This window comes from Hyperolius riggenbachi, chromosome 1, assembly GCF_040937935.1.
Source record: "Hyperolius riggenbachi isolate aHypRig1 chromosome 1, aHypRig1.pri, whole genome shotgun sequence".
Lineage (NCBI taxonomy): Eukaryota > Metazoa > Chordata > Amphibia > Anura > Hyperoliidae > Hyperolius > Hyperolius riggenbachi.
The window spans coordinates 592,906,959-593,156,215 of record NC_090646.1 but is presented as its reverse complement, the minus strand read 5'-3'; the positions used below and the strand labels follow the sequence as shown (position 1 = coordinate 593,156,215).

General features: G+C 45.2%; 4 protein-coding genes and 1 pseudogene across 6 annotated transcripts; 4 read left to right on the top strand and 1 right to left on the bottom strand.

Annotated features, from left to right (window-relative positions):
- Window positions 1-7,163: 7,163 nt before the first annotated feature.
- Window positions 7,164-27,415, top strand: LOC137558445 (granzyme A-like). Its single transcript, XM_068271742.1, has 5 exons — window positions 7,164-7,242; window positions 16,121-16,259; window positions 20,210-20,354; window positions 23,281-23,547; window positions 27,081-27,415. The coding sequence occupies exons 1-5, from the start codon at window positions 7,188-7,190 to the stop codon at window positions 27,237-27,239; spliced, it is 765 nt and encodes a 254-aa protein (XP_068127843.1). The 5' UTR covers window positions 7,164-7,187; the 3' UTR covers window positions 27,240-27,415.
- A 33,688-nt stretch (window positions 27,416-61,103) lies between these two features.
- LOC137541121 (granzyme A-like) lies at window positions 61,104-83,482 on the top strand (annotated as a pseudogene).
- A 3,810-nt stretch (window positions 83,483-87,292) lies between these two features.
- LOC137541035 (mast cell protease 1A-like) lies at window positions 87,293-142,067 on the top strand. The gene is made up of 8 exons (XM_068262208.1): window positions 87,293-87,338; window positions 98,233-98,324; window positions 98,669-98,721; window positions 104,412-104,556; window positions 107,810-108,079; window positions 118,194-118,266; window positions 139,341-139,431; window positions 142,004-142,067. Exons 1-8 carry the CDS (start codon window positions 87,293-87,295, stop codon window positions 142,065-142,067), a joined length of 834 nt encoding a protein of 277 aa, XP_068118309.1.
- On the top strand, window positions 138,096-232,487 carry LOC137558409 (granzyme A-like). Of its 3 annotated transcripts, none has more exons than XM_068271741.1 (7): window positions 138,096-138,168; window positions 139,341-139,431; window positions 142,007-142,086; window positions 211,412-211,565; window positions 215,023-215,167; window positions 223,056-223,316; window positions 232,230-232,487. In XM_068271741.1, exons 4-7 carry the CDS (start codon window positions 211,468-211,470, stop codon window positions 232,413-232,415), a joined length of 690 nt encoding a protein of 229 aa, XP_068127842.1. In that variant the 5' UTR covers window positions 138,096-138,168; window positions 139,341-139,431; window positions 142,007-142,086; window positions 211,412-211,467; the 3' UTR covers window positions 232,416-232,487. The 3 variants fall into 3 exon arrangements, with proteins under 3 accessions (XP_068127842.1, XP_068127841.1, XP_068127840.1); XM_068271740.1 differs by having other exon boundaries at window positions 142,004-142,086; XM_068271739.1 differs by lacking the exons at window positions 138,096-138,168; window positions 139,341-139,431; window positions 142,007-142,086 and adding an exon at window positions 208,982-209,269.
- On the bottom strand, window positions 166,814-189,972 carry LOC137540977 (granzyme A-like). Its single transcript, XM_068262146.1, has 8 exons — window positions 189,923-189,972; window positions 180,585-180,726; window positions 178,265-178,331; window positions 176,531-176,583; window positions 174,019-174,051; window positions 171,925-172,069; window positions 167,472-167,732; window positions 166,814-167,045 (listed from the first exon to the last, which is right to left on the bottom strand). The coding sequence occupies exons 2-8, from the start codon at window positions 180,668-180,670 to the stop codon at window positions 166,887-166,889; spliced, it is 804 nt and encodes a 267-aa protein (XP_068118247.1). The 5' UTR covers window positions 180,671-180,726; window positions 189,923-189,972; the 3' UTR covers window positions 166,814-166,886.
- Window positions 232,488-249,257: the final 16,770 nt, after the last annotated feature.

Sequence of the window (249,257 nt, the reverse complement as noted above, 5' to 3'; positions counted from 1 at the left end):
GGTCAGAGCCCCATTCCCCTCTAAAAACAGCATCCTTTCTCACATACATGTGTTATATTTGCCAGTGTTTTTTGGCTCAGGATATTGCTGAGTAGCCATGTTCCCCAGGTAACCAAATTAATCTGATCTGAGTGACTGGGAGGCATGGGGGCAGGTATGGCGCCCATGGTGCTGTGGCGCCCAGGGCATGATCCATTCCTGCACCCCTCTAGATACGCCTCTACATTCCAGGCCTCTGCACATTAAAATTTACAATTTAGGTGGTCATACCTAGCAAAAGAACCCACTCCAGTAGGTCCACACAATAGCAAAGCACTGGGTTGTGGGCCTACATGCTTCAAGACGGGAAATGTCATGGGGTGGTGTGTAGGGGGCTGTGTTGTTAAATGGGTGAATGTACAGTACAGACCAAAAGTTTGGACACACCTTCTCATTCAAAGAGTTTTCTTTATTTTCATGACTATGAACATTGTAGATTCACACTGAAGCCATCTAAACTACGAATTAACATATGTGGAAGTATAGTACATATACATACCCAAAAAGTGTGAAACAACTGAAAATATGTCATATTCTAGGTTCTTCAAAGTAGCCACCTTTTGCTTTGATTACTGCTTTGCACACTCTTGGCATTCTCTTGATGAGCTTCAAGAGGTAGTCATCTGAAATGGTTTTCACTTCACAGGTGTGCCCTGTCAGGTTTAATAAGTGGGATTTCTTGCCTTAGAAATGGGGTTGACACCATCAGTTGCGTTGTAGAGAAGTCAGGTGGATACACAGCTGATAGTCCTACTGAATAGTCTTTTAGAATTTGTATTATGGCAAGAAAAAAGCAGCTAAGTAAAGAAAAACGAGTGGCCATAATTACTTTAAGAGATGTAGGTCAGTCAGTCCGAAAAATTGGGAAAACTTTAAAAGTGTCCAAAAACCAACAAACGCTACAAAGAAACTGGCTCACATGCGGACCGCCCCAGGAAAGGAAGACCAAGAGTCACCTCTGCTGCGGAGGATAAGTTCATCCGAGTAATCAGCCTCAGAAATCGCAGGTTAACAGCAGCTCAGATTAGAGACCAGGTCAATGCCACACAGAGTTCTAGCAGCAGACACATATCTAGAACAACTGTTAAGAGGCGACTGTGTGAATCAGGCCTTCATGGTAGAATATCTGCTAGGAAACCACTGCTAAGGACAGACAACAAGCAGAAGAGACTTGTTTGAGCTAAAGAACACAAAGAATGGACATTAGACCAGTAGAAATCTGTGCTTTGGTTTGATGAGTCCAAATTTGAGATTTTTGGTTCCAACCACTGTGTCTTTGTGCGATGCAGAAAAGGTGAACGGATGGTCTCTACATGCCTGGTTCCCACTGTGAAGCATGGAGGAGGAGGTGTGATGGTGTGGGGGTGCTTTGCTGGTGACACTGTTGGGGATTTATTCAAAATTGAAGGCATACTGAACCAGCATGGCTACCACAGCATCTTGCAGCGGCATGCTATTCCATCTGGTTTGCATTTAGTTGGACCATCATTTATTTTTCAACAGGACAATGACCCCAAACACATCTCCAGGCTGTGTAAAGGCTATTTGACCAGGAAGGAGAGTGATGGGGTGCTGCACCAGATGACCTGGCCTCCACAGTCACCAGACCTGAAGCCAATCGAGGTGGTTTAGGGTGAGCTGGACCGCAGAGTGAAGGCAAAAGGGCCAACAAGTGCTAAGCATCTCTGGGAACTCCTTCAAGACTGTTGGAAGACCATTTCAGGTGACTACCTCTTGAAGCTCATCAAGAGAATGCCAAGAGTGTGCAAAGCAGTAATCAAAGCAAAAGGTGGCTACTTTGAAGAACCTAGAATATGACATATTTTCAGTTGTTTCACACTTTTTGGTTATGTATATGTACTATACTTCCACATATGTTAATTCGTAGTTTAGATGGCTTCAGTGTGAATCTACAATGTTCATAGTCATGAAAATAAAGAAAACTCTTTGACTGTCCAAACTTTTGGTCTGTACTGTAATGGTGACATTTATACATAAAAATAGTGATGTTCAATAACAGAATTTGCATAATCCTGCATCAAGCCATCACCAGGGAAAGCCAAAATGAAAAGGGGACCACTAGACCACAATGCAAAATAAGGGTGCACAGCACAACGCTACCACAGGGGACTCATAACACAGAGGCCACTGTAAGGGAACACAGAATATATTTATTGTAAAATTCAATATCACCACCATATATTCTAGCAGCAAAACATTTTTTTTCTACAGTAGTACCTTTTCTTTTAAAACAGTGATGGCTGAGAAAAAAATATTTTTTCTCATTTTTTTATTCTTTTTCCTTTTAAAATGCATAGGTAATGAAATAATTCCTGGGGGGAAATAGCACCCAAAGAATGTCTGTTTTGTCCTGAGAAAAAAGAAGGAGCGCTCACAGGTTCTGTATAAATGGGACTAGGCTCCTCGACAATGGGACTGCTTCAGCTCTCCACGGTGGACCCACCCTTCAGTGCTTGCGGTTGCAGGATCAGCTGATGGACGTCCAGTACACTAGCCTGGCGTGCAGACTGGGAGACACTGCTTTGTGGTGTTATAGTGATAGAAGCTGCTTGCTGTCACTGTGCTGTATGTATGGATGTTATGCTGGGAACACACGATACGTTTTTCGCATTTAATTCTCCACTTGATTGTTTTTTCCGCTTGATTCTCCACTCGATTCTCTTATCTTTTTCCATTAACTTCTATGAGGAATCGAGCGGTAAAACGATCGAGAGGAATATCGGACATGACAGAATTTATCAATCGAACGCATCTAGCGGGCGGGAAAACGAAACGTGTGTTCCCAGCATTAGGCTGTGTCTTCATGCAGGGGAGAGAACTGCTCCAAGGCTCAGCAGTGCTAGGAACAGCTGAAGGCTGCTGCTGCACTGCGTGTGTTAGTGAAAGAGGAGAGGCTCTATAGCTGCACTAGCCAATGGGCTGGGTCAATTGCTGTATGGCTGGGCTGCAAGTAATGAGAGTGTGAATGTGGGTTCGGAAAGTAATAAAAGTGTATATTTCACAACACGTTTCACAAGAGAACTATCCCTTACTTCATCAGGAAAAACAAAAGTCTGCCTAGGATGCATCGTGGGAGATATCATTTGCTCACTCTAACCTGAATTACCAAAAATACCTTCTGTTTTAATAAGGCACAACTCTGTTTTACATGGCATTTTTAGTAAGAAGGCTTTTTGGTCCTTTGTAGCCCCTTACACACTCCAAGGAGTTCTGGTTCACCATGAGCTCACTGGGTACTATGCTACTTCATCAGATGAAGTAAAACATACAGAGAGCACCTTTATGTAGACATAACAATGGATTAATTAGCATGAATTAACTTCGGGGGCAGACAAAAAGTGGGGGAAAGGTTCAGAGTTTTGGGTTATGCCAATTAGTAATGGGGTTTGGTCTATGCAAATAAGCACTACAAAACAATCTCTGGTGCAAATGAAAAAAAAATAACGGTATAAAATTAATAAATGGCTAAAGTTGGAATTAAAATATAGCCAGAAAAAAATATATAAAAAGTGAATGATAAGAGATAAGGCGTTGTCTTAAATTGGATATTTCGGTATATACAAAAGTCACTCTAATGACTCTGTGATGTTATAAACTAAAAAGGGTGGTACATATAATGTTCCATGGGAAAATCAGATGAGATAGATAGAAGTTTAGGGTAAAACCTATCTGCATACGCCTGCAACAATTATTGCTATTATTTGTATAAAATCATGTAAAAATATAATTTCACAAATTTCACGTTAATTCCCATATCCTCCAGACAGGCATTAAAATCACTGGGAAACAGTGTGCCCAACTGGAGATTCCAGGAGGTTTCTCTGTGGTACAGAACTCCAGATCTTTCATAGATGTTCCAATGAGTCGCTTGTTCAATCATTGTGATTTTTATTAAACCCAAACTAATTTTTTATCACTAAAGGGCCCTAAAGAATCCCGTCAGTAGACCCTTATCTCGGGCATCGACTCCATAACCAGCAGAGCTGGGACAAGGTCCTCCAGCACCCAAGGCTGAGACACCAAAGTGTGCCCCTCCATCCCTCCCACCCCATCCGTCACACGCTGATTGCTATTAGACTAAGAGGCCCCAGGGCCTTCAAACCGCCCCCCCCCCCACACACACACACACACACACACACACACACACACACCTTAATCTCTAGTTATCTGGCTTGCATTTACTGCCCCGGGTTCCCCTTTCTTATTTCTCTGTGCTTCAAAAACAAGAAGAATAATAGATGGGTTAGTTGTGCGCCCGCTCCTACACTGCACCCTGAGGCTGGAGCCTCTCTCACCTCTGCCTCGGCCCAGCCCTGATAACCAGTAATCTGTCCCACTACATAGATATCCAGCTACAAAAGTTAGTATGTAGTCTTCCTGCCTATTAGTGTTGATCGAACACCCAGATATTCGGGCTCGGGTCGGCTCGGCCGAACATGGTCCAGATGTTCGGGATATTCGGCTGAATACCAAGCCTAATGGAAGCCAATAGGGACCCGAGCATGCCTGCTTTGCAGGCCTGAAAAAACTTGCAAAATGAGGGAAACTTCTGCAAAATGGGTTGGAAATAGTGGTGGGGCATTTACACATAGATGTTAGGCTCAGAATAAAAGGAGGGACTCATGTTTGCAGAGCAGTGCACCAATTATACTTGACTGCCAATAAAACAAATAAAACGCCCCCAAAAAAGGTATACGTGTATGGGGAAAAACTGCACACTTAAAGAGAATCTGTATTGTTAAAATCGCACAAAAGTAAACATACCAGTGTGTTAGGGGACATCTCCTATTCCCCTCTGTCACAATTTTGCCGCTCCTCGCCGCATTAAAAGTAGTCAAAAACAGTTTTTAAAAGTTTGTTTATAAACAAACAAAATGGCCACCAAAACAGGAAGTAGGTTGATGTACAGTATGTCCACAGATAGAAAATACATCCATACACAAGCAGGCTGTATACAGCCTTCCTTTTGAATCGCAAGAAATCATTTGTGTGTTTACCTTTCCCCCTGTAGTTCTCACCCACTGAAGAGTTACAGGCTGATTGTTTCTTCCTGCAGACAGCTCTGCTCCTTTCACAACAGAGGAGGATTTATCCAGCTTGTAAAAGATAAGAGAGCAGAGATAAGCTGCCCTAATCTAATTAACACACAAGGGAGTGTGCATAGAGGGGGCCTGGAGGGGGGGCGCTAGCATAACAGATCCACAACACTGAAAGTTGGCAGCCTTCCAGACACAGGGTGACAAGTCTGACAGGGGAAAGATAAGCTGAATTATTACAGAGACGGTGATAGTACAAAGTGTTGCAGTAAGCCAGAGCACATTAGAATAGGTTTAGGAACTTGTAGGATGGTAGAAAACAGGATGAAATTTTTGTTACAGAGTCTCTTTAAGGCCAATGCAATTTATCGCCATGCATTCATAAATATAATAGAAATGAGATATTCCTGAAAAGCAATCCTACCAATGGGACCGGCAATGCTAACCCAGCACACAGGATGGAAGAGGAGGTACAAGAGGAGAACAATGCCACGCTTTGTGACACAACCCAGGCCTTGCATGAGGACAAAATGCATGCTTAAAGTGAACCCGAGGTGAGGGTGACATGGAGGCTGCCTGCCATATTTATTTCCTTTTAAGCAACACCAGTTGCCTGGCTGTCCTGCAGATCCTCTGCCTCTAATACGTTCAGGCATAGACCCTGAACAAGCATGCATCAGATCTTGTCCGACCTGGCTGCCTCAAAGGCGCCAATAAGCGAGGGAAGGATACCGAACACCATGCGGTGCTCGGCTGGGCTCAACCCGAACACCGAGTTATTCGGGGAATAACGAACAGCGTCGAGCACTGATCGATCAACACTACTGCCTATCTCAAAGACACTTGATAAAATTAATAATATTATTAAAAATATTATTAATAATAAATATGAACAATAATTATCAAAAATAAATATTACTAACATTATTAAAATAGCTTTATAATCAGTGATATTATGGATAAAATCAATAAAATCAAAGACCCAGATATTTGTGTGGGTTTCCTGCCACCCCAAAAACATACTAGAAAGTTAGGTGATTCCCCCAAGTTGGCTTTAACCCCCATACACACCTGTAACCCAGCAGGGATTGGTACACAATCCCTTGGTCAACTTTGCAGTAGCGAAAAAGTACAGATATGTTGCTAGTTTCCAAGCTGGCGACTTTCTAGCTGTTTCTATGGAGGGGATGCACAACAGAGGGCATTCCCACGGGCGGGAGAGAGGGGAAAACAATGCGATTGTTGCTCATTCGTCATTGGGGATCGCAAAAGATCTGGCATATCAGATGTTAAGCGAACAACGGGCGGCCACCAGCCGTTGTACATGCACTGGATTGACTCATGATTCTCAGTCGAGGCGCTCTTTATCTGCCGCCACAGCTGAGTTTAATCCAGCATGGTTATGTATCTTTAGATTACAGTAAGGATTAGCTTGTTTACTCCTCTGAGGAATGCAAGGGTCCCACGCACTGAGATACCCTCCACAGTTACTTCCCTATTTTCTGAGGAAGCAGGTTCGACCCATGAAACGTATCTCAACAAAGAGGAGTACATTTCAATAAAATTCTATTCTACATTGAAATAGACCAACTGTGTCATCTATTTTGAGGTAAATCCACCACTACCTCCCATTTTTAAACAATTTTTAGTGTATTTTATCCTGTTTTTGGTGCTTCTGTATTCTATTCTAGACCTCTGAGGAACAGTTCGTGACATGACTTGTTTGTTGAAAATGCCACACGCGTTATGTAAATGCATAATAATCTGAAGAAATCCACCTGATGAGACAAAATTCCAGAGGCACAAATTTCACATTTTACTCAACACGTTCTCCCTGATCTTTACACCGATGTATTTTATAACCCCAAAAGTCTTCTCTTTTTCTCTAATATATGAAACTGAAAGTTTAGACTACAGTAGGTTTTAATTTACACCTATGCAAAGTATTAAACCAAATGTGAAATTGAGAAAAGTACCCTATAAAAGCCCACAACCACATCAGAGATGACAGTTGCAATTGAAACACCTATAATATCCAGCAATATCCGGTGCTTGCAAATCATTGCAGGTTGTGAGGGAGGCTAAGCAGACATGAAGATCTTCTGGCTTTCATTTATTGCTGTAGTTGTTCTAAAATCTGGAAACTGTAAGTATTTTAATAATGCCTGTTCTGCATTCATCATTCATTGTGAATGTAACATTTATTATCAGTATAGACTATAGACAACCTTCCCACCCACATTGCTTGTTTACAAAGAATCCTGGTTTTTGGCCGACAGCATATTTGCATCATATCTATAACAATAGACAAAGCCACACTTCTTACCAGTTCAGGTCCATAGCTTGAGACCTGGATGCTGGTGCCAGACTCCTGCAGGTACACCAGCCCTGCACAATGCAATGAACTTCGACAAAATGGAGACAGAAAATCTGTATTAGCAGCACAGTGTGCCCCTGTATGCTCTGTATGCTGCTAATACAGATTTTCTGTTGATCATATCTATAAAACCTGTAGGAAAAAGCAGACAACTTGGAAGACTGAGAGCTGGTTTTCCAGGTGATAGCTGAGTTGAGAATGGTGCTAGTACCCATGAACCGGAGACGAAAAAAAAAATGAATGAAGCCTATGGTGGGCTACATTAACTTTTCCAAAGTGTCCTGGTGCTGCTGCTTATTTTTTCGAGTCCACTGGTTCCACATCCCCAGTAGTGTTGGGCGAACATCTAGATGTTCGGGTTCGGGCCGAACAGGCCGAACATGGCCGCGATGTTCGGGTGTTCGACCCGAACTCCGAACATAATGGAAGTCAATGGGGACCCGAACTTTTGTGGTTTGTAAAGCCTCCTTACATGCTACATACCCCAAATTTACAGGGTATGTGCACCTTGGGAGTGGGTACAAGAGGAAAAAAAAATTAGCAAAAAGAGCTTATAGTTTTTGAGAAAATCGATTTTAAAGTTTCAAAGGGAAAACTGTCTTTTAAATGCGGGAAATGTCTGTTTTCTTTGCACAGGTAACATGTTTTTTGTCGGCATGCAGTCATAAATGTAATACATATAAGAGGTTCCAGGAAAAGGGACCGGTAACGCTAACCCAGCAGCAGCACACGTGATGGAACAGGAGGAGGCGCAGGAGGAGAAGGCCACGCTTTGTGAGACACAACAACCCAAGCCTTGCATGAGGGCAAGAAGCGTGCGGATAGCATGCTTTGTACCGCCATGCAGTCATAAATGTAATAAAGATAAGTGGTTCAATAAACAGGGACCACGCGGCAACGCTAACCCAGCAGCAGCAGACGTGATGGAACAGGAGCAGGCGCAGGAGGAGAAGGCCACGCTTTGTGAGACACAACAACCCAGGCCTTGCATGAGGGCAAGAAGCGTGCGGATAGCATGCTTTGTACCGCCATGCAGTCATAAATGTAATAAAGATAAGTGGTTCAATAAACAGGGACCACGCGGCAACGCTAACCCAGCAGCAGCAGACGTGATGGAACAGGAGCAGGCGCAGGAGGAGAAGGCCACGGTTTTTGAGACACAACAACCTAGGCCTTGCATGAGGACAAAAAGCGTGCGGATATAGCAGCAATGCTTTTTGCCGCCATGCAGTCATAAATGTAATACAGATGAGAGGTTCAATAAACAGGGACCGGAAATGCTACACCATCCCAGATGTTCATTGGTCATGTTACTTGGTTGGGGTCCTGGAGTGTTGCGTAGTCATTTCCAATCCAGGATTGATTCATTTTAATTTGAGTCAGACGGTCTGCATTTTCTGTGGAGAGGCGGATACGCCGATCTGTGATGATGCCTCCGGCAGCACTGAAACAACGTTCCGACATAACGCTGGCTGCCGGGCAAGCCAGCACCTCTATTGCGTACATTGCCAGTTCGTGCCAGGTGTCTAGCTTCGATACCCAATAGTTGAAGGGTGCAGATGGATTGTTCGACACAGCTACGTCATCTGACATGTAGTCCTTGACCATCTTCTCCAGGCGATCGGTGTTGGAGGTGGATCTGCACGCTTGCTGTTCAGTGGGCTGCTGCTGCATGGGTGTCAGAAAATTTTCCCACTCCAAGGACACTGCCGATACCGTTCCCTTTTGGGCACTAGCTGCGGCTTGCGTTGTTTGCTGCCCTCCTGGTCGTCCTGGGTTTGCGGAAGTCAGTCTGTCTGCGTACAACTGGCTAGAGGAGGGGGAGGATGTCAATCTCCTCTCTAAAGTCTCCACAAGGGCCTGCTGGTATTCTTCCATTTTGACCTGTCTGACTCTTTCTTCAAGCAGTTTTGGAACATTGTGTTTGTACCGTGGATCCAGAAGGGTATAAACCCAGTAATTGGTGTTGTCCAGAATGCGCACAATGCGTGGGTCACGTTCAATGCAGTCTAGCATGAATTGAGCCATGTGTGCCAGAGTCCTACCAGAATCCTCATCATCCTCTTGTGAGCGTTGTGATAGTTGTTGTGATGCATCATAGTCGTCACCTTCCTCCTGGTCTGCTTCTGCTGACCATTCGCGTTGAATTGTGGAAGTCCAACGTGCACCGCTCTGGCCCTCGTCAGTGGTGGCATGAAATTCCTGCTCCAACTCCAGCTGTTCCTCCTCCTCTTCTTCGTCATAGCTGCTGGGGCCAGCGTTCCCTGAGGCGGATGGCCTGATGTTGGTACCATCACGCTGATCGTTTTCTCCTTCAGATTCCCCCAGTTGCATCATGACAGCTGTTTCCTTGATTTTCAACATTGACCTCTTCAGTAAACACAGCAGTGGTATGGTAATGCTGACTGAAGAGTTGTCACTGCTCACAAGCAACGTGGATTGCTCAAAATTTTGGAGGACTTGGCAGAAGTCCAACATGTTGGCCCAATCGGATCCACAGAAGCTTGGCAGCTGTCCGGATGCGCCTCGGTACTGCGCCGTCATGTACTGGACCACTGCACTCTTCTGCTCACAAAAGCGTGCTAGCATGTGCAGCGTAGAATTCCAGCGCGTAGGGACATCACACAGCAAGCGATGGTGGGGGAGATTGAAGCGCTCCTGCATCTTGGCGAGTGCCCCCGAAGCAGTACTGGAATTTCTACAATGTTTGGCCACTCGACGCACCTTCAACAGAAGATCGGCCACGCCTGGGTATGTCCTCAGGAACCGCTGAACTACTAGGTTCATCACGTGCGCCAGGCAAGGGATGTGTGTCAGCTTAGCCAACCTTAAAGCGCAAATGAGATTACTCCCATTATCACACACAACCATGCCCGGTTTCAAGTCCAGCGGTGCCAGCCACAAATCCGTCTGTTCCTTTATTCCCTTCCAAATTTCCTCCCCTCTGTGCTGCTTATCCCCAAGGCAGATCAGCTTCAGCAACGCTTGCTGACGCATGCCAACAGCTGTGCTGCACTGCTTCCACGATCCTACTGCTGCTGGGTTAGCGTTTCCGGATGAGGTACAGCTTTGAGATGCGTTGGAGGAGAAGGAGTCAGAGAGGTAGGTGCTGCTGTTGTTATCCAGTGGGAGGGACGGCGGTGCAGCTGTTTGCGGCGTGGGCAACACCCGCGCCGTAGCAGGTGAGGAATCGCTGCCAGGCTCCACAAGGTTCACCCAGTGCGCGGTAAGGGAGATGTATCGACCCTGGCCGAACGCACTCGTCCAAGTGTCAGTGGTGAGGTGAACCTTGCAGGCAACGGCATTCTTCAAGCTTCGGGTTATTTTGCTGACCACGTGCTCATGCAACTCAGGCACTGCAGAGCGCGCAAAGTGGTAGCGGCTGGGAACCACGTAACGTGGGATGGCCACTGACATCATGCCCTTGAAGCTGTTTGTCTCCACCACTCGATATGGCAGCATTTCGCAGGCCAGAAGCTTGGCTATGCTGGCTGTTACTGCCACGGCCCGGGGGTCATTTGCTGGCAATTTCCTCTTGCGCTCAAACATCTCCGACACAGACAACTGAACCGTAGCGCTGCACACGGAAGGGCTGTTGGTTGTTGTGTTTGATGAACACTGGGAGACCTCAAGAGCACTACTCCGGAAAGTGACAGTGTCAGCGTCGTCTGATGTTTGTGAATGTTGTGAACCACGCAATGGCTGGGCTACTGCTGCTGCTGAGGCGGGTCTGGTGGTGAGTCTGGTGAACCCAAGGGAGGCAGTGTTGCTGGTACCCTGTCCTGCCGCGTTTGCCCACAGAGTGGGATGTTTGGATAGCATGTGGCGGCTCATGCTGGTGGTGGAGAGGTTGTTAATACTTTTCCCCCTGCTCAGGCGAGTCTTGCACACCTTGCAAATCGCCATGGTAACATCCTCAGTGCAGTCTTCAAAGAAAGCCCAGACTTTGGAGCACCTGCCTCCTTGCTGGCGATTTCTGTTTCCTCCTCTTTTGCCTCTCACTCTAACTTCCACGCTTGTGGTGCCTGAAATTGCGCTCCGCCTACCTTGTGGCACAAGGCGAACTCGTGCAGCAGTGGGTTCTTCAACAGACTCATCTGTGCTGCTGCTACGACGGCGATGTTCTCGTTCACAAATAAAATCTGGGTCTCTGTCCACATTGTCCATACCCTCCTCTTCCATCTCCTCAAACTCGTCATATGTCATTGTGGGGGGCCGCCGCCGTGGACTAGAGCTCCCCAGAACAACCTCTGCGCAGCTCACTCCAACGTCGTCTTCCAGATCTTGTCGGCCGACCTCCTGCAATTGCAACCCCTCCTGCCCAACTTGCTCTGGGATTTGGGTTTCCGAGTCCTCCTCGGACTCGCCTTGTATTTCAGTGCGCGGTGCATTTCCCACAGTTAATGGTTGTGAATCCGGGCACAACATTTCTGGCTGTTCCTCCATTGACCTTTCATAGGTGGAAGTTTGTTGGGCTGGGAATAGCTCCTGCGAATACCCCATTGTGTCCTGAGGTAATTCATAGGACTGGTTATCTGGCAGTTGTGTGCGTGGTGTCGCTGCCGGTTGTGTCAGCTTTGTGCCCACTGGCTCCTTGTAACTGGCTGAGGACTCGGACCTCGTGCGTGATGTGCTGGTGCTGCTTAACCCACTGCTGGACGCTTGAGAGGTCATCCAAGTAATTATCTGGTCCTGTTCTTTTGGATTTGTGAGGGTTGTTGTCCTGGACAACATGGGCGGTATTGAGTTAGTTTTCTTGGGTGCTCCCCTGTGGCCTGTACGTGAACCGTCAGGGGAAACACCTCTTCCCTTGCCCCTTCCTCTTTCACCGGATTTCTTCCTCATTTCACTTATCCTTACAGTACACGCTGACTGGCAGCAGTACAGTGGCAGTACAGAAATGCTATACAGTACCACTATTCCCAGCAGCGACACAGAGCACAATGCTATACAGTGGCGGGTGAGCGGTGTACTACTGTTCCCAGGCCCAGCAGACACAGAGTGGAAGTAAACACAATGCTATATAGTCTGGCTGAGCGGTGTACACAGAGTGGCAGTACACACAATGCTATATAGTCTGGCTAAGCCGTGTACACAGAGTGTCAGAAAACACAATGCTATATATAGCGTGGCTGAGCGAGGTGCACAGTGGCAGTACACACAATGCTATATTAGTCAGGCTAAGCCGTGTACACAGAGTGTCAGTAAACAATGGTATATAGTCTGGCTGAGCGGTGTACACAGAGTGTCAGTAAACAACGGTATATAGTCTGGCTGAGCGGTGTACACAGAGTGGCAGTAAACACAATGCTATATATAGCGTGGCTGAGCGAGGTGCACAGTGGCAGTACACACAATGCTATATAGTCAGGCTAAGCCGTGTACACAGAGTGTCAGAAAACACAATGCTATATATAGCGTGGCTGAGCGAGGTGCACAGTGGCAGTACACACAATGCTTTATAGTCAGGCTGAGCCGTGTACACAGAGTGTCAGTAAACAATGGTATATAGTCTGGCTGAGCGGTGTACACAGAGTGTCAGTAAACAACGGTATATAGTCTGGCTGAGCGGTGTACACAGAGTGGCAGTAAACACAATGCTATATATAGCGTGGCTGAGCGAGGTGCACAGTGGCAGTACACACAATGCTATAGAGCCAGGCTAAGCCGTGTACACAGAGTGTCAGAAAACACAATGCTATATATAGCGTGGCTGAGCGAGGTGCACAGTGGCAGTACACACAATGCTATATTAGTCAGGCTAAGCCGTGTACACAGAGTGTCAGAAAACACAATGCTATATATAGCGTGGCTGAGCGAGGTGCACAGTGGCAGTACACACAATGCTATATATAGCGTGGCTGAGCGAGGTGCACAGTGGCAGTACACACAATGCTATATATAGCGTGGCTGAGCGAGGTGCACAGTGGCAGTACACACAATGCTATATTAGTCAGGCTAAGCCGTGTACACAGAGTGTCAGAAAACACAATGCTATATATATAGCGTGGCTGAGCGAGGTGCACAGTGGCAGTACACACAATGCTATATATAGCGTGGCTGAGCGAGGTGCACAGTGGCAGTACACACAATGCTATATATAGCGTGGCTGAGCGAGGTGCACAGTGGCAGTACACACAATGCTATATATAGCGTGGCTGAGCGAGGTGCACAGTGGCAGTACACACAATGCTATATTAGTCAGGCTAAGCCGTGTACACAGAGTGTCAGAAAACACAATGCTATATATATAGCGTGGCTGAGCGAGGTGCACAGTGGCAGTACACACAATGCTATATATAGCGTGGCTGAGCGAGGTGCACAGTGGCAGTACACACAATGCTATATATAGCGTGGCTGAGCGAGGTGCACAGTGGCAGTACACACAATGCTATATATAGCGTGGCTGAGCGAGGTGCACAGTGGCAGCACACACAATGCTATATTAGTCAGGCTAAGCCGTGTACACAGAGTGTCAGAAAACACAATGCTATATATATAGCGTGGCTGAGCGAGGTGCACAGTGGCAGTACACACAATGCTATATATAGCGTGGCTGAGCGAGGTGCACAGTGGCAGTACACACAATGCTATATATAGCGTGGCTGAGCGAGGTGCACAGTGGCAGTACACACAATGCTATATTAGTCAGGCTAAGCCGTGTACACAGAGTGTCAGAAAACACAATGCTATATATATAGCGTGGCTGAGCGAGGTACACAGTGGCAGTAAACAATGCTATATATAGTGTGGCTGAGCGAGCGGTGTACTACTGTTCCCAGCAGCGACACACAATGACTGGGGGGGACCCTGGCTAGCGTGGCTGGAGAGCGAACTACCCTGCCTGCCTACCCAAAGCTAAACCCACAGACAAATGGCGGAGATATGACGTGGTTCGGGTATTTATTTACCCGAACCACGTGACCGTTCGGCCAATCAGAGCGCGTTCGGGCCCGAACCACATGACCCGTTCGGCCAATCACAGCGCTAGCCGAACGTTCGGGGAACGTTCGGCCATGCGCTCTTAGTTCGGCCATGTGGCCGAACGGTTTGGCCGAGCACCGTCAGGTGTTCGGCCGAACTCGAACATCACCCGAACAGGGTGATGTTCTGCAGAACCCGAACAGTGGCGAACACTGTTCGCCCAACACTAATCCCCAGTCCTCTTCATATTCAACAGGATCCTCCAGTTGAATACTAAAGCCAGGAAGCTCCCTCTAGTAGTGACATGTGACTCTGAACTGTGCAGGCACAAGTTCCAAACCATGCAAGCACAACAAAAGCATATGGTCATCCACAAGTGCTTAATTTCACCGTTATGGCACAGTTCAAAACTAATGCAGGTGTAGTTCAGAATAAGTTCAGAGGAACTTTCCCGAAGGCACAGAAGTTATGAGGACCAAGGACGGGGAACGGGGAACCTCACGAGGATAATGGGCAGTGACAGGATACTTCTGAAAAGTAAATCTAGCCCACTGTAGGCTTCATTTCATAGGTGGTCCCTTGGTTCAGGGGTACTTTAAAGAGAACCTGTAACAAAAAAAGTTCCCTTGGGGGGTACTCACCTCGGGAGGGAGAAGCCTCAGGGTCCCAATGAGGCTTCCCCCTCCCCTGTAGCTGCCAGCAATTCAGTGCTGGCTCCCCCGAAGTGTCCGGTAATCCTCCCTCGACAAGCCTGACAAGTGCTGATAAGCGCAGATTTATTTACCTTTCCTGGCTCCAGTGGGGGCACTGTTGCGGCTCTCCGCACGGAGGTAGGCGAAAATAGCTGATCTCTGGCGGATCCACTCTACTGCGCAGGCACAAGAGACTTGCGCCTGCACAGTAGAGCGGGCCGACATCGATCGGCTATTTCCGCCTACCTCCGAGCGGAGAGCTGATACTGTGCCTGCACTGGAGCCGGGAAGGTAAATATTTACATCCCCGCTGTTCAGGGAGATTTATCGCTGCCGCTGCTGGACCAAGGAGGACGGGGGAAGCCTCAATAGGATCCAGAGGGTTCCCCCACCCTGGGGAGGTTTTTTTTGTTACAGGTTTTTTTTAACACAAAGTCACCTGAGCTATGAAAATACACCCAATCTGAGTCGCAGTTGAACATTGTTTGCATGAATGGTAGCTCACACATATTGTGCTCATTTGTGTTGTGAAGATGCTAGATGTTTTGCCAGACAATAATGTAGGAAATCATGGAGTATCCTAAAGTACTTAAAGTAAAACAAAGACCAAATAATAGAAAGAATTGATACTTACCCTGGGCTTCCTCCAGCCCCATAAGCACGTGACCCTCACCGTCCTCCTGTGGTCTGCCAGTCAGCCGCAATCAGATCAGGTAAGTGGTTCAGTTGCGTCAGTAGAGGTCTTTTGCGCATGTGCATAAGACCACCACTGACGAGTGTGAACCAGTTACCGGGGCTGATTGCGGCTGACCGGCAGACCGCGGGAGGACGGCGAGGACTCAGATGTGCTTATGGGGCTGGAAGAAGCCCTGGGTAAGTATTGATTCTTTCATTTATTTGATCTCTGGTACACTTTAAGCCATAAATTAAATAGTAGGCACAATTTTATCCTGTGCTGAAGAATCGATCTCTAGCCAGGCAATGGCTCCGTTATGAATTATTATGTGATTATTTACCCTTTTTAATTACAGATGAGTCAATGGAGATTGTGGGAGGGAGAGAAGCGAGACTGAGGCCATACATGGCTCTAGTGAGGACCCCAGGAAAAACTTTCTGCGGAGGAACTTTAATTAAACCCGACTGGGTACTCACAGCAGCCGAATGTCTAGTGTAAGTAGCAACTGATACTATATGCTGAATATGTACTCTATATATTGTATGAAATTACAAGGAGGAGTAGGAGACCACACAAGTGTGTCCTTTTACCATAGTTGATTTTGACAAAGCCCTAGTTTATGGTGTTGTTTTCGTATGGATTTAATAGACTACGCTTTTAAATCCAGTATGCATATAAGGTTGTGTGAAAAGTGTTTTTTTTTTTCCAAAATAATTTAAAAAATATCTATTACACAACCTGAGAGATTCTCATAATCTCCTCAGTAACCTGCAGCTGCCTGGTCATTCCCAGTCAGTTTGAAATACAGTGATGATTGTAATCTGCTAATTACTCAAAATTAGGATTTGGACATTTAACTGATTTTGTGTAATCCGTGTGTAATTTTCTGTAATTTTTGCGTAACTTAGTTAAAAATATAATCTCCAAAATTGCTACATATATTAAGGAGAAGGGTGGGAACAAGGCGAGAAATATAATTTTGCAAAACGGGCTTGTTGTTTTTGAGAAAATCTATTTTAAAAATGCAAAGGAAAAATGTTTTTCAAACTCAGAAAAAATGGCAGTTTAAAAACCAATTTTCCTTTGCATTTTTAAAATCCATTTTTAAAAATCCTTATTTTTTTGCTTTGTTCCCACCCTCTGTAACATATGTATGGGGGCTTTGCTATTAATCGTTAAATTTGGCACAAAATTACGCAAAAATGATGAGAAATAGTGATATTACGGTTCCTGATTACATTTACAAATGGAATGAAATACAATTTTTACCCGAAATTTTGCATTACGATTTTGAATCGTAATCGCAAATTACGATGCAAAATTATGGTTATGCAAAATTTGTGGTCATCACTAGACAAATGGGCTTGCAGAAAATGATTAAGACAAACCACCCTACTGAGACCTATCAAGGTCTCCTTAGAAGAAAGGCATGGCTTCAGTTGGCTGTGCAAGCAGCTGAGGTTAATAAGGAGAACATGAGGACTTCTGATTATAAAGTGAACCAATTTAGAGGTGTAACTAGCAATTACCAGAGCAGCAGCTCCAGGCGAGCCCAGGGCTGCAGAGGGCCCTTACTTCCTGTTGATACAGGAGCATGTGTTGTTTGACCACTCTTGCTGTAGATGTGGGGAATCCTAATGGCTGCACTTTTATGGGGAGGTCTGGGGTGTACCCACTTGTTAAATGACTGTTGGCATGTGGGTCTCTTTACCATGGCATTCACCAAGGGTGAGGAAGAAGGGTAAATGAATGTAGGGGGACATCAAAGTGTTCCTGAGAGGCCCCATGGTTTGTTACTATGCCCCTTAGTCCGCTGATGCATTATATTACTAAGCTGCAACTTCTAAAAACAGCAAAGGGTGCCCCCATATTTCTCAAGTTATTATTAATTCCCTAATAAAAGTGGACCAAGTGTCGCCCTTGGAGAAGATAAGGGCAGCGTGCAAACATCTGCAAGCTATCTGGGTGCCTTCCACATATATTTGATATGATAACTGTCAAGTGTGTATCATGTCCTTATCAGTTTCTTTGCACAGTAGTTGCTTTTTCTATCTTGTACATCTAAAGAGCATCCTGACTCCTCAGGCTAGATATTTTCTCAGCCTCATGAGCTCTAAGTGTGAAGTTTCCAGTGATAGGTGTGAAAAAAACAACCATGTAGGCAACACATGAACCTGCTTTCACACGCATTGAGATGATTATATTACAAAACTGGTCAAGAAGCTTCAAACACTGCAAACATTTAGGGACCTATTTTCAAAGCAGAGTACAAACAAGAAAAAGACTTTATGTAATGAATTTTTTTAGATCTATACATGTAGATTTTTAAATTTGTACATTTATTTATCATGATTTATTAGCCTTTTTTTCTATTCACATTTTTAAAGCTATGAACAAACTTTATAAGAGTGTTCCAGGTTTCAAACATATTGTTCACTATTTTCTAGAAAGTAACACTACATGGCTGAAATCCACTACTTCTAAAAAGTGCCATGGAATAAATAAATAAATAAATAATAATAATAAAGTGGTAGATACAACAAAGCTCCTAAGGTCAACAAGACCTCTCAAGGTGTCTGTAGTATTTGGTGCCTAGACATTAGTAGAAGACAACTATTGATTAACATATTTTTTAACCACTTAACGACCGCCTAACGCCGATAGGCGTCGGCGGGTCGTTAGTGGTATAGCATGGAAACGCTAGTTCACGGAGACTGTCTCCGTGAACAGTGTGCGAGCCGCCGATCGCGGCTCGCACGCATAGTGTAAACATCCGGGGAAGAAATCCCCGCTGTTTACATCACACGGCGCTGCTGCGCAGCAGCGCCGTGACGTAGATCGGCGATCCCCGGCCTCTGATTGGCCGGGGATCGCCGGCATCTGATAGGCAGAAGCCTATCCTATCAGGCGCAGGACGGAATTCCATCCTGCGCCACTCACAGGGTAAGGGAGAGGGAGGGAAAGCCGGGGAGGGCGGAAAGCGCTCCGGAGGGGGGCTTTGAAGAGCCCCCCCCGGAAAGTGCGGGTAGCCGGCGGCGATCAGACCCCCCCAGCAGGACATCCCCCTAGTGGGGAAAAAAGGGGGGGGAAGTCTGATCGCCCTGGCTATTTCCTGATCGGTGCTGCGGGCTGGAGAGTCCACGCAGCACCGATCAGAAGAAAATACCCTGGTCCTTAAGTGGTTAAACTGGGCCAAGGATAGCTTGTGTGAGGGTTCCTGCTGTATCTGTCCCCCTGTTTATCTCTTACATTTAATGTTATCACATTCCTTTCATGGAGTGGTGTCAGACCAGGGCATAGGATCAGTGAATCTTCTGGGAATGCCTCTTCCTACATCTGTTAACCCTGTGTGTACTTTATATCTTTAGCAGAAGACAGGTCTAAACTGCAGTTGTAGTTTTGTCTCTCTGAATAGCTGATTCAAGGTTGGCTGTCTGAGGAGAATAATGCACTGACCTGAACTAGCAGGCAAAAATGTATTTATTTTCAGCATAAATAAACATTCTCTATTGTGTGTGAAATCTGATACCAAAGCAGGATTTACATACGGTACTAAAGTTTTTTTTTTTTTTTTTTTTTTTTTTTGCTGTACTGTAGAATGTGTGAAAAGTGACAATACAGCCAGTGCTTTTTTTTGCATCAAAGCACTGACTCCCTTTGCTAATAAATCATGCCAATGCAGCTAAAATCTACACACAATGAATTACATCTTTTGCCTCTGATGTTTAACATGAAAAGTAGGAAAATGCTTACACAGCTGCTTAGACATAATTTGTACATAGTCATTTTAGAACATTTGGTTATTGATGATTGTCCTTTAAAGAGACTCTGTAACAACAAAAACCTCCCCTGGGGTGTACTCACCTCGGGTGGGGAAAGCCTCCGGATCCTAATGAGGCTTCCCACGCCGTCCTCTGTCCCACGGGGGTCTCGCTGCAGCCCTCCGAACAGCCGGCGACAGAGCCGACTGTAGCTTCAATATTTACCTTTGCTGGCTCCAGCGGGGACGCTGTGGCGACTTTCGGCACGGAAATAGACGGAAATACCTGATCTCCGTCGGGTCCGCTCTACTGCGCAGGCGCCGGAAACTTGCGCCTGCGCAGTAGAGCAGACCCGACGGCGATCGGGTATTTCCGCCTACTTCGGCGCCGACAGCCATCAGAGCGCCTGCGCAGGAGCCAGGAAGGTAAATATTGCGTCACGGCTGTACGGAGGGCTACAGCGAGACCCCCGAGGGACGCAGGACGGCGTGGGAAGCCTCATTAGGATCCTGAGGCTTCCCCCACCCGAGGTGAGTATCCCCCCCAGGGGCCGTTTTGTCGTTACAAGTCCTCTTTAAGTCACTTCATAAACTGATGTTCTGACCTGTTTTTCATATCTAATATCTCATCCTATTACATGAATCAATCAATTTACTCACATCAGTTCTGTTGTGAATTTTCAGGGATAAAACCACCACTGTTGACCTCGGTATTCACTCCATAAAGGCTATTAAAGACAAACACAGACAACAATTCAGAGTGAAAAAATCAGTTCCCCATCGGAAATATAATTACAAGAAAAAGACGAACAACCTCCAACTTCTACAGGTGAAAACACAGAAAGCAGAGAAATATCCCATAGCAAGCACTTACTATTCACCCGTCACGAGAAATGATAATCTAATTGTCCCCTTATTCAGAATATGATCAAACAGTACCAGAATCTGGTTCAGTTATCTATACCTTTTTCTGAGAGGATACAATAGTGGAAATAATTTTCAAGAACTGTCCCATACAAACACACACAGTACTCTACAAATGCTTAGGGTCGAAGCATGAACTGCAATCAGTGGCCTTTCCTTGCTGGCAGCACAATCTGCTCATTCATGGTTTATTAATAAAATGGGGTGGGGGGTACTACAAAAACATACTGAAATAAAAATATTAATACCAAATGTATTTTATGCTGAGTGAGAGCAAAGTTGTCTCTCACTCATAACTGGATCAGTAACAATTATTGCTTCATAGTCTATAGGCACAATCACTGCGCATCAATATTCCACTATGGAAGTTTTACCGTGTACAACAATAAAAAAAATATGTACATAGTGCCAAGTATTGCCCAGAATAAGGTACAACTTCCACCCCATGCATCACTCCTGGGGGTAGTGCCACCACTAGAGATGTCGCGAACCTTCGATTTTCGGTTCGCGAACCCCGACTTCATTGGGGATGCGAACTTTGAAAAATAGAAAAATTTATGCTGGCCACAAAAGTGATGGAAAAGATGTTTCAAGGGGTCTAACACCTGGAGGGGGGCATGGCGGAGTGGGATACATGCCCAAAGTCCCGGGGAAAAATCTGGATGTGACGCAAAGCAGCGTTTTAAGGGCAGAAATCACATTGAATGCTAAATTGCAGGCCTAAAGTGCTTAAAACATCTTGCATGTGTATACATCAATCAAGGAGTGTAATTAGAGTTCTGCTTCACACTGACACACCAAACTCACTGTGTAACGCACCGCAAACAGCTCTTTGCGTAGTGACGGCCGTGCTGGACTGATGCGCAACATGGCGAGAGTGTAGGCTGTGGCGGTTTTCAAGCCCATATGGTCGCCGGGCTGTGGTAGCTCAATGATAGAACAGCAGTGACTGTCCAGCTGATCAAATTTGGTATGTCCACAATGAAGCAACAACCTTATTATCTTCTTGTATGTAGGTAGGCATAGGTAGGTGTCCCAGTTGTTAGCTAGGCATAGGTAGGAGTCCCAGTATAGGTAGGTAGGCATAGGTAGAAGTCCCAGTATAGGTAGGTAGGCATAGGTAGGTGCCTCAGTAGTTAGCTAGACATAGGTAGGAGACCCAGTAGTTAGCTAGGCATAGGTAGGAGACCCAGTATAGGTAGGTAGGCATAGGTAGGTCCCCTAGTATAGGTAGGTGTCCCCGTATAGGTAAGTAGGTGCCCCAGTAGTTAGGTAGGCATAGGTAGGTGTCCCAGTATAGATAGTTAGGCAGGGCCTGGCTGGTACAGTAATAACAATTACCAAGGTCCAGCTGCAACAGATAGGGCTGTATAATGTCAGTGAGCAACACACACACAAAAAAAAACACATCAGGAAAACATTAGAGCTCTCAAAAGAGCTGTTGATGGGTGCTATTTTAGCAATAACAATCAGCCAGGAGCAAGCCAAGAGCCTAACTAATCTTTCCCTAGGAGAACAAGTCTGCAGCAGCTGTCCCTAGTCTGTCTCTAGCAGGCACACGAGTGGGTGTAATGGCCGGCAAACCTGCCTTATATAAGGGTGGGGGGGCTCCAGGGCTTAGTGTAGCCTGAATGGCTACAATGTGCCTGCTGACTGTGATGCAGAGGGTCAAAGTTGACCCTCATAGTGCATTATGGGGCAAATCGAACTTCCGCAAAAGTTCGCTTGGTCCAGGCGAACGCGAACCCCCAAAGTTCGCCTGGAACTGTTCGCCGGCGAACCGTTCGCTGCATCTCTAGCCACCACCTTGAGAAGGATAAGGGTCAAGCTCCCCCCATGTGGCCACACTCACCAGAAGCGCGTCTTGTATATATGTGTATCACAAATGTCGGTCAGCCAAGGATGCACTATGCTCCAATAGACGAGTATCCAAATTTATTAGATAAAAGCAGCCATATAGGGGATCATGTTGCACATGAAACGCTCTGGCCGCAGAACACAGAGCCACACGTTGCCTCAATCACCCCACTTCCTAGTATGACATCAGTGTGCACGTCCTCCGACTCCGCCCAAGCAATTATTGCTTCATAGAAACCAATGTTTCAGGACCACCCAGGGTCCTTTTTTCAAGGCAAAGCCTGCTTAAGGCAAGAATCTGCCACTTGTGCTTGCAAAAATTCGGTCAGGACCTTTTACCCAAATGTAGGGTAGGTGCTCTTCCAAGGTCCGGCATCTGCACAGTTTGTTCCATGTGCATCTGGGGCCAGGCTTCCCACATTCTGTGAGTGCTGTGACTGCATGAACCGTGGGGAGGTAGGAGCCGTGGGGAGAATGCTGAGAGCATCTACCGGTTCAGAGGTCACAACCGGTGACAGAGCCTAGTAGGGACTGTTGTATAAGCAAACCAAGGGAAATGGAGGGTAAAGGGGGACGCTGTCCTCAACTGCTAGACAAGCTGCACAAATATAGGTAAACAATTTTAGTCCATTTGTTCATCTCATGTATTCTTTAAAGCCTCACATACACCCTAGAGAAAACTTAGCTGTACGATTCATTCTGGACCATCTTGGCTGAGATTATGGCACGCGCACAGCTGCCCTATGACATTGTTTAGGGATTTGGCACACAAGGGTTCAGTCTTCACTTTTCTCCCCCACTCTGCAGATTGCCCAGTGCTGAAGGTCAACCCACTGTTCCTCCTCTCCTCCCCATGTGACAGCTCACAAAGTTTTAGGCAGGGTCTGAAATCCCTAATCTTCCTAAAATCATTCTGCAAATTTCACAACAATTTTCCCTCTCTCTAATCCAACTGACTACTTTTTTCTTTCAAGCTATCAGACAAAGCAGTGTTGACCAGAGCCGTGAATGTCACCCGGTTCCCTGAAAGCTTTCCAGATATTAAACCTGGCAGTGTCTGTGACATAGCAGGTTGGGGGAGGACCAGCAATAGAAATTCCTACAACTCCGACAAATTAATGGAAGCCAGAGTAACGGTCATAGACAGGAAGGTGTGTGCCTCCAAGTGGAAGCCAACAGTGGCAATTACAAAGGGCATGATGTGCACCAGTGGAATGGATGAAGCCAAGGGATTCTGTAATGTGAGTATCACAACCATGTCCCTACTGCTGGAATATTCTGTGTGTTTTTTTCAATTGCCTTTATAATGAATTTATTTGCTTGAAGAAAATTTTGTTTTGTAAAACTTTTAACATTAGTGAAATTGAGTATTAACTATTTCAGCCCACGGGGGATTTTTCACCTTATGCAACAGAGCAATTTTCACCTCCCATTCATTTGCCAATAACTTTATCACTAGTTTTCTCTGCCACCAATTAGGCTTTCTTTGGGTGGTACATTTTGCTAAGAATTAATTTTTTCTAAATGCATTAAAAAATAAAAAATAATACATGCTACCATCATTAAAATCTATGTATTTTATTTGCCCAGTTGTGTCGGTTATTACACCATTTAAATTTTGTCCCTATCACAATGTATGGCGCCAATATTTTATTTGGAAATAAAGGTGCATTTTTTCATTTTTGCGTCCATCACTATTTACAAGCTTATAATTTAAAAAATGGTCATAATATACCCTCTTCACATGCACATTTAAAAAGTTCAGACCCTTAGGTTACTATTTATGGTTTTTTTTAATAGTAATTTTTTTTTTTCATTAAAAATTTTATTTGGGTAATTTTTGGTGTGGTATAATGTGTGTTTATTCTATTAAAAAAATGTATGTAGATGTAGTTTTACTATTTGGCAACAAGATGGCCACAGTGAGATTTTTTTATTTCAGTCCTTCTCACTTCCAGGAACCATATAGAGAATGGGAAACTTTTTTTTTTTCAGAAAAACCGCGGCCTCTGATGAGAAGCTTTCGTTTTTTCTGCTGGGGACTTAGATCAATGAACGGGAACCATGTTCCCATTCAATGATCACCGGGCCACCGGGGGGCGGCATGGGGGCACGTGGGAGCGTACGCGATGGCATGCCGAAGCACGCAGCAGCACTGCATCACTGCAGTAGCCGCCTGGACGTGAGGATCACGTCCAGGCGGCATAAATGGTTAAAGGACCACTATTTCGAAAATCATAAAATTTAAAATACATGTAAACACATACAAATAAAAAGTATGTTTCTTCCATAGTAAAATGAGCCATAAATTACTTTTCCCCTATGTTGCAGTCACTTACAGTAGGTAGTAGAAATCTGACAGAACTGACAGGTTTTGGACTAGTCCACCTCTTCATGGGGGATTCTCAGCAAGGCATTTATTCTTTATAAAGACATTCCTTGAAAATGATTTATACAATGATACTGGACAGCCTCCCTGCTCACTGTAAACTTGTTTGGCAGTTGGACAGAGCAAGTGCTAAACAAAACTCTGAGAATCCCCCATGAGGATATAGGCTCGTCCAAAACCTGTGGGCTCTGCCAGATTTCTGCTACCTACTGTAAGTCACAGGAACATAGGAGAAAGTAATTACGGCTTATTTTACCAAGGAAGAAATGTACAGTACTTCTTATTTGTATGTTTTTACATGTATTTTACATTTTACAAGTTTTCTATCAGATGCCGGGATTCATTGTATCTGTTGTTACAGTGCACGCATTACTTCCGATTCACGTACTTACGCATGTGAATCAGAAATAATCACTGAGAACATCTTGTGGCCCAATAGTAAAACTACATCAAAAAACATTTTATTTAATAAAAACACCTATACTTACATTTCAAATTAACTATTTCCCTCCCACCTCCCCCATAGTACCAAAACATTTAAATATATATATATAGTTATATAATAGTTGCCTAAGGGACTGAACTTTTTTTAATAATTATATCAAGGGGGTATATTACTGTTGTTTTTTTATTTGCGGGCTTATAAAAAATGCACCTTTATTTTCAAATAAAATATTGGCGCCATACATTGTACTAGTTACAAATGTTAAACGTTGCAATAACCGGGACAAATGGGCAAATAAAATGTGTGGGTTTTATCCACAGTAGAACGTTTTATTTTAACACTATAATGGCCAAAAACGGAGAAATAATTAATTTTTATTATTATTCCAATTAAAATGTGTTTAGAATAAAATAATTCTTAGCATAATGTACCTCCCAAAGAAAGCCTAATTGGTGGCAAAAAAACAAGATATCGAGCATGGTGTTGTGATTAGCTGTGATTAAGTTATTAGCAAAAGAAATGGAGGAGCGCTGACAGGCGAAAATTGCTCTGGTCCTAAAGGGTAAAAACCCCTCAGTGGTGAAGTGGTTAAAGAAGATTTGGGTTAGATTAGTTCTCTGGATCTGTGCTAAGAATACATTGCGACAATTGTATCTCCCTATGTGACAATAATGCAGAACATCTCTGCTTTTATAAATGGCTTCCTGCTGCTATGAACAGTGGAGTACTTAGGGCATTTGACACCCGGTGCTAGATAAGAAATGACATCCCCCCCCAAAAGGAAAGGAGTGAGTGTGGTGTGCTAAAAACGAGGGTAATGCTAGGTGTTGGTACCCCAGTAAAGGAAGCCTGGAATAGTTGCCCCCAGTATAGGTAGCCTGGAATAGTTGCCCCCAGTATAGCTAGCCTGGAATAGTTGCCCCCAGTATAAGCAGCCTGGAATAGTTGCCTGCATTATAGATAGCCTGGAATTGTTGCCCCAGTATAAGTAGCCTGGAATAGTTGCCTGCAGTATAGGTAACCTGGAATAGGTGCCTGCAGTATAGGTAGCCCAGTAAATCTCTCAAATTCCCCAATCCCCCCCCCCCCCCCCCCACTGCCTTACATCCTCTGCTGCCTCTCGATGTCCTCCTCCAGAAAGCCTAGGTCCCCTACCACTACCCGGCGGCATACTTCACACTGCAGGTCAGCGGTGATCTGCAACGAGGAAGCCGCGAGCAGTGCCCATTAATGGCTCTGTATACAGGAAGTGACATCTGTTTACTTCCTGTATACAACGCTGTTACTGGGCAACGCTTGCCGTCGATCTGTGGTGTGAAGTATGCAACCAGATAGTGGAGGGGGATCCGGGGCAGAGAAGGTAAAGCAGCAGGGAGGGGGGGCTGCAGGTGACCAAGCAGCATTGCCCCAGGGCCTAGGCAGCTTAACCAGCAGGGGAGGTTCAGGGCAATATTAACCCCCTGCACACTGAGACCCGGGTAGGGCCGCTCCTGCCACCACCCCCTTCAGACACCACTGGCTATGAGCTCCTACCTGATACATGCTGGACCTGATTTATGAAGGCCTCTATACATGCCTATATACTTGCTTGCAAATTTTTGTCAAAGTCATTTTCGTATCAGCAATGCTATTTTAACAAGCTATTTTAGCTTGTTATTTTACAGAGGGAATGCAGAAAAACATTATTTTCACTGCAGAGATTTTTACCGCAAAATTCACACAAAAAACGCAATGAATATCAAAACTTATTTTCGGTGGCATTTTCAATCAATAGAATTTAACATTATTTTTGCAAACAATAATGCGAAAAGAATATTCACATTTTCGCTTGTCACTGCTATACACTCTGTAGCTGCAGAAGCACTATATGAGTACTACAGTACATGAAAATTGTTGGTTGAATATTTATTGGCAGAAGTGACCATCTGTGTGTATTTCAGGGAGATGCTGGAGGTCCGCTCATCTGTGGAGGCTTTCTTAAAGGTGTGATGTCCTTTGGATCCATCCTGTGCGGAGTCCCCAATGGCTCTGATGTCTACACTCTCCTGACTAAAGATTACATGAAATGGATTAACAAAGAAACCAAGACAAAGCTTTAGTCCTTTCCTTTCAGCTTCTTACGGATTGGAATTTCTCTCTACAATGCTAGAAATTATGATCAGTCCATATAGAAGTGGCATCGTACAGAGCTCATAACTATCCCTTTTTTGGAAGCTACTGTCCGTAATGTCCTTTTTTTTGCCTTGTAGGTTTAAATATCATTTCTGTATTAAAATAAATGCATTTACTTACTAACAGAGTTGTTAAAGGGATACTGTAGGGGGTCGGGGGAAAATGAGTTGAAGTTACCCGGGGCTTCTAATGGTCCCCTGCAGACATTCTGTGCCCGCGCAGCCACTCCCCGATGCTCTGGCCCCGCCTCCAGGTTCACTTCTGGAATTTCAGACTTTAAAGTCTGAAAACCACTGCGCCTGCGTTGACATGTCCTCGCTTCCCCTGATGCCACCAGGAGCACACGGCGCAGGCACAGACCATACTGGCTCCTGGTGACATCAGCGGGAGCGAGGACACGGGAACGCAGGCGCAGTGGTTTTCAGACTTTAAAGTCTGAAATTCCAGAAGTGAACCGGAGGCGGGGCCGGAGCATCAGTGAGTGGCTGCGCGGGCACAGGATGTCTGCGGGGGACCATTAGAAGCCCCGGGTAACTTCAACTCATTTTCCCCCGACCTCCCTACAGTATCCCTTTAAATTGTGCTAAATGATCTCTGATGCCCAAATTATTGTTGTTTTTAATCTCGAAAATGCTAATATAGAAGAAAATAAATGATGGGGAAAGGCCCTGATTTTTTAAATTAAAGCGATATAAAACCCTGACATAATATTCAATAAAAACATGTTTTCCTATTTTTTATATGCCATACGGTTATCATATTTGCATTTGTGCATATTTATTATTATTCATTTAGAAATTACAAGGTCCCTAAAGTATTTTTTTGCTTAGAGAGCTGACTTTTTATTCATAACTGGTTTTATTCATTATGTATTGAAGGCAGAAATGCTTTGAGTGTCTATCTGTGCCCATGATATTCTCCACAGTCAGAGAATGTGTCACATTCCTTACTTGATACAATTAAATAAACACAAGATAACATTATCTAAACTTCAGATGCGTCCAGATTTCTCTACAATGAACTTTTAAGTCCTGTGTGCAACCCTTTGTGTGCTGTTATAGTAAAAAAAAAATGCTGGTTGTATATAATATGCTGTAAATAATTTTTTAGAGCAAAAAAGAAATGCTGGGATTCATTCCTCTTTAACCACTTGCCGACCGCCTACTTCATATTGGCGGCGGCAAAGTGGCAGCCCCAGGACCACGTAACGCAGATTGGCGTCAGGTCCTGGGGCACTCTCTGGCCGGGGATCGCGCGCTGGGATGCGCGCGCATCCACCGGCAATAGGCTCCGCCCACCCGCGACGTCAACCCGCCGGCCAATCGGAAGCGCCGGCGGGTTGTTAACCCGACGATCCCCGGATAGGAAGCGTATAATACGCTTTGTAATGTTTACAAAGTGTATTATACAGGCTGCCTCCTGCCCTGGTGGTCCCAGTGTCCGAGGGACCACCAGGGCAGGCTGCAGCCACCCTAGTCTGCACCCAAACACACTGATTTGCCCCCCCCTGCCCCCTGATCGCCCACAGTACCCCTCAGACCCCCCCTGCCCACCCCCCAGACCACCATTTGCACACAATCACCCCCCTAATCACCCATCAATCACTCCCTGTCACTATCTGTCAACGCTATTTTTTTTTTTAGTCCCTAAACTGCCCCCTGCTCCCTCCTGATCACCCCCCCCCCACCCCTCAGATTCTCCCCAGACCCCCCCAGACCCTCCCCCCCCCCTGTGTACTGTATGCATCTATCCCCCCTGATCACCTGTCAATCACCCATCAATCACCCATCAATCACCCGTCAATCACCCGTCAATCACCCCCTGTCACTGCCACCCATCAATCAGCCCCTAACCTGCCCCTTGCGGGCAATCTGATCACCCACCCACACCAATAAATCGCCCGCAGATCCGACATCAGATCACCTCCCAAATCCATCGTTTACATCTATTCTCTCCTCTAAACACCCACTAATTACCCATCAATCACCCATCAATCACCCCCTATCACCACCTGTCACTGTTACCCATCAGATTAGACCCTTGCGGGCACCCAATCGCCCGCCCACACGCTCAGATTGCCCTCAACCCCCCCCCTTATCGATTCGCCAGTGCATTATTTACATCCGTTCTTCCCTGTAATAACCCACTGATCACCTGTCAATCACCCCCTGTCACTGCCACCCATCAATCACCCCCTGTCACTGCCACCCATCAATCAGCCCCTAACCTGCCCCTTGCGGGCAATCTGATCACCCACCCACACCAATAAATCGCCCGCAGATCCGACATCAGATCACCTCCCAAATCCATCGTTTACATCTATTCTCTCCTCTAAACACCCACTAATTACCCATCAATCACCCATCAATCACCCCCTATCACCACCTGTCACTGTTACCCATCAGATTAGACCCTTGCGGGCACCCAATCGCCCGCCCACACGCTCAGATTGCCCTCAACCCCCCCCTCCCTTATCGATTCGCCAGTGCATTATTTACATCCGTTCTTCCCTGTAATAACCCACTGATCACCTGTCAATCACCCCCTGTCACTACCACCCATCAATCACCCCCTGTCACTGCCACCCATCAATCAGCCCCTAACCTGCCCCTTGCGGGCAATCTGATCACCCACCCACACCAATAGATCGCCCGCAGATCCGACATCAGATCACCTCCCAAATCCATCGTTTACATCTATTCTCTCCTCTAAACACCCACTAATTACCCATCAATCACCCCCTATCACCACCTGTCACTGTTACCCATCAGATTAGACCCTAATCTGCCCCTTGCGGGCACCCAATCACCCGCCCACACGCTCAGATTGCCCTCAGACCCCCCCCCCCTTATCAATTCGCCAGTGCAATATTTACATCTGTTATTCCCTGTAATAACCCACTGATCACCTGTCAATCACCCATCAATCACCCCCTGTCACTGCCACCCATCAATCACCCCCTGTCACTGCCACCCATCAATCAGCCCCTAACCTGCCCCTTGCGGGCAATCTGATCACCCACCCACACCAATAGATCGCCCGCAGATCCGACATCAGATCACCTCCCAAGTGCAGTGTTTACATCTCTTCTCTCCTCTAAACACCCACTAATTACCCATCAATCACCCCCTATCACCACCTGTCACTGTTACCCATCAGATTAGACCCTAATCTGCCCCTTGCGGGCACCCAATCACCCGCCCACACCTCAGAACGCCCTCAGACCCCAGCCCTGATCACCTCGCTAGTGCATTGCTTGCATCTATTTCCCCCCTCTAATCACACCTTGAGACACCCATAAATCACCTCCTGTCACCCCCTAGCACACCTACCCATCAGATCAGGCCCTAATTTGCCCCGTGTGGGCTCCTGATCACTCGGCCAAACCCTCAGATCCCCCTCAGACCCCCTTCCGATCACCTCCCCAGTGCATTGATTGCATCTATTTTCCCCTCTAACCGCCCCCTGAGACACCCATCAATCACCTCCTGTCACCCCCCTAGCACTCCTATCCATCAGATCAGGCCCAATTCATCCTGTCATCTAAGAGGCCACCCTGCTTATGACCGTTTCCACAAAATTTGCCCCCTCATAGACCACCTGTCATCAAAATTTGCAGATGCTTATACCCCTGAACAGTCATTTTGAGAAATTTGGTTTCCAGACTACTCACAGTTTTGGGCCCGTAAAATGCCAGGGCAGTATAGGAACCCCACAAGTGACCCCATTTTAGAAAGAAGACACCCCAAGGTATTCTGTTAGGTGTATGATGAGTTCATAGAAGATTTTATTTTTTGTCAAAAGTTAGCGGAAATTGGATTTTTATTGTTTTTTTCACATAAAATGTCATTTTTCACTAACTTGTGACAAAAAATAAAATCTTCTATGAACTCACCATACCCCTAACGGAATACCTTGGGGTGTTGTCTTTCTAAAATGGGGTCACTTGTGGGGTTCCTATACTGCCCTGGCATTTTAGGGGCCCTAAACCGTAGGGAGTAGTCTAGAAAACAAATGCCTCAAAATGACCTGTGAATAGGACGTTGGGCCCCTTAGCGCACCTAGGCTGCAAAAAAGTGTCACACATGTAGTATCGCCATACTCAGGAGAAGTAGTATAATGTGTTTTGTGGTGTATTTTTACACATACCCATGCTGGGTGGGAGAAATCTCTCTGTAAATGGACAATTGTGTGTAAAAAAAATCAAAAATGTGTCATTTACAGAGATATTTCTCCCACCCAGCATGGTTATATGTAAAAATACACCACAAAACACATTATACTACTTCTTCTGAGTACGGCGATACCACATGTGTGACACTTTTTTGCAGCCTAACTGTGCTAAGGGGCCCAAAGTCCAATGAGTACCTTTAGGATTTCACAGGTCATTTTGAGACATTTGGGTTCAAGACTACTCCTCACGGTTTAGGGCCCCTAAAATGCCAGGGCAGTATTGGAACCCCACAAATGACCCCATTCTAGAAAGAAGACACCCCAAGGTATTCCGTTAGGAGTATGGTGAGTTCATAGAAGATTTTATTTTTTGTCACAAGTTAGCGGAAATTGATATGTATTGTTTTTTTTTTTCACAAAGTGTCATTTTCCGCTAACTTGTGACAAAAAAAAAATCTTCTATGAACTCACCATACCCCTAACGGAATACCTTGGGGTGTCTTCTTTCTAAAATGGGGTCACTTGTGGGGTTCCTATACTGCCCTGGCATTTTAGGGGCCCTAAACCGTGAGGAGTAGTCTAGAATCCAAATGCCTCAAAATGACCTGTGAATAGGACGTTAGGCCCCTTAGCGCACCTAGGTTGCAAAAAAGTGTCACACATGTGGTATCGCCGTACTCAGAAGAAGTAGTATAATGTGTTTTGAGGTGTATTTTTATACATACCCATGCTGGGTGGGAGAAATCTCTCTGTAAATGGACAATTGTGTGTAAAAAAAATCAAATAATTGTCATTTACAGAGATATTTCTCCCACCTAGCATCTGTATGTGTAAAAATACACCCCAAAACACATTATACTACTTCTCCTGAGTACAGCGGTACCACATGTGTGGCACTTTTTTGCACCCTAAGTGCGCTAAGGGGCCCAAAGTCCAATGAGTACCTTTAGGATTTCACAGGTCATTTTGCGACATTTGGTTTCAAGACTACTCCTCACGGTTTAGGGCCCCTAAAATGCCAGGGCAGTATAGGAACCCCACAAATGACCCCATTTTAGAAAGAAGACACCCCAAGGTATTCCGTTAGGAGTATGGTGAGTTCATAGAAGATTTTATTTTTGTCACAAGTTAGCAGAAAATGACACTTTGTGAAAAAAAACAATTCAAATCAATTTCCGCTAACTTGTGACAAAAAAAAAAATCTTCTATGAACTCACCATCCTCCTAATGGAATACCTTGGGGTGTCTTCTTTCTAAAATGGGGTAATTTGTGGGATTCCTATACTGTCCTGGCATTTTAGGGGCCCTAAACCGTGAGGAGCAGTCTTGAAACGAAATTTCTCAAAATTACCTGTGAAATCCTAAAGGTACTCATTGGACTTTGGGCCCCTTAGCGCAGTTAGGGTGCAAAAAAGTGCCACACATGTGGTATCGCCGTACTCAGGAGAAGTAGTATAATGTGTTTTGGGGTGTATTTTTCCACATACCCATGCTGAGTGGGAGAAATATCTCTATAAATTGACAATTGTGTGTAAAAAAAATAAAACAATTGTCATTTACGGAGATATTTCTCCCACCCAGCATGGGTATGTGTAAAAATACACCCCAAAACACATTATACTACTTCTCCTGAGTACGGCAATACCACATGTGTGGCACTTTTTTGCAGCCTAACTGCGCTAAGGGGCCCAAAGTCCAATGAGCATCTTTAGGCTTTACAGGGGTGCTTACAATTAGGCACCCCCCAAAATGCCAGGACAGTGAACACACCCCACAAATGACCCCATTTTGGAAAGTAGACACGTCAAGGTATTCAGAGAGTAGTATAGTGAGTCCGTGGCAGATTTCATTTTTTTTTGTCGCAAGTTAGAAGAAATGGAAACTTTTTTTTTTTTTTTGTTTTGTTACAAAGTGTCATTTTCCGCTAACTTGTGACAAAAAATAAAATCTTCTATGAACTCACCATGCCTCTCACTGAATACTTTGGGATGTCTTCTTTCCAAAATGGGGTCATTTGGGGGGGGATTTGTACTATCCTGGAATTTTAGCCCCTCATGAAACCTGACAGGTGCGCAGAAAAGTCAGAGATGCTTGAAAATGGGAAAATTCACTTTTGGCACCATAGTTTGTAAACGCTATAACTTTTACCCAATCCAATAAATATACACTGAATGTTTTTTTTTTTATCAAAGACATGTAGCAGAATAACTTTCGCGCTCAAATGTATAGGAAATTTTACTTTATTTGAAAAATGTCAGCACAGAAAGTTAAAAAAGTCATTTTTTTGACAAAATTCATGTCTTTTTTGATGAATATAATAAAAAGTAAAACTCGCAGCAGCAATCAAATAGCACCGAAAGAAAGCTGTATTAGTGACAAGAAAAGGAGGTAAAATTCATTTAGGTGGTAGGTTGTATGACTGAGCAATAAACCGTGAAAGCTGCAGTGGTCCGAATGGAAAAAAAGGCTCTGGTCCTTAAGGGGTTTTATGACTGCAGTCCTTAAGTGGTTAAATGTGTGTTTGTAAATAATTTCTTCATGGGAACCCTGACTAAAGTTGTAATGAAAGTGTGATTGGAGCCAGGCTGTTTCTAGGTAGGGTGAACAAGGTGGTGAACACTATGAGGAAAACTATATGGTAGAACAGGGGTCCCCAACTCCCGGGCCGCGGCCCACTGGTGGGCCGCAGGCTGCTCTCAGCTGGGCCGTGCAGTCTGTCATGACTCATCACAGTGCAGAGAGAAGTGTCACTAAAGTTTGCCGGAAGCTATAGAGAAGAGCCGTCTGCTGCCATTGTTACTGCTGCCACCTAGTGTCTGTTACTTGTAATGCAGCATGCTTTCTGTATGTACGGACACCAGGTGGCAGCAGTGAGGATGACTGGGACGCTCTGGTCTCTTACCAGCCACAGAGTTCAGTCTGCACAGAGGAGAGCAGCTGATGCTGGAAGCTTAGTGTGGGAAGAAGAATTGAAGGGTAAAAGCAAGTGTGGGGAGGAGGGAAGTGTGAAGTGGGTGTAGAGAGGAGGAATGGGTGAATTGAGTCTGGGGAGGAGGGTAAAGGGGCTGTGAGGTGGAGGGAAAGGTAAAATTGAGGGGCGGCAGATGAGGGTAGGAAATGACTGCCAGTAGATAAGGAAGGTTTCTTTATAGGAGGATCGATTTAAATCAAGTGAAGCCACAAAATAGCGATCTGTTTCCAAAATATTAGTTTCACACTTTATTATATTCACACAAAAAAAAAAATTCTTCTTCAAAAAGGTAGAAAATTCTTTGTAAAACAGCAGAAGAATTTGTGGTACAGACATATAAAAAGCAATACAAAAAGCAGATCATAGACACTGTGTGTTTTGTTAGATGAAAAAAGGTAATTTTAGTTCAGGCGACGACACTAGTCCATTTCGAGTTATTGATCCTTCGTCAGGCCTTTACAAAGCATAGAGAATTTTCTTGACCAGAGAATATGTACAGTCATAAAAGACCAAAAATGAATTTTATTATTAAAGAGGTATCTGTTCCAACCCGGCACCTGACTGCCTAAGGAGGAATTTACTAAACAGATTAAAATCTTGGATGATAATTTACTTAAATATAAGAAAGAACTTGAAGTAATTAAAAAAGAGAAATTAATTAGAGACTGTAAAGATTATACATCAGGATACGTCTATAGATGGCAGAGATCAAACGATCCTCGCACTCCAATAGGTGCTCGACCACGCCAGAGAACAAGGCCACAACGCAAACCCAAACAAGATCTAGCCCCAGTAGGCTCACCTACACCATCTACTGGTTCATCAGCATCGGGATCATCTTTTTTAGAAACAGTGGGTTCTCAGGGTCCTCCCAGAGAACCGACCCCCAAACAAAGACCTCCAAGGTACACTCCAAAGAGCCATTACAATTTTCGCAATTGATATCGTTAGATCTAACTCCATCTCCTGTCTTGAACATCTCTGACTATAATCTAACCACTGATGAAATATCTGTTCTGTCAAAGGCTTTGTCATTCTGCCCCACAGTTACACCTGATTTTTTTGTATTGGATATTGAATTTGAAAAATTCTGTGATCAGATCAGATGAAAATCTTTTTGGTCTAAACAACCATCTATCATTAGGAGTCGAACCACAAACTGTGTGTATAATGCGAAAGATTTTGATCTTTTTTTGCCCACTAAAAATAGACCACCACATGATGATGCTCAGGTTGAATCGTTTATTAGACTGGTCAGGAGAGACCTAAAGCTATTAGAAGATCGCTTTAAGAAGGGACAACTATCATTTGTACATCATAACCTTAAACAGTCAGAAAAGAAAGCCCTATCAGATCTAAAAAAGAATAAACATATAGTTGTGAAACCATCTGATAAGGGTGGTGCAGTAGTTATTCAGAATAAGAGAGACTACATTACAGAAATTGAACGTCAACTAGGAGACGAAAATGTGTACAGAAGATTGGAATGCGATCCAACTCAACAATTTTATGGTTACTTAAAGTCCATATTGGATGAAGCTCTGAGTGAGTGTCTTGTTGATCAAAAACTCTATGACTATTTACTAAATGATAATCCTATTGCACCAATTATCTACTGCTTGCCTAAGATACACAAGAGACTCAATAATCCCCCAGGGAGACCAATAGTAGCAGGCTGTGACTCTTTGTTTAGGAGAGTAGCACTTTTTCTTGATAGAGCCTTGAGAAAATACATGATTAGCCAACGTTCATATCTTCAAGATATGTCAGATTTTATCAATCAAACTAAAGAACTTATTCTTCCTCATGAAGATTGTCTCCTAATAACTATGGACATTGAGTCATTATATACAAATATTCCTCATGAAGGAGGTAAGGAAGCAGTTAGAGAAATGCTGAGATTGGACCATACTATTTCTAATGCTCAGATTAACTTTATTATGACCCTTCTGGAATTGGTCCTTGAGAAAAATTATTTTTTGTTCCAAGATGCTTTCTTTTTACAATTACAGTGTACCTCGATGGGCTCAAATGCTGCTCCTGTTTATGCCAATATCTATGTTGATCAATTTGAGAGGGAATTTGCTTATCAGAATGAAATGTATTTACAGTCTGTCTGTATATGGAAAAGATATATAGATGATATTTTTTTAATTTGGACAGGGTCTAGATCATCTTTTGAAGTGTTTCATAGCTATTTACAACAAGCTTCTCCTTATTTGAAATTTACATATAATATTGAATGTCAGTCCATTTCCTTTTTGGACGTTAAAGTGCAAAAGGAAAAGAGACTTCTGACATATGACCTGTATTCTAAGCCCCCAGATCGTAATACCCTCCTGGATTTTAGAAGCTTTCATCCTAAAAACCTACGGGAGTCGCTCCCTAGGTCTCAATTCTTGAGGGTCAAAAGAATAGTGAGTGACAAAGAACAAAGTAAAATTAGCATGGATTCTATGGCCAATAGATTCATTGCTAGGCATTATCCCAAGAAACTAGTCAAAAGAACTTAAAGGAAAGTCATGGCTTTAGATCGTGACACCCTATTAAAATCTAAGACCGACCGTTCTAATAAAATCGACAATCGACAAATTTTTGCTACTTCATTCAATACCCTCTCACGACAAATTACGGAAATTGTAAAAAAAACATTGGCATATTTTGGCATCGTCTAATACCAACACTGTATTCTTCAAGACTCCTCCTATTGTCACTTTTAAAAAAGCCGTGATCAGTTGGTTAAAGCAGATATTGGCCTACTAGTCTCCAGCCAACAAGGACTGTTGGCTCCATGGAGAAAAGGTACCTTTCCCTGTCTTCATTGCAGCTGCTGCCAATTAGTTCTAAAAGGCAAAACTTTCAACCATCCAATGAAAGAGTACACAATACCATTTCAACATTTTGCCACTTGTACTACTTCGTACGTTGTTTATGGCATTAAATGCCCTTGTGGCAAATTATATGTAGAACAAACTACCAGACCTGTGAAAGACAGAATAATAGAACATAAATCCAGAATTAATGTACTTATAAGGAAGAATAGAGATAGCAATGGTGATGCTGAATCTCCAGTAGCACAACATTTCCTTGAAGCTGGACAAATGGCCAACCAACTTAGATTTTTTTTGTGTTAGAAATAGTGGAAAGATCAAGACGAGGAGGCAATAGAGAGACTCTGTTATTACACAGAGAGGCTTACTGAATAATACACTTGCAAACTTTATCTCCATTGGGCATGAACCTTGACTATAAACCTATGTAATACTGCTTGTACTATATATCTGTGTACGTTCTAGGTTTTGTAACTTTTCCCTATGTCAGCCATCAGTCAGGTGCCGGGTTGTGTCTGATTGGAACAGATACCTCTTTACTAATCAAATTCATTTTTGGTCTTTTATGACTGTACATATTCTCTGGAAAGATAATTCTCTATGCTTTGTAAAGGCCTGACGAAGGGTCAATAACCCGAAACAGACTAGTGTCGTCGCCTGAACTAAAATTACCTTTTTTCATCTAACAAAGCACACAGTGTTTATGATCTGCTTTTTGTATTGCTTTTTATGTCTGTACCACAAATTCTTCTGCTGTTTTACAAAGAGTTTTCTACCTTTTTGAAGAAGAAAAATAATTTTTTGTGAATATAATAAAGTGTGAAACTAAAATTTTGGAAACAGATCGCTATTTTGTGGCTTCACTTGATTTAAATCGATCCGCCTATAAAGAAACCTGGTACTGTTGGAGCATAGTGGTGTGCTCAAGTGTGGATCGTTACACTAACAAGAGTTCCTTTTCTGTTACCTGGGACTCATTCCCAACCATATTGAAACAGTATGTAGAAGCTTTCCAGAGGCGCCAATAGAATAAAAGTCACTTAAACGAGCTTAAAACCGATGGGGCAGTGGGGGGCCTATCCCATCCATGCAGACAAAGCAAACAAAGGAAGGACTGTGGCATCAACAGTCAAACAACAATTTATTTATACTCCACAGTAAAAATAGGCAATGCGTTTCACGGGCTCAATCCCGCTTCATCAGGCCAATCAAAAAGGAGCATACAGCTTAACAGCATCAAAACCACACTGAGCGCCTCTGTGAAAGCTTCTACATATTGCTAAGTCCACCCTTGGTGGAGGGTTGTACCCATCTTCTTCCCATCTACAGAGAGCGACTTTTATTCCTGAGTGGGGTCAGGTTAATCTCCCCACCTGCCTTCACAGTGGTTGCCTAATGGTAACCCTGGATTGTGAGTATTAAATTGTTATATTACTCATTATTAATTATCATCTATACAATATCACACTATTGGGCTCTTGGTGTCCCCCCTCCCAGTAGATAAGGAAGCCCAGACAGTACCCCCCTTCACACCACCTGACACACCAAATGTACTTTTCCAAAGTGCTGAGGGCGATGAAGATAGTGGTTAGGTAGGGCTAGTGTTCCCAGGACTTTTTTATGTAATGACCCTGCCTGTAGAACAAGGCCGCACACCCCCTCCCCTCTGCACAATAACACCCCCATCCCCCGCATCTGCCCGGTCCTTGGAAAAATTGCCTTAAGCTGAAGCGGTCCTTGGGTCAAAAAAGGTTGGGGACCACTGTGGTAGAAGACACTATGGCCTTATGCAATTACATTATTTCTCCTAGGGGATATTTTTAAATTGGCCAATAACATGCCTTTTATGCAACCAGAAACCAGAAAGTGCTGGAAAGTTATTTTAAATTAAAGAGGAAAAGTATCTCCCAGGGAAAAAATGGCCCTGGGAGAGCACTATGGCCCAAATCATATTACCTTTTCTCTTGAGTTTTATCTAAGGACATATTTTCATATCTTGCCAAAATAACTTGAAAGCTCCCACCATGCAAGAAAAAAGTTAAAATAATAATATTGATATTACTTTACCTACATTTTAGTACTTCAATTAGTAAGTGCTAAATAGTTATTTTTTATTTAAGATTAAACATTATCTCTTCAGAGAAAACTCAGGAGAAAAAGTGAATTAGACCAGGGCCTTCATGAAAAGAACACTATGGCCTCGATTCATAAAGCATTACCTCATGCGGTAATGCTGAAAACAGCAGACTTTACCGACCACTTAGCAAAATGTTAATTCATAAAGGCTGTTACCGCATGAAAAGCTGACATTACCGACCAGGGAGATAAATTACCGACTTGGCTGCAGTTACCGACAACACATGTCAGTAAATTGTCAGCAAATGTCAATTCATAAAGCCTTCAACAAGCGGTAAGCCTGGCGGTAGTTACCGACACCTCTGGTGAGGTCTTAACAAGTTACCGACTGCTCTGACAGCTCTGATTAATGCAAAGTGCAGAGAGCCGAAAGTCTGTTTGATTCATCTGTGGAGAGAGCCAGAAGCCCTCTGTGTGAATCATTTCAGCAGGCAGGGAAAGACTGTGTGACTCATCTGTCTGAGTCATCAGTAGAAAGAGCCGTCTGTGTGAGTAATTTCTGCAGGCAGGAAAAGACTGTGTGACTCATCTGTCTGAGTCATCAGTGGGAGAGCCAGAGAGAGCCGTCTGTGTGATTCATTTCTGCAGGGCAAAAAGGGAATCGGGACACTGCTCTACTCTACCGCTCAATGGGCTGCGGTAATTTACCGACCTCCAAGGGCAGCTGGGGAAATCTTTATGAATTAGCACACAGACCGGGAAAATACCGAGTGCGGTATTTTCCCGACAAGATTTTTTTTATCGCACTGCTGTTTATGAATCGAGGCCTATATGGATAAAACACTTTTGGAAAAACACTATTACTAATGAAGTAATACAGCTAAGGGTAAGCTCTATAGCAGATAACTGCAATGGTAGGCAATATAATGGAAAACACTGGAACTGGCTATATTCTACTGGTGAGACTAAATAATAGAAGGCATGTTAGCGGATGGTTCTTTAATTGAGAACACTGGAATAAGAGAACTATAACTGAGGAATGAGCAGGGGCATTGCTAGGCCCGAAGATCAGTGGCATGTGCACCGGATCTATTCTAGGATGCCCTGGATGTCCCCCAGGCAGAGTGAGCTGTGGTGCCTCAATGGCAGACATGCTGGGAGCTGTGGCGCATCAATCGGGGCTATGCTGGGTGCTGTGGTGCCTCTATGTGGACATACTGGGTGCTGTGGTGCCATGCTAGACACTGTGATCCCTTTATGGGGACATTCAGGGAGCTGTGATTCTTCTATGGGGACATGCTGTGAGTTGTGGTGCCTCAATGGGAGGCCTGTGGGAGCATGGGTGGGGGGTCCACCAGACGGTCAGGGTATGTTATGGAGGAACTGCCAGATAGCCTGGCAGCTTGCCCAGCCCATCCAGCAGAAAGCAGACCAGCCAGCACAGAAGCCAGGTGACTCTGCCTAGTTATGTTTAAGTGGCACTGCCTATTTATGTCATATGCTGCATTTTTTGTCTTTCTTTTTTTTTTGTATTAATGCAGATGAGGCTTCATCGAACATTTTGCTGGGCAGGCCTGCTTAGACCACTGTTAAGTTCATGTAAATTTGACTCCACCCATAACCACACCCCCATTCTGGTGCGTGGCCACACCCATTTTCCATCTAGAGTGCCCAAAAGTGCCCCGGATCTCTTAGGATCCTAGCAAGGCCCCTGGGAATGAGGATATTACAATGGGGCATTACAACAGAGGGATATTGTAACTGGGCCACTATAATTGAGGAGATTAAAGGGGGGAAGCATAGCAACCATCTCTGAACACCAAGCACCCAGGTACCTGCAGCTAAATGCTCTGGAGCACTACGGGCTCTCCTGTTTGCACCTTACTGGCTTCCTCATACTGCTGCAAAGTGACAAAGAAGTGTAACGTGTGCCCTTCAAACACATCCTCCATTAATGCATATGTAAACGGATCCTCTCAATACTAGAATAATGCCAATACTAGATCCAATTATCATTGTGATTTCTACTTGATTTCAGGGTGCCCCTTGCCATGACTCCCATTGTGTGTATCAACCAGGTGCAGAGTTCATCACCGAACACTGAGGTGTATTCTGACATATAGTAGTTCCTTAACCTCCTTGGCGGTAATCCCGAGCTGAGCTCGGGGTATGCCGCCGGAGGTCGCCGCTCAGGCCCTGCTGGGCCGATTTCAATTCTGAAAAAAGCAGCACACGCGGCTGGCACTTTGCCAGCCGCGTGTGCTGCCCGATCGCCGCCGCTCCGCGGCGATCCGCCGCTTGCAGCGGCGAAAGAGGGTCCCCCCAGCCGCCCGAGCCCAGCGCAGCCGGAACAAACAGTTCCGGCCGGCGCTAGAGGTTGGATCGGGCGGCTCTGACGTCAGGACGTCGACTGACGTCCATGACGTCACTCCGCTCGTCGCCATGGCGACGACAAAAGCGAAACAAGATAGGCCGCTCATTGCGGCCTATCTTGTTACTTTCGATTGCCGGAGGCGATCGAAAGAACGCAACAGGAGCGCCCTCTAGTGGGCTTTCATGCAGCCAACTTTCAGTTGGCTGCATGAAATATTTTTTTTTTTATTAAAAAAAAACCACGTTGCAGCCTCCCTGGCAAAATAAATAAACCGCCAGGGAGGTTAATACAAACTGGATGTTGGCAGTGAGCCGGGCATGGCAGGTTAGGACGGCCTTGTCTTGGTAGGTTTGCAGTTGTGCCATACTCCTTCCATTTCTGAATGATCGCTTGAACAGTGCTCCGTGGGATGTTCAAGGCTTTGGAAATCTTTTTGTAGCCTAAGCCTGCTTTAAATTTCTCAATAACTTTATCCCTGACCTGTCTGGTGTGTTCTTTGGACTTCACCAATATTCTCTAAGACAACCTCTGAGGCCGTCACAGAGCAGCTGTATTTGTACTGACATTAGATTACACACAGGTGCACTCTATTTAGTCATTAGAAATCATCAGGCAATGTCTATAGGCAACTGACTGCACTCAGACCAAAGGGGGCTGAATAATTACGCACACCCAACTTTGCAGTTATTTATTTGTGAAATATGTTTGGAATCATGTATGATTTTCGTTCCACTTCTAACGTGTACACCACTTTGTATTGGTCTATCACGTGGAATTCCAATAAATTTGATTCATGTTTGTGGCAGTTATATGACAAAATGTAGAAAAATTCAAGGGGGCCGAAAACTTTTGCAAACCACTGTAGACATAAGATTATGGTAGGATTAGATTGTGAGCCCCTCTGAGGGACAGTTAAGTGACAAGACAATAGACTCTGTACAGCACTGTGGAAGATGTCGGCGCAAGTGGTGCTCATCCAATATTCGGGTATCCGAACTACCCAGATAATCCGAACTTTTTCAGCTATCCGAGCCCGGATTCCGATTCCAGATATCTGTTAAAATCCGAATAGCATTATCCGAGTTAACTCGGATATTTATCTGAAATCCGGATATCTGGTTGGATATTTCGTTCTGATATCCGAGCAGAAGGTTTTTAGGTCAGAATGCAGTTTGGTGTGGGAGAGAGAGAGAGAGAGAGAGAGAGAGAGAGAGAGAGAGAGAGAAGTTTTGGAAGCATTTCAAAGATCACTTCCGGTTTTCTATTTGGATATCCGAATTCAACCGGATATCTAGGATATCCGATTCTACTCGGATACCAAAAAGTTTGGATTCGGATATCCGATTCTGATCCGGATATCTGGGTATCCGGATCCGAATTCAATTCGGATTTTGAAAAGGGGTATCCGAGCAACATTTTCAACAACAACACAAATAGTAAAAAAAAACCTTAATTTTTTGGGCTGTTTAACAGTAAAAATTTCAAGGAACATGTTTAAAATCCTTGCATAGGGATCAGCAAATAAAATATGCAAAATTCAGATTCATGTATGAGAATAAAAGTGCAAAATTGCCTACAGAATTCAAATGAATAAGTGAAACAAAATTGTAAATTAGAGTATCACGAAATTATTGAGACCGAGGCTGCTGCAAGCCAACAATGCAATTTCCACAATAAATTTTCAACTCAATTTTCTAAAAAAAAAAAAAACTGTAAGGATCTATTCAGAATTTTTTTTTCCTTCTAAGGTTCACATACCAAATTTGGTGCTGATAATAACATTTTTTTTTTTGCAATTATCCCTGAAAATTGGTCCTGTAGAGCTCAATGGTAATGCAAAAAAAAAATGTAGTTCTGGCTGCAATTTTGCAAAAATGCTCCCAAGCAAAAAGTAGCCAGATTTGCTGTGAAATCAGGTTCACAAATTGTGCCTGCTCAACCCTAACAGTCTACCTTTTCTAATGATATGAGAGGATGTTTTAATAAACTGTAAGGCTGTATCAGGGATTGCTAAAAATGGGGTAGCCTGTATTTCTCCCACAATTTAACATTTAGTTAAGCAATTCCCCCTCTGTTGGTAATTGCAAAGTCTCGAATGGTTTCAGCTAAACCTTACCATTCTAAATACAATTTCTGGTGGGGTAATTGGCTTCCACCAAAAAAATAGCCCTGGACTGTGATGGAAACATCCTCTCACCTAATTTTTTCATCTTTTCTGTAAAAAATACCTCTTAGTCACCAAACGACCAAAGTACTAAAAATAAGGTGAGAAAAATGATATCAAAATTAAGTTCATTAGGTACAACCTAGGTTGAGCAACTCTTTTCTTGGAAAATTATGAAGTTATTTTTTTCTACAGAAGGTGAAAAATAGATAAGGAGAGATAGTCCATGAGATTAGTTTTCTTAAAGAGAATCTGTACTCTAATATTCTTACACTAAAAAGCATACCATTCTATTCCTTATTTTCTCCTGTACCCCTCTGTGCTGTTTCTGCCACTCTCTGCTGCAATCCTGGCTTGTAATTAACAGTTTTAGGCAGTGTTTACAAACAAACTAACCAGCTTGTGATAGGCTCACATAAACAGAGTGTGTGAGTCATACAGAGTGTGCAGGGGGCCTGCAGAGGGTGTGTATTGCTTCTATCCATTCACAAGCAGCCCTGCACATTCCACACATTCAAGCCTTAGCCCGACAGACAGGACAGAGGAAAGGAGATAAGATTTATTACAGAGACAGTGCAATTAGGAAAGGCTGCAGTAAGCCAGAGCACATTAGAACAGGCATAGGAACTTATAGGATAGAAGAACTAAGGCTGAAAAATTTGTTACAGAGTCTCTTTAATGAACTCTGTTATGCTGTGTGCACGCTGTGAGACAGATAATGATGGGAACTACTCAGTGTACTTTGTAAAATGTGGCTAAAATGTGTCAGCGCTATCAGCAAACACCTAAACCGTGTGCTCGTACAGCATAAGAGGACACATCTCGGGAAGCGATAACATCAGGTGCATTTTCTGATTGAGAGCAACTGATATACAGGACCTTCCATAAATATTCACTTCTCAGCAGCTTATTTTTCTTCTTTGGAAGAGATGTGAGATTAAGTCAAAATGGGTCTGAAAGGCTACACCTAAAGGTGGCTCTACCAAGTACTGATTTAGGAGATAAACTCAAGAAAATATCAATACTCTTGAAATATCTTTTAAGTACTAATAAAAATAGTTTGGTTCTTGGAAGCGTTAAAGGATACCCAATGCCAAGGGGGGGGGGGGGGGGATCATATTTACTTAGCTGGGGCTTGTTACAGCTCCCCACCGTCTATCGGCTTCCTTTGAGTCCTCCTGATCCCCTGCAGTGTGCCGCTGTTTTCTCAGGTAGATCCACAACTAGAACTCTGTCTCAGCTACTGCGCATGCATGGTCACATTCCTGGGAGCATTCTACACATGCACAGTTCGCGAACTGTGTTTGTGCAGAACTCTCCAGGCCACAAGAGCGCAATACAGGGCCATGCATGCGCAGTCCGCAATCTTTTGGAGGATGATAGCAGAGGAATGCAGCAGACCCCATACATGGTAGTTACGCCCCTGCTGGGGGGGGGGTAAAGTACAGCGGGCACAAAGGGAAGGATTAAGCTGAAGCAAAGGCTGACTCGGCTCCAGTCTTTAAATACAGAGCTGCAAGAGTGCTGGGAGAATGGCCCAACTTCTATCACCCCTTCCTATAATCCTTCTGTGTTCCCCAGGATGCAGAATTATGGCACGGTTAGTGGGGATAATGGTGCTCACTCACCTCCTCCAAGCTCCGGGCTTCAGGCACTACTTTTCTCTGCAGTGCCACTCACTGTCTGCTTTCTGATTCTCAGGTCAGAAAGGAGAACGTTAGCAGTGCTGCAGAGAACTAAAAACAAAACAGATAGGTCCTCTATCTCCTGGAGCCTGAAGCCTGGAGGAGGTGAATGTATAGTGTTATCCCCGCCTGCTGTGCCATACCTCTGCATACTGGGAGGAACACAGATGGGGGGTCCAAGGAAAGGGAGGGAGGATAGAAGCCAGACCCTCCTTCCATAATTAGGTCAGCCATTAGACCATAATGCATCTAGTGGATCGAAATTAGACCATAATGCATCTAGTGACAGCACAATCATTTTTCACAGTTCAACTCTTTCTAAATGTGCTGATATTTAAAATAAAGTGACCATCTGAGAAGTGGTGATGTGGTAACAAACTGTCACTTCTTTCTAAATACGCTTCTCTTTGTGGGCGTTTAAAGTGATAAGGCTCTTTACATTACTATACAGGTTACCAATTCTCCTACTAAGAGAATGAATGGAGAAGTACAAACATGTTCTAAGATCAGTCAGACATGCAAAACAATTTTTTATGCGCTTATCCACAAATTGTCTTTACAAGATAAATTATTTGTAGAGAATTGACAGTGTCTATTTACTTCCAGAGCCCTGTTTACCTACTGGGGCTCAGCTGTGTAGTATGTAGCCTTACAGCAGTCAGTTACAGGATCACTCTACGCAATGTTTCTGTATAAGTGTTTTAAGTTGTCTTCTATTATTTCATGGCCTGTCGCTGGAAAGGACAAGCAGGTGTTCAGGTGGCCATTTAGGATTCAGGGTTGAAATTAAATTTTCATCAAAGTCATTTTCCCATTAGTGATGGACAAACATCAAATTTTCACATTCGCGTTCACAAATACGTGGATACATAGCAGGAAACCAGAGCCACAAGGGGGCAGACTTGAGTTTGAAAAGAGATCACAGAAGACTGACTCAGCTATAATCATTCCGGGGCAAAGCTAGAATGAATGCTCAGTCTGGGATTCTTATGTGGCCTGATAACAGGCAAATTTAGCAGTGAAGAATGAAACAAAGAGCAGAGTAGGTGTATACTGTCATGTTCCCATTGATATATATGGTAAAATACATGAGGGTGCTTCATCTCTGGTTCTCTTTAAGCATCTTTAAATTTCCCCCCAAGGCTCCCTGTTGGTCTATTAGCAGATCAGTGGGAATGTGACGGATTGGTCTGTTAATAGACCAATGGGGAGACCAAGAGGGAAATTTAAAGAAGCTTATGCTTTAGCCATAGTTAGTATAGTGAGAGCTCCGACCGTCCCTCCTGCGTGGCTCCCTCTCTACTCCCCACCCTCCGCACCTATTGTGCCCAATCACGCCAGCACCCTGGGGCACCCACAGCATCATGATATCAGGGTGCTGTGGGTGCTTCAGGGTGCCACCGTGGGTGGGCTGCTAAAGGGTAAAATGAAAAAAAAATGAAAATGGCTTTAATCACCCATCACTAGTGACAATACAATATTAAATTTGTAATGGATCAGGTAAACAATATATATCTTCCAGTTATCGATCATTTATTTGATCAACAACTGTTAGATATTGATCTCAGTCCCACAGGAGAACTGCAATTGCTCAACGCTGCTCCTTGTGTTTCACCCCCCAATGTTTATCTTAAGTCTAATATACTGAAAACATTGTGTAGTGTATGGCCACCTTTACACAACAGAATGATTGAGAAGTGTGTGGTAGAATATAGAGGACAGAGCTCAGGGTGTTCCATCTACACTAAATAGACCAACATCCCGCCAGTCACAGGGTTACAGCTGTCAGCTATGGATGTGTTACAAAACTGCTTTGGCTTCTCACTTTAGTGTGCAGTGACCACACAAGTGACAACCCTCTCCAGTCACCATGAAGCTCTTTCGGCTACTTTCTGCCGTTACTTTCCTCCTATTCATCCATACAAGTAAGTATGCATTTCTATATGCCTGCTTTAAAATAAGGCTAATTTTAGAAGAAAAACAAGCTAAAAAAAGTGCATTTCTATACTGTTGCATATCCTTTCTAATGTTTTTAATAAGTCCCTGCCATAAGGCTAGGAGCTCACTACAAATTGCAAAGCACTATTGCCATCTGTAGGGCTTAGCAAAAGCATTTTGTGAGTGATTTGCGATGTGATGTCTGAAGATTTTGTATTGGACCCAAACGCTGGCAAAATGTTGTATATTCTGCAATTACGCTCTTGCCCTAATCACAATCACTCTAGTGGGCTCAACACCACAGACTTACATTAACAAAGCGTTTTTGAAAGGGTTAGTAGCGATTGTTGGAGCTCCAAAAACGCCCAGAGAAGCGCTCTAGTAGGTTCCAGGCCTGTGTGACGTTTTGCAAGTACAGGTAACTGCTCATACGCCACTATCCTTTTATTTAGTTAACAGTAAAATAGGATTGAAGCCCTGCAAAGGTTACACAGCGGAAAACTTTACTCTCATTCTGTTACGTTAGCCAATGCATGTTATCATCCTGATTCAAAACTTCTTGCTTTTATTGAGTTAAATATGCCTAATTCTACCTCATATATACTGTACAATCTGAAACTGTTAGCAGGAGAAAGGAATCAGGACTGGAAGTAGGGAAAGTTACACTCATTGGGCCCAATCCGATTCACTTTTTCTCCTGAGTTTTCTCCTAGAAGATCATTTTTCTTTTTCAGTTTAAAATAAATTGTCAGCACTGCCATTGAAAAAGTACCAAGAAGTAGGTGAAAAAGTACTGTCAAAATTCTTCTGAATGTTTACTTGTTTGCTGCTGGATTAAAGAGTACCTGAGATAAATAATTTTTAAAAAATCATGCGTACCTGGGGCTTCTTCCAGCCCCCTTCGGCATGATCCGTCCCGCGCCGCCGTCCTCCACCTCCTGCATCTTCCATTATGGCTCCCATTAACTTTGGGAGTCAGGGCTTACTGCTCAAGCGGGCCCCGCCCTGCTTCCATCGCTGGGAGCATTCTGCGCCTGCACCGACTGGCCCAGACTGGCCAAAGTTACTAGGAGCCATAATGGATGATCCAGGTGGCGGAAGAGGATGGTGGGGGAGCGATCAGGCCAGAGGGGGATGGAGGAATCTCCAGGTATGTATGATTTTGTCATTATTATTAATAATCTCAGGTACACTTTAAGCTGTTAGCTTAAAGGATACATCCAAGCAGCAAAAAAAAAATCCACTTACCTGGGGCTTCCTCCAGCCACTGGCAGCCATCTTGTGCCCTTGCCGCAGCTCTGGTGGCTCCCGGTCTCCTCTGCTGCAGATGCCGACTTAGCCAAGTCAGCTTCCGGGTCGGCTTCTTCTGCGTTCCACCATGCGGCTCACGTGTTGGCGCTGACGTCATCAGGACTGTACTGCACAGGCGCAGAACTACCACACCTACGCAGTACAGTCCTGATGATGTCAGCGCAACCACGTGAGCCGCACGGTGGAGTGCAGAGGAAGCCAACCTGGTGAGGTTGGCTTCTGCAGCGGAGGAGACCGGGAGCCACTGGAGATGTGGCGAGGGCACAGGACGGCTGTCAGGGGCTGGAGAAAGCCCCAGGTACGTGGATTTTTTTTTCTGCTTGGATGTATTGATAAGATGTGGAAATATAACCTAGGAGAAAACCTGGAGAAAAAGTGAATTGAATTGGGACCAATGACCTCCCTTTGCCTCAAAACAGACCCAACATGTTAATCAGGGGTATGCAATATATTCACAGTAGAAGCACAAAACGTACATCCAGCCCGTAACTGGCCCAGCTCTGGGTCTAATAAACATTTCTAGGTTTATGAACTTGTTTAGGGACCCACCTAGGTTATCAACACCATACACTGTACTATAGTGGATGTGAATGCGTGGTCGCCCATCCCCAATGCAATTTTATATCTACTCATTTGTCATTTAGCTAATTATGTATATTTGTGTTTGCACATTTATATCTTGATGGACCAAACGAAAATATATTTTGCTCAATCCTCTTCTTTAGAGGGCACTTGCACATGTAATTGTCCTCTAAAATATTTAGTCAGTGTTTGCCCTTTATAAACTCTTACCTCACCCTGATTTATATTCTTTTTAAATTCAGTGTTGCTGGCATCTTTACTGCTGGTGAGGTGAGTCACTGCGGAATGTGTTTTTCTCCCTCTTTGAAGTGAGCAGTAATGTGACATGACCTCCCAGAGTGCTCTGAGACATCGAAACTTAGGCTAAAGATCGCTGGAAGGGTTGGGTTACACACCAATATACAGCAATATATAGATATAAGAAGCATTTTTAACACTGAAACCAAGGTAAATAAGGGTAAAATTAGTATCCTGAATTATTTATTACATTGTACTATACAACATCATAGTTCTTCTTTAAGTTTTATGTTTAGTAGGGCCTTGACTATTAGTGGTTCAGTTGATGATTGTCATCTCCTATAATCCGATTTCATTTATTAAGCTGATATAAGGCTACGTTTCCATTTGTGCGGCGGCATGCGTCTTGCGAGACGCGATGCCGGCACAACTGCTGCCTCTCGCAGCCGAATCCCTCTAGCCGCGCTATGCACGGCTATGGGATTCGGACAGCTACGGACGAAATTATGCTGCAGGGCCTCAGATTTTTCCTCGGCCACGAATTCGGATGGCTCTCATAGACTTCTGTAGGCTGCTGTAATCCATCCGAATTAGTGGGCGGGGAATCGGCCGGGATTCGCAGCAGTGGAAACCCGGCCTAACCCATGAAATTGTTATTAATTATTTATTTTGGTGGATGTGAATGCCCAGAAGAGGACCTTTTTAATTAAATATTCTATGAAGAAACCAAAAATTGTTAGTTCATCAGCGTGCTGCTCTGCCACCTGAGCAATATCATCCTACATGGTCCATAACATTGGAATGCACTCTGCAAAAGGAGGTGGCATAGTGCCTTCTCCTCTGCTGAGTGCCCTTGTCCTGTGTTATGGACAACTAGACCTAAGGCCCGTTACAAAAACAGGTGCTAGGCCTCTCCCCTCACAACCCCCCTCCCCTGCTGCCGCCGCTGGCCCCTACACGGCCGACCCCTGGCCCCGCCCTCCTGCTGTCCCAATGTCTGTCCGCGTCCCCCACATGCGTGGTAAGCCAAAAGCACAGACACAGGGACAAAGGAGGTTGCAGGGACACAGGGGAATTATTATAGAGGATGTCATCATTTCCTGCCCAAGATGTGTTTGACTTTCCATACTGAATGTGTGGCCCAGGAGCAGGGCCGGCCTTAGGTTTCACAGCGCCCTGAGCGAAACCTGATTTTTGTGCCCCCTTTCATCTTTGCGCATACACACACACACACACACACACACACACACACACACACACACACCCATATGCAATTCACCTTTTCTCCTGAGATATCTCATAGGACAGGGGCTCCCAACCTTTTTGAAGTTGTGACACATCACGCCAAATGCTCAGATCTCCTTGATACATCACATATGTACAATAGAAAAATACTATTAATAGCCACGAATGGATGGAAAGAGTGCATTATCCTGAATAAACTTAAAAATGAAGGCCAAAACCTTTCAGGAATATTAATAAAAACAATCAGCGGGACAGTTAGCCCCCCCACCCCTCCCAATTTGGAATGATAGCACAGCACCGACAATTTGCACCATGCGTTATAACTGCATTGCGCCCTCCCAAAAAAATGCCCTCAGACTCAGTATAGGTAGGTAGCCAGGTATAGGTGCCCCCAGTATAGGATATCATGTGTAGGTGCCCTCAATATAGGTTGCCAAGCATAGGTACCCCCAGTATAGGAAGTCAGTTGAAGGTCTCCATCGCCTCCATAGGAAGCCAGGCATAGGTGTCCCCTGTATAGGAAATCAGGTGTAGGTGCCCCCAGTATAGGTAACCAGTTTTAGGAGCCCCCTTGGAAGCCGGCGCCCTGAGCGACCGCTCCGGTCGCTCAGGTTAAAGGCCGGCTATGCCCAGGAGGTCTGGTGGGTAGGGACTTGGATTTCCTGCTGGAGATTAGTAGGAAATCCTAGCCCCTACCGAACAGAAAACAAAAATAATAAAATAACAGAAAACAGAAGAACAGAAGAATAAAGAAGTATGCGGATGCCAAAAGTAAGAAGATTAAAAAAAAAAAAATATATTATAGCTGGCAGATATCTAGAGCCCTCTTATTATTAAGTAAGGCTTCCAGACTCAAGCATAAGTAGCACCCTGAGTTCCATATGTACTGATTTTGCAAGGTCTTGGATTAGCATGTTCTACCAGCTGAACAGCATTGTTTTGACCATTGTTTGACCTTTAACTATCTATTAGTTTAAATAAACTCCATTCAAGGGAGCTTCAGATGCAGAGGTAATCTTAACTGTCTGCAACAGCGCTTAGATGGTACTCAGGAACACCAGATGGCTGACTAGACTAGTTGTGGGCTACTGCACATAGGCAGTACTGGCCGCTTGCCTCATCCATCGCAGGCCCATATCCGGGAGCTTACTACGCATGCACAGTTCATAAAGACTTGTAACTGTGCATGCACAGAATGCTCCCGTTCATGGGCTTAAAATCAAAGAGGCGTGCAGTGCAGTAGCTTATGACTGGTCTAGCGGGCAATCTTTTTTTTTTGGGGGGGGGGGGGGGGGGCATTGGCAGAAAGGGACCAGAAGGAAACCAAATGACCTGATAGACTGTCGGGGGATGGAAGAAGGCCTAGATAAGTGAAATTCAACTTTTTTTCCCTACCTCAGGTGGTCTTACAGGAAAGGGAATTTTGTGTGTAATTTGCCTGAATTGTTGGCAGTGTAAATGATAATAAATTCTACAGAAACACATAGAGAACAAGCAAACCTCATCTTGGTAATTTCATTGGTATGATCTGAGCTTAGAAGCACAAGTATCAATGCTGAACACTGAGCTATCAATCTAATTTTCCTTTTGCCCTATATACTTATCTTTTCCATCTTAGCTTCAAAAGTTGCTCCTTATTGTGGTAAATACTGTTGCATTCTGTTGCATATTACATGTTATATATATTTCCTTCTTTTTAACTGTTTTGTTCAGATGTGTGCACAGACATCATCGGAGGAAGGGAAGTCATACCTCATTCTAGGCCATATATGGCATTTATAAGAACTGGAAAGGAAGTGTGTGCTGGTACCTTGATTGACTGGAGCTGGGTGCTGACTGCAGCTCACTGTAATATGTGAGTATTTATACTGCCAATGTTTTTACTACTGATTTATAAGTCCCCAGATAGAAGTAAAAGCATTTAAACTGCCAATGTATTCACTACTGATTTATAAGTCCCCAGATAGTAGTATAAGCAACCATGTGAAGCCCCCAGATAGTAGTATTAGGCAGCCAAGTGAAGCCCCCAGATAGTAGTATTAGGCAGCCATGTAAAGCCCCCAGATAGTAGTATAAGCAGCCATGTGAAGCCCCCAGATAGTAGTATAAGCAGCCAAGTGAAGCCCCCAGATAGTAGTATAAGCAGCCAAGTGAAGCCCCCAGATAGTAGTAGTAGACAGCCATGTAAAGCCCCCAGATAGTAGTATTAGGCAGCCATGTGAAACCCCCAGATAGTAGTATTAGGCAGCCAAGTGAAGCCCCCAGATAGTAGTATTAGGCAGCCAAGTGAAGCCCCCAGATAGTAGTATTAGGCAGCCATGTAAAGCCCCCAGATAGTAGTATAAGCAGCCATGTGAAGCCCCCAGATAGTAGTATAAGCAGCCAAGTAAAGCCCCCAGATAGTAGTATTAGGCAGCCATGTAAAGCCCCCAGATAGTAGTATTAGGCAGCCATGTGAAGCCCCCAGATAGAAGTATTAGAAAGCCATGTTAGGCCTTCCCGTTTCCAGATGGTTGTATTTTTTAGGCCATCCAGACAATAGTATTAGAAGGGGGCATAACAATAGACCCTGCAAGGGATGCAGCTGCAGTGGGGCCAGAAGCCGCAGGAGGCCCGGTGGGGGGAGAAGTTCCTTTTTCCTGTTCTGAGAGACTGACAACACTCTCTGCACAACTGTTCTAATGAGTGCATCTGCTCATTCTCTAATAAGGAAATTATTCAAAGTTCTGCAAACAAAGATTTGTAGACAGCCCCTATTCAGTATGCAACAGGGTCTTTGATACAACACCCTGCCCCCAGCCTCTCTAACCCTTCCCAAGTGCGGTGTACTGTAGCGATGCTATGGATGCCTGCAGAGCCAGTTCTGTTTTATCAGAGATGGACAGAGTGAGTGTAATAAGCGGAGGCTGGGAGCTCATCTGGCAGTTTTCTGTGTGTTTTCTGCATACTAGGGGCTTGATTCACAAAAGCGTGATAACCCTTATGTGCGTGATTTTCCGCGTGCAAATGTTTACACACGCAATGACAAAGGTTATCATGTGTTAACATTTGGGTGCGCTAGCTAAGGTGTGGTTTTGTGTGCGCAAGCGAACGTTAGCACACGATAACCTTTGTCATTGCTTGCGTAAACCTTTGTGCACGGAAAAGGATAATGTATGACCTATTTTGACAAGTGTTCTTCACAGTAAGCATGGTTAAGATGTGGCATATGTTTCCACAGGAAGTAGTTATGGTGTATTTCTATACTTGCATTTAACCTCCCTAGCGTTCAATTTCCCCAGGATTTCTGTGCAAAACATGGTTCAATTAATTTCAAATAATTTTCAAGCATTTTATTTTGTAATCATTTTTTTTATATATGGAATTCAGAACAGGTTATTGTATTGAATTCAATGAAAAAAAGTATTTGCCGCGATGTTGATGACGCTGCGTGACCCTGATGTCATCAACACCAATCGCCGGGGAACATTTCATCGCTGAGGGAGTAGCAATTCCGCAAAGGGACATGAAAGAAGATGCTGGGGAAGCTATCAGAGGTATGCGACGAGGGATCAGCACGCCAATGGTGACTATAAGACCCCACCAAGTCTCCCCCCTGTGCGTGATGCAGGGTGAGCAGTGGAAGCCAAGTTTCCAATCAGGGCAGTTTCTAGGCTAAATTGCTCCCAGGGGAGGGTGTAACATTGCGGGCTCAAAAACATTATTTGCGATGCAGTATTTAGCCTTCCCAGTATAGGTAGCCAGGTATAGATGCTGCTATATAGGTAGCCAGGTCGATTCTGCAGCATAGTTAGCCAGGCATAGGTGGCCATGGTGCTTCCCCCTCCCTCCCCAGAGATCCCCAGTGCTTAGAGGAAATAGGTGTAATGATCTGGGGGCGACCTCCAGTCAGCGCACACCATGTGCGCTGAAGCAGAAGGAAATTGCCACAATCAAAGAAGCAGAGCACCCAGTATATAGTTGTAGAGGAGAATTCCAACCAGCAGATGGAGCTGCCACAGCCACAGATGCCAAATTGAAATTGCACAATAAAGCAGGACTGGGCAACAAAGTAGCAACTCAGAAGAAAGCAAGAAGAGAAACAGACTATGTGAGTGTCTACCAATTTCGTCGCCACCCAGCGACGGCAGACACATCACATCAGAACAGACAAGAGTATGAAACCAATTGCACGAAAAGCGATTGCTATCAGAGATACAAGACTGAGTAAAGACAGAGCATCAAGGAAGATACAATAGGTACAACGTGAAGGCCAAGGAAAATAACAAAGCACTAACTGAACGCGGTCACCGCACGTTATGCGCAACAGCGACAAAACGCGTTAAAGTGAACCTTAAGTCAGAAAAAAAATGAGTTTTACTCACCTGGGGCTTCTACCAGCCCCCTGCAGCAGTCCTGTGCCCTCGCAGCCACTCACTAATCCTCTGGTCCCCCGCTGCCAGCTAGTTTCGTTTTTGCCGACAGGCCTGTCAGGACTGGCCACGCGTAGCTTTTTCCACATTCCCGACTGTATTAGCGCTATTGCGGGCCGCAACGCGTACAAAAATATGCGTTGCCGCATATCTATGCGTTCGTACTGCGGCAACGCGTATTTTTGTACGCGTTCCGGCCCGCAATAGCACTAATTACAGTCGGGAACGCGGAAAAAGCTACGCATGGCCAGTCCTGACGGGCCTGCCTGCAAAAACGAAACTAGCTGGCAGCAGGGGACCAGAGGATTAGTGAGTGGCTGCGAGGGCACAGGACTGCTGCAGGGGGCTAGTAGAAGCCCCAGGTGTAGGGATGAGCGTAATGACCTAATTACGAATTTCCGAAATTTCGCGAAATTACTACAATTACGATTTCAGCAGTAATCGAAATTTCGTAATTTTCGCAAATTACGCAAATTTTCGTAATTACGATTACGAAATTTAGTATTTTAAAGTTTGCAAAGGTTTCTATCCCTGTAGATGCCTAAAATGAATAACTAACCAACCTCCTCCTCCTCCTTCTCCCTCTCTCTCTCTCTCTCTCTCTCTCTCTCTCTCTCTCTCTCTCTCTCTCTCTCTCTCTCTCTCTCTCTCTCTCCAGAGATTTGTAGTATTTCAAAACCATACTCACATTCATGACATGTCCAGGGATCAAACCCAGGCCAACCACATGGAAGACAGCTATGCTCACCACCATACCACCAAACACACACTAAATAGACTGCTAACCTAAATCTTACTTGTAGACAGTCATATGAGACACATGCTGGGTGCAGGGCTTTGTGATTGGACCATGCGATAGAGTGAGGTGCAAAAATGAAATCATGCCTAGCAGAGGATGGTTTCACAGTGCTAAATGCTAGGCTGGCTGTGGTGCAATTGGTTAGTGTGTCTGGCTGGTAACAGCAAGGTTACAGGTTCGATTCCATCCAGGCATGTCTTTTCCTTTTGCGTTCAACAGTTGTCCAAACAGAGCCAACAGAGCCCCAGATAGCCATGTAGAGTTAGGTCACAGCTAGCCTGGCTGTGGTGCAATTGGTTAGTGTGTCTGGCTGGTAACAGCAAGGTTACAGGTTCAATTCCATCCAGGCATGTCTTTTCCTTTTGAGTTCAACAGTTGTCCAAACACCGAGCACAAAGTTTTGCATGCGTAAAGTTTTACGCACGCAAAATACCCCATGGGGTTCAATGGCGCAGCGCGCGCACGCAAAAGGAAAAGACATGCCTGGATGGAATCAAACCTGTAACCTTGCTGTTACCAGCCAGACACACTAACCAATTGCACCACAGCCAGGCTAGCTGTGACCTAACTCTACATGGCTATCTGGGGCTCTGTTGGCTCTGTTTGGACAACTGTTGAACGCAAAAGGAAAAGACATGCCTGGATGGAATCGAACCTGTAACCTTGCTGTTACCAGCCAGACACACTAACCAATTGCACCACAGCCAGGCTAGCTGTGACCTAACTCTACATGGCTATCTGGGGCTCTGTTGGCTCTGTTTGGACAACTGTTGAACGCAAAAGGAAAAGACATGCCTGGATGGAATCGAACCTGTAACCTTGCTGTTACCAGCCAGACACACTAACCAATTGCACCACAGCCAGGCTAGCTGTGACCTAACTCTACATGGCTATCTGGGGCTCTGTTTGGACAACTGTTGAACGCAAAAGGAAAAGACATGCCTGGATGGAATCGAACCTGTAACCTTGCTGTTACCAGCCAGACACACTAACCAATTGCACCACAGCCAGCCTAGCATTTAGCACTGTGAAACCATCCTCTGCTAGGCATGATTTCATTTTTGCACCTCACTCTATCGCATGGTCCAATCACAAAGCCCTGCACCCAGCATGTGTCTCATATGACTGTCTACAAGTAAGATTTAGGTTAGCAGTCTATTTAGTGTGTGTTTGGTGGTATGGTGGTGAGCATAGCTGTCTTCCATGTGGTTGGCCTGGGTTTGATCCCTGGACATGTCATGAATGTGAGTATGGTTTTGAAATACTACAAATCTCTGGAGAGAGAGAGAGAGAGGGAGGAGGAGGAGGAGGAGGAGGAGGAGGAGGAGGAGGAGGAGGAGGAGGAGGAGGAGGAGGAGGAGGAGGAGGAGGAGGAGGAGGAGGAGGAGGAGGAGGAGGAGGAGGAGGAGGAGGAGGAGGAGGAGGAGGAGGAGGAGGAGGAGGAGGAGGAGGAGGAGGAGGAGGAGGAGGCTGGCTGTGCTATTCATTTTAGGCATCTAGAGGGATAGAAACCCTTACAAACCTGAAAAAGTAAAATTTCGGTTAGAGAAACGAAATTCGTAATTACGGGAGTGAAATTTCGATTACGATTTGAAAATTAATTACGAAATTACGAAATTGGGTCGTAATGTTAAATTTCGCATTCGTAATAAAAGCAGTTCAAAATTTCGGCTCATCTCTACCCAGGTGAGTAAAACTCCTTTTTTTTCTGGCTTAAGTGTCTCTTTAATGGCACGGACACTGCACAATAAGCGCAACAGTGACAAAACGTACCAACGAATGAAAACTGAAAGCAAAGACAAACAGACAGCGAGAACGCTTGCCAATCGTTTGTCTAACACCAGACAACAACAAGCGTTCCTCCCTTGCAAGACAGACAGATGGAATAACCAGTAGCAACCGCTGCCAAGGTATACTCCACGACACAAGCAAGGGAGATCCACTGCCTCTAACGCTAGGGCGAATGCGATCTAGAAACAGGACAAAACGATTCACTGTCAGCCACCGCTGGCGACAGTACAATCGCACAAATAAGACAAGACCAAACAAAGACTAAGACAGTACAAATAATATACAACCTGACTGTACTAAGAGGAGTGCAAAATGCACTCCCCAAGAATTAACTACACTAGAACATTCGCAACAAAGTCGCAATAAATGTCGAGCAAGGAATTCTGGGAGAAAGTGACATTTATACTGGAATCCTTCAAAGGAAGCAGACTAGCAGCTTGCAAGATAAGTAGATGCAAATCAGTCAGCCTTGCAAACTGACAGAAAGGCCTCTTTTCCCTGGACTGAACCATGCAACCTGCATAGGAAACAAAACTGTCCAGGGAATCAAGGCCAGCAGAGCGGATTCTGACAATAGTATTTACTCACCCTGGCCTCTCTCCAGCGGCAGCCGCACACCCTTCTCCACTGCGTACAGCCCTGGGATATGTTCCAGGACGTGGCTTGATGACGTCCTGGTTCATCCATACCACTTTCAAAATGTTTTTGCTGGACAAGCCAGGCTCGTCCATAACGCTAGGGGGGTTAAAGGAGCTTGGATGCTTTTTTTTATCTTGAAGAGCATGTGCAGCTATGATTGCTAGTAGTGAAAAACTTATGAAACATTGCCAGCCAGCCACAAACTCTAATTATAATGGATGCACTGTTACGTGTAACCAGGGGTGCTCGGATACCCCCAATCACGATTCGAGTGCTCACAAATTCGACACCGCCCACTTTCGAATTAACTCGTGATCACAATCGCGAATAGAAACAGATATCCGACTTGAGTTCGGTTTTGAGTTGAATAACTGCATGTAGCGACTTAAAGGGGCACTACAGCGAAAAACTGTAAAATGTAAAATATGTACAAACATATACAAATAAGAAGTACATTTTTTCCAGAGTAAAATGAGCCATAAATTACTTTTCTCCTATGTTGCTGTCACTTACAGTAGGTTGTAGAAATCTGACAGAAGTGACAGGTTTTGGACTCTTTATAGGGGATTCTCAGGGATTTATTTATTTTCAAAAGCACTTAGTGAATGGCAGTTGCTCTGTCCAAGTGCCAAGAAAAGTTGTAGGGAGCAGGGAAGCCGGCCAGCATCTTTGTATAAAACCTTTTTAGGGAATATCTTTATAAAGGATAAAAGCCTTGCTGAGAATCCCCTATGAAGAAATGGACTAGTCCAAAACCTGTCACTTCTGTCAGATTTCTACTTCCTACTGTAAGTGACAGCAACACAGGAGAAAAGTAGTTTATGGCTCATTTTACTCTGGAAAAAACGTACTTCTTATTTGTCTATGTTTGCACATATTTAAAATTTTACAATTTTTTGCTGTAGTGCCCCTTTAATATCAAAGCCCCCTTAAATGCCAGAAACACCAAATTTGCAGGTTATGTTAAGAAGGAAAGTGGAGTCAAGGGGAAAACATTTTTTTCAAAAAGACCTTATACTTTTTGAAAAAACGATTTTAAAATTTCAAAGGAAAAAAGTATACAGTACATTTAAATGCGGTAAATTACAGTTCGTTAATGAAACAAAACCCGCCGACTTTAGAGGTTACTATCAAAGCCCCCTTACTCCTAGAAACACCAAATTTACAGGATATGTTAAAAAGATAGTGGGAAAAAATATTCTTTTCCTATTTTAAAAAATGTTTATTTTTTTTATGAGCAGAATGTGGGAAATAAAAAAAAATGACATGGTGTCCCCCCTACCCAGCATATTTAACCCCTTGTCCACCATGCAGGCTGGGATAGCCAGAATGCGAAGCCCCGGCCAACTGGGGCTTTGCACCCTGACCTATCTGGCCCCCCTTTTCCTGGGATCCTGGGGGGGGCCTCCACCTGGCGATCCTGGATAAGTGCTAAATGCTGCGCAAACTAATCCCCCGCAGGGCAAAAAATTTTGCGGTGAGTTTGTTGGCAAAACCCTGCATATCCTGGCATGCGAAAGCGAATGCAGATTTGGTTGAGTAGTGTTTCATGAATAAGCTAATTAGGCCTTATCTGCAAAGCCAGGTATATAAGGGTTCACTTGGTGTTTGATGCACACACCCTTTTTGCAACGCACCCTGAGCTATAGCAGACCGCATGGTCCATGGTATAGGGGGGTTCCGGGGGAGAGAGGCGGCCAAGCCTTCCCCTTTCGGTGGGGAGACCTTGTCCAATCCATGGGCAAGGGGCTCTTCCCCACCTCTGGTGCCCCAGGAGGAGGTGGGGGCAATGACTCCCTGGGGGGCTTCATGATGGCATCTGGGAGACCCCTTTAAGAAGAGGACCCCAGATGCCTGCCCCCCTCCCAGGAGAAATGAGTATAGGGGTACAAAGTACCTCTTACCCATTTCCATAGAGGGTTAAATGAAATAAAAACACAACAATGAAAAAAGTCCTTTATTAATCTTAATTAACCAGAAATACTTACCTGTACCTTTAAGAAAATGTTCCCATGCCAATATCCTCAGAAATGACTCCACAACAATATCCTCTATCTTACGACATTGATTGAAAATCTCCAACGACCTGCGCAACCGCCTCCACGCACTGCCGGTTCCCTGCGTAGCTCTAACTATACTTAGCATAGCTAGAGCCAAAAGCATCTTTGAATTTTGGCTCCAAGGCTCCCCATTGGTCTATTAACAGACCAATGGGGATCAGAATAGACCTGGGGCACCAGAGGTGCGGAAGAGCCCCTTGTCCATGGATTGGGGAAGGAGGAAGGCTTAGCCGCCCCTCCCCTCCGGAGTCCCCCTATACCATGGACCATGCGGGCTGGTATAGCTCAGGGAGCGAAGCCCCCGTCGGCCTAGGCTCTGCATTCTGGCTATGCCAGCTTGCATGGGTGACAAGGGGGTAAATATGTATACTTTTTCCCTTTGAAATTTTAAAATCGATTTTCTCAAACATAACCTGCAAATTTGGTGTTTCTGGCATTTAAGGGGGCTTTGATATTAACCCTAAAAGTTGGCGGGTTTTGGCGGTTTAATCAAAGCCGTGACAATGGCTAAATCCATGATCACTACCCGGATTTGGACTACGATCACAAGTGCATTCGGAACTGAATTTGTGATTGAGAGGCACGATGTCCGGTAGTGAAAAAATGCTCGTGAATCATGGCTATGCCATGATCACGAAGTTGTGATGAGCAACCCTGAGTGTAACGACACATTGCATTGTAAAACCTATTCACAGTGCAGTGTGATCTAATGCAGTGCACAAACACAAACACACTGCATGCAAATCTTTGTATTGTATCGTGTGTGTGGCCACATTAAGGGCTTTCAGATGGCAGTGATTAAAATCTACACCCTGTTTATGTCCTGTTATTTCTGCCAGGGTGTAGATTTCAATTACTCTTTCCACGTGGAACTATTGCTCTTGCAGTTCACGCCACTCTGTCATTGTTGCAGCCTGCAAGCTCTGCTGTCTCACTGACAGCAGAGCTCCTAACTTCATTGGCTCCTGACCCCATGATCACTGTGAGCCAATCACAGTAATCGCTGCTCGAGTTTGCTCAAGTTTTGAAAAAAAAAGTCTCTGGTTCTTACAGAGGGATTGTCAGCCACAAAATCATATTCCACTTACCCACTGCACTGTGTTCATTACGCAGCCTGCAGCCTTACCCTGCATTGCAAGCACTCCTATCTATTCAGAAATATGTGTTCTATTGACAAGAGAAGAAAGCTTGTCATCACCCACTTTTCTGCTACTGATTGATTGAGTGCAGTTCAGTGAGCTGCTGAAAGCTGATCTATGCTGTGCTCACATGTGTTTACAAAGCAAGCTAGCTATGACAGTGCAGTCCTAGGAGAAAAAAAGTAAGTGATGAAATAACACAAGAGGGAATTAAGATGGCAAACACCTGAAACAGAATTCTCTTTATTTACTATATAAAATTCACTGAAATCAAAACGTTGACAGTACAATACATCTGTTGTGTAAGTAGTTATCTGCTTATATATGTGTTTTACTTACTGGGACAGTATGGCTGTCCCTGCTGTTTTAAAGCGGTATCGTCACCATAAAAATCAAATTTCAACAGCAACTGGTCTGAGTGTATTAAGTGATAAAGATGCTAATCCTGCATTCACAACTTTCAAAACTTTTTCTGATGTTATGATTTGGAGTTATCACATACTTAAGGAACACTGGCCCTTTAGTAGTCGTTGCCAAAGAATTTCATGCTGGGGGTTCTTTTATCTATAATGTATTCCTCCTCTTTCCTTTATTTCCCTGCCAGCTGCTTATCTGAAACCTAATCCCCTACTCACTTGTGTTTACAAGCAAGGCTGAGGCGACTCAGCGATTGGAGGAGACAAGAAAAAAAGTAAAGGGCAGAAATGACATCACGAGTTTGCCTTAACTGTGGGCAAAAGACATGGCCCCCACCAGGAACAGAATTCTCGTCATTTACTATATAACATTCACTGAAATCAAAACGTGGACAGTACAATACATGTGTTATGTAAGTAGATCAAGTATTTATCTACTTATATATGTGGTTTTTTTCCCTGGCATAGTATGGCTGATCCTACTGCTTTAAGGGACCTGCTGTCCTCAAGTAGTTAAGAATGTGATGTCTGCATGTCTTTCTGTCTGTAATTGTTTGCTGCAATCCAAAGGAGTTCAATTTACAGGATTTTTCCAAATCTTTTTAGCAACAATAAAACAAAAGTGACTCTTGGTGCACATTCTATTCGTAAAACTGAACCAGGGAAACAGATGATGACTGTACTAAAAGCAATTCCACATAAATGCTTTAACGAAAAGACTTTTGATTACGACGTTCAGCTGTTAAAGGTGAGCATACCCAGAGATATCCAGATAATAAGTACCACTTTAAAGGATACCCGAGGTGACATGTGACATGATGAGATAGACATGTGTATGTACAGTGCCTAGCACACAAATAATTATGCTGTGTTCCTTTTTTTTATCTCTGCCTGAAAGAGTTAAACATCAGGTATGTAAGTGGCAGTTCCTGTCTGAGTCAGGACTGGGTCAGACAACAGTGTGACCCTCACTGATAAGAAATTACAAATATAAAACACTTTCCTAGTAGAAAATTGCTTCTGAGAGCAGGAAAGAGATAAAGAGGGTCAATAGTTCATAGATTTTAGCGCTGGCATACTTCAATGAATGTGTCATTGAGCAAAAACAACAAAACAGTAAAAACTTAAAAAGTAGATTTAAATATAAAATAAAACTGTAGAATATCTTAAAAAGTCATTTTTAGGAAAAGAAGGATAGATAAAATTGTTTATTTCATTAGTTTATTTTCACCTTGGGTGTCCTTTAAGCAACATGAGTTTAAAGCAAACGTGAAGTGAAAATAAACATGTGAGATAATTGTATCTGTAGACTCAATCCTAAATTTCCTGGAGTCCCATTTTCTTATTTTGGGCTGAGTTTATTTTTTTTTAGTCTAAGGCTCTAAGCCATATTCAACATCATCCTTACTTATCTGCTCTTCATTCAACTCCAGAAAATATAACCTATTGAACTTTTATTCATTATGCTGCTATTATGAGTGTTTATACACTCATTCAGAAGTTGTATGACATCCAGTTAGTTAGCAGGAGAGCTGCCCCTGAAGTCCAACCTAGTCAACTGCAAAGATAAAGCACTGGTTTACTAAACCTTTAAAAAAAAATGTACGCCAGCAAGTTGTAAGTAGGATTAGTATTTTATGTTCATATGTTTATCTTGTTATGCTACATGTATTTATTAATAAATAATAATAATAATAATAATAATAATAAAAAAAAAACAACAATAATATGTTTTTGCACTTTTCTCCCTGGGGCTATGACCCTGCATTCTTCAGTCTCAAATGTTTGTGAAAAGGGGTGGGTTTTTAGCCTTTTCTTAACCTCCTTGCCGGTCTAATTAACGCCGGCAAGGAGGCAGCGCATAACTTTTTTTTTATTTATTTTTTTTAAATCATGTAGCGAGCCCAGAGCCTGGCCAGGCTGCGCAGGGGTCTGGAGCGGCGGGGGGGGCGGCTCGGCACGGTGGGTAGCGGCGAATCAGCGGGTAGTGGCGGCGATCGCGCACTACACGCAGCTAGCAAAGTGCTAGCTGCGTGTAGGAAAAAAAATTATGCAAATCGGCCCAGCGGGGCCTGAGAAATCCTCCTGCGCAGGTTACCCCGAGCTGAGCTCGGGATAACCGGCAAGGAGGTTAAAGATGTCCAGAGAAAGAGGCTCTCGCACTGATTGTGGAAGTGAGTTCCATAGAGTAGGGGCTGCATAGGAAAAGGCCCGAGCACCAAATGTTTTTAAGTGGATCCTGGGAATAACCAGATTCATCTCATTGCCAGAGCAGAGGGTGTATGGTGAGGCATCTACTGTAGTTCCAACAGATCCACTACGTACTTGGGTCCACGTGGTTTAGAGCTTTGAATGTCAGCAGGCAGATCTTAAAATTGATTCTCCATTTTACTGGCAACCAGTGAAGAGTTTGCTGTATTGGGGACAGGGGCAAACCCAGGATTTTCAAGGGGGGGAATCCCGAGAGGTCTCCCTCAGCGACACACAATACAGTATAATAATGTGGTAGGGCTTCATGCTAGGTACACATAATGCAATTTCCCGTCCGACTGACAGAATCTGACCATTATTTCCGGCCCCTGATTGATCAGGAGCAGTTTGGATACAGATAATAATGAGAACAGCTGACATTGCTAATAAAGGGGAAAGTGAAGCATTCACACTGCAGGGCACAGGGCTTTAGTTCATAGCTGAACCTGTTAAGTTCCCCACAGTTTCTCCATGCTCTGTACACATGCTTCTCCCAATGCTCTGTACACACACTGTTGCTCCATGCTCTGTACACAAGCTGCTCCTCCATGCTGTGTACACACACTGCTGCTCAATGCTCTGCACACACAGCTGCTCTATGCTCTGTACACGTTGCAGCTCCATGCTCTGTACACATGCTGCTGCTCCATGCTCTTTGCACACGCTGCTGCTCCATGCGGTGTATACACACTGCTGCTCCATGCTCTGTACACACACTGCTGCTCCATGCTCTGTACACACACTGCTGCTCCATGCTCTGTACACATGCTGTTGCTCCATCCATATTCATCTGTAGCAGGGAAAGAAAGGGGGCAGTGCTGTAAACTGTTGGATGCCTGCAGATATTCTGGTGTCTCAACTTGTGCCTTTCCGCAGACACTGCACCGGCCCTGGTCTGAGAGGGGATTCTGGGCAGCTGTAATCCCCCACTGCGTTTGCCCTGGGGGAGATGGGTGAGCCGCGGGGGGATTGGCTAGGAGTCTGGCTGCTGCATTCTGTACTAGTTGTAAGTGGTGCAGAACCTTATCCGGGGATCCAACAAATAGGGCATTGCAGTAGTCCAGAAGGGAGGATACAAATGCATGAACTAGCGCCAGTAGGTCTTCAGCTGGGAAAAGGTGTTTGGTTCTTCTGATTCTGATTTACAGGGTACCTGAAGTGACATTTTACCAGTAAGTACTGTTAGTATTGTCCACTAAGAAGGTCAGGTAAGTTAGAGTTGGGCAGGGTAGTGTTAAATTTTAATATACAAAAAGGGGTGGAAATAGTATAAGGCACCAATATTAACAAAAAGCATCTTCAATAACACAGTATTTCACGCCAATAAATCCACAAATCCGAAAAAAATAAAGATGTTGACATGAATAAAAACAGTCCAATGTGACTGACCACTGACAAAAGCTTCCTTTTTGTAAAGCTGAGCAGGGATTGTCAGAAATGCTGATTTTGCAGGAATTCAGATTTTCCAAAAATGCAGATTACCGATACCGTGGCATACCGACGGTAATCTCATTTAAAAAAAAGTATTGTTCTTATATGGAATCCATAATACTTATGGACATCTGCAAAATTTGAATAGTTATCCTAATTGGCTAAATACTTCCAAGTCGGAAGCTTTGAACCAATGTGAGAATGCAAAAATTGAAAAACCACAGAAATGTTAAGCCAATCAGAATATTCAAAAATACTCTGTAGCATTCAAGTCTTGTGATTGATCTGTAAATACCACAACGATCTGATTTTCACAGAAAAATTATGCATACTCTGATTGGTTCAATGCTCCCAATTTCTGGGATTGGGCTAAAACTACCAAGTTGTAGTAAACTGGATTTCCGCAGAAATCTGATTAACGAACAGCAATTTCTGATGACCACTGCAGAAAGCTAATTTCCAATCAGAAAATCACAAATTTTCATTCTGACTGAAATTTCCAGCCATCTCTAATACTGAGCAGCCCGATCCTGATACTGCAAATATAAAGTGCCCAAGCTATGGCAAAACTTAGACAGTCTTCCTATCATGGTGGGCCCCAGTTATGGAAAACGCACAGTAGTAAAGCCAGATCTTTTTCCTCTTGCACACTGCATGCATTTCAGATTCCGATTCCGCTTTTTAATCTGTTTTTACATCCGATTCCGATTCAGATTTTTAATCTTAACTGCATGCTGCGTTTTTTGATCCGTTTTTCTGTTGAATGTATTCAAGGAAAATCGGAAACGGAATCGGAATCGGAATCGGAAACGGAATCGGAATCGGAATCGGAAAACGGATTTGCAGTGTGCAGGGAGCCTAAGAGAAAGCATTGCTTAAAGCCTGTACCCACTACCTGATATTTTGAGTGATCGTGATCGTATTCGCAATCTTGTGCAGTGGATACAGGCGGGTGATTACACCAGAGCAGTTTCTAGGCTAAAATGTACCCAGGGCGAGGGTGCAAAAATTGCGCCCCCCCCCCGCGGAGCCAGGTATAGGTGCCCCCAGTTTAGCCAGGTATAAGTGCCTGCAGTTTAGGTTAGCCAGGTCTAGTTGCACTCAGTATAGGTAGCCAGCTATAGGTCCCCCAGTATAGGTAGCCAGGCATAGGTACCCCAGTATAGGTAGCCAGGCATAGGTGCCCCAGTATAGTTGCCCCCAGTATAGGTTAGCCAGGTAGGTGCCTCCAGTATAGGTAGCCGGTATAGTTGCCCCCAGTATAGGTTAGATAGGCAGAAGCCCCCAGTAGAGGTTAGATAGGTAGGTGCCCCCAGTACAGGTTAGATAGGTAGGTGCCCCCAGTGTAGATTAGATAGGTAGGTGCCCCCAGTATAGGTTAGATAGGTAGGTGCCCCCAGTACAGGTTAGCTAGGTGGGTGCCTCTAATAGGGAGCCAGAATAGTTGCCCCCAGCATAGGTTAGTTAGGTGCCTCCTATATAGGTATCCAGTATAGTTGCCACCAGTATAGGCTAGGTAGGTAGGTAGGTGCCCCCTATATAGGTTAGATAACTAGGTGCCCCCAGTATAGATTAAATAGGTATATGTCTCCAGTATAGGTTAGATAGGTAGCTGCCCCCCAGTATAGGTTAGATAGGTAGTTGCCCCCCATTATAGTTTGGATTGGTAGCTGACCCCCAGTATAGGTTAGATTAGGTAGCTGTCCCCCCAGTATAGGTTAGATTACTTAGCTGCCCCCAGTATAGGTTAGATTAGATAGGTATCTGCCCCCCCCCCGTATAGGTTAGATTAGGTAGCAGCCCCCCAGTATAAATTAGATTAGGTAGGTGCCTCCCAGTATAAATTAATTAGGTAGGTGCCCCCAGTATAGGTTAATTAGGCAGGTGTCCCCCAGTATAGGTTAGATAGGTAGCTTCCCCCCAGGGTGGGTAGGTAGGTTGGTAGGTAGGTGACACCCCCCCCCCCCCCCAATAATAGAGGGGGAAGTCAGCCGCGGGGAGGGCAGCCCGACCTCTCCCTCCCTCCCTTCCTCTCCGGGCGCCCTCCTGCTCCCCCCTCCGATGCAGAGCGCAGCAGCCAGCAGGGAAGCGCTGCAATAGTAACAACTCACCTCCCAGGTCCAATCGCTGGTCACTAGCCGCTGGTCTCCTCCTCTGCACACACGCTGATACACATGCTGCTTCCGGCTAAACAGGAAGCAGCGTGTGTATCAGCGTCTATGCAGAGAGAAGACCAGCGGCTAGTGACCAGCGATTGGAACCTGGGAGGTGAGTTGTTACTATTACAGCGCTTCCCTGCTGGCTGCTGCGCTCTGCATCGGAGGGGGAAGCAGGAGGGCGCCCGGAGAGGAAGGGAGCAAGAAGTCGGGCTGCCCTCCCCGCGGCTGACTTCCCCCTCTATTACAGCGCCCCCCCTTCTTTAGCGCTCAGGGCGCCCGCACGGGCCGTACGGCCCAAGAAACGGCCATGGATTACACAAACAACGTTTGGCGATGCACAGTGATAATGATCGTCACGGTGAATGGGATCTTTAAAGAGAATCGGTAAGAAAAAAGTGCACATGGGGTACTTACCTCAGGAGGGGGGAAGCCTCTGGGTCCTATCAAGGCTTCCCCTGTCCTCCTCAACACCTCCATTCCAGCACTGTCAGCCGCCAAAGATCTGATGGGGCTCCAAGATCATAACAATCCTGCAAGCGCCTTCAGGCTCCGTCGGAAACAGCTGAGCCCAATAAGATCCGCTCTACTGTGCAGATGCAGACACCACGCACTTGCACAGTAGACTGGATATGATCGGGCTCGGCCATTTCCGCCTGAGCCTGAAGGAAAACTGCTTCTAAGCCTGAGCAAGGCTCACACAGGATTGTCATGATCCTGGCCCCAGCACCGCCAACAAGTTTGTTGGTGGATTTTTGGTGGCTGACAGCTCTGAAATGTAGGGAGGGAGGAGGACGAACCTCCCCCGAGAGGATCTTCATTAGGATCCAGAGGCTCCAGAGGCACCTGTCAACTATACTAATTTAGTGCACAGCAGATATAATGATCAAACATATATTTTAGAGATGAGAAATCTAAGAAAACATTATACAGTTGAAAAAGTACCTAAACATTGGCGAAAGGTACTATCAAATGTATTCTATTTTCTTGCTTGCTGGTGGCTTCAAAGGTGATTTATTTATAAGGTGTGAAAATCTCACCTAGGAGAAAAGGTGAATTGCATAAGGACCTTACAGGAGCCACCAATCCCTAATTTTCTTAAAGCAACAGGGTCTTAAAAAAAACCAAAAAACATTTTTATTGTGTTCCCACTGCTGACCCTAGCACACATAGAAAATCTGGTGACAACAGCATGTGTGGTGGCTTTACAAATTATAATGAGCCAAAATATGTTTCAATATGACATTGCACTGTTTTTTTAAATGTGTTTTCCCCTTTCAATTTTAAAATGTATTTTCTCAAAAACTATAAGGTCATTTTGATATGTTCCTTGCCCTGATATGCATACCAAATTTGGTGTCAATGTCATGTAAGGGGACTTAGCAATCAACCGTATAAATTGGCCCGTAGACTTCAATGCAAATTCATGAAATGGCAAAAATTGCTGTAATTTATTAAAAAAAACAAAAAAAACTGGTTCGGCTATTTCCCTCATTCCTGTTGATAATCCATTTCAAATAAATGCTGAGCTAATGTACCTGTACTAGAGTTTTAATGGTTAGTGTTAGGAGTGGTTAGAGGTAGGAGGTACTGGATTATATTAGGGTGAACAAAAGGTAAGGTGGCTTGTAGGTTATGAAAGGTCAGAAAATTGCACTGGAATCTGGTGTTTAGTGTTACTTGTTTATTTCATACATTAATTTAGTACTGGCAAATAATCTAAAGAACTTAACATGTTCATTGTTCCTGCCAATTCAGCGTCTCTACTGCACATAATTTGTTTGAGTAGGACAATAAATCTATCAGAATTGTTTGGAATGTGGAATTAAAGTACCTAGAGGGTGAGCTGGATTTATTAAAAATACAACATTTTTGAAGTTGGGGGGGGGGGGGGGGGGATTGGGTACAGGTAAAAAGGGTGCATGCGGCAGGCAGTTAAAAAGGGTGCCGCAAAGAGCAAAATGTTATTAGCAGCTTTTGAGGCACCAACAGAATAATAAGGGCACACAATATTTTTACCAGCAATAGGAAGTCAATACAGCAATAGGAAGCAATACGAAAGTCATATGGTAGAAGTCTCTCAATACAAAAATCATATAGTGGATATCATATAGTCTCAATATGAAAATCAGGGAAATTCATGGGGGCCCCACAGGAAAACTTTCATGGGGCCCTCAGATGGAGGCCCGCTTAAGCAATTCCATCTGGCCCTACCCTATGTGTATGAGTTAATGGGGAAATTTACATTGCTATGCAATCAATATTGCACATAGACCATGGGCACTAAGACAAAGTTAGAGGATGGAGGAACACAAGAAGGTTAATGGTGAATACATTAAGTACTACCTGAGCCCACTATGCTCCAGGGCCCCAAAGTAGCTGCTATGGCTGCTATGGTTATTGCTACATCCCTGACGCCAACAGTAAGTCTAAATATGAAAATCACGTGGAAGAAGCCTTTCGGGATAATCGCGGCATGTAGAGGTGGTGGGGGGGGGGGCTTAAGGGTTTGTCACCACTGGGTAAGGGGGGTTAAGGTTAGGCATCGGCAGTGGGAGGGTTAATGGTTAGGCATCGGTAAAGGGAAGGTTCTGTGTAAGAGTAGGGTTGGGTTAGATCATAGTAAAATATGGGTAAAGATAACCAATATTTTGCTATCAGGATTAAGTAGTAGAATATACTGGTAATTTTACCATTCCCAATCACGAAAGGAATGCTCACTCCCAGACAGCACTCTTACATAGAGTCCGCAAACTGCCGGTCAGCCAATAAGAAGTGCAAAATAAATTAAGTACTGCAGACTAGGTGTAATTTAATTGCACTTCTTATTGGCTGACTGGCAGTTTGCAGACTTTATATAAGTGGCTGTCTGGGAGTGAGCATTCCTTTTGTGTTTGGTAAGTTGAAGGAGTGGTGGGGGCGAGTTCCAGGTGGTGGCAGCTCTGGGGCTCGCCTGCGCTCCCCTATTGTGTTACATGCTGGTTTGGTGGTCCCGAGTGGTGGCAGTGCTCGGCACCCCCGTCTGTCATGTGTACTAGTGTTTGCATAATTTTACCATTAGTATACTACTAATGGCAATGTCCAGCACCCAACACCCAGCAGGGGGAGCCAATTATTCTAGAGTGTTTTGGGGATATGTGTGAGACCTAAAGTGCACAGACAAAGTCCACACAAACACAGGACGAACATACAAACGCTACATGATATATCATGTCCATAGTATTATAAATGGGACCTGAATTCAACGAGGACAACAGCAGTGGATGAAGAGTGCTACCCATGGAAGTATTGTGCTGTCCTAATGATTCATGTGTTTGTTATATCCTTCTTAGTTAAATCAAAAAGTAAAACCTGAAAAAACTGTGAGCCTACTGAAAGTGCCTCGAAAACGCCAATTTGTGAAACCCGGAAGTGTTTGTGAAACAGCTGGATGGGGAGTTACTACGAATCACAATAACAAAATTTCAGACAAATTAATGGAAGTTAATGTAACCATACTGAAAAAAACAACATGTGCCAAGATCTGGAAATCGAAGAAAGAATATAAGATGAATATAACCAAAAATATGATCTGCACCATGGAGAAAACCGAAAAAGGAACCTGCTCAGCGAGTATTGAATACCTTTTCATACCCATGCATTTTCTGTGCTCCTTATATGACATATGCGAGGAAAAACAAAAAATAAGATCTACCTACCTGGGGCTCTCTCCAGCCCGGGGCAACTGATCTACCCCTCGCCGCAGCTGTGGTGTCCCGGGGTCCAGGTTGGCATCTTCTGCGCCTGTGCTGAACGTGCAGCCATGCCACTAAGAGTAGTGCTTCCATTGACGGGAGCATTCTGTGCCTGCACAGAAAACTCCAGGCTACGTGAGCGCGATCTCGTGCAGCCATGCACTCGCACAGGTGCAGAAGATGCTGACCTGGCAAGGAGGGGACACTGGAGCTGCGGCAAGGGACAGATCGACAGATCGGCTGTCATGGGCTAGAGCAGGGGTCGGCAACCCGCGGCTCCGGAGCCGCATGCGGCTCTTTTTCATCTTCGCCGCGGCTCCTAGGCGGCTCCGGTGTCGGTGGCTGCGGGGCGCGCATGACGTGTGGTGTCGCTGGCCGGCAGCCTATCAGAGAGGCCGCCGGACCAGTGCAGTGCAGGGCTTCGGGCGGCCATTTTCCCGTAGCCCTGTAGTGTCAATCAGGCAGGACGTGACGCAGGACGTGACGTAGGAGGAGGATCGAGTTGCGCGCCACAAGGTCGGGACCGGAGGTCGGGACAGGAGGAGAACGTGTCTTCTGACGAGGTGAGTAAATGGGTTTTTCTTTTCAGATCTTGTGAAGGATTGTGCATATGGGGGTCATATCTTATGAAGGATTGTGCATATGGGGGTCATATCTTGTGAAGGATTGTGCATATGGGGGTCATATCTTGTGAAGGATTGTGCATATGGGGGTCATATCTTGTGAAGGATTGTGCATATGGGGGTCATATCTTGTGAAGGATTGTGCATATGGGGGTCATATCTTGTGAAGGATTGTGCATATGGGGGTCATATCTTATGAAGGATTGTGCATATGGGGGTCATATCTTATGAAGGATTGTGCATATGGGGGTCATATCTTATGAAGGATTGTGCATATGGGGGTCATTTCTTGTGAAGCATTGTGCATATGGGGGTCATATCTTATGAAGGATTGTGCATATGGGGGTCATATCTTATGAAGGATTGTGCATATGGGGGTCATATCTGCGAAGGATTGTGCATATGGGGGTCATATCTGCGAAGGATTGTGCATATGGGGGTCATATCTGCGAAGGATTGTGCATATGGGGGTCATAACTGCGAAGGATTGTGCATATGGGGGTCATATCTGCGAAGGATTGTGCATATGGGGGTCATATCTGCGAAGGATTGTGCATATGGGGGTCATATCTGCTGAAGGATTTGTGCATATGTGGGTCATATCTGCTAACGATTTGTGCAAATGTGGGTCATATCTGCTAACGATTTGTGCAAATGGGGATCATATCTGCTAACGATTTGTGCAAATGGGGATCATATCTGCTAACGATTTGTGCATATGGGGGTCATATCTGCTAACGATTTGTGCAAATGGGGGTCATATCTGATAACGATTTGTGCATATGGGGGTCATATCTGCTAACGATTTGTGCAAATGTGGATCATATCTGCTAACGATTTGTGCAAATGGGGATCATATCTGCTAACGATTTGTGCAAATGGGGATCATATCTGCTAACGATTTGTGCATATGGGGGTCATATCTGCTGAAGGATTTGTGCATATGGGGGTCATATCTGCTAATGATTTGTGCATATGGGGGTCATATCTGCTAACGATTTGTGCAAATGTGGATCATATCTGCTAACGATTTGTGCAAATGTGGATCATATCTGCTAACGATTTGTGCAAATGGGGATCATATCTGCTAACGATTTGTGCATATGGGGGTCATATCTGCTAACGATTTGTGCAAATGGGGGTCATATCTGATAACGATTTGTGCATATGGGGGTCATATCTGCTGAAGGATTTGTGCATATGGGGGTCATATCTGCTAACGATTTGTGCATATGGGGGTCATATCTGCTGAAGGATTTGTGCATATGGGGGTCATATCTGCTAACGATTTGTGCAAATGTGGATCATATCTGCTAACGATTTGTGCAAATGGGGATCATATCTGCTAACGATTTGTGCAAATGGGGATCATATCTGCTAACGATTTGTGCATATGGGGGTCATATCTGCTGAAGGATTTGTGCATATGGGGGTCATATCTGCTAATGATTTGTGCATATGGGGGTCACATCTGCTAACGATTTGTGCAAATGTGGATCATATCTGCTAACGATTTGTGCAAATGGGGATCATATCTGCTAACGATTTGTGCATATGGGGGTCATATCTGCTAACGATTTGTGCAAATGGGGGTCATATCTGATAACGATTTGTGCATATGGGGGTCATATCTGCTGAAGGATTTGTGCATATGGGGGTCATATCTGCTAACGATTTGTGCATATGGGGGTCATATCTGCTGAAGGATTTGTGCATATGGGGGTCATATCTGCTAACGATTTGTGCATATGGGGGTCATATCTGCTAACGATTTGTGCATATGGGGGTCATATCTGCTAACGATTTGTGCATATGGGGGTCATATCTGCTGAAGGATTTGTGCATATGGGGGTCATATCTGCTAACGATTTGTGCATATGGGGGTCATATCTGCTAACGATTTGTGCATATGGGGGTCATATCTGCTAACGATTTGTGCAAATGGGGGTCATATCTGCTAACGATTTGTGCATATTTGTGCCCTGAGATTTCTACTTATGTTGCTGTTTTCAACCCCCTGGTAGGCCAGCCATGGATAAAGGCAAGAAGAGAAAAATTTCTGAAGAAAACAGAGTGTTTAATAATACGTGGACAGAATCATTTGCATTCTCTACTGACGAGACTGGTTTACCAGTATGCTTAATATGTGGTGAGAAATTAGCAAACCACAAAAAGTCCAATGTTGCAAGACATTTCCAGAATAAACACACAGCCTTTGCTGAAAAATATCCAGATGGAGATGAGAGACGAAAAGCTGTTGCAGAACTTATCAGGAAGGTTAATACGAGCAAAAATAATTTCAAGAAGTGGGTGAAGTCTGCAAATACCACAACATATGCTAGTTTTGTGGCCGCTCAGGAAATAGTCAAGCACGGGAAGCCCTTCACCGATGGAGAGTATATAAAAGAAGCATTCATTAATATTTCGGAACATCTATACATGGACGTCAAAAACAAAAATGAAATTGTGCAGAAAATCAAAGACCTGCCACTCTCTGCGAAGACTGTCAAAGACAGAACCCTAAAAATGGCAGAAAACATTAGCAAACAGCAAATTCAAGACATTAATTCAGGTATGGCATACTCCATTGCCTGTGATGAGTCCAAAGATATCGGTGATATTGAACAAGTAGCGCTGTTCTGCCGATATGTGAACTCTTTTGGGCCACAGGAAGAACTTATTGAGCTGATACCACTAAAAGACCAAACAAGGGGTGAGGATATCTGTAAGGCTGTCCTGGACGTTTTAACTGCTAAAAAAATAAACACTAACCACCTGGTCTCAGTAGCTGCTGATGGGGCACCGAGCATGAGAGGAGCACAGAAGGGCTTCGTGGCTCTACTGCAGAAGGCGTTGGGTAGAAGGCTGCTATAATTTCATTGCATCCTGCACCAAGAGGCATTGTGTGCTCAGACATTTCCGCCGGAATGCACAAAAGTGATGGATGTGGTCATTCAGATTGTAAATAAGATAATGGCAAAGGGCTTAAACCACCGCCAGTTCCGTTTGTTATTGGATGAGGTTGAAAGCAAATATTCTGACCTCCTGCTCCACAACAAGGTCCGGTGGCTGTCTAGAGGCGAGGTGCTAAAACGCTTTGTCACATGTTTGGAAGAAATAAAAACCTTCCTGGACAGCAAAGAGCTCACCTTTACTGAGCTGGAACAGCCAGAGTGGCTTGAAAAATTACATTTTATGGTAGACATGACAGCACATCTAAACACGCTAAATACCACCCTTCAGGGGAAAGGAGGCACAGCCCTGCATATGCTGGAGGAGGTTATGGCATTTGAGCGCAAGTTGACAGTGTTGGTCAAAGATTTACAGAGAGGCACACTGTCTCACTTTCCCTCTTTGAGAGAGTTCAAACAAAGTCATGATACAATCAATTTGGAATATTTCAAGTCTGCAATCACCGCAATGCAAACTTCATTTGGGAAACGATTCTGTGAGTTCAGAGAGGAAAAGGCCACATTAGCCTTCCCTGTCACTCCCCTGGAGATTGATCCATCCCTATTGAATATGACTGCATTTGCAGGTGTAAGTCAACCTGATCTTGAGATGGAATTGGCCGATATAGCTGACAAAGATCTATGGGTGTCCAAGTTCAAATGCTTGACCGCTACTCTTGAGGATGTTGCCCGTCAGAAGGCCATTCTGGCTCAGAATCATAAATGGACTGATATTGAAAACCTTCCCAAACAGGACAAACTTGTATTCGAAACATGGAATGCCATCCCCAACACTTATATAAACATGAAAAAGTATGCATTTGGAGTGCTGTCGATCTTCGGCTCCACATATGTATGTGAGCAGGTCTTCTCCAACATGAACTATATTAAAAACAAACATCGATCACGCCTTACAAATGACAGCTTGCAAGCCTGTGTGAAAATGAAGGTGACGTCTTACAGCCCTGATGTGCAGACACTGTGCACTGAGGTTCAGGAACAAAAATCCCATTAACCAGGTAAACTAAATATTTTAATTAGCTATTAATGTGCAAAAATATATTTTACATTAAGTGACAAAATCCTTTTTTTCTTCAGATTGACAGCTAACTGCATGATCCTGTATATAGCATTAAGGTAAGAAACAATATATGCAGTGTTAGATTTGTTTTATAATGGTTTTGCGGTTTTGCGGCTCCCAGCTTTTTTCTCTTTTCGGAAACGGGTCCAAGTGGCTCTTTATGTGTTAAAGGTTGCAGACCCCTGGGCTAGAGGAAGCCCCAGGTAAGTAGATATGTTTTTTTTCTTCAGGTTTCAGGTTTTTTACCCCTTCCTGACAATTTTGGATTATTAGTTGTGTCACTATTAATACAGCAATAACTTATTACCTATGCCATCAAAATGATATATACATTGTTTTTTCAGGGCAAACTAGGCTTTCTTTTGGTGATATTTTTTTACAATTATTTTTTTCTATTTTACAGGCACTTTATCGAAAAAAATTAGGCTTAAACGCACAAATTACACTTTTTTTTCATGTTTTTTTCATGTAGTTGTAAAACACCTCAAAATACATTATTTGGGTTGTTCCGGTTAAAATGATACCATACACATTTCATCACTAGTTGGGCATGTAGCGTACCATTATCGATAGCCTGTACGTCTGTAGCGATTGCAAGTGATTGCTAGGGCGCACAGTTTTGGGACCCCAGTACTGTATCGCTAGGCAACAACATTTCAATGCATCTATGTTGCACTGGATCCCTGAGCTGTCGCCTTAGTGATTGCATCCGATAGCTATGGGCGGCAGCCATTACAGGCATCCATTAATATTAAGGCCAAGTATAGGTGACCCTAGAGGTTTTTTTAGTCTGGTAGGGGTTAAAACTTAAAAAAAAAAAAAAAAACTTTGTTTCTTAATGGGCTTGCTGTCATTTAATTTGAAAAAAAAACAAACATATTTTTTTTTCCCTCCTAACTTTATGTGAATGATTACACAGGCGGGAGAGCAAAAACAGCAGCATCCTGCACTGTACGTAACTCGTACGTCCAAGAACACAGAGAGGCACAGATCTGGACGGACGGGGTACATCCAAAAACAGCAAGTGGTTAAGCAACCACATGGATTGAGGCTATGAGCACACTAGGCAGTGTGGAAAACCCTGCGTTTTCAGCGTAATTTTTTTTGTTCATTTTTCATGCTTTTTTGGTGCGTCTTGCTTTTTTTTTTCAATAATTCCCACAGTTCTCTGCGTCTCCATTGAAATACATCATTTGCGCTTTACATGCGTTTTTGAGAAATATGCACCAAGTTGAGCGTTTTGAAACATACATATTGTAAAACGCACATACTGTATATGAGTTTTGTCATATGGCCCATGGACTTTTATTAGGGCCAAAAATGCTAGCAGTTTCCACAACACTAGTGATTCTGCATAGTATGCTCCTAGCCTCTGGCTTGCAAAATTCAGCTAATTGTGTGTTATTGTATGATTGATGATCTCTATTCATAAAAGTTTTAGGAACTGTTTTCGGGCTAAATGTTCCCAGGTAATTTTTGTAAGAATCTATACGTTGGTTGCTATTGGCAACAACACTACACCTTCGTTCAGCACCATATCACGGGAAGTGTGATAACTCGTCTCTCATCACAGCAACAGCATAGGAGATAGGACTTCTTAGACATCATCAAAGTTTCAGGAGTTTATTCTGTAAACAGATATACAGATGCATATCTCTACATGTTGTTACATCTCAGTGAAGCAATTGGTCTGCAGTAAGTCCTCTTTGCGTTACCTTGCATGCTTGATCTCTCTCTAATAGCTAGATCAGGCCTCTCTTATGTTACATCTATACTACATTGTACTTAGGCCTATATACAGCATACAGTTAGATAAGATGACAATACATTACAAAAGAGTACACGGTGGAAGTCATCAGCCAGAAGTCAGAAGCAGCAGAAGTACCCCCCACGGGAGCCACGTTAGCTCTTCTTTTACTAACCTCTGAAGAGTTAAATGTGACATCATCTGAGCAGAGACGGATCAATAACTCATCGCCTGCTATTGGCTGATAAGACCCCGTGGCAAGCACAGTCTTTACTGCGCATGCCCTGACAATTTAAGTTTCCAAGGAACTGTCATCTTGTTCTGAGGAGGCCATTGTTTAATGTTCTTGTGAGAATATTTTCATTACAATGGCTCATATTTATGTTGTTCGTTGCCAGCTGGTCTGGCCTCTGCACTGGATATCTCTGATACAGCCTTGGGAGTCCGAATCACTCGGTTCTTCAGTGCTTCTAGAAATCCTCTTAAAGGTATACTCTGCAAATCAAGTCTTTTAACTAACCTCAGTTAAAGTAACTGAGGACTACAAATTCAATCATATAATACTTAAATTCTAACAATTGTATCACACCTTAACCAAAAATATCAAAACCAAAGACAGCAAAAAAAAAAGTACACTTTAGGTGGTGAGATTTCTTTAGCAATTTGGGAGCAATATACCAGAAGTAGAAGTCATATACCCATAGGGATTAATTCATAATTTCAATTATGATTGGCCAATCAATGACCGATTTTACCATCTCCATGTTGTATGAGGGTCAACAGATATTAAATACTATGAGCAGATTGTGTAGGTAAACCCTTGTACTGTATGGAGGAGGTGGTAAAATCGGTCAGTGATTAGCCAGTCATACTTGTAAGTGTATGAGGCTTTAGGGTGTGTACATACATCCAGTTTTTACATGATTAGCCAATTTTACCACCTCCACATAGAATTAAGCCTGGTACACACCTTCGGTTTTGATTGGCCAATCACTGATCAATTGTGCCACCTCCATGTAGTATGAGGGAAATCCCAGGCTTTTGCTGTAAGGACAAGTGTGAACCCTGCCTCAAGAAGATCCACTGAGATGCACTGAATATGGTGAACCAGCCCCAGCCTGGCGGATACATTTCAGCAGAAAGTTTGTATACTTAGTGTTTCTAACCCAGTAGAAATAATAGTTAGTCTCCCAGAATGGTCTAGGAGGAGAATTCTGCACATGATCTAAACAGCCTTGGCTGAGCCTGTGACATCACTAGGAGGGCAGGGTTACACACCAATATACAGCAATATATGCTGTATACTGTATATAGGAAGTGTTCCTGATGCTGAAACCAAGATATTTAATGTAAAAGTGGGTATTCTGAATTGTTTACTACATTCTACACTACTGAATGTCACTGGTGCGCCAGTACTCAGGGCCGTTTCTTGGGTAGTGCAGGCAGGGCAACCGCCCTGGGTGCAGACCAGCAAGTAGAAGAAGGGGGGCGCAAACAGAAGGACATAGCTGTTAGGGAGCTGGTGATGGAAGATGAAAGAAGATTACCAGCTTGATCACCTTCCTTGACTCCTCCTGAGCTGCCTGCGTCAGATGTCAAGTCATTATCAAGTCACCACCGCGTGATGACACCTGATGTCCTGTAGTGGTACTGCAGGCTGTCAGTGTGTGGCGCCCATGGAGGAGTTGGCTTTCCGGACTCTCTTCGCCTGTGTGTTTTCCTGGTCCCTGCTTCCTTCATGGACGGGCGGCTGTCAGTGGGCAGATCTACTTGTGACCTGTGACTGTGTGACTGTCCCTAAAGAGCACAGCCGTCTCAGCCACCAGGCAGTTTAGAAATTTTTGCCTAGAGCGGCAGGAGGAGGGAAGGGCGCTGCTGCACTGAGTAGTGAGAGAAGAAATGCCTCTCAGCTCACTCAGGGGTCAGATTACAACAGCAGCTAACAGCAGCGCCTGACTTCACTCATAACTGATTCACTGATTCATTCAGTTCCTTCAGCTCAATGATTCAAAGAACCACAGTAATGAATGAGTCAGTGAGAGAAGGCACTCGTCCTAGCTCACTCAGTTCCAGCTCACTCAGGGATCCATCCGAGTACAGCATCAGCTCCTGAGTCCTGACTCTTCACTGATTCATTCAGTTCCTCTCTCTCTCTGCTACTGGTAACTACGTGGATGTAGAGACTGAGTGAAGCAGCCAGGCATGGACTGCCCCCTAGGCCACCTTTCATTCAGTGATTCAGGGCCTGAGTGAAGCAGCCAGGCATGGCCTGCCCCCTAGGCCACCTTTCATTCAGTGATTTAGGGCCGGCCCAGTGTCTGGTGCATTCAGGTTTGTTGTTGTAATGCAATGTCAAACACTAGGCTAGCTGATAAAAGTGCAATTAGAGGGCAGGCAAGCTGGTAAATATACACAGCATGATGCAGAGCTTTCCTGGAGGGTCTGTGGGAAAAAATCTGTCTGGTCTCTCCCCATTGTTAAAATGACTGCATGTGCAGATAAGGTGTTAAACAAGTTGAAAAGTTTTGACAGTCCCTAGACTCCAGGAGGACTGCTTTCTGACTTGTGTGAGAGACTGGCAGGGACAGGAGTCCTATTACAGGCAAGTAGCCTCTGTGTGATGTGGGACTGCAATACAGATAAGCTCTCTGCTCCATCTCAGGCTATTCTCAGTCTCACTCCACTCCTCCTCTCTCAGGGCTAGTGCACGACAAAATCGCAATAGCAATCACTAGCAATTTGCGAATGCGACTTTGTGAAGCGATTTGTGAAAGAATCGCTCCAAAAAATGTGAAAATATCACAACGCTGCTATGGGAACACCCTGATAGGGATCCATCTGAAAATGGTGCCTGCGAATAATGGTGCACGGTGTTGCCGCTAATCCGTTTGTCGCTTATCGCTATTTAACGTTAAAGCCTTATCGTTATTTGTCATTAAAGCCTTATCGTTATTTAGCGTTAACACACAGAACCCTTTCTGTACCTATCCCTAACCCCTAAACCCCCCCTGGTGGGGCCTAACCCTAACCACCCCCTGGTGGTGCCTAACCCCACCCCTGGTGGTGCCTAACCCTAAGACCTCCCTGGTGGTGCCTAACCCTAAATGTGTACTGTGTGCGTGTGTATAGTGTGTGTGCGTGTGTGTATAGTGTGTGTGCGCGTGTGTATAGTTTGTGTACTGTGTGCATGTGTATAGTTTTGTGTGCGTGTGTGTATAGTGTGTGTGTGTGTGTGTGTGTATAGTGTGTGTGGTGTGTGTGTATAGTGTGTGTGTGTGTACTTTGTGTGGTGTGTGTGAGTGCATGCCGCAATAAGTATATTTTCTGGTGAAACGCTCTGCTGCATTATAACTATTTTCTGGTGAACCCATGCCGCAATAAGTGTATATTCTGATTTTCTGGTGAAACGCTGCTGCATTATGATTATTTTTAGGGGTTTTGGGGGTGGGGTTCACCATAGGGGTGGTGTTCACCACGGGGTGGGGAGTATGGGGCTGGGGGGCAATCACGGGAGCGGGGGGCGCCACAGGATTTCTCGCCTGGAGTGACAAAATGGCTAGAGACGCCCCTGCTAAAGAGTATGGGCTTGTGAGTCCGGGCAGGGCCGGCTCTACCATAGAGGCAAAGGAGGCAGCTGCCCCAGGGCCCCAGAGCTTGTAGGGGCCCCTAGTGGCTACAAGAGGAAAAAAAAATTTCAAATCGACCTTATAGTTTTTGAGAAAATCAATTTTTTCAAAGGAAAAAAAATACACATTTAAAAACCAGCTGACTTTAATGGTTAATAGCAAATCCACCTTAAATTCTAAAAACCCTAAATTTGCAGGATATGTTAAGGAGATCATTGGGAATAAGAGGAAAAAACAATTTTTCAAAAAGACCTTATAGTTTTTGAGAAAATCGATTTTAAAGTTTCGAAGGAAAAAAGTATACTTTTAAATGCGGTAAATGTCACTTTTAGTACCTAACAGTAGTGTAATTTTACATGTATCAAAAGAAAGAGCAATAAATTTCCTGACGGGGTTTCCAGGGGGTCCATACGCAGCCACAGCGCTTTGGCCAGGGATCGCTATACAGCCGCAATATGGCTGTATGAAGATCCCTGGCATTTTTTTCCTATTTTCCCATTTTTTTTTATGTTTAGAGTGTGGGAATTTTTTTTTTTTAAATTATGTGGGGTCCCCCCTCCTGAAATTTTTTAACCCCTTGTCCCCCATGCAGGCTGGGGTAGCCAGAATGTGGAGCTCCGACCGATTGGGGCTTCAAACCCTGACTATACCAGCTGCAAAAAAGGTCCCCTAATGCCAATTTTTGCTCCGGGGTATCTGTTGGGGGGGGGGGGGGGCAAGTTTATTTTGCCCTGGGGCCCCATTGTTGCTTAACCCCCCTGGCGGTATGAAACATTCCGCCAGGGGGCAGCGCAGCAGTTTTTAAAAAAAAAAATGTTTTAAATCATGTAGCGAGCCTAGGGCTCGCTACATGATAGCCGCTGCTCAGCGGCATCCCCCCAGCCCCGCCGATCGCCTTCCGGCGATAGGTGATCAGGAAATCCCGTTCAAAGAATGGGATTTCCTGGAGGGCTTCCCCCGTCGCCATGGGACGTCATTGGGACTCCAGATCTACCCCTCGGCGCTGCCTGGCACTGATTGGCCAGGCAGCGCACGGGGTCTGGGGGGGGGGGCCGCGCGCCGCAACGAATAGCGGCGATCGGGCACGCGGCGGCGGCGATCGGGGTGCTGGCGCAGCTAGCAAAGTGCTAGCTGCGTCCAGCAAAAAAAAAATTATTTAAATCGGCCCAGCAGGGCCTGAGCGGCACCCTCCGGCGGCTTACCCCGTGTCACACACGGGGTTACCGCTAAGGAGGTTAAACCGGCCCTGAGTCCAGGGGGGGGAAGCAATTTTTACACCATCGCCCTGGACGCAATTTAGCCTTGAAACTGCCCTGCCAGTACTACTTTCAAACAGCAGTCTTTGTAGATCTGTAACAATTTTTAATGTCTTTACAGGGAGACTCTGGTGGACCATTAATTTGTAGAGGAGAAATCACAGGAATAACATCTTTTGGTGACCCTGAATGTGGAAGTTCCACAGATGCAAGTGTCTACAGTTATCTCAACCGAAATATAATAAAGTGGATAATGACAAAATTATCTGAAGCTCCCTAAACCAATGAAAACTACTTACTTTAATGATGTAATGACTGCATGGCTGAAATCTGCATGGCTGCATCTGCTGAAACTATTGTTTATTTATCCATTTACTTATCAATCTCTTCCTCATAATTTGTTTTCTGAATGCTATATGGAAGCTTGTTAAGATATATAGAATATAAAATATAGACTGGACTACATAAATAGCATGTGCCTTTCTTTAAAGTGACACTGAAGTGAAAAAAACTCATGTTATAATAATAACGGGCAGCACGGTGGCGTAGTGGTTAGCGCTCTCTTGCCTTGCAGCGCTGGGTCCCTGGTTCGAATCCTAGCCAGGGCACTATCTGCAAAGGGTATCATTCATAAAGAGGCTGTCGGTAGTGCGGGAAAACACCGTTCTTCTCTGCAACCGGTACTTTAGACTTCTGGGTGGGCATTCATAAAGAAGTGTGTAGGTGCGGTGGCAGTGCGGAGATCCCCCGAACTAGGCTGGCGGTAGGCAGGCGGAGACACGGAAGCTGCCGAGTTGATACATTTCTCCGTGTTCCGCTCTGCTGCAGCTGCCTGGGAGGTCTGTGTGTCTCCATTCACTTGCATTGGTATCGCCACATCAGAGGGAGCGGGACTTTCCGACCTGACACCGCTGGCGGTATTCTTTATGAATTAACATTTTGCTACATTTGTTCCGTTAATCACCGCACAAGGCGGTGATTTATCACTCTGCTCGGTATGTCTTTTTTTCATGCGGAAAGAGCCTTTATGAATGCTGACTTTGCCGAGTGGTCGGTAAAGTCAGCTGTTTTTAGCATTTCCGCATGCGGAAATGCTTTATGAATGATACCCAAAGAGTTTGTATGTTCTCTCCGTGTCTGCGTGGGTTTCCTCCGGGCACTCTAGTTTCCTCCCACATTCCAAAAACATACAGATAAGTTAATTGGCTCCCCCTAAAGACATATGGCAATGGTAGGGATTAGATTGTGAGCTCCTTTGAGGGACAGTTAGTGACAAGACAATATATATATACACTGTACAGCGCTGCGTAATATCTATACATAGGGCTCGATTCACAAAGCGGTGCTAACCCAGTTAGCACGCCTAAAAGACTTTACGCGTGATAACCATTGCACCACGCTGGTGAAAAGCCAGTTTAGGCGTGATAAGTTTAGGCGTGATAAGTTTAGATTGCGCGCAAAGTCTCGCACGCAAAACAGCACCATTAAACTCTATGCGAAGTGCACCAGACTTTGCTAGCGCAAAACTTTTGATCAGCTGTCCACTGCGGTGCTAACCCAGTTGGTGCTATAGTTATCACACCTAAACTTATCCCGCCTAAACTTATGACACCTAAACTTATCACGCCTAAACTTATCACACCTAAACTTATCACGCCTAAACTGAGTTTAGGCGTGATAAAGGGCTTTTCACCAGCGTGCTAACTCTTAGCACCGCTTTGTGATTCAATACTCTTTTTCCGAGGCAAAATTGTGGTTTCTTTGGGTGGTACTTTATGCTAAGAATTATTTTATTTCTTACGGATTGTAAAAGGAATAAGAGGAAAAAAATAGAAAGAAAATCATTATTTCTCAATTTTCAGCAATTAGGGCTCATTCACACTAGAGGCATTTTGCCTTTTTTTAAGCACTGGCGATTTTTCAAAATCGCCCTGGAAGCGCTTACACCATGCTTTCAAATGAGATAGTTCTCATTTGGACATTCCGTTCGCTTTCAGCTGACTAAAGCGCTGCATGGACCATTTTCAAGGCGATTTGCCTCAATGGAAGGTATAGGAAAAACGCAAAATGCTGACAAAATTGCTTTGTGCAGTGATTGCGTTCGCGTTTTTAAGAATATTGCATTTATTCTTTTCTGGATCAAAGAGTCCAAAAGTCTTCCTGACTTGCATCCGGGAGTAAATAAAAAAAACACTTGGGAAAACAGCTAACAAAAACTCTTAAGCAAAAACGTCCAGAGCACAGCAAGCGCTGGGAATTGCAAAAAAAAAATTGAGTCAAAAAATCACCAACGCAAACGCTATCTGGGCCTAATTGTTTGAAAATAAAAATTGCTGTTGTAACATACACCCACACTTTGTATTGTATTTAAATGTTGTATTATTACAACATTTAAATTATGTCTCAAGTAAAATGTATGGTGACAATATTTTATTTGGAAATAAAGGAGCATTTTTTCCATTTTGTGATTCTTTACACTATATCACTAGCCCTTATTGACAAATATAACAGTAATATACACTCATAGCATAGATATTTAAAAAAAAAACTAAGTTCCTAAGGAAACTACAGTATTTATGTATTCTTTTTTAAATGCTGTCACTTTTTTTGTTACGTATTTTATTGTGGTAACTATGAAGAAGGGTATGTAAAAAGGATTTATAATTAATGGGGGGTTTATTTATTTTTATTAATTTTATTGTATGTACATGTAGTTTTACTGGTTGGCCACTAGATGTTCTCCCACTTACTTGTGTACTGAACAGTACACAGGAGGTGATGTTAGTGTGTGTTGATTACCGTATATACTCGCAAGCAAGCCGACCCGCATGTAAGCCGACCCCCCAACTTTTACCTGAAAAAACAGGAAAAAATGATTGACCCCCATATAAGCCGGGGGTATGAAATGCTGGCCGCGTGATCCTCCCCAGTGTGTCCCAGTATAGCTAGTACAGTGCCCAGTATAGCTAGCATAGTACCCAGTATGGGTAGGTAGTCTCCCAGTATAGCTAGTAAAGTGGCCAGTATAGCTAGTATAGTGTCCCAGTATAGCTAGTATAGTGCCCAGTATGGGTAGGTAGCGACCCAGTATATCTAGTATAGTACCCAGTATAGCTAGTAAAGTGCCCAGTATGGGTAGGTAGTCCCCCAGTATAGCTAGTAAAGTGCCCAGTATAGCTAGTATAGTGTCCCAGTATAGCTAGTATAGTGCCCAGTATGGCTAGTATAGTGCCCAGTATGGCTAGCATAATGCCCAGTATGGGTAGCATAGTGCCCAGTATGGCTAGTATAGTGCCCCAGTATAGCTAGCATAGTGCCCCAGTATAGCTAGTATAGTGCCTCAGTATAGCTAGCATAGTGCCCAGTATGGCTAGTATAGTGCCCAGTATGGCTAGTATAGTGCCCAGTATGACTAGGTGGGTGGGTAGGTAGTTGCCCCTCCCCGCTCCCCCCACGGCCGCCGCTGCTATTACCTTAGGCGGCGCCGCTTCCTCTATCCCCGTCCTGCTCCGTTAACTAATTCACAGCAGCGCGCCCCTCGGCGGCTGCTGTGTGATGATGGAGGAAACCATAGAGAGCGGCTTCCTGTAGCGGCGATATGTATCGCCGTTACTATGGGAACCGCACTCTATGGTTTCCTCCGTCATCACACAGCAGCCGCCGAGGGGCGCGCTGCTGTGAATTAGTTACCAGAGAAGGACGGGGATAGAGGAAGCAGCGCCGCCTAAGGTTATAGCAGCAGAGGCCGCGGGGGGAGCGGTAAGGGGCACTACCTACCCACCCACCTACCCATACTACCACATGACTCGCAAGCAAGCCGACCCCCCAAATTTTGGGCCACTTTTGGGGGGTGAAAAATTCGGCATGCTTGCGAGTATATACGGTACATTTTTATGAATGACCATCAGCATCTCACTGATGCCGGTGATGATTTGTTACATGCCCTTTGATCGGCTATGGGAACACATGTTCCCATTCACCGATCAGTAAATGCCTTTTAAAGGAAACCTGAGATGTTACATACTACAGCATTTATACTTAACTGGGGCTTTGTGGGCTCCCTCACTCTCCTCTCTGGCGGCTCTGTTATCCCATTGTAGTCTCAGGTAATTTCACCTGTCTCTGCAAATTATGCTTAACGCACAGTTTCAAAATTACTTGAGACGACCATGGGCCAACACTTGCAGGAGCGTGATGGGGCGCATGCAGCTGGGCCGTACATGTGCATAAGAGCACAAGTGGCCACGACTGGTGACTATGGGACAACCAAGCTTCCGAGGGGATGCCAAGGGAGCCCATGCACCACATTGAGCTGGAGGAAGGTTTAGGTAAGTATAAATACTACAGTAAGTACCATCTCAGGTACACTTTAAGCCAGTGGTCCTCAAACTAGGGCCAGCAGGCCGAATGCGGCCCCTGAGGCATTTTCACAGGCCCCCAAACACAAAATGTATAACTTATAGATGCAGCACACTATACCTTTAAATATCGGCGGCCCGCATATAGAATAGCAGTGCTGGCACCACACATCCACATATTGTAGAAGACAGTGAGCAGTCATTTGCTGGCTTCTAATTCTGCATCAGGTGACACTGCTGTCCAACTGGGCGGCAGGTTTTCACCTGGTTATGCTTCACTGTCTGGTTTCGTCGGGCGCCGCATAATGAATGGCTGCTGCTGGGAGGTCTCCTCCGGGCATTATTGGGGGGGAATCAATACCTAAATTCCACATAATATTTTTCAACATCATTTTATGTATGTTCCGGCCCCCCAGCAGTCTGAAGTATGTTGACCCGGTCCTTGACCGAAAAGGTTAGGGGACCCCTGCTTTAACCCTCTGGGGGATAATCCCGAGCTGAGCTCGGGGTAAGCCGCCACAGAGGTTTTCTCAGGCCCTGGTGGCCGATTTGCATAATTTTTTTTTGTTGCACGCAGCTAGCACTTTGCTAGCTGCGTGTATATACCGATCGCCGCCGCTCCGCGCTGATTCGCCGCTACTCGCCGTGCCGTGCCGCTCCCCCCCCAAGACCCCCTGCGCAGCCTGGCCAATCAGTGCCAGGCAGCGCTGAGGGGTGGATCGAGACTCCCTCTGACGTCACGACGTCGTTGACGTCGATGACGTCATCCCGATCGTCGCCATGGCGACGGGGGAAGCCAAACAGGAAATCCCGTTCTGAATGGGATTTCCTGTTTGCTTTGTATGCCGGAGGCGATCGGAGGGGGTGGGGGGATGCCGCTGCACAGCGGCTATCATGTAGCGAGCCCTGGGCTCGCTACATGATTTAAAAAATAAAAAAATTTTAAAAATAGTGCTGCGCCACCTCCTGGGCGATATAATTGTATCCCCCAGGAGGTTAAGCCATCAACCAGCAAGAAAATGCTGAAAATAATTTTGATAGCAATTTTTCACATAGTTTTTGCAACTTTTTCAATTTTAAATTGCTGGAAAGTTATTTTAAACAGAAGATGATACATTATCTCCTTGGAGAAAACTTTTCTTCTGCAAACACTGAACTGATAATAAAGAACGTATGTAATGCCTGGTACACACCATGGACTTGATTCACTAAACCGTGATAACTCAAATATCACACCTTATCAAAGTTAACACACCTTATCAGAGTAGCATGGCAAGCGGTACAAACTTATGCCTGCTAATTGACAATGGCCCTCATTACTCATAGCGCTCGCTATGCTACTCTGATAAGGCGTGTTAACTTTGATAAGGTGTGACATTTTTGATAAGGTGTGATATTTGAGTTATCATGGTTTAGTGAATCAAGCCCCATGTGTGTACCAGGCATAAGAGATATTATACCAGATACAGTATTCCCTCTCAACTGATGAACAGTCCAATCAAAATGATCAGATTGCCCACTGGCATTCTGCTGTAGGCAAATCCGTGAGTGTGTTGTGCAGGACTGATGAACAATAAGGTGTATACAAGCTGGTTGTGGGTAGGATAAAGCTTTGGCTGGTAACGTGGGAGGGGCACAGCTGGTCATCTAGGGGGAGATGTAGCAGGTAGTGATTACCACACACACACACACACACGCACACACACACACACACACACACACACACACACACACACACACGTAGCAGGTAGTGATTACCACACACACACACACACACACACACACACACACACACCAGGTAGTGATTACCACACACACACACACACACACACACCAGGTAGTGATTACCACACACACACACACACACACACACGTAGCAGGTAGTGATTACCACACACACACACACACACACACACACACACACACACACACACACACACACACACACCAGGTAGTGATTACCACACACACACACACGTAGCAGGTAGTGATTACCACACACACACACACACACACACACACACACACACACACACGTAGCAGGTAGTGATTACCACACACACACACACACACACACACACACACACGTAGCAGGTAGTGATTACCACACACACACACACACACACACACACACACACACACACACACGTAGCAGGTAGTGATTACCACACACACACACACACACACACACACACACACACACACACACACGTAGCAGGTAGTGATTACCCCACACACACACACACACACACACACACACACACACACACACACGTAGCAGGTAGTGATTACCACACACACACACACACACACACACACACACACACACACACACACACACCAGGTAGTGATTACCACACACACACACACACACACACACACACACACACACACACACACACCAGGTAGTGATTACCACACACACACACACACACACACACACACCAGGTAGTGATTACCACACACACACACACACACACACACACACACACACACACACCAGGTAGTGATTACCACACACACACACACACACACACACACACACACACACACACCAGGTAGTGATTACCACACACACACACACACACACACACACACACACACACACACACACACACACACACACACACACACACACACACACACACCAGGTAGTGATTACCACACACACACACACACGCCACACACTTCTTGGCTTGAGGCACCCGCATGCTGTGTGAACCTGGGGGGGCCTGCAAGAAACAAAAAAATCGGATGCCAAAATGGTCATATATACCATCATGTCTAAGTAGGCTGGTCTGCCATTTCCATCCACTTGGGTATGTTCTGGGAAATCAGTGAGTCAATCGATCACTCAGGAGAGTGCCCACAGATACCGTAACGAACACCAAGCCCAAATAACAAATACTTAAATTAACAAGGTGAAGTCCCTGCACAGTAGGAGCATAACAATAGCCCCTATGACCCTTGCCATCACAGGGGGCTAAGGTGGCCTGGACCAAAGGTGCAGAGTAACACAGCAGCAAAGCTTCGTAATTTACTTCATTCGCTGAGTCCACCACACTCCTCTTCAATGCTGCCATGCAGTCTATCACCTTGCAGCTTCCGTCACATGACATGCAATGTCGGGAGCCACAAGGTGATTGGTAGCATGGTGGCTACACTGAAGAGGAGTGAGGGGGAAATCGGGGGGGGGGGGGGGAGTTCAGGAGCTGCAGATACACAGGTGAGGGAATGAGGGCAGCGCACACAAGGCACATCGTTGTGGGGGGGGGGGGGCCTGGCCAGCTGAATCTTGGTGGAGGCCCAGCATATTTAAAGGGGCACTATGGCAAAAAATTGTAAAATTTAAAATGTGTGCAAACTTAAACAAATAAGAAGTATGTTTTTTCCAGAGTAAAATGAGCCATAAATTGCTGACAGCCATGTGACATGTGACAGCCTGTTTCAGACTTTTGGTCCTCATCTGTACATGGCAAGGATTGACATGGCTGTATGAGATAGGGCTTGGACCAGTACAACAGAGTAACCAAGCAGCTCAGGGTGACCCAAACCATTCGGAATGTACAGGGGGATAAAAGGGACCAAAAAGACCTTCTACTAACATAATCAAAGCTTGGTGTAATTTGCCTTCTTAAAACAGAAGAAAATTTGCAGTAATTCAGCTATAAGTGAAAATTTGTGGTTACCACAATGCACCACTTACTAAATATGCAAATTATTCCTTTACACCCATGATAAGTTAAGCATGCCTATAGCTTTAAGTTTTACACAGTCATATCAAACCCACATGTGCCAGCCTATTTCAGACATTTGGTCCTCATCAGTACATAGCAGGGATTGATAAGGCTGTATGATATAGGGCTTGGACCAGTACAACAGACTAACCAAGCAGCTCAGGGTGACCCAAACTACTAAGAATGTATAGGAGGATAAAAAAGAGACCAAAAAGCCCTCCTACTAAAAAAAGCAAAGCTTGGTGTAATTTTCCTTCTTAAAACAGAAGCAAATCTGCAATAATTCAGCTATAAGTGAACATTTGTGGTTACCCACAATGCACTGCTACTGAATATGCAAATTATCCCTCTTTGCCCTTAGTTTGATATGACACTACTTTTTCTTCTTGCTTGGACCAGCCCCTTCTTCTTGCTTGGACCGGCCCTGGGGGCAGGGCGCTACTTCTTCTTCTTGCTTGAAGGTTGAGGCACTTACTCTATTATATATATAGATAGTTAAATGACGCCAGAACTTAGAGGGATATGGTGGCTGCCATATTTGTAAAACTATACCAGTTGCCTGGCACTCCTGCTGATCTCTTTGGCTGCAGTAATGTCTGAATCACACACCTGAAACAAGCATGCAGCTATTCCAGTCAGATTTCAGTCAGAAACACCTGACCTACATGCTTGTTCAAGGTTTATGGCTAAGAGAGTACTAAGCTACATACACACATGCGATAACCATCATCTGAAGTGGCCGATAACACAGTATCAGTCACCGATCGTTATGTGTGCACAGAAGCCGCCAATCGATATTGCTCGGGTATCAGCATTGTCAAAAATTTGTCCTGTCGGATTCTTAACAACCTGCATGCCGGAGCATGACTATTCCCAATGCATTTTTCAAAACTCTGCCGACTGATTGAAGCTACTCTGTCGTCCACAGATCGTTTTCATTCCACCCCTCTCCATAGCAACACAACACATCACTAGCCTCCAGGCTAGGGATGTGTCTGTATAACATTGTTCCACAAACTGTCGCCCGAGCAGTGGCGTAGCTAAGGAGCTGTGGGCTCTAATGCAAGTTTTACCATGGGGCCCCCCAAGCACTCTATACATAACAATTGATACGCCGCACCAAAACCTGCCAATGGGATGGCAACTACAGTGTCAGAGGTGTAAGAATGGGATGGGGAACAGTTTGTTAATGATTACCACTATTCAAAGTATCTATAGAAGTGATTATTATGAGCACAGGACCAATAGAGAGGTAATACTAAAGTTGAGAGAGGGCCCTATGGGGCCCCTCTGGCCTAAGGGCCCCAATGCGGTCGCTACCTCTGCACCCCCTATTGCTACGCCGTTGCATCTGAGGTATCATTCCTCGATCCCCAATGAGGGACATTTCTCACGTGTGTACTTAGCTTTAGAAACAGATGATCAGCAGGACAGCCAGCCAATCTGTATTGTTTAAAAGGCAATAAATATGTTAGCCTCCATATTACTCTCAGTTGTAATTTAAGCAGACTTAAATTTAAGAAAGTTGTCCCTCTCTTTATTACTAGATGGTGTTTAAAACATCACACTTCAGACTTAGATTGGTTATAAAGGCACAACCACACTGCACTAAGCATTGCAGCTGTGGTCACTTCAAGCACAATTCCGTTGTGTCTAAAATTATAATCAGCATGAGGCTTCTATTTACTCTACAGCTATTGACAGAGTTTCTGCTTCTCCAACTAGATGAACGTAAGTTTATATGCAGCACATCTGGCTACCTATACTGGGAAAAACTGTGGTATTGAGGACACATCTCACACCTAAACTGGGGGGCTGCTTAATATTGGAGGAACATTTGACTGCCTATAGGAGTGGCAAGGGGGGTGGAATGCTTCCCATACTGGGGGCCCACCTAATACTGGAGGCACATCTGCCCTCTTTACTGAGGGGAGTTATCTAATACTAAAGAACAGCTGGCTTTCTATAATTGGGGCAGGAAATCTGCTACATATACTGGGGGCATATCTGCTATCTATACTAAGGAGGAACTACCTAATACTTGGGAACAGCTGGCTACCTATACTAGGGGAAGGGCATCTGCTACCTATACTGGGGGCCTACCTAGTACTGGAAGCACATCTGGCTACCTATATTGGGGGCACATCTGCTATCTATACCAAGGTCGCTGCCTAATATTGGGGCACATCGGGCTACCTATGCTAGCAGCATCTGCTACCTATACTGGGGGCCTACCTAATACTGGGGCACATCTAGCTAGATAGAAACAATTGTGGTGAAGAGATGTAGAGGCCAACATGAGGTGCTTTAGGGATACCTCTGTACGTACCAGATTGAAGAAAATTATTTTCCAAGGGCTCAGACGCAGAATGCTTGCGGCGTCTGGCCGATCTGCGCATGCGCTGATTGGCCCTGACTGGAGGATTTTTCGGGGCTAGTTATGGGTGAAGGAAAAGGAGACTAAGTGAGGACGAAGAGGGAGCGATCAGGCCGGAGGGGGCTGGAGGAAGCCTCGGGTATGTATACATTTTTGAAGTGGTCCCATTATGAAAATTGTCCCCTCTCTATTTCTAGATAAAGGTGTTTGGTAAAAACATCACACCTCACACTTTGAGTGGTTATAACCACACTGCACTAAGCACTTACTGTTGTGGTCAACAACAACAACAGTTCAGTTGTGTCTAAAATTATAATCAGCATGATGCTTCTATTCACTGTACAACTATTAACAGAGTTTCTGCTTCTCCAACTAGATGGACGTACTGTATATATTCAGCTTCAGCTTTTATTTGCTGTATGGTGTTGATTAACAGGGGTTTACATAACAAATATATTCTAAGACTAAACCTGTGAAAAAGTGGAGAATTTGAAGTGAGACTGATGTGAAAAAAAACTCATGATAGAATGAATTGTATGTGTGGTACGGATAATTCATAGAACATTAGTAGCAAAGAAAAGAGTCTCATATTATTTTCAGTTATATAGCTCTTTTTTATAACATTGCATCATTCTCCAATATTTGCAGTTTACAAATTACAATCTGTATTTTAAACTATGACGTAGAGTTAATGACCCTTCGATCTTTCCTGCAAAACCTTAAACAAACAAGAAACAGTGAGAGACAGAGGGCCATATGCAATTAACGTTTTCTCCTGCGTTTTCTCCTAGGTGATATTTTTAAACTTGTCAATAAAATGCCTTTTAATCCGCCAGAAAGCAAGAGAATACTCAAAATAATTTTGATAGCACTTTTTCATTTACTTTTTGGTACTTTTTAGTTGAAAAATGCTGGAAAGTTATTTTAAATAGAAGATGAAAATGTATCTCCTGGGAGAAAACTCAGGTGAAAAAGTGAATTGCATATGGCCCATAATGAGATAAGTGCTTCAGAAAACAGAACTGTAGCTGACCCAGTGGGCCGGAGAGCTCAGAGAAGCTCTTTTGCATATATTACAACTGAAGTTTCTTAAAGACACACTGAAGCGAGAATAAATCTCGCTTCTTGTCTCATAGTCAGCAGGGACATGTGTGCCCCTGCTAAAATGCCGCTATCTTGCGGCTAAACAAGGGTCCCTGACCCCCCAATCCCCCCTTCCCCCCTGCAAAATCTACGACCAACTTAGTCGTAGATTTTGCTGCTCTTGAGGCAGGGCTAACAGCTGCAGGCCTGCCTCTTAGCGCCGTTTATCAGCGGCGCATCGCCGCCTCTCCCCCGCCCCTCTCAGCGAAGGAAGACTGAGAGGGGTGGGGGAGAGGCCGAGATACGCGCTGACAGACGTGCGTGAGGCAGGGCTGCGGCGGTTAGCCCTGCCTCAATCTGGAAGAGGGGATGCGCTGCTCGGAGGGGATTTCGGGGGGTAAGGGACCCCCGTTTAGCCGCGGGATAGCGGCGTTTTAGCAGGGGCACACATGCCCCTGCTGACTATGAGGTCTGAAGCGAGATTTATTCTCGCTTCAGACTCTCTTTAACTCTTCCTGTATTGGAAACAATATTAGACTCATATCTGTGCTCCTAATGTTTTATTTCTTAGCTGTACCACACATACAAATCATTATATCATGAATTTATTTTCACTTCAGATTCCCTTTAATTTGGGGTTAAATGTTGATTTAATGTTTGAAATTGTTTTATATGAACTGATATCCTGGACTCGAAAATGTTTGCAGTGCATCATTTACGTATGATGTAAAATATAATTAATGCAATGAAGAAAAAACATAGCAACACCTGTTCAAACAAACTTTCTTTTTATTTCGTTATTTTGTATATATATACAATTTTTATTGCAGATATTTTTGACATATTTTAGACATAATTTAGACAGATTTTAGACATCAACAAGATAAGAAAAGAACATGACAACCATTCAGTGATGATATTACAAATGCATTCAATTAGTAATACTGAAACCTACAACATTCAGATTGAGAATGAAAAAATACAATTCTTGTCCGAAACAAAGATACAAACAAAATATACTGGAGCCGTGCAGAAGGTATGCTAATCATCAAATCAATTGGCCAAGCCACCATATGCTTAAAGTGAAAGGGATATAGAGACTACCATACTTATTTTATTTTAAACAATGCATATGGCCTGGCTGTCCTGCTGAGCCTCTGCCTCTTGCTTTTAGCCATAGACCCTGAACAAGCATGCAGATCAGATGTTTCTAACTGAAGTCTGGCTGGATTCTCAGCATGCTTGTTTCAGGTGTGTGATACAGACCAATTCCATGGAAATCAGATTTACCACAACTTTGTAATTTTAGACCAATCACAGAACTTGGAAGCATTGGACCAATCCGAGAATGCAGAATTTTTCAACAAAAATTGAATTACCGCGGTAATTTTGGACCAATCACAAGATTACATTTTTCTTATTTCCGATTTTCCAATTTCCAAATTTTTCATCATTTTTGCAATCTCTGATATAAATATGACAAATAAAATCCTCCTCGGAAATCGGAAAAGCAGAAAACAGAAAATCAGAAATCGGAAGAATTGAAAATTGGCATTGGTGAAAATCGGAATTTCTGTGGAATCTCAAATGGGCATTTCCGACCATCCCTTCTCTGCAATTGAAAAGTACCAAAAAGTAGGTGGAAAAGTACTATCAAAATTATTCTGAGTTTTTTTTCGTTTGCTGGTGGCTTGAAAATAATTTTATTTCTAAATTGCTAATATCAGTTACAAGAAAACTTAGGAGAAAAAGTGAACTGGATCGGGCCCACTGGGAGCATGCAAACAAACTACTCAGTGGCGTAGTAATAGGTAGTGCAGAGGTAGCTACCGCATCGGGGCCCTTGGGCTGGAGGGGCCTCGAAGGGCCCACGCCTCAAACACAGTATTAGCTCTTTATTGGTCCTGTGCTGATAATATCCACTTCCATAGTTGATTTAAATAGTAGTGATCATTAACACACAGTTTCCCATTCCCTTCTTGCACCTCTGACACTGTGGTTGTACTTGATTGGTTTTGGTGTTGTTGTATCAATTGTTATCTATAGCGTGCTTTGGGGGCCCAAATTCTTAACTTGCACTGTCTGGGGCCCACGACTTCTTAGCTACGCCACTGATACTTCCTGACTCCCAGGCCTAAAAGATACAGATGCTAATAGTCCATAAATATAAAATACTTGTGCTATACAACTATATACACATACCAGAACCCAACATGTTTCATCTGTTAGATGTGGGTTTGTCAGGGATGTAGTGCAGGGAGTATATAAAGAGAAAAACACACAGAGCTGGACTAATGTGACATGCAAGACTAATTTCTGAGCAGATTTTTATTGTTTTATTCATTTATTTATTTATTGTTTTATATTGCCGTTAGAGCCTTTTTATCAATTGCATTGATAATGTTAAGTGATTGATTTTGTTGATTGATTTCATTTATCGATCGATTTCTGAGCAGATTTTTAATTATTGATAGTAAAATGTATGTTTTATATTGCCATTAGAGCATTTTTATCAATTGAATTGATAATGTTATATTATTGATTTTGTTGATTGATGTGGACTGTATTTCATTTCCCTCACAACACCCAATAATTGAAAATTGTCTCAAAATAATTATTTCTTTGCCACAAGGAGGCAATAAAGAGTCAGTTATACTCAATTTCAAATACCAACAGTACAATTCAAATAATCTTCACTGCAAACGCCACATTGTACAGTACAAATGTATAATGTCTGCCAATCAATGTGATGTGATTGTATCAATTAAAACCAATTGTTGTGGATGAAATAGTCAGTTCCTCAGAATGAAACATCAAGATATCTGTACAGATGTGTGTCAGAGAGAAGCCTGTGGGGGGCTTGCGTCTTTGGGGCCCTCCAGGGCCGTTTTTATTAGCAGGAGGGGGGAGCAGTGGGCACACACAGTGGTGGGGTGCGGACCCGACTCCCCCACCACACCTAGGGTCCCCCTTTAAGTGCTCTCCCCCTCCAGAAATTGTGGCAAGCTTCTTCCAGCATGGTTACAGACACGTCTGTTCTGGTGCATAAAGAGGGGAATCCCCAGTTAAAGGGGATTATATCAATTTAAAGCATGGGAATTATTATTATTATTTTTTAGTATTTATATAGCGCCGACATATTACGCAGCGCTGTACAGTGTATATATATATATATAGCTTGTCACTAACTGTCCCTCAAAGGAGCTCACAATCTAATCCCAAGTTTCAATCAAACCCATTTCTTAGTAGAGAAATATATATATATTTACATAGAAAGTGGAACAACATCCTGAAAGAGGGACAAATGAGGAGGAAAGAGGGACAGAGGGACAGGGCTCCCAAAGAGGGACTGTCCCTCCAAAAGAGGGACAGTTGGGAGCTATGCAGGTGTCAGCACGCAATGGGTGCAAATGAATCTGTCCATTGGGATGGCAGGATCCAGTTCTTTAAACAGGGCCGCGGCAGTGGTGGTTCTGAGAAGGGGACACACACAATGTTAATTTAGTCTCTTTATATACCAGGGAAATAGAAGTAGTTACTTCTCCAGTGCTGAAACACCCCTAACACATGTGGCACATTCCAAATGCCTCTAGTAGCCATTTGTTTTTTAGGTTTTGTTTTGTTTTTCATTTAAAAAAATATATTCTCTTATTTTTTGATTTTCTAGAAGCTTGTATGGATATTGTTGATGGAAAGGAGGCAAGACCCCATTCACGCCCATATATGGTAGTTATAAAAAATAAAGATGAAAAACATACTGTTACCTACATTTCTGGAATACTGATCAAGCCTCAATGGGCTTGATTCACAAAGCGGTGCTAACTGTTAGCACGCCTGTGAAAACCCCCTTAGCACGTCTAAACCAGCTTTTCACGCATAAAACTTTACGCGCGTAAAACTTTACGCGCACACTGCACAGAGCGCAGGGCGCACCGCACGAAGTGCCCATTAAAGCCTATGGGACTTAGCGCGCATAAAACTTTGCGCGCGTAAAACTTTGCGCGCGCAAAGTTAGCGCGTGATCTGATTGAGAAATCCGGTGCTAACCTACTTAGCACCCTGGTTAGCACGTCTAAAGACTTTAGACGTGCTAAGTAGGTTAGCACCGCTTTGTGAATCAAGCCCAATGGGTGTTAACTGCAGCACATTGTCCTGTGTAAGTACATCTGCTTTCAAACTTTAGTAAGCAACAGCGGAGTCCTTGTTTGTTAGAGTCAGTCTGGAGTGCTAAAGCTAACTTGGAAACAGACTAGTGATATTTGTGGTAAGGCATCAGAGTAGGCAACGATGCGCCTTCTGTTTAAAAAAAAGGGCTCGCTTGATCTCCAGATCCCGCAAGTAGCTGAACTTCCATGCATGGAATTACAGCAACATCCCTTACTTCATCATCTGTAGCCAAGGCTGGTTCTAGACGTTTTGCTGCCTGAGGCACACCTGTGAGGAAGTGCATCCACCAGATTTGGAATGATTGCACAGCACCCGAAACATTTTCAGCCTCAGTATAGGTAGGTAGATAGACAGGTACAGGTGCTCCCTGTATAGGGTAGCCAGATATAGTTGCCCCAGTATAGGTAGCCAGTATAGTTGCCCCAGTATAGGTAGCTAGTATAGTTGCCCCCAATATAGGTAGTATAGTTGCCCCAGTATAGATAGTATAGTTGCCCCAGTATAGGTATTATGGTTGCCCCCAGCACAGGTAGTATAGTTGCCCCAGTATAGATAGTATAATTGCCACAATGTAAGTATTATGGTTGCCCCCAGCACAGGTAGTATAGTTGCCCCAGTATAGATAGTATAATTGCCACAATGTAGGTATTATGGTTGCCCCCAGTACAGGTAGTATAGTTGCCCCAGTATAGATAGTATAATTGCCACAATGTAGGTATTATGGTTGCCCCCAGCACAGGTAGTATAGTTGCCCCAGTATAGATAGTATAATTGCCACAATGTAGGTATTATGGTTGCCCCCAGTACAGGTAGTATAGTTGCCCCAGTATAGATAGTATAATTGCCACAATGTAGGTATTATGGTTGCCCCCAGCACAGGTAGTATAGTTGCCCCAGTATAGATAGTATAATTGCCACAATGTAGGTATTATGGTTGCCCCCAGCACAGGTAGTATACCGTCTTTCCCCTAAAGTAAAACATGCTCTAATTATAAGACCTAGCTGAAATTTCATTCATTCATTTAATATAAGGCATCCTCCAAATATAAGATCTAGCCCCAAACCCACATTACATCCCCAGCCGCATGTCTGTCCCAACTCCTAGCCTGTGTCTCCGCTCCCCTGTTTTAAGTGCCCCCCATGTGGCCGCTCTGTCCCGCCCCCTGTCTGTGTCCCCCGCTAACATGCACGGGGAGCGGGGGACACAGACAGGGGACAGAGAGGCCACATGGGGGGCACTTAAAACAGGGGAGCGGAGACACAGGCTACAAGGTGGAACAGAGCTGCCACATGTCAGAAGGGGGGCAACACTTAATGCAGGGGGAGCAGAGAGACAGGCTAGGAGGCTGGACAGAATGTCCACACAGGCAGCCAGCGTGGGGACACATCGTGCAGTGCCGATCAGGCACTTGTCATGTCATCCTTGCACACAGCAGGTTTATCAACTGTGTGCAGGGATGACATGACAGGTGCCTGATCGACACTGTGAAATTACAATGAGCAGCAAGCAGAGGCGGCCAGCATGGGTCATATCATGCAGTGCCCATATAAGACATCCCCTGAAAATAAGCCCTAGCACACTTCTTGGAGCAAAAATTAATATAAGACAGTGTCTTATTTTCGGGGAAACACAGTAGTTGTCCCAGTAGTATAGGTAGCTGTTATAGTTGCCAAAGTATAGGTAGTATATTTGTCACAGTATAGGTAGCTAATATAGCTGCCCCAGGTAGTAAAGTTGCCCCAGTATAGATTGTATAGTTGCCCCAATATAGGTAATATAGTTGCCCCCAGTACAGGTAGTATAATCGTCTGAGTAGTATAGGTAGCTTGTATAGTTTTCCCAGTATAGTCAGTATAGTTGCCCCATTATAGATAGTATAATTGCCCCAATATAGGTATTATTGTTGACCCCAGGACAGGTAGTATAGTTGCCCCAGTAGTATAGGTAACTAGTATAGTTTTCTCATTATATGTAGTATAGTTGCCCCACAGTAGTTAGGTAGCTAGTATAGTTGCCCCAGTATAGGTTAGTTGCCCCCAGTACAGGTAATGTAGTTGCCCCAGTAGTATAGGTAGCTAGTATAGTTGCTCCAGTATAGGTAGTATAGTTGCCCCCAGTATAGGTAGTGTAGTTGCCCCAGTAGTATAGGTAGCTAGTATAGTTGCTCCAGTATAGGTAGTATAGTTGCCCCCAGTATAGGTAGTGTAGTTGCCCCAGTAGTATAGGTAGCTAGTATAGTTGCTCCAGTATAGGTAGTATAGTTGCCCCCAGTATAGGTAGTGTAGTTGCCCCAGTAGTATAGGTAGCTAGTATAGTTGCTCCAGTATAGGTAGTATAGTTGCCCCCAGTATAGGTAGTGTAGTTGCCCCAGTAGTATAGGTAGCTAGTATAGTTGCTCCAGTATAGGTAGTATAGTTGCCCCCAGTATAGGTAGTGTAGTTGCCCCAGTAGTATAGGTAGCTAGTATAGTTGCCCCAGTATAGGTAGTATAGTTGCCCCGAGTTCCTGCTGTAATTACTTCCTGTATATGCGCACTGCTATGAGAGCCTCTGTTCTGCCACATCATGCGGTGGGTCGCTCTGATATGAGTTCTGCAGTGTAGCAGCAGTGAGCGATGGAATGAAGAGGATGGGGACTTTAGAGGAAGCAGCAGCCGAGAAGGTAATGCGATCAGCAGCTGCAGGTAGGGTGGGAGGGAGGCGGGCGAGATGCTGCTCCTGCGCCACATGCCGCCTGAGGCAAATGCCTCACTTTGTGTCATGGACAGGACAGCGCTGTCAGTAGCAGACCTACCATGAAGCCACAAAATCTAGGGGGCAACGTTTGTACAAACAGTTTGGGCCACGTGGCGCCTGCATCCTCTCCACTTTTCTGCCTGCCTTCCAGGCACACACACTACCCTCCTCACCCGCGCTTTCCTGAATCACCATCCTCATTTGACCGATGGCAACTGCCAGGACCAAGCAGGCGGTCAATCACAGCTGGCCAGTGCTCCTTTTGCTAACTGGTGTTTATGGTCTCCCAGCAACCCCGTCTGATTGGTCGAATGCCAATGGCCATGGTGAGCCCTTGCCAGTGATGGGGCTTATATGGGGTGTATACTTGATATGAGGTACACATGATGCAAGGTGTACATCTCTCTCTCTCTCTCTCTTTATATATATATATATATATATATATATATATATATATATATATATATATATATATATATATATATATATATATATATATCAGCATTTCAAGGGGGGGGGCAGGTGCACCCTCCAAAGTTTGCTTCAGGTAGCAGAAACTCTAGATCCAGAGCCCTGTTCATCATTTGCAACATCTGCACCAGTCATGGACTATGGTGGGTTGGTGCTGTACAGGGCCCAGTTAAAACCACAGACTTTGTGACAGTGTTGCACAACTGCCTATTAGGGTACAGGAGTCCCCAGGAGATCATGAGGTCATGATATAGGAGAGATAATGGTACTTCCATCAATATATTCTGAATACAAACACCAATGTATTGCAGGTAACTTATCTATTAATCATTACAAATATATTTCCACTGCAGTTGCACAACCAGTAAATATACACAATTAAAGTGATTGCCCATTACAGCTTATTACAGTCTTTAATTGCACTGCTATAGTAAATTTAAAAACACATTAAAACATGTCCTGCAGGAAGAGGAGCTTATATTCCACCTTTAACCTTGCAAATATCAATATATATTGTAAAAATGTCACTTCAGTGATTGCCTAAATCAGTGAACTGCAAACTTGGCTGGCCTAAATCACCATCACCAACACATCACCAACACATCTGCTGGCATTTGATTTACTTGCTAAGCCATGCAGAGCCGCCCATAGGGCATTACAGAGGAGAGGGGTGTATGGGGCGCCAGGGATTCTGGGGCCCAGCCAGGGGGCCCTATCATGAAGCAAAGTGAAGCACATGAAGGCAATTATTATCAGACACTTGACCAGAGCTGCAAGTTCTGAGGAGGATGCTTGCTGGTATAACATACCTCCCAACTTTTTGAGATGAGAGAAAGGGGCACTTAAGCCACGCCCCATGACACACCCCTGGCCACGCCCCACCACACCCCTAATCACACATACCATAAAGATTTCATAAGAAAAATATGTTGTTTTATAATTCAAACCACACTGGTCCTTTCTATCCTGGTTTATTGTCCTTCATATTAACATTTTAAAATTAGTAATATATCAATTTCTAGGATGGGAATAAAGTCAATCGAACACATTTTTAGTATAGAAATATATATATTTATATAGACAGAGGGACAAAGTCCTGAAAGAGGGACAAATAAGGAGGAAAGAGGCACAGAGGGACAGGGCTCCCAAAAAGGGACTGTCCCTCCGAAAGAGGGACAGTTGGGAGCTATGGCTATAATATAGATTCTGAATGTCATTCAATAGTAGCTGTCTCTCACAGCTGTGTCATTGTCATATTTCCAAATGGTATGCTGGAATATAAGTTCTGGACAATCTTCTTATCAAGAGAATCCAGGACTGAAGAGTTGAGACTTGCAGGTTAATAGTCATTAGCAAGCAGTAAGTGCATCTTATTTTTGCTGTCCTGCAGTACAATATGGCTATCATTCATAAAGCATTTCCGCATGCGGAAATGCTTAAAACAGCTGACTTTACCGACCACTCGGCAAAGTCAGCATTCATAAAGCCTCTTTCCGCATGGAAAAATGACACTACCGAGCAGAGTGATAAATCACCGCCTTGTGCGGTGATTATCGGTACAAATGTAGCAAAATGTTCATTCATGAAGATCACCGCAAGCGGTGTGAGGTCGGAAAGTTCCGCTCCCTCTGATGTAGCGATATCAATGTAAATGAATGGAGACACACAGACCTCCCAGGCAGCTGCAGCAGAGCGGAACACGGAGAAATGTATCAACTCGGCAGCTGCCGTGTCTCCGCAAGCCTACCGCCTGCCTACCGCCAGCTTAGCTCGGGGAATCTCCGCACTGCTTCCGTACACGGATACATCTTTATGAATGCCCACCCAGAAGTCTAAAAATCCGCCAGCGGTGTTTTCCCGCACTGATTCTCTTTACCGACAGCCTGTTCATGAATGATAGCCTATGTGCAGTAAATAATAATAATAATATATCACAGTCTCAAGTTCCATTCTCTAAAGTGAACATTGTTCATTCTTGGTTGATTTCATTTCATATTTCAAAAAGTACACAAACAGTGCCACAGGAATGAAAAAAAACTGTAATTTTCATAGGCCTGATTGGATTTCTGAATTGATTATAACCAAAAGCAACAGCCTTAAGCCCTGAAAAAAAATAACTTCTCTTTGCCATTTCTTCAGGATCACCTTCCTGTTTACTTAGATTAGTGACTGTCTTAATGCTGGATCCACACGGTGCCTTCGCGCACTCGATTTCCCGCTCGAATACCGTCGATTCCCGTCGATTCGTTTATTTCCAACATGTCCGATTTGGATTTCGTTGGATTGTTAGGTCGATTCGCATGCAAAGTATGCCAAATCGACCTAACGATCCATCGAAATCCAAATCGGACATGTTGGAAATAAACTAATCGCTGGGAATCGAGCGGGAAATCGAGTGCGCGAACGCACCGTGTGGATCCAGCATAACTACCCAACTAACTAACATAATTTTTGTGTTCCTTTTTGTCCCAGAAATGAAACCTCTGCACGGATTCAGCTTGGAGCCCATAACAAATATGACGAAGAAAAAGGAAAGCAGAAAAGGAGAGTGGCTTTCAAAATCTCACATGAGCTTTTCACAGAAGAAACCTTTAACTATGACGTTCAGCTTTTAAAGGTAGTTACAATGCGTTGCTGTTTGATGACGGGGACAATAACATATATCTCTAGCAGTAGTAATACCATTGATAAAGGGATACAATGAATTCAGCTAGGAGTAGGGATGGTTCCGATTCCACGGAAATTCCGATATCCGGTTTTCCATTTTTATGATTTACGATTTTCTGCATTTTTGATTTTCTCTTGTTTGATTTTCTGATTTTTAAAACTTACAATTTTTCAAGCGGTATTTTATTAGTCTTTTCTTGCCTCAAAGAATGCAAAAATGCAAAAGAAAAAAAAAATGGAAATTGGAAAAATAGAAAATCAGAAAAACGGTAATCGGTGATTGGTCTAAAATTAAAATTTTGCATAAAAAGTCGGCATTCTCTGATTGTTCCAATTCTTCCGAGTTCTGTGATCGGGCTAAAATTACCAAGTTGCGATAAATCAAATTTCCCCGGGATTCTGTTTTCCGATTTCCAAATTCCAATTGGAAATGCGGATTTCCAATCACATACGCGGACAAACTTTTGCTGCCTTCATTTTTCTGCCCCTTACACATAGTTTATTGGGCATTAAATTTATTTATTACCTAATTTCATTTAAATGAATGTATCCACACCCCCAGTGCCTAGGCATACTGAGTTCCATGCTGCAAGTGCTCATGGGAGCTCGGCCTGGGAAGCAGGAGGCTTTTGCTGAAGCATGCACTAGATTTCAGAGGCAAGGGGGCTGAGAGGGGAGGAGAGAGGAGGAGAGGGGAGTTTACACAGGCTGAGGGGTGGAGATGCAGAGCAGCTTGCCTGTGTAATGATGACAAGCAGAATATGGCTATCATATACTGTTGAAGCTGCTTGCAGATAGATTTGCTGTGTAAACAATCTAAACTTTAGATAAGAAATATAGACAAGTTACTTGCTATAGTTAGTTTTTCATCTCGGATCCGCTTTAATCTGAATACCATCAAACACCATTGAAGTGTGTGACTGTGTGTGTGTGTGTGTGTGTGCTGGGGGGGGGGGGGGGGGGGGGTGGTATTCTTTTAGCATACAAATAGACAAACCGAGAGCCCAATATAGTGTAGTAGGTATTAACCCAGATGGATAGAAATGATAGGTAAGTATTATACTTACAAACACGGATTACCGCTGAGGCAACCACTGTATAGGCAGGTGGGGAGTATAAACCTGTCCCCACTCAGGATTAAGATGTCGCTCTCTGTGATAGAAGAAAGGAGGGTATATCACCCATCCACCAAGGGTGGTTCACTGGATGAATCGATGTCCAGAGGCGCCAGTAGGATAAAAGATACTAAAAGGCTTAAAACATCTAGGTGGTGGTGGTGGACCGACCAACCCAAAAGGGACACGATGCTGTCAGTTCAAGTCAACGACAATTTATTTACATACTCCAATAAACACTGCGACGCGTTTCACGGGCATAGAAACCCGCTTCTTCAGGCATTAAACAATAGGAGTATCTCACAGTACTAGGTCCTGATAGGGCTTGGCACCTCTGTATCAAAGTATGTAAATAAATTGTCGTTGACTTGAACTGACAGCATCGTGTCCCTTTGGGGTTGGTCGGTCCACCACCACCACCTAGATGTTTTAAGCCTTTTAGTATCTTTTATCCTACTGGCGCCTCTGGACAGCGATTCATTCTTTTAGCATGTTTTGATCTCTGTAGAGCAGATAATGCAGCCAAATGCAAGTAAATGGCATGGTAAGCCCACCAAATGTCTGAGTAATTTTGCTATATTTTTCTTTAAAAAAAAAAAAGGTGAAAGGGGGACGTATGTTTGCATAACCGTATACATTGTGCGCCTAAAAAAAACAAAGAAAAAAACATATTATTAAATTTTCACATGGTATCCCAACAATCATTTATTAAAGCGTAGATGGGGAAGGAACTTTTACAATCTTCATCAGCGTGGGAGAGGTGGGGAGAGGCAAGGCTGACCAATCAGAGCTGGGTAAGGGGCATTCCTAACTCCAGAGCGGGTGCTTTGCAGCAGTACCTCTCCAGCAAGGGATGTTCCTGTTAGCTGCCAACAAGCTGCTTGGCACCCGTTTCGGGGGGGGGGGGGGGGGGAGCAGCGTGATCCTGGGGGAGCAGAGAGGAGCACGGGGGGCACAGCAGGAAACATGTCTCTGTGTCCCATCTGCCATCTGTGTCCCACTATTTAAGAACAGTTTAAAATGTGTCACAAACTGAAGCTGCAGCAACTAAATCTGTGTATAAACAGTGTTTATAGGGTAACTCACCGGTATGTATTTAACCGATTCCTGGCTGTGGTAATTGAAATCTATGCCCTGTTTATGGCCGCTTATTACTGCCAGGACGTAGATTTCACTACCTGCGCTGCACGAACCCAACACTACCACCTCCACTGCAGGCCACTCACTCCGCCGTGGCTATGACTGCAGAGCTCTGTGAGCCGGTCATGAGCCGATTTCATTGGCCTAAACCTGTGATTACTGTGAGCCATCAATAAGAAAAAAATACTTCTTTTGTTGTTTTGTTTAAACTTTTTTTGTTGGATATCATTCTGAATACAGGTTTACTTATAACTATTTATTCCATTTGGTAGAGGGTCAACAATGTGTGATTCAGATACTACTAACCAGAAAGATCAGCAGGACTGCCAGGTAACTGGCATTGTATGATATTATGATTTGTATGTGTAGTACAGCTAAGAAATAAAACATTAAGATCAGATACATCAGTCTAATTGTTTCCAGTACAGGAAGAGTTAAGAAACTCCAGTTGTTATCTCTATGCAAAAAAGCCATTATCTCTACGACTTTCAAAGTCGTGGAGAGGGCTGTTTTCTGACTTTTATTATCTCAACTGTTAGGTAACTATTTACTTTTCCTCTGGCAGAGGAGAGGTCATTAGTTCACAGACTGCTCTGAAAGAATCATTTTGAATACTGAGTGTTGTGTAATCTGCACATATTAGAGAATGATGCAATGTTACAAAACACACTATATACCTGAAAATAAAAATATGAGAATATTTTCTTTGCTGCTAATCTTCTAGTAATTATTCATAGTACACAACCAATTCACTATATCATATATTTTTTTCGCTTCAGTGTCTCTTTAAAAGGAAATAAATATGGCAGCCTCCATATGGCATTTCACTTTGGGTTCCTTTTGAAACACAAAAAAGCACTGAGGTGATTAGCAATAGCAATGGCTGATGCATTTCATCTAAAGAAGTCTTCAAGTCATGAATGCTCAAGTCATTTTTTTTCCTTCCAGCTAAAACTACCGGCAAATCTCACAGACACTGTGAAGCTGCTGCCATTGCCTGACACCTGTGAAGAGCCGGTTGGTGGAACTGTCTGTGAGGTTGCTGGATGGGGTGCCACATCAAACTACAATTCTAAGACATCTGCAAATCTAATGGAAACAAATGTGACCATAATGGACCGAAAGACTTGTCAGACGATATGGGGGAAAAAAGGCCAAAGTAGGATATCTAGAAACATGATTTGTACCGTTGATAGTCAAACAGGAACACCTTGCAAGGTACATTAAATAACTCAAGGAAATACATTTGGAATTGCCTACTTTTCCAAAAATCATGAAGCAGTTTTACTGCTCTCCACATTGTTCACCATTCTCAGGGTCCCACTGTAGCCTTCTGAATTTTGGCAACTTCATTGTTGTATATGGCATGCTGGGGGGTGGTCCAGGACTGTCAGGCTGTGTTAAACATATTTTATGGAAGTGGGGGGATTCAGAAAGAGAGATTCAAAAGAGTTACAGGGCAGAGGAGGAGTAATGTCAATATGATGGGGTGGAATCAATAAGAAAAGAAAATGTATAGCAGGTAAGTATGTGCTTGATCATGCTGACCACCTCCACTGGCAATGTCCTTTTACAAAACCAATGTGTATTTCAAAGTGATACCGAAGTGACTTGGAGAAAAAAGTTAGATATCTATGGAAAGGGATGGCTTTGGATCTCATAGAGCCTTCCCAGTCCTCTCTCAGTCTCCTCATTGGGAAGGCCCTAGACCTCATAGAGTCCTCTTGATCTTCTCTCATTCCCCTCATTGGGAGGGCCTTGGACCTCATAGAGTCCTCCTGATCTTCTCTCATTCTCCTGATTGGGAGGGCCCTGGACCTCATAGAGTCCTCCTAATCCTCTCTCAGTCCCCTCTTTCCAACACTTATACCTACAGAGAGGGAAGGTCCTGGATCTCATAAAGCCTTCCCTGTCCTCTCTCCTTCCCCTCATTTCAGCAGTTATACCTACGGAGAGGGAAGGCTCTGGATTTCATAGAGCCTTTTCAATCCTCTCTCAGTCCCCTCATTCCAGTGCTTACACCTATAGAGAGGGAAGGCTCTAGATCTCATAGAGCCTTCCCGATCCTCTCTCAGTCCCCTCATCCCTGTTAAAGTTATTTGAACAACTGGTTGAATATGCCTTTGGGGAACCTCAGAAGGTTTCAAAAGCACTAAGTGCTTTTGTTGTTTTTTCTTTTTCGTTATGATGTCTGATAAAGAGTTTTTTTTATAATCATTCTAAACATCTAGTGATCTACACTTTTTCTACCTAGAAAACCTCTTTTAACTTTTTTTGGTGTTAACCCACTTTGGATGCTGGAGATATAAGTCAACCTTGTGTAAAAGTCAGCTCCAAAATTTTAATCTCTTAAGCTGAAATTTTTTATTAACTCACGTATAAGTCTACCCAGCTAAGTTAATGGCTCCAGTTGGGGACCAGGAGGGGTAAATGGCTGCACTTCATAAAGTATTGCAGCCATTAACCCCTTAAGTGCAGCCAATAACTACTCCAGGTCCCCAAGTGCATCAGTTGTACACTCCCCCTACGTAGTAAGCAATGCAGCCCAGCATCTTTCCCCCGACCTTTACTTGATCATTGTTGTGGCCAAGACTTTTAGACCTGTGTTTTCCTGGTATTTCCCTTACCAAGAAAGTGTCATTTACCACTGGGCAAATTAGTTCAAATGGGAGTGTCACTAATTACGCAGTGTGCTCCATGTTGAAGCCATTGGTAGGTAAACATGTCAGTGTCTCACAGGCAATGGATGCCTCTAAAACCTTCTTATATCAAATATAAGCTATACAAAAGTAGTGCTTTTCCAAGCAAAAGGGGATGATGGTGGGAGGTGGGTAATAAAGCATGCTGGATGCTGCGGCTCACTCTGCGAATATTGAGATAGAGGTGTGCCCCCACCCCCGTGGCTGTGAGTGCAAAATTTAGGTCTGATTCGAGAACAAGTCAAGCCCTATACATTTATTCAGTGAGTCAGATCTAAATATATAGACTAATGCTGGGCATACATGGCTCGATTTTGCCGCTCGATTCTCCTGCTTGATCGATTCCCCGTTTAATTCCACAGGCAATTTTCTTATGTTCCGCTTGTTTTTCTTATCTTTTTCCATTGTGTTCAATGTGGAATCGAGCGGCGAAACGATTGGGCGGGAGATTGGACATGTCAGAAATTATCTATCGAGCCATTTGAATGGCTCAAAAATGAACCGTGTATTCCAAGCATTATAGTTGAATAGATAGGCACTTATCTTGCACTCCTAATGCCTCTTTTTGTAACTTATCACATGTACTACATGCAGCTGATAGGCGGTGATGAGTTCAGTGCAAGACCCAGAACAACACTGCAAACTGAGTCATCACTTCTCTACTTTTATTAAAGGGACTCCGAGCAGTGCAGAAACTATGGAAAGATGGATATCATTTTAAAGCTCTCTTTCTCCTCTTTCCAATGATATATAAACCGCCACCCTACGCCTTTTAGTTTTCGCTATTTTCGCGATTGAAATTGCCGAGACCGCTATTTCAATCGCGAAAATAAAGAAAACTAAAAGGCGTAGAGCGATGATTTAGGTGTCGCCAGAAAGAGGAGAAAGAGAGCTTTAAAATGATATCCATCTTTCCATAGTTACTTGTATTACACAGGACGACACTTTCCCCAGTGTCAGCAGCTCCAGTAAAGTGTTGTACCGTGTTAGCCATGAGTAAAAGCAAGAAGTTTTGAATCAGGATGATACCATTTATTGGCTAACTTAGAGATGGATAAACAGTGAGCTTTCGACTTATAAAAAGCCTTCGTCGGACTGGTTCCTGACCAGAACTGAAAAACACAGCTTATATACACTGACATACAGAGGAGAAACATTCTTTAGCAAACATAAATGTAATTAGATGCCTTAACTGTTACTGAGGAGGCTTTCCCAGGCATCCTATCTAAATTGATAAGATCAATAGAATCCTCAACATGACATAAAGCAGACTCTGGTGATGAAGAGACATCGTAAATTCCGAATCTTATCAATTTAGATAGGATGCCTGGGAAAGCCTCCTCAGTAACAGTTAAGGCATCTCATTACATTTATGTTTGCTAAAGAATGTTTCTCCTCTGTATGTCAGTGTATATAAGCTGTGTTTTTCAGTTCTGGTCAGGAACCAGTCCGACGAAGGCTCTTTATAAGTCGAAAGCTCACTGTTTATCCATCTCTAAGTTAGCCAATAAATGGTATCAGCAGCTCCATTCAGCAGAAAAAGTCGCCCTGTGTAATACAATGTAACTATGGAAAGATGGATAACATTTTAAAGCTCTCTTTCTCCTCTTTCTGGCGATACCTAAATCGTTGCCCTACGCCTTTTAGTTTTCTTTATTTTCGCAATTGACTTCGCGGCCGCGGCAATTTCAATCGCGAAAATAGCGAAAACTAAAAGGCGTAGGGCAGCGGTTTATATATCATTGGAAAGAGGAGAAAGAGAGCTTTAAAATAATATGCATCTTTCCATAGTTTCTGCACTGCTCTGAGTCCCTTTAAAGTAAAGCATGTTCTCTCATTTGATATTAGAAAGGCGCCCTAATGACCTATAGTAAAATGTCCTAAATTATTCAGAATACCTATTTTTAGTTTAAATATCCTAGCTTCTGCATCAGAAACTCTTCTTATATCTGTATATATTTCTATATATTGGAATGTAACCCTAACCTCCCAATGAGGATTAGGCTAGGCTGTGATGTCACATAAAGAAAAAAAATCCCGAAGAGTTTCACCTTGCCAGTAGGAAACATGCCGGCTTCACTGAAAAATGTAGCAATTTTAGTCAGGTTAAGGTAAGATTTTACAATCTGCAAACATTTAATAAATGATTAATTAATAATGAATACTGTAAAAAAATAAGCAACATTATTGACTAAGTTATGTATTCTAAAGTTCCTCTATGGCACAGGTGTCCAACACAAGGGCCGTGTCATTTTATGCGGCCCTTGAAAGCTTTAAAAGCCCATAATTGTAAGTAGTAAAAAATGACTGCACACTGCCTTCCAATCCAGAAGTTCACACTGGTGACTGTGTTTCTTGTTAAAACATTGTCAGTTTGAGCTCGGGTATAGCAATAACCCACAGGAACCCCCCACAAAAGCATGTGACCCCCTCCTGGGATCCAACCCACCCCAAATACTCTCCCATATTGTAGAGTAGCGCAGTGGAGCAGTGCAATATATATGATTGTGTTTCTTCTGTTCTTCCTGGATGTTGCACGTTCTGTGCTTCCATACCTACTTTTCCCAATGAAGGGCAAAAAGTGGAAACGCTGACACCACCGATCCATAACCCAGGGGAGCAGGAATCATGGGTCTCGATACAAGCAGCAAGGAAGGATGTTCCACTACACCATGGGTAGGGTATAAAGCAATCTTCAGTTTATTGTCACATCAGTAGATACACATAAGGCTCACACGTATCGGAGCTCACAATGGCTCCTTAATCATAGCCTATGCTATGATTATGCATAGCTATGATTAAGGAGCCATTGTGAGCTCCGATACACGTGAGCCTTATGTGTATCTACTGATGTGACAATAAACTGAAGATTGCTTTATACCCTACCCATGGTGTAGCGGAACATCCTTCCTTGCTGCTTTTCCCAATCATGTGACATGCCTTAGGAGCCTGAGGTACAGGCCCGCCATCAGGGGGGGACATCCGTGACTCCCGTCACGGGCCCGGGCCTGCAGGGGGGCCCCATCCCCGCCGCGGCCCTAGCGGGTGCCGCCCGACCGCCGCTCAACCTCCCCTGGCCGCTGCTCCCTCCCTCCATCCCTCTAGCCGCCGCCTCCGCCGCCGCGTCAGACCCCGATCAGGCGGCGACAATAGTGCGGGCGCTAGGACCCAGCGCCCGCACTGATATGCGGAAGTGACGTCACTTCCGCATATAGAGCGGGTGCGTCCAGCGCCCGCTCTTACTGGTCGGGTCGCCGCTGATCTTGAGGTCTGACGCTGCTGGCAGCCTGGCAAGGTAGGGGAAGCAGCGGTGGCGGCTGGGGGGGGGGGGCCTCCCTGTCACTCACTCACTAGCTAAAGGGCCTCCCTGTCACTCACTCCCTAGCTAAAGGGCCTCCCTGTCACTCACTCCCTAGCTAAAGGGCCTCCCTGTCACTCACTCACTGCCTAATGGGGCTCCCTGTCACTCACTCACTAGCTAAAGGGGCTCCCTGTCACTCACTCACTAGCTAAAGGGCCTCCCTGTCACTCACTCCCTAGCTAAAGGGCCTCCCTGTCACTCACTCCCTAGCTAAAGGGCCTCCCTGTCACTCACTCCCTAGCTAAAGGGCCTCCCTGTCACTCACTCCCTAGCTAAAGGGCCTCCCTGTCACTCACTCACTGCCTAATGGGGCTCCCTGTCACTCACTCACTAGCTAAAGGGCCTCCCTGTCACTCACTCACTAGCTAAAGGGCCTCCCTGTCACTCACTCACTGCCTAATGGGGCTCCCTGTCACTCACTCACTAGCTAAAGGGGCTCCCTGTCACTCACTCCCTAGCTAAAGGGCCTCCCTGTCACTCACTCACTGCCTAATGGGGCGGGGGGGGGGGCCTCCCTGTCACTCACTCACTAGCTAAAGGGCCTCCCTGTCACTCACTCCCTAGCTAAAGGGCCTCCCTGTCACTCACTCCCTAGCTAAAGGGCCTCCCTGTCACTCACTCACTGCCTAATGGGGCTCCCTGTCACTCACTCACTAGCTAAAGGGGCTCCCTGTCACTCACTCACTAGCTAAAGGGCCTCCCTGTCACTCACTCCCTAGCTAAAGGGCCTCCCTGTCACTCACTCCCTAGCTAAAGGGCCTCCCTGTCACTCACTCACTGCCTAATGGGGCTCCCTGTCACTCACTCACTAGCTAAAGGGCCTCCCTGTCACTCACTCACTAGCTAAAGGGGCTCCCTGTCACTCACTCCCTAGCTAAAGGGCCTCCCTGTCACTCACTCACTGCCTAATGGGGCTCCCTGTCACTCACTCACTAGCTAAAGGGCCTCCCTGTCACTCACTCACTGCCTAATGGGGCTCCCTGTCACTCACTCACTAGCTAAAGGGCCTCCCTGTCACTCACTCACTAGCTAAAGGGGCTCCCTGTCACTCACTCACTAGCTAAAGGGGCTCCCTGTCACTCACTCACTAGCTAAAGGGGCTCCCTGTCACTCACTCACTAGCTAAAGGGCCTCCCTGTCACTCACTCACTAGCTAAAGGGCCTCCCTGTCACTCACTCACTAGCTAAAGGGGCTCCCTATCACTCACTCACTAGCTAAAGGGGCTCCCTGTCACTCACTCACTAGCTAAAGGGGCTCCCTGTCACTCACTCACTAGCTAAAGGGGCACCCTGTCACTCACTCACTAGCTAAAGGGCCTCCCTGTCACTCACTCACTAGCTAAAGGGCCTCCCTGTCACTCACTCCCTAGCTAAAGGGCCTCCCTGTCACTCACTCACTGCCTAATGGGGCTCCCTGTCACTCACTCACTAGCTAAAGGGCCTCCCTGTCACTCACTCACTGCCTAATGGGGCTCCCTGTCACTCACTCACTAGCTAAAGGGGCTCCCTGTCACTCACTCACTAGCTAAAGGGGCTCCCTGTCACTCACTCACTAGCTAAAGGGGCTCCCTGTCACTCACTCACTAGCTAAAGGGCCTCCCTGTCACTCACTCACTAGCTAAAGGGCCTCCCTGTCACTCACTCCCTAGCTAAAGGGCCTCCCTGTCACTCACTCACTGCCTAATGGGGCTCCCTGTCACTCACTCACTAGCTAAAGGGCCTCCCTGTCACTCACTCACTAGCTAAAAGGGCTCCCTGTCACTCACTCACTAGCTAAAGGGGCTCCCTGTCACTCACTCACTAGCTAAAGGGGCTCCCTGTCACTCACTCACTAGCTAAAGGGCCTCCCTGTCACTCACTCACTAGCTAAAGGGGCTCCCTGTCACTCACTCACTAGCTAAAGGGCCTCCCTGTCACTCACTCACTAGCTAAAGGGCCTCCCTGTCACTCACTCACTAGCTAAAGGGCCTCCCTGTCACTCACTCACTAGCTAAAGGGCCTCCCTGTCACTCACTCACTAGCTAAAGGGCCTCCCTCTCACTCACTCACTAGCTAAAGGGGCTCCCTGTCACTCACTCACTAGCTAAAGGGCCTCCCTGTCACTCACTAGCTAAAGGGCCTCCCTGTCACTCACTCACTAGCTAAAGGGCCTCCCTGTCACTCACTCACTAGCTAAAGGGCCTCCCTGTCACTCACTCACTAGCTAAAGGGGCTCCCTGTCACTCACTAGCTAAATGGGCCCCCTGTCACACACACTCACTCCCTAAAGGGGCTCCCTGTCACTCACTCACTAGCTAAAGGGGCTCCCTGTCACTCACTCACTAGCTAAAGGGGCTCCCTGTCACTCACTCACTAGCTGAAGGGGCTCCCTGTCACTCACTCACTCCCTAAAGGGGCTCCCTGTCACTCACTCACTCACTCACTCACTCACTCACTCACTCCCTAAAGGGCCTCCCTGTCACTCACTCACTAGCTAAAGGGCCTCCCTGTCACTCACTCACTAGCTAAAGGGGCTCCCTGTCACTCACTCACTAGCTAAAGGGGCTCGCTGTCACTCACTCACTACCTAAAGGGGCTCCCTGTCACTCACTCACTCCCTAAAGGGGCTCCCTGTCACTCGCTCACTAGCTAAAGGGGCTCCCTGTCACTCACTCACTCACTCACTCCCTAAAGGGGCTCCCTGTCACTCACTCACTACCTAAAAGGGCTCCATGTCACTCACTACCTTACCTGGGGGTCCCTGTCAGAATCCAGGTGAGAGGTGTCTACCATAATAAGGGGGCATTATGCCTATTTATGTGAAATGCTGTCTATTTATGTGCCTCATGTCTGCTGAATTTGTCTTGTTGGGGGCCTAATGATTGAATTTTTACTTGTTGGGGGCCTCATGATTTGTTGGGAGCCTCATTGCCTCAAGATTGCTGAATTTGTCTTGTTGGGGGCCTCATGATTTGTTGGGGACCTCATGATTTGTTGGGGCCTCATGATTGCTGAATTTGTTTTGTTGGGGGTCTCACGATTGCTGAATTTATCTTGTTGGGGGCCTCATGATTGCTGAATTTGTCTTGTTGGGGGCCTCATGATTGCTGAATTTGTCTTGTTGGGGGTCACATGATTGCTAACTGCGAGACTATGGGAAAAGCTGAATCATTACCATATGAGACAATCGCATTAAACCTACTTTTTTAGTTTTTTTAAACAGAAAATAAAACTGGGAGGTTCTAAAAAAATGATGGAGCACTTCCTCCTTCCGGCTTGAAGGAGGAAGTGCTCGATATCGAGGCTTGCAACGCGTCCATTCGGAAACTTGCACCTCGTTGAAACGCTGGGCGGAGAGCGGCGGTCTGGGTAATTAACCCCGCCGCATCTAGCCGCTCAGCTGTGGCAATTAGAGCTAACTTGAATCACGAGTATCCACCGTGGTTATTTGTGATTAATTTGTGGACAGCAAGCCTCCAACTAGCTCTGCCAACATGTAATGGCTACGCACATTTCTCAGTTTGGGGGGGGGGGGCCGGGACTGATGATTTGTGAGGGGCCCCAAAATTTCTGATGGCGGCCCTGCTGAGGTATACAACACAGAGCATGTGGCTGTCAGGAAGCAGCACTGGACCAAGTAAATAATAAACTCCTTCACTGCGCTTCTCTACAGAAGGGGGAGGAGCACCCCCACCTTTGCTAGAACTATAACACTTAGTTTGAGACTGTTCAATAAATTTATGTAATGTGACAGACTATGTTTTAGATTTTGGCCCCTTAAAGACGAACTTCAGCCTAAACAAACATACTGTCATTAAGTTGCACTAGTTATGTTAATTAAATAGATACGGTAGGTAATATCATCTCTTACCCACCCTGTTTTAAAAGAACAGGCAAATGTTTGATTTCATGGGGGCAGCCATCTTTTTGGTTGAAAGGAGGTGACAGGGAGCATGAGACACAGTTCCAACTGTCCTGTGTGCTGATCACCCCTCCCAGTTTCTAGGCAACGTGAATAAAAACATAGGGAATACCATCATGCTTTGCACAGCATCAGGGAAAAAAAGCCCGGGCAGTTTTCTTTAATGGGTGGAACGTAGCTAAAAATGCAGCTAAAAATGATGCTTTGGTAAGAAAAACAAAGTTCTGATGCTGTGAAACTGTTAAAGAAACACCAAGCCTTTTCAGTGCTGCTGAGTAGATTTTTAGTCCGGAGGTTCACTTTAAGTTATTGAGTTTGACACCCCTGATTGGGGCATATTCATTATCGATTAGTAAAATGTATATGCATGCACAGACACCACACATAAACTTTACACAAGTTATGTTATGCATGTTATGTGATTTGTATAACATAAGTTATGCACACACCACATACATTGCTTGTGTAACACATGCTCTGCAAATACCTTAACATTTGCACATGTAAATTTTACCTATCATGAGTGAATGTACCCCTGTGAAGATTATCTCTGGTCAAGAACCACAATCTTTCTTCAGACATTCTCTGGTCAAGAACTATGATCCTTCTTCAGACAGTTCTCTAGTCAAGAACTACAATACTTCTTCAGACAGTTCTCTTGTATATAAAGCAAAGTATACATGTGGCAGAATTTGTAATCCAGCAACAAAAGAGTTACAGACAACTCTTCTGCCCATGTCTGAAGCATGTGACTCATGCTGCAGTTTATACTTCCACAAAACAAGCGCTTTAGACTCCCCAAATCCCCGGGGGGCAATTCGGCCGGCACTTCCTGAAAGAGGCAGAGCTTTCAGCTGCAGCTCTGCCTCTCCTGATGTCAATCGCTGCAGATCACCGCCTCTTCCCGCACCTCTCATTCTTCCTTCACAGAGAGGGGCGGGGGAGAGGCGGGGATCTGCACTGCGATTGATGGCAGGAGAGGCAGAGCTACAGCTGAAAGTTCTGCCTCTCAGGGCAGCACAATCCACAACTAAGATGGTCGTGGATGTTTGCCCCGGGATTTGGGGGGTCTAAAGCCCTAGTTTTGCGTTGGGGATGTGGAGGTTTACATCTAATGAGACTTCTGAACCGAACTAACATGTAAAAATAGCAATTTTTGTTTGCTTCAGAGTCTCTTTAAGCGGCTGTGATAAGCTCTGCAGAGCTGTAAGGGATTTGAAAATGAAAATGAAGAAAGACTGCATGCTTATACTTGCATATAAATACAGCAGCACTGTCTGCCGAAGGATTTTAGTTTTTTCCTGGTGTCACACTTTAATGTTCTTAGCTTTGCCTGTGGTCAGTTTATTTTCTCTCTTTATTTTTTCCTAGGGGGACTCTGGTGGACCACTGATCTGCAATGGAGTTTTGCGAGGTCTCATATCATTTGGGAGTGCAGACTGCGGTCATGTTGGAAATGCCTCTGTCTATACATATTTAAATAGCAAGATAACCTGCTGGATATATAAACAATTGAGTGGTTTGCCTTAAAGGGTCCTATAGAAAAGTGTTCTTGTTACATTCATTATCCAATCAGATTCCATATACACTTAGCCAGCATCCCTGCAGATGTGTAGGGTGATCCCACTTTCATTATGGAATAAATGTGTCACTGCATCTGGGCATCCTTCACACCAAACCATATACTGTTGCCTTGCGTATCACCAAACTTCCAAAAATAATAATAACTATATATATATGGGGTTCTGTGTGAGAGTATGGTTAGGTTTAGCTATAGTAAAGTATCGGTAGCAATTACCGATATTTTACTAACACAAATTAACACTTTAAATAGTAGCGTATCGGTAAACTTACCAATATTCTACTATCAGCACTGTTCCTGGGCCCAATTTGCCATGGCGCCCTAAATTCATGTACGCTTTTCTGACATATCATCAGTAATGATTAGTGGATCTTTGGGCAAGTGTCCAGCCTATCTGTAGCATGATGGTCAGGGGGCATTCTAATAATTAACTTTAGCAAGTCGCACACTGGAACTCTTACCTTCTCCAGCACTGGGCAGGCAGTCCTCCCTCCTCTGCAGCCTAGGAAGTGTGGTGCATACCTCTGCTTCTATGGCTCCTGATGTATGTCACATGACTTATATTGGGAGCCGCACGGAGAAATGATACCACACATAAGAGGAAAGAGTACTGCCTGGCGCCGGAGTAGGTAAGAGCTCTGCTGCTCTTCTCTGCAAAATGTTGAGGGGAGGGAGATGCTGGAAAGGCATACTTCCCCCACTTGTATGGGGCAGTGGAGGTGGAAGGCATACTGGCCACACTTATATTGAGGAGGAAGGGAGCAGGAAGGCATAGCGGGCTTACTTGTTATGGTGCATGGGGCATAGGGTAGCTAGAGAACTATACTTGCTATGTTGTGTGGGGTAGTTTTATATTGCTATAAGGTAAATGGAGGTGACAGCACTTGTGGTTGTTGTAGGGGGTTGTCACAGGGAAAACATGGGTACTAAGGAGAGGGGCCCCATGTGTGCCTGGGATTCCATGGTTTATATTTACACCCTGGTGATTGCCTAAATAATATATAGTATTATATTATATTATATTTACTATATTATATATATATATATATATATATATATATATATATATATATATATATATATATATGTATATACTGTATATATATTAGAGTGTATAGTATTGTGCAGAAATCTTGGAAAAAGAGGTTGTGAAGCATAAATGTTTTAAAGCAGCAGAGACAGCCATACTATCCCTGGAAAAAATACATATATAATCAGATAAATACTTGTTCTACTTACATAACATACAGCATCCATTGTACTGTCCATGTTTTAATTTAAGTGATGTTTATATAGTAAATAAAGAGAAAACTGTTCCAGGAATGTTCCATCTTTACTGCCTCTAACGGAAGACAATTCTGATGTAATTTCCTCCCTTACTTTTTTTTTTCTCCTGCCTGAAATGTTGTACGCATTGCCAGACCTCCTTCCCACTGAGCTCTGTACTAAAAACTGCACTGTCATATCTAACTTGGTTTGTAAACATATTTGAGCACAGCATAGATCATAATTCAGCAGCTTCTGCAGAGGGGTGTCACCCTGAACTGCCCTGAGCCAATCAGTGAGGAGCAGGAATGTAGGAGGAGAGATAACAAGCTTCATTACAATTCATTACAACGGACATATTTATGATTATATTGGAATGTTTGCAATGCAGACTGCATGTAGATTATATGATAAATACAGAGCAGCGGGTGAATGGAATTTGATTGTATGGCTTACAATCCCACTTTAATCCATTTTTGATTGCTTAAAGAGACTCCGTAACAAAAATTGCATCCTGTTTTTTATCATCCTACAAGTTCCAAAAGCTATTCTAATGTGTTCTGGCTTACTGCAACACTTTCTGCTATCACAGTGTCTGTAATAAATCAATGTATCTTTCCCCTGTCAGACTTGTCGGCCAGTGTCTGGAAGGCTGCCAAGTTCTTCAGTGTTGTGGTTCTGCTATGAACTCTCCCTTTCAGGCCCCTCTCTGCACACTGCCTGTGTGATATTTAGATTAGTGCAGCTTCTCTCTGCTCTCGTATCTTTTACAAGCTGGATAAAGTGTCCCCTGAGCTGGCTGGGCTTTCACATACTGAGGAAATTCAGACAAGGGCAAAGCTGTTTGCAGGAAGAAAAGAGCAGCCTGAAACTTCAGTGCATGAGAGCAGAAGGGGGAAAGAAACACACAAATGATCTCTTGAGATTCAAAAGGAAGGGTGTATACAGCCTGCTTGTGTATGGATGTATTTTGTATGTGTGGACATACTGTACATCAACCTACTTCCTGTTTTGGTGGCCATTTTGTTTGTTTATAAACAAACTTTTTAAAACTGTTTTTAACCACTTTTAATGCGGCGGGGAGCGGCGAAATTGTGACAGAGGGTAATAGGAGATGTCCCCTAACGCACTGGTATGTTTACTTTTGTGCGATTTTAACAATACAGATTCTCTTTAAACAATTTAGGAAAACAAAACCTTGATATTTAATACTTTTATGTCACTATTGAAATTATGTTTTATGAACTCTAATAGTAATGTATTACAAATGAAAAAGCACACTGTTCATCATTATTCACCCATATTTTATATCTCCTAACCTGCCCTGCACTGCATATATCCCTCCTTCCCACCTTCATGCAGGGCCAGCTTGTAGACTTTTTGCTGCCTGAGGCAAACTTGTGAGGATGTGCCTCCACCCCATTTACAACTCTGGAGCCTGTAAGAAGAGGCATTCTGGCTCCCTAAGCTTGGCCCCTCAACACAGGCCACACCCCCAACCCAGGCCATCAAATTGCCAGGGGGTTGGACCATAGGCTGGTAACTAAACTGTGTGTGGCTGGGAGACGCGATTGTGGGCGGGCCATGGTCGTGACAGCAGTTGCGCCCTCAGTTTTTGAATTTCAAAATAGGGAAGTTTAGAGACCCGCCTTTGCAGTATAAGGCGCTTGTAGGCACGTGCCCTGGTTGCTGCAGTATAGGTAGTATAGCTGCCCCCATTGCCTGCCCCCCTTCCGCCACAACCGCTGCTGGCCCCCATCCCCCCCGCAGCCACTCGCTCCTGTTACCTTATGAGCTGGCGGCTGCTTCCTCCAGTAGTCCCCGTCGGCCCTCTCTCCACTGTGCATGTGATGTCATACAAGTATCCCGCAGAAGTGCGTCTTGGGGCTGCCATGTAGAGTCAGGAAGCAGGAGAGCGGCTCCCTGTAGCAGCGATGTATTTCACCGTTACCATGGGAACCGAGATTTTTTGACACCACAAGCATGGAGGAGAGGGGGGCGGCGGAGAATAATGGAGGAAGCGGTCGCCAGCTCATAAGGTGACAGGAGCAGGAGCTGCCGTGGGGGAAGGGGGGCGAGCAGCAACTGTGGTGGGAGGAGTAGGCGAAAATGCCGCTCCAGGGCCCATGCCGTCTGATGCAATTGCGTCACTTTGCGTCATGTGCCAACCCCCCCCCCCCCCCCCCCCCTGCCTTCAGCTCAACCATCCCCAATATTTTTTGCCCTCAAACCCATTTTGCAATCCCTACTGTCTCCAAGCCCTTACCATACACATGTATGCAGTGCCCAGAGGCACATACTGATTTGTTAGTAAGCAATAAACTTTCTGGTAAGTATAGTGAACAGCAAAAATATATATAAATTACATCGTGTTTTCTCAAGTTATCTACAAAATATGGTTTCAGGACCTGACAAGTGAAAGAATATCTAAAAGTTTTGGACAGCTTTTTTTGATCACTATTTTGCTTTCTTGGTGGATGAAAGCATAACCTATAAACTAAAAAAGGACAAATTATAGCATTCAAGTTAATATAAGCAACTAAGGCTTGGCTTCCACTTGGAGCAGAAGCAAAACAACGCAGTATGTCGGAGCTCCACCCGTCCGTCTATCCACTTTGTCCGTTTTGATTGCGATCGCCAATATGGTTCTGCCGCTGCTGACTCTTCCACTTGTTCCCTCCTAAAGCTGGCAAACAGACCAGAAGCCAGTAGAGGCATAGCACTCCTCATTGGTTTACAATAGACTAATTTCTGCCTAGCAACAGGGAGAATTTTAGTAAGGAAGGGAATATATATGGAATAGGAGGAAGGGAGGAAGCATTAAGCTAAATACTCACAGCAGCGACGCAGGAAGATGGATCCAGCAACGTCCCTCAACGACGAGTGTTCCCTAATCCATCTTCTTGCCGGCTGGTGCTCGCAATGTCATACAACGTTACACGATGAGAGCGAAATGGGAAGTCAAGTGATAGTGTGGTACTTTGCTCAGAGTCATCGGGGATCTTAAAGATCTGATCCAATGTAATTATCGCCGCACGTCTCTAAACATCATTTGCGTGATTGTGCACTTGTACCCATGTCCCAAGATCGCGAAACGATCTCTTATCACTCAAAAAATTACCAGTCGGAGGAAAAACCGTCAGGAAAATTGCGTAGTGGGTACGGGCCTTTAGGCAACAGGGATCTGTATAGGGGAGGGAGGAGGCTACTAGACACCAGGGAACTTTATAAGGGAGGGAGTTGGCCATGGCCAGTAGACATTGAGGTTGACCTGTGACCTGTCCCAGTGTTCAACTTCGGCCAACTTTGTATTTGAGTTTGACCTAGATGGGTCACTTCATGTAAAATTTAGAGCTCCAGGCAGACAAATGCTGGGTGATTTTCAGATTTATTATGTATGTCATTTTATCAGTGTGGTTCTGAAACGTGATACATCATTTCTGTTTGATGATTTGGCGATGTGCATACAGTAAACAAGATATAGCAGTCATATATTGTAAAGTACATTTTGCAGGTAAGTGAGAGGCACAGACTAACCAGCAAGCTCATGGTGACCCAGAACTCATTGGGGTGTGTAAGGGACTACAATGGTCCTAAAAGCCCCCTTACTAAGATGTTAAGAAAAACAAAAATTTGCTTTCCTAAAACAGAAAGAATTTGCGATAATTCAGGTTAGAGTGAGCTCGAGATGTCTCCCAGGCACCACTGCTGAATATATGCAAATTAACCATTGTACCCTTAGAAGCTAAACACATCTCCAGAACCGCTGGAATGCAATGATGTGTCAGCTTGTTAATGTGTACAGAGCCATAATAATCCAACATGCATACAGGCTGTTTCGGATTGTTTGATCCTCATCAGTGCATGGCATGGATTAATTTGGCTCTATGAAATAGGGCTTGTAAATCCGAGAGGCACAGACTAACCAGCAAGCTCATGGTGACCCAGAACTCATTGGGGTGTGTAAGGGACTACAATGGTCCTAAAAGCCCCCTTACTAAGATGTTAAGAAAAACAAAAGTTTGCTTTCCTAAAACAGGTAAGTGAGTCAGGGACTGCACAGGTACAGTTGCATGCATGGCTGGATTTTCCATAAGGCACTGTAGGCCCATGCCTACAGGCACCTGATGATGGAAAGGTGGCTCATTCCCCTCCTCCATGTGCCTTCCTCTGTCCTTATGCAGACTGAGTACCAAGTGCAAGTGAGTCACAAATGAGGTTATTCAACCGAAACTCTTGGCATTCTACTGATAAGATAAACCCTTCAGCTAGGAGCACATCTAGGTACCTTATATTTGGAGGCACCTCTAACTACTTAAAGCGGTATAAAACCCTGACATAATATTCAATAAAAACATGTTTTCCTACTTTTTATATGCCATACGGTTATCATATTTGCTTTTGTGCATAAGTATTAGTATTCATTTAGAAATGTATATGTTCCCAAAGTACACTTTTTTTGCTCTGAAAGCTGACTTTGCATTTTATTTATAACTGCTTTATTCATGTTCTAACAAGCAGAAATGATTTCTAAATTATCTGACTTTGTTCAGGGGACTAGTGTAACAATTGCGGCTGCGGGCACGCAGGGTGTCTCCGCAGCCGCCTCGGTTCCCTCTTTGAAGGTTGTTTCCGTTCCGCCGGCGTCTAGCACGCCAAGGATGGAATTGTCAGTGACTCATAGGATTCTGGTATCGCGCGGCCACACGCGTAGACAGGACCTTCATGCTGGGAGGAGGCGCGTCAGCTGACCGGCTGGTCTCTGCTCACTCGCAACCTGTCTGCGGTTGCGAATACATACGTGTTAGCGCTCAGACCTTAGACTAGTATCCGGTGTGCTTTGATCTGGGAGGAAACCAGGGATTTCACACAAGACTAGGATTATTATTATTACTGTATATTTGATACTCTGTGTATGACTCTGGCTATCTCTGACTCTGCTCTTGCTTATTGATTCTGTACCTCTGCCCATCTGATCTAGGTGCTGAAACTCTGCCTGAATACTTACTACTCTCTTGCTTACTGATTCTGTACTGTATCTGTCTCTCAGTTGCCGAACCCAGCCTGTCTGACCTCTCTACTCACCAGTGGGCCCTTGCCACTGGTGAGGTGTTCTAACAGTTCCCACCAGCTCCTCTGGTCAGGTTCTGCCAAACTAGCCAGTTACTGTGTTCTAATAGTTCCCACCAGCTCCTCTGGTGAGGTTCTATTTATCTATCCGATACTGTGTTCTAATAGTGCCCACCAGCTCCTCTGGTGAGGCCTAGTTATTCTACTCTGTTACTGTTGCACCAAGCACTATACACTATTGCATTATCCTGTTAGCTATACTTGCATTATTGGTGATTCTGCAGATCACTATATAATCAGGTATAGTATCTGTATTATCGGTGATTCTGCAGATCATACATAATCAGACATCTGTGTTGCTACACCGATCATTACAACATGACAGTGTAGAAGTGTTTATTTACATTCCTCACTTGATACAATTAAAAACAAGACAACATGATCTACAACTTAGGAGGCGTCCACATTTCTCTGCACTGAACTTTCAACTCCTGTGTGTAACCCTTTGAAGGCTGCTCTAGTAAAACAATGCTGGTTGTGTATAATATGCTGAAAATAATCTATTAGAGCAAAGAGGAAATGCTGGGTTTCATTCCGCTTTAATGTTGAGGTCAGGGCCGTAAACCATAATTAGAAATCACTAGGCCCACCTGCAAAACATTGGATGGGGCCCCCCACCCCCCTCTTCCCCCACTAACCCATGGTGCAGGGGCAACTTGTGGATCTTCTCCCCCCAATCCCCAATTATCTCCCCCTTCTCTGTCCCTCCTGTGTCTCCTCTGTTCCCCTGTGTCCTCCTTTGCCCCATGTCATCCTCTGTCTTCTTGTGTCCGTATGTCTCCTTCTCTGTATTCCTGTGTCTCTTCTGACCCACTGTTTCTTCCTTTGCCCTCCATGTCCTCCTCTGTCTCCCTTGCTGCTTCTCTGCCCCCCTGTGTTTCTTCTGTCTCCCTGTATTTCCTCCATCCTCTCTCTTATGTCTGTCCTGCCCACCTGTCTATCCTCTGTCCCATTGTGTCTCTTCACCCCCCCCCCCCCCCCCAGTGTTTCCTCTGTCTCCCTGTATTTCCTCTGTCTTCCTGTGTCTCTTCTGACCACCTGTGTTTCCTCTGTTCCCCTGTGTCTCTTCTGTCTCACTGTAATTTCCTTTGTCCTCCTGTGCCTCTTCTGCCCCCGTGTTTCCTTTGTCCCACTATGTCTCTTCTGCCCCCCCACCCCCCCCACCCCCCCTATCCAGTGTTTCCTCTGTCACCCTGTGTTTCCTCTGTCCCCGTGTATCTCTGTCCTCCTGTGCTTCCTCTGTTCCCGTGTCTTCTCAGTGCCCTGAGTAACCTGTCCTGTGTCCTCCTTTCCCTCATCTCTTATGTCCCTCCACCTTTGCCCTCAAAAGAGTGGAAGAAAAAAAACCGCTTGCTTGACAAAAAAAAATAAAATAAAGGGTAAGGCCCCGTTCACACTTGCGTTTTGGCATGCAAACGGACCGGATCCGGATCGGGTCCGATCTGGATCCAGTCCGTTTGCATCAGGAATGTATCAGGCTGCCATCTGGATCCGTGTGTTAAAAACAGCGAAATTACTAATAAAATTGTTGGGGTCAGCAGAAGGTGCACGTTGGGGTCAGCAGAAGGTGCACGTTGGGGTCAGCAGAAGGTGCATGTTGGAAAAGTGTCCGGAGTCCGGATCAGATCCGGCTCCGTTCTGTACGGAACGTACGCATGTGAATGTCCGCATAGACTTTGCATTGCTATGCGGAACGTACCTTCCGTTTGTACAGTATACTGGGAACGCTAATGTGAACCAGGCCTGACGGTTGTTCCAGACAGTTATCCTCACATGATTTGCACAATTACTCACTGGCAGGAATCCAAATTCTTATTTGCCTGTTGCATACATCCTCATGTAATAAATGAATGAATAATTGTAAATATTTTCTGTTTCAAAATGGCAAATATATTTAGTGCAACTTTTTTAGTATACTTTTTTAGTAGTGGGGTTTAGATTCCTTTAAGAAAAACAGCTAAGACAAATTTGGGCAAAGCCTCCACTATTAGTAGCCACAGTTAATTTTTTTCTCTGGGGGTTAAGTTCAGGTGGGGGGGTTGTTAAAGTTAGGTTGCCACAGGGTTAAGGTTAGTTGCCCACCTGTGGGGTTAAGGTGAGGTGCCCACCAGGGGGTTAAGGTTAGTTGCCCACCAGAGGGGGTTAAGGTTAGTATTGTAAAATACTGTTTAAATTACCAATATTCTACATTTTTTTGGTTATCCACGTACCCAAATTAGCTTGCAGCACCTTTGAATGTACACCCTTTAAGCCCTTTATAAGTTCTTAATGATTCTGATTTGTTGTGACATCACTGGGTACTTTACAAAACACTTATTTCTCATAGGAAAGAAACACTGCATTACTCCAGCTTATCTGATCTGGTAGAGCCAAAAGCTAACTTGCACACACTAAGGGCCTGATTCACAAAGCGGTGCTAACAGTTAGCACCGTGGTGAAAAGCCCTTTATCACGCCTAAACTCTGTTTAGGCAAGATAAGTTTAGGTGTGATAAGTTTAGGTGTGATAAGTTTAGGCATGATAAGTTTAGGTGTGATAAGTTTTTAGGCGTGATAAGTTTAAGAATCAACTTGGTTAGCACCGTAGTGCACAGCTGATCAAAAGTTTTGCGCTAGCAAAGTCTGGTGCACTTTGCTTAGAGTTTAATGGCACTGCTTTGCGTGCGGGACTTTGCATGCGATCTAAAGTTATCTAAACTTAGCATGCCTAAACTTATCATGCCTAAACTTATCATGCCTAAACTTATCATGCCTAAACTGAGTTTAGGCATGATAAAAATGGTTATCACGCCTAAAGTCTCTAACTGGGTTAGCACCGCTTTGTGAATCGAGCCCTAAAGCAGTATAAAACCCTGACATAATATTCAATAAAAACATGTTTTCCTACTTTTTATATGCCGTACGGTTATCATGTTTGCTTTTGTGCATAAGTATAATTATTCATTGCAAGTTCCCAAATGTAGAATTTTTTTTGCTCTGAGAGCTGACATTGCATTTTATTCTTAACTGGTGTATTCATATTGTATTGTGTGCAGAAATGCTTTCTGAGTGTCTGACTGTGTTCAGGAGAGTCCGCAGTGTCAGAGAAGTGTTTATTTTATTGTATCAAGTGAGGAATGTAAACACGAGATAACATTATCTCCAGTTCGGAGGCGACCAGCTTTCCCGGCAAGGAGCTTTAAAGTCCTGTGTTTAACCCTTTGAATGCTGTTCCAGTAAAAAAAAAATGTTGGTAGTATATAGTATGCTGTAAATTATCTTTTACAGCAAAGAAGAAATGCTGGGTTTCATTCCACTTTAGGCTGCTTTCACAGTAAGACGTTACAGGCGCACGTTAGTGCAGCCTGTAACGCAGCATACCGCATAGCAATGAAAAATCAATGGGCTGTTCACAGAGCCCACGTTGCGTTACGTTGTAACGCTTCACGTTATTTCAAAGTGCTGCATGCTGTGTGTTCTACGTTCTACGCGGCTAAGCCGCGTTAGACTGTTTGCACATGCTCAGTAGTATTGGAGGAGGAGGTCTCCCCCTCCTCCTCCTCGGCCAGGCACATGGTTAATTAATATTTACTGCACGGTGTGACGTGCAGTGTTTACTTCCTGGAGCGCCGCTCTGTGCGGCGATTGGCCGGCAAGACCACGTGATGCCGCATGCGTCCAAGAGTACGCATCACGGCATCACAGGACGCATGAAGAGACGCTTAACGCGGCTCGATCTGACGTCCAGCTTCTACCCCACTATGCGTTGTGTTAGGTGCACGTTATGCGACCTTAACGTAGCATCTAACGCAACGTCTTAGTGGGAAAGAAGCCTTAATGTACTCATTGGTACTGAAAGCTGAGCTTACATACTTTTGTTATCATGTCTATTTGCTGTGCTGATGTCTTTTTCTCACATTGACCTCAACTTTTTCTTTAACACAGAGACAGGAAGTAAATTTAATATTTGCATATCAGCCACATTCTGTTAAGGGAGGAAACTGAGAAGTACAGTAACACATAATGTATATATTTACTTTCTTGTACCAAACATTCATTTCCTGATAACTTCACACATTGCCATTCTGTACTACCGGTAATTAAAAAGAGAAGACATTGCTTGTTGAAGAAGTCAGCCATGAGACTCCTTGGTGCAGCCCTAATAAAGGCCTGTGACAGTGTGTCTTGTAATTTCTATATGAAGGCTTTCTTCACAGTAGCTTATTAGAGGTGGTCAGCTCATAACATTAATGTTTTCTTAGTGCTTCTCCCTGGACCCGCTATGCCTGGCCTTCAAGTTGAAGTTACATAGAAGCTGCATGAACTTTGAACCTATGTACTGTGCAGTGATGGTCAAAAAGATTAAAATATTTCCAGATTGCATGTAGTATGGCAGTGGATTAGAAGGTGGACAAGAGCAGGGCCATTTCAGGGCACAGGCCATCCAGGCAGAGGCACTGAAAACCCTCCAGCGTACAGGACACAATACTGCACCCTCTGTATCAATGCAGCTGTTTTTCCAGAAAACACACTCCGTTTATTTAAATCAACCACACACACCCTATCATCACACCAAACCTAGGAGTCTGGTAACTTAACATTAAGGGCGTTAAACTCAGACATTTACCGTCAATGAGGAGAAGCTATGGGAAATGACATCAAAATTAAACAATCAAGAGAATTGTAATAGGAACACTGTCAAAGCAGATTTTCAAGGAAGTCGTGGGGGAGGATGTGCCGCAATGTCAAAATCAATGGCCATATATAACATGACAGATAAAAATGGCGCACAGCGCCAGGGGAATAAAAATGGTGCCGCATTGACTTAAATTATATAACGCTATTTAGCGTTATAAGTGTTTAAAAATGGCGCATTCCAATCACCATGTAGTTTCAGTCCCCGCATGGTGATTGGCCGGCTGAAGGACTACAACAAACTATTGGAAGAAGTGAAGGAGTGGAGAGAAGGAGCGATCGCCGGCCGGGACAAGGTAATGTATGCATATTGCACACATCCTACACCTATTCCCCTCAGTGTCCCGCTGCCTCTCTCCCCCCGACCCCGTTGCCTATAACTGGCCCCTGCATTTTTTAATGGCGCACCGTTCCGCAATAAATGTTTCATAAAACGCTATTTACCGTTTTAATGTATTTACATTAAAACGGTAAATAGCGTTTTATGATACATTTATCGGTGGAACGGTGCGCCCTTTTTCTCCCTGCGCCATTTTTAAATGGATCCATATATCAAGGGTTTAATGCAAGCTTGCCCTATCAACAAGGCTGAGTGCATGGGCACTGGATTACACCAACTGACATGCATGCAAAAATCCACTTCACGGATATACTTATCTACTTGGACGCTGTAGTGGCTTATTTGACATGAGATATTGGGAGTTAAAAATATCATTAGAGCCAGGGCCGGTGTTCCAACATTTTAGCATACCCGACAGAATAGCATACAAATGCTACTGAGCATGTGCAAAGTCATGCAGGTCGTACATTAACCCCATAATGCCCATCAGCAGCATTAACCTTTTCAACCCCAGTGAGCTGCCTGTGTGCTGATGTGCAATCTCCACTATCCAAGTGGACATAGAGTTAGAATAAAAAGTTGTCCGAGCGAAGCGAGGACCGAGCCCGCAGCCCAGCGAGCGAAGCGAGCGGGCAAGGGGACACTGATTCTACTAAAAAGCAGTATATCACTTTAAATGTATGCTGTTTTGTCAATGTATGCTAGTTAGTTGGAACACCGGCCCTAGGCTTTTTGCCGCCTGAGGCAAATGTAGGAGAAAGCTGCTGCTGCCGCCGCCGCCCCCCCCGTCCATGGGTGCCGGAGGGGTAGCGGGCAGGTCGGGGATATTGGGCCTAGCGGTGGGGAGGGGGGTCGGACCCCCCCTCCCTCGCCTGGGTCCCCCGATCCGCGCTCCCCTTCAGCCTGTAATTAGGAAGCAGCCGCTGCCAGATCGTAAGAGGCACGGGCGGGGAGGACTCACCTTTTCCACGTTCCATCGTGCGCTCCACTGACGTCACTTCCTGCATCGCCGTCCACTTACAATACAGTGGGAGGCGATGCAGGAAGTGACGTCAGTGGAGCGCACGATGGAACGCGGAAAAGGTGAGTCCTCCCCGCCCGTGCCTCTTACGATCTGGCAGCGGCTGCTTCCTAATTACAGGCTGGAGGGGAGCGCAGATCGGGGGACCCGGGCGAGGGAGGGGGGGCCCGACCCCCCTCCCCACCGCTAGGCCCAATGCCCCCGACCTGCCCGCTACCCCTCCGGCTCGGCGGCCGCCCCCCCCCCCCCCCCCGGGCGGGTGTCGCCCCCAGAAGTTTGCCGCCTGAGGCAAATGTTTCACCCCGCCTCATGAGCGGGCCGGCCCTGATTAGAGCCTGTGCTCTGTCGCTGTCACGAACTGCCAAACCTAAGACAGGTCAGAGGCGAAATTCCTCCTTTATTGAGCATTGGGAAAGCTCAGCTATACAATTAGCCTGCAGCATGCTAGAGTATATGTACAACAACTGTATACATAAATCATTAGGTCCTGTTTACATCCAGGTGGTGTAAATGGCAGTTGGTTATATGGCATGTATGTGTGTGGGGGGGCGGGCCTTGTCATCTCTTAGGTATCTCTGTGTTTTTAGTGCATTTTAATTATCTATGGTTTGCTATTCACCTTTGATATCAGTTCACAATAAAGTTATTGATTTTTTTGAATGTGAGGCCTGAGCTAACTTTTTGTGCTTGTGATGTTAAGAGTTTTGTGACTTGAGTTACAGGCCCATAATTAATTAGTGTCTATACCCTGGAAGTGTAAGTATTGTTTAACCCGGGCTCTATGACACACTATTCCTCACTAGCTTGAGGGCTGAATTAAAGTGTTAAAATATATCAAGGAATTTCTCCTTGAATAATGGGATTAGGCAGGGGTGCTCTCTCTCACCCCTTCTTTTAATATCTGCATAGAAATCTTTATTTTAAAAAATCCAAGACGACTCACATATTCATAGGGTAAAGATAGGAGGAACACATATGAAAATTGTGGCATATGCGGACGATATCTTATTAATAGGGGCAAACCCAGAAGATTCTATCAGAAAAATGTAATTGATTTCAGTATCTGTTCTTATTTCAAAGTACATGAAGACAAGATGGTTATATTGAATGAGTCAACAGAGAAAATAAAATCATATTGTAAATACTCTTGAACAAAAGACTCCATCAAATACTTGGGTATATATTTATGCAGTTCTTACGGAAGTCTATTCTCTTGCAACTTCAAGCATCTAATGTCTGACTGTAAAAAATATTATCATCTTGGGACCATCCATACTTTCATGCATTGCGCCATACTAAATCGTATTGAGTTTATATCATTAAAATGATGATCTTCCCCAAAACCCTATATTTAATGTAGAGTCTGTCCATTGTACGGAAATATTATAATAGGATTAATGCAGCCAGTGGCGTAACAATAGGGGTTGCAATTCTTGCAGGGGGAGGCTGCCGCCCAGGGCCGTTTCGTGGGGCAGGAGAGGTCGCAGCATGAGGGGAGAGAATTGGCCACACATCAGCGGGGAGGGGAGACACTTCCCCATCCCTCACCTCGGGCTCTCACCTCAGTGCTCCCTCTTCAGCATCAATCAGTGGCAGCAGGCATGGCCGGATTTCAGGCAAGGCCACATAGGCCATGGCCTAGGGCACCAGGAAAGCTAGGGGCGGGCTGTGGGCAGCAGGGTGGAAATAACAGTTAGCCTTCCGAACATTCATCCTACTTCACAGAGTTTGCACATAGCAGTGGATGGCTAGTAACAGCCGGATCTGGCACTTGAGAGAGGAAGGGGCAGCAAACACTTACAGTATTACTGAGCTGCTTGTCACTCACCAAATGTACTACTCGCCAAGAAGCTTACAATATAATCCCTACCATCATGTCACTAACTGTCCTCAGAGGAGCTTATGATGTTATCCTTGCCATCACTTCACTGTCCTCAGGTGAGCCTACAATCTAATCTCTGCCGCCGGAGGAGGGGGAGCAGAGTTGAATATGCTGACGGTGAAAGTGGGCCTTGGGCGGTAAAAAGTACAAATCCGGCCCTGGCAGCAGGCAGTGGGCAGGAAGGAACACATACCTTCATGCGTTCCACACACTGGAGGTTCAGCTCTCTAAGTGTCTGATGCTACTTCCTGTTTAAACACTGAGAGATCGGACCTCCGTGGTGGATGGAGGTATGTGAACCTGCTCGCCGCCTGCTGCCACTGATTGATGCTGGAGGGGGAGCACTGAGGGGAGAGCCCAAGGTGAGGGTGGGGAGTGTCCCCCCTCCCCGCCGATGTGCGGCCAATGCTCTTCCCTCATGCTGCGACCACTCCTGCCCCCTAAAACTGCCCTGAGTGGGCGCCAGGGGCATCCACATTTTTTTGTAGGGGGGCCTGATGACTTCTAGTTACACTCTTGAATGCAGCAAGAGCGATAGAGTGGCATTTAAAGGATCCAAACAATACATGGTTAATTTGGATCAAGCTGATTGTGATGTGACAGCAGCTCTATCCTGGAATCTGGCCACCTTACATAAGCTGTTTAAAGAGTCTACCCACCCATTAATTAAACCTACGCTTCAAGCTTAATATAAAAGCAATTTTAATTGGCAAAAACGATTTGGCCTCTCTGCATTAACCTCGCTCGCACATGTGTAGGGGTTACCAACCAGGTCGGTTCGTTGGCTGCTATGAAGGGGAACCTGGGAGACTGCCTGAAAGTGGAGCTGCGGTGAGGGACACATAGACTTCCAGGGGCTTAAAGGATACATTTCCTAGATGTATCCTTTAAGTAATAATCCAGACTTTCCACCAGCTGGTTCCATTAATTGGTCTTATCAGATGAACTTGGATTGTGATACTATAATCATACAAATTTTAGGAATACAGGCAATACCTTTAAGATGGTAAAACAAAATGGAAATTGGGGATGCATACAGATCCAAAACTATATAAATAAGGTTAAATCTAATGGTATTCTGAAAAAGAGAGAATTAAATCCTTATGAGAACATGATTCTTGAAAGAAAAAAAAACCTAAGCTAATTTCAGCACTGTATAGCTTTTTGGGGTCCCTGTCGTACAGGACTACACCTGACTTTTGTCATAAATGGGAAAGAGACCTAGGCTGCCAGGAAAATGTACCTTGGTGGCCTTGAATTTTTAGAAGTATTTGGACTTAGCAGAATAAGCAATTGCAGCTCATTCAGTATATGTTAAGATGGTATTGGTACCCAGCAAAAATAAAGGGGACGAATAGAATTTTACTGAACAGTTCACAATAATGTTGGAAATGTCATACCAAGGATGCACCATATACGCACATGTAGGGGAGCTGCCCCAAAACCAGTACATTTTGGCAGGAGATTGGAAACTATCTCAGTAGGAATCCAGATAATCATTACCGTATAAATAAGAATTTGGCTCCTTTGGTTTAACACCCAAGGATAAAAGGTACCCAACACTTAATATGATTGGTCTGGGCACAATGATAGCAAGGCAATTGTTAGCTAGGATGTGGGGGGAAGCCTCTATGCTGATGCTAGGAGAATCGCAAATGGAGGTGACAAAATTCCTCCAAATGGAGACTGATCAAGACAAGAGAGGTGAGGAGGCCAAAGAAATCTCAAATTAGTTCTAATGCAGAATGAATGGATGAATCGTAATGGAAGGATGTATATCAAGTAGATTGGTTTTGTAGAAGGGCTTATTTTGGGTAATGGGATATAATATGGATATGGGAGTAAATGGTTAAGCAGGGCTGGTTCTACTTCTTGCTGCCTGAGGCAAACTTGTGAGGATGCACCCTGATTAGGAATCCAGGTATAGGTTCCCCCAGTATAGGTTAGCCAGGTATGGATTCCCTCAGTATAGGTAGCCAGGCATAGTTGCTCCTAATATAGGTTAGCCAGGTATAGGTGCCCCAGTATTGGTTAGCCAGGCATAGGTGCGCCCAGTATAGGTACGAGGTATAGTTGCCCCATTATATGTCAGACAGGTATAGTTGTCCCCAGTAGAGGTAGCCAGTATAGTTGCCCCAAGTATAGGTAGGCAGTATAGATAACCCCAGTATAGGTAGCCAGTATAGTTGCCCCAGTATAGGTAGCCAGTATAGTTGCCCCAAGTATAGGTAGCCAGTATAGTTGCTCCAGTATAGGTAGCTGGTATAGTTGCTCCCAGTATAGGCAGCCAATATAGTTGCCCACAGTATAGGCAGCCAGTATAGGCACACAGCCCTGGCTGCTGTCACCCCTGTTGCTGCCTTACTGCTGGGGGCTCATCATATCTACAGGCTCCATACTTCACAGACACCCAGACAGCTCACCTCATTCACTGACTCCCGAGTCCCCCCAGCCCCCACATACACAGGCCTGACTGGCTGCTGTCACTCCTCAGGTTCCCTTTCTAGTGGTGTTAATGGCAGGGTGGGTGGTCAACAGGAGGTGTCATTCTTCCAGACTTCTGGTTTCTGCCTCCACCTGCCATTCTCATCATGTTTGGCAGAGTGGGAAGGTGCCAGTGAGCATCCAGAAGAATGGCCAGGCTGTCAGCGGTAAGGAGGGTGGCGGGCGGCAGGCCAGGTACACTCTTCACTTCCTGTTTCTGCCTAGCGCTGCCCCCAGACTTTCGTCCCCCTGAGAAAGTCACCTCACTTGGCATCATGGACGGACCGGGCCTGGTTGGAAGGTGTGCAATATGGAATGCTTAAATGAATGTAGAGGGACTCGGTAAGGTTACCTCCAGCTGCTTACTTTTCTTACTACTAATACTTGTCTTTCCTTTTTTTTGCTTTGTTTTTCCATAGAATAAACTTATAACAATAAAGATAAGCTGACTAAGATCCAACCTAAGCCCAAAGCCACAGGAGCACAGCGATGAAGTGCATATCTATAGGCTGGTCAATAACTAAGCTGAGGTCCGAAAAATAATAATAATAATATCAGCCATACAGAGCCCCCTGATGATCCGTTTGTGAAAAGGAAAAGATTTATCATGGGAAAGGAGGTATCAGCTTCTGATTGGGATGAAGTTTAACCCTGGGTTAAAGTTCCTCTTTAACCACTTGCCGACCGCACGCTTATACCGTGCGTCGGCAAAGTGGCAGCTGCAGGACCAGCGACGCAGTACTGCGTCGCCAGCTGCAGGCTGATTAATCAGGAAGCAGCCGCTCGCGCGAGCGGCTGCTTCCTGTCAATTCACGGCGGGGGGCTCCGTGAATAGCCTGCAGGCCGCCGATGGCGGCTCGCAGGCTAAATGTAAACACAAGCTGAAATAATCCGCTTTGTTTACATTGTACGGCGCTGCTGCGCAGCAGCGCCGTAAGGCAGATCGGCGATCCCCGGCCAATCAGCGGCCGGGGAATGCCGCCATGTGACAGGGGACGTCCTGTCACTGGCTGCACAGGACGGATAGCGTCCTGTGCAGCCCTGATCTCCGGGAGGGAGAGGTAGGAGAGGGAGGGGGAGAATGTCGCCGCGGAGGGGGACTTTGAGGTGCCCCCCCCCCCCCGCAACATGCCTGCACGCAGGAGCGATCAGACCCCCCCTGCACATCATCCCCATAGGGGGGAAAAAAGGGGGGCGATCTGATCGCTCTGCGTGCACCCTGATCTGTGCTGGGGGCTGCAGAGCCCACCCAGCACAGATCACAACAAACAGCGCTGGTCCTTAAGGGGGGGGTGAAGGGGGGGTCCTCAAGTGGTTAAATTCTGGTATGGGTTTCATGACACCTTATTTAACGTGATTGACTAGACTTCATGGTTTTCAGCCTGCTGGACTTCATGTATACTTGCATGAGCTCACTGGCTCCAACCTACTGACCACCTGACACCTAACTGCAGAGGCGTATCTAGAGGGGTACAGGAATGACTCATGCCGTGGGCGCCACAGCACCATGGGCGCCTTTCCTGCCCCTGTTCTGCATTCCATACCCAGGGTCGGACTGGGCCACAGTAGTACAGTTTTTTCCCTCGGTGGGCTCCCCCCCCCCCTCCAGGTCTCTGGTGGCCCCCCCCCCTCCTTGTCTGACAGAGCTCCAATTGCATCCTGCAGCACAACAATTATCTTCTCAGTGCTGTAATCACTCGTGCTGAGAGCAGTGGTGTAGCTAAGGAGCTGTGGGCCTCAATGCAAATTTTACAATGGGGCCCCCAAGCACTCTATACATAACAATTGATACGACGCACCAAAACCTGCCAATGGCAACTACAGTGTCAGAGGTGCAAGAAAGGGATGGGAAAAAGCTTGTTAATGATTACCACTGTTCAAAGTATCTATAGAAGCGATTATTATGAGCAAAGGACCAATAATGAGGTAATACTGTAGTTGAGGGAGGGCCCTTCGGGGCCCCCTTGGCCCAAGGGCCCCGATGTGGTCGCAACCTCTGCGGCCGCAACCTCTGCAAAGTAGGACATTACTTTATATTGAAGGAGGGGACTCTATGCAAAGTTTTGCTGGGCAGCAGTGTCTCTGAATTACAATGCTGCTAAGATCATGTACATTTGGCCCTGTCCATAATACATTATGATCACACCCACCTTCCGGTGCATGGCCACGCCTTTTTTTCGTCGCAATCATGGGATGTGTGCAGTCCCGGGACAAGGTCCTTCAGCACCCAAGGCTGAGACAGCAAAGTGCGCCCCTCCATCCCTCCCACCCCAGCCGTCACTCTCATTGCTATTAGAGTAAGAGGCAACTCAGGGCCCCAAACCTCCCCAACACCTTAATCTCTAGTTATCTGGCTTGCAGTCACTGTCATGTATCCCCTTTTCTTATTTCTTTCTGCTTCAAACACAATAGAAAATGATAGCTGAGTGAGTTGTGCGCCCCCTCCTACACTGCGCCCTGAGGCTGGAGCCTCTCCAGCCTCTGCCTCGGCTGTGTGGATGTGTGGGCCCCAGGTTGAAATTTCTTTGGTGGGCCCCCAGTGTCCCAGTCCAACCCTGTCCATACCTGCTCCTGTGCCATGCCTGCCACTGTGCTGCATCCCATGCCTGTCACTGTACTGTGCCACCATGCCTACCCCTGTGATGAGCCACCATGCCTGCCCCCATGCCTCTCCATCACTCAGATCAAAAAAGAATCTTCAGCAATATCCAGACCAAAAAACACAGGCAACCATAACACATGTACACAAGAAAGGAAATGCTGTTTTTAGAGGGTAGGGGGGCTCTGACTAGGAGGGGGGTTCAATTTCAGTGTTTGCCATAGGCGCTATATTACCCAGATACGCCCCTGTCTAACTGCTAAATATAAACCAGTATAACTGTCATCTTCATGGTCACTATTTAGCTGCATACAGAAGGGAACTAGATCTGTGAAAGGGTGCATAATTTAGCCGGTTAGCCATTGAAAGGTATTACTAAACTTTATTTTTATCTACAGTAATATTTGAATAATTTTGCATTAACGTAGAATTATTTGCATGTTTCAAGTAAAGTAAAAAAAGTTGGCAATGAGTTAAAACTTTGTACTGAATGCCTTTTGGACATCTGTAGCACAGTAATATGGGGAAACAAAAAATGTTTCTAGATGTCCACAGCAGGCGGAAGTAGTGTTATACTAAAATGCCTTTACACATCCATGGTGCATGGATGCGAAAACACAGAACGCCTATTGATGTCTGCAGCAGTCTAAAGGCAAAGTAATATTAACTTAAAGAGGAACTCCAGTGAAAATAATTTAATATAAAAAGGTGCTTAATTTTTACAATAATTATGTATACATGATTTAGTCAGAGTTTGCTCATTGTAAAATCTTTCCTCTCCCAGATTCACATTCTGACATGTATTACATGGTGACATTGTTACTGTGGGCAGATTATGTAGCTGTTCTGGCTTTAACAGACAGCTATAAACAGCCATTTCCTGTGTGTGTCATTGTTACATTGTGGCAGTTTGCCCAGAGTACCGTACGGTACCAGAGCCTCTTGTGGGAGGGGTTTCAGCACAAAATCAGTCATACAGCGCCCCCTGATGGTCTGTTTGTGAAAATCATTATATTTTTCATGTAAAAGTGGGTATCAGCTACTGATTGGGATAAAGTTCAATTCTTGGTCGGAGTTTCTCTTTAAAGAAAACCAGAGACTATAAAAATACATACAGATTTTATACATACCTGGGGCTTCCTCCAGCCCCATGGGCATGGATCGCACCCACACCGCCGTCTTCAATGTTCTCCAGCTCTGGTACCAGGTCCCGTAAGGTCAGTCTGACATAAGAGAGGTGCACTCTCTACGTATCTCTCGGGCAGCTGTCAGAGCGATACATAGAGGGCGCAGAACTTACGGGACCTGGTACAGGAGCTGGAGAAGACTGAGGACAGCGGCGTGGGAGCGATCCACGCCGATGGGGCTGGAGGAAGCCCCAGGTATGTATAATTTTTTTCTCTTTTATCGTCTCTCGAACACTTTAAGACATATCAGGTTTTCTTAGTAAAGCCATTGTTTAATATCCTTATAGATGTATATTATGTATTTATATAAAAGTTCTCTTTGAATTGCACTTTTCTGTTTTTTCTCTCCTGCAGGAATGCCAATTACATTTATATTGGTTTTTGCTGTCTTCACCTTCATACTTCTTCTTGTGCTGTTTGGATGCTGCCTTATTACGAGATTATAGTAAGTGTCTAATATTATCATCATAACAGCTATTGGGAACAATAAAATACATTACTGTAAAATTGAGAGTGATAGGTCAGCCTACCTCTCTAGAGGTGCTGGTTCCTGCCTCACCTATGCCACCCGGCGCAACTTATTACTGACCTGAGGAAGCAAAGCCAACCTGTGAAACGCATAGTCATGCAATAAATATCTTTTTTATCAGCTGCTATACGACCTTCTAGGGAGGTAGGCTAAATTATCACTCTTGATTTTAATATTTTAAAGAGACTCCGTAACAAAAATTGCATCCTGTTTTTTATCATCCTACAAGTTCAAAAAGCTATTCTAATGTGTTCTGGCTAACTGCAGCACTTTATACTATCACTGTCTCTGTAATAAATCAACTTATCTCTCTCTTGTCAGACTTGTCGGCCTGTGTCTGGAAGGCTGCCAAGTTCTTCAGTGTTGTGGTTCTGCTATGAACTCCCCCTTCCAGGCCCCTCTATGCACACTGCCTGTGTGTTATTTAGATTAGAGCAGCTTCTCTCTTCTCTCTTATCTTTTACAAGCTGGATAAATCGTCCTCTGAGCTGGCTGGGCTTTCACATACTGAAGAATTATAAACAAGGGCAAAGCTGTTTGCAGGAAGAAATGAGCAGCCTGAAACTTCAGTGCATGAGAGATGCAGGGGGAAAGAAACACACAAATGATCTCTTGAGATTCAAAAGGAAGGCTGTATACAGCCTGCTTGTGTATGGATGTATTTTCTATGTGTGGACATACTGTACATCAACCCACTTCCTGTTTTGGTGGCCATTTTGTTTGTTTACAAACAAACTTTTAAAAACTGTTTTTAACCACTTTTAATGCGGCGAGGAGCGGCGAAATTGTGTCAGAGGGTAATAGGAGATGTCCCCTAACGCACTGGTATGTTTACTTTTGTGCGATTTTAACAATACAGATTCTCTTTAAGGTATTTTATTACTGTATTCTGGTCACCTCCTCCCAATAGTGTGATTTACACATTAGGATTCGGCATCACTGGGAGGTCTTAGGTATAGGCACTACTTTTGGGGTCTTAGAGTTATGCACCACCAGTGGGGGTTTTAGAGCTGGGCTCCACCAGGAGGAGTCTTAGAGTTAGCCACCACCAGCGAGGGTCTTAAAGTAGGCACCACCAGGGGGGGAGCTTAGAGTTAGGCACCACCAGGGGGGTCTTAAAGGTTAGGAACCACCAGGGAGGGTCTTAGGGTTAGGCACCACCAGGAAGGGTCTTAGGGTTAGGCACCAGCAGGAGGGGTCTTAGAGTTCAGAGGAGGGAGGGTTCTGTGTGAGAGTAGGTTTAGATTTAGATGTAGTAAAATATCAGTAATATTTACCAATGTTTTACTATGCTCATTATGACTGTAAATATATTTTCACTTTCATTGTTATAGACGATGTTTTGCCCTTTTTTTAATACTCTTAATTCAATGTATTTATTATTTTATCTCAGAAAAAGATGAGGAAACGGTAAGAAATAATTGTTCTAGACAATATCTTAAGATTTCAGCTGTACCCCGTCACCGTGTTCTTTTTTCCTGCCTCCCTTATTTGATGTAATGCGCACAGTATATGGCCACCCAATGTGGCAAAAATCAGATCCCTCTCTACGCTGAATCTGATCAGAGATAGATCTATAACTTCCACATGCTGCCCATAGGTATTTCATAGATTACAGTATGAAATCTATTGAAAATCAATTAAACCGCAGGGCTGCACTGCTTGATGCAGTACAATGCTATCTTTCTCCTGCTGCTCAATCAATTTAAATTTTCCGTCCTGTCCAACCAATAAATTCAGTCTATATTAAGCTGAAATTGATCAAAATTATGATTGGTCAGACATGTGGCATACATTTCTAACAGATACAGAGCAATCAAATCTGCTGGTAATATAGCAGGAAAATAGACAGGTGTGTGGCTACCTTTAGTGGTCATCAGGGTGACCAGTTGCTGCAGTTGTGCAGTTTCTGTCTAGGAACACTTGTTATATAGACTATAATAACCCGAACATTTGTATAGCGCTTTTCTCCTGTTGGACTCAAAGCGCTCAAGAGCTGCAGCCACTAAGGGCGTGCTCAAGGGGCCACCCTGCAATGTTAGGAGGTCTTGCCCAAGGACTTCTTACTGAATAGGTACTAACCCTAGCCAGGATTCGAACCCTGGTCTCCCATATCAAAGGCAGAGCCCTTAACCAGTACACTATCCAGCCACTATAACTCCACCCACAAACACGCCCACCCTCAACCCCCATGCCAGATTTCTGCTACATTTCTGCCGATTTCCTGCATATATGATGTTAGTGGCTGGATAGAGGCTCTGCTTCTGACATAGGAGACCAAGGTTTGATCCTCACACGGCTCTGCCTATTTACTAAGTCAGTACCTATTCAGTAAGGAGTTATTGAGCAAGACTCCTTAACAGTGCTACTGCCTACTAAGCATTCCCTAGTGGCTGCCTCTCAAGTGCTTTGCATCCAACAGGAGAAAAGCGTTTACGATTTATTGCTGCTTGCATTGTCTGTTGACTTCATACTTATTTTATTTCAGCAGTCATGGTCAGGTGCAGAAGATCGAAGATCTTGTAATGATAACAGCAGCTGAAGAACGTTAAACAGATATACAGTATAAGTGTAAGGTGTTTTCTATGGGACAATCCTTATACAAACACGTAATGTTCTTGTATTGGCTAATATTACGTTTTTCTAATAGAGATGGCCCGAACCTCCGATTTTCGGTTCGAAAACCGGGTTCGCAAACCTCCCGCGAAAGTTTGGTTTGCGCGAACTTTCGCGAACCGCAATAGACTTCAATGGGGAGGCGAAACTTGTAAAATTAGAAAAAATTATGGTGGCCAGAAAAATGATGGAAAATATGTTTCAAAGCATCTACCACCTGGAGGGAGACATGGTTGACTGGGATACACGTCAAATGTCCCAGAAAAAAAAATAGTTTTCACACAAAGCAGTGTTTTGAGGGCAGAAATCACATTCAATGCTAAATTGCAGGCCTACACTACTGCATGTGTATATGTTACGGCCAGAACCCGAAGTTTGGCCACTTCTAGTTCTGGCCGGCCACTTCGGGTTCTGGCCGGCCAATGCGCGAAGTGGCCGCTGCGCTGCGGCCAATGTTAGAAATGGAATGATTCCTCTGAGGTTAATGTATCTTCTGGCCGCAGCGCAGCGGCCAAACGTATAACAACTTAGTGAATTTATTGCAATTCAGCCGGCGGCAATGTAACAATTCAAGCCGCCGGCTTTTTTTTTTTTTCTGCCTCTCTCTCTCTCTCCTCTTATGGGCAGTCGGCGGGGACATGCGTGTCCCCGGGAGTCGTTCGTGGCGCCAGGGCAGCAGAGCGGGGAGGCTGCAGACATTGCTTCTGCCAGCACCCGCTCTGCAAGAACAGCAGGATCCCCCTGCCGCGACGAACGACTCCGGGGGGACACGCGTGTCCCCACCGGCGGCCCATAGGAGAGCGAGAGAGGCGGGGGGGGAGGAGAGAGAGGCAGAAAAAAAAAAAAGCCGGCGGCTTGAATTGTTACATTGCCGCCGGCTGAATTGCAATAAATTCACTAAGTTGTTATACGTTTGGCCGCTGCGCTGCGGCCAGAAGATACATTAACCTCAGAGGAATCATTCCATTTCTAACATTGGCCGCAGCGCAGCGGCCACTTCGCGCATTGGCCGGCCAGAACCCGAAGTGGCCGGCCAGAACTAGAAGTGGCCAAACTTCGGGTTCTGGCCGTAACATATACATCAATCAGGGAGTGTAATCCTCCCTAGGAGGATCTTGTCTTCCAGGGATTTGTAGGATGTCAAAAGCACGCTCACATACATTGGCCAGGAGTTGAACCCAGGTCACCTGCTTGGAGGGCAGCTATGCTCACCACTATACTACCAACACTACAGGCTGAAGCCAGCCTAGCTGGCCTGGGAAGGATGAAAAGCTAGGTGGTCATGCAACCATTCCTGCTAACCTAAAGCTTACTTGTGTCTTACAACACATTGGCTTAAAACTTTACCAAATCCAATGCTCCAATATGGGGAAGCTTCTCTGTTTGCTGTTTTTTTGTTTTGTTTTCTTTTAAGTGTGGTGTCACAGTTCACTCATCTCTTCAACTACAAGAAAGGCCCAGGAGTAGTCTTAGCTACCATAATATCTATGTTATGGCAGGGCCCTTATTACACTTTCTCTTACAGGGCTATGGAAACAGTTTTGCCCATGCGATAAAGCGAGGTGCAAAAATGAAATCATGCCTAGGAGAGGTTGGTTTCAATCCATCAACCTCTGTGTTATGGGCCCAGCACACTTCTGCTGCGCCACTCTGCAGTCTGCTTACATTTGTATACAATCTTCAAGTTTAAGAAGGGTACATTCGTTGAAATAGTTACACTACAATCTATGTTATTACTACCATAGCCCCTAATGGCACTTTCTCTTAAGGGGCTATGGTAGTATAGTGGTGAGCATAGCTGCCCTCCAAGCAGTTGACCTGGGTTCGATTCCTGGCCAATGTAAGCGTGCTTTTGACATCCTACAAGGTGCCCGCAGTATAGGTTAGCCAGGTCTAGTTGCACCCAGTATAGGTAGCCAGCCATAGGTCCCCCCAGTATAGGTAGCCAGGCATGGGTTCCCCAGTAAAGGTAGCCAGTATAATTCCCCCAGTACAGGTTAGCCAGGTAGGTGTAACAATTGTGGGATATCTCCGTGGTCAGCGCACATCTTTGACACTGTGGAAGTCCTCCACAAGCATGTCAGAATATTAGAACCCAGCTTTTGGTGCAAGCACCAGAAGAGGGGAATTTCCACCGCCAGATGGAGCTGTGGAGTGCAGAGGAATAAACCCTCTGCACTGCCACAAATGCCAGATGGAAATTGTACGAAGAGAAGCAACACAAGGCAAGATAGCCCCCAAAGAGAGAGAGCAAAGAGACAGAATCAATGTGTGTCCACCAAACTAGTCGCCACCCAGCGTCATTGAACACACAACGGCGGAAACGAAGTGGGAACACAATCGCAAGAATGGCTATTGCCAAATAGTGACACCAGACTGAGCAGGACAGAGCACGAGAGTAGCAAAGGCACAGCAAAACAACAATAAAAGATAAGGAAAATAACAAACGCTAGCTAAACACGAACACCGCACTCATTCGCAACAGCGAACACGTTTACAGCGCGGTCTCCGCACGAAAAGCGCAACAGAGACAAGCACGCCACCCTAACTAGCCACAAGTAACACAAATGAGCACAAACAGACAAGACAGACAAATGAGGTAGCCAGTAACAACCGCTGCTCCAGCTTACACTCCAGGAACTCAGATCAGAAGGATCCACAGCCGCTACCGCTAGAGGCTAGTGCAATCCAAACAAGACAGACAGATGAGGTAGCCAGTAGCAACCGCTGCTCCAGCTTACACTCCAGGAACTCCGATCAGAAGGATCCACAGCCGCTACCGCTAGAGGCTAGTGCGATCCAAACAAGACAGAGCGATTCGCTATCAACCACCGCTGGCGACAGCGCAATTGCGACAGACAAGACACGACAAAATAGGCAGTACAAATTATACACAAACTGACTGCACTAACTAGGAATGCAAGGAGCACTCCTCAAGAATTAACTATACTAAGATAGCAGTGGCTGACACCCCAGGTGAGTCCAGCAGGAACAAACCTCTATGAGCAGCAAAGGACTCTGGGAACATATGGTATTTATACTGCAAGCCTACAAAGGAGGTAGCTAGGCCATTTGCATGACAAGTGTATGCAAACTGCCCAGCAGCAGAGCAGGTCTGAAACTTGCAAAGCCCAGGCAGGTCTTTTTTCCAGAGACCTGCAGCCCTCAGACTTAAGGAATGGACAAACAGCCGTCTGCCCGTGCAGACAGCTGAGCAGACCGTTACAGTAGGTGTCTCCAGTATAGGTAGCCAGTATTGTTGCCCCAGTATAGGTTAGATAGGTAGGTGCCCCCAGTATAGGTTAGCTAGGTGGGTGCCTCCAATATAGGTAGCCAGTATAGTTGCCCCCAGTATAGGTTAGATAGGTAGGCACCCAAAGTATAGGTTAGCTAGGTAGGTGCCGGCAGTATAGGTTAGAGAGGTAGGAACCCCCAGTATAGGTTAGATAGGTAGGTGCCCCCAATATAGGTTAGATAGGTAGGTGCCCGCAGTATAAGTTAGATAGGTAGGTACCACCAGTATAGGTTAAATAGGTAAAAGCCCTCAGTATAGTGCCCCTCGTATAGGTTACATAGGTAGGAACCCAAATTATATGTTGGATAGATAGGTGCCCCCAGTATAGGTTAGAAAGGTAGGTGCCCCCAGTATAGTTTAGATAGGTAGGTGCCGCAATATAGGTTAGATAGGTAGGTGCCTCCCCCATAATGGAGGAGGGAGTCAACCGTGGGGAGGGTAGCCCAACTCCTCTCTCTCCCTTCCTCTCCCCGGGCCGCCCTCTGTGCTCCCCCCTCCGCTGCAGAATAAGCACAGGCAAGCCTCCTATTGAGCAACTCACCTCCTTCTCCTCCAAAAGCTGGTCACTTGCCGCTGGTCTCCTCGCCATAGCCACTGATACACTCTACTTCCTGATTAGCAGGAAGTAAAGCGTGAATCAGCGGTTATGCAGAGGAGACCAGCGGCAAGTGATCGGCGATTGGGATGAGCAGGGAGGTGAGTTGCTCAATAGGATGCGCTTATTCTGCAGCAGGGAGGGGAGCACGGAGAGCGGCCCCCGGGAGGGGAAGGGAGGAAGAAATCCGGCCGCCCTCCCCGTGGCTGAGCTCCAGTGGGGCTCAGCCACGGCTCCCCCCTCCATCACAGCGCCCCCCTCCCTCAGCGATCAGGGCGGTCTCACAGCCTACTCGCCCCTAGAAACGGGGCTGCAAGTAGAAAAAATGCATATCAACCCATATGGGGTTAAGCAGGATGCCTTCACCAGAGGCACTGACAAGGGCATCCTGCTTAATCCTACATGGGGTGATATGTATTTTAACTACTTAAATTCTGAAAGTAAGATTCATTTACTTTTAGCAGTTAATAAAAGTCAAAGCCCTGCATACAGTATATAGTTAATGTGTGGTTTGAGATATCACCAGAATTGGTACACATATGATAAAGTATAACAAAATAAGAAACAGTAGGAGCAGGTCCCTGCCCTTGTGAATTTACAATCTAAATAACACTGTGATAATCCCCCATTCTGCTAATTTAGGAATTGCACTGTGTTCTCAGTTTGTGCTATTGTACACGCTTCCGCCATTAGCTTGCAGTATGACATCACTGTATACCTGATATGTAATGTAGGGTTGGTTTCTTTGAAGGGGGGGGGGGGAGGAGGTTACTTTGATCAAACACTGCACGCTGAAGTTTTATGATTTCTGATAGGTGCAATGGCTGATTTTAATATCTGTCATGGAATGTGAGAGGCATGCACCAGTAGGGATGGTCGGAAATGCCAATTTCCGATTCCGCGGTAAATACGCATTCCGCCATTGCCAATTACCGATTCCGCTTTCCGGTACCAATTTCCGCATTCCAATGCGGAATTTCCGCATTCCAATGCGGAATTTCCGCCGGAAATCGCGGAAATTCCGCCCGACTTTAACATCGATTTTCTCAAAATCTATAAGGTCTTTTTGAAAACTTTTTTTGCATCTTGTTCAGAAGATTCTGTTTAATAAACCCTGAAAATTTGGTGTTTCTAGGACTTACGGGGGCTTTGCTATTAACCACTAAAGTCGGCCGATTTTTACTGTAATATAAATGCAGAAAATAGGCAGATGCAGATTTTCTGCATTTTACTTTACAGTAAAAATCTGCCGACTTTAGCGGTTAATAGCAAAGCCCCCGTAGGTCCTAGAAACACTAAATTTTCAGGGTTTATTAAACTGAATCTTGTGAACAAGATGCAAAAAAAAGTTTTCAAAAAGACCTTATAGTTTTTGAGAAAATCGATGTTAAAGTCGGGCAGAATTTCCGCGATTTCCGACGGAAATTTCCGCGATTTCCGGCGGAAATCCGCCTAACACACTTGCATTACCAATTTCCGTATTCCGATGCGGAAATGCAAATTCCGATCGGAATTTCAGAAATTGCATTTCTGCGGAATCCAAATGAGCATCCCTATTTAAGAAGGCCTGGTATTTGATTATATAAAAAATGTAATCCCTATAAAATGTAATCATGGATGCAAAATAACTGGTTTATTTACAGATTACAGCAGCTCTGTACATCAAGCCATGCTTTGCTTCCTATCTCCAGTTAGTGATGGGCGAACACCTGGATGTTCGGGTTCGGGAAAGTTCGCCGAACATGGCCGAGATGTTCGGCATGTTCGGGCCGAACCCCGAACTTTCCGAACATCCAGCTTTTGGGGGCCCTATGGGGTCGCAGGCATAAGGGGGGAGCATGCCCCGATCGCGGGGGGGGGTCGGAAATTCCCCCCACCCCCTCCGCTAGCGCTCCCCCCTCTGCCCGCTTCCCCATAACAAAGTTTCAAGAAGTACCTGCTGTGTCCGGTGGTAGTGTGGGTGGCTGGCAGTGGGCGGCACTATGCAGTGACTGAATGAGGAGGAGGAGTCCGGAGAGTGACGCGTTGAGGGAGGCCGGGCAGCGGGCGGTTCACTGCTGAGCGCTAGCGGAGGGGGTGGGGGGAATTTCCGACCCCCCCCCGCGATCGGGGCATGCTCCCCCCTTATGCCTGCGACCCCATAGGGGGGCCGTATTCGGCCGAACAGGGCCCTGTTCGGCCGAACAGGGGCCCTGTTCGGCCCTGTTCGGCGGCCATTAGAAGTTCGGGGCGAACCCGAACTTAAAAGGCCGAACACCATCAGGTGTTCGGCCGAACGCGAACATCACCCGAACAGGGTGATGTTCTGCAGAACCCGAACAGTGGCGAACACTGTTCGCCCAACACTATCTCCAGTACACACAGACAGGCAGGAACAGGGATCAACAAAATCTAAAACAGCACAGAATAATCTTATGCAATCATGTATACAGTAGTATCACAGTGCCATCTACAGGCCAGAAGTATGAACACCAGAGATAGCCCACTTAGTCACAGACCAACATTCCTCCTACTCTAGGGGTACAGCCATATTATTGTCTATAAAAAAAAAAAAAAAAACAGTTAAAATAAACCCTGTCCACACTGACCAGGTAGATTTGTTGTTGTCCATATTACGTATGAAGGTCAGGTTAGGTTCCCTCTGTTTATGTCCCATCCCCTTTTTCATAAATCTGTGCTAGATATGCTGATATTTCACATCTATGATATTATTATTGTTAATATTATTCATTGTATTTATAAAGCGCCAACATATTACGCAGCACTGGACAATAAATAGGGATACATCTATTGCAACAAGGGGTGACAGAGAGAGCGTTAGCAAACGGTTTTACAACACAGCACAAGGTTATGCATACAATTAGGGTATAAAATACGTTTTACAGAGACCTGGCAAATCAAGTCCGAGTAGTCCTTGAGAAGGGTGTCATTGCTGGGGTAGCAAAATTAAGAAGGACAGACTAAGGCAGGGAGGGAGGCCCTGCCAAAGGCTTACAAGCTTAAGGGTGGGGGAGGGACACATAAGGTAGGACTGCTATAGTGTACAATGGCGCCGCCGACCGAATCGCTTGCGTAGCGATTTGGCCGACACTGCCATCTGAAATGGTGCGGGAGGCTGCAAATCCCATAGCCGTGCATGGCATGGCTGATGGAATTCGTCTCAGTATTCGAACACCAGGACACGTGCGTCACTAGTGGAAACAGGCCCTTAAATTATCACACAACCCTACTGGTCAGACAGTTTAGTGCAGGTCTGGGCAAACTATTCTGCGGACCGTGGGCCGCATTCCTAACACGTCTGGCCTCCTCCTCTCTCTGACGGCCTGTTACTATGGAGACGTGATGCAGGAAGCGATATGTAGATGAGTTAACCCCCGTAGTTTGCCCAGCTTTAGTTTAGTGCCTCCCAATCTGATTTAGCCTACAGACCATCTCCAGGGTGAAACCAATGTGCTGGAGTAACTGGAATTGGACATATAGAATTGGGTAGACAGACCAGGAAGGAACGTGTGAAAACACAATTTACTATATACACAATGTTCCACGTAAACTGCCACCACCTTTCAATCATAAGGGGAAAGGTCCCTTCTGACTAATCTAAGCCTGCAGAAAAAAACGGTTAACACAGCCTAATCTTTTTTTTTTATAGAGAATTTTTATTTTATTTTTCAATAAAAACATTAAACACAACAACACATTACACATTAATGCTGTCTAGTGTCCTCACACATCTTACATTTGAGCTTATCAGAGAAGAATTACAACAGAGCAACAGGTGTCAATATACACTTTTGACATAGGAAATTAGCAACAGTGCCTCTATCTCGAAATTAACGGAAACTGATATTCTTAAGGCATATGTATGTCTTGCACCATGACGTCGATATCTAAATTGGGAATCAAGGTGTCTGTGGATTCAACCCATTTATACCATACTTTATTAAATTTCTTGAATTGATTGCGCGATTGATAGGTAATTTTGTATAAAGGTAAGGCGAGATTGACTAACCTCTTCCAATCAGATAGAGAGGGAGTTTCTGGAAGCTTCCATTTGATCGATAAAGCTTTTCTAGCGTAATATATTAAGATTCTGAGCAGGATCAATTGGTTCTTACTGCAAATTATATCTCCTACTATTCCCAAAAGGCATAACCTCATCTCAAGGACAACTGGCAGCTGTAGCGTATCCCTAAGGAAATGCACAACTGACCTCCAGTATTTGTTTACCAATGGACACGTCCAGACGCAGTGAAAGAAATCTGCTCCATCTGCTTTGCATTTGAAGCATTTACCAGACTGAGTTGGGCCCATTTTGGAGAGACTTAGTGGAGTAAGATATGTTTGGTGAACCCATTTAATATTGATGAGTTTGTCATATGCAGCAATTACTATGTTAAAAAACATAGCATGCTCATCCCAACTCTCCTGAGTTAGTTCTGGGTCCAGGCGTGTCCATTTTGACCTAATAGCCTTGATTTTGTGGTCAGCTGTCTGGGTCATAATATAATTATATAGCTTGGAGATTTGTTTAGTGTAGTTCCTTGTTAAAAGGAGTGCTTCCAATCCTGTGGGAGTTAGAGAAACCTCAGTTAGGCCCATTTGGACCCTCGCTGCATCACGCAATTGAAAATATCTAAACATAGAATGTCTGGGAAGATTACACTCTGTACAAAGGGTTACAAAATCCTTAAAGGAACCATCATTAAATATTTGTGAGACATATTTGATATTATGTCTATGCCAGAAGTTTACATCTGGGATTGTTTGGAATTCAGATAAATTGGGGTTACCCCATAATGGGGAATTATTAGAAAAGTATTTAAGTGGTTCCCCCAGAACCTTTCGAGCCCTTTTGTACACTCTGATTGTATTGTTGATGAGCGAGGTGCCGCGTAAGCCCTCTAGGAGTGGCTCATACGAGCCCGCTATGTCAGCTTCAGTCGCCAGACTCGAATCCATCCTGTCCCCTCCCAACCAACTCTGGATCGGGACCAGCTGAGCTGCCAAATGATATTTGAAGAAGTCTGGGAGGGCCAAGCCTCCCTGGGAAGTGGGAAGCTGTAGGGTAGATAGAGCTATACGGGGAGCTGAGCCAGACCATATGAAGGAGGCGACCAGTGAATTTATTATTTTGAAGAGGGACTGGCGTATCCAAGTGGGCGACATCTGCATGACATAGAGTATCTTAGGGGCAATTATCATTTTAATTATACATATCCTGCCACATAGATTCAATGGTAGGGATTGCCATTTTTTTAGCCTCGTTTCTACCTGCTCCAAAACTGGTAACAAATTTGATTCCACAAAAGGAATTTTTGGGTGATGAATTATTATTCCTAAGTATTTAAATTGACAAGTTATTTGTAATTGTGAGAATGTTGAGATTATTTGATGGTCAAAGTCGTCCAGTGGGAACAAGACGGACTTGGACCAATTAATGGAGAGTCCCGAAATCCTGTGGAATTTGTTATATACCTCAAGGGTAGAGTCTAAGGAGGGACCCGGATCTGCCAAATACACCAGCATGTCGTCGGCGTAGAGTGAAATACGCTCTTCTAGGTTATTGATTTTTAGACCTTGAATTGTTGGATGGAGTCGAATCATTTGGGCAAGTGGCTCTATTGCTATCGCAAAAAAGAAGTGGTGATAAAGGGCACCCTTGTCTGGTACCCCGGGCAATTTTAAAGGACGGTGAGATCAAGGAATTAATCTTAATTTTGGCTGAGGGTTTATGGTAAAGGATTTGAAACCATTTAAGAAAAGTCTCTCCAAACCCAAACTTTTTTAGAACAGCGTTTACATATTGCCACTCAATGGAGTCAAATGCCTTATTGGCGTCGAGGGAGAGTATTATTCTAGTTCCGGCGTTTGTGTGGGGAAATTGAAGATTGGAGAAGAGGCGTCTAAGATTGAGCCTGGTTAAGTGGCCTGGGATGAATCCCGTTTGGTCAGGGTGTATAATTGAAGTTATGTGGGCGTTAAGTCTGGTTGCTAGAATCTTGGTAAGAATTTTGATATCGGTGTTAATTAGCGAGATTGGGCGGTATGTTTCACAATACAAGGGGTCTTTATTGGGTTTGGGAATTAGCGTAATGAGGGCCTCATACATAGAGGGTGGCATGTAACCCGTTTTAAGGATGTGTTGATATAAAGATAGGAGGTGAGGGATCATCAGCGTTTTATTTTTAGCGTACCATTCAATAGGAATGCCATCTGGGCCTGGTGTTTTGTTATGTTTGAAAGAGGCAATTGTTATGGCTATTTCTTGAAATGTAATAGGTGCGTCCAGGTCTTTTCTTGACTCATCTGATAATATTGGCAGATCCAGGCCCCCCAGAAATTCGTCAATTTCTACCTTCACATCTCCAATTTTAGTAGTGTACAGATCGGAGTAAAACTCTGTGAAGGTTTCAGCTATCTCAGGTGATGTGTTGGCGAAAAGCCCTGAGGGTTTTTTTATAGCTGGAATGGCTCTGAGGTCGGAGTTGGCTTTCAGCATATATGTAAGTAGTTTGCTACACTTGTTTCCGAACTCAAAGAAACGTTGTGAGTCAATAATATTTTTCCGCTTAGTTCTTTCCAGATTTGTCAATGCAAGATCACGGCATGCTTTTTGCCAGGTAGTATAGTTATCCTCGGTGGGATTAGCTATAAGTGCTACTTTAGCTGCACCTGCTGCCCGTTCATGGTAATTCTGAAGTGCCACCTCATTTTGTCTTATTCTAGATAATGAAGCACGAAAACAGCCCCGCAGCACCGCCTTACCCGCGTCCCAACATATGGAATCATCCACTGTACCTTTATTAAAATGCCAGTATTCCCTCATACCATCTTGGCATTCTTTCAGAACCATTTCATCTTCCAACCAACAGGGGTTCATTCTCCACATCACCTGAGATTTTAAATTTGGCCATCTTAATTTACAAAGCAGTGGGGTATGGTCTGATATACCATGCGACAGGTAAGCAATAGAATCCACCAGTGTCAGAGCCTCCTGCGAGGCCAGACACAAGTCGATTCGGGACATCGTTTTATATGAATCTGAGAAACAGGAGAAAACCTTGTCATCTGGGTATTTCCATCGCCAGATGTCTTGTAAAGAATATGTTTCTAGCCAATTGTTAAATGTAGGGAAGGCTCTGCCTTTTTCATGTAGTCTGTCTAGTTTTGGGTTTATCACGGCATTGTAGTCCCCCATAATCATTATGGGACCATCCATGAGGGGGTGCAGTTTTTTCATTAGGTCATCCAGTACAGAGCGGTTAAATGGGGGTGGAATATATATGGCGGCTACTAGTAACGATTGACTTTCTATTAGACATTTAATGATTACATAGTTCCCTTTGGGATCTATTCTAGTTTCTGTTATGGTGCCCGGGAAAGATTTGGCCACTAAAATTGCTGTACCCCTAGAGAAGGAGGAATGGTGAGCTAAATAATAATGTGCAATCCAGGGCTTTTTGAGAAGAAATGCTCTGGCCCCCAGTAAATGTGTTTCTTGGAGGCAGATAATCTGTGGGGCAAGTTTACGGATCTGGTCAAAGACGAGTTTTCTTTTAATAGCGTTATTTAAGCCTCTAACGTTCCATGAAAGTAACGAAATTTGAGTCACAGTGACAATTTTATCATATCAATAGGGCAGGATTGCTCACCATTTCTTCTTTTGAGACACTGCTGCTTATAAATTAGCCGATAGGGGGTCCACCAGACTAGCATCGTGTAAACAAACATAAACACAACAAAAAAACAACAACAAAAACTATACCACATCACTCACTTGATTTGAGTGTAAACCCTGAGTGTGAAGCGTAATAATTCTACTTCCTTTACCCCCCCACCCTACCCCCTGTCTTAAACTACAGAGAGTCTTGAGCCCTTAAAGGGACTCCGAGCTCTGAAAAAAAAGGAAAGTTGTACTCACCAGGGGCTTTTTCCAGCCCAGTGCTGGTCGGGAGGTCCCACGCCGGCGTCCTGGCTCCTCTCCTTCTCCCCGCTCCGGAATGGCTGGCAGGCCGCAGCCCGGGCGACACTCTCCCGAGTGTCGGGCTGCTTCTTCCGCATATGACGCGGATTACGTCACACGCCGGCCGCCTCGCATCATCACGGCGGCCGGCGTGAAAGTACTGCGCATGCGCGAACAAAGCGCGCATGCGCAGTACTTTCACGCCGGCCGCCGTGATGACGCGAGGCGACCGGCGTGTGACGTAATCCGCGTCATATGCGGAAGAAGCAGCCCGACACTCGGGAGAGTGTCGCCCGGGCTGCGGCCTGCCAGCCATTCCGGAGCGGGGAGAAGGAGAGGAGCCAGGACGCCGGCGTGGGACCTCCCGACCAGCACTGGGCTGGAAAAAGCCCCTGGTGAGTACAACTTTCCTTTTTTTTCAGAGCTCGGAGTCCCTTTAACTTTCTGATTAACTAGGGAAAAAAAAGGCCGCTATGTCTGGCACACTTGTGAATTAGTGGTGGATACCCTTCGCAACCATCCCCGCCCCCACCACACCCAGCAATCACTAAACTAGCGCAGTATTTGGGCTTGTATCCTAACCTCTCCCGATCCAGCCACCAGGGGAGTATAACCTATAGGTTGTTTATGTTGTGGCCCATCATTTAATATTTTCTCCCCCCTACTGTTCTGCCCATCTAGCTGTGTTCTAGGATTGTTATACTCAATTTTATCCATTTCCTTGCCCAGGAGAGGATGTAATCGTCTATGATGCAGTTTCGTGGGCTCATTAAAAAGGCCTGCCAGGTGAAATCGGCTGCATCTACAGAGGCACACCACTTGTTTTAGTAGAATGCCCGCGCTTGTAAAACAACAATGTGAGCTTGGCATTGTTTAGGATTTACCGCCGCTTGTGCAACCAGCGCATTCAACCAATATGTAGGAAAAACCAATGCTTATAAACAGAAGTTCAACATTCAGTGTTCCCTGAGAGTAGATGCCTGCAAGAGAAGTATTAGTAGCATATTTCAGTAATGTACATTTGCCTATACAGCACAATCAGAGGAAGGTCTTGTTAACTTAACGTAATCAACAAGATTGTTCAGCAACTATTAGCTTTCAGCTATGGGAAAAAGATATTTCAACCCAAGAGTTCAACCCTACTCAGATGAGCAAAAATTTAACATTCAGTGTTCCTTGCAGATAGATGCCTGCATGAGACATGTTAGTTACATATTTCAGTAAGGTATATCTACATCAACAGCACATTCAGGGGAAATCTCATTACTTTAGTAAACAAAATTGTCCAGCAGGTGCCACCTTTTAGCTATGAGAGAGAAGCACTGCCCCTCATAAACCCAGTCACCAAACTCTGCTTTGGAATGATTTAACAGGGAATTGTTCTGAGATTAAACACAGGAAGACCATCAGGTGTCACTAGTGAGCTGTAGAAAGTGTTTCATCTCTGTTGGAAATGCTGCTTGTCTTCAAGTTCAGTGACAGAAGCATTTAGATATGAGAAAAATTATACAGTGGGTTTAAAGCGGATCCGAGGTGAAAAAATAACTATAACAAGTGATTTGTCCTTATTTAGTTTAGTTAAGTTTGGATGGTTTACACAGTAAACTAGCTGCAAACAGCTTCATCAGTAAATACATTTTTTTTCCTGTTATACAATGAGAGCTGCCACAGGTAATCTTATCTTTATCTCCACACCTCAGACTGTGAAAACTCCACTCCCCTACACACCCCCTTCCCTCCCCTTGCCTCCGAAATCCCGTGCATGCTCAGTGTGTGCTGGGGCTGTCCTGTGTGAACATCAGACCTCATGTCAGTGCAGCTTACCGACCCCTGGCTTTCTGTTTTTATTAGGTGATATATATAAAAAATAGGCATTTGGAGGGTGTATTGCCCTAAAAAAATATGTCCAACAGGCACAAAAAGGAGGACATCAAAACTTGGTCTGGGATCCTGTCAGCCTGCTCTATATTTATGCATACATGCCCAGGTGACAGGACACTTCAGAGAGTTGTCCCCATAGATAGCAGCCCTCCTGCAGGGCTCATATCTCCCGGCAGCTAGGATAGGAGGATGTGTGACTACTAGGCTGGAGAGAGGGGGTCGTGGCTGCACTACACACAGTGCTTTTGCCAGGACAGACTTCCCCCACCCCCCTCCCTCTTTAGAATGAGGATCCATCCATCCATCCCCTGGTGTGTGTGTGTGTCAGTGTTTAGAAGCTGCCTCTCCTCCTCCATTTCAGCAGATCAGCGCAGCATAATAACTCCCCTGACTCCAGCGTGGAAGTCTTCTCTTATCTGCATTCCGATCATGTAACTCTGCCTCTGTGCTCTGGTCTTCCTGCATATCGGGTGAACTCACATGACATGCAGACCAGGAACACAGACCAGAGGCAGAGCTACAGGAGCAGAGTGCAGACAAGAGAAAACTTCAACGCTGGAGTCAGGGGAGTTACGCCACGCTGATCTCCTGGAAGGGAGGAGGGGCAGCTTCTGATACACATGCCGCGCTGATCTGCAGGTCTGCAAACAGAATAGCCAGCACAAGTAAGGGACACGCTGGCTTCCACCGCTACTTCTTTTACCAGCTTCCAGGTCAGATTTATGTGCTGTCACTGTGACCCTCTGACAAATGCTGCTGCTCACGCTACTATCGCGTGAGTTCAGCAGCCTTTAGACTTGAATCACCGCCTATGCCTCCTCCTTAGCCAGAGCCTCCTCCTCCCGATAATTAGGTCCCATGAGTGACTGCAGCCTGGGACAGAAAGCCGCGGCGTTTAGAGGAGCTGAGGGGGCGTGGCTTTCTGTTTTTATTAGGTTTTATTATATAATATAGAAAGAAATAGGCAATTATAAAGTGTAATGCCCTAAAAAAATGTCCAAAAGGCACAAAAACAGGGACTTCAAAACTTGGTCTCGGATCCACTTTAAATCCAATAGTTTCTAAAGGTAGTGCATTTTCAAAAAGATGAGTACATGATATCAGAGTTCAAAGCTACTTAAGAGCTCAGTCAATATTATATCTCACCAAATGTAGATCATTCCATCAAAGTCTGAATCAACACCCGTGAGCAAAGCTCTAAGAGGATTCCTTAACAGTAGCTGATCACTTATCTTGTGTCAAGACAAAAAGGGACAGTTTTAACCCCACAAGGCTAGCGCTTCCTATTCATTTCCAGAACTGGGATAGGAATGCCCTTTGCTTCCATCCAAGTAATTGCTTCAGCTGGAGTCGTGAAGAAAAGTGTCTTTCCTCTGTATTGAACCCTGAGCTTAGCAGGGAATTGCATATTGTACTCCACTTGTTTGGCTCTAAGGCCTGCCTTCACTGCCTGGAAGGAGATATGTAGCTTCTGCACCTCGGATGAGAAATCCTGGTAAATGGAGATTTTTATGCCATTATAGGAAAGGTCAGGGGAATTTCTTGCCTTGCGGAGTATGTCCACCTTATCTCTATAATTAAGCAGTTTTGCTATCATAGGTCTTGGTGCTGCACCTGGTTTTGGTGGGCCTCCAGGGATTCTGTGTGCTCTCTCTATAGAGAAGGTATGAGAGAGTTCTAGATCACTAATGGAGGATTTTATCCAATCTTCTAGGAATATTTCTGGGGTGGTTCCCTCTGACTTTTCTGGGAAGCCCACAAAGCGGAGATTCGATCTGCGAGACCGGTTTTCAAGGTCGTCCAGCTTCAGGCTGTGTGAGTTAGAAGTGGTATTAATGTCAGCTTGTGCTGCCTGCAGAGGCCTAATGGCATCCTCCAGGTCACTGATCCTCCTCTCAGACTCCACTGCCCTTTCCCTCATCTTCTTCATATCGTCCTTTACAAAGGAGAGGTCTGTCTGGAGGGTGTCTAATCTTGTTGTTAGGCTGAGTTGGAGAGCTTTTATAGCTTCTAGGAGATCTGATCTGCTGGGTTCTCCCTCCTCCTCCTCTGATTCCCCTCCATTACAGTCTGGGCCTGCTTCTACTTTCCTCCCCTCCTATGCTTTTTCCTCTGGCGGTCCCGATGACGAGGTGAGTAGTGTTGATCGAACACCCAGTTATTCGGGCTCGGGTCGGCTCGGGCGAACATGGTCCAGATGTTCAGGATATTCGGCCAAACACCGAGCCTAATGGAAGTCAATGGGGACCCGAGCATGCCTGCTTTGCAGGCCTGAAAAAACTTGGGTTGAAATAGTGTGGGGGGGGGGGGGGCATTTACACATAGATCTTAGGCTCAGGATAAAAGCAGGGACTCATGTTTGCAGAGCAGTGCACCAATTATACTTGACTGCCAATAAAGCAAATTATAAATGTTTTTTTAGGGGCACAACTGTTCCCAGCTGGCACTGAAAGTACAGGTTTTTTTTTCAACAATAAGCAACAGTAAAATTCAATAAACTGTGTTTTTAATGGGCATAACTGTTCGCAGCTGGCACTGAAAGTACTGGTTTTTTTTTTCAACAATAAGCAACAGTAAAATGCAATAAACTGTGTTTTTTATGGCCCAACTGTTCCCAGCTGGCACTGAAAGTACTGAAAGCACAGTGGCTTCTGGCAGTGGGCTGGCAGTGCCTGCTGGCAGTGGTGAGGCAGGGGCACTGTGGCTGCTGCCAGTGGTGAGGCTGGGGCACTGTGGCTGCTGCCAAATGCTAATGCCTGGCAGTGGTGAGGCAGGGGCTCTGTGGCTGCTGCTGCTGGGCCACTGGCAGTGGTGAGGCAGGGGCTCAGTGGCTGCTGTTGGCAGTGGTGAGGCTGTGGCACTGCCAAATGCCAATGCCTGGCAATGGTGACTGAGGCAGGGGCTTTGTGGCTGCTGCTGGGCCGCTGGCAGTGGTGAGGCGGGGGCTCTGTGGCTGCTGCTGGCAGTGGTGAGGCTGGGGCACTGTGGCTGCTGCTGGCAGTGGTGGTGAGGCTGGGGCACTGTGGCTGGCCTGGCTGGCAGTGCTGGCACCTAACCACTAGCTCTGTGTCCTACCTACCCCAAGCTAAACCCCAATGCGAGTGGCAGAGCCAGCCGGGTGTTCAGGTATTTATATACCCGACCATGTGACCCGCTCGGCCAATCACAGTTATGGTCACAGCCAGCTAGGCTATGTGACCATAGCTGTGGAAGAAGCATCGTTGCCGCTTATTGGCTGCCTGCTATGCGCCAATAGGCGAGGGGAGGAGACCGAACAGTGCAGCCGAGCACCATACTGTGCTTGACCCGAACAGGCGAATGTTCAGGGAATAATGAACAGTGCCGAGCACTGTTCGATCAACACTAGAGGCAGGGCCGGATTACCGACCAGGCAACAAAAGCAGTCGCTTGGGGCCCCATTCAGAGTCAAAGGGGCCCCATCAGCACATAAACCAGCAGTGCAGTAACTATGGAAAGATGCATATCATTTTAAAGCTCTCTTTCTCCTCTTTCCAATGATATATAAATGGTCGCCCTATGCCTTCTAGTTTTTAATATTTTCGCGATTGAAATCACGGCCACGGTTATTTCGATCGCGAAAATAGTGAAAACTAAAAGGCGTAGGGTGGCAGTTTATCTATCATTGGAAAGAGAGCTTCAAAATGATATGCATCTTTCCGTAGTTACATTGTATTACACAGGACGACTTTTCTCCAAAGTCGGCAGCTCGATTCAGCACAATGCAATGAAATATAAGGAACCCAGGGGGATATAATTACAAACATCATGCTGGTAGGTGTGAGGATGTAATTAATTAGTTGTAGGTATGCTTAAAGGCATACCCACAGGCACTGCTCGGAGTCCCTTTAAGGGCTCTGCCTCTGAAACAGGAGACCAGGGTTCGAATCTTGGCTCTGCCTGTTCAGTAAGCCAGTACCTATTCAGTAGGAGACCTTAGGCAAGTCTCTCTAACACTGCTACTGCCTATAGGGCGCGTCCTAGTGGCTGCAGCTCTGGCACTTTGAGTCCGCCAGGAGAAAAGCACGATATAAATGTTATTTGGCTTGTCTTGTCAAATGATGCCGCGCGCTGCTGATTGTCTTCAGAGCCAGGCTCTCCTCCTAGGTCCCCCTCCTGCTACTGTGCGCTCTGCCGCTGCCCACTCCTCCCTCCCTTCCCACAGAGAACCACAGCTGCAGCAAGAATGATAGCAGCAGATGGCAAACGCTCACTCACCTATTCATGATCCAAGCGATAGAGACCCCGTCATCTGAAACCCATCTATCTTTTTTACAGTGCAGCCGTTCGCTCTGAACTTCCTGATTCTCAGATCAGACAGGAAGTAGGAAGTAGTAATAGTAGTAGTAACAGAGCGGCAGCACTCTAGAGGAGACAAATGGGCTCCGGATGACGGGACCTCTATTGCTTGGATCGCAATAGGTGAATGTGAGTCATCTGGTGCTGTCATTCTCCCCCACTGCGGCTGCCTTCTCTGCTGGACTATCGTATTCACGGGGGTGGAGGCTGCATTGTGGCTGTCTAATTTGGGAGGAAATCGGTTGTTCGGTGGTGGGGGTGGTTATGTAATTCTGTCTGGGGAACGGCTTCCGGTTTGGCGGTGTCCAGAGCTTTCTGCTATTGCCAGGCTGGAGATGCAGAGGGAAAGTGCTGCTGCTGTGAGCCCCTGAGTGCAAATGTCCCAGCCATTCATCTCTCAGGGCTGGTGCACACCGAGCGGCTTTTTCCGCGTTTTCAGATCCGCTTGCGGCTGCGGATCTGCTTGGTTAATGTATCTCAATGGGGTGGTGCACACCAGAGCGGCAGGCGTTTTGCAGAAACGAAAAATGCCTGGGTGAGGCATTTTTTGGATTTCGGATGCGTTTCTGCCTCAATGTTAAGTATAGGAAAAACGCAAACCGCTCTGAAAAACGGCACTTCAGAGCGGTTTTGCAGGCGTTTTTGTTACAGAAGCTGTTCAGTAACAGCTTTACTGTAACAATATATGAAATCTACTATACTGAAAACCGCAGCAGCAATCCGCAAAACGCTAGCAAAACGCCTCATAAAAATAAAAAAAAGCGTTTAAAAATCTGCTAGCATTTTGCGGATCTGCTAGCGGGTTTTGGTGTGCACCAGCCCTCACTCTGAATTTTGCCGCTGCTATTCCCTGCATTGTGCACCCACAGAGGAAAGCGGGCTGTTGCCCATAGCAACTAGTAGCTTGGCTGCCCCTGTGTGTGCGGCATGTTGCTGTGCAGCTGCATCTTCTGATTCTACTGTATTACGACATGATGGGGGGCCAAAATCAGTTACTTTGCTTAGGGCCCCATTTAGCCTTAATCCGGCTCTGACTAGAGGTGAGGGGGCACCTAACCGGGAAGGTGTAAGTGAATAGTAAGGCGCAAGCTGCAGGCGTCCGGAGCACACGTAATATGGAAAAAAGAAATAGAGCAGCGCTGTGCTCATAAAAACACACCTCTTTTACCCGTCTGGCCCGACACCAGGGTTTCAGTCCCCATATACAGCTGATTAAACTAAGCCAATGCCACGCAAATAATCTATAGGCAATTGCCTGGCTAGTAGAATTTTGCTATCAAGGGAATTACTAGAAAATAGTTATTTATAGACCAAATAGCTGCTCCTCATTGACAGCAAACAGAGGGTCTTGACTTTATTTCTATCAAAAATACTGTTGGCTCTAAGTGGGTGAAAGCATAAAATGGGCATGGTCCATGATGGGTGTACAAGAACTCAAGAGATTGCTGGGGAAAGCTGTTGTGTACATGTATACAGTGTGCATGGATGCATTTGACAGGGGAAACGTTTATAAAACATCCCTGTAATATTCATACATATTTTTGTCATTTCTTTCCTTAAAGATACTCTGAAGCGAGAATAAATCTCGCTTCAGAGCTCAAAGTTAGCAGGGGCACGTGTGCCCCTGCTAAACCACCCCTATCGCGCTGCACAAAGGGGGTCTCTTCACCCCCAAACCGACCCCAGCACGACTTGGTCGTGCATTTGGTCGCTCCTGGAGGCAGGGCTAACGGCTGCAGCCCTGCCTCCAGTCGCGTCTATCAGCGGCGCATCGCCGCCTCTCCCCCGCCCCTCTCAGTGAAGGAAGACTGAGAGGGGCGGGGGAGAGGCGGAGATACGTGCTGACAGACGCGCGTGGGGCAGGGCTGCGGCGGTTAGCCCTGCCCCAATGCGGAAGCGCTCCCCCGCATTACGGAGGGGATTTGGGGGGACAGGGACCCTCGTGCAGCCGCGGGATAGCGGCATTTTAGCAGGGGCACAAATGCCCCTGCTATTTAGGAGGTCTAAAGCGAGATTTATTCTCGCTTCAGACTCTCTTTAACAATTAAAAAACCCAAGCTTTGTGAACCCTATGACCCCATATAGGGTTGTATTCCCCAGGGACATAGGAGTCCATCAACATAAGGCTCTGCCCCGACCTTTACTGGTCCACATGTCCAAAGCTATATAAACCTAACAAATACATGTTGTTTCAAATAATTATAGTGCACAAAGTTTTTTATTACAGTTAACAAAATATAAAAACTAAATTGTTCTTCCTTTTTCTGATCTGTACTATTCTATTTTCATCTTTTCTATGAGGGCCGGGGGTATTGAGCCTTACCCAGAAAAAAAAATGAGTTAGAAAGCTGACAATTGCAGGATGTATTGGCCTACTTGACTATATTTAATGATGCAAAAATCAACTACCTATGATTTTAACCTAACTTTTTTTTTAGTCCAAAGTGAACATGGCAACATCTCCAAAGAGGTTCAATGTAGAAGAGCATAGGACCATAATCAAGTTCATGTTTCTCCAAGGGAAAGGTTCAAAGCAGATTTAAGATGAAATGTCAAAAACTTTGGGTGCCTGTGGCCCTTCATATGCAACAGTTAAACATTGGGTTGTCAATTTTAAAACTGGCCATTTCTGTGTTAAAAGTGAGAAACCCAGTGGAAGGCCTGTCTCTGTCCCTGTCTCTGTCCCTGTCTCTGTGCCTGCAAATGTGAAAGCCATCTATGACATGATCATGGAGGAGCAGCCAATATCAGCCAAAAGTATTGCTACATATCTGGTAATATCACGTGAGAGAGTTGGTGACATTATCCAAGTGAAAATGATAAAGCTTGCCGCAAATTGGATCCCGAAACATTTGACAACTGAACCATAGAGGAGATGTGTGGAGACATCGCTGGCTGTTTTGGAACATTTTGCAAAAAATGTGTCAGATTATCTGGACAAACTGGTTACTGGTGATGAGACATGGATCTACTTTTATGATCCTGAGGTGAAGGAACAGTCTAAGAAATGGAGGCGTAGTGGTTCCCCCAAGCAAAAGAAGGTGTGTGCGCAAAGGTCAGTGCAGAAGCAAATGGCAACCATTTTTTGTGATACAAAGGGAGTTCTGCTCATGGGCTACCGTATTTTTCGGACTATAAGAAGCTCCTGACCACAAGCTGCACCTAGGTTTAGAGGACGAAAACCAGGGGAAAATATATGTATATATACTGTTGATCCAGGGATTTTATCTGATTCCCATCTGGAGTCAGGAAGGAATTTTTCCCTTTTGGGGCTAATTGGACCATGCCTTGTGGGGTTTTTTTCGCCTTCCTCTGGATCAACAGGGGTATGTGGGGGGCGGGCTGGAGTTGTACTTTGTACTGGTTGAACTCGATGGACGTATGTCTTTTTTCAACCAAAATAACTATGTAACTATATATATATATATATATATATATATATATATATATATATATATGTACTAAACCTGGTGCATCCATGGTGAATGTGCATCTTGTGAATTTTGCCCCCTTGTACCTCTTGTGTCCTCCTTGTGTCCTCCTCTGTCCCCCACGTGTCTGCCTCTGTCCTCCTCTATGCCCCTCTGTGTCCACCTTGTGTCCTCCTCTATGTCCCTTTGTGTATCTCTGTGTCCTCCATTTGACCCCTTGTGTCCTCCTCTGCATGGGCACAGTACAGGGAGTCACAAACATTGCATTGGGTTGGAGATTCATATTGGCAGGTGTTCACAAGTCAGGAACTCCCTGCATTTGGACTATAAGACGCAGTGACTTTTTTCCCCCACTTGGGGGGGGGGCAGTGAGTCTTTTGGTCCAAAAAATACAGTACCTCCCAAAATGGTTTAACCATCAATGCAACATATTACTGTTTTCATACCTTCCAACTTTTTGATATGAGAAAGAGGGACACTTAGGCCCGGTTCACATTAGCGTTCCCTGTCCGGATCTGCCTGATCGGATCCGGACCGTATACTGTACAAACGGAATGTACGTTCAGCATAGCAATGCAAAGGCTATTCGGACGTTCACACGCGTCCGTTCCGTACAGTACGGAGCCGGACCGGATCCGGACTCCGGACACTTTTCCAACATGCGCTATTTTTTGGTCCGGCTCATCCGGCCCACGCACCCGGACCGGAGCCTGACTGCACCATCCGGATAAAGAAAACCAATGAGAAACGGAAGCACAGAACACACTGGAGACAATACCGGACGTTCTACCCCACTTCCTATGAGGATTTATAGCGGCCATTTGGGATGGGGACACATGGGCCCAGCATAGCTGGAGTGGAGCAGCAGTGACACACGTGCTGGAGCTGTTTTGGCAGTATGTCGGAGGTGGAGGTGAGGCCTACAGCGGAGAACCTGATTCTACAGGTGCACCAGGTGCACCTTCTGCAGACCCCAACAAATTTTAAGGTATTTTGTTGTTGTTTTTTTTTCCCCCCCACGGATCCGGATGGCAGCCTGAAGCAGTCCTGATGCAAACGGACCGGATCCGGATCGGATCCGAAACGGAACCGTACGGTTTCGATCCGGATCAAGTCCTGAATGATACGATCCGGATCCGGTCCATTTGCATGCCAAAATGCAAGTGTGAACAGGGCCTTAAGCCTGCCACACCCCTGGTCACGCCACCGTCACACCCCTAGTCACGCATACCATAAAGATTTCATAAGAAAAATGTGTTGTTTTATAATTCAAACCACCAAAGCTCAGGCAAAACATCAAGAAAAAAAGGTGGAAGGTAGTTTGACAATGGCTTCTCACCCAGTGCAGGTGACAGTATTGCAAAAATGATTTCCTTAGGCTTTCAGGTGATCAGGGCCGGAATTAGGCCTAGGCCACCTAGGCCATGGCCTAGGCCACCTAGGCCATGGCCTAGGGCACCACAGGAGCAAGGGCACCAAAGCAGAAAATTAAACTGGTGCAGCATTTGCAAGCTTGCGGTACTCTGCTGCTAGCCACCTGTGCAGCAGCCACCTTGGTCTCTGTGCGCATTGTGGCTGGTGGCTATGGACTTGGGCAGCATTGGAGATGGAAAGAAAGAGGAAGCTTCTGCACTGGAGACGAGTGGATAAATGAGTGACACTGATGGCTGCTGCGGTGTGACGGCATGCTGGCTACCTATACTGAAAGGGGGGTGGGGAAAAGAGGGATTAAGGGAGTCATCTGGCTACCTATACTGGAGGGAAAGGGGGGAGGGTTAATCTGGCTACCTATAATGGGGGGGTCAAAAGGCTACCTATACTGGAGGGAATTGGGGAGGGGTCATCTCACTACCTATACTGGAGGGAAAGGGGGGAGGGTTAATCTGGCTACCTATAATGGGGGGGTCAACAGGCTACTTATACTGGAGGGAATTGAGGAGGGGTCATCTCACTACCTATACTGGAGGGGGGCGGCTGGTGACAGTGGCCTTGGGCGGTAAAGAGTACAAATCCGGCCCTGCAGGTGATACTCCATGCACCTTAACCTAGTACCTTCTGACTACCATCTGCTCCCCAATCTCCAAAAAAACATTTAAAGGGACAAAAAACTGGGGCTTTTTTGGAGGTATCTAATGCTGCAATTGAGTGGTTACACCAGCAGTCAGAAGAATTCTATTTGCAGAGGCTTAAAAAGCTGTAGGACAGATGCTGCGAGTGCATGGGCATCCTGGGGAATATGTTGAATAATGCGGCAGTTACAGCTCTCTAGCTAAATTTTTTTCTGGATTTTAAGGCTCAATACTTGTCAGCTCCCCGAGTCCCCATTATTTTTGTTCTACAAATTGTGCTATTACTAGCATAATTTTCTTCTAAATACTTTTTTGTAATTTAAATGTTCTCTAAATCTTCTTTTTCTTCTTCTTCTTCTGTTTTCTGTCTTCTTGTAATTGTCATCTTGTTAAGCTTGATAACAGCCCTTTTGCAACTTGCCCATACTTGTTGGCTTCATCCAACCACAATTGCGATTAAGAGCCCCATTGACAGCTAATTTAAATGGAATAAAATTGCTTGGCAGTACATTGAAAAAATATACTGTATATACTCCTGGGAGCGTATTTGGGTGTATATTTAAATTTTTCTGCAGAATTCCAAATGGTCCACACAAATGGTTCAATACGAAACCGTCAAAGGAAATTTAAGCTAGTGACAGGGCTCCTGATCACTAAAATGGTGGGATATGATAAGTATGGATGGGTTATGATGGGCTGTTGTCAATCTTAAAGAGGAATACAAAAAAGGTATTGAAGAAAAGAAGACCAAAGAAGAAGACAGGAGAATGTATGAAAATCTACAGGAAATTTAAAGAAGAAGAAAGTATACAAAAGATGAGACTAAAACTGGCCACTAACGATACAATCTTTTTCATCCAATCTTACCATTTCTATGTAATATAAGGTAACTGCCTAAATGATCCATTCAATAGATTAACTCAGTTTAACCTTATACTACATAGATTTGGTAAAATTGGATGAAAAAGATTGCATCGTTGAAAGAAAGGTCGTTGCAGAAGAAGAAAGATGCATACAGATCAGAGGGAAGAACAGTATACTGTATAGATAAAAACAGAATAGTACAATTACTTTTAAAAATGTAAATAAAATATTTTAGGTATTATATTTATTTATTATCGAAGACACCTGTACACTAGTTTCTTGGTCGAGATGGTCCTGAGTGGCTGGCTCAGTTGAGTGTCACGTGGAGTGTGTGCTTCACTTAAGACCATGTACTGATGACCTTATAAATCCAGCAGAGATATTTCTCAGTCAGACGAGAGAAGACACTTGCATCACCTCGTAGACCACATGGAAATACCCCAAAGGATGTGATCCCTCTCAGCACTCCATTGCAGATTAAGGGACCCCCAGCATCTCCCTGGAAATGGAAAAACAAATGTATATTATCTGCTTCACCACTGCTTAAAAACCAGTGCAATTTTCACCTTTCAGTGCTGCTACCATTCATTCAACAATAACTTTATCACTATTTATCACATCTAAATAATCTATACTTTTTTTGCCACAATGGAATGTTTACTTGTTGCAACAGCGATCATTATATATTAGATTGGCTTTGTCCTATATTCCCATTCACCAATCTGTGCACTACTGTGTCACACCATGGGCACACGTGTCGCTCATAAACAGAAAGGGATAAGTATTTATATCTCTGGAAGCTCAAGTGCAGTTCTCTAGGACATAGGTAGTCATCACGCGGGAAGGCAAGCAGTTAAATGTTTTCCTAATCATACAGTATTCACCTGCGTAATAATAAAAATAAGAACAATGATATTAGATGTACCTTGCAAACATCACTCTTGTCTGACCCCACAATGGTACACAGCATTTCATCTGTAATGTCATACTTCCTTTTCCATTTTTTTCTGCATTTTTGTCTGTCAAGAATTGTGATATTGGTTTCCATTAACACCCCAGCTGGTTTATTGTTCTCAGTCCTCCCCCAGCCAGCCGTTTCACAAACAGTTCCATCTTCAACATCTTCAAAGGTCTTTGGCAACAAGGTGAAGTTAACATGTAGACCCAGATCTGCTGGTCTGGACAGCTGAAATGAAACCAGAACAAACTCTGTGACCTTTTTTATGCGCAACACAAATATTTTGTCTTTCAGACACATTCATGAAAACTATTATTATAGCATGACATTTTAAGGGGACATATGATAGGTAGTTGAATTATATGTAGGGCCTTGTACATATCATATCAGGAACTTGTGTTTAAGCCTCCAATCTACAATCTTTACTACCAAGCTTGTCAGGTGGGTCAAACTGTCTCTTTTCTAGGGTAGTTGCTAAGAGTGGCACCATACCCTAAAATACAAACCACATGTTCTTCTGAGGACCTCTCAGGAGTCACATGGATGGACCTGGATGCCCTCCTTGGAAATGAATGGCTATACTGCAAGGTTTGTTGAGGTCAGTTTGAGCATAACTAGCAAATATGTGCCCGATGGGTATTGCACAGGCTGAATCAAGGCGATTGAGACAGGGTGTTCAGAAATTGGGGTAATGGCATTGGAGGCAGTTATGAACCTGAGGAATGATGGACAAGGGGAGGATAATAAAATACAAGTAGAATGGAGGGATGGAGGGATAAACAGGGTGGAGCTCATAGTAGGGCGGTAAAAAAAAGAATCATGGCATGTTGGTCACAATGGGGAGAGGGGGGGGGTTAGTTGATAAGGTAAAAAAATGGCTGATGGGTAGGTAAAGAATGTTTTCAATAGGAGATGTAAGCAGAGCATTTGTGGTACAGATGCAAGGTAGGTAGCCCTCAGTGAGAAGTGAAGCTTATATTACAGGGGAAAGTTGACGCTTATATTATAGGGGTAGGTAGTCAACAGTGGGGATTAGACTGAGTGAAGTAATAATAGAGGTGAGTGATAAGTTAAGGCTCAGGACAGCTCCATCCCTGGACGTGTATAAATCCAGACTGAAACCCCACCTGTTCAGTTTGGCATTTGCAGAAATATAACTTTTGTTGTGTGAATACTTCATCCTACTAATTACTGAATCTGAGAGAGTCTAAGAGCTTTGAGTCCTATGGGAGAAAAGCGCTATAGAAATGTTATTGTATTGTATTGTATAATATGAGAAGTGGATATAGTGACTGGAAAAAAGATGGGTAGATAAAGTTTAGGAGAAATGAGGTGGAGGTGGTGGACACAGTGGTTGGGAGACAGGGAATGAGTGGATATGTGAGGGTCAGGAGAGGTGTACTGGTGGAGGACACAGCTGCTGGGAGAATAGGCAAGGAATGGCTAGATGACATGGGCTGGTATTAAGTATTTAAGTAATAGCTAGAAGATCTGTGTATAACGTAGCTGACATGACTTCCTGATCATGTCATGGTGAAGGTGACACAGCTACCACTTTTTTTCTACAGGCAACAGCCAACATTGCTCATTTTTAGTCCAGGGTTTTTTTTGTTTTGTTGTTGTTTTGTTGTTGTTGTTTTTTTGTTTGTTTCTTGATGTTTTTCTTTTTTTCATATACTTACGAAAAATTGTAAAACAGATACAAAATAAAAGATGAAAAAGAAAAAGAAAAAAAGAAGGAACACCCCTCTCGTTTCTATGGCTACTCATTTGGGTTCATGGCCCTGTAGACTCTTTTTCCAAAAATCATATCAATTGATGCAAACCTATCTGTCTAATCCATCTGTGCTTGAATATTTTTCACATTCTTAAAAAGAGGTAATTTTAACAAGCCAGTGCAAGAAACTTGGAGGACAAGTCCAATAAATTAGGGCAGGGGCGTAACAATAGACCCTGCAAGGGATCCCTCCGCAGGGGGGCCAGAACCCACAGGGGGCCCGTGGGGGGGAAAGTTTGAGAGACTGACAGCTAAGGGCACGGAGAGGAAAAAACGTATTCTGCTCTTGCACCATTGTTATATTGACTGCATGTGTCCAAAACACAGATAAGAACTCATACACACTCTAGAATGTGTACACTGTCCCTGCTCCCTAGGATTCGTAAAAAACATCTGTCTCTCACTGCTGCAGAGATCTGATGACTGCATGTACAACCTAACAAAGAACAGAGTCACATTTTGGAAAAAAGTTGTAGACTTTTTCACTCTGAAAGGATTCCTAGATTCTTATCACACAGGCTAATGACCTTATGGCCTCTAATTACTTTTACAACACAGCAGAGTGGAGATTGATTCATTGAGAGCTTGTTGTCTCATACTATGTCCAAGATCCCGTAATAAGAGTGAATCAATCAGTGACATTATGAATGTTTTGCCAAAGTTTCAGTGAATACTATATGTTATGTTCAGCATGTCATTGTTGTTCCTCCATATAGCATGTGCTCTCATGTAGTAAAATAATACGGCTGTGTGTGTATATATGTACTGGGAGCAGAGCTGCGATGAGGGACTTGTAGGCTGCAAGGGGCTGGAGGAAGCCCCGGGTAAGTAGATCTGGGGGTAGCATAGATTGCCTGACATTTCCTTTAAGTCTAAGTGTTTTTATCTGAATGGGGAAAACACATTCGTCCTCAGTTGTCCTGTGCAGAAAGCGAGGGCGGGTGGGGGGCCCCATCCAAGGTTTTGCGCGGGGGGGGGGGGGGTGGCACATCCAAAATTTCGCAGGGGGCCCAGTGATGTCTAGTTACGCCTCTGAATTAGGGGGTGACACATCCAGCATTTTAGATGGCCCTATCTGCCTTTCACATCATGGAGGCCATCCAGCATGGCATGTAGAAGAAGGGGGTTTATAATCTAATAGAGAAGGAGACAATGAGATACTTTTGTATGGAGACACATTATAGAGTATTCCAAGATGATGTTTGGAAGAAGAATGCAATAAAGATCCGAAGAGGAAAGAGGTTTGAAGGATGGAAATAGGGGATTGTATAATGTGGATGGCAGGGGATATGGATTGCATGTTAGTTCATTGGATGTTTGCATATTGGTCTGTGCACCTATACAATGTGAATTGTACATTGCAGACTTCAGCTGATAAACTGCAGTCAACTTGTAAGTTACAAGGCATTGAAGACATGGAATGTATATAACATGTGGGCCCATATACTATTCACTTTTTCTCTTGGGTTTTCTCCCAGGTGATATTTTCACAACTTGCCAAAAAGTGCCCTTTAGGCCATCAGAAAGCAAGAAAATATTTAAAATAAATGTAATAGTACCTTTTCACCAACTTATGCGTACATTTTTAATTGTAAAATTTTGAAAAGTTAGGTTAAAGAGAAGATGAAAATCATCTCCTTGGAGATAACTCAAGTGAAAAAGTTAATTGCAAATGGGCCGTGATGTGGAATGTGGACAGCTTTTTATTTTCATGTTGACAGTGCTGGCCATAGTTTGTTCATTGTTTTTGATCAAGGCCGGATTTACCATAAAGCACTGTAGGCTAATGCCTACAGGCGCCTTATTTAGGAGAGGCGGCTCCCCTCCCCAAATTTCCCCCTACCTATTGGGTGGCTACTAAACACCGGGGTGGGAACACATCTGGCTCTCTATACTTGGGCAGGGGGTACCTCTTCTACCTAGATTAATGGGGGTTTCCAAATACTGGGGAAAATCTGGCTACCTAGTCTGGGCAGGAGGGAAGCCTACCTAATATGTGGGATGGCCTGAGATGTGGGGCACAGTTTTTAGGGCGCCAGAATGCCTGTGCCTACAGGCTCCTGAGCAGTGGCGTAGCTTAGGAGCTAGGGACCCCGGTGCGAGTTATACATGGGGGCCCCCCAGCACTTTATACATAACAATTATTATGGTGCACCAAAACCTGCCAAGGACAACCACAGTGCCAGAGGTGCAAGAAGGCCATTGGGAGCAGTTTGTTAATGATTATTATCATTCAAAGCATCTATAGAAGGGATTATTACAAGCACAGGACCAATAAAGAGCTAATACTGCAGTTGAGGGAGGGCCCTACGGGGCCCCTCTGGCCCAAGGGCCCCGATGCGGTGGCTACCTCTGCAACCCCTATTGCTACGCCACTGCTCCTGAGCTGTAAATCTGGCTCTGTTTTTGATGATGATAATTTGGATGCCTACTGCTATGCAAAGGGCAGTGCTGGGTACAGTTGGAGCTTGCCAGTAGTGACATCAGTGTGGGCGTGTGTTTTGTAGCTGGGTCTTTGCCATGTCCACCATGACTGTTGGCTCAGCGTCATTACATCATCATCATTGTCTTTGAGATTTTAGCCAAGTCTCCTGGATTTATAAGTAAACAGGTGAGCAAGAAGATGGATAATTCTTAATATACCTTCAAAAGCTGAATATCATTTTGGTAGGTTTTCCTGCTGAATTTTTCATGCATGATCATTTTAATGACTTGAATGGTTTGTGTATTTGCTTCATGATGACTTCTGCTATGTGCGCCGAGAGTCACTTTGGTATTACTTTCAGTTCTGGAAATATGAAAAATGTAACTTTGTTTAAATGATAAGAGCAAAACACTGATATGTCTAATTATTTAAAATATAAATAAAACATTTGGAAAGTGGAAATGTTGCCCATAATAAGTGTAAGTGTAAGGGTTCTTTCTTGGTAGGCACTCCTTCAATAAGTCCTCATCCCCCCGCAACCACCTCTCGGTTTGAGTCCCCCAAGACTCGGTCCTTGGCCCCCTGCTGTTCTCCCTATACACATCCTCCATTGGAAAGGTTATATACTCCATGGATTTTAACTATGTATCTGTATGCAGATGACACCCAGATCTACCTCCACACCCCTGACATATCTACCAGTACCATGGACAAGGTCTCCTCCTGCCTATCAGCCATCTCCTCCTTGATGTCCGCTAGGTTCCTGAAACTAAATCTGGACAAAACTGAATTTATGATCTTCCCACACCAGCTATCCCTGAACCTCCCAGATGTGCATGTCACTGTTAACCACACTACCATTCGCCCTACCTCTCAAACCCGCTGTCTGGGTGTCACCCTGGACTCTGCACTCTCCTTCACTCCCCACATCCAAAACCCCACAAAGTACTGCAACTTTCACCTCCATAACATCTGCAAGATCCGCCCTTTCCTGACCTCTGCCACCACCAAACTCCTCATCCATGCCCTCATAATTTCCCGCCTTGACTACTGCAATGCCCTTCTGTCTGGTCTACCTATGACCCAAATTGCCCCGCTGCAGTCCATCATGAATGTGGCAGCCAAAATTATCCACTCCCCCCTCCTCCACCACAGCGGCTTCCCTCTGTGAACCCCTCCACTGGCTTCCTATCCAGTCCAGAATCAGATTCCAGATATTGTGTCTGACCTACAAATTTGTCCACAAATCCTGTCCAACCTACATTTCTGATCTTACTCAGAGGCACACACCTAGCCGCTCACTCCGCTCCTCCAACGAACTTCGTCTGACCTCCCCTTGCATCACCCAGTCCCATGCACGCCTCCAGGATTTCTCAAGAGCTGCTCCAACACTATGGAACTTCCTACCTCCACCCATTAGGGCAGCCCCCCCTTCAACATCTTCAAGAAGGCCCTCAAAACACACCTTTCCACTCTTGCCTACCACCCCTCACTAGTGCTCTAAACCCACAGCAGAACTCTGGTCCCCTACCTTTCTTGTCCCTACCTCTCCATGTAGATTGTAAGCCTTTGGGCAGGGTCCTCTCTTTTTGTGTCCTACTTGATCATGCTCCTCCATTACTGTGCACCCAAGCTTTGCATTTGAGTGAACTCAATTTTCCTAATCTCCATGCTCCCATCCAGTGACTGACTAAGCATTATCTTGTGCTCATACTGTGCTGCGTGATCTGGTTTTTCTTGTATATATGTATTGTCGTATTGCTGTAACCTTAAGGCTGCTTTCACAGTGGGACGCCTGTAACGCACCCCAACACACAGCAATGAAAAATCAATGGCCTGTTCACAGTGCCCACGTTGCGTTACATTGTAACGCAGTACATCTACATAACGTACTGCATGCAGTACTTTACACGCGGCTGAGCCGCGTTAGACTGCTTGCACATGCTCAGTGGGGGCCGAGAGGAGGCGGGGAGATGCCGCTACAGTACATGGCTACTTAATATGCACTGCACTGGCGGCTGCTGATTGGCCGGCGGGACCACGTGTCTCACTCCGCATCACGAGGTCCCGCCGGCCAATCAGCGCCACTCTGGGAGACCTTATGTGGATAGAGCCGCGTTAGGCGGCTCACTCTAACGTCCTCTCCCGCACCACCAGGCGTTGCATTAGGGGCACGTTATGCGACCATAACGTCCCCTAAAACGCAACGTCCTGGTGTGAAACCAGCCTAACTAATGTCCAGCGCTGCGTAATATGTTGGCGCTTTATAAATACAATAAAAAAATCAAATAGGGAGTATGCACTTCTTTCACCTGCTCCCATAGTGGTTTTCTGCTGTGTAGTAACTGCCCAGTATGTCAACCACTGACACACCTGATTACAGCCATTGCAATTTGGTAGCCCTACATAGCGATCGCTTCCTGGCAGATCGGAAACTGAACTGTGCAGACAGCCCCCTAAGTGAAAGGAGCCCTTACAACTGCAAGAGACCTTCCAACCAAATGGTCAGCTAGCAGCCGTGGGGCATGATCAGACCATCAGCCAGTTGAAAACGTTTGTGTCCAGTTGTGTGACTTTTACCCCAGCTTCTCTCCACCTGACAGGTCTGTTCCTGCAACCCCCACACCATCTACTACTGCTGAATCCAGGTTTGTGAATACCTGCCTTCAAGGGACTCCTCTCTTGCATATGAGAGGGCATTCTCCTCTTTTGTTAGATTTTGGTGTTCTGATTGGTTGATGCCCCTGTAACTAGATAGCATGGCTGACCTGTGTAGCATAAGTTAGCTGGTGGGTAGGTCCCTAGTGTTGTATAGTCTTCCCTAGGTTGCTAATCTGACTTGTCTTGCTCTCTATTGTTCTCTGCCTGCTTGATCTGGCTTCCTCTGACCATTTGTCTCTCTAATAATCATGTAGGCCTGTTTGTTAACAAGCCAATATTTACAATATTTACTTTCAATACAAGAACGATTTCATCAAATAACCAAAACTGTTAGAGAATCAAAAATGAATTATGCTGCAGGCCAATGGGAAGACAATTGATAAATGAGGCTTCCTTGTTGAGTGATTAGACTACAAGTTGTGTTGCGTGCATGGGGACAAAAGATCACATGAAAGAGACATCCTACACATTGATATGGAAATGATCAATTACCAATAGAAAAATCGATCGCAATGATTGACTGTCCCCAAGATTGTATGCAGACTTCCTGTGTTTTCCAGTTTGAACTGGCTTTGTAGAGTCTGTGGGCTATATAGTTACAGTATATTTGGCTGAGTGCAGAGAGCACAGCAGACCATTTCTCCTTTCCCTCTACAAAGTCTTCCCCCATCTGTGTGCCAAGATGCAGAGAACCCCCAACCGCCTACCCCCCCCCCCCCCCCCCCACCACCACCGCCACCACCACCACCACCACCTCCAAATCCACCTCATTAATTCCCACTATGGCGTTCCCCTATAAAGAGTATATGTGCAACAGAGGATACTGCCAGGGTACTTTGTAGCAAGCGAGCAAAACAGAAGACGTTCTGTAGTACTGTGGAAGGAATCAATGTGAGGGTATAGAAATGCCCTGATGCACTCTTTGTAATTAGCTACAGGTCGCTAACAGTGGCAGCAGGAGTGCGGAAGGAAACACCTCACCAGGGGCGTAGCAATAGGGGGTGCAGAGGTAGCGACCGCATCGCGGCCCTTGGGCCAGAGGGGCCCCAGAGGGCCATCCCTCAACTACAGTATTAGCTCTCTATTGGTCCTGTGTTCATAATAGTTGCAGTGATTTGCATTAGCGTACAAGCTTAGCCCTGCGCTGCAGCCATGCCTGCCGCAACACCCCTATCCGCTCGCATCACCTACACCAGGTCACAGCTACTTAGGTGGGAGCATGTCACAGCACTGCACCCAGAAGACAGGCTTCTGGCTGATTCTGTGTGGAGCCACGTTCAGAAACTAATGGCCTCCCCGACAAAGACACACGCACGCAAGCGCCGGAGGGGATGCCAGGCAGGTGCCCGCGTGAGGTTGCAGAGGAAAGGCTTGAGGTCAGCTATACCAGCAATTCTCCTGGCAAACGTCCGCTCCCTCCCCAACAAGCTAGAGGAGCTGCGGCTCCTGGAGGTAAAGAGGGGACTTGGCAGCAACACACCAGTCTTCTGTTTCACAGAAACGTGGCTCCACGACAGCATCCCGGACAATGCCCTTCACCTTCCAGGCTACAACCTCATCCGAGCAGATCGCGACAGCACCCTCTCCGGGAAAAAGAAGGGTGGCGGTGTCTGTTTCTACATCAGCCCTGCTTGGTGCTCCAACACCTCTGTCCTTGCCAAAAAATGCTCACCAGACCTTGAACTCCTTCTGGTTAACTGCTGGCCGTTCTACTCTCCCAGAGAGTTCTCTTCCTATGCGCTTGTCGGTGTGTACATCCCACTCGATGCCGATGTCAAAACCGCCCTGCGCGACCTCAGCGACACTGTCACTCAATGGGAGTCGTCCCTGCCAGACTCACTGTTCATCATTCTAGGGGACTTTAACAGGACCAACCCTCGCCAAGAGCTTCCACGGTTTTATCAGCACATCACCTGCCCCACTAGGAACGCGAACACTCTCGACCACTGCTACACGGTCTTGAGGGACGCCTACAAAGCCACCTCATGGGCAGCACTAGGCGCATCCGACCACTGCCTCATCCACCTAATTCCCACCTACAGGAGGCGCCTGGAAGCTGCAAAACCAGTCCTTAAAACAACCAAAGTGTGGTCAAGCGAGGCCAAGCTACAACTTCAAGCCTGCTTTGACTGCACAGACTGGCAGGCCCTGGAATCACCAAACCTGGATGAGTGGGCAGACAACGTGAGCTCGTACAGCAGGTTCTGCGAGGACTCCTGTATACCAACAAAAACTCACAAACTCTACCCAAATGACAAACCATGGTTCTCCAAGAAACTTCGACAACTGCGCAGAAGCAAGGAAGCCGCACACAAGTCTGGGAACCAGGAGGAGTACAGGAGGGCAAGAAACTTGCTTGACAGGGAACTGAGGATAGCAAAAAAAGGATACGCAGATAAGCTGAAGGAGGACCTCTCCTCAAATGACTCGCAAGCTGTTTGGCGTGGGCTCAAAGCTGCTACCGACTACAAGCTCCCTCCCCAAAACGCAACTCCCAGCACTGAGCTGGCGGAAAACCTCAGCGGCTTCTACTGCAGGTTTGAGGAGAAGGAGGCCCCGGCGGGGCTCCTGAAGCTACATGGTCCCCTCACTTCACCCCATCCCTCAGCACCACCACTCCAAATCTCGGCTCCCCCGGCCATAAAGGAGTCAGACGTGGCGTGCCACCTGTCCAGGCTAAAGGCAAGGAAAGCCTCAGGCCCTGATGGGGTGTCGCCAGCCTGCCTGAAAACATGCGCACAGCAGCTTGCACCTATCCTGTCCTCTGTCTTCAACAAGTCCCTACAGTGTGGCAAAGTACCGGCGTGCTTCAAGAGGTCCACCATCATCCCTGTGCCCAAAAAGCAAGGCGTGTCCGACCTCAACAACTTCAGGCCTGTCGCCCTCACATCGGTCATAATGAAAACTTTTGAAAAGGCTGTCCTGCCCCTCCTTAAACAAAAAACGGAAACCCAGCTAGACCCATATCAATTTGCTTACAGGGTAAATAGGTCGACCGACGACGCCATTAACATCTGCCTGGAGCTTCTCAACAATCACCTTGACAAACCCAATTCATATGCCAGGGTCCTCCTCCTTGACTTTAGCTCGGCATTTAACACCATTAGCCCCCAGATACTAGAAGGGAATATGGCTGAGCTCGGGGTCCACCCCACTCTTCAACTGTGGATCAAAGACTTTCTTACAAACAGATCTCAGGTGGTAAAGCTGGGCTCCACCTCCTCGCAACCAAGGACCACCAACACAGGGGCCCCTCAAGGCTGCGTCTTGTCACCATTCCTGTTCTCCCTTTACACGAACAATTGCAGATCCTCAGTAAACTCTGTCAAAGTAATCAAATTTGCAGATGATACCACCATAGTCGGCCTGATCTCCAACAATGACGAGCAGGCATACCGCCATCAGGTGGACAGGATCTGCCACTGGTGCAGGGAGAACATGCTGGTCCTCAACAATGCAAAAACTGTTGAGATTATCATCGACTTTAGGAAGCATGCCCCCACTCCACCCCCACTGCACATTGGAGGAACGGTGGTGGAAAAAGTGTCCTGTGTCCGCCTCCTGGGCACCACCATCTCCAACACCCTGAAGTGGAAGGAAAACACTGTCTTCACCCAAAGGAAAGCTCAGCAGAGGCTCTACTTCCTTCGCCAACTGAAGAAGTTCGGCATGTCACAGAATCTCTTGACGAACTTCTATACCGCAACTATCGAATCCGTTCTCTGCTCCTCCATCCTTGTCTGGTATGCTGGCTCCACCGAAAGCGACAGACGCAAACTACAGAGGGTGATCAGGTCAGCGGAAAGGATCATAGGGAACACACTCCCTGCCCTTGACCACCTCTATAATGCCAGGTTACGCTCCAGAGCATTGAAGATTGCAAATGATCCCTCTCACCCTGGCCACCAGTTTTTCAGTCAGCTCCCCTGGGGGCGGAGGTATCTGAGGTACCGGTCCATCTCCACTAAGACCACGAGACACAAAAATAGCTTCTTCCCCTCAGCCGTAAAGTTGCTGAACTCTACAAACGCTGCTCATTCTCTCCCCCCTTAGGCTGCCCCCTCCAGGCTGATCTTCTGTCTGCAACCCACATGGCTGGGGTAAATGTGCTATGTATATGTTTTGGAATGAAGTGATGTCTAACATGTTCTATGTCTCTTATGTTTCTATGTAATGCCCTGTATCTATGTGCCAAACCCAATTCCGGGCACGATTCAGTCGTGCTTGGCGAAATAAAAGCGATTCTGATTCTGATAATATTCACTTCTATAGTTAATTTGAATAGTGGTAATCATTAACAAAACTGTTCCCCATCCCCTTCTTGTACCTCTAACACTGTAGTTGCCATTAGCAGGTTTTGGTGCGCCGTATCAATTGTTATGTATAGACTGCTTGGGGGGCCCCATTGTAAAACTTGCATCGGGGCCCACAGCTCCTTAGCTACACCACTGCACCTCACTGAGCAGCAGGATCAACAGGGAAGGGAAAGGACAAAAAGCCCTCTCTATCTTTCCCTTGCCTGACAGGTAAAACCGGAGTCTTAGTTTATACACCAATTGGCTTATATTCAATAACACTTTCTAGGAACTCTGCTTTCTAAAAGTAGAACGTTTTTGTCATCAACCCTACAATGCCTGGTGTGACTGAGGTATTAGCATTTGGTATCTCAATTCACGTAGGGCCGATGTAAGCCACACGGGGGCCCCTGGCCAAAAGTAACATGGGGGTCCCTACCCCCTAAGCAAAATCAGTCCACAGGGCCCCGCTACACTGGACCCCTCAGGTGATCTCCCACTGTTTGTCTTCAGCCGCACTGCCTGCGACGCTGGGGGCCACTAGAGTGGTCAGGGCTCTGGGGCAATTGCCCCCTTTGCCTCAATGGCAGCACCAGTCCTGCACGCACAGGAAAAGTTGACAAATATGTTTTAGGATGTATTTTGTGGCCTGCAAACTGCATGAGTGCATTATGTGCTTTCACATAAAGTAGCCCATTTGCAATAATAAAAAGAAAAATGGCTATATAGTGTAATAGTTAAGGGCTCTGCTTCTGACATAGGCGACCTGGGTTCATATCTTAATTCTTCCTATTTCTGTATTTGACTTGTGCTGAATCGATCTATTAATAGAAAGTTTAGGTCAATACAGTATAGAATTTAAATTCTTCCATGCATGGCCACTTCTAGTTTAGGACTCTTTTGCACTAGCGGCGATTGCGATGCTGAATCGCAAATCGCTAGTGATTTTTAAATCGCTACAGTTTGCCTAATAACATAGGAATCACGGTAGGTTATTTCCACTACCGCAATTTGTTTTTTACGTAAGCGGGACCGTGACACAGAGCGATTCTTGCCGCGATTTTGCTATGCAGTACATTGCATAGCAAAATCACGATCGCAAACGCCGGGAAAATGTGGAACTTTGCTGAATCGCAATCGCTAGCGTTTAGTGCGAATGCTAGCGATTGCTAGTGGGCCCTTTTCCACCACACAGCTGAATCGCAAAATTGCAAATCGCTAGTGATTTATAAATCGCTAGGGTTGCTACTTTATCATAGAAATCATGAGAAGTATTTTCCACTATAGTGATTCGATTTTCAAATCGTAAATCGCTAATCGCAATCACTTTCTCGAGCGATTTTAAAAGGGATAATGCAATGCAAATGAAAATCGCAAATCGCAATCGCATAACACAATGAATGAAAAATCGCAATCGCAATTAGGGATGCTCAAATCCGAATTCGGGTGAAACTCGGATAGTTGCTATCTGGATTTCACCCAGTTACCTGTGCGGGGTGGGCGGGGGGGGTGGGTCAAGCTTACCTATCTCACGTCTTCTTCAGTCCGTCCCTCGGCTCCTCCCACGATGCGTTCCACGCCACGTCACGTGAGTACAAACACTTCCTCCTTCAACCCGGAAGGAGGAAGTGTTTGTAATCACGTGACCGTCGCGTGGACCGCATCGTGGGAGGCGCCGAGGGACGGACAGAAAAAGCCGTGAGATAGGTAAGCTTGACCACCCACCCCGCACAGGTAACTGGGTGAAATCCGGATAGCAACTATCCGGGTTTCGCCCAAATTCGGATTTGAGCATCTCTAATCGCAATCGCTGGCATTTGTGATTTGTGATTGGGATTACTAGTGGAAAAGGGCCCTTGAGTGTCATTTTAGCAGCAGCTATTCATCCTCCCAATGCAAACAATATAACAATACATACTTACAAAATACAATGAGCAGCAGTTAACACCCAATCAGCTTTGATTAAAATTCCTCCACAAAATCGGTGATCAGAGTGCACAAAGGCCATGTAAGGTCTGGAGTGTGGATGTGCTTTCCTCCCCCCTACAATACTTGTATGGATACCTAGAAAAAAATAGACAGAGAAATGATTACAAGGGAACTCTTTAAGCGATTAGTGTACATTGGGCCAAGTCAAGGCAGAGGCAAGAAAGGCAACAGCATTGGGTACGGTGGTGAGGAGAGGATAAGGGGATGCGTTTGAATGGTACACCTGCAGCTGGGAACAATTGCACAGAATAGGAATGCATCGCATCAGCACTACCCTGTACAGTCCAATGGTGCTTTAACCCTACTGGTTTATTATTATTATTATTATTCCCCCCTGAGCACCTACAGCAGGCATGTAAAAGGGGACTATTTGCCTACCTCGACTGCAGGACCCGACAAATCAGATTTAATTCCATTCAGGGAGACGTAGCCTAAGCGGGGGCGGGTTACACTAACACCTCATGACTCCTTAATTTCACTTTCACTTATTAAATAAAACTTAAAGTGAACCTCCAGACTAAAAATCTACTCAGCAGAACTGAAAAGGCTTGGTGTTTCTTTAAAGGAGTACTATCGATTGAAACAACTTTTTTTTTTTAATACTCTATATTAGTGTACACATTACCACTAGTGCTAGGGGCACTTTATTTATTCACCCAGGTCTCTCTCTCACTATCCCTGCTTAAAAATTCATTTCTCACACAGCTCATAGTAGTTTGGGTCACCCTGAGCCAGAGGCGTAGCTAGGGTTTTCAGCGCCCGGGGACAAAGACTATTAATGCGCCCCCCAAAGTCAAGGTTGCGCCGCACCAAAAAGGGGCGTGGTCACATAATAAATGTGGGCGTGGTTATGGGTGGAGCCAAATGTATATGGAGGTTAGCAGGCTCACGCTCACCCACCCTCCCTCAGTATGTACCTTCCAGCATGTTCCAAGACAAATTCAGCAGTCATGAGCCCCCCCCCCCATCAAGACAAATTCAGCAATCATGAGACCCCCAACATAACCAACTCAGCAATCATGAGGCCCCCAACAAGACAAATTTAGCAATCATGAGGCCCCCAACAAAACAAATTCAGCAATCATGAGGCCCCCAACAAGACAAATTCAGCGATCTTGAGGCCCCCAACAAATCATGAGGCCCCCAACAAGACAAATTCAGTAACCATGAGGCCCCCAACAAGACAAATTCAGCAGTCATGAGTCACATAAATAGACAGCATTTCACATAAATAGGTAGAATGCCCCCTTAATATGGTAGACACCTCTCACCAGGGCCGGCCCGCTCATGAGGCGGGGTGAAACTTTTGCCTCAGGCGGCAAATTTCCAGGGGCGGCACCCGCCCGTCAGTGGGTGCGGGGAGCCGGCCCGCCGAGCTGGAGGGGTAGCTGGCAGGACGGGGGTATTGGGCCAGCGGCGGGGAGGGGGGTCGGACCCCCCCCTCCCTCGCCTGGGTCCCCCGTCCTCCGCTCCCCTCCAGCCTAAATAGACGCAGCCGTATATGTAAGAGGCACGGGCGGGGAGACACTCACCTCCTCCTCGCTCCAGCGTGCGCTCCACTGACATCACTTCCTGCAACGCTGCAGGAAGTGATGTCAGTGGAGCGCATGCTGGGAAGAGGTAAGTGTCCTCCCCGCCCGTGCCTCTTACATATACGGCTGCGTCTATTTAGGCTGGAGGGGAGCGGAGGACGGGGGACCCAGGCGAGGGAGGGGGGGGTCCGACCCCCCTCCCCGCCGCTGGCCCAATACCCCCGTCCTGCCAGCTACCCCTCCAGCTCGGCGGCCCCCCAGAGCGCCCCCCCCCCCCCGAAGGGGGGGGGAGGGGCGGCGGTGGCAATTTTTTAAAAAAATTTGCCTCAGGCGGCAAAAAGTCTAGGGCCGGCCCTGCCTCTCACCTGGCAGCAGTTCTCCAAAATACACTCAATCTGACGTGGTTCCCCAAAAATAGGTAGCCCCAGGTCTATAGTTGTCCCCAGAATAGGTGGCCAGCAGTATAGATGTCCCCAGAATAGGTGGCCAGCGGTATAGATGTCCCCAGAATAGGTGGCCAGCGGTATAGATGTCCCCAGAACAGGTAGCCAGGGGTAGAGATGTCCACAGAACAGGTAGCCAGGGGTATATGTGCCCAGTATATGTAGGCAGGGATATGTGTGCCCAGTATATGTAGCCAGAGGTATATGTGCCCAGTATATGTAGCCAGGGGTATATATGCCCAGTATATGTAGCCAGGAGAATAATATGTGCCCAGTATATATAGTCAGGCGTATATGTGCCCAGTATATGTAGCCAGGGGTATATATGCCCAGTATATGTAGCCAGGGGGTATATATGCCCAGTATATGTAGCCAGGGGGTATATATGCCCAGTATATGTAGCCAGGGGGTATATATGCCCAGTATATGTAGCCAGGGGGTATATATGCCCAGTAGATGTAGCCAGGGGTATATATGCCCAGTAGATGTAGGCAGGGGTATATATGCCCAGTAGATGTAGCCAGGGGTATATATGCCCAGTAGATGTAGCCAGGGGGTATATATGCCCAGTAGATGTAGCCAGGGGTATATATGCCCAGTATATGTAGCCAGGGGTATATATGCCCAGTAGATGTAGCCAGGGGTATATATGCCCAGTAGATGTAGCCAGGGGTATATATGCCCAGTAGATGTAGCCAGGGGTATATATGCCCAGTAGATGTAGCCAGGGGTATATATGCCCAGTAGATGTAGCCAGGGGTATATATGCCCAGTAGATGTAGCCAGGGGGTATATATGCCCAGTATATGTAGCCAGGGGTATATATGCCCAGTATATGTAGCCAGGGGGTATATATGCCCAGTATATGTAGCCAGGGGGTATATATGCCCAGTATATGTAGCCAGGGGTATATATGCCCAGTATATGTAGCCAGGGGGTATATATGCCCAGTCCATGTAGCCAGGGGGTATATATGCCCAGTATATGTAGCCAGGGGGTATATATGCCCAGTATATGTAGCCAGGGGGTATATATGCCCAGTATATGTAGCCAGGGGGTATATATGCCCAGTCCATGTAGCCAGGGGGTATATATGCCCAGTATATGTAGCCAGGGGTATATATGCCCAGTATATGTAGCCAGGGGTATATATGCCCAGAGTAGGTAGCCAGGGGTATATATGCCCAGTATATGTAGCCAGGGGGTATATATGCCCAGTCCATGTAGCCAGGGGGTATATATGCCCAGTCCATGTAGCCAGGGGGTATATATGCCCAGTATATGTAGCCAGGGGTATATATGCCCAGTATATGTAGCCAGGGGGTATATATGCCCAGTCCATGTAGCCAGGGGGTATATATGCCCAGTATATGTAGCCAGGGGGTATATATGCCCAGTATATGTAGCCAGGGGGTATATATGCCCAGTATATGTAGCCAGGGGGTATATATGCCCAGTATATGTAGCCAGGGGGTATATATGCCCAGTAGATGTAGCCAGGGGGTATATATGCCCAGTAGATGTAGCCAGGGGTATATATGCCCAGTAGATGTAGCCAGGGGGTATATATGCCCAGTAGATGTAGCCAGGGGGTATATATGCCCAGTATATGTAGCCAGGGGTATATATGCCCAGTATATGTAGCCAGGGGGTATATATGCCCAGTATATGAAGCCAGGGGGTATATATGCCCAGTAGATGTAGCCAGGGGTATATATGCCCAGTAGATGAAGGCAGGGGTATATATGCCCAGTAGATGTAGCCAGGGGTATATATGCCCAGTAGATGTAGCCAGGGGGTATATATGCCCAGTAGATGTAGCCAGGGGTATATATGCCCAGTATATGTAGCCAGGGGTATATATGCCCAGTAGATGTAGCCAGGGGTATATATGCCCAGTAGATGTAGCCAGGGGTATATATGCCCAGTAGATGTAGCCAGGGGTATATATGCCCAGTAGATGTAGCCAGGGGTATATATGCCCAGTAGATGTAGCCAGGGGTATATATGCCCAGTAGATGTAGCCAGGGGTATATATGCCCAGTAGATGTAGCCAGGGGTATATATGCCCAGTAGATGTAGCCAGGGGGTATATATGCCCAGTATATGTAGCCAGGGCTATATATGCCCAGTAGATGTAGCCAGGGGTATATATGCCCAGTAGATGTAGCCAGGGGTATATATGCCCAGTAGATGTAGCCAGGGGTATATGTGCCCAGTAGATGTAGCCAGGGGTATTTGTGCCCAGTAGATGTAGCCAGGGGTATATATGCCCAGTAGATGTAGCCAGGGGTATATATGCCCAGTAGATGTAGCCAGGGGTATATATGCCCAGTAGATGTAGCCAGGGGGTATATATGCCCAGTAGATGTAGCCAGGGGTATATATGCCCAGAGTAGGTAGCCAGGTGTCCCCCTCCCTGCCTCCCCAGCAGGAGGGGAGCAGCGCAGAGAAGTGGGAGAGCTGCTCTCTCTCCCTCGCTGTCCCCTCCATTAATGTCCGGGTGCTGGCAGCGGCGGGCGGAACTTACCTCCGTCTCGTCGCAGCGCGGATGGATCTGCCGCTACTCTGGTCTAGTCCAGACCAGAGCAGCGGCTGCGGGATCCGAACTTCCGGCCGGCGCTGGAGCGAGACGGAGGTGAGTCCCGCCCGCCGCGCCAGCACCCGGACAATAACGGAGGGGACAGCGATGGAGGGAGGGAGAGCCCTAAGGTGAGAGAAGGGGGGGAGATGGCCCCCTTCTCCACCGTCCGCATAGCTCTCCCTCTTCTCTTCTCTGCGCTGCTCCCCTCCGCAGAAAAAAAAAAAAAAATCAGCTCAGCTGGGCGCCCTTAGGGACCCGGCGCCCGGGGGCACTTGACCTACCCCGACCCCCCCTAGCTCCGCGCCTGCCCTGAGCTGCTTGGTTACTCTGTCACACAGCTCACAAATATATTTCACTGTGTCACTCACAGCATGCAGCAGACATGAGGAGAAATAGGCTGATCTGAGGTGGTAACAGGTAACTAAATGAGCTGGAATATTGCTGGAATATAACTAGCTATTGTGTTTACACTCAGACTGCTTGCCTGGCTGTCTGCTTGAGGTGATACACTCCAGGCTGCATCCACTTTACAAGCTGCTGAGAGGGGCAGATCACTGTTTACGATTAGCATTATCAGTATCTTTATCAGTCAAGAGAAGCAAAGATAATAAACACACATTGCTAGAATCTTTAACCCCTTACCACCATATCAACAAGATTCTTTCAGCAAGGTGACAATTAACTATTTGACATTCCTGGACGTGAAACTCACGTCCAGGAAGCCATGTGCGCTCCTGCGCGTCCACGCGCCCGATCGCGCGCGTGCACGCGCGCTCCCGGCCGGCGGTTTGTTAGCCAGTGAATCGGGCAACGGTGCCCGATCACTGATTTCTCTCCCCCGCAGAAAAAGCGACAGCTTCTCTCGGAAGCTACGCTTTTTCTGCTTCCTATGTCGCTCTAAGCGTACGTGGTACGCTTAGAGTGACGTCACTGTAAACAACTCATGGCTGCCATCTTGTGGCCAAAAAGTAAACTACATCTAAATGTTAAATAAAAATAAAAATACACATATATTTACAAAAAAAAATACAATTTCAATCCCACCCTCCCAAAAATACCCACATAAAATGTTTAATTAAAAAAAACAAAAAAACATTACAATAAAAAAACTTTTTAAATATCTATGTAAAGATGAAATATTTCTTTTTTTTTTTTTATTATAAGCTTGTAAATAGTGATGAATGCAAAACGGAAAAAATGCACTTTTATTTCCAAATAAAATATTGTCGCCATACATTGTGATAGGAACATAATTTAAATGGTGTAATAACCGGGACAAATGGGCATATACAATACGTGGGTTTTAATTATGGAGGCATGTATTATTTTAAAACTATAATTGCCGAAAAGTGAGAAATAATGATTTGTTTCCGTTTTTTTCTTATTCTTCCTTTTAAAATGCATTTACAGTAAAGTGGCTCTTAGTAAAATGTACCCCCCAAAGAAAGCCTAATTGGTGGCGGAAAAAACAAGATATAGATCAGTTCATTGTGATAAGTAGTAATAAAGTTATAGGCTAATGAATGGGAGGTGAACATTGTTCGGATGCATGAAGCGAAAAACGACTGAATGCGAACTGGTTAAACTATAAACTGAGGAGTTGATAGCAACTCCCCTGTGCAGACATGGTCTAGCCCTCTGGGAGCAGTCAGTATTAGATACATTTTGTATCCAACACTGACGCCAAAACTGACGGAGGATTTTACAGCTGAGAGGAACAGCTGTGTGAGGAATAAAATTGCTCCTAGTACTTGCCCTAATGTGTGCTACAACATACAGTATTTAAAAATAAATGCATACATCGATAGTATTCCTTTAACAGTTTCACAGCATCAGAAGCTGGATGGGGTAGTAGCCAGGAAGGGGGTAGCGACCAAAGCGGTGGGGAAGGGGGATCAGACCCCCCTTCCCTCACCTGAGCCCCCCATCCCCGCTCCTTCTCCAGCTATTTGCGAATGCAGTGAGCGGGGAAGCAATTACTTTCTATGCATTCCACTGCTTGCCGCATGACTTCCTGCAATGCAAATGGAAGTCACCCGGCGAGTAAGGAAGTAGGTAATTGCTTCTATGCTTGGCTGGAGGGGGAGCGGGGATGGGGAAACCCAGGTGAAGGAGGGGAGTCCGACCCCCCTCCCGCCGATGTGCCCACTGCCTCACTTCCCGGCTGCTATCCCTCCAGGCTACCTGGGGGCAATCTATGGGGAGAGGTCCGCAAAATTGACATTAAGGGGAGGAGCAGGCAGTAGGCAATCCGTTTCTCCCTCCATTTTTTGTGTGCAAAGTAGCCTGTGTAGTTGGAGACCCGTTTTTGTATTGCCTTTCATTGCCTACGCGGGTATCCAGGCTCCGTGAAAATGTTGTAAATCCGAACTCTCCATTCAGTTTTTCAAACCGGATCCCACGGATCCGATTTTTAAAGTGTGTGAAGACGGGTGCTATTTTGAACATTGGTATCTGTGGCTCCGGTTTTGGTCCGGGCCGAAAAACAGCCACGGATACGTTTTTTAAACAAGTGTGAACCGACCCTTACTGATGGCTATAATACTCTACTGCTACAGCTATGATTTTTTGAGTAATTCTCACAATTAAGATTTTGATACTAATTATCATTTTGTGGGTAATCTTGATTTTGCATAGTTCTCACAAGTTAGGCTACATTTCCACTAAGTGCCACATCTGTCTCAACAAATGCCAGGTGCCCACCCACCAGAGCTGGATCTTTCACTAGGCCAACCTAAGGTCTGGGGAGAGTCTAGGGGCCTGGAGGATGCTAGTCCCCATCAAATCCTACTAAAAAAGCCAGATGACTATCAGCAGTGGGCAAAAACTGCTATCTTGCCTAGGGCCCCATTTCCTTTTAAAGTGTACCTGTAGTGAAAAAAAATGTCCCTAGGGGTACTTTACCCCGGCCTAAAGAGGCTTCTCTCATCCTCCCACTCAGTCCTGTTCCTGTGCTGGGACCCCTAAACTCTTCAGAATCATAACCAGCCTGTGACGCGCCTCGTGCAGGTGCACTAGCGGCATACCACTTGAGCTTGAGGTGGAAATAGCCGTGCCCAATCAGTCCTCTCTACTGCACAGGCGCAGGCAGCTCACGCCTGCAAAGAAGAGCGCACCCAATCAGGCTCAGCTATTTCGGCCAAAGCACAAGTTTGTGCTCTAGTGCCTGAACGGAGAAGCAGGAAGTGAAGAACAATCACTACAGGGTAGACAGACGGTGCTGCACCGCCTGGATCGTTCGGGAGGTGAGTGTGTCTCTCTCCTACGGACTTTATTACACTGCAGTGGGGCAGCGTGCGGGGTGGGGTGAGAAGAGAGCGAGGGGGGGATCTGGCTGCTGGCAGCCGTTGGGGGGGGGGAGGGAGGTATTGATGTCGGGGGGCCCTGGATTACTACTGCCCCGGGGCCCCATCTTTGCTAGAACTGGCCCTGCCCCTAGGGGCACTTTTTTCACTACAGGTTCACTTTAATTCATTTCTGCCAGCCACAATTTATCAACTCTGCTATACGCCAGATGAATGAACTCTGATCACATGTACAATCGATGCAGTGATTGTTCTTCTTCTGCCCACATTGGATGCTTATCTGCTCATATTAGCCACAGCAGGCTGTGCTCATGGGAGTGGTCATCACAATGCCACATTTCCCACCCTGGTTTCATACACACCCTAGTGCCAGCTGTACACATGATGTTGCTGCCTCTTCACACGGTACTAGATATGGTCTGTCAATAAGATGTTAATAATTCTAGCTTGCATACAAATTTCATGAATTTTATATGCAGCTTGGATTGGGTCATCATCAAAACTGCATGCAATTTGCATTAAATACGCATGCAAACTGGAATAATTACCATCTTTTTCACTATCTCTACACAGTGCTTGTATACAAAGTACAAACAGCATCTGTGAAACATCTGATCACATTGTGCCTCCTTCTACTTGGCTGGGAAGGACCTCGTTGCTGCTGGCCAGAAGAGCAGGATCATCCACCAGGCAACCTAAGCAGGTGCCTTGGGCCTAGTGGGTGTCAAGGAGTCCGACTGGCACTTTCTCTGACCCATTTTCCATTTTAGATTAACAAAAGCATCATAAGTAGAATCCAACACTACTATCTTGCCTAAGGCCCTATTTCATCTTGATCCATCTCTCCTGGCAAGGAAAAGTGGACCCTGAGCAGCGTGCTAAGCAAGCATTAAACTTCCTTTACACTGCAAATCACAACAAGATTCTGATTTGCAATTTTCTATAGATGCTATCAATACAAGAATAAGAAGAATAACACAGAAACAAACGCAGTATGCAGGACTTTTTAGTGAACCTGAGGGGAGAGTGATATTTGTTTCCTTTTAAACAATGCCAGTTGCCTGGCAGCCCTGCTGATCTGGCTGCAGTGGTGTGTGAATCACACCAGAAACAAACATCCAGGTAATCTCGTAAGATCTGACAATAATGTTAGAAACACCTGATCTGCTGCATGCTTGTTCAGGGTCTGTGGCTAAAAGGATCTGCAGGTTAACCAGGCAACGTGTAGTGCTTAAAAGAAAATCAATATGGCAGCCTCCATAAAACTGTCACCTCGAGTTCACTTTAAAATTGTATCAAAATTGGAATCGCATGCTGTGTAAAAGAGCCTTTAATGTTTTGGGTTGACCACCCCTAATAAGTTATTGAGTGATGGCATAATGGCATTACAGAAATGAGAAGACTTACTGTCACAGGCCTGTAGTAGGGCTGCACCAAGGAGCAGGCTAAGGGCAAGTCTCATGGCTGAATTCGTCTACAAGCATTTAGTTATGTTTTTCTCTGTTTTCATTAGTAGTGAATGGCAATGTGTGAAGTTATCAGGAAATGAATGCTTGGTACAGGAAGGTAAATGTATACATTATTATCCATTATTGCTCTTCTCAGTTTCCTCCCTCAGCAGAATGTGACTAATGTGTAAAGTGTGCATTTACTTCCTGTCACCGTTATAGAGGGTGTTAAAGGCAGTGTGAGAAAAACAGCGACAAGCGGACATGATAAAAATATATCCAAGCTCAACTTTAAGGAGTCCTGCTGTCCAATCGCACAGCACATACATTGACGTAAGGCAAGTTAGAATAGCTTCCAATTGTTCCTCTTTTGGAGGGACAGTCTCTCTAAAGCTACATACACACGGGCTACAACTGTCGCCGCAACCACGTGGCACGCGCGTGTTGCAGCGTCAGGTCGCCCGTGTGTATGGCGCGCGCCGCAAACCATCGCTACTCAGAGCTGTCGCTGGGCGATTGGTGCGGCCGATCGCCTGGCGACAGTTGACGCCGCAACCTCGCCGCAACTGTCGCTAGTCCGCATGTGTATGCGGACTAGCGACAGCAACCCATAGGCAGGGCCGGGCCGAGGCATAGGCTGGAGAGGCTCCAGCCTCAGGGCGCAGTGTAGGAGGGGTGCAGAATTCATTCAGCTGTCATTCCAAATTGTGTTTGAAACAGAAAGAAATAAGAAAAGGGGATACATAGCAGTGACTGCAAGCCAGATAACTAGATATTAAGGTGTTGGGGAGGTTGTGGGCCCTGTGGCGCCTCTTAGTCAAATAGCAATCAGTGTTGGATGGCTCGGGTGGCAGGGATGGGGGGCACACTTTGGTGTCTCAGCCTTGGGTGCTGGAGGACCTTGTCCCGGCTCTGCCCATAGGCAATACACGGAGCTTCCGGCGGGGGGGAAGGAACGTCGGCGATAGCTTCCGTCGCATCACTAATCCCTCTTCCGCCGTGTGTATGCGGAGGGACCTGGCGACGAGCTGTCGCCGATCTGTTGCGCACACGCTCCATTGTGCTAGCGACCAGCTAAATTTGTAGCTTGTGTGTACCCACCATTTGGGATCACAATCCCTCTGTCCCTTTTTCTTCCTCATTTGTTCCTCTTTCAGGACTGATGGACAGATCTATGTATTCTGATGGACAGATCTGTATATTCTGGCGTATAAGATTACTTTTTAACTCTGTAAAATCTTCTCAAAAGTCGGGGGTCGTCTTATACGTCAAGGGTTGTCTTATAGGGCGGGTGCTGAAACTTCCGAGCTGGACTGGAGAATCTGCTGTTGCCGCATACGGTGTGGGGAGATTAAAAACGTCCGCAGCCACATCCCCACCGTATGCGGTGACCGTATGAAAGCAGCAAGGGCGGTGTTGTACAAGTATGGTAGAAGAAAATCCACTCACCAGGATTCCTGGAAAGAAGTGTCTTAACGCGGTCCCGATGACGAGGTGAGGGGGCACCTCACTGGGAAGACTTTGTATACAACAACCTGCCAATCGCCGGTAAGGTACATCGCTTACTGTGATCGGCTGGTTGTTGTATACTGGGTACCACATACAGTACAGCACCAGTATCTGTACCTGTTTATACAGTATAGCACCAGTACATACAGTACAGTATACAAATGTCCAAGAGTCGAGAGGGGTAGTCTTATAGGGCAAGTATATCGCAAAATGCATATTTTAACTGGAAAAGTTGGGGGTCGTCTTATACGCCCAGTCGTCTTATACACCGGAATATACGATATACCCAGTGGTGTGAAGTGCCCCCTTCCTGATTTCTTATTCTTTTGCATGTTTGTCACACTTACCGTATATACTCGCAAGCAAGCCGAATTTTTGACCCCCCAAAAGTGGGCCAAAAGTTGGGGGGTCGGCTTGCTTGCGAGTCATGGGTAGGTGGGTGGGTCTGTAGGTGCTGTCCCTCCCCGCTCCCCCCGCGGCTGCCGCTGCTATTACCTTAGGCGGCGCCGCTTCCACTATCCCCGTCCTCCTCCGGTAACTAATTCACAGCAGCGCGCCCCTCGCTGCTGTGATGACGGAGGAAACCATAGAGAGCGGCCGTTACTATGGGAACCGCTCTCTATGGTTTCCTGCGTCATCACAGCAGCGAGGGGCGCGCTGCTGTGAATTAAATAGTTACCGGAGGAGGACGGGGATAGTGGAAGCGGCGCTGCCTAAGGTAATAGCAGCGGCAGCCGCGGGGGGAGCGGGGAGGGACAGCACCTACACACCCACCCACCCATACTGGGGCACTATGCTAGCTATATGGGGCACTATACAAGCTATACTGGGGCACTATACAAGCTATACTGGGGCAGTATACTAGCTATAATGGGGCACTATACTAGCTATAATGGGGCATTATACTAGCTATAATGGGGCACTATACTAGCTATAATGGGGCACTATACTAGCTATACTGAGCACTATACTAGCTATACTGAGCACTATACTAGCTAAACTGGGGCACTTCACTAGCTATACTGAGCACTATACTAGCTATACTGAGCACTATACTGGCTATACTGAGCACTATACTGGCTATACTGAGCACTATACTGGCTATACTGAGCACTATACTAGCTAAACTGGGGCACTTCACTAGCTATACTGAGCACTATACTAGCTATACTGAGCACTATACTAGCTATACTGAGCACTATACTAGCTATACTGAGCACTATACTAGCTATACTGAGCACTATACTAGCTATACTGGGGCATTTTACTAGCTATACTGAGCACTACCTACCTATATTGGGCACTATACTAGCTATACTGGGCACTATACTAGCTATACTGAGGCACTACCTACCCATACTGGGCACTATACTAGCTATACTGGGACATACTGGGGGGATCACGCGGCCAGCGTTTCCTACCCCCGGCTTATATGAGGGTCAATCATTTTTTCCTGTTTTTTGGGGTAAAAGTGGGGGGGTCGGCTTACATGCGGGTCGGCTTGCTTGCGAGTATATACGGTAAATGTTTCTGCTCATCAAAAACCGTTAACTATTAGTCAAAGATAACATAATTGAACACAAAATGCAGTTTTAAATGATGGTTTTTATTATTTAGTGAGAAAAAAAACTCAAAACCTACATGGCCCTGTGTGAAAAAGAAATTGCCCCCTGAACCTAATAACTGGTTGGGCCACCCTTAGCAGCAATAACTGCAATCAAGCGTTTGCGATGACTTGCAGCAAGTCTTTTACAGAGCTCTGGAGGAATTTTGGCCCACTCATATTTGCAGAATTGTTGTAATTCAGCTTTATTTGAGGGTTTTCTAGCATGAACCGCCTTTTTAAGGTCATGCCACAACATCTCAATAGGATTCAGGTCAGGACTTTGACTAGGCCACTCCAAAGTCTTCATTTTGTTTTTCTTCAGCCATTCAGAGGTGGATTTGCTGGTGTGTTTTTGGTCCTTGTCCTGCTGCAGCACCCAAGATCGCTTCAGCTTGAGTTGACGAACAGATGGCTGGACATTCTCCTTCAGGATTTTTTGGTAGACAGTAGAATTCATGGTTCCATCTATCACAGCAAGCCTTCCAGGTCCTGAAGCAGCAAAACAACCCCAGACAATCACACTACCACCACCATATTTTACTGTTGGTATGATATTCTTTTGCTGAAATGCTGTGTTACTTCTACGCCAGATGTAACGGGACACGCACCTTCCAAAAAAATCATTGAGATGTTTTTTTAGCAAAATTGAGACGAGCCTTAATGTTCTTTTTGCTTAAAAGTGGTTTGCGCCTTGGATATCTGCCATGCAGGCCGTTTTTGCCCAGTCTCTTTCTTATGCTGGAGTAGTGAACACTGACCTTAATTGAGGCAAGTGAGGCCTGCAGTTCTTTAGATGTTGTCCTGGGGTCTTTTGTGGCCTCTCGGATGAGTTTTCTCTGCGCTCTTGGGGTAATTTTGGTCGGCTGGCCACTCCTGGGAAGGTTCATCACTGTTCCATGTTTTTGCCATTTATGGATAATGGCTCTCACTGTGGTTCGCTGGAGTCCCAAAGCTTTAGAAATGGCTTTATAACCTTTACCAGACTGATAGATCTCAATTACAGTACTTTTGTTATCATTTGTTTCTGAATTTGTTTGGATCTTGGCATGATGTCTAGCTTTTGAGGTGCTTTTGGTCTACTTCTCAATGTCAGATAGCTCCTATTTAAGTGATTTCTTGATTGAAACAGGTGTGGCAGTAATCAGACCTGGGGGTGACTACAGAAATTGAACTCAGGTGTGATAAACCACAGTTAAGTTATTTTTTAACAAGGGGGGCAATCACTTTTTCACACAGGGCCATGTAGATTTGGAGTTTTTTTCTCACTAAATAATAAAAACCATCATTTAAAACTTTATTTTGTGTTCAATTATGTTATCTTTGATTAATAGTTAAAGTTTTTTGATGAGCAGAAACATTTAAGTGTGACAAACATGCAAAAGAATAAGAAATCAGGAAGGGGGCAATAGTTTTTCACACCACTGTATGTATTTTATCTACTGAAAAAATGTATTTAATTGACTCTAAAGTTCATTCCTATCTTTTAAATTGATATATTTCTTATTTTCAAATGTTGACATGAAGGAAATTAACCAGGACAGAAAGGACCAGAGTGGTTTGAATTAAAAAATATCAAATTTTTCGTATGAAAACTTTATGCTATGCGTGACTAGAGGTGTGGCAGGGTAGGTAAATCAGGGAGAGGAAAGATTTTACAATGGGCAAACACTGACTAAATAATCTATAAATTAATATTGTAAACAATAAGCAATTTTATTTGTTATGTTATTTTCACCACAGTTCCTCTTTAACCAGTTCGCATTCAGTCGTTTTTCGCTTCATGCATCCGAACAATGTTCACCTCCCATTCATTAGCCTATAACTTTATTACTACTTATCACAATGAACTGATCTATATCTTGTTTTTTCCGCCACCAATTAGGCTTTCTTTGGGGGGTACATTTTACTAAGAGCCACTTTACTGTAAATGCATTTTAAAAGGAAGAATAAGAAAAAAACGGAAACAAATCATTATTTCTCACTTTTCGGCAATTATAGTTTTAAAATAATACATGCCTCCATAATTAAAACCCACGTATTGTATATGCCCATTTGTCCCGGTTATTACACCATTTAAATTATGTCCCTATCACAATGTATGGCGACAATATTTTATTTGGAAATAAAAGTGCATTTTTTCCGTTTTGCATTCATCACTATTTACAAGCTTATAATAAAAAAAAAAAAGAAATATTTCATCTTTGCATAGATATTTAAAAAGTTTAGACCCTTAGGTAAATATTTGTGTTTTTTGTTTTTTTTTTATTGTAATGTTTTTTTGTTTTTTTTAATTAAACATTTTATGTGGGTATTTTTGGGAGGGTGGGATTGAAATTGTATTTTTTTTTTGTAAATATGTGTATTTTTATTTTTATTTAACATTTAGATGTAGTATACTTTTTGGCCACAAGATGGCAGCCATGAGTTGTTTACAGTGACGTCACTCTAAGCGTACCACGTACGCTTAGAGCGACATAGGAAGCAGAAAAAGCGTAGCTTCCGAGAGAAGCTGTCGCTTTTTCTGCGGGGGAGAGGAATCAGTGATCGGGCACCGTTGCCCGATTCACTGATTCACTGGCTAACAAACCGCCGGCCGGGAGCGCGCGTGCACGCGCGCGATCGGCCGCGTGGACGCGCAGGAGCGCACATGGCTTCCTGGACGTGAGTTTCACGTCCAGGAATGTCAAATAGTTAAGGCTGGTTTCACAGTGGGACGTTACAGGCGCACGTTAGAGCAGCCTGTAACGCAGCCCACCGCACAGTAATGAAAAATCAATGGGGCTGTTCACAGTGCCCACGTTGCGTTACATTGTAACGCTGCGTCACAAGACAACGTACTGCATGCAGTACTTTAGACGCGGCTGAGCCGCGTTAGACTGCTTGCACATGCTCAGTAATCTTGTGGAGGAGCGGAGAGCGGCCAGGCACATGGCTAATTAATATGCACTGCACGTTGTGACGTGCAGTGTTTACTTCCTGGAGCGGCCGCTCTGTGCGGCGATTGGCCGGCGGGACCACGTGATGCCGCATGCGCACAAGAGTGCGCATCACGGCATCACTGACGCCAGAGTGAGCTGCACAACGCGGCTCACTCTGACGTCCAGATCCAGCACCACCAGGCGTTCCATTAGGGGGACGTTATGCGACCTTAACGCCCCCTCTAACACAACGTCCTGGTGTGAAATTAGCCTAAAGATTTTATGGTTGAAGAGTGACGGGGATGTGTTGTGGAAGGGCATTCCAGAGGAGGAGTGAAGCACGTGATAAGTCTTGTATCCGTGAATGCGAGAAGGTAATTCTAGAGGAGGACAAAAGAAGGTTGTGTGCAGATCTAAGAATGCAGTTTGGTTGGTATCTGGAAACGCGTCCAGTGAAAAATGGCGCCGGTTAAATAATGGCGCCCCCTTCTGCCCGATATTAGTTTAAAACGATATTTATCGTTTTAAAGGTTAAAATAGTGCAGACCTTTTGAACGAAATTTATCGTTTTAAAACTTGGGGGTTTTTTTGTCCTGCCTGAACAATATCGTTTTAAGCCCTGCTTTGCTGCCGTTTGGAAAATGTCTGCCCGCCGACTTTAATGTTTAATAGCAAAGCCCCCTTAAACGCTAAAAACACCAAATTTGCAAGGAATGTTAAGAAAAAAATGTGTGAACAAGAGGAACATTTTTTTTTACAAAAAGACCTTATAGTTTTTGAGAAAATCGATTTTGAATATTTTCCTTCTGACCGTGGGAAAATTAAACGCCCACCGACTGTAGCGGTTATTAGCAAAGCCCCTTTAAATGCTAGAAACACCAAATGTGTAGGAAATGTTAAGAAGAACAGTGTGAACAAGAAGAAATTTTTTTTTTCAAAAAGACCTTATAGTTTTTGAGAAAATCGATTTTAAATGTTTAAAGAGGAAAATGTATCTATTTAAATCGCACTAGCCGACCCGCGGCGTAGCATACGCCGCATAAGAGGGTAGAGGGCAGGAAGGGGTTATTGGGCACAGCGGCGGGGAGGGGGGTTGGACCCCCCCAAAACTGTGTCCCCCATGTGTGCTCTACCTCCAGCTTAAGCTCAGCAGGAACCCCCCCCCCCCCTCACCTGGGTCCCCCATGTGCACTCCCCCTCCAGCTTAAGTTCAGCAGGAACCCCTCCAGCTTAAGCTCAGCAGGAACCCCTCACCTGGGTCCCTCATGTGCGCTCCCCCTCCTGCTTAAGCACAGTAGCAGCCGCCACTATTAGTAAGGGACAGCGGGCGGGGATGACTCACCTCTTCGGTGTTCCATCGTGCGTTCCACTGTCGTCACTTCCTGCAATGCCGCACACTGTATTGGTGTAATTTGCCTATTTAAAACAGAAGGAAATCTGCAATAATTCAGCTATAAGTGAATATTTGTGGTTACCCACAATGCACTGCTACTAAATATGCAAATTACCCCTTTTCCCCCTTGGTAAGTCAAGCAAGCATATAGCTTTAAATGTTACACATTTATCAAACCCACATGTAGACAGCCTGTTTCAGACTTTTGGTCCTCATCTGTATTTTGGCAAGGATTGATATGGCTGTATGAGATAGGGCTTGGACCAGTACAACAGAGTAACCAAGCAGCTCAGGGTGACCCAAACCATTCGGAATGTATAGGGGGATAAAAGGGACCAAAAAAACCTCCTACTAAAAAAAGCAAAGCTTGGTGTAATTTGCCTTCCTAAAACAGAAGAAAATATGCAATAATTCAGCTATAAGTGAACATTTGTGACTACCCACAATGCACTGCTACTAAATATGCAAATAATTCCTTTTCACCCGTAGTAAGTCAAGCAAGCATCCAGAACCACTGGTGTATAGCAAGCCTATAGCTTTAAATTTTACACAGCGATATCAAACCCACATGTGAAAGCCTGTTTCAGACTTTTGGTCCTCATCTGTACATTGGCAAGGATTGATATGGCTGTATGAGATAGGGCTTGGACCAGTGCAACAGAGTAACCAAGCAGCTCAGGGTCCACTCGAATGTATAGGGGGATAAAAGGGACCAAAAAGACCTTCTACTAAAATAATCAATCCAACAGACACAGCATGGATGATCTTCGTGTCACTGCCCTGAAGGGTGGCTTCAAAACGTCAAATGATCGATTAATAGCAGAAACAAAATTTATAAATTGGTTCAAGGCTGTGCAGAACGGTTTGAATAAGGACAACAACTTTCTATATTGGTATGAGACTGATGACATTTGAACTTTTCTCAGCCATTATAGCTGAACTTGTGAACTAAGAATTTACGATACCTCTGTGTCAGTCCAACTCCCAGGTATGTGAGCAGGGAGTAAACAAGGATTCTTATCTTGGCTTACAACCTCTAACCCCAGGTCGATGGTCTGTGTGAATTAAGGCATCTTAATGACATGTATTTATGCTTGAAAAAAATATCTGTTTTCCTTTTTGATATTGCATGTATATAAGCTGTCTGTACCACCAGTTTGCAAACTAACAGGATAAAAGCCAGACGAAAGCTGCAAGGCCGAAAGCTTGCTTATTTTATTCATTTTTAGTTAGCCAATAAATGGTATCATCCTGATTTAAAACTTCTTGCTTTTACTGATGGCTAACACGGTACAATACCCTACTGCTACTACTAAAATAATCAAAGCTTGGTGTAATTTGCCTTCTTAAAACAGAAGAAAATCTGCAATAATTCAGCTATAAGTGAACATTTGTGGTTACCACAATGCACCGCTACTAAATATGCAAATTATTCCTTTTCACCCGTGGTAAGTCAAGCATGCCTATGCTTAGCTTTAAGTTTTACACAGTCATTTCAAACCCACATGCGCCAGCCTATTTCAGGCATTTAGTCCTCATCAGTCCATGGCAGGGATTGATAAGGCTGTATAAGATAGGGCTTGGACCAGTACAACAGACTAACCAAGCAGCTCACGGTGACCCAAACTACTAAGAATGTATAGGAAGATAAAAAAAGAGACCAAAAATCCCTCCTACTAAAAAAAGCAAAGCTTGGTTTAATTTTCCTTCTTAATACAGAAGCAAATCTGCAATAATTCAGCTATAAGTGAACATTTGTGGTTACCCACAATGCACTGCTACTGAATATACAAATTATCCCCCTTTGCCCTTGGTTTGATATGACACTACTTCTTCTTCTTGCTTGGACCAGCCCCTTCTTCTTGCTTGGACCGGCCCTGGGGGCAGGGTGCTACTTCTTCTTCTTGCTTGAAGGTTGAGGCACTTACTCTATTATGGCTATCATTCATAAAGGAGCTGTCGGTAAGGGGAATCAATGCGGGAAAACACCGCTGCCGGTATTTTAGACTTCTGGGTGGGCATTCACAGAAAAGTATCCATGTGCGGTAGCAGTGCGGAGATTCCCTGAACTAAGCTGGCGGTAGGCAGGCGGTAGGCAGGCGGAGACACGGAAGCTGCTGAGTTGATACATTTCTCCGTGTTCTGCTCTGCTGCAGCTGCCTGGGAGGTCTGTGTGTCTCCATTCACTTACATTGGTATCGCCACATCAGAGGGAGCGGTACTTCCCGACCTCACACCGCTTGCGGTGTTCTTTATGAATTAACATTTTGCTACATTTGTTCCGATAATCACCGCACAAGGCGGTGATTTATCACTCTGCTCGGTAGTGTCATTTTTTCATGCGGAAAGAGCCTTTATGAATGCTGACTTTGCTAAGTGGTCGGTAAAGTCAGCTGTTTTAAGCATTTCCGCATGCGGAAATGCTTTATGAATGATAGCCTATATATATAGATAATGACATTTCTGCGGGGAAACAATTCCCGCCGACTTTAGCAGTTAATAGCAAAGTCCCCTTAAATCCTAACAACACCAAATTTGCAGGATATGTTAAAAAGATACTGGGAAACAATATTTAGAAAAAAAAAATTTTTTTTTTTTGTTTTTTTAATTTACATTTTTGTGTCATGTTCTGAGTGTGGGAAATTTTTGAAAAAAACGACGTGGTGTCCCCCCTCCCGAGCCTCTGTAACCCCTTGTCCCCCATGCAGGCTGGGATAGCCAGAATGCGGAGCCCCGGCCGACTGGGGCTTCGCACCCTGAGCTATACCAGCCCGCATGGTCCATGGTATGGGGGGGCTTCGGGGGGGGGGGGGGGAGGGGCAGCCAAGCCTTCCCCTCCCCCCCCGGAGCCCTTGTCCAATCCATGGACAAAGGGCTCTTCCCCACCTCCGGTGCCCCAGGAGGAGGTAAGGGGGACAACTCCCTGGGGAGGTTTATGGTGGCATCTGGGAGTCCCTTTTAAGAAGGGGAACCCAGATGCCTGCCCCCCTCCCAGGAAAAATGAGTATAGGGGTGCAAAGTACCCCTTACCCATTTCCATAAAGGGTTAAATTAAATAAAAACGCAACAACGAGAAAAAGTCCTTTAATGTTCTAAATTAACCAGAAATACTTACCTGTACCTTTAAGAAAAAATTCCCACGCCAATTAGGTCCCACGACAGTATCCTCCATCTTGCGATCTTCAGAAATACTTACCTGTACCTTTAAGAAAAAAATCCCACGTCAATTAGGTCCCACGACAGTATCCTCCATCTTGCGACCTTCTGTTACATGTTGATTGAAGATCTCCGACGCCAAACACGCCACCCCCGCCGCACTGCTCTCAGCTATACTTAGTATAGCTTAGAGCAAAAAGCATCTTTAAAATGTGGCTCCAGTGGCCCCCATTGGTTCCTTATCAGACCAATGGGGATCAGGAGGATCCCCATTGGTCGATGAGGAACCAATGGGGAGCCTTGGAGCCAAATTTTAAAGATGCTTTTTGCTAAGCTATACTTAGTATAGCTGAGAGTGCATCTATATAGACGCATTACCGCTGGCTGACGCTGCCCTCTGCCTCCCCCACCTGTCACCCTCACCCATGCTGGCACCCCCCCCCCCCTCCCCCCGGAGCCCTTGTCCAATCCATGGCCGGCTCATTCGATTCAATACAAAAAGAAGGATGCGTCCTGTGCGGATGCATAGCATCAGCTCCCACGATCTCTCCCCACCTGCCTGCACCCGTCACCCTCACCTAGGGTGGCACCTGGTGCACCCATGGGTGCACCAGGTGCCAGGCTAGGTGAGGGTGACAGGTGAGGAGGCGGGGGGGGGGACAGCGGTAGCCGGTGCTATGCGTCGGTACGCAGGACGCATTGTAAGGTATTGTATTGCTAATTGGCGTGGGAGATCTTCAATCAAGGTAATTGAAGATCGCAAGCAAGAAAGAGGATACTTTATACGATGGATCGTTTACCGAGGATACGGCGTGGGAACATTTTTTTAAAGGTACAGGTAAGTATTTGTGGTTAATTTAGAACATTAAAGGACTTTTCTCGTGGTTGCGTTTTTATTTCATTTAACCCTTTGTGGAAATGGGTAAGGGGTATACTCATTTCTCCTGGGAGGGGGCAGGCATCTGGGGGTCCCCTTCTTAAAGGGGACTCCCAGATGCCACCATGAACCCCCCTCCCCAGGGAGTCGTCGCCTCCGCCTCCACCTGGGGCAAGGGAGGAGGGGAAGAGCCCCTTGTCCATGGATTGGACAAGGGCTCCGGGGGGGGAGGGGGAGGCTTGGCCGCCCCTCCCCTCCAGAGCCCCCTATACCATGGACCATGCGGGCTGGTATAGCTCAGGTTGCGAAGCCCCAGTCGGCCGGGGCTCCGCTTTCTAGCTATCCCAGTCTGCATGGGGGACAAGGGGTTACAGAGGCTCGGGAGGGGGGACCCCACGTGGTTTTTTTTTATTTATTTCCCACACTCAGAACATTAAAAAAAAAAGTTGATAGCAATTCATAAAAAAAAAACGACGTGGGGTCCCCAGGTGGAGGCGGGGGCGACAACTCCCTGGGGGGGGTTTCATGGTGGCATCTGGGAGTCCCCTTTAAGAAGGTGACCCCCAGATTCCTGCCCCCCTCCCAGGAGAAATGAGTATAGGGGTACAAAGTACCCCTTACCCATTTCCACAAAGGGTTAAATGAAATAAAAACGCAACAACGTGAAAAGTCCTTTAATGTTCTAAATTAACCACAAATACTTACCTGTACCTTTAAAGAGAATCTGTATTGTTAAAATCGCACAAAAGTAAACATACCAGTGCGTTAGGGGACATCTCCTATTACCCTCTGTCACAATTTCCTCCTCGCCGCATTAAAAGTGGTTAAAAACAGTTTTAAAAAGTTTGTTTATAAACAAACAAAATGGCCACCAAAACAGGAAGTAGGTTGATGTACAGTATGTCCACACATAGAAAATACATCCATACACAAGCAGGCTGTATACACCCTTCCTTTTGAATCTCAAGAGATCCTTTGTGTGTTTCTTTCCCCCTGCAGTTCTCATGCACTGAAGTTTCAGGCTGCTCTTCCTGCAAACAGCTTTGCCCTTGTTTGTAATTCCTCAGTATGTGAAAGCCCAGCCAGCTCAGAGGAGGATTTATCCAGCTTGTAAAAAATAAGAGAGAAGAGAGAAGCTGCCCTAATCTAAATAATACACAGGCAGTGTGCATAGAGGGGCCTGGAAGGGGGAGTTCATAGCAGAACCACAACACTGAAGAACTTGGCAGCCTTCCAGACACAGGCTGACAAGTCTGACAGGGGAAAGATACATTGATTTATTACAGAGACTGTGATAGTAGAAAGTGCTGCAGTTAGCCAGAACACATTAGAATAGCTTTTGGAACATGTAGGATGATAAAAAACAGGATGCAATTTTTGTTACGGAGTCTCTTTAAGAAAAAAATCCCACGTCAATTAGGTCCTACGACAGTATCCTCTATCTTGCGACCTTCTGTTACATGTTGATTGAAGATCTCCGCCGCCCCGGTGCACCAAGTGCCACCCTAGGTGAGGGTGACGGGTGCAGGCAGGTGGGGAGAGATCGCGGGAGCTGATGCTATGCATCCGCACAGGACGCATCCTAAGGTATAGTAACCGGCTCATCAAAGCCGGTTCTTTTTGTATTGAATCGAATGAAACCGCCATCTAATTGCTTTGTACAGCACTGAGATCTGCAGCAGCGCTGTACTGGGGACAGCCGTGTGACACGGGTGTCCCCCTGGGACACAGGGAAACGATCCGCTGTGATAGGCTGAAGCCGATCGTGCTGATTGGCTGGCGGGGGGAGGGAGGGAGAGTAATAAAATTAATTTAAAAAAAGCAGGACTTTATTAAAAAATAATATAAATAAATATTTATAAAAAAAAAAAAACACTGGGGGGGCGATCAGACCCCACTAACAGAGACTCTGTTGGTGGGGAGAAAAGGGGGGGGGGGGAATCACTTGTGTGCTGTGTTGTACGGCCCTGCAGCTTGGCCTTAAAGCTTCAGTGGCCTATTTAACTAAAAATGGCCTGGTCTCTAGGGGTGGGGGGGGGGTTAACACTGCGGTCCTCAAGTGGTTAAGCCCCCCTGACGCCGCTTGTCCCTCGCCATCTACCCAGGAGGCTCCTGTCTCCCGCAATTTGGCCTGAAAGCTTGGCCGATTCGCGCTTCCTCATGTATGTGTGGCTCGGCCATGAAAGTGCACCCATCGCGCTCCTGTAGCTAGGAGCATTGTGCACCTGTGCAGAACTACTACGCAGGTGCAGAATGCTCCCAACTGGGGAAACGCACTTGGCCGAGCAGCGCATGCACGATGAAGCACAACTCAGCCAAGCTTTAGGGCCAAATTGCAGGGACAGGAGCCACCCAGGGAGACAGCGAGGGACAAGTGGCCTTAAGGGGGCTTAAAAAGAACCTGAACTGAAAATTAAAAGTCAAAATAAAGATACACATGTCATACTTACCTGCTGTGTAAACTGCTCATCAATCTCTTTCTCCTCTTCCGCGTCCTGTTTGTCCAGTGTGATCAATGAAATCCTCTGTCCTCCATTTTGAAAATGGCCATTACCCCATAACAGTTTCCTGGTGAGCACACTGTTAAACTGTAATATCACCCACTTCAGCCATAAGGAAACATGGACATTACCTTGCACATTCAGTTGTAACTGACAGCAGCTGATATATAACTGAAAGCAACTGGTATATTTCAGTTCTGACCAAATATTGTCAGAACTGGGAAGGATCATTGTAAGAAAAAAAATGTTGAGCTTCTGAGAGGAACTGATAGCGAGGCAAGTATGTAATATTCATTTGCAGCTACATCATGCGTTTATTTTAAATAATTTTACTCAGTTCAGGGTCCCTTTAAGGAACCAGAGACGCTTCTGGTCTCAGGTTCCCTTTAAAGGGAAGGTTCACGCAGCTGCAAAAAAAAAAAAAATACAAATCCACTTACCTGGGGCTTCCTCCAGCCCGTGGCAGACAGGACGTGCCCTCGGCGCCGCTCCGCAGGCTCCTCTGGTGGCGCACCCGACCTGGCCAGGCCCGGCTTCCAGGTCGGGCTTCTTGTGCGCTCCAAAATGCGCCTCACGGCAGCGCTCTGACATCATCGGACATCCTCCGGGCTGTACTGCGCAGGCTCAGTAGTTCTGCGCCTGCGCAGTACAGCCCGGAGGACGTCCGATGATGTCAGCACGCCGCCGTGAGGCGCATTTTGGAGCACACAAGAAGCCCGACCTGGAAGCCGGCCTGGCCACGGGCTGGAGGAAGCCCCAGGTAAATGGATTTGTATTTTTATTTTTTTTAGCAGCTGCGCGGATATTCCCTTTAATATATGGTTTGAGATATCACTAAAATTGGTACACTTTCATATGGCAGATTACAGCAAAATAAGAAACAAAAGGAGGAGGTCCCTGCCCTTAGGAGCTTACAATCTAGAGGTCAGTGAGGTGGAAAAAATAGAGAAGGAGACACAGAGGTTAATGGATGAGGCAGTGAATCTCCAATGATGCCTATAGCAACTTATAGGCTTGTCTGAAAAAGTGTGTTTTGAGAGCGCATTTGAAGATTTCCATGCTCGGAGCATGATGGAAAATCACAATGTGTGATAACGTTCAGGTATGAAGAGCAGAATTTCCAGTAATGGCAAAACAGCCTATCATGTGTTTCAGGGCGAGAAGCCGCTTCCTCAGAAGCACAAAAAATCTATATAATTGATTGTAGACCATAAAATATGAGAACAATTCTGTGACACCATAAGGGGATATGATCCTCGTCAAGTGCATACTCTAAAATGTGCAATATGTCCCCAGGGCCGGATTTGTACTCTTTACCGCTCAAGGCCACTGTTACCAGCCACCCCCTTCAGTATGGGTAGCAAGATGACCCCTCCCACCTCCCCTCCAGTATAAGCCAGATGACCCATCCTCCTTTCCCTCTAGTATAGGTTGCCTGATGAAACCCACCCCAGTATAGGTAGCCAGATAACCTCTCCCCCTTTCCCTCCTTTATAGGTAACCAGATGACTCCCTTAATCCCCCCCTCCCTTCCTTTCAGTATAGGTAGCCAGCTCACCTTCACACCACAGCAGCCATCAGTGTCACTCATTTCTCCGCTCTTCTCCAGTGCAGATGTTTTCTTTTCCTTTCTGTCTCCAATGTCGCACTAGTCCATCACCATGCACAGAGAGCAAGGTGGCTGCTGCACAGGCAGCTAGCAGCAGAGTACTGCGGTCAGGCACTCACCTGATCTCCCTGCATTGCCGCATTTCCAAGTTGCAAATATGCACCAGTTTAGCCTGCTGCTTGGTGCCCTTGCTCCTGTGATGCCCTAGGCCATGGCCTAGGTGCATGTCCGTTTTTAGCGCCGTGCAGCCCGTGCCGCCGCCCTGGGCGCTGTTGGGAGGGGGGCGCTGTAATGGAGGGGGGAGCCGGAGCCGCGGGGAGGGCAGCCCGACCTCTACCTCCCTCTCCCCGGGCCGCCCTCCGTGCTCCCCCCTTAGATCAGATGCAGAGCAATTAATTAGCGCAGCAGGAAGCGTACATCACTGGCGAATGGAGGGGGCTATTCCGGGTGTCTGGAACACCCCCCCCCCCCCCCCCCTGCACTGAGCTGTGTATTCAGCCAGGGAAGCTGGCATAATATAAACAGCCTCATTCTCCCTCCTCTCTTACTTCTGGTGCCTCCCTCCAGCTAATAGAATGAGAGAGGCAGTGGAGCTTTTCCCACAAGAGGATGCAGCCTGCAGTGAGAGAATGTTGATTCTGGAGTCCTGGACTCTCCACAGCACAGAAGTGTCAGACATGATGCAATTAGAGGGCAGGCAAGCTGGTAAATATGCACAGCATGATGCAGAGCTTGCCTGGACTCAGGGTCCGTGGGCAAACATCTGTCTGGTCTCTCCCCATTGTTATAATGACTGCATGTTTGGATAAGGTGTTAAACAAGTTGAAAAGTTTTTGACAGTCCCTAGACTCCAGGAGGGCCTCTTTCTGACTTGTGTGGGAGACTGGCAAGGACTGGAGTCCGATTACAGGCATGTAGCCTGTCTGATGTGGGACTGCAATACAGATAAGTTCTCTGCTCCATCTCAGGCTATTCTCAATTTCTCCACTCCTCTCTTTGGGCTAGTGCAACGCCAAAATGACAATAGCAATCGCTAGCAATTTGTGAGTGTGATTTTGTGAAGCGATTTTCAGAGCGATTTTTGAATGAATCGCTCAAAAACATGCTACATGCAGTATACGTGCGATTTTGAAAAAGTCACAACGCTGCTGTGAGAACACTGTCATAGGGTAACATTAGCCAAGCGCTTTTCAAATCACTGTTGATTTGAAAAACGCTCAGAAGCCCTCTTGGTGTGCACCAGCCTCCCTCATTCACCTTTGTTTCCCTCTTCCCCTAGAGCTGGCTGTGTCTTCTTGTCATACAGGAAAGCTAAATAAAAGTGCAGTTCTGGTGAGGCAAAATATTATTATTTAGTATTTATATAGCGCCGCTATCTTCCGCAGATGCAAATATCCCTGCATCATATGGGTATCGCTTGCGCTATGTAACACTATGTGGCATATTCCACTGAATTGTCCAAACTAAGTCTATCTCCCATTCCTCTCTCAGGGAGTTGTTCCAGCGCTGTCCCCCGTTCAAATTTGCTGCTACCAGAAGCCCTCAGAAACACTCGTGTCCTTGAGTACTTCCAAAGATAGGCAGATCCGTAATACGCCAGCGCACTTTTGTGCATGGGCAGTATGGAGCCACCTGTATTCGGAAGCACTCGGGGACATAAGTGCTTCTGGACCTTTCAGGAATCCCACCCTTAAAAATCCTGCGTTTGCCCCTGTACATAACTACTCACCTCCCTGAGTTCCACTGGCCGCTCATTCGCCGCTGGAATCGTCTCAGCATAGACGCTGATACACAGGCTGCTTCCTGTTTAGCCGGAAGCAGCGTGTGTATCAGCGTCTATGCCGAGAGGGGATCAGCGGCGAGTGAGCGGCCAGTGGAACGCAGGGAGGTGAGTAGTTATGTACGCTTCCTGCTGCGCTAATTAATTGCTCTGCATCTGATCTGAGGGGGGAGCACGGAGGGCGGCCCGGGGAGAGGGAGGGAGAGGTCGGGCTGCCCTCCCCGCGGCTCCGGCTCCCCCCTCCATTGTGGGGGGAAGCTGCCTATCTAACCTATATTGGGGGACACCTACCTAATCTCACCTATACTTGGGGGCAGCTACCAATCTAACCTATACTGGGGGCAGCTACCTATCTAACCTATACTGGGGGGTACCTACCTAATCTAACCTATATTGGGGGACACCTACCTAATCTAACCTATACTGGGGGGCAGCTACCTATCTAACCTATACTGGGGGGCAGCTACCTATCTAACCTATACTGGGGGGTACCTACCTAATCTAACCTATATTGGGGGACACCTACCTAATCTAACCTATACTGGGGGGCAGCTACCTATCTAACCTATACTGGGGGGCAGCTACCTAATCTAACATTTACTGGGGGGCAGCTACCTAATCTAACCTATACTGGGGGGCAGCTACCTATCTTACTTATACTGGGGGGCAGTTACCTATCTAATCTATACTGGGGGGCAGCTACGTAATCTAACCAATACTGGGGGCGGGCACCTACCTAATCTAACCTATATTGGGGGACACCTACCTAATCTAACCTATACTGGGGGGTAGCTACCTATCTCACCTATACTGGGGGGCAGCTACCTAATCTAACCTATACTGGGGGCACCTACCTAATGTAACCTATACTGGGGGGCACCTACCTAATCTAACCTTTACTGGGGGCACCTACCTAATCTAACCTATACTGGGGGGCACCTACCTAATCTAACCTATACTGGGGGGAACCTACCTATCTAACTTATACTGGGGGCACCTACCTATCTAACCTATACTGGGGGGCACCTACCTACCTAGCCTATACAGGTGGCAACTATACTGGTTACCTATATTGCAGGCACCTACCTATCAAACCTATACTGGGGCACTAACTTATCTAACCTGTATTGGAGGCACTTACTTATCTAACCTGTATTGGGGGCACCTACCTACCTAGCTAGCCTTTACAGGTGAAAACTATACTGGCTACCTATATTGCAGGCACCTACCTAACTAACCTATACTGGGGGCACCTACCTATCTAACCTATGCTGGGGGCAACTTTTCTGGCTACCTATATTAGAGGCACCCACCTAGCTAACCTGTACTGGGGCACCTACCTATCTAACTTACACCGGGGGCGCCTGCCTATCTAACCTATACTCGGGCAACTATACTGGCTACCTATACTGGAGGCACCTACCTGGCTAACCTATACCGGAGGCAACTATACTGGCTCACCTATGTCTGGCGACCTATACTGGGGGGGGCGCAATTTTTACACCCTCACCCTGGGTGCATTTTAGCCTAGAAACTGCATTGCCTAGGTGGCCTTGGCCTAAATTCTCCCTGTATGTCCCACTCTGGTTATAAATAAAGTTTATTGAAAAATGACAAACACAAGAGAGAAGATATTTTTGTTGGTGGCACTTTTATATCTTTGGCAAACAGAGAAATATGAATATATGAGCTAAATCACTCATTTTTCTTATCACTAACGGACCATCAGTTTCTAAAGAGGCATATGAGAGTGGATGATGTGACAGCAGAGATAAGATTGCATTACATTACTAACGAACAAATCTTTGGAGTATTTATAGGTGGAAGACTGTAAAATCTTTGTAGCATTCACAATTCATTATTTTCAAAGTAGCATTTAACCCCCGCATGAACCAGTCCGCTATGAGTCAATTCTGCTTTTTACTCACTTCTCTATGTTTCCTACTGACCTGTGAAGGTAAGTACTCAGACTTTTGTCGCTGTTTGTAGTAATTATAATTGAGTAAATCAAAATGAAATTCCGGTTTTATGGATTTGAAAGAAAAGGTGAGTTCTCATAAAGCCGTGACTGATTGCCACTTGCTCCAAGGAGGCAATCAGTTCTTACATGTGGGCATGGAGACAGCAAAAACCCTGACATTCACTACAGGCGCAGGGTGGCACAGCAAGACTGCAGGCACTGTGTTTCAGGTGATGAGTAAGTTCTTCAGACTAATACCCTTACTGTATACCAATATGGAACCCTGAGAAGAATGGGCCTAGCTATGGGAAGGTGGGCTGTTTAACAAGAAACAAAACAAAGTGCTACTCATGAACTTGAAGGCCAAAACACAACATTAACAGAGCTACTCTGAAAGAAGGATGTTTCCAACTGGCTTAGTCTTTAGGCTTGAATGTAGTTATAGTGTAGTATAGCGGAGCGCTGCCAATTCCTTTGCTGTTCTTAAGAAAATGTGTAGACCACTCTAGCTTCCCCAGGTTTACACTATGTTTAATTGTTAAATAAAGGTTATGTCTCTTCCGTGAGGACCCTTCAACATGGTGGATGAGTCTAGAACTGAACAATCGGCGTGCAGACTGTTTATTGGAAGCTAACATCCTCCATTTGTTGCATCCATTTTGAATGCAAGTTGTGTAATATGCCCTTGTGTGGGCTCTGCACATCTATCCAGCTGGTCAATTCGGGTGCAGCCTGCATTTGGAAGCACTGCCATCTCCTTCTGTAGCGATAGTGTGGCCAGGTGACTGATCTGGAACCCCTCCTGTCTGTAAAATTCACTGGACCTTCAGAGACAATAAATCTGATTGCAATGATAACCGGGCCTAGATCTGGTTGCTTGGGTCTATGGGTTATGTGATTATGCCAAATGCATGGATTCACAGAGTTAGTGTGTTATGCATATTCATGGTTTTTTTTTCAAGTAACAGGAAAATGTTGGCTGTATGTTCTCTGTCAGAAGGCACAATACAGTCTTGCAGTTCCATATACAAGCTAAGACAGCTTTGTCAAAATGCAAGTTCACTCCTGAGTCCTGACTAGCAGAGGTCTAATAGACTCCACTCACACTCAGCATACACGTTCCTCAGTGGAATGCTGCAGAGAAGAAACATCAGGCCACTTTATTACAGCAGCTGGCAGACAAAGACAGGCAGCTTACATAGTCCTTTATCTTTTACTGTAGAGAGGATACGGAGCATCAGTCCTGCTCATTAGGAATTTATTAGTGGTTATACAATCGTTACAGGCATACCATGTAAAATACAGATGGAGATACCAGTCGGTACATGGTATACCTGGTAACGATTAGTTACAGGCATAACCAATGGTGCTCCATCTCTTGTCTATAGTACATGATTGGACTATTTTACGTGAGCACAATCCAGGAGGTGTGGTATAAAACACTATTCTTAAGCCAGCGTTTGGTGCCAACCACTCTATTCTCCATCTCAATTGTTTTTTGTAATCTCTTCCCCAGGGGTACATGCCCCAATATCAGCAAAAGCCACAGACCAGCAGAGTGAAGGGCAGGGTGAGGTCAAGGAGAAAGTTGTAGAGAAACCACTTCCTTAGTGGTTAGATGGCAAAAAAATAGGACCTCTGCTATCTGGGTGTGTTCTGCAGCTTATGGAAAAAAAAACATAGATGGTTATCTGCCACATATGCACATGAAATGAGGACAGTATGTTAACAAACTGAAAACCGCAGGGTTTTTTTAACCATATGAAGTCATCTCAACCAGCTGAGTAGAGGCCCCCTTGACCCAAAAGCTCTCCCATCTCCCTCTCCCGCCACTGTATTTACATTTTCCTCCTTTAAGTCCCTCCCTGTTCATGCTACCCAAGCACTCTCTACCACTTCTCTACCCAGAGGAAGGCTAATTCTGAAATAATATCTTTCTCCTCCTAGCACTGATACATGCCAAAGCTATTTGGAACTTTACTTGAAATGTACACAGGTTCTGCACAGATGATGTTGTAACTAACGTGACTTATTATTTAAAACTGCCGCTGTCCCATAACCATCTCCCTTCCACATAATAGTAATAATAATTCTTGCTGTCTGTTTACCTCAGGTTTAATAACGTGCTTCATTTTACAGGTGTGCACGTAAAAATCATCAATGGCGATGAGGTGGAGCCACATTCCAGACCTTACATGGCTCTACTAGAGACCAGAAGAGAAAATAAAATATATATGTGTGCCGGATGTTTAATCAGGCATGACTGGGTACTGAGCGCAGCTCACTGCAGATTGTAAGTACTCTAGTTGTGAGTTTTAAGGCCCGTTTCCACTAGTGCGGTGCGAATCACCGGGATTCCACCGCTGACGAAATCGCATGCGGATGCGATTCCGCGGACGATTTTTGCCGCGATTTCGCATGCGATTTCGCATAGGCAGGGTATATGCGAATTTAACCATGTCACTGCCTGGTTCAATTTGCATTAGTTTTCATGCGAATTCGCACGCGAAATCGCGGCAAAAAACGCATGTGCGTTTTCCCTATTAAATGCATTATGTGCGAATCGCCTGCATTCCTCACGCAGGCGAATTCTGCAGGCTCTACCGTGCAGAAAAATCCTGCACAGAAAAACGCTCAGAAATCCTGACAAGTGGAAACAGTCCCATCCACTTTCATTGCCTATGCGAATTCGCATGCAGGCCACGCATGCGAATTCGCCCTAGTGAAAACGGGCCCTTAAAGTTTCTGTGCCTGTGTCAGAATGTGTTTGTTTATCTTTTATTTGTTTGATTAGAGCCCAGTTCCTGGGTTTTTGTCTGTTCTATTTCTGGATAATGGAAACCTGTTAGAAACTTCTGAAGAGTAAGGGTTGTTATCTATAATTTCCCCTCGTTTGCTGTTTTTGAAGTTTTGTGTCTTTGGATTAGTATTACTGTCTGACATAACATTGGATAAAAACATCTCACTGACCATTTCTATACTAGAGATGAGCAACGAATTCTAGTGATGTGAATTTTCACAGACTTGAGATTGAACCACCAGCATGGCAGATGGTCCATTAACCAGCAGCTAGAGGCTTTAAAGTGTACCTGAGATGGGCACACTTAAAGATTTTATACTTACCCAGAACTTCCTCCAGCCTCATGAGCATCCCTCTCCGTCCTCCCGAGTGCCTCCGTTCTCCTGGTATCGGTTCCAGTAACTGCCTCAGCCGCGCCAGTTGGCTCTTCTGCACATGCGCCTTCCATCCGCACTTGCGCAAAAGAGCCCGACTGTTGCGGCTGAGCCAGTTGCCCAAACCGATACCAGGTCAAGGAGGCTCTCGGGAGGACGGCAAGAGAGACACATCGGTGCTCATGGGGCTGGAGGAAGCCCCGGGTAAGTATAAAATCTTTTATTGTGCCTATCTCAGGTTTACTTTGACATGTGATACCGTAAGATAAACATGTAAGTTCCCAAGTCTATGTACTACTAGGCTGCATTCATGTCTCCCTTTTTCTTACTGTAAGGGTTAAGAATCAGGGGTTGTAAATTACATTGGCCTTAATCCAATTCACTTTTTCTCCTGAGTTTTCTCCTAGGAGATAATTTTTCATGTTTTAACTTTTTTGAATTTTGCAATTGAAAAAGTACCAAATAGTAGTTGAAAAAAAGTACTATCAAGATTATTTTGAGCATTTTCTTGCTTGCTGGTGGTTTCAAAAGGCATTTTATTGACAAATTTGAAAATATCACCTAGGAGAAAACAGAGGGGAAAAAGTTAGCATTGTCTCTGCAGTCAGACCTGAGTTAAATATCTAATGACAGGCTATAAAACTATTCACCACTAGATAAATACTTTTAGGTGCAGGGAACAGATACAAAAGGTCAGTAGTTAATGAAGGAGCTGTGAAACAGTAAAAATCTGGTGTTATTCAGCTGAGACAGTAAAAAACTTTAAAGTTCGATTTTTATCTTTTAAAGTGTACAGCTGCGTACCCACCTGGCGATTTTCTCAAAGATTTTCCCGACAACCAGAGTTCTTTAAACGACGTTGCGAGGTGGGTACAGGTGCATGATTCCGAACATCGCCTAGCGCCATCACAATGACGATGGACCGACACGGCGGATCGGATCTTGGAGATCCCTGACGACACTGTGCAAACCGTCGTCAAGGGGACGTCGCTGGACCCATCGAGAGGTAAGTAGGCAGCTTACCTTTGATGACACTAAGAAAAAAATCATACATACCTGGGGCTTCCTCTAGCCCCCTCTGGCCTGATTGCTCCCTCGTCGCCGTGCTCCACCTCCTCGATCTTCCGTAAGGGCTCCCGGTATTTTTGGTCAGTTGGCACATGCGCAGTGCGGCAGCGTTCGCTCCCCCTCCTCGCGTCCTCTGCCAGGAGAGTTCTGCAGGCGACGGGAGCCGGCGCGCACAGCCGGGCCGCGCATAAGATACCGAGAGAATTTACGGAAGATCCTGGATGCAGAGGACGGCGCCGAGGGAGCGATCAGGCCACAGGTATGTATGAAATTTTGTTTTTATGTTATCACAGGTTCCCTTTAAACACAAATTAAGACTGTGGGATTCCAGGAGACATCCTATTTAGGATTAGCCCTTTCCAATCCATCTGACATTAGCATTTTTCCCTATAGAAAATTTGTCGGCCACTAGATAACGCTGTTGTGAATAAAATCTGGGAACACGCCATCCTGTACAGGTCAAGCCGCCCGCCATCTGCCCTGCTGCTACGCCCACCATCTCCCCCTAGTTAGTCAACACAGAGGTGCCAATGGTCTGGCATGGCATCCCCCTATATGGGTCAAAGTGTTGGACAAAGTCTGACACAGTGCACAGTACAGTAATAAAATTATGCTGGGGCTTGTGTAAGGGGTAGGGTTACAACCTGCAAGCTGGTGCTGCTTCCGCCCCACCACCAGATCATCCACCAGGCAACCTTGGCAAGTGCTTGGGGCTCAGTGGGCGTCAAGGGGTCCACCTGCCATCTTCTTCAACCTCTCTCCAATTCTGTTTACCACAAGGACCACAAGGGGGCCCTAAATTTACAACTTTGACTAGGGCCCCATTACATGTTAATCCATCTCTGCCCACCACTGATGCCGGTTCATCTCCTCACTCTATTGCAGACCCTCCACACTGCTCCTGGAAAATTAGGTACTGGGGGGATGTGGATGATTGGGGAAAAGGATTGGAAAGGGTTAGGACTAAAGATGCAATAGTTTATGTTTATCTCATAAATTGTTTGGCGCTTCAGGTTTGCCTTGATTGGCCTAATTTATCCACCTCTCTGGGTCAGTGGATATGTGCACATTAGTAGAATTTATTGCTTCTCTCCACAGATTACGAAGGCAAATTATTGCACTGAAGACACTACAGCTTGCAAATGATTCAAGCCTCTACTGTCCTCTAAATTAAAGTGCCCAAGACAAACAATAGTGCTGCATTAATACTTACCACGGGCTTCCTCCGCAAAAAGCTCAAGGCGACGGGAGCAAGATGGGGACTCGTGCATGGACGGATCGCGCATGCACTATACTGCATGTCTGAGCCGACTGGAGCAAAGAGACCAGGCCGGCCAGCGGGTGATTAGGTTGGCCCAGGAGGATGGGGAGGGGGCCCACAGTCCACAGGGGGCTGGAGGACGCCCCAGGTAAGTATAGATGCAACACTATTGTTTGTCTCAGGGCACTTTAAATATCAGGATTAAATGGTGTAATCTGTAAACCCGTATTTTATTTTTATTTGTTAGTATGGTGAACGCAACAAATGTTACTCTCGGTGTTCATTCAGTGAGGGAGAATGAGTCAGAAAAGCAGAGAATGAAAGTGATCAATCTGTTCCAATACAAACCATACAGCCCTTCCACAAAAAGGAATGACATACAGCTTCTGCAGGTAAGGAATGTGTATGGTTGCAGTGAAAACATGCTGCCTGACTTAGACCCTTTTAAACTATGGCGTTTCAATAAGCAAATTTACTGCAAGAGGCTGCTAAGTCACTGAAAGTCTATGGAGGTTCTCATGCTTAAGGTGGCCATACACGGTGTCAGGAACCGGCCCGCGGCACGCCTGCGTATATGGTTTCCGACTGTGGGTTTGACCAGATCGAGAGGGAAAGCAGCCTTAGTCAAGCTACAACAAGGCTGTGTCCCCTCAGAACACTTCTCATTGCCACCACTAGCTGTTGCTAGACACTTCCACTCTGCTGTCGAGTTACCCGCACTGGCGTTTTCGTACGTTGGGTCAGCTGCACGGTTTAGGCCAACGTATGACAAACGCCCCACACACACGCACAATTGCAATCTTACACTATAGTGAAGCAAAACCACTAACAGTCATTCCGAACGATACTGTTAGCCACTCCGGGACTTCCCACTCTGCTGTCGAGTGCAGAAGTGCCCCATACACACAATGCAATTACAATCTTATACGGTAGGGTTGCTCAAACGTACAATCAGGCATGGACATATACACAGTTACACTTCAGTCTCTTCTAGGCTATGAGTTTTAGTTTAGTACAGCAGAAGTCAAACTTATTAAATAACAATTTAATATTCCAGGAAAAAAAAGTGGAACAATGCAGAAAATAATATATACAAAAGATTTACAAAAGCAGTAAAAGTTACAAAATAAAAGTTGCAAGGATAAAAGTTACAAAGATACACACAAGGCTATTTGCTTACCAAAATAAAGAGGGAAAAATAAAGCATTGTTTGAACGTCATTGGCGGGAGAACGCCGCTTTCGACCAGTAGTCGGGCAGCCCTAGCGTTTGCTATCTCCAGAGAGCTACCAGTTGTGACTGTCCTAGCTGCTGTTTTATAGCCACAAGTGTTGCCCCGGGCAAAGAATGTTTCATCCCACAATCTAATGCAATTTCCCAGCTTGTCATATCCTTCCTGTGATATGCGACCTTCAAAGCTTTCCTGTGTTAGTGTTTCATCTTTTCAGAGATTTCAGAACACTTCCATAACCCCAATTTCCCCAGGTAAAAGTCTATACATCAAAAGATTGTGAAGTGAGGCTTTTTAACATTCCATCAGGCTGTCATATGTAAAGTACAGAGTTTCCTGATAGCCTATGAAGTTGGCAGATTCAATTAGTCCGATTGTCTTTTGAGCCAATTGGGTGTCTACATGTCAAAGAGTTCAAAAGCTATGCAGACAACCCAATTAGCAGTGACCCACTCTCAGAGGAACTGCATACAGAAACTCGAAAGTACTTCCTATTGTCATACAGCAAACACAGCTTTCCCCAAAGCCAGAATGGCTGTAGCCGACATCACATATGATACAGTCAGAAAAATGAAAGAAACATGTTCCTGTATTATCCGTAACATCATCAGCATTATAACTAGCTGCTATATTCCTGACACACGGTACAATAAAAATGTTCGATTATCCCGTTTTTTCTATCTAAATGATCGAATCTAATGAAAGTTAAAAAAAAAAATTTCGATCAAGAAATTCGAACGATTATCCAGTTTTTACGAGAAAAATTAGATCGGACATGCTGGAAAAATCTTTATATTTGATCTAACGAAATAATCAAACTAAATTATTTAATCGAAAAAAATGAAAAATTGTACCATGTATGGCCACCATTAGTATGATTTAATGCGTTGCAATGGAAGTACTCAAATCCCGACGCGGAGTTAACATTGTGCTACTGCATGATGCGTGCCTACCGCATGGATTATGCAGTAATGCAAGTTTATGGCGATGATGGGGCCCTTAGGCTATAGGGGCCCCGAGGGGCCCACCTGTCAAACACAGTATTAGCTCTTTATTGGTCCTGTGCTGATAAAATTTACTTATGTAGTTAATTTGAATAGTAGTGATCATTAATACACAGATTCCCATCCCCTTCTTGCACCTCAGACACACTGTGGTTGTCCATGATTGGTTTTGGTGCGCCATATCAATTGTTATGTATAGAGTGCTTGAGGGCCCCAATGCTAAACTTGCACCGGGGCCCACAGCTTCTTAGCTACGCCACTGCGGTGCTGTAAGTCTAAACGACGAGCGTGGTGCTGCGCACATGCTTGGACCAATGGGAATCCTGGTGATGTACTGTTTGTCCAGCAGGTAGTTCGTCACTGAGCGGGGAGCGGACCTATGCATATTACCCTGTCTGAGTTGTCTACCGCAAGGTAATGTGAAAGGGGCTTTGGTGTGGTGCAACTCTACTACGGTGGCCTCTCCCGCCGTGATACAATGGCACCGCACAAGTGTAAAACCAGCTTCAAGGGATGGGGAACAATGGAAACAATACATGTGAAAATCTATGTGATCAATCACCTCCCAAAAAATTGCTTCTTAACCACTTCAGGACCAAGCATATTAAAATCTACGTCCTGTCTATGAATGCTTCCATGTTCCATGTGGTGGTGATTCTACTACGAAGCGCCAGATGCTACTTCCTGTTTCTCAGGAAGTAGCGTGAAGCGCTTCAGAGTAGAACCACCACCGCAAGGAGCGTGGAAGAGGTATGCCCCTGTTCCATGCCTACTTTATGCTCTGTGTGGCCATTGTTCCCTCCTTATGCTTTGCGCCCCGTCCTGCCCACAAAATCGTCACTGGGCGGGCCTCAGAGGGGCCCCGGGCCTCCCCTGCAGCTGCATCCCTTGCAGCCCCTATTGTTACGCCCCTGTTCCTGAAGGAGATAAACATTCAGGTATGCAGTCGACACTTCTCACTTTCTCTTTAGTTGGGACCTAGTCAGACTATAGTGTAATCCTTATACAAATCCTATGGATACCGCGCTCTCATATGCTCCGCTTCCAAAATTCTGTGTCTCTATTCATTCTGCAAAAAACATAAAAAAAGGAAAAAAGAAGAAAAACAGACATAGCGTAACAAACACCACGTGTTGCTCCAATATTGTGTGACTTCACCACACATGTGAGAATTACAGCTCCAAACATTTTCTACATGTCCATTCTGGGGACATGTCCAGTTTCAAGTTTCAAGGTGTAGAGAGGGTTGTGGGTCCTGTGAGGGGTGGGGATATAAATAGAATACTGTTAAAAAGAGAAGCATACTGGATTTGGAAATTGGGGACCCGCTTACCTTTAGGTTTGAATTCTAGACTAGATTTGAGCACGATATATAATGTTTAAAGAGACTCTGTAACAAATTTTTCAGCCTTAGTTCTTCTATCCTATAAGTTCCTATGCCTGTTCTAATCTGCTCTGGCTTACTGCAGTCTTTCCTAACTGCACTGTCTCTGTAATAAATCAATGTATCTTTCCTCTGTCCTGTTTGTCGGGCTAAGGATTGATTGTGTGGAATGTGCAGGGCTGCTTGTGATTGGTAGAAGCGATACACACCCTCTGCAGGCCCCCTGCACACTGTGAATGACTCACACACTATGCTTAGCTGAGCCTATTAGAAGTTGGTTAGTTTGTTTGTAAACACTGCCTAAAACTGTTAGGGCCCGTTTCCACTGTTGCGACGCGATTTCGCCGGCATTCCGACGCTTGTAAAAACACATGCGGATGCGTTTCCGCATGCGTTTTTACCCGCGATTTCGCGTGCGATTTCGCATGGCAGGGTGCCATGCGAAATTAACCATGACACTGCCAGGGCAAAATAACATTGAAAAAGGTGCGAAATCGCACGCGAAATCGCGGGTAAAAACGCATGTAAGAAACGCATGCGTTTTTACTATTAAATACATTAGCGGTGATTCGCACGGATTCTGTGGGTCCCGTCGTGCAGATTTGGCCCGCCGCCAAATCGCTCCCGCATGCCGCACATGTGGAAACAGCCCCGGCCACTTCAGTGTAACAAGCGAATCCGCATCTCGTCGCCGCATGCGGATTCGCTATGGTGGAAACGAGCCCTTAATTACAAGCCAGGATTGCAGCAGAGAGTGGCAGAAACAACACAGAGGGGCACAGGAGAAAATAATGAATAGAATGGTATGCTTTTTATTGTAAGAATATTAGAGTACAGATTCTCTTTAAAGAATAGTGATGTATGCTCATTCTGGGTTGGGTTCTAAGCGGGTCTCCATATAGTGTTTAACATTTTCCAGTGACCAGCATAGCCTGCAGGTATACATGTAGACATCCTCATGTGTTTATATATATATGATGGGTTTGCACATGTGTCTATGTATTACCTCCCTTTACCATGACAATCCTTCCTTCCCCCACCCCCCTTTCTTCCATAACCCCCCTTCCCTTTCCTTCCATTACCGCTCTTGCCCTTTCCCTTATCCTTTCTGATCTGTACATTACTGCTACCATGTGATGGTTGATGCTATGTTTTTAAATGACATTTATTGTGTATGCTTTTATTATAGGGTGTATTGTACTGGTCTACACCAATTTTAACCATATCTCTTTAAGTATTGAGTCGACACCTATGGGTGTGTCTTTTTTCACCTATATAAGCTGTGTAATGTCTGTTTTTTGTAAGCTATGTTTAAAGGAGCCGTTGCTCCGATACGCGTGAGCTTTTCTTGCAACATTGTTGAATTACAAATAAAGGTCGTTTTGATATATCCCACCATCTGGTGTAGCGGGATTTCCTTGGACTCTCTAATTACAGCTCCTCCTCACCCTTTAAAATGACTGCCATATCACAGATAGAGACGTCCCGAACGGTTCGCATGCGAACTTATTCGCGCGACCTTTGGTGGTTTGCGTTCTCGGTGAACTGCGAACTACATGCAAGTTCGACCCGCCCCTATACTACATCATTAGGGTCAACTTTGACCCTCTACATCGCAGTCAGCAGACACAGGGTAGCCAATCAGGCTACACTTCTTCATGGAGCCCCCTTATAAAACGCAGGCAGCATCAGCCTTTTCACTGACTCATGTGGCTGCAGTAATTAGAGAAGGGAGAGAACCTGCTGACATAGGGAAAGCTTAGTTAGGCTCTTGTGTTAGGCTTGTTAGCTTGCTCCTTGCTGATACTTATTGATAAAAGCGCTCCTCATCCTTAACAGCTCTTTTGAGAGCTAATGTAGTTCTTGTGATCTATTTTTTGTGTGTGTGTGTGTGTGTGTGTTTGTGTCCCACAGACACTTGTGTTGCATATACAGCCTTGTCAGTCAGTCACAGCTGCTGGACCTTGGCCCCTTGGTAATTCCTACTGTGCCACTGCCAGGCCCAGCACATTCATTGACTACCTGTGTGTGTGACAGCTGCACATTTGTAATACCAATCCCTGCATACCTGTTCAGTAGTGCACCTATCTATGTGACCGGAAGCAGTGTTATATTATATACCAGTCAGTCACTGCACCGGTTCACGGTACCTGTGTGTGTGACAGCTGCACATTTGTAATACCAATCACTGCATACCTGCCTGTTCAGTGCACCCACCTACGTGAGCGCACGCAGTGTTATATACCACCAGTCACTCCACCTGTTCATGGTACCTGTGTGTGTAACAGCTGCACATTGTATTGATACCAGTCACTGCATACCTGTTTACTGCACCTGTGGGACTGCACATTGTATTAGTCAAGTCAGTGCATACCTTTCACTTCATCCCCCCCCACCCCCCAATATGGGCAAAACAGGCATAGGCAGGCCACCTGGCAGGTCTGTTCGAGGTCATGCCGTCGTGATTTTGTGCGGCCCTGGACCATAGTACAGTGTTCAGAAGGCGCGTGCCATCAACCCTCAAGATTGTCAGGACGTAGTTGACTATTTAACACAGAACACCTCATCTTCCTCAGCTTCCGCATGGAACCGTGACATATCTTCCTCCTTCTGCTCTGATTCTGGCACCCCACTTAACACTCAGTCGGCCACCACCACCAAAGTGTCATCACCACAGGGTTAAGCGATGTGGAAATTTTTTTTGTGTGTCTGCCTCAGATGAGAGCAATGCCATCTGTACTCTCTGCCACCAAAAATTGAGCCATAGAAAGACCAACACCTGCATAGGGACAACTTCCTTACGAAGGCACATGAAGACAAAGCACAAACTGCAATGGGATGACCACCTGGGGAAAAGCAGCACACAAAAGCAAAGCCACACACCGCAATGGAAGATACCAGGCCGCAATCATTTCTCAAAAAAGGTGATACCGTGTACCGTGATGTTGAAAGGCAAGTGGTGTCATCTCTGGCACACAACGTTGGGTCAATCAAGGGTCCATCTGACCACGTGGTCTGAAAAGCATGGTCAGGCCTGTCCGAAGACTAAGTCAGTCCTCACACACAGCATCTCTGCCTGCATGCCGTGTGACTGCCTGTCCCAAGACTAAGTCGCTCCTCACACAGTATCTCTGCCTGCAGGCCGCTTGACTGCCTTCTCCGCCACCACCAACAGGGTCCAGGAATCTAAGCGGATTCCTGAATTTTTAAGGCCGCTGCTAGCGCTATAATAGTTTTTCTGGTGCGTGTACATGCCTGCCTAATTTTTCTGGCTGCACTGCAGCTGCAACAACAAAACAAAAGGCATGTACATGTGTCAATTCCCCTTCGTGATAATTACCTTGCCGCGGTGAAGGGGCTTGCGTATCACAATGAAGCAATGACTGACGGCTATATGAGTTTCTCGGGGGGAAAAACAACACAGCACTCCAAGAAAAACACCTGCTACCTACAGTAAAATATGGTGGTGGTTCCATCATGCTGTGGGGCTGTGTGGCCAGTGCAGGGACTGGGAATCTTGTCAAAGTTGAGGGACGCATGGATTCCACTCAGTATCAGCAGATTCTAGAGACCAATGTCCAGGAATCAGTGACGAAGCTGAAGCTGCACCGGGGCTGGATCTTTCAACAAGACAACAACCGTAAACACTGCTCAAAATCCACTAAGGCATTCATGCAGAGGAACAAGTACAACGTTCTGGAATGGCCACCTCAGTCCCCAGACCTGAATATATTTGAAAATCTGTAATGTGAGTTAAAGAGAGCTGTCCATACTCGGAAGCCATCAAACCTCAATGAACTAGAGATGTTTTGTTAAGAGGAATGGTCCAAAGTACTTTCAACCAGTTTAGAGGATGTAATTTCTGAAAAAGGAGGATATACTAAATATTGATTTCATTTCTTTTTTGTGGTGCCCAAATTTATGCACCTGCCTAATTTTGTTTAAACAATTATTGCACACTTTCTGTAAATCCAATAAACATCATTTCACTTCTCAAATATCACTGTGTGTATCTGCTATATGATATATTTAACTGACATTTTTTATGGTAACCACCAATGATTTATACAGGAAAATCATAACCATTAACAAGATTGCCCAAACTTTCGCATCCCACTGTAAGGTATTACATACTATTACATAATATATATATATATATATATATATATATATATATATATATATATATATATATATATATATATATATATATATATATATATATATATATATACACAGTATGTACAGTATATATACATACATATATGAACCTGTGTCTACTTGGGTGCTGCATCCCTCCCCACCTAGTCATTTCTACCCTCCTCGCATGGTTACTGCATCCCTCCTCACCTGGTCACTGCATTCCACTCCCCCTGGTCACTGCATCCCTCTCCACCTGGTCACTGCACAACACTCCTTCTGGTCACTTCATCACTCTAAACCTGGATGCTCCATCCCTCTCCATCTGGTCACTGCATTCCTCTCCACTTGGTCCATCCATCCCTCTCCATCTGGGGGTGGTTCTGTCAATCAACTCTAGTACACTCTCATCTTTGTCATGGGAGAAGCGGTGACCAAAAAAAGGGGGATTCTGTAGGCAGTGTATATATGTATTTACAGTATTTATCTTTACTTGCTGCTATGTCAATTATATCCTTTTAGCTATCGAAGAAGGCAGAGCTTGGAAAAGCCGTCAACATCCTTCACCTACCCGAGGCATTTGAGGATCTCAAAGAAAATACAGTGTGTCAGGTTGCCGGATGGGGAAAAACTGAAAGAGGCAGCTTTTCAGATAGACTAAGAGAAGTGAATGTCACAATACTGGACAGAGAACAGTGTAAGAAAGACTGGAGGCAAAAATATCTCATCACACCAAACATGATGTGCACCAATGTGGGATCCAATGGAAAAGACACTTGCCAGGTAAGAGACACGTCCAGAATAAACTCATTTATGCGTTCATACATAAATCTGTACAGTTTAGTGCAGTCCTGTCCTGTCAGTTTTCCTTAGTTTGCATCAGTTTTGTATCAGTTTTCTGTTGTTGGGTTCACTCATACAATGTGTACAGTTCCATTCCTGTCAGGAAAATTTTTATAAAATTAAGAGAGGTTAAAGTGCAGGTGTCTTTATGGTTCATTATACATAGTTGCACCTGTTTGCAAGGTATAGGGGGAAAAGTCCTTTACACACTACACTAAAACAAACAAGGGTTTGAGATGCATAAAGTATTCATAGTATAAAGCATAGCTACTAACCTTTTAGCAGCTTCAGCTTGAGATGACTCATTTGAAGCTGCTTGCATGTAGAGATGGCCGGAACACCTCACCAGCAAAACGATTCGCACAAACATCTCTGGTTCGCGTTCGCGGTGAACCGCGAACTATATGCGAGTTCGACCCGCCCCCTATACTACATCATTAGGCTCAACTTTGACCCTCTACATCACAGTCAGATGACACAGGACAGCCAATCAGGCTACACTCCCTCCTGGGGCCCCCTCTTATATAAGACAGCTGCGTCAGCCATAATCTCACTCGGTGTGGCTGCAGTAATTAGAGAAGGGAGAGAGGTTGTTGCATGGATTAGGGAAAGCTTAGTTAGGCTGTTAGGCTTGTTAGCTTTCTCCTTGCTGATACTTATTGCTAATAAGCACCCCAAAACAGCTCTTTTGAGAGCTAATGTTCTTTTGATGTGTTTTTTTTGTGTGTGTGGCCCACTGACACTTGCATATACAGCCCTGTCAGTCGCAGTTGATCCTTGGTAATTGCTATACTGTGCAAGGACCAGCGCATTCAGTGACTACCTTTTCACTGCACCTGTGTGGGACAGCTGCATATTTGTAATACCAGTCACTGCATACCTGTTCATGTTTACTGCACCAGAGTGACAGCACACAGCACGCAGTGTTATATATATCAGTCACTGCATACCTGTTCATGGTACCTGTGTGTGTGACAGCTGCACATTTGTAATACCAGTCACTGCATACCTGTTCATGTTTACTGCACCTGCGTGACAGCAGCACGCAGTGTTATATATATCAGTCACTGCATACCTGTTCACGGTACCTGTGTGTGTGACAGCTGCACATTTGTAATACCAGTCACTGCATACCTGTTCAGTGCACCTACGTGACAGCACGCAGTGTTATATTATATACCAGTCACTGCATACCTTTTCACGGTACCTGTGTGTGTGACAGCTGCACATTTTGTAATACCAGTCACTACATACCTGTTCACTGCACCTGTGTGTGTGACAGCTGCACATTTGTAATGCCAGTCACTGCATACCTGTTTAGTGAACCTGCGTGACAGCATGCAGTGTTATATGCCAGTCACTGCATAACTGTTCACTGCACCTGTGTGTGTGACAGCTGCACATTGTATTGATACCAGTCACTGCACACCTGTTCACTGCACCTGCGTGACGGCATGCAGTTTTATATACCAGTCACCAGGGCCGGATTTGTGGCAAGGCCACCAAGGCCCTGGCCTAGGGCGCCAGATGTTCAGCATCAATTGGGGCGGCTGAGGAGCAGTAAAGTGTATGGAGCAGGGCAGAAAGTAGTTACAATTACCGGCGTCCGTATAATTAATCCTATCTTCCTGCCCACGGCTTTTCCGGCACTTCCCCTGCTCACCTTGGCTTCCCTCCTCCCTTAAACACACTTTGACTGCTGCCAGCCCAGACCCGTTCCATCCGCGGCCACCCTGCATTAACAGTACATAGGCTAGCAGTGGGCGGCCGCGAGCAGGCTGAACGGGCAGGGATCTCGCACCTGATGTACGGTGGTCACTGTGAATGAATCAGCTGCTCCCCCCCCCCCCCCTTCAGCTTGGCGACACTCCGTTACAAATCCCAGAGCTGGCAAGGCTTGATTGTGCACCGTGCACGATCAGCTTGGGCGTCCAATAGCGCCGCTCGAGGGGTGTGGCTTGGGCAGTACTGTCATTTCACTGGCTGGTGATGGGCATTCAACTGGTAGCCGCGGCGCGGAAATCTTTCCCAGCGGCAGAGCACCTTGCACAGGGGGCCACGGAGAGCAGGCAAAAGAGAAGCAGCAGGTCAGCAGTAGCAGCCACAGCTGTAGTGCAGTCCACCAATGTCTGACTCCGGCATGATGAAGCACATCATGGTGGCTCTGGATCAACAACATCACCATGGAGCAGGGAGTGACTTAGATGGACCACAGAGAGAAATGAAAGTGCTGGGTGCCTGCTGATTGTCGGTGAGGAGCTTGTTGCAGAAAGAGAAGAGACCAAGGTAATTTAATGCAGAAGGTATGCATAATGCATTGTGTGCTGCAGGGTTTAAGGGGTATTATTTTTGCACTCTGCCTACACACTTAGGCCTCAATTCACTAAGCTTATCTTCTGTCTTTAATAACGTTTCTAGAGTTATTACCATGGTGATGAGGCATGTCGTATTCAGGAAACATTTTACCTCAGGCAAACCTAAAGTTAACTCTTCTGTCTTTAAGTTAACTCTTCAATCCTTAAAATAACTCCAGAGTTAAAGACAGGCTGTTTATTAACTGCGTGTGAAAATAACTATAGAGGAGGTAAAATAACTACAGAGGAGGTAAAATAACTACAGAGGAGGTAACTTAACTACAGAGGAGGTAACTTAAGGAATGAAGAGATACGATAACTCTCTTACTGTGTGAAGGTACGTTTTCTCTTGCCTTATTATCTCCAGCATGATCTTAGTGAATTGAGGCCTATTTCACAAGCTGTACTCAGAGGAGCTTACAATCATTCTTATTCCTGCCCACTATGCTAGTAGCTGTACTCAGAGGCGCTTACAATCTAATTCCTGCCTGCAATGCCAGTAGCTGTACTCAGAGGAGCTTACAATCTAATTCCTGCCCACCATGCCAGTAGCTGTACTTACAGGAGCTTACAATCTAATTCCTGCCCACCATGCCAGTAGCTGTACTCACAGGAGCTTAAAATCTAATCCTGCCCGCCATGCCAGTAGCTGTACTCACAGGAGCTTACAATCTAATTCCTGCCCACCATGCCAGTAGGTGTACTCAGTGGAGATAACAATCTAATTGCCTGCTATGTCAGTACTTGTACTCAGAGGAGCTTGCAATCTAATTATTGCCCCCATGTCAGTAGCTTTACTTAGGAGAGCTTACATTCTAATCCCTGCTGTCATGTCAGTAGCTGTCCTCACAGGAACACTATAGGCAGGTTTGAAGGCAGTGGAGCAAAGGCAAAATAATGGTACACAGAGAGAAGAGGTAGAGGAGTAGACCATGAGCAGCTGAAGAGTATACTCGGCATGAAGGCCCAGTAGAATGAGAGGAGAAGTGCATAGGGCAGAAGAAGAGAAGGCAGCAAATCGCCAACAATTTAGAAGGGATCATAGCTGCATTTCATATGGGGGGGTTATTTTTACATTTCATGTGCCAGGTGATTGTTGCATTTCATATGTTGATTTGATTGCTGCTTCTTATATGTAGTGGTCAATGCTATATTTCATGTTGAGGGCATTGCTGCATTTTACATGTGTGGGGGATTGTTGTTTTTAATATGTGGGGATCATTGTTGATTGTCATTACTGCATTTCATATGCTGAGTGATTGCTGTGATTTTTGCATTTCATATTTAGAGGTGTTGCTTCTTATATGTAGTGGTCAATACTACATAGCATATGTTGGAGGCATTGCTGCTTTTTGCTGGTGGTGATTGTATAGTTTATGTTTTGGTTCCTGCTTTGTGTCAGTGCAGTCTCTTTAGGGCCTGTTTCCACTGCACGCAGATTGGATGCAGAAAAACTGACTCCAATGAATGCCTATGGGAAAATCTGCATTAGAAAAATCGTTTTTAGTGGAAACAGGCCCATAGGCATTGATTGAAGTCACTTTTTCTGCTTCCATCCTGCATCCAATCTGTGTATAGTGGAAACAGGCCCTTATAGTGTACAATACTGTACATTGAAAAATTGTGTGTATGTTTGGTGGGGGGGGGGGTGAGGATGCGGTTGGTCAGGGGGCGGTTGGTAATAGTTGGCCTAGGGCGGTAAAAAGTACAAATCCGGCCCTGCCAGTCACTGCATACCTGTTCACTGCACCTGTGTGACTGCACATTGTTATACCAGCAGTCACTGAATACCTTTCACTGCATCTGTCACTGTACATTGTATTATACCTGGGAGTCAGTGCATACCTTTCACTTGAATGGATGGCGGACTTGCCTTCCATAACAGATTCTCGTTAAAGGCAAGTGGTGTCATCTCAGGCACACAGCGTTGGGTCAAGGGTCCACAGATGCCTGGTCTGCAATCCACGGTAATGGCAGGTACATTACTTATACAGCACATTGGGTCCTTCCTTGGATGTGTGGTGGTAGCCGTTTCTCAGGCTCCAGCTCCAGACCGGAATCAAACCCCGATTCCCTGGCCGTACCCTTTCTTTAACAATGGTAGAGAAGAACCATCGACAGTCTGAGCAGCGATGAACCCCTAGACTACTGGGTGAGCAGGCTTGACCTGTGGCCAGAGCTGTCACAATTTGCCATCCTACTTCTATCTTGCCCTGCCTCAAGTGTCCTGTCAGAAAGGACCTTCAGCACAGCTGGAGGCATTGTCAGTGAGAAGAGAAGTCGCCTAGATCAAAAAAGTGTTCAGTACCTCACCTTTATTAAAATGAATGAGGCATGGATCTCAAAGGGCTACTGCCTTCCCCAAGACTAAGTCAGTCCCCACACAGCATCTCTGCCTGCAGGCCGCTTGACTGCCTTCTCAGCCACCACCAACAGGGTCCAGGACTCTAAGCGGATTCCTGAATTTTTAAGGCCGCTGCTAGCAGCGGCCGCTAACAAAACCAATAACAATTTTTCTGGTTTGTGTACATGCCTGCCTATTTTTTTCTGGCTGCACTGCAGCTGCAACAACAAAACAGAAGGCATGTACATGTGTCAATTCCCCTTTGTGATCATTACCTTGCCGCGGTGAAGGGGCTTGCGTATCACAATGAAGCAATGACCACCGGCTATATGAGTGCGTTGGGGGGGCACACCCAAGATAATAAGTTCGTTGCTTCATTGTGGACAGACCAAATTTGATCAGCTGGCAGTCACTGTTGTTCTATCATTGAGCTACCACAGCCCGGCGACCATTTGGGCTGGAAAACTGCTGTCGCCTGCACTCTCACCATGGCGCGCACCAGTCCAGCACGGCCGTCACTACGCAAACAGCTGTTTGCGGTGCGTTACACAGTGAGTTTGGTCTATCAGTGTGAAGCAGTACACTAATTACACTACCTGATTGATGTATACACATGCAAGATGTTTTAAAGCACTTTAGGCCTCCAATTTAGCATTCAATGTGATTTCTGCCCTTACGCTGCTTTGCGTCAAATCCTGATTTTTTCCCCGGGACTTTTGGCGTGTATCCCACTCCGCCATGCCCCCCTCCAGGAGTTAGACCCCTTGAAACATCTTTTCCATTACTTTTGTGGTCAGCATAAATGTAATTTTCAAAGTTCGCCTCCCCATTGAAGTCTATTGTGGTTCGCGAAGTTCGCACGAACTCGAATTTTTGTGGAAGTTCTTGTTTGAGGTTCGCGAACCTAAAATCGAAGGTTTGAGCCATCTCTACTTGCGTGCTGTAGGCCTCTAACGGGAGAACTCGTTTGGCTGCCTAGTACAGCCAAACAAGTGCGTGGGAGTAAGAAGCTATATTTACCTGCTTCGGGAGGCATCTTCTTTTCCTCCACTGGCGGCTCTGTTGTCTCGGTAGGTCTTCTGGATCCCGGTCACTTCCGATCACATGATATGACACGTGATTGAAATCCAGGAGACTGAGTCACAGTTACAGCTCCACCTGGTGGTGGAAGAGACTATTCTATCACCCCTCTTCCACCACCGGGTGGTGGTGTAACACCGACATGGTCTCATGGATCCTGATCATATGTCATATCATGTGATTGGAACCGAGGAGACCTGCTGGGAGTAGGTCCCTGCCACGATGGAGGAAATAAGAAGCCAATCGGACAGGTATGTATCAGCCACCCCTACCTCGCTGCCACACACCCCGCCGAGGCGGAAGAAGGCACACTTCCCCTGCGGCAAGAAAAGTTTGGCTCTGCAGCCAAACGCGATCGTGCGCACCCGGAGGGGGAGATTAAGCTGTCATATGACAGCTGGCATCTCCCCCTAGTGATCAGCAGCCATCGCGTATGGCTGCTGATCACGTGATCACTACGATCGCCGTTGGATCGTAGTGATCACTCTGACAGCAGCGGCGGCAGGGGGGAAAAGAAGAGGATCCACTCACCTCCCTGCTGTTCCAGCAACGATCGGCGTCCCCCTCTGCTCTGGCCGGCATCTCTGCTCCGTCTGACGTCAGCGCCGGGTCCCGGCTTGATGACGTCATCAAGCCGCGACCCGACCTGATTGTCATTTGGAGCATAGATGCCGGCCGGAGAAAAGGTGGCTTCTGCGGCTCATTGCTGGAGCCTGGAAGGCAAGTGATGGCTGCCAGCTACAGGGGGGACACTTGCCACCATGGGGGGGACACTGCCCAGCCAGCCACAGAGGGGATCGGCCGCCCGACCCCCCCCCCAAACGCGCGCACCCCCTCCACCGCAAAATGCCCTGGTCCTTAAGGGGGGTTAGGCGGCCGGTCCCGAAGTGGTTAAACAGCAGAATACATCACAGTAATAACATTCAGTGCAGCCTGACGCACATTTCAGGACCACAGACAGTCACTTCTTCAGAGACATATAGGGCTTCATTCACAAAGCCGTGCAAACTGTTTAGCACTGACCAGCACTAGTGTGATTCAGAGGGGGAATAGTATTTAAATGGTACGTTTGCACTAATTAAAGTTCCATAATGACACCCTGTGTTTGTGTGGGGAGGTGCTCATAGGCTTTCCGCACCTCCAGTGGCCAGGCATCTTCTTCGGTTTGCCCACCATCGCTCCCATTCTCTTCATATCCTGGTAGGCGCAGTCGACACCCTTTGACCCGGACATACTGCGCTGCACAGTATGTCCTATTGGGCTGCCAGTGACCGCACTCGCCGGTGGAGTGCACACACGCTGGGTACGTGCTTGCACTGGCGTGTGCGCGTACAGTATACAGGTCCCCAGCGAGCACAATCACAGGCAGCTCAATAGGGCAATACTGCGTATGCATAACAACGTATGCCCGGGTCAATGGGAGAACAGGAGGGATATTGGACAAACCAAAGAAGACGCCGGGCCAACCAGGTGGTAATAAGTGTCTCATGTGGATTAAAGGGGACCTGAACTCAGAACATCCTATCTGCTCTAAAAGATAAACGACAGCATAATAACCTCTTAACAAAAAACATTTCTTTGTTACAGCTGATACAAATCCTAAACTAAATCTGCACTGTTTCTACTTCCTGATTCATGGAAGCAGACATATTGTTAACCTCCTGTTAGTTAGATAGGTAGGTGCCCCCGGTATAGGTTAAATAGGTATGTGCACGCAGTATAGGTTAGATAGTTAGGTGCCTCCAGTATAGGTTAGATAGGTATGTTCCCCCAGTATAGGCTAGATAGGTAGGTGCCTCCAGTATAGGTTAGATAGGTAGGTGCTTGCAGTATAGGTTAGATAGGTAGATTCCCAGTATAGGTTAGATAGGTAGGTGCCCACAGTATAGGTTAGATAGGTAGGTGCCCGCAGTATAGGTTAGATAAGTAGGTTCCCCCAGTATAGGTTAGATAAGTAGGTGCCTCCAATATAGGTTAGATAGGTAGGTGCTTCCAGTATAGGTTAGATAAGTAGGTTCCGCCAGTATAGGCTAGATAAGTAGGTTCCCCCAGCATAGGTTAGATAGGTAGGTGCCTGCAGTATAGGTTAGATAGGTCGATGCCTCCAGTATAGGTTAAATAGGTAGGTTCCCCCAGTATAGGTTAGATAGGTAGGTGCCTCAAGTATAGGTTAGATAGTTAGGTGCCCACAGTATAGGTTAGATAAGTAGGTTCCCCCAGTATAGGGTAGATAGGTAGGTGCCCGCTGTATAGGTTACATAGGTAGGTTCCCCCAGTATAGGTTAGATAGGTAGGTGGCCGCAGTATAGGTTAGATAGGTAGGTGTCCGCAGTATAGGTTAGATAGGTAGGTGCCCACAGTATAGGTTAGATAGGTAGGTGCCCGCTGTATAGGTTACATAGGTAGGTTCCTTCAGTATAGGTTAGATAGGTAGGTGGCCGCAGTATAGGTTAGATAGGTAGGTGTCCGCAGTATAGGTTAGATAAGTAGGTGCCCACAGTATAGGTTAGATAGGTAGGTGCCCCACAGCGGCGGGGGAGCTGGCATAGTAGTTACAACTCACCTTCCGCCGCTGATTCCCCGCAGCCTCTATCTCTTTCCTCTCCCGGCATCTGTCGCATTGATAGCGGCGCCCCCTGTGATGACATGAGGTCACATCATCACAGGGAGGTGCTGTTACCAACATAATGGAAGCCTGGGAGAGAGGAGGGAGATAGAGGCTGCAGGGGATCGGTGGTGGAGAGTGAGTTGTAAATAGTATGCCCGCTCCCCCCGCTGCTGCGGGGGGCCTTTCAATCATGCCGGGGCGGGCCCCCTACTAACCATGGGCAATCGGTCCATACCCGAGTGCCCTAATGGTCAGTCCGCCCCTAGTACTGTGCAAGAGTTCAGGTCCACTTTAACTGTGTGGTTTTCTATGAAGCATGAGCTGTTGGTGGGTCAGGAGGACAGGTTAAAAAAAACATTGCTTTAGGTCTAATATACTGTATGCGAAAAGCATGCTGACAGTAATTTGAAAATGTTGAAATGTTTGTTGCAGGTTAACCATGAAATATTGGATGTTTGTTTCCACAGGGAGATTCGGGGAGTCCGCTGGTTTGCAATGGAGTCCTCAGAGCAGTGAATTCCTTTGGTCATACCCCATGTGGAACTCCACACACATCCAATGTGTACACTCGACTGACGGAGAACTACGTGTCATGGATTAAGGAGACTATCAGAAACAGCAGCCAGCAGCAGTCTATGAATTCAAAGTTTTAGGAAGGGAAAAAGATGATGGATGTTTTCATTTTCTAGGCTAACTTGACAAAATAAAATATAAAATAATAATAATCTAGATCGTCCACGTGGGTTTTTGTACAACAAACCCAGATCCTTGTTTTTTGTCTGAAAGATGAAACATGATTGGCTATTCCAGGTTTTCTTTGGGTCAGTTCCACAGTTCCAAGCTGCAAGTGATGTGAATTATTATACTGTATTTTTGGCATATAAGACACTCCGAAATATAAGATGCATCCAGGTTTTGATGACAAAAACCAGGGAAAAAATATATACTAAACCTGGTGTGTCCATGTTCCAGGAGCATCTTGAAGAGGTTCTCCCCCAATCATTGCTGTCCTGTGTCCCTGTGTGTCCTCCTGTGTCCGCTTTTGTCCATCACATGTCCCTTTCTGTCCAATTACATGTCCCCTTCTGTCCCCCTGTGTCCTCCTCCGGTCCCCCTATGTGTCCTCTTTTGCCCCTGTGTGTCCCCTTCTATTTCCCTCTGTCATCATCTGATTTCCCATGTGGTCCTCAGGTCCCCCTGTATCCCCTCCTGTTCCCCTGTGTTGTCCTCCGGTCCTCCTGTGTGTCCCCCTGCATCCCTTCCTGTCTCCTTGTGTGGTTCTCTGCCCCTTCCCCCCTGGTTTACTCTGCTTACCATGTGTAAAAACAGTTAGCAGCAGCGTGTCTCACCTCATCCAGCGGCTCATGCAGCGAGGGCAGGCCTCACATCTCCTCTAGTGCCAGCTTCTGCTGATCGTGTCATCAGCAGAAGCCGTCACTAGGGGGAGCCATTCAGGAGATGAAAGGTCTGCGCTCACCGCTGGAATCGCTGGATTAGGTGAGCTGTGCTGCCGCTAATTGTTTTTATACACGGGGGAGCGGTTAAGAGTGGGGGAGGAAGGAGACCAGAGGACCACACAGGGGGACAATTCAATACAGGGAGTCCACAACATTGTGGCAGGTCGGCAGTTCATATTGGCGGGCGATCGTAAGTCGGGGACTCCCTGTCTTTGGAACATAAGATGTAGGGTCTTTTTCTTCCCATTTTGGGGGGAGAAACAGGGAGTCTTATATTCTAAAAAATACAGAAAATTTGCATGCAAGTCAGAATTATTAGTATCTCATTGACACTCTCTGCTGTGTCTGTTTCAAATATTGTATTACATTTTTCCAAGAATAAGTTACAGCAGCACATCAAGCAGCAAGCAGCTACACACAGACCCTGGTGAGTGTAATGGAAGCAATACAATTCCCACGATAGCTGGCTAGCCTGGCTTCAATTCACTAAGCAGTTTAGGCTAGTCTACTGATGATTTTTAGTCTACTGGTGGTTTGGTCAGTTGCATCAAAGGGGAATTCACTATTGCCAAATGTTTTAGACCTGTTTTTAGACCTGGTCTAAACCATTTGGTAATTAGGTGGGTAAAGCAGGGGAAATGATCAAAAGATGCAATTCACAAACAAGTAGCTATGACTGACATCCTTCTCCTCTGATGAGCTCTGCTCTGCATACAATTAAACTCCTGCATAATTAATTCAAAAGGTTCCATCCTCGCATCTAAAATACCTCACAGAATTACTTTACCTACAGAAATCAGCTGGTCTAATCTCTGATGATTCAGAAAAAGGGGATACACCGCTACACTGCAAGCTAACGGAGACAGTGCTGGACCCTTGGTTGCTCAGTCCAAACAAAGTAAACAAATAGGAAGGGAAGGTCCGCAACAATGTCTCTTGAAACGCTCAAATTCTTTATTTAGGATGTATCCTCATTTCAGTGAAAGCACAGCTGGAATTTGAGCGTTTCAAGAGACATTGTTGCGGACCTTCCCTTCCTATTGGTCTAATCTCTGTCATAAAAAGTGGGCGTGGTGACTCCTTGTTTGCTTTTGTGAATTGTGTAATTACCGAATGTTAGGCAAGGTCTAAAAACAGGTGTAAAACATTACACCAAACCATCAGTAGACTAAAAACCATCTGTAGACTAGTCTAATCTGCTTAGTGAATTGAGGCCTATATCATTCAAAACCTCAAGAACAGTGGTGGGCATCCAAGCAGGAATGAGTATTACTCTGCCTGTAAGAACATTCACATCCATTATTCTATTGTAACCTTTTTTGTTCATTTTTCACAAATTTTTAAATACAATTATGTCCAGCCAGGTCCTTATTGAAAAGGTGGTCACAGTAGATTTCTGGTGTCCATTCTTGTAACCATATTTTAAAGGCACTTTAAAGCAAACCAGAGCTGTGGATAAAAGCAGATTTGATACTCACCCGTAGATTCCTCTTGCTGCATAAACACTTCTGTTTCCCACACTGTCCTCCCGAGGTCTGTCATTCAGCCGCGATCAGCCACAGTAACTGGCTCAGTCACATCAGTCTGGGTCCACTGCGCATGTGTGGGTGGCTCGCACATGTGCAGAACACACAGACTGGACTCGACTGAAGCAATTACCAGGGCTGATCGCAGCTGAATGGCGGACGGCGGGAGGGCGGCGTGGGACACAGACTTGCTTATGCAGCAGGAGGAAGCCACGGTGAGTATCAAATCTGCTTTTATCCACAGCTCTGGTACACTTTAAAACTATTAACTATTGACCTTTTTTATCTATGCCCTGCACACAGAATCTGTTTTCTGCCAGACGAGTTTAATGGCTGCAATTCCTTATCAGTGAGGGTTACGCTATAGTCCAGCTGAAAATAAACTGTCACACCTGAAAGAAAAAAAAGAATGGTAACACCAGATTGCTATCTCTATGCTTGGTACTGTACATACACATCTCACTACGTCAAATGTCCTTTTGGGTACAGTAAAGTTGTTCTTGAAGTGGGCAAACAGATTCCACCCAAAACACACACACACACACACACACACCAAATATATTGTTGTAGCAGGAAAAGAAGCCCACTTTTTCCACTGTTCCCCTCTCCAATGTTGAAAAACATGCATACAGGCTTGGTATGGCTCAATAGGGGGTAGCACCATATTCAGAGGCCTTTTCCTCTGGCCACCAAGGTTGCTTGTCTGGTGGGCAGGGGTCTGTTAGGAAACTGTAGAGGAACCCCACATCATTTTTACTCTGTTTTTGTAAATATTATCTGACTCCGAGAATTGCAAGTGATCTCTGGGTGATACCATTTACTATTTAGTCATTTTCAAGGTAACTTCTGTCATAGACCGCACGGGCCGGTCCTTGATTGGGTCAATCACTCAAAGTCAGAAACTCGGTCTTGCTGTCGCTTTGTGCATGGATGCCCATTAGTGGATTCGCAGTTTATGAACCGACTAGCCGAGAGAAGTGACCTGACTCCAAAGGACACACACACGTACAATTCAAAAGCTTGCCACCACATGTGAGTCAGCACAGGACTGTAAATATTTTAGCACACTGCGAACACTGTAAGTTAACCCTTAGCTGTATGTAGGGATCAACGCCAGACCTGTCTATCTGTGCCCGATTCAAGCATACGGGTTATAAATACAAAATACTCTAGAACACAAGGTAATGTTTTTGGAGGAGTAGGTACAATTGTGTATGTTCAGCAACAGATCATAACTGTTAAAAGATTTTTAAACGTTTAATAACAAAAATGCATTACACACATTTACATACACTAATTAACATATACACACAAAGCTTAAAATAAAAGGGAAAAATTGTGAAAAGTTTACTTAGCCGAAATGCAATCTGTGTGGGGATATTTCCTTCTGGGAAAATAAATGCAAAGTCCTTTTTCAGAATCATAGGCCTTTAGGTATAGTTTGTAATCCAAGCAAATGTTACAGTTCCAAGATGGCTGCTGGGGGTCCTCTGCCCAGCAGCAGGTGGAGCTGTAATCCAGATGATGTTAAAATGGAGGACTGAAGTCCGCCTGCTGGCAATGTGCTTTTGATGCAGCTGGTTTGGGGGTGTGGCAACGCCTGCCCCCTCTGAATTACCCACCAATGGCAGTCCACCTCCTCCTAGGAGGATTTTGAGCTTAAATTGTAAAATACTGTAACTCATAAACAATACTTGTCATATTTGGGTGGATAGCAGATTTATAATTGTCAAAAAATACCGATTAATATGACATCTCGCATGAGTGCGTTAGGCTGAGTGGGCCCCCAGGAGGGTTGTACACCAATCACTGGAAAAGTTATTGTTATGATTTTTATATCAGCACATTGGGCAGATTTTAACGAACAAGACTATATTAATTTCATAGCTGTGCTATACATGGTTTTCATTTAACAGACCGAAATTAAAAACCATATGCAGTTAAACCTGTTCCTCAGCGGTGCCGCTTCGGCTTGACTCCCGCTGGGAAAGTTTCCTTAGCCCTTCCTGTGATGAAAGGAACTTTTGGCACTCAATTAGCAGCTGAGTGTGACCAGCCAGAGCAACACCCTTTAGTGTATGACACCCAGATTCTGGCTAGGTTTCACACCTCTGTGTCCCTGGCCAGCAAGGAATTCTTTTGAACAAGTTAATTTAGTGTGGGTGATGGGTTTGCTTTCACTCAGAGAGAAGGAAAGACATCTGTTGTACGTTTAAAAAGAAAAAATGTAATTCCGCTCTGCTTTGCGGAACGATACAGAATCGCTAATCGTCTCGATTTCCATATCATTCATCACAGCTTCTGGTATTTGGCTCTTGCAGACATTGTACAGCTGCACTGAAAAGGATCTGTGAAGTTCCTTTCTGCTGGAGAAATGTACACGTTTTATGCATGCATTCAAAATGTATTTTACATTTTGAAACATTTTTGTGATCTTGGTTTTAGTACCTGTTGTACTGTAACAACATAAACACTAACAATCACACCAATTTATGTAAAAACTAGCTGGTCGCCCGGCATTGCCCGGGTATGTAATTGGCTAGTGTTAGCTCTGCCCACAATCCTAACACACAATTACTCAATGATGACCTAGTTTGTGAGCTTTGCGGTCTTTGGCATAAATAATTGGCATTGAAATGAAATAAATCTAATTGGCTGTGGCTCCACTCCTTTGAAAATCAATAAGTGAATTTTGATTAGCTTTTGTAGGCTCCACCCACTTTTCTGAATATTAATCCCAGTCACCCAGTGACCAACTGTGCAAAGTTTAAGAACCCTGCCATTGACAGACAGTGTAAGAATGGCTGCAGTTTACATTCTGGCAGTGAAATGTGTATTTTTCTCCACCCACTAATGTCCTAATTTTTCCAGGGTATGTATTTGGCTGTGGACACTTTTTCTAACTCTAACACACAATTGTCAATAGTCATTGACCAAGTTTGTGAGATTTGTGGTCTTTGGCATGAATAATTTCATTGAAATGAAACACATCTGATTTGCTGTTTGTGGCCACACCCCTATTCTAAATATTTAACCCCAGTCACCCAATGATCAACTGTACCAGGTTTGAGGCTTGTGCCATTAACAGTGCAAAAATGGCAGCAATTAAATATTTGCCTTGAAAATCAATAGGTGAATTGTGATTGGTTTTTGTATGCTCCACCCACTTTTCTGAATATTAATCCCAGTCACCCAGTGACCAACTGTGCAAAGTTTGAGAACCCTACCATTAACAGTGTAAGAATGGCTGCAATTTACATTTTCCCAGTGAAATTTGTGTTTGTCTCCGCCCACTGAAGACTCGGCATTGCCCAGGTATGTATTTGGCTGGTGTTGACTCCACCCACTTTTTCTAACCCTAACACAAAATTAATTAATGACCAAGTTTGTGAGCTTTGTGGTCTTTGGCATCAATAATTTGCATTGAAATAAAATAAATCTGATTGGCTGTGGCTCCACCCCTTTTCTGAATTTGAACCCCAATCACCCAATGGCCAACTGTACCAGGTACAGGTGATTAACAGTGCAAGAATGGCATCAATTAAATATTCCCCTTAAAGATTAACAGGTGGATTTTGATTAGCTTTTGTAGGCTCCACCCACTTTTCTGAATATTAATCTCAGTCACCCAGTGACCAACTGTGCAAAGTTTGAGAACCCTACCATTAATAGTGTAAGAATTGCTGCAGTTTACATTTTCTCAGTGAAATTTGTATTTGTCTCCGCCTACTGATGACCCAGCATTGCCCGATTATGTATTTGGCTGGTGTTGGCTGCGCCCACTTTTCCTAACCCTAACACCCATTTATTCAATTACTCAATGACCAAGTTTGTGAGCTTTGCGGTCTTTGGCATCAATAACCTGCATTAAAATGAAACAAATCAGATTGGCTGTTTGGGGCTCCACCCCCTTATATAAATTTAAACCCTAGTCACGCAATGATCAACTGTACCAGGTTTGAGGCTTGTGCCATTAACAGTGCAAGAATGGCAGCAATTAAATATTCCCCTGAAAAATCAATAGGTAATTTTTTATTTTTTTTTGTAGGCTCCACCCACTTTTCTAAATATTAACCCCAGTCACCCAGTAACCAACTGTGCAAAGTTTGAGAACCCTACAATTAACAGTGTAAGAATGGCTGCTGTTTACATTTTTCAAGTAAAATTTGTATTTGTTTCCGCCCACTTATGACCCTGCGTTGCCCGCTTATGTATTTGGCTGGTGTTGGCTGTGCTCACTTTCCTAACCCTAACACACAATTAATCAATTACTCAATTATCAAGTTTGTGAGCTTTGCGGTGTTTGGCAACAATCATTTGCATTGGAATGAAACAAATCTGATTGGCTATTTGTGGCTCCACCCCCTTTCTGAAATTGAACCCCAGTCACCCAATGATCAACTGTACCAGGTTTGAGGCTTTTGCCATTAACAGTGCAAGAATGGCAGAAATGTAAAAATTCCCCTTGAAAATCAATAGGTGAATTTTGATTGGCTTTTATAGGCTCCAACCATTTTTCTGAATAATAATCCTAGTCACCCAAAGACCAACTGTGCAAAGTTTGAGAACCCTACCATTAACAGTGTAAGAAAAACAAAAGTTTGCTTTCTTAAAACAGAAAGAATTTGCGATAATTCAGGTTAGAGTGAGCTTGAGATGTCTCCCAGTGCATCACTGCTGAATATATGCAAATTAACTATTGCACGCCTTAGAAGCTAAACACACCTCCAGAACTGCTGGAATGCAATGATGTATCAGCTTGTTAATTTGTACAGACGCATAATAATCCAACATGCATACAGACTGTTTTGGATTGTTTGATCCTCATCAGTGCATGGCATGGATTAATTTGGCTCTATGCAGTAGGGCTTGTAACACCGAGAGGTACAGACTAACCAGCAAGCTCATGGTGACCCAGAACTCATTGGAGTGTGTAAGGGACTACAATGGTCCTAAAAGCCCCCTTACTAAGACGTTAAGAAAAACAAAAGTTTGCTTTCTTAAAACAGAAATAATTTGCGATAATTCAGGTTGGAGTGAGCTTGAGATGTCTCCCAGTGCATCACTGCTGAATATATGCAAATTAACCATTCTACCCTTAGCAGCTAAACACACCTCCAGTGTAACAGTGTAAGAATGGCTGCAGTTTACATTTTCCAGTATTTGTCTCTTTTTGGTTATGGGAATAAAAAGTATCCTATACTTTATTCCAGGTAATGTACTATGTGTGTGCCAAATTTCATTCAAATCCGTTCAGCCGTTTTTGCGTGATAGAGTAACAAACATCCACACATCCGAACTTTCCCATTTATTATTAGTAGGATTATCACTGGCAAACAGATTTTTTTTTGTTTTCAAAACATTTTAATTAGGTGGAAATATGGTATACATTATTGGTTTCAGAAAATAGTGGGAATGTACCACCAATTTTAAGTAATAAGCAACAGAAAATCCATATGTCAAGTGAACAATATACAATTCTTGACTACAATATGAATAAACTTAAAGAGAATCTGTATTTTTAAAACCGCACAAAAGTAAACATAGCAGTGCGTTAGGGGACATCTCCTATTACCCTCTGTCACAATTTTGCTGCTCCTCGCCGCATTAAAAGTGGTTAAAAACAGTTTTAAAAAGTTTGTTTATAAACAAACAAAATGGCCACCAAAACAGGAAGTAGATTGATGTACAGTATGTCCACACATAGAAAATATATCCATACACAAGCAGGCTGTATACAGCCTTCCTTTTGAATCTCAAGAGATCATTTGTGTGTTTCTTTCCCCCTGCAGCTATCTTCCACTGAAGTGTCAGGCTGTTTCTTCCTGCAGAGTGCAGACAGCTCTGCCTGTATGTAATTCCTCTGTATGTGAAAGCCCAGCCAGCTCAGAGGAGGATTTATCCAGCTTGTAAAAGATAAGAGAGAAGAGAGAAGCTGCTCTAATCTAAATAATACACAGGCAGTGTGCAGAGAGGGTCCTGGATGGGGGAGATGCATCACAGAACCACAACACTGAAGAACTTGGCAGCCTTCCAGACACAGGCCTGACAAGTCTGACAAGAGAGAGATAAGTTGATTTATTACAGAGATGGTGATAGCAGAAAGTGTTGCAGTAAGCCAGAACAGATTAGAATAGCTTTTGGAACTTGTAGGATGATAAAAAACAGGATGCAATTTTTGTTACGGAGTCTCATTAACTAAAACTAAAAACAGTATAAAAAATCTTGCCTCAAAATTCACATCAACATCCAGTATTTCTCTTCTTCGAATAACCTGTCTCTATGGGCTGGTGCACACCCAGAGCGCTTCTGAGCGCTTTTTATAACGCTAGCGCTTCGAAAAGCGCTTGGCCAATGTCTTTGAATGAGATGGATCACACCAGAGCAATGTGATTTTTTCCCCAAATGCAAATGCAGGTCCTGCAGCATTTTGGAGGCAATTCAGCCTCAATGTTAAGTATAGAACAAATTTCCAATGGGTTCGCACACTCTTCGATACCAAATCCAATTTATTCATTATATGTGACACACCATTCTAGAAAACCAACGAATCGTTTCGGAGCCCCTCAGGGTCCCCTTTGTCAAGGTAACAGTACAGAATGGTTAACAATGTGTTACAATGCATGGGTGATATATAACAGATTCCCTTTACATAAGCCACTCCTCCAACATTTAAACTTGCCGCCTTAATTAGCATAATTAGCATAGTTAACATCATTAACATATATCAACATTACCAACATTGGCTTGTTATAACCAACACATACATCAATCCTATTGTCATAGGCAATGTGACAATAAGGTATTTACCTCTAATGTTCATATATTAGGTGGTTCTGCCTGTCTACCCGTTCGTAATGCGAGCTCATCTGCGACAGCAGTCTTCCCTGCCGTTGGACGGAAGTCCCGCCTCATTCAGGCCTTAATGAGCTCCGGGACCTTGCAAGAAAATTCCTGCTGATCTCCGGGGCTGTCACACGCATCCCGCTGTCACCGCCCCTTCAGGATCAAAGCCTCCAATCCGAGCGAGGTTGCCGGCATCCCCATGACACCACGTATATTGAATAAACTGGATTTGGTATCGAAGAGTGTACGAACCCATTGGAAATTTGTTGTGGACTTTAATACGGTTCAGCACCTCGACCGTGGTGTGCGATCCCATACTCTGTGCATTGGATTGTTTCATATTGGAATCAGCACCCACCGCAGTACCCTCAGTGACACTTACGACGAGGAATACAGAACTGGGATTCTGTCCCTATTTCCAGCACCTTTGCGATTGGAAGGAACTGGTATGCTTTCAGCTTTGTGCATCATAAGAAATTATCATCTACCACCAGACAAACGGCTTATCCAGGACGTAAGTCTTTATACACAGACTGTTGATACTCACACAGAATGTCACTGTAACTGCGAGTGGGTCAGTGGATGTTTTGAAGTGTTGGAGTAACTAGGTGGTACTTGAAAATCTACATATCAGTACGTTTTTCTGTCTGAATGGAGCCAAGCACAGGTCTGTTTGAACCTTTTACCTATTCTCAGGAAGAAGTTGATTCGATCTTGTTTGCGGATACTGATACAGCGTTTGGTGGAGAGACCACTAACGATCTCCTCAAAGAGCTTAGACGATTAAAGAAGAGGAAGGCTGACTTGGAGTTGCATGGACAAACTCTGTCCCAGTATTACAAAAAAAAGAAAATACCTAAAGGCTTTAGATTACAGATACAGCAGACAATCAGCAGGCATAAACACGACTTTTGCCTTAGGTGGTGTGCGCTATCCACCCAACACTCTTTAAATTACATGCTGATGATCATTGAAGAGGTTAAAGTGCTTCTAGGAGGTGTTAATAAAGAGATCAATAAAATCAACATACACATCCAGCAAAAATTGAAGACGGGCACGGAAAGCAATCTACAAAAAAACTTGGACCAACTGGAGTCAAACATAGACAAATACATTGATCAACAAAAGCAATACAAAAGGGACAAATTCAAGCTTGTTAACCAGGACTATCAAGAGGGCCGGGTGTATCCCTGGCTCAGTGGGATACGGGAGAGAGGTAATCCTAGATACCCTCCACGCTTCCCTAGGAAACCGATACGACCTAGGAAACCAAAACCACAGAAACCACAAGCACCTGCAGGGAAGGGGAGTGACGTGGGAAGTGAGAATCCTACATCGGACAGTGACAGCGCGGCCGGACCTGCACAATACCCCCCGCGTCCTTTTCAGGAGGGCGCGGCTGGAGGAGACTCAGGAGGGGCAGGAAGCTCAAAGAGAGGCCCCTATTCTCCAGTGCAAACAAGGAGACAGAGACACCAGTGGTGAATCTTTCCAACAAGACACTCACGACTGAAGAGACACAGGTACTTTCCAAAGGTTTGTCGTTTTGTCCTTACTCTAGGTTTAACAAGTTTGACTTTGAAGTTGATATGTTTAAATACGAGCGGAATTTGAAGCGCAAACAATTTTTTGCCAAAGAACCTCAGAAGGAGAAACCTAAACTTGACATGCCACCTAAACTCAAAAGCAAGTTTGTTCCCCCTGGGCAATTTCCTACGATTGAAACTTTTACCCAGACGGTCAAGTATGAAGTCCTCCAAGGTGTTGAGCAGACACGCCCCAAATTCAATTTGACCACAGGAGAACGGGATGCCTTAAACAACTTAAGGAAAGATGATACTATCATCATTAAGCCAGCGGATAAAGGTGGAGCAATCGTAGTACTGGATTACAGTGAGTATAGAGCTGCTATGTCATTAATGCTCAATGATGGCGACAGCTATAAACGGGTTGTGAGGAATCCGACTACAGATATCGTGCACAAGATTGACCGTTTGGTGGATCTTGGATACCAGAACAGGTGGATATCTGATACAACCAAGGAATATCTTCTCTGTGATTTTCCACAAACGCCAGTAATCTATGGATTGCCAAAAATCCATAAAGGATTGTCCCCCCTGAAATACAGACCCATTATATCTGGGTCTGAATCTGCAACTCAAACTTTGGCAAGGTATGTGGACTTCTTTTTACAACCGCTGGTACAGAGTTTACCAGCATACTTAAGGGACACAGATGACTTTCTGGGTACGTTGAAAGCATATCAAGGAAATACTGACACTGTGATATTGTGCTCTATGGATATTTCTGCACTTTACACCAGTATACCAACACAAACTGGCCTGACATCTGTTGGCCATTTTTTGAATAAGAGGGTAGATAAACAAGTATCTAGTGAATTTTTATTACAGTGTGTAGAAACAGTATTGATAAACAATTACTTCCGATTTGAGAATAAGTGGTTTGAACAGATAAGTGGGACGGCAATGGGAAGTTCGGCCGCTCCCTCATTTGCTAACCTCTTCATGGGGTACCTGGAAGAGACATTCATTGTCCCTAATGAACTGTATCGACAACATGTAAAACTTTGGTATAGATTTATCGATGATGTGGTGATGCTCTGGGATGGGGATGTTCATGAGCTTAAGGAGTTCTTTGGTGTTTTGAATGGTCTGTCTGATGGTATTGTATTTAATCCTGAATTTTCTGTTGACAGCATAACATTCTTGTATGTTAAAATCAGCAAAGGGGAGGGTAGGTTTAATACCACCTTGTTCCAGAAACCCACAGATAGAAACAGTATTTTGAGAGCAGAAAGTTACCATCCCCCACATCTCATTAAATCATTACCGGTGTCTCAATTTCTAAGGGTCTTGAGGATCTGTAATACCGATGAGGAACAGGAGCAACAAATCTTGTCCATGCATAACAGGTTTTTGGAGAGGGGTTATAGGGAACCGACCTTATCCTGGCGCTTGAGAAAGCGAAGGAAAGGTTGGAAGGTGACAGTAAACCCAGAGATGATAGGCTTACACAGGGCTGCATACCATTGGTCCAAAAATTTGGTCCTATGGCTCAACAAATTCAAAAGGCCACATTAAAAAGTCACAATATTTTATTAGCAGACAAAAAAATTGGCCCCGGTTATAAAGAAAAAAACGTTGTTTTCGTATAGGAATTGCCAGTATATCCGCAGCACTTTGGTGCAGGCGGATCCCTGGCAAAAATATACGCAAAAAGGATTTAAGTTCTCGGAGAGAACTGGATGCTTCAATTGCTATAAGTGTAACATCTGCAATTCACTTATAGTGGGTGACAAGTTCACACATCCAAAGAGTGGTAAAAAATATGCCATCCGGGATTATGTAAACTGTGACACAGATCACGTAGTTTACATGTTGAAGTGTCCGTGTGGTCTGTCCTATGTGGGCATGACCACAGGCCCCTTTAAGAAACGATTTCAGCGTCATCGCAGCGACATACGGACCACGTTTGTGGCGGTAGCCAAAGGGGAAACCCCAGACGCGACTAAACCGGTGGCCTTACATTTTTTAGAAATGAAGCATCAGGTTCACTCCCTCAGAGGTATGATTATAGAAAAGGTACTGGCACCAAGGAGAGGGGGTGACCATAAACAGTTTCTCTTACAAAGGGAGGCATTTTGGATACACATGCTTAATACAGTGTCCCCAGGGGGGCTGAATACGAACAATAGCCTGGTTTGTTTCCTGAGACAGAGATGATTGCGCATGCTGAAGAGTATCAGTTTATTTGCACAGTGTAGATAGGCATTCAGCACTTTACATTCCTTTCTTGTCCTTTTTTCTTCTTTAGGTGTCGGTCAGATTTCCTCACAGTGGTGTTCTCTTATGGGTTAGGCTTTCTTTCATTCTTCTCAGCACAGGGTGAGTAGAGCAGATTCTTATTATTCTCCAACATATAGGCTTTATTTATGAGCAGACTCTTTGGCTGGAACTATACTTTTTTTAGGCAGCCTGATAGTGCAGTAACAAAAAACAGGGGTTTAGATTTGTTATTTGTGCCCAGGAAGTGATGCACGAGCTCGGTGTGACAGTAGGGCTTTTGTGTACAAGTTCCTTGTACACACCTCGGTTTTTGCTAGCAAGCTGTGCCCCCCTTGCAACATGTGCAACGAAGGATCGGATGCCTGGAGCGGTTCTGTGTCGGCCGAGGTTGAGGGTTGCTTAGCAACCAGTCGTACGCTTGCCGTAATGTGACTGACTATGCAGTTCATGTTATGGAGGCATTATGCGTCGCAGTGATAGGCCGGCAACCCGTGACGTAATGGGGATGCCGGCAACCTCGCTCGGATTGGAGGCTTTGATCCTGAAGGGGCGGTGACAGCGGGATGCGAGTGACAGCCCCGGAGACCAGCAGGAATTTTCTTGCAAGGTCCCGGAGCTCATTACGGCCTGAATGAGGCGGGACTTCCGTCCAACGGCAGGGAAGACTGCTGTCGCAGATGAGCTCGCATTACGAATGGGTAGACAGGCAGAACCACCTAATATATGCACAGTAGAGGTAAATACCTTAGTGTCACATTGCCTATGACAATAGGATTGATGTATGTGTTGGTTATAACAAGCCAATGTTGGTAATGTTGACATATGTTAATGATGTTAACTATGCTAATTATGCTAATTAAGGCGGCAAGTTTAAATGTTGGAGGAGTGGCTTATGTAAAGGGAATCTGTTATATATCACCCATGCATTGTAACACATTGTTAACCATTCTGTACTGTTACCTTGACAAAGGGGACCCTGAGGGGCCCCGAAACGATTCGTTGGTTTTCTAGAATGGTGTGTCACGTATATTGAATAAACTGGATTTGGTATCGAAGAGTGTGCGAACCCATTGGAAATTTGTTGTGGACTTTAATACGGTTCAGCACCTCGACCGTGGTGTGCGATCCCATATTCTGTGCATTGGAATGTTAAGTATAGGACCAGTGGAAAATCGCTCTAAAAAGATGATACAACAGAGCGATTTTCCAAGTTTTTTTTTTTTTTAAACTGTTTACTTCCAGCTTAAACTGTACAAAAAAAATCGAAACACACCAAAAATCGCTAGACATACCTTTAAAATCGCTTCAAAAGACGCTATGTGTTTGCGGTTATGCTAGCAGTTTTTTGTGTGCACTGTCCCTAATTCTTATTTGAGAGAGGAAGGAGCATGTTTAGAGTAATGAGAATATTATAATACAGATCCAAGTTACCAAGAGCTTAAATTCCAATTCAAAGATCTATCCATCCAATGTATGCTAAAACTTCCTTTGGCTGCTGTTCATTGGGTACAACACTCTCCATTACCTTAGAGTTCCCATAGATATGTAAATGTTCTGGTCATGTTGTGGAGATTGGCATTGGCAAATATGTGTTCATAGCTATAGTTGGTCTTGATTATTTGGATAATTTCATCCAACGAAGGAACATTAGGGTCTTTCCAGTGTCTGGTGATTGCTATTTTGGCTAACAGGGTAACTTGTGCAATTATATGTCTTTGAGATCGGAGGAAAGATTCCAATCCCAGATTGAAAAGGGCCAGTCCTAGGTCTATGTTGAATTTTTTGCCTATGAGATTAATCAGTTTAAAGCATTGTTGCAATACTCCGTTAATAAATAGGCATCCCCACCAAATATGTAGGAGAGAGCCTGTCTTTAGGCAGTTTCTCCAACATTGTCCTGAGCGGTTGAGAAAGAACAAGGCTAGTTTGCATGGAGTGTAGTTTCATCTGAGAAGGAGTTTTTGAACAGATATTTTATTTTTAGATCTTTAAAGTTTTGAACACTTTGCTTTTAGCCTTCCTATTAGGAAAAGAAGGAAGCCAAATAGCATCTTTGACCTTTACAGTGTGCAAGATAAGCAATATATCACTGGAACTGAGGAAGTGTGGCAGAGGTCCAATGCGTGGCAGTTACATGATTATCAGTCAGTCGCTCACATTTTTTTTTTTTTTCAAAGTTCAGGCACAGTTTTTACAAGTATTTAATAGGGAATTATTGTAAATGAATTATGAATAGAAACACTTTGTATTAAAAAAGAATAAAAGGTTCCCAGACTCTTGACTGATGAAACTTAGGCACTTTATATTGACTGGAGGAAGCGGGTCAGTACCCGTGAAACGTGTTGTCTGTCTTATGTGCATCAAATAAATATTACCTTCTACCTCATGTGACTTGTTCCTAGAAGGAGGTAAGACTAAACTACTCCTAAATTTATTGCCATATAAATTGCAAGAATTTTTAGGGCACCTCCTACAGTTTATGCTTTGTATCAAAAAAAATGTTTTAAAAAAAAAAAAGAAAGAAATCTTCAGCGCCAATGCCTAGGTGCCAGTCTTCTGTTCTATGATTTACAGCTGCCTGCCCACTCCCACCCAGTTTGAACTACTCCCTCCCTCTTTTGTTGGATGGACTTAAAGGGGTTAGAGCCTATGTATAAATGTAGGGAGAGCTGTACCTGCAACAGGAGGGCCCAGGGCTGTTTGAGGCCCTATAATACTTACCCTTCCTCTTGCCAATACAAAGGTCCATCCTGCAGATTGGGTGCTGTTGTTGTCACACTTGTTATATAACCACTGACTGATAGGGCCCCAGGTTTCAAGAGTTGGTGGGAAGGGGGAACAGGGAGAGGGGAAAGGAGTGTAAACATTATGGGTCCGAACAAAGTTTTGCCGGTGGGCCCCTTGACTTGTAGTTATGCTCCAGCGGAAAGGGTCATTGGCTCTCCTCTGCCACCCCTAGACCTCCTCTATAGGCGCTAGACTGGAAAAAAGGGCTAATAGAATTTCCCAGGACCCCTCCCACCCAGGCTACCATTTCTTCAAGCTCCTTCCATCGTGCCAACGCTACAGTACCATCCGCCCAAGAACCAACAAGCGAAGGGACACCTTTTTTCCTCAAGCAGCCCTCCTGCTGAACTCCAGCCACTCGAGGAGTACTCTTGCCCCACTCAGCTAAATACTCTAGGTTTGGGGCACATGGGAGCCGGATCCTGCTTAACCCAGCTGTCACCCTGATACACTTCTACGAACAACTCACGTCAAAATGCTGCGTGATGTTACCCCCGGGGCTAGACAAATCCACTCCCTGGTGCGGCTACTCATGAGCAAACTGCATGTCGTACAGCATAGACTATATCTTTTGTGTTTCGTGTATTTTTTGCCTGTCTTCTGCTTGTTCTCATTGTTAACGTCCTAGTGTCAATTCTGTCTTTGCTCTATTGCCAATGCCGTGTGAACCACAACCAATTCCTGGTACGACTTCGGTCGCATTTGGCGAAATAAAGATTCTGATTCTGAGTTGCTGCCCTGCCTTTCGAAGTTGATCTCTTTGGGGTTTTCCCAACAATCTAGCCTCTCTTTAACGTCTAATGCTGGGAATACACGGCTCGATTCTGAGCCATTTAGATGGCTCGATAGATAATTTCCGACATGTCCGATCATCGGCCTGATCGTTTCGCCGCGCGATTCTGCATTGAAGACAATGCAAAAAGATAGGAAAAACGAGCGGAAGATAAGAGAATCGCCTGCAAAATCGAGTGGGGAATCAATCGAGTGGGAAAATCGAGCGGCAAAATTGAGCCGTGTATGACCAGCATTAAAATACTTTTACTCTAGCCTGACTGATAGAGGCTGCTTCATTA

What these genes read in the sequence shown, in the direction of transcription:
- LOC137558445 (XM_068271742.1), top strand. Translation starts at nt 7,188, where the DNA reads ATGAAGATCTTCTGGCTTTCATTTATTGCTGTAGTTGTTCTAAAATCT. An exon ending in ACAGCAGCCGAATGTCTAGT is followed by an intron (nt 16,260 to 20,209) that starts GTAAGTAGCAAC and finishes GTGAATTTTCAG; the next exon opens with GGATAAAACCACCACTGTTG. An exon ending in ACAACCTCCAACTTCTACAG is followed by an intron (nt 20,355 to 23,280) that starts GTGAAAACACAG and finishes TTTTCTTTCAAG; the next exon opens with CTATCAGACAAAGCAGTGTT.
- LOC137541035 (XM_068262208.1), top strand. Translation starts at nt 87,293, where the DNA reads ATGCCAAGGGAGCCCATGCACCACATTGAGCTGGAGGAAGGTTTAG. An exon ending in ATGACGTTCAGCTTTTAAAG is followed by an intron (nt 104,557 to 107,809) that starts GTAGTTACAATG and finishes TTTTCCTTCCAG; the next exon opens with CTAAAACTACCGGCAAATCT. An exon ending in TGCCTTATTACGAGATTATA is followed by an intron (nt 139,432 to 142,003) that starts GTAAGTGTCTAA and finishes ATTTTATTTCAG; the next exon opens with CAGTCATGGTCAGGTGCAGA.
- LOC137540977 (XM_068262146.1), bottom strand. Translation starts at nt 180,670, where the DNA reads ATGGCCTTTGTGCACTCTGATCACCGATTTTGTGGAGGAATTTTAATC. An exon ending in CTGAAAAACTGGTGGCCAGG is followed by an intron (nt 176,584 to 178,264) that starts GTGAGAGGGATC and finishes GTTGGTATACAG; the next exon opens with GAGTCCTCGCAGAACCTGCT. An exon ending in ACAAGAGTGATGTTTGCAAG is followed by an intron (nt 167,046 to 167,471) that starts GTACATCTAATA and finishes TTCCATTTCCAG; the next exon opens with GGAGATGCTGGGGGTCCCTT.
- LOC137558409 (XM_068271739.1), top strand. Translation starts at nt 209,200, where the DNA reads ATGAACCAGTCCGCTATGAGTCAATTCTGCTTTTTACTCACTTCTCTA. An exon ending in ATGACATACAGCTTCTGCAG is followed by an intron (nt 215,168 to 223,055) that starts GTAAGGAATGTG and finishes ATATCCTTTTAG; the next exon opens with CTATCGAAGAAGGCAGAGCT. An exon ending in ATGGAAAAGACACTTGCCAG is followed by an intron (nt 223,317 to 232,229) that starts GTAAGAGACACG and finishes TTGTTTCCACAG; the next exon opens with GGAGATTCGGGGAGTCCGCT.